Below are 231058 nucleotides of genomic sequence, written 5' to 3'. Positions count from 1 at the left end.
AATGTGCGAGGAAACCTCGAGTGGCCGGAGAAACCCCACACAGGCCTAGGGCAAACATGCCCATTCCGCACAGGTGGACCGACCTGGATTTGATCCCAGGGCTCCCAGTGAGCCTGACACGCTAACCACTCAGCCGCCGGGCCACGACATGATATCAATGACGTAAAAATAGAGACAAATGTGAAAACTGGATTATACCATCTGTCAATCACTTCAACGAGTGGCCAATAAGCAGCCTTCGTGCAGCAACTGGGCTGGGCTGATATCTGGCAATTCCTTCATTCTTTTTCCATACCGCGCATCTTCGTAAAGGAAACCCACCCAATCTGCAAACACAACTGTCTGTCAATAATGCTTAAATGTTTTTCAGGGAAGGTTTAGGAGTAGTTAGAAAAAGGTTACTTCAGTAAAATGGACAGAATGGACTGCTAGCCAATAGAATATGCTAAAACGTATTCGCATATTTTCTCATTTCAAGTCACGCTTACTCAAATGTAAAAAGGACGAATGCTTTATAAAGGGAGAATGTGGAATCTGATCATGACCTTAATCATGCAACACGGAGACGGTGGAGTGGTTTCTGGAAGAGATGGATGTCACAGTCACGGTTGAAGATGCAAAAATATTTTAAAGAACAGAAGCCTGGGAAAGCTGTCAAGTGACCACTGTGACCAACAAAACATGTCTGTCAGATTATATGGGGCGACATATTATCCAGACATTCCAAGTTTCAAAATCACATTTCAGGGAAACGATTATTCTTTCATTGATCATCCGTACCATGCTTCCTCTCCCAGGTTTCAGTTGTCTTTAGGTGACAGGCAGACTAAAACCCTTGACTGTTCACCAGCTGTAGGGCACACAGACAGACAGACAGACAGATAACCATTTGTACTCACAATCACACCGCCACCGAAGGGAAATCAATCCAATGCTTGGCCACGACAAAGTTAGGCAAGTGAGCAACTATACCAACATGTGGCTTGGAAGTGTTTATTGAACCTATAATAATACATAAGGTCACTGAATTTCCCCCCATTGCCAATAATAATTTAATAAATAAGTAATTTATTTAAAAAATAATTTATTCTACGACCCAAGATGTTCATCAACTTATTTATGGTGGTCAGCAGAGCTGCCAACCTCCGTCGACCCCATTTCAGTACAGACGCTCTCCTACTTACAAACTTTCGATTTACGAACAAACGGTGCATATGAACATTTCTGCAAATTGCGTTTATGTCGAAAAATGTTTGTAAGTTCGATTTTGTAAAAGGCGCACAGCCTTTTTCCAAGTAGTGCTTCTTTCCGCCGCTAATACCGACGCCTGGCGCTCTGAGAACCCCCTAACCTTCCTCTGCAGTGCGGAAGTGCATGACCTATCTCCAGTGCGCAAATATCCTTTTTCATTTCTACAATTAAGTATCTCGTGCATCCATTATTCAATATGGTTGGTGAAAAGCGAAAGGCTTCTAGTGAGGGTGGTGCAAGGAAGAGGCAAGCCATTTCATTTCAAATGAAAGTGACAATAATAAAGAAGCTTGATGCACGTGAGAAAGTGGCGAGCGTTGCGGGAATACAATTTGAACCGTTCGACCGGCACTACCATTTATAAACAGAAAGCTCGTATAATGGAACACGTGAAAGGAGCAATAAACAAACGTTAAAAAAAGAAGGGGGAAAAACATAAAAGAGATGGAAAAACTTCTCACCATTTGGCTCGAGGATCAGCAGGAGCGGCATGTTCCTCTGAGCCTTATGCTTCATCAGGAGAAGGCCAAATCTATCTATGAGGATGTCAACCTGGCCGGACGTTTGGTCGCCGGACGTTTGGTTGCCCAGACGTTTGGTCGCCTGGGCGTTTGGTCGCCCGGACGTTTGGTCGCCCGGATGTTTGGTCGCCCGGACGTTTGGTCGCCGGACGTTTGGTTGCCGAACGTTTGGTTGCCGGACGTTTGGTCGCCGGACGTTTGCTCCCCGGTCTTTTGGTCGCCAGTCAAATGGTGACTGGTGAAAACAGCTCTGAACAAGAGTTTAATATATGAAAAAAATGAAAAAAAAAATGTTTAGAGTGTTTTTGTGTTGTCATGTAAACCCGCTTCTGCACATACTCCCTGTACTCACACATCATCAGTTTGGCATACAAGACAACAAACACTGAAATGATTTTGAGGTGAAGATGAAACCCATTACTTAGTGTAGTGAAAGAATTTAACATGGTTGTGGAGACCACTCAGGGAATAAAATGAAATTTCAGGCATAAAGTACTGAGATAGCAAGATTTATTCTTTTATTCATTCACTTTCAATACTGCTTGTCCTTGTCAGGGTCACAGTTTGGTTAGGTAATAAAAGTTATTACATGGGCAGTGAGGTCTGACTTTAGTTTGCTGTTTAACGTCTTTCAGGAAGTTCAAAAATAGCAACTGTCCCCTTACTTTCTGCAGCATATCCATCTTAGATTTCAAAATTATTTGCTTAAGTCGTGTGTAGTTGTCGAGCTTTCTCTTGTCGTAGCAACAATGGAGGGATTTGTCACCACAACCCTGGCAGCGATGTCCTCGGGTCCTGTGACTCCTCGCCACTACAGCGACAATCCACGTGCTCTCAGAAAGGTCTTCTTGCCACGGGATTATGATTACAAAATATGTTAATACATTCACTGCCTACTACAGCTACAGATGTCAAATCCATGAATGTCAAATGAATGACAAGGCATCCAATGAACAATGCCAATAAGCAGCCAATGAGTTCAAGCAAAAACTAAATTCAGAGATCTTTTGACCTGTTAGTCAGGTTATGGCTAATCATTATCACATTCCTTTTGGGTGACCTTACCTGGTTGCCTTTAACATAGCGGCCTTGAAATACTCTAAGCCTGCCAGAGCAATGTGTGTCAATCATTACAATATCCCTGCTATAGTAGATTATAATCCTTATAAAGCGTGATTTATGGATGCATGTGTGGTTATGTTACATTCTTTCACTACTTTTGTCTAAACCGTGCATCGTAGAGAATTAAAATTTTTTCATGATGGTGGCCAAAAATGGCTGTTCGATCCTAATAGAAGAGTGATTGAATTTCTTCACATCTTTTGGCGCAAGTGGGTAGCGCGTGTCTGGGGTTCCCTGATTTGAGGACCGGTGAGAAAAATGAGCACTTCCAGGGTTCAGGGAAGAAACTCTCGTTTAAGGATGTGTTTACAATGGTGGTTAATGGAGCTATGAGAGATTTTTGTGGTATTTCAGAAATGTTACATTCATGTTAAACACATCTTTTTCTTTGGAGCTTTTGAGGCCATGTATCGCTTTTTTAACTTGTGACTTCAAAAATATGTTAAGATTAAGAATAGGTTCATTGGTGTTTAGTGGTTTTGGTGGGTGATATTCTATTTGAGGGGTAGTAGGTGTCAGTTCTTCAATGCTTTATTTGTTTGTGCTTTGAAGTGTTTCCAGTCATTACAAAAATATTTTTCCAGATCTGTGTTATGTTCCCTTTCACGGGATTAACTGTTTATCAAGAAATTTGATTTTGCAGTTCGAATCTTTCATTACTTTGCTTCTTAGAGAAGTAAGTGTCTGTCATTAATCCCTTTTAAAGTGATGGTTTGAGAGCATGGTCTTGTTGTTTCATATATTTCTGTTTGTCTTCATTTAACAATGGGAGGTGATTCTTTTTAGATGGTTTTGTTTTAATTTTCCTTGTAAATGTAGACACAATGTTTAACGCCTGTGTCAGATTTGGGATCACGCTTTTTGGTACTCATCTGCTCTGATGTGGTTTTTTTGGGCGCATGTACAGTTGTGGTCAAAAGTTTACATACACTTGTGAACGACATACAACATTAACTCATTAATTTACATTTCCCTGCAATACTCTCGTTTCCCGATAGATGGCACAGTAGTCTAGTAAAAGTATGTCAATGTGTGTGGGCGCTCAAACACGAGATTAGTTCGTTATTGGAGATACTTGAGAATACTGACACATTATGAACATTTAACTTTTACGGTGGCATCTTGACACATGAATGAGCTGAATGTGAAGCTACAAGAGAAAAAAAACAGTTTGTGCATGAAATTCAAGCAAACCTCCACCTTCAAAACCAAGTCATTTGCTCATTTCCCCACACTGGTAGCGTTATGTATACAGTACTGTATGTATTCTCTCCATTATATTAAATGTTTTTTTCCAGTACAAAACAATGCTGGTTACTTATACAAGCATAAACATACAAACACACATATATAAACCTTCAATATACTTATATAGGCCTTAAACGCAAATTATAATACAAAATACAGCACTGAATCAACTTCAATTTGAACACTTTCAACTTATGAACAAGCGCACGGAACCGAACTTGTTCGTAGGTAGGGGAGCGTCTGTATGGGTATCTATCTATTAGATACCCATATACCTAAACAGATTGCTTAGATACTATATAACATTGCTCAATCAATAGGATGATCACAAAAAGCGCTGAGTTGATTTGCAGAATTAGACTCGCTTGACACTTAAGTTGTTGCTTTCTAGAAAGTTAATTGAACGGGGTTTTAAAAAAAAAAAATCTCCCGGGTTTTACGTCATTTCCTCAAAAATACTTCCGGGTTGCTAATGCGTTGTTGCTCGTCTGCAGTCAAGTAAGCGAAATGGAATCGCACCACTCGGAAACGGAGAGAGAGGAGCAGGAGAAGCCCCTTCTCCAACGAGGACGTGGGGACCACATCCAGCGGGGTGAGGGAACCGACCGGATGATGCTTGGCAATTTCCCCACAAGAAAATCTTATGAGTAGTTGAAATATTCAAAAGAACGCCATTGAGAGGATGTGTAATTGTTTTAGATGGAATAGAAGAGTAGTGACGACTTCGAATAGTTTTTTTTTGGTTTGCTGTTTGTTGACAAAGTGCTTTTTGGGCGTAAGGTGTGTCAATAAGCCACGAGAGAGCAATATAGAGTGACGTGCGATTTTGTTTAGTTAAGCCTTCTGAATGTGGGCGGATGTCAAACGGAACCCTTTTGTGAATATTGTTATTTTCGGTGGGGGTAGACGTCCAATCAATTTGGACTAGGAGGGACGAATTAATTTTAATAATTAAAATTGTATTATTTTTGAAACTCGAGCATTCCATTGACCTTCCAGATTGAAATGAACTGGACGTCTATCGCCATTAGTTGGCATTTATTGAGTTAAATTTGTGGAAAACAATAACTTTTGAGGTTACTCGTGGCCCTAAAAGTGTATATTTGTGTTTTTCTTCATTTTAATTACCTTAACCTAATTTTTATTGAGCAAATTTTCTGCACTGTAATGCTCAACATAAAGACCTACATTTTCTCAAAAGACAACAGTGCACCTTATATTTAGACCAATGTTGGTTAATTATGGTATGACATTCCCGTTTGTGCAGCGAATGCTTATAGTAACCCCTAACTCAGTGGTGTAAAACATACGGCCCGCGGGCCGGATCCGGCCCGTCTGGTGGTTTGGTACGGCCCGGGGAAGAAAGCTGCATTGTATAAAAAAATATGAATTTTCTTTCAAAAATTGTAGTTATTGTATTATCCGCTAGGGGGCGCATTGTTTTAGTTTATTTATGTTCTTATGTTATTCCCTTGTTCATAATATGTTGTTCATAATGAAAAAGGAAAATTCTGTTAATAAACATTTTGATAATTTACTCATTCTTTGCACTAATTATTAGTATTGGTGACTAATACTAAGGAAAAAAGTGGGCTTATTGTTAGTTCTATGTAATTTTGCAATGAGTTTCTTGGTCCGGCCCGCTTGATCTCAAATTAAGCTGTATTCGGGCCGCAGACCAAAGGGAGTTTGACACCCCTGCCCTAACTGCTTCTTCTAATGCAGTGCACCAAATATATGGAAACTGTTTTTAAATAGGCCATCTATTGAAGGTGTTTGTTCTAGTGCTGAAAATACATTAACGTTGGATTCATTCAGTTTTCCGAACCGCATATCCTCACGAGGGTGCACTAATCATTCGTCCCAACAAAAAAAAAGTTTTAAAAATTAAAATTAAGCATTTTTGAAGGGGCATCCCTACTTCGCGAAAATTCACTTATCGCGGGTGGTCCCAGTCCCCATTAACCGCGATAACCGAGGGATCACTGTACATGCATGTATACAGTAGGTCTTAACACTCATTTTGTCCCTCCGTAGCTCCAGCATGCTGCTCGGCGCGCTACAGCCTGGCTCTCCTGTCCTCTTTTGGCTTTTTTGTGGTCTACTCGCTGCGAGTCAACCTGAGTGTGGCTATGGTTGACATGCTCAACACCACCAATCGATTGCAACACAACCACAGTAGCTCCGTGTGCCCCCCACATACCAGCCCCGCACGGCCCAAACACAATCACACTGTGAGTTGTTTTTATGTAGCCTCACTTACGTTTGCTTGATGTGAATAAGGGGACATGCATCTCAAAGTAAAAATCATTTTCTCATTTGATTTTTATGAGTTGTTAATTATTTTGACAGACTGAAGGCCTCTTAATTCTCCACTTATGTTATTGTAGCTGTAAACTATCACTCCTGATCTATTCCACCGTCATTTGTCCACGAATCAAGGGAAATTTGGTCGGTAAAGTGGATGGGCTGAACTTCTGAACTACTGATGATTATTCCTGCTTAATTATTCATGAATTCATTGTCCATACCACGCATCCCCGGAAGGATTGCAGTGGTTACCAGACCGAACCCAGCTGACTTTGGGCAAACAACAGACTACACCTTAGACTGTTCGCCAGTCAGCCAGCCATAGGGCACAAAGAGACAAACGACCATCAGCACTCACAATCATACTGCCACCAGCGGGAATCGAGCTTGTGCCTGCCTGCACCGAAGTCATCACGGTGAACTCTGTAATCGGAAGCCACTCTTGTATTAGGACTCAGCACTGAAGAAAATGTTTTAAAAAGTTATACTAGGGGTTACCCTACTTGCTGCCTAGTAGATCCTGAATTGCTTGCCAGTGAATCGCGAGGTACAAGTAGACTAACAACTCACGCACACGCATATGGAGGGACAATTTATGAGTGTTCAATCCGCCTATCAAGCATGTTTTAGGAGGAAAACAGTAAAATCAATGCGGTGCAGGTAGAACAAGCAAACTGCTCACAAGGAGGCCGGAATCTACCATGTATTGAAGCCTTGATCTTAGAACTGTGTGGCAGATACTTTAACCACTCTTACCATGCTACCAGCGGGAGTTTAAAGACTTAAAAATAATCATTTAGATAGGTTCATTCTAGTAGATTTTGTTGTCTAATTTTTTTCTTTTCTTTCTGGTGGTGGGGTCTTCCACAGGCCAGCGTATACGACTGGGACTCTGAAACGCAAGGCTGGATCCTGGGCTCCTTCTTCTATGGTTACATTATCACCCAGATTCCTGGGGGCTACCTGGCAGGCCGCTGGGGGGCCAAGTGGCTAATGGGTTTGGGTATCCTGGGCACGGTCATATTCACGCTACTTACTCCTTTGGCGGCCGACTTGGGTGCTAGCTACCTTATTGCCGTCAGGATCCTGGAAGGTGTCGGAGAGGTAAAGTGGCTCCACCCAATCCTTGCCCATCAAGAAATTACTATACAGATATTTAATAATAGGATTTTATTCTTATAACATTACAATGAACTCAGATTGTTCGCAGGTGATAGGGACCAGGTCCAATAGCAAATAGTGAAAAGGACCCTAACCCAATTCTTAAAAAATCTGATGAAGCATGTTCCTTAGGTTGGTTCACGTCTGCTCCCTTCTCCTCCAAAAAAGGAAAAACAGTTGACAAAATATTAGAGGGGAGAAAAAACGTATATACGTGAATTGTGATTGTTGATTATTATTTTTTTTAAAAACATGAAATATTTTTTAATATACTTGATATAAGAAAATGACAAGGTTACTTTTATTATTCTAAATTTTGCCAACACATTTGAAAAGATTCCTATTCAATTCAATTTAGCTTTTTTTTCTCTCAACCTCGTCTTTTGGAACATAAAAGACCCCAAATATAATTAGTCCTAAATGTGTTTCTGTTTATATGATTTTATCAGGGGGAAAAATATCACATTACTCAAATTTCATGTCTAAAATATGACACGATTGGCCAGATAGGCTCAATTGATTTTTTTTTCTTCGTTTTTTTTATTTTTAGGGTGTGACCTTCCCTGCCATGTATAGTATGTGGGCAGCGTGGGCGCCCCCCCTAGAGAGGAGCCGTCTTCTCACCATCTCCTACATAGGTGAAAACAAAGAAAAGAAAAATAGTTGTAACATTTCAATAAACCTCCATGTGTGCCTGTGTGTTTGTGTATGGTAGGAGCCCAGATTGGCACGGTGGTCGCACTCCCGTTGTCAGGCGAAATTTGCTTCTACATGGGCTGGACCTACGTCTTCTACATCTTTGGTAACGGCCTTGACTCAGTCATGCACACCACTTTGACACATGAATACAAAAAGGTAGCTCTTTACTCGAGTGTAACGCGCAAAAAAACTGAAGCAAAGATTGTGTGCGCGTTATGTACAAATGTAAGAAAAGCCAGCCCTCTCCAAATAGCCTTTGGCAAGTTTATGGGGTAATAGGGGTAAAAATTTTAAAAAGTTCCTGCAGGGAAACGCGTCCACCCAGGGAGCACTGTTCTTTTTTGTTTGCTGAATCGGATGATGGTGAATCAGATTTTGAATTTATTTTAATATAAATGATAGGTTTACCAATAAGCATTCCCAAATTCACCTTTCACTAAAGGAGGCATCAGAAATCATATCCTTTTAATATCCAAAATAAGCCAAAAAGTTCTTCATTGTAAGCACAACAAATTTATAATAATGATAAACCTAACAATGATGATGAATTGGGCTTTAAGGATTCAAAATTGTAAATTCCATTTGAGATTTGTGTTCATATTGGTAGTAGTTTGTTTTACCAGGTTTCAATACCATATGTTGTGCAATCCTTGGTGTAAGCGGAGAAATGCAGGGGGAAAAAATCCACCAATTTGTAGTCAAAAATTATGAGTGCGGGTTATACTCGAATAAATACAGTATTACGTTTTTTTGTGCATCAAGGTGCGGTGGGCCTGTTGTGGTTCCTTTTGTGGACCTTTCTTGCCTTTGACAATCCCAGCAGTCACCCGTGGATCTCAGAACGGGAGAAAATCTACATCCTGAGCTCGCTGAAGAATGAGGTGAAATGCCATATTTAACTGTGAGTGATTGTCTGTATCTCTGTGTTCCCTACAACTGGCAACCAGTCTAACTAGGGTGTAGGTTGCCTTTTGTCCTAAGAGTTTAGGTACCAGCAAACCCCGCAACCCTTTCAATGATGTGTGGTTTGGAAGATGAATGAATGAACAATGAGGCAGAAATACAGTGTTCCCTCGCTACTTCGCGGTTCAACTATCACGGACTCAGAGCTTCGCATTTTTTGGGGGGGAAATAAATACAAATGTTACATTGAAACAACATATTTTTCAGTTTTTTTGTTATAACATGAATTTGACTCTCTCTACCCGTATTCTATATGGTGTACTGTATACGGGGTATTTTTTTTAATTAAAAAAAGAAAAAGAAAAAAAATAGAATTAAATTCAAATTAAGCATTATTGAAGGGGAATCCCTACTTCGCGGAAATTCACTTATCGCGGGTGGTCCCGGTCCCCATTAACCGCGATAAGCGAGGGAACACTGTAATACGTTCCGGGACTGAGCTTGTATATCGATTTACTCATAACACAAATCAACGTTTTCCATAGAAATTAACTGAAAACAAATTAATTAGTTCCAACCATCTAAAAAAAACACCCAAAACGGGATACTGGATTGGATTTTTATCCATTATTAATATAATTTATAATGATAAAAACAACAACACAAAAAAAGAAAAAGAAAAAAAAAAAAAAAAAATATATATATATATATATATATATATATATATATATATATATATATATATTTCTTTTTTGTTGTTGTTGTTTTTATCATTTTGCTTTCTTTGTCATTCCCTTGTATTGATATCTTTATTGACTCGATTTTCATCAGCTGTCGCCAGAGAATGGGCACATTCCCTGGCGAGCCATTGTCACGTCATGCCCACTTCTGGCTATTGTGGTGGCTCACTTTTCATACAACTGGACCTTCTACACCCTCCTCACGCTGCTGCCCACCTACATGAATGACATACTGGGCTTCAGCATACAGCAGGTAACCATTAAAAATGGAAAGCTAAGTGTGAGTTTAGTGATAAGCTGTATTTGTAACAAAAAAAAAAACTGAATCAAGGGTACGGCTTATATGTACACAAAACTTACCCCATTGCTATACTCTTTCACCAGCAGATGTCTGCAAATTAACATTATTTGTTGGTTATTTTCAGTTTTGGCCCAATGAAGTGAGTGGCTAGCGCATCGGCCTCATATCTTATAATCGTTGGCTGTGTGCTCTGTGTGACAGTCTATTGCTAACACTGTTAATTGATTAGATGGTCCTCACCATCTTCTTGGTCTACTAAACGTTGGTCTAGAACTGGTGTTCATGTCACAATAATGCCCCTGTTTTTGTGGTGTTCAGATGGTGTAATTGCAGTTTGTATGTATCGACATATTTAAAGTTACCATAATTATTGTTGACAAAAATTATTTGATGATAATTATCGTTAGTTTTATCGCCCAAGTCAAGTTACACCTAGGTTATGTTGCACAAGTGTAACTTTTTTCTCCATTCATTTTATGAACCTGAAGAGTCATATGGGGAGGGGGTGGAGCCTATCCCACCTGACTCGGGGCACAAGGTGGAGGACACCCTGAATTGGTGGCCAACCAATCGCAGGGCACGAGTAGACATGAATCAATGGTTTGGTTAATATAATGATGAGGAATCAGACTTTGAACAATTTTAAATATTATGAAGATGAATTAGACTAAAGATTTGAAATTTAGTAAATTCCATTTGAGAATTGTGTTCATAGTGCTAGTTTGTTTTACCAGGTTTCCGTATGTTCCATGTGTCAAGAATAAATGTCTTGTCATGGCGACATTATCAGCATTTGCCAGTTACAAGTACAGGTGCTATCCTTGGAGTAAGCTGAGAAAAAGTGAAAAACTATTTTATACCAATTTTTAGTCACAATTTACAGGTGCGCGTTATACTCGAATATATACGATATGTTCCAAAAGACTGGGAACCCCCTGGGTTTTTCTCATGTTCTTGATTTTGCAATGTTTGCATTGGAGATTGTGTATCATAAGTATAATTGAAAATGTAATACCAAAACCCGTTTTCCAGCTAACTACATTGATACATATGTCCCATCAAAGGATTTGATGGTGGGATTTCCAGATCTTGAATTTGTATGTCAATATAATTTCATAACAACTTCAAAATTATCCTTATTTCCCCCACATCAGAATGGTTTGCTGTCTGCACTTCCTTACCTGGGCTGCGCATTATTCGCTGTCCTGAGCGGTCAACTGGCCGACTACCTGCGAGAAAAGCGCCACTGCCCCACCATCACGGTCCGAAAGTCCTTCTCCCTCGTGGGGATGATCGGACCGGCCGCGTTCCTAGTGGCGGCCGGTTATACGGGTTGCAACTATACTTTGGCGTTGACTTTCCTCACCATCTCTTCGTCGCTGGGTGGCGTGTCGGCGTCCGGCTTTAACATCAACCACCTCGACATTGCTCCCTCGTAAGCATCATTTTACAGCTGTCCACATGCGGGTGGACTGAGATATAGCGCTCACATGACCATGCTTTTTTCCTGACCAGCTACGCCGGCATCCTGCTGGGCATCACCAACACCTTCGCCACCATTCCTGGCATGGTGGGACCAGTCATTGCACGGAAACTCACTGCAAATGTAAGAAACTTTGGTTTGACAATTTACTTGGTTGAAGTTAAAAAGGAGTACTTCGAAATAAAATATCTCAGAAAATTGATGTTACCATTTGTTTTCACGGTCAATATAAAGGGTTGAATGTACAGTAATCCCTCAAATATTGCGGTTAATGTAGACCAGACATGGCCACGATAATTGAAAAGGTAGGATCACCCCTATTATAACTACATTTATCTTCAGACAGGGGAGTGGCTTCCACTTACGAGTTTCAGCCTGGATTTTTCACATTTTTATGAACTTAAAATAAAATAAAAAAATAATACCAGAAAAAAATCTAAGTACAATATAATATAATCGAGAGAAGACTAGATATTTTTTTAGGTTTTGAATAATTTTACACTGAAATATGCAGTGGAACATTCCATATTGTGTGCGCGTGATTAGTTGTCTGGCTCCCTGTGCACTGCGATTGGCTGGTTACTAATTTGGGGTGATGCCTGCCTTCTGCCCACAGGTGGCTACAGTACCACCTTTAAAGTCAGCTGCACTAATGATTCTTTTCTAGCTAGTCAATTGCAAAAACTATTTGAGTGGTTTGTTACTGTCAAGACTTTTTAAAATATATTTCCAATTGTATCGTATTTTTTAATTAGGTTGTCACATCTAAAACCGCACGTGTGATGTTTTAAAAAAAAAAATATATATATATATATATATATATATATATATATATATATATATATATATATATATATATATATATATATATATATATATATATATATATATATATATATATATATATATATATATATATATATATATATATATATATATATATATATATATATATATATTTCAATGATAATTTATTTTTAAATGGATTTTGACTGGTGTTTTTTTCCAAAATGTTGACATTTGACCAAGTCAAGAGAACAATGTCCATGTTGTTTTTGGCTTAGAATACGATGGAAGAATGGCAGACTGTTTTCTACATTGCGGCTGCCATCAACCTGTTTGGGGCCACCTTCTACACCATATTCGGAAGAGGCAACGTGCAACCGTGGGCCCTGCATTCCGGTTCATACTACGACTAAGACCAAAGTATGATCGACGCAAGCCAGTTTATCATTTCATGGAGAAAACTTTTATTTGGTTTACTGTCAACAGTTCATTTGTTGTTGGTTAAGTTCACACAAAAATACAGTGAAAAGATGGTGTCCTATAAAGGGGATCATCTGGGATAATCATTTCTAATGCAGGGTTTCCCAAAATGTGGGAAAAATTGTATTCAAATGTTTCTATTGTTAAATCCGTCCAGTAAAGTCATCTATTTTCAATTTTTATTCTAGTTTAATTTTGTATATATATATTTTTTTAAATGAGACAATGTAGTAATTCCTGCTCAAAGATGAACCTTACTTTTATTTTAAAGCACACACCAAGTAAGCCGTGACTTACACAATACTCAGGTTTGTTTAAAAGGGATCACATTATAATTGTTTTCTAATCGTTAGTGCTTTTACATGTTTTTTTTTTTTTAATCATTCAAACAAAGCAAAAGCTTGAATTGAGATGCTCAACGTTTCGTTTTGGTCGGTGAAGTGCCAAAATAAGCCCACTTTGCACATTTTACACCTTTTATGTAATTTCTAGGCCTTGCTTACGTGTGCCTTAATGATGCTTTTAAAAGTCCCTCAGACTTTAGAGCACATCTAATAGTTTTGTGTGAATGGAGATGTCGATGTAGGAAATGTAATGACCTATAAATAAATCAAGGCAATGAAAATGTTTGTGTATAATAAATATTTATCCTCTTCAGGAGAACGTTGTTATGTTTTCTTGTCTTACATTGGGGGAGAAGTTTTAGTAAGTAGTTGCCAGCCATTGACAACAATGCTGGTGACCTTGTGACGAGTGGTTAGCATGTCGGTCTCACAGTTCTGGGGTCATGGGTTCGATCCCTGGGTGGTCCTCTGTGTGGAGTTTGCATGTTCCCCCCGGGCTTGCGTTGGTTTTCTCTAGGTCAGGGGTGGCCAACCCGCGGCTCGCGAGCCGCATGCGGCTCTTTGCCCGGTTTCATGCGGCTCTTACGTCCATATCAAAGTTTGTATTTGTGTTTTATTTGCGTGTGCGCTTCGCTTGAGTTCAATACGGTATTTTCGTCAAATGCGCATGTGCTTGGGATGAAAACACCTCAAAGTTTCCCAGTAGGAGCAAGGTCATTTGAGTAAACGTTTTTAACAGAGTGGGAGAGCTCCCGTGAACCAGAAGCGACAATGAACGGCGTCGCGCACACAAAAAGTATCCCAAAGATCGAGCGTCGGCTGAAAAAGCCACACCCCCTGCAAGGCAGACCAAGGCGAGAGTGCTCAGCCGGGAGCAGCCAATAGGAGAGCGAGGTGTACACCCACGTGGTGGGCGCGCTAGTTAAAAGCCATTCATAATAAATGACAGCTCACAAGGAGCGAATGTTGCGCAAAAATAGGCTCTGATTTTATGACAGAAGTCCCACTAAGTAACATGCATAGTAAAAGAAAAACGCTATTGTAAATTATTATATTTTTGTTTGTGGACTTGGTTGAACTGAGAGTTTGTCTGTGTGAGACAGTGCACACAATGTTCATTGTTGATAATGACTGGCCTGTGCCGTTAGTACTGTAGGAGTCAATTTATGTCATTACTATTCTGGTGTGTGACATTTACAATAAATCTGTGTGATGTGGCTCTTTGCGGTAACACGGTAAAAAATGTGGCTCTTGGTCTCTGACTGGTTGGCCACCCCTGCTCTAGGTACTCTGGTTTCCTCCCCTATCCCAATAACATGCATGGTAAGCTGGTTGAACACTAAATTGCTCCTAGGTATGAGTGTGAGCAAACAACCATTCACGCTCACACTCATACCTAGGGGCAATTTACAGTGTCCAATCAGCCTACCCTGCATGTCTTTGGAAGTAGGAGTACACCAGAGTACCAGGAGGAAACCCACGCAGGCCTGGGGTGAACATACAAACTCCACTCAGGTCGACCGACCTGGATTTGAACCCAGGTCTCCCACTGTAATGCCGACGCGCTAACCACTCACGTGCCGCGCTGCCCACTTCAGTATGGTCTGGTCTGAAAAGTCCTGAGAGCGCCCCCTTCCGTTTTCATGATTTACTAATAAGGCATCATCTGATTTGCTTTTATAAAGGACAATTATTCAGCAACTAACGTGAAAACACCACTTCCGGCCGACTTGGTGCGCGCAGCCTTGCAATTACGCAATCATCACAGACCCAACTCCCCCTCCCTGCACGTCGGACGTGCGCGCGCCTGTAAGCGGAACGCCGTCGTCTGTCCTCAAGTGCACGCGCGCTACCTCAGACGACCTGCACTTGACCATCAACAGCTCAAACCAAAACAATAGCGTACTGCTAAGGTAAGTGGGCTATGACGTCATACATGGGATTAAAAATAAAACCCTTGCTTGGAATGTTATGACTGGGGTGACGAAGTGTGTGTTTAGGTGTGGGGGGAGGGAGAGGGGTTCACGGTTTACTGAGGTTCGTCTGCCATTCACATGCCCATATGATGTTGAGTTGGCGCACTTGTTTTTTCATTTATTTAATTTTATTGGGGGGGGGGGGGGGGGTGTGCACTGCGGCAACTGCTGCGATGACCCTCCTGGACAAAAAGGATGAGGATGTTTACAAACTATGAGTGAGCAATGAGTGCTTAATTACAAAGTGGGGTAATGCTGAGATGCGTGACAAGATGGTGGATTTTTTTCAAGGATGTTCAAGGATGGTAGTTTTGTAAGGGTGTGTCAGTGAATACATCACAACAAAAATAGCAACCAGGGACAGAAGGTGGCAATGTATGTGTATACAGTGGTGACTTGAAATACAAGTTTTTCTAAATAAAATAGTACGATAAGAAAAAGTTTAGTGTGCTTCAGACCAATATCGTTAGATGGTGTTCTAGTCGCATTATTCCATGTTCCATGCAGTGGCATCAACAGACATCAACAGTTGGTGTTTCCAAACCATTACGGGGATTTCACCACCAGCATTTAAAAGAGCAATATGTAAGACTGGTGGCCGAAAATGGTACTTCAACCAAGATCAAAATATTGCAACATTCGTTTCCTTTTGGATTGCCAGATAGATGCATCGCAGTGGAGAATCATGCTGTGCGTTCAAAAAATATTGCATTTTAATCAGAAAAGACTGGTTAGGAAACTAAACATTAGCAGAGCAGTGAACCATTTGTAGTCTACAACCTGTCTATTGCATAAGATAATTTAAATGCACGTCAGTACATAGACTGCAGACTATACGTGAAGGCGGTGCATGAACAAAACAAAATCTTTTTTAGCGAGGGAGGTTAACACAAAAGATAAGACCCATAGGAAAAAGGGGTGGAGCAAGTAGACATTTTGTCTACGGACACTTCGTCCCCGGACGGTTCGTCGAATGGATGCTTCGTCGCTGAACAGTTCGTCACCTCTTGAAGAAAGCCGTACAACTTTGGCATCTCTCATCAATTTTTTGTTATTAAACGTCGTTCCTCTTCGAAGGCATCTTCAAGGCATATTGTTTCGTTTGTGAATTTGTGATGACTCATTTGATGCTCAGAATGAGATTTTTTTTTTGCATTATTGGTCCAAAACAGTGAAATTTTGTGTATGAAAGTGTTATTAGTAGCTTAGTTTACATAGCTTACAGAACTGGGGAAACCTGGACAAAGACAAAAAGTGATTTTGTAAATGCCTGATGTTGATGGGCGGGACATCCATTGTGAACAAAATAAAAAATATCAGCCAAAACCTTGAGAACTGTTAGAAACATTTCCTGAAAATGTTTCTGAATTAGGTCGGTGCTTATCCTGGCTGCGATTTATCGCCACTTGTGCGTTCAAATCCAGGTCACATCCACCTGTGTGGTGTTTGCATCTTCTCCCGGGGCTGCGTGGGTTTCAGTGGTGGACCGTCAGGGCCTGCAAGGCCTTCTCTGTTGGCCTAAAAAAATATCTGAATCACAGACTTATGTTAATTATGTTTTGTTCATGAATACTTCTTAAATAATTCAAAATTTTCGGTCAGCTTCCTTTCATTGCTTTTCCCCTGCTCCCACTGCTTCCAGATGTGTGTTTTCATATTTAGGCATCTAAGCAATTAAATTTCATCTATTTGTTGCCATGGTTAGAAATATGCCTTGAGGCCTTCTTAATCAGTTCTACAGACTCCACTGCACAAAACAAGCGTCGATAAAACTATTGCTTTAACCAATCAGATTTCGAGTTGGCGACACCAATGCTTTATCGCAGGTATAAGGATATGTCATTGCCTTCTCGCCAGCGTAGGGATAAATCATTGCTTTCACCAACTATGATTGGCTAGTGATAGAGTGGACTAGCCAGAGCTACCAAATTGTACCTGGAGCGAGCTGCACAAGCAAATATATTGTTGTGTTGATTTAATAGCGTTTTTGTTATCCGGCAATGGCTGAAGGAGAAGAAATGGATTCGTTTGCAGATTTACTATTAAAGCCATTTTCAAGACGGACTTTTCAAGAAAAAAGCTGAACTTCCTTAAGAAAGGTCGGACAACTCTGAAGCTAGCAAGCCTGTTACAACCGGGAACAAACATTTTCAGCACTAAATCGAAGAAAAAAAAATCAGAAATACGACAGGACATGGTCAACAAAAGGTGTAGTGCACGTTTTAACCAATAGGTGCAAATAAAATTTTAATTCATAAGAGTGCAGAAGGGTGCAAGATTAAATATAAGAATACAATTCATATTTCACAATGTATTTATAAAATATTTAGTATACATGAAAGTAATACCATATATAATATATTTGGTACTCGGACTATTCGCCGAAAGACGTTTGGCCGACGCACAGTTCGCCAAACAGACATTTTGCCGGACGGACGTTTCGCCGGACGGAGGTTTCGCCAGACGGACAGTTAGCCGAAAAGTCCCTTCGGCGATTTGCCCGTTCGGCGAAACTAAAAATCGATGGTGAAAATACAAACTTTACAACTTTAAAAATCGCCTAATTTATCAGACCGAAATTAAAGCTACTCTCCAATTCTCTGTGGCAGTTTTATAGAAGCCTGATTGAGTCTCTTTGAACTTGAGTCACCAGAGTCATGGGGAAGGAGAAGGTCCACATCAACATTGTGGTGATTGGCCATGTGGACTCCGGCAAGTCCACCACCACGGGCCACCTCATCTACAAGTGCGGCGGCATCGACAAACGGACCATCGAGAAGTTTGAGAAGGAAGCCGCCGAGGTAAGGATGTGGCATTGGATGGGCCAGAAAACTTTAACAAGATTTGAAAATTCCACTGTCATGTGATAGTCAAGAATCGAGTAGCAAACAAAAAAAACAAAAAAAATATTCAGTGATCTGTTGCCACCATAGCGCCGTTACGCTAATGCTCATCGTCTATGGCAGTGGTTCTTAACCTTGTCGGAGCTACCAAACACAACCAGTTTTATACGCGCACTCACCGAACCCTGCCATAGTGTAAAATAAAATGTGATATTTTTTTAAATTCAAAATATATAAATTCCTCACAGCACTGATTGCCCAATTAATGTTACACTATCATCTGCAGCTAGTGATTGTAAAGTGGGGCATGTTATCATGAATAGACATTATGAGTCGATGTGGGTTGCCCTCCGCGGCAGAGGCTCCACCGAACCCCTGAGACCGACTTGTGGCATGACAAAAGTTTGAATACGTTGAATTCAAGCTCCCAAAATATTGCAGGAATGAGTTTTTACAGCATGCAAACGATGATATCTTCCAGATGGGCAAGGGGTCTTTTAAGTATGCCTGGGTGCTGGACAAGTTGAAGGCCGAGAGGGAACGTGGGATCACCATCGACATCTCACTGTGGAAGTTTGAGACCACCAAGTACTATGTAACCATCATTGATGCCCCTGGTCACAGGGATTTTATCAAGAACATGATCACCGGGACTTCTCAGGTAGGAAATAAAGGGACACAGTTGTAAGATGGACATGCTTTGCATTAATGTGAACAGAGTCCAATTTTAGGCTGACTGTGCCGTGCTAATTGTGGCTGCTGGTGTGGGAGAGTTTGAAGCCGGCATCTCCAAGAATGGTCAGACCCGTGAACACGCCCTACTGGCCTACACTCTTGGTGTGAAGCAACTTATTGTGGGCATCAACAAGATGGACTCCACTGAGCCCAACTACAGCCAGAAACGATATGAGGAAATTGTCAAGGAAGTCAGCACTTATATCAAAAAGATCGGTTATAATCCGGACACTGTGCCTTTTGTGCCCATTTCCGGCTGGAATGGTGACAACATGCTTGATGCAAGCCCAAATGTAAATACAAATACTACCTTCGTGTTTGTTGCACTGTAATTCCACTCATGTTTAATACCATTTTTAAAAATGTTTTAGATGCAATGGTTTAAGGGGTGGAAGATCACTAAAAAGGATGGTAACGCATCAGGTACTACACTCCTGGAAGCCTTGGATGCCATTCAGCCACCCACCCGTCCCACAAGCAAACCTCTCCGTCTGCCCCTTCAGGATGTTTACAAGATTGGAGGCAAGTATTAATGGATAATCTGTTATGAATAGTTGATCCAAGAAATCTTGGGGTCCAAAATATAATGTAATCCCTCGAATTTGGCGGAAAATGTAGACCAGACATGGCTGTGATAATTTTAAAACCAAGTAGGATCAACCCTATTATTACTACATGTTTTCGCGACTATAGAAAAAATACAAATACACTACTATACACTTGCTTAAATGGAAAACCTACTCATTTTTGTAGTGGTAGTATCAGGCCAGAAAGCAGTGACGACACTTGGCTTTAAGTCATGCCAACAGCTGGTGTTTTAAACCCAACCTAAAACAAAAAAATGTACCTCTTCCTCAAATGTGCTGAGAACATCTCACCAGGATGGTGTCCAAAAGGCATCCTACACAGATCCAATATCCAACTCCATACAAGGAAGAGGAATGATTATTCATTTCTTTCAGTCACAAACTAGAGATTGCGACCCTAGGTGAGAGGGGGAGACAGTAGCTTGGCTGGTTAATCTCCAAATTTAGCTTCTTCCTTATAGGAAGGCATATTACGGTATTTATTCGAATATAATGCTCACAGTTTTCTACCAAATCACTGAAGTGAAGTTCAGGCGCACATCATTCATGAGGTCTTCACTTTTATGACCAAATCCCAGTGAAAATCTGGCCTCAGCCAGTGAAAAAGTCCTTCGCAGCCGTTGTATTGGGAGACGTAAAACCAGTATTTGTCCGCCAGGTGGCAATAATCTACCTTATTTTACAAATGCCAGTCCTCTTCAGATAGCCTTTGGCAACTTTATAGAGTAAAAAGGGTCCAAATTAAAAAAAAAAATTGCTCCACGGAAACGTTAGCAGGGCACCTGCTGACACGAGTCCACCCAGTGAGCGCTATCAATTGTTTGTTGAATTTGATGATGATGATGATGATGATGATGAAGCAGACTTTGGACATTTTTAAATAATATGATGAATTAGAATTCAAAGGTTTAGAATTGTAAATTCCATTTGAGAAGTGTTCATACTAGCGGTAGTTTTTTTTCACCAGGTTTTCGTACCAGATGTTGCGAATTAAATATTTTGTCATGGCGGCATGTGTTCGGCATTTGCCAGTTACCAGTACCGGTGCAATCCTGGGTGTGAGCTGAGAAAAACTGGGGGAAAAAACGCATAGACATTTTTTAGTCACAAATTATGGGTGCGCGTTATACACGGGTGCACATTAGACTTGAATAAATATGGTATTTGTACACCAAGTTTTAGATCTATTCTTCACGCCCACAAAAAAACTACCCAAAATGAAGTCAGGAATTCCCCAGCTCAACTACTGTGCGCATTATACACAGGTGCACCAGTACCTAGGAAAGAACCTTTACAACAGTGGTCTCAAACCGGTTCCACATAGGGCCGCAGTGGGTCCTGGTTTTTGTTCCAACCGATCCAGTGCCGACATTTTAACCAATCAGGTGTCTTTAAAATAAGTAGCACCTGTCTCTAATTAACTGATTGCACTTGCAAAAGGTATCCTTGTTGAGTTGGAATGAAAACCTGCACCCACTGCGGCCCTTTGAGGATCGGTTTGAGACCACTGTTTTACATGATCAGGTATTGGGACTGTTCCTGTGGGTCGTGTGGAAACGGGCATCCTGAAGCCTGGCATGGTGGTGACGTTTGCACCTGTCAACATAACCACTGAGGTGAAGTCGGTGGAGATGCACCACGAGGCGCTGTCTGAGGCCTTGCCTGGTGACAACGTCGGCTTCAATGTAAAAAATGTGTCCGTCAAAGACATCCGCCGCGGTAATGTCGCCGGTGACAGTAAGACCGATCCACCGCAGGAGGCAGCCAGCTTCACTGCTCAGGTATTTTTTGAAACTAAAAACCAAATATCAAAAAGTTGTTTTGGGTTGCGCTTATTTCAGTCTTTCAACCAAGTCGGTTTGACCTTATATTCTTTGCTTTCCTTTCTTTCTGTAGGTCATCATTCTTAACCATCCAGGACAGATAAGTGCTGGCTACGCCCCTGTGCTAGACTGTCACACTGCTCACATTGCCTGCAAATTTGCCGAGCTCAAGGAAAAGATTGATCGCCGTTCTGGGAAGAAGCTGGAGGACAATCCCAAATCCCTCAAGTCTGGAGATGCAGCCATCGTGGACATGACTCCGGGCAAGCCCATGTGTGTTGAGAGCTTTTCAGAGTATCCCCCACTGGGTAAGTCTTAGGAAAAGAGCCAAATGTTGACAAAAAGCTGAAGTTTTCAAATTAAATCCCAAATTCCACAGGCCATATTCTTAGAACCTTTTTGTCTTGACCATGAATTCACAAGCTAGTCTAAGCAATTATCACCACAACCAGGGAACTATATTCTACCTCTTTGCTCCTATGTATGTTCTTCTTTTATACTTCTTGTCCAGTCAACCTTGCCCTCTCCTAACTACTTATAGGCCGTTTCGCAGTGCGCGACATGCGCCAGACCGTGGCTGTGGGAGTCATCAAGGCTGTGGAGAAAAAGGCCTCCAGTACTGGAAAAATCACCAAATCTGCCCAGAAGGCCCAGAGGAACAAATGAATGTTGTGCTACGCTGCCGACCCCAGGGTCTCCCAGGGCAGGACCTCAATCATCCGGCTTCATCCCATAATTGGCTGCTTCAATGTAATAACCAAAGACTGGTTAATAATCACAATGCATCGCAAGACCATCAGAAGAAAAGAATAACATGCAGATCCACTGATTCCTATTGGTGTTGAGTTGCCCATAATATACTAATTATTAACATAAGTTTATGTGTACACATTGACGACAATTAGTACCATAGTTTTCACATAGCGGTATTCCTTTTCATCTCTGTGACTAGCTCTCAAGTACAGTTTACATGGTGAATGTTGTCCTTTCTTGCTGTCCGTTTAACGTTCCACTGTGCTACCCATGAACCTACGATTAGCAGTCAACAACTACTGTATAGTGAGTAGTAAGTAGGTAGAATGTAAAATGTTGTTGTTTTTAATCTTTAACTGGCATTTTTAAGACAATGGCATTGTGTGTCCTTCCAAATGGGTTGAAATAACCTACATTGATTAAGCACTTTCATTGACACTTTGCTAACTTTGCACATGGCCAGGAGTTATCTCCAAATTGAATAAGATATTGCACCTTACTGTAGGATGGCACAAACCTCTGTGTGACATTAAACTATTCCACTCAGCATGTTGTTGTTATTTTTGGTGCAAGTTAGGTGACAAAACATGGTCCAGAACACATTCAAAATTTTTAATGCTAAAACTAAATAACGGCCAGGTCAAAAGCTCTGCCAAGAACAATGTTGAGCAGATTAACTTTGAGCACCAGCAAATCAAGACAAAGACTGAAGTCAAAACAAGGATTTGAGTAAACAGCAAGACTTTTACTCCAAGTCCAAAAGCCAGGAGAAACAAAACCAAGAAACACCAAAATTAAGACTAAGAACCCCTCCAAAGTTGGATACTTTAAGATTTGTACTACCTCTATAGAAAACATTTTCCATTTTTGATAAGCAAAAAATCTACATTACACACTAAGTGAATAAAATGCATCTTTATTCATCAAAATGAAGGTAAATGGTCAAGTCACAGAGAGAACACATAATTTAACCAAGAGGCCAAAAACATTGAGGGAACTTTAAACAACATAACAAAACAGTCAACTAAACAATTTATAAGCAAATGAAAGACTTGAGGCTCCAGCTTCTGATCCATTCTGTTGAAAAAAACAAAACAAAATGTAAGTTATTTTTTCATAAAATGGATAAAACCTGCTTCGGGACATTCATTCTGCTAAAGCCAAACTAAGAAGTAGAAGCATGATAGAGTCATATATCCACTTACAAAACTAATTGGTACCAACATTTTTTTCGTAACTTGAACATTTCCTAAGTAGAGCAGTACTTTAGCAGTACTTTAGCAGTAGAGCAGTTCTCGAATACGTATGTTCCACTCCGACTTTTTTTGTTTTTATTCCCACAGGAATAAAAACAAAAAAAGGAACCAGCATTATGGAGGGATTTGCACTGTAGATATGACGACAGGACAACACACAGCATGGGGACCCTCAGAAGGAGATTGCACCAGGAGATTAATGACAACTTGGTCGGAGCCATTAAAATTGGCTAACGTCTTACTGTGTCAAGACAACAACAACAGCAGCAATATATTTGTACAACAGAAAGGGCCATGTTTGTTGTGCGCCGAAAAACCTCTGGCAGAAAGAAGCTCCTCCTGAAAATTCCATCAATGATCAAATGTCTCTCGAATCTGACAAAGATGGTGCCCTGAGAGATTCTTCGTGATATTTTAGAAATGTTTGTATTTAATAAATACACTTCTTGATAATTGTACTTGTGTACTGTATTTTTTATTATGGTGCGAGAGATTCTTTGTGATATTTTATGTTTTTGCGCCTATACAAAAATATATTGTATAGGCGCAAAAACATAAAATATCACAAAGAATTTGCTTGTTTTGTGCGATGTGGCCAACTCGCTTTGTAATTGTTGGTTCAAATCGCGTAATATAAAATAGGCTGCGACACTTTGTGTGAACTATAAAAATATTGTGTTTGCATACAACTTAGCCCTGCAAATGTCTAACCATATTAGCCCAAAGTTATACATAAACTCTGTCCTACATCAGTCTTAGAAATATTACCCAGTCTTCCGCTATAAAGACAGACCCACTGTTCATCCGGATAGAGTTGCAAGGACGACAGACTGTAAGTGTGTTCACAGCTGTTTGAGCTCTCTCCCCATTCTGGAGTCTGGTAATGAAACTATTCCCTATTAAATTGCTCTCACCCTTTCTTAACCTGTTCCTGAAATTGTATTTCAGATCTATCTGTGTACATTAACCACTCTGTACTCTAAAATAAACACCTTTATTTCAAAATAACTTTTTGTGTATAGAAATCTACCTGTGATTGACCTGCTGTCTTGCTTATACCAGGACAGGTTAAAATCCTCCCCAGTTTTGCCGGTTATCTCTGCTTCCACGTTGTCCATTTCGTCCTCCTCCTCGAGGGCCTTGATCCTTGGAACCTGAGAACATCTTCTCTCTCATGTGCTTCTCATAGCGATCGGCCATTTGAACCAGCTCCAAAGGGACCTCCTGCAAGGCCCATTTATGTTAAGACTTGCTGGTTTGGCATGACAAAACGTGCCACTTTGGACTTGCCTGCCCCGACCGCTGCAGAATGGGAATCAACTCTGGCGCCTTTCTCCAGTCGTCTCTTGTGATCAAGGTAACAGCTATTCCTGAGCGTCTGCATCATACAGAGAATGGAAAAAAATAAATGAATAAACAAACTAGAGAACTCAGAGCGCAGACTTCCACTTCCACATAAGCAGTCATTTTCAAAGTGTTGCCATATTTAATAGAGTTGATGTTCTCTCTAAAAGTGAAACAAGTTATGGCAAAATCATTTTTCTGATTTGTGACCTTTGACCTCATCACTTCAAATACAATATGTTACCGGTATAGTATTACAACCAAATACACAGATATATATACTGAAGTCAAAACAAGGATTTGAGTAAACAGCAAGACTTTTACTCCAAGATACAAGTAAATCAACATACGAGCTCAGTCCCAGATTGATTGCATTAAGCTCGTATCTCAAGGTATAACTGTACCTCAAAATGTATGTGATCACATCTACCATTTTGAATTTTGAATATAATCCTGTTATACGTTCAAGTTTTCTTGAACACAAAACAGAAATATGGAACAAAATATTTAACCTTTTGTAAGTCACGTGGGTGGATGTTAAAAAGAGGCAATTGTTTATGAAAAAGCATGTGGCATAGCCTCACCCTGCTCGTCCCGTCCGGCCCACGCGGTGCACGTATTCCTCGATATTTCGCGGGAAGTCGTAGTTGACCACGTGTGTGATGTCGTGAACGTCCAAGCCGCGTGACGCTAAGTCTGTGGCCACCAGGATCCGAGCATGGCCTGGTGGAAGAAAAAAGAGAAATTTCAGTACAGTAATCGGATAATGTTGACCAGACATGATTATCAAAAAAAAAAAAGGTTTTCTTATCACTTTTTCAAATGTGTACATAATAAATTGTTAATTCGAGGCATACTGAATTTTTTTTTCTGTCTCCTTGGACATGTTCAAAGGCAATGTTCCTTCTAAGCTGCGCGCATGCTCAATTTAGGCACTACTCTCGTCTTCTCTGCGCAGCAGCAATCATATGGCGCGCAGTAAATAAAATCCATTTTTTTTTTACCTCTTTCCCCCTGATGGCGGCGTTTACGCGGCAGCCAGTCGCAGTAGCTCTGTCCATTCTTATGTTTTTTTGTGTTTTACAGCATGTTTTATATGAAAAATTAGAGGGAACATTGACATGCACCTGCTTATGGCAGGTTTGATACTGGTGTGCCCATAGCGAGCAATGATGATGTCGCTCACACTGGTACTCAGTGCGATCAGGGAGGTTTTCTTTCTGCCCAGACCAAAGAAAAAATAGTGGGAACATTGTTCAGAGGGTGCCATTTCATCTATGGAATCTGAGTCAGTCAATACTTTTCTATCGTAAAACATTCTTTTAGAATGTTAAGTTTTCTCGCTAGGATGTTGCTCTCTCACTCCAACTCCAATCAGTGGTCACTTGTCTTCTTCAGAGTGGACCGTTTTCAGACGGTATAAACTAAAGTGGCGTATGTTTTCTATCTGTTGGTGCCAAGTAGGAACCAAATTTGTAGCTCTGGCTTGTTAAAGTCAGTAATTTTGCTTGGTGCAATGTTGGTACTGATTATTATTTTTTTGGTGTGAACCACCTTAAAGCAATTCACCTTCTCTAAAATCCATGAGCGCTTCCTCCCGATCCCACTGCTCCCGGTCGCCATGGAGGCTTTGCACAGACAGACCGTGAAGACATATGTCACTGGATAGGTCGTCACACCTGGAAAAAGATGGTATCTTTTTTCAACGTTACTAGTCAACAGTTAAGAGACACTTTTGCCCTAGCTTTACACAGCACTTACGTGATCTTTTTGCCAACAAATATTAGCACTTTATCCTCAGGCAGCAAGTTGGTGAGGAATCCAAACAGATAGGATTTCTTATCTTCTTCATGGAGGACCAGCACAGTCTGCTCTACCGTGCTTACAGCCTGCCAAAAACATTGCCAACTCAGTCATAGACAGTTAATGGACTGACTTTTCTGATTCACTATGGAAAAACTCTGGAAATGGGACAAGGGTACTCCTGAAATGGGGTCAACGGAGGTTGGCAGCTCTGCATACCAAATCCCCCCTAATGAGTGCTATCCATCCATTAAGATGTTTTTTTTTCTTTTTCATATTTAGGAACCTACATTAAAACAGGTTAGGACCAAGGCTGGTTTTCACTTAAAAATGAATATACTATAAATTCTACAATTTGTTTAAACATAAAACATGTTTACTTTCGTGTTGAATGAGGTTTTGGAAATGTATATGAATGTACTCTGATGTCTTTCTTGATAGGTTTCTCGCAAAGTGATATTAAAAAAAAAATCTCGTCTCGAGAGCCGTATCGGGACATGTAAATCGTGATAGGAATCGTATTTCCAGATAAGAGGCAATGCACGCCCTTATTTAATATCCTCACTTACGGCCAAGTCCAAAGTGCCCACATTGACCATCATGGGATTCTTCAGAAATGACGTGGCTAGACGTCTCACGCCTGTGGGCCAGGTGGCACTGGAATAGTAAAAAGACACACTGAATCATCAATAATCACTAAACGTGGGTATTTTCAACCCCTTATCATGAAATAAATGTATAATTTAAATAGGCAAACAGTCATACCTCTATTTACAAATGCCTCTAGGTATGACATTTCCAGGTTACGAAATTTTTAGGTAACAAAATGTTCAGTTTACAAACCCTTTTGAGATGGAAATGAGCGCCTCAAGATACAAAAAAGACTCAAGTCATGAAAACGTCAATATATTTCCTATATCCGTTATTTTATGTTAAAACGTTCACAGATGCACTGCTTCTTGCTTGACAATTTCCTTACAATCTACTGGGCCCTCTTGGGCTGTTTCCCAACTACCCTCCATGTTTCATTGACCGAGGGGACCGTGGAACAACTTAGTGAATTTACATATAAAGCAGTGCTACTTATGAAACCTTCAACGCACAAAAAAAGTTCTGGAACCAATTAATTTCCTAAGTAGAGGTACGACTGTACAGTTAAAATTTCCAACATATTTTCAATGGGTAAAATGGCTTCATCTGCAAGACAAACATTGAAAAGAATAACAAAAAGGCAATTTTCAAAGTTCATCTTCAATACCTTGTCATGACTGTCTGTCTGTCGGGACGTATTTCTAACAGAATCTTTACTATCTGGGGTTCAAAGCCCATATCCAGCATCCGGTCAGCTTCATCCAGCACCTTTTAGAGGTCATTTCACAAAGAATGAAATGAGAAACGTAAAAAGTGGCTGCTGAAGCAGAAACCAAGATAAGCGTCAAACCAAATAGGTGATGGATCTCAGCCTAATGAGGTCGTTCATCTGCAGATCATTAAGTCGGCCTGGTGTAGCAATGACAATGTCCACACCGCCTTTCACCAGATTGATTTGACTCCTTCTGTCACCGCCTCCGTAGACACAGATGCTGTGATGCAATAGGTGTTAAACTATTTTAAAAGTTGATTCATCATTTTAAAAACAATGCTGATGGAAAATGTGCCAAAAACTACATTTTTAAAGCCGTTAACTCATTGACTGCCTCTGTGTGCAATAATCCATTACTATCAACCCTGACATTGCAAATAAATCAGACATCTATTGCAGTCAAAGGGAGATAGAGTTAATAAATATTTTATAATTTAAATTTAAATAAATTTCCCCCTTTGTCAAAAAAGTGAATGCTTGTATATGTGAAGCCCTTTGTTGTGGTAACAATATAACTGAATGGAAAGGATATAAATGACTGAATTGATTTTTGATTAATGAAAAAAAAGTATAAAGCAATATATAACAATATGTTCCAAAAGTTGTTCTATCACAAAAACAAAAGAAAACTTCATTAGTCAACTATAAAAATAATATTTTCCAACAGCCCTACGGAGTGGTGACATATCACGTTACTCGGCTTGCTGACCTTTTGTAACCTTTGTAGCGATACTTGCTGCACTCCTCTTCAATCTGCAAGGCCAGCTCTCTGGTAGGGGTCAGAACCAGCATACCAGGGCCTCCCTGCTCTGATCGTGGTCTAACAATAAATAATGGCAAATATTTACGATCCCGCTGAAAAGGACGTGCAAATTGTCCGAGTACTCACACAGGCTGTCCATCCATGTGCACAAAACCGGGAAGTAGGTAGGCCAAAGTTTTGCCTGTTCCTGTCTGAGCGATGGCAATCAGGTCCTCTCCATTCAGCAGCACGGGCCACGCCTGCGACTGGAGGAAAGGAGTACATAGAGTTTTAGTACTATTAAACTCATTTTAGTACTATTAAACTCATTTTAGTACTATTAAACTCATTTTAGTACTATTAAACTCATTTTAGTACTATTAAACCACTAGTTATTTGTTACTTTGTTAATAGATGGTGAATTTGAACAAATAAAAATGTTTTTCCAATCCAATATCCTGTTTTTGGTGTTTTTTCAGAGGATTTGAACAAATTAATTTGTTTTTAGTTCATTTCTATGGGAAACCTTCATTAAGATTTAAGTTATGTATCTCGAGGTACCACTTACTGTATGTCAATGAATAATATACCTGGATGGGAGTCGGTTTGACAAAGCCGACGCGATCGATGTTGTCCATGATTTCTGGATAAAGCTCAAAAGCCTCTAGAAAGCTCCGGCAGGGTTTGGGAACGGTGCGTTTCTCGCCACCTTCCATGAGGTCGTCTACAAAGATGTTGTTGTTTTCCTTTCTGTGTGAGAAAAGTAGCAAAAACCTTTCAGTCGGTGTATGTAATTTTGCAGAGAAGTACAGACACATTTCTAGGAAAATAAATGCAAATATGCTTTAACGTTCACCTCCAATCACAGACTTCCTCAGGAGTGAGTAGAAAAACACTTCTAGCTTCTGTGTAGAATTTCTTTTTAATGGGCGGCAGGTCTGGAAAATAAGTCACGGAGTGGAAAAATGCTTAAGCAACTAACTCAGGCTTTTCCAAATATGTATGATAATTTAATTGTACATGGATGGGGAAATGAATGGAGTTTGACAACCAGGAACTTGCTTTGAAATGGAAATCAAGAACTTAAATAATGAGGGGACTTCAAACTAATGTATTAATATTTTTTATTCATTTATTAAATGTTACTTGTATCAAGTTAACTCATCTGCTGCCATTGATGGTGAAAGACGACCTGTAAATAATTAATCTTAGCACGGGTAAGCCGTCTTCAGGGAAAACCCCAATTTCCAACAGCCTTAACTGGCAATCAACTAGTGACAAAATAGGCTAAACTTAAGGTTAACCAATTGTTTTGATGATTAATTCATTTACCTTCTAAACCTCATATCCGCACCAGAATTGCGGGGATGCTGGAGCCTATCCCAACCAACTATCAGCACCAGGCTGGGGACATCCAGAATTGGTGGCCTTCACACTCATTCTGAGGTGCAATGTAGAGTTTAAAACCAGCCTACCTTCCATGTTTTTGAGATGTGGGAGGAAACCGGGGTACCTGTAGAAAACCCATGCAAGCTCCACAATGAGGATCAAGCAGGGTTCTAACACACGACCCCAGAACTCTGAGCCCTACACACCAACCATTTGTCCACTGGGCCGCAATATTTTAATTAATTTTTAGAAAATAATATTATATGTCATTTAAGAGAATAATACCACTACGTCCAAATTAAATGAAAACTTCCTTTCACCAAACTCAATTTGTCAAGCATTTAAATACAACTTGTGAGCTATTTTCCTTCTTTTCCCTTCACAACTATGGATATGGCTATCCATTTAAATTATAGTTGAATTGTTGTAATGCCTCTGCGTGTGTACCAACCATACTATCATACTCTCATACCTCACCTTTCCACTTCATCTTCTCATACTTGTCCTTGTTCTCCCGAATGTTGTTCCAATCAATGCAAACGGGGACTGGGGCCACACTGGCTTCCTTCAACTCTGCATTGGACCAGACTGATCCACTTTTAAAATCCGTTTCTGCTCCTCCTCGTCTTCCGTAGCCTCCTGGAAGAATATTCCAAAAAATAACCTCTCAGGTGCTTTCTTTTGTGACCCGAGTACTCTTCCTAACTTACCACCATGGAAACGAGAGTGTGTGTCAGTCACCAGGCCTTCTATCATCTCTTTTGCTTTCTGTTGGCTGGCAAAAGGTCCATAGATGTGCACATCGGCTTCCTTTTCACCATCGTGGATCTACAATATGGAGTAACAGCAGCCACAACTGAGAAGAGATTCCTAAATTGATTTAAATAATCTTAACTACACTTTAATAGAAAAATAAATAATTTCTCATTAGTGAAAACTTGCCTTTTTCTTTTTAGGGAGATTTTCATAAATTTTCCTGGTACCGTGAAAATACAGTAAATGTACAATATATATTTGTACAACCCTTTAAATTAGATTTCTTTACAGAATACATACTTTTATAAAATAATTGGAACTTTATTTAAATTTGTTTCGGCCCACAGGACTGTAAAAATTCATAATGTACAAGGACACAGAATCATATAAATAGAGAACCTTGAAGCAGAGACAAACTAGTTAACCTGCCTTAATTCTGGCACCGGAATTCTCCTCCAATTCGCGCTTTTTAGCTCCTCCACGGCCTTATAAAACAAAATTCAAAAGGTTAGCGCAACTTCAACATGCACAAATTAGGAAAAGCTTAGCTTTTAGTATGCAAGTGACAAAGATTTGTGTTATGCAAACAAAGTGTATAAATAGACACAATGTATGAAAGCATGGTTACAATGACAGCAAAATCATTATTCTGGATGGTGGGTTTACAAGCAGCTGTTGCTGCGGGTATTCCTCAAGAATAAGGGCCCTCATCTGTGTGGTAACAGCTGGGGTTTTCAACAGAACAACGCAGCAGTTTAAATTGCTGACTTGAAGGACTTCTTCATGGAGAATAACATTCCTCTTTTGGACAATCCTGCATGTTACCCAGATATAAATTCCATAGAGGACATTTGGGGTGTGGATGACAAGAAAGAAATGGCAGTTCCAAACAGTTGATGCTCTTTGTAAGCGATCTTCACCATTTGGAGCAAGGTTCCAAACAAGCCTACCAAGCATTTTTTGGGGATGTGGGAGGAAACCAAAGAACCTGTCAAAAATCCACACAGGAAGGATGGAACCCACTGTAATTGAGCCCTCCGTCTCAGAACTGTGATGCGCTAATGGCTAACCACTCATTTTTTGAGTGATGTTAAAAACGTCTGATCATCCGATATTAAGGCTATTTCAAGATAAGTGCCATTTTATTTGAACTACTTTTTCCACAGTGCTTTTTGTAACACTTCTGCTTCTTTCTTTTGCATATTGTAGTGCTCTACTTTATGCTACCCTCATTAAGATGCAAATGTAAAAAACACATTCTAGCTATTCCTCAACTTGTTTGTATATTATTTTTTTATGTTTTGATGAGGGCATTTTGTTCAACAAAGATATATGAAAACTATAAAAAGGATTAATTGTAAAAATGTGACAAGGAAGAAAATAATGGAATTTATTGTCAGTGTGCATTAAAAATCTTCCCGAAGTATTTATAGAAAATCACTCAGGTTCGCCAAAAGAGGCTATTTTCAAATATTCGGGGATGAAGATATATGCATAGGTGGTTTGATAAGATTTTGGCTATTTTTAACTAAATGTGTGACTCTAAGGAGGAGTCGTTTCGGGCTTTGAAGTTCAGTTACAATGTGCTTGCTTAGATCAGTACCTTTGATATTTTTCGCATCTCGGGACACATTTGCATATAAAAAGCTTTTGTAACTTGAAAATTCCGCATCTAGACCCTCCAAATGCGAAATTTTCAGGTTACTTTAAGAGGAATTCATAAGTAGAGCGGTGTGTATTCTAGTATTAGTGACCTTGGTTGTTGGTCTACTGTTCGCCATTACACAAATAGGGACGCATGTGCTTCGTGTTATTGTGCACTTTGGAAAAAAGCGAGAAAACATACCAATTATCCTCCCAACCAGGCTGCTTTCCACCGTGATAGTAATGGATGAATTTGACTTTTCTGTCTCAAATTGCCTTCTGCCACTGGGTCCCAGTTGCTCAAAGTGGCGGAAAGAGCTGCCACCAATTCCCCGCCTTTTGTATTTCTGTTGCTCACCGCCGTCGTTATGGTCATTTTTCATCAAACCGACGAATTTACTCTCGTTCTTAACACCCATGCAAACATTTCTCCTCTGGTTCGCGGGTTGTATTGGCAAGGGCTCATTTTCGTCTTCTTCCCAGTCAGACATTTTTTCATTTGAGCTCCTAACTCAGACACTGTCAATCAACATGTGGTTTTCACGAAACCTTCCAAATGTTACACTTCCGCCCCGTTTTGCTTCCGAATCTTCGTAAAACTTCACAGGTTAATTGCAAACATGTATTTAAACGAAAATTAAAGTGATAAAAAATTATGAATAAAAATACTAGAAATGGAACGCCGTGAATTAAAAAAAAATGGTTAAAAATGCACCAATTTAAGACCACGCAGAGAAAATGTGATTCGACATTTCCGGTGCGTTATTTTGTGCCCGAGTTTTAAAATTCTTTGTGTCATTTTTAAATCACGCATTGCTCAAGTTAACTAGAAAGCGAACCCCCCACACTTAAAGCCATGTCCCCATCTATTAATTTTGAATTAATTGAGAATTATCATTTAGGGGCAGTCTGGCGAATGAGTGGTTAGTACGTCGGGCTCACAGTGCAAGACTAGAGTTCAAATCCAGGTCAATCCACCTGTGTGGAGTTTTCATGTTCTCCCTGGGCCTGCGTTGGTTTTATCTGGGTACTCCAGTTTCCTCCCACATTCCAAAGACATGCATGGTAGGCTGATTGGACACTCGAAATTGGCCCTAGTTATGGGTGTGAGCATGAATGGTTGTTTATCTCCTTGAGCCCTGCGATTGGCTGGACACCAATTCAGGGTGTCCCCTGCCTCTGGCCCGAAATCAGCTGGAATAGGCTCCAGCACCCCCCAACGATCTTAGTGAGGATAAAGTGGTTCACAAAATGAGTTGAGATGATAATCTAATACCAAATACAAATCTTTAATAATCAATTATTAATCAGATTTTAGGGTTAGGGGTTAGGGTTACGGTTGCCTACCGCCAAGCACAGTGGTGGTAGTATTATGCTGTGGGGCTGTTTTGCTAACAATGGAGCTGGTGCTTTATAGAGAGTAAATGGAATAATGAAGAAGGAGGATTACCTTCAAATTCTTCAAGATAACCTAAAGTCATCAGCCCGAAGATTGGGTCTTGGGCGCAGTTGGGTGTTCCAACAGGACAATGACGCCAAACACACATCAAAATTGGTAATGGAATGGCTAAATCAGGCTAGAATTAAGATTTTTGAATGGCCTTTCGTGGTCTTAGGAATCCACATTTCAAATACTTTTTCAGAATTTGTGGACTTGATGTCATCCATGCCAATGTGAAAAAGAACAATTTGGTCTGTTATGGCCACCAAGTTTAAAAGGCTGAGCTGTAATAGTGATATTTGCTTGGGTAACTTATACACCTGCGAAGGCACCAATTATACTGAAAGGAACATATAGGGGGCTTCCCCTGAGTGGTTAGCGCATCGACCACACAATGGGGATCCGGGGTTGAAAACGACCTGTGTGGAGTTTGCATGCTCTCCCAGGGCCTACGTGGGTTTTCTCTGGGTACTAGTTTCCTCTCACATCCCCCCCAAAAATGCATGGTAGGCTGATCGGACACTCTAAATTGCCCCTAGGTATGAGTGTGACTTGAATGGTTGTCTGTCTCCTTGTGCCCTGTGATTGGCTGGCCACCGATTCTGGGTGACCCCTGTCACTGGCCTGAAGTCAACTGGGACAGGATCCAGCACCCCTGTTACTCTAGTGAGGATAAAGCGGTTCAGAAAATGAGACAAGATACATATAAGATTTGGAGAAACATGATATCATTCGTAATAAAATTTGTATTAAAAGAGTTTGAGGAATTGACTAGGCTGCCTGCAGGTGTGACGCATTATGAGGTTTAAAATTGACCAGATTGATGTTGATTTCTACGGACCTTCTGAACAAATTCCTGATGCATAAATAAGTAATGTCATGTTCTTAATTGTGTAATTTTATGATTTTTCTCCAAATATTACAAAAAAAAATGTGGTGCTGACACAGAGTTTCAGTCGCCAAAAGTTGATGACCCAGAAACCAAACAACTCCCGGTTCATATTGGAGAAAGAAAATAAGCAACAAAATGACAGTTTCACAATTTGAATCTTGTGATAGTATAATCTATAATTTAATGTTCATCCTATTTTGATTTTAAACTTCTAATAATTCAATTTTAATCTCATTACATTCACATTCATTTTTCTCTGAATATTACATTGTATGGCTTCTTGCAATTTCACCCGCCACCCTGACCATTGCTCATGGCACAGTGGTTGGGAAACACTGAAATAGACAACGAAGACCACAAACTGTGGAAGAATGGGAAAGAATTCGATCTACAAAGCTTTTAACAATTAATGTCATCAGTTCATTAAATTCATTGGACGTTGTTGAAAGAAAAGATTAAATATGACATTCTCCCAGCTTTTTCTGTATGTGATGAAGGAAAGTTAATGATTGTTGATATTGCTAAAAACAATAAAGCTAATCATCTTGAACATGATCTTGTCTTTGTGGTGTATTCTATTAGATATAGGTTGATTATGATTTGCAAATCATTGTACTTTGTTGAATACTACAACCCAACTTGGGCGGCCCAAAGGGTGAGTGGTTAGATCGTCGGCCTCACAGTTCTGGGGTCGAAGACTCAATTCCAGGTTGGCCCTCATTGTGTGGAGTTTTCATGTTCTCGTGGATTTCCTCCCACATCCCATAAACATGCAGTATAGGCTGGTTGAACACTAAATCGGGAGAACCTTTTTGACCGTGAGAGCCATAAACAATATTTTTCAATGTAATTCCTAGAGCCATAGTCAGAAATTAAAAGTAAAAATAAATGCATACATTTTATGCCATTTAAACACTTTGAAAGTACAATAAGTATGTAAATTGTGTTAATAACATTGTTACCGTGTTGCTAATCAATGAAAATATGCATCAAATGAAAAATTATGACAGCAAAGTTAATGATTATTGATATTGTTAAAAACAATGAAGCTGATTATTTTTAACATAATCTTGTCTTTTTACTGTATTTGTTTAGATACATTTTCATCATGATTTGCAAATCATTGTATTTTTTTTTTATGTGAAATTCAACATCCCAACTTTACTGAAATAAGGATTTTAAATTACAAACTTCTTTGGAAGAGATCATACATTTTTATTTGTTCTGGCAGGACTACTGATAGCTTGGTCTTAACTAAACTTTTTACTTTTGCTCGAACTTGGTCGTTTTGTGTAAGAAGTACAAATACAAATAATCTGTGAAACCAAGTTGAGAAAAACGAACACAATAAAGCAATAAATTGTACATTCATAAGCAGGAAACCTCATGTTAAAAAGGCTTTAGATGGCCTCCCAAAGAATGGTATACAGCAGGGGTGGCCAACCCGCGGCTCGCGAGCCGCATGCGGCTCTTTGCCCGGTTTCATGCGGCTCTTACGTCCATATCAAAGTTTGTATTTGTGTTTTATTTGCGTGTGCGCTTCGCTTGAGTTCAATACGGTATTTTCGTCAAATGCGCATGTGCTTGGGATGAAAACACCTCAAAGTTTCCCAGTAGGAGCAAGGTCATTTGAGTAAATGTTTTTAACAGAGTGGGAGAGCTCCCGTGAACCAGAAGCGACAATGAACGGCGTCGCGCACACAAAAAGTATCCCAAAGATCGAGCGTCGGCTGAAAAAGCCACACCCCCTGCGAGGCAGACCAAGGCGAGAGTGCTCAGCCGGGAGCAGCCAATAGGAGAGCGAGGTGTACACCCACGTGGTGGGCGCGCTAGTTAAAAGCCATTCATAATAAATGACAGCTCACAAGGAGCGAATGTTGCGCAAAAATAGGCTCTGATTTTATGACAGAAGTCCCACTAAGTAACATGCATAGTAAAAGAAAAACACTATTGTAAATTATTATATTTTTGTTTGTGGACTTGGTTGAACTGAGAGTTTGTCTGTGTGAGACAGTGCACACAATGTTCATTGTTGATAATGACTGGCCTGTGCTGTTAGTACTGTAGGAGTCAATTTATGTCATTACTATTCTGGTGTGTGACATTTACAATAAATCTGTGTGATGTGGCTCTTTGCGGTAACACGGTAAAAAATGTGGCTCTTGGTCTCTGACTGGTTGGCCACCCCTGGTATACAGTGATTGAGTATGTGCGTGTGTGGTCAGGCCAGCTGTATATGCGGCGATTGAGCGAGGAAGTCTGAAGGTAGGGCATCAGCGTCTGGACAGTCGCCAGCGGCCCCTAGTTTGCGCTCGCAAAGGAAGAGTCCACTCCCACTCCAGTCGTCGGCGGCATGTCGATTGAGATCGTGCATGGAGAGGGACTTCCCGAGGGCGCTCCCCCAGTCGGACGCGGACGAGACCCCATCTGGAGTCAGCTTAAGCAGGGGTTCCACCTCCAGGCTCACGTGGCGCCTCCAAGCAGCGTCTGATTTGCAGGCGGGCTTCTCCCGGATCTGCACAAAATTGGACTCCTCGTCTGGTCCCACCACCACGGAGGGGGGTGGGCCAGCCCTGTGTGCCACCGTGCCGTCTGGAACGGGACAGCGGAGATGGGAAGGGTGCGTGGCAGGAGGCAGCTGGAGGGTGAAGCCCCCTCCGGAAGAAGGCGGAGGAGGCAGCTCGGGGAAGTGGGCCCGCCTTGTGCCATTGGGAGTGACCAGCATTGGGTATGGGCTGTCAGGCGGGAGCAGGGGTGACGGAGACAGCGAAGCGGTGGACGGTGGGTAGGATGGGGGCGCGGAGTCTGGGGGGCCTTCGTCGCTGTCGGCAGGGGCCAGGATTAGCCGCAGACCCATCGGAGGGGCGTTTCTGTCGCTTCCTTGTGGTGAGGGCAGGTCTCGATCAAGGATGGAGGTCGAGTAATCGGAGTCGCGGTGTCGCTCCAGCTCAAAGAGAGGCAGCGAGGATAGGGCAAGTGCCGACGGACCTCGCTGCAGGACTTGGCGGTACACGTCCAATAGGGAGTCCAGCTTGGACTCGATTGAAGAAACCTGCAAGCCAAGGAAAGAGAAGGGAATGTTTTTAGAAAATGAACAACCAATTTTTTTTTTCTCAAACCAAATAAAGAAAATAACAATTTGTTTAGTTTCAGTTTCTCGAGACATCTTTGGACTTTAAACCTCCTTACCTGTCTCTCCACTTTACACACTCGTCCCAGCATGCTGATGCCATCGTGAGCATCTCCATCCGGATTCAGTTTGTCCCTAATCTTCTTGTCCATGGCAATCTGGCCTTTTCCCAGAATTTGATCCACCCTGACAGACACAAACACACACATATATGTATAGTGGTGTGAACATAATGGACAGGTAGTAGATAAAAGATGGGGCACGGTGCACTTTCTTTCAGGTAGAAGAGCAAACCGGGTGCTAGGGTTAGTAGAAAAAGACGGTGGCACACTTCAATGCATGATTACTGTTTCAGCACCATTCACAAAACATGAGAATGCTCACTTTGCTTTAAAACAACATATTATATTCTCATCATTTACCAAAAGTCCCAAGACGAACAAAAACTGAATGAGGATTGACTGTAACGTAACGTAAATGATTTTCAAGGGTATTTTTTCATAATTGAGCTCTAAAATCATGTTGTATTGTTTTACTTTTGGTCATGAAGACTTTAGTTATTTTGTCCAACTACACAAACATCATCTTAAGTATAAATTATTTTTTTCAAATGTTGTCACAAGTCAAGTTTCAGTTTATTTTCATTTTTAAAAAATTAAAAAACTTGGAAAAATGATTTAAAAAAAACATTATCAGTATTATTTTAATATTAAATCTTAATATTTCAAATAATTCCCAAAATACATGAAAGGAGGTATTATTTCATTTTACTCTTTGAATTTTAAAAACACAGTTAAACCATGTTGACTATCAAATTGACATTTGAAGTTTTCTAGAAAATCAAGACAAAAATAGTTTTACAATTTTCCTGATACGGCATCCCTCCTTTTTATTTTATATGGCTGCCAGGCTCTCCCAATTAGAATCACCACAAATGGCAGCCAATGAGCAAAAAAAAAAACCCAAGTGTTACATTCAATTTCAAATGCACCACTAATCAATCTCTTCTTTTCCAAGGTGACTACATGCAAACTGCAACCACTCAGCAAAGCGGTTAATCAACAACCACACCCACATGACAGAAAAAAACAACAATAATCCAAAAAACCCGATCAAGCCAGAAAGAAAATACTACACAACCAAGTTCCACACTAATGAAAATGAAAAATAAAAGGCAACCCTGAAGCTGAGCTCTTCTTCCTGTTGCCATAATTGTAATGCAGGGCGGGAGAGGACATGTTCCTTAGACGACTACTCAAGTTGGCTTGCCTGCAGACAGCAGAAACACCAGCGTCACACACAGACATGCGCACTTGGCATAAAAAAAACATTAGTAGAACCTACAACTATGGTGTCATCTACATAACTCTACAATAGCAGAGATTGCACCACTGGCCATGCCATGTACACACTAAAGAAAACAAACACTGTTAGTGAAGTTATACTATTATATTGTCAACTATGATCATTAAATTTTGCAGGTGAGTGCAATGCACCAAAACGTAAAAGGTTAATTTATTCTTAAATGTTGCGGGGGTGCTGGAGCCTATGTCAGCTGACTTTGGACAAAAGGCACACTATAACCCAGATTGGACGCCCGTCAGTCACCAGCGGGGAACCGAGGCTGCGTCTAATCAGATATGAATGACTCGAATGCTTCCAGGTGTGAGTCATTAGCCAGTGAGGAGTATTTAAAGCCACCAGGAATTTGCCCACGCCGCTGGATCGTCTTATCAGTTCACTGTTAGGCCCCTCTCGCGGTTTCTCCTTACTTGCCTTATCGATCTACGACCTGTTATTTGCTCTCAGGATTCCAACCAAGCTCTGCCCCACGACCACTGACCACGGACTTCGCCTTCGACCTTTGTACCCTCCACTCTGGACTTCGCGACGGACTTCACGGCTACCGACCTTCCTGCTACGACTAACGACTCACCTACGCTATCCCCTCTTGTGCTTGCCCATCTCTTGGGCGATTCTAATAAAAATTTGAAAAGACCAGACCCGCAGCCCTCACCTGCTTTGGTGTCCTTCATCCCCGATCGTAACATAGAATCAAGCATACACTCATACCTAGGGGCAATTTAGAGTGTCCAATCAGCCTATCATGCATGTCTTTGAAATGTGGGAGGCAACCGGAGTACTTAGAGAAAACCCACGCAGAACATGCAAACCCCACAAAGGTGGACCGACCTGGATTCGAACCCAGGTCTGAGGCCGACGTGCTAATGTATGGATCGTAAAGGAGTCACATGCAGAATTGGTGGGCAAAATGATAGTGCAAACAGGATCAAATTATTGAAATTATTGACACATTTTGTGCAGCTAAATAAGTGCTTCGCAATGGATAATTACACTACATTATCACACCATTGTTGCATTTTAATCAAGGAAGATAACATTGGTAATGATGTGTGTAGTAGTCTACAACAAATCTATATAAAACATACCAAAAATGAAGTGCATGCTGTCTGTCGTCTTCAGGAATGTAATACCCACAGTGACTTTACAGGCAATTAAATTGATTCTAACTTAATGCATTTCAATTGGTTGCCAGGCAATCACAGAGCACGAGACTAACAAGTTACAACAATTAACGCTCACACTCATGCCAAAGAAAACCCGAGTACCCGAACAAAAACCTACGCAGGCATTGGGAGATCATCCAAACTCCACACAGGAATATCAGAATCCACTGCAGAATGAACTTTTGACCTCAGATTTGTGAGGCGAGCGTGCTCACCACTTGACTACCATGCTGCTCACGATCAGCAATTACCACCATTCAACTACATTGCTATAGTGTTAACATGTTCATGATTTAGTTTGTTGATATTAGTGTTGTGTTAGTGAAGAAACATTAAATGACTTGAATGGATCTAACCCCGGTGCAGAGGGCTTCCTCCGGGCCTGATTGAAATACAAATGTAAGGCCGGGGAGGAAAAGTTCCTGGCGTGCCTGCTGAGGGGTCTCGGAGCCGGACCTACAACTGTGTCTAGTCTGAGGAAGACAGAAGAGTGAATAGAAAAACTCTATACACCCCAGTTCAATGCAATGTTTTTATGGTGAAAGAAAACTATCAGAAAAGTTTGCAAATGATCACTAAAACCTGGCATTTGTATGTGAAATTCATAAAAACGCCTGCATAAAGAAACCGAGAGCACACATCAGGAAGAAACATGAGGATAAAAGCAAAAATGAAAGCAGGGTTCTATTTTCTGACCTGGTCTGAAGGCTCTTGATGCGACACAGCATGTCCAGGTGTCCTGCCGAGTACTGCTCAATCACGTCCTTCACATCATACGGACGTAGCGTCTCCTTGAACTTCTTTTTGGCCACATGGAAACTCATAATCCTGACCAACACATACACAAAATCATAGAGTGGGTAACTTTCATAGCTTGATGTCATTTTACAGCAAGCCTGCAGGTGTAATGACACCAAAAAACAGCAGAGGGTGGTAGTTTGATTTCACTCGCCACTCTTGCTTCTCATGTTTAACAAAGCAAACATTATGAGAACATCAACCTCCTCAAAGGAAACCAAAGAACCCTGTTACCTTTCTGTGTGACGTGTTTACCGAGCGAATAATATTGACGAGGGTAAAATGATCTTCCCATTTGCTTCATTGGCCCCTGCCCTATTCGTGGTGGGCTTCCCCAATTGCCCGAGTAAACCCTTTGAGAGTTGACAGTTGAGCCTTTGTTAGAATAGTACCCACTGGGGTGAGCTACCTAAGAGCTTCAACCTGACACCCTGGGAAAGCTCGCTGGCCGAGGAGGTGGTCTCTCAGGGTGGGCAGGTGGTGTTTGTACCTCGTACAGTCAGACTTCATCTTAAATTCTACACTAGGACAATGATGGGAAGAAGACTCTACTTTTCACCAGCTGAGAGGTATTGTGTTGTTTTCCATGAGGTAGTGGGGGGTCTTAAAGGTCTCACCTGACAGCTCTGATGACAACCTTGAGAGGAGCGGACAGGTCCTCCGCCGTGACGTCACAGTGGCAGCCTCGTTCGTCCTGGGAATCTTCCGTGGTCATGCCGGTGTCCACTGAAAGAGAAGAAAATGCACATTGTATGAAAAGGCCACATCTGGTGGTGGTCTAGTGCTCACCATCCGAAGTCGTGTTGCGCGTCTGGCTCTTGAGTCTGAGCGAGGGTCGGAAACGCGTGCGATCGTTGAAGCTCCAACTCTTTTGCACTTTGGCGGGGCTTTGGCCCATCAGCTCCCCGCTTGCCGCTTCGTTTCCGGGAGAACAGCGATGTCGATCATTGATAGACGCCTGACGGCTCTTCACGCTTTGCCCCCGTGGACTTGCCATGCGAACTCGTTCCTTGAAGCTCAGCTTTTGACTGCCATGGCGCAGGTTGAACAGAAGGCACAACTTTATTAAGTACTTCAGTTTGTCCTTGATACCAAGCATCATTCCGATTCCATGCCCAAAACCAAAAATTCAATTTGCCCAACAGATTAAAAAAAAAACAGTAATAGTCGATTTAAACCAAAATGGTTAACGAATGGTGATTTTTCCGACATGGCTTTCAGGGATGATTTTATGAGTCTACTCATGGTAGACATAGTTGTCAGATTTCAAGCTTCAAGGGCTGATATTTCAAAATGATCCTATAATGGTCACTGAGAACCAAAATGATACACTTGTTTTACTTTTTCTTTATTCAATTTTTTTGTGGGTCTACTCATTGTTGACATAACTTACCGACCTAATTTTTCTTTGATGTAGTGTGTAAAATGGCCTAAATCAACTTTGGTGGCAAAATTAATCACAAGTAAAGACTATGTAAATTTACAGCAATGGTTTCTTCAGTTTTTTTGTAAATAGCAGGATTATCCAATTATTTCAATACAAGTTTAGATTTTAAGCCAAAAGGGAAGTCTTCCAAATTTAGTGTCTTCAGACTTTTTCATAATGTAAACTCATGACGGACATAATAAAACAATTCCATGTTGCTCAGTGAACATGGAACTTTCAGCACAAGTTTCTATATCCCCGTGTCTCTCTTTACTAAAAATTAAAGGGCTATAAAAAAACTATAATACTAGATATCTTGGAAAATGTTCATGATAAGATGCAGTCAAGTGCTAAGTGCAATTGAATATAAAGGTCCAGCATGCAATGCAGGGCCAAAGACAGAGAAAAAAAGCAAATATATTCTTATCTTAATTTTTTTAATAACTGCTTAAATATGCTTGGCATCGTACGTTGGAGAGCGCAACAGCATCTATAAATATATACGGGGGTACTGACAAAAATGATTTGTTTCAGAAGTTAAAGTTTAAGTGACATAAATTGTATGCATTTTAAGTAGAGTTGCATTTTTAATGTAAATGTTATAATCTCGGTCCCGTGGACGAATGGTCAGTCTATTGGCCTTCCAGCTGTGAGATCAATGGTTCAGATCTCACTGTGTGGAGTTTGCATGTTCTCTCCGGGCTTGCGTGGGTTTTATCTGGTAACTCCGGTTTCTTTCCAAATATCCAAAACTTGGATGTTAGGCTGGTTGAACACTAAATTGAGTGTGAACATGAATGGTTGTCCATCTCCTTCTGCCGGCGATTGGCTGGCCACCAATTCTGCCTGGTGCCCCGGAGTGTGCTGAGATAGACAAAAGCACCCCCTGCCCCCCTGTGAGGATAAGTGGTACACAATGAATGATTTGTTGCAAGGTTCCGGATATACTACCTCTTAAAAATTCTAAAATACTATAAAATTTTGCATTAACTGTCTCATCTCATCGCATTTTCTGAACCTTTATCCTCACTAGGGTGGTGGGGGGTGCTGGAGCCTATCCAAGCTGACTTCGGGCCAGAGGCGGGGGGAGGGGGGGCACCCTGAATTGGTGGCCAGCCAATTGCAGGAATGTGGGAGGAAATCGAAGTACCCGAAGAAAACCCACGCAGGCCCAAGAAGAACATGCAAACTCCACACAGGTGGACTAACCTGAATTTGAACCCAGGTCCTTCACTTGGAGGCTGACGCGCTAACCACTCAACCGCCGGGTCGCCATTAAATATGTGAGAAATACAAAAATGGGGAAATGTTTATTAAGTCAATAAAATGAATTTGACATGCAAAAACATTTTCCTTTGAAGTAGAAGAGCGACTGCATAGCGAAGTTTGTTTGGTAGCTGAGAAAACATATGTTGCTTTAAGCACATTCACAAAATAGATTGTTGGAACTCCATGAAAAACGAGTGTCGAAGACACCACGTAACATACACACAGCAACATTGGGACGCAGCACCCTCATAGTCAGGTAGAGGGCAGCCGGGTGTTTAGAGAGAAACTCTATCACGTCAATTTCAAAATAAAATAAAGGATGGTACAAGTGTATCTACATTTTGGGGATCTTTGAATTTTTGAGACTTTGCCTTTCATAATCTGACTTTCTTTCGTATTATGAGGCCAAATTTTCACATTGAGACATTTATTTCGTATGTAGAAACATTCGTAAGTAGAGAAACCACCGTACAATGTCACATTATACAGTGTTCCCACGCTTATCACGGTTAATGGGGACCGGAACCACCCGCGATAAGTGAATTTCTGCTAAGTAGGGATTCCCCTTCAAAAATGCTTAATTTGAATTTAATTCCAATATTTTTTTTTTTTCTTTTTAAATTTTTTTAAAAAATTTTTTTACTCCCTGTATACAGTACACCATATAGAATACGGGTAGAGAGAGAGTGAAATTCATGTTATAACAAAAAAAACTGTAAAATATGTTGTTTCAATGTAATATTTGTATTTTTTTTTCCCCCAAAAAATCCACAAAGCTCTGAGTCCGCGATAGCTGAACCGCGAAGTAGCGAGGGAACACTGTATATAATTCTAATATAGACCTGGCACTCATGTGTACATGCCATTTGTGTCGTGAAACTCTGGTATTTATGGCCGAAATTGATATTTACGTATGTGGATGCTTGATCTATATGAGTTTTTTAAATGACCAAAAATAGGCACTTGGCCTATAAAGATTTCAAATGAGCCACTGAAATGAAATTGCAGCGTAGTACCATATTTATTAATAAGTATTTTGAGAAGTTAATAAAGCACGGAGCCTTATTTTGCCTTGAACAATACAAGTAATCTTAAATACATCGTTTTAACAACTATATCTTTTTTTTTAATTTTGTAAACCATAGAGAAAAACTTTTAAAACCCCAAAACATTAAATTGCAATAGTAATAAAATATTAATGAGTAGCCATGGTTACAGGAACTAATAAAATTTTAATTACTACTAATATCGGGCTTAGCCTTGATAATTGTTGACACAGTTAAGCACTGTATTGAGACTCCAATGTGCCACAAAGGCTTGATCCAAATTTGGTCCATTAAAGGATAAATTCCAGTATTCTGTATCGAAAAAATAACACACAAAAAAACCCAAAGTAACTCTACTGTCCATGCTATTAGTCATTCACTCCCGCAGTTTTGTGGTGCGCTTCACTTAGATTAGTTGGGACAAGGGCTGCCAGGATGCTGGGAAGTACCTCCTGTATTTCCTAGTATACCTTCGGAGGAACTTTCCGTGACCCTCACTAGAGCATATTGGAAAAGGAAGAGGGTATTAAAAAGGTGGGATGGGAATAAAAATCCCTCAGCTAAACACACATACAATATTGCTGCAAAGTAAACACAGTTACAGAACATAGGTGTACCATATCGGTGTCTTGTGTTTTCACCAGGATTCGTTGTATTAGCTTTTGGTTGGTAAAGAAGGAAGTTTTTGTTTGTATTCATTACACCAATGGTCTGGCCATTGCAATCTTTACACTCCTTTTAAATGTATTTTTAACTCATTGCTATTAACATTGATAGACGTCAAACATATTGGATTTAGATATGTCAAATGCATTGCCGTATATCATTCTAGGCCACTAAAAACAACATTTTATTTGAACAGTTGTTTATGTGTAACTGCAGGGAGTGACAACACCCTTGTAAACAAATAAATAAGGGGAATTAAAATACCGCAAGAGCAAATTGAACAAACGTCTCCTCGGAAAAGAAAGCCTAATTAGAACCAGGGATTTATGAGGACTTGCAATTCTGGAAATAGTTGTGAGCAGGCGTAATTAAAGGTTTGGTTTGTGGATGAGAAGCACTTTTACGTATGTCGTTTCACTGAGTGTGAATAAAGAAAAAGAAAAGTGGAAATCCCTTCCACAATTTGCTGGCTCGGCAGGAGGCTGCCAAATGTTGCTGCAGCATAAAAAAAAATCAATCAGGCTTATTAAACTTGCTGTCGTAAAACAACTTCCTCCAACTCTAAACTTGATTAATTTCACTGGGTGTATTCACTGCTTTTCCTAGTAGAAAACAGCATCTATACTATTGAATGTCAAAGTCACTTTAGTACACTAATCAATCATTTGGTGGAGACTAAACAAGCCAACATGCTAGCAGACATGTTGACCTCAACACATGTGTGTGTGTGTGTGTGTGTGTGTGTGTGTGTGTCATACAAACCTGTAAGTGGTCTCCCCCTGCTCTTTCCTTCAAAGGTTAGTGTGATGACGAAGATGAGAAGGAGGAGACAAAGGTGGAGAAAGGTCAGTTTTTCAGAGGATTACTATGGGGTAACAGTCAAGTAAAGTGAGATATGCCTTCGGGAAGCCGAGAAAGGGAACGCATGCAAGCTTTAGCCATGCACGACAAGAAGATGATGGATGGGAGGTAGAAAGAGCTATAAATGTGGAAAGCAAAAAAAAAGAACATATGGTGTAAGCAGGCATTTGTTTTGATTCAGTGAACCTGTCAGTCATTTTTGGGTAGTACAGTAAACTGCTATCAATTCAATTATTTTGTCTTGGGATTTTTAATATTTTTTTTACATCTGAAATTTGAAAACACATTAAATGTGGATCTCCTGTATTCAAGTTTCCTTTCCTTTTTTTCTACAAACAAACAGACCGATTCTTGATTATAAAGTGGCTGAAAGGGTTGAAATTAGAATATTCTTTCATCTCATCTCTTTTCTGAACCGCTTTATCCTCACTAGGCTCACAGGGGGTGCTGGAGCCTATCCCAGCTGAATTCAGGCCATAGGCGGGGGACACCCAGAATTGGTGGCCAGCCAATTGCAGGGCACAAGGAGACAAACAATCATTCACACTCACATTCATACCTAGGGGCAATATAGAGTATCCAATCAGCCTACCGTGAATGTCTTTGGAATGTGGGAGGAAACCAGAGTACCCGGAGAAAACCCATGCAGGCCCGGGGAGAACATGCAAACGGCGCACTGGTGGACCGACCTGGATTTGAATCCTGGTCTCCCATTGTGAGGCCGATGCGCCAACTGCTCAGCCGCCCATTTGAATATTCAAAGGTCAAATTTCTTAACTATTTGTGTGTAGGTAGCAGAGTGCTTTGATTTGGAAAAGTGATTGTGATCTAATGACATACCTCAATCAGGTCAAATACTCGTTTTGACCTGTTTTGGGCATGAAACTGAAGAAAGGTAAGACCAATTTTTAATACAGTAATCCCTTCGCCATTTCACGGTTCAACTTTCGTGGCTTCACAACATCACACATTTTTGGGGGGGAATTTTTTTGAAATTTTATTTATTTTTTTAATTTTTATATATTTTTTAAGCTCATAAAAAAATGTGAAAATCCAAGCTGAAACTCCCAAGCCGAAGCAACTCTGCTGTCTTCCGCGTGCTACTGGGACTCAGCACTGAAGAATATTTATTTTTTATTTTTTTTAAAGTTCATAAAAATGTGAAAATCCATGCTGAAACTCTTGCTAATAGGACGCAGCACTGAAGAATACTTTTTTTTTAATAGGGATAACTCTTAATGCGATATTCGAGGGATTACTGTATTACTAACTTTGGCAAAAGAAACAATGAAATTGGATATTTAAACATACAATTGTGGTAAATGTGATAAACTTTAGACAAAACACCTAAACCATATTTATTTACCAAAACAGTTGTACTTTTTCTGATAAGACATTGACATTTTTCTGAAAAAGCTATCTTATGGCTATATAAACTCCAATGGAGCAAATGAATGACAGCTAGGATTTTAAGTAGTGGAGGATTTTTTTTTTGGTGCCATGGAGACGAAATACATCTTTAATTTAAGACAGGGTCACCAACCTTTTTGAGACAGATCTTATTTGATATGATTGATACAAAGTTCGATTCACACTGTGGATTTAATTCAAAGGAATGGGTGTTACCATCCCTGCTGTCAGCGCTTACTCAGATTGTCAGACAGTCTTTTGAAAGGTAGCTTTTAAATATGTGACGATATTCACCCAAGCAACACATTGCTTGGGTTCACGGGCGGCTATTGAGTAATTATATTGCTTAGTCTAGCCCAGAAATGGGCAAACTACGGAGCGCGGGCCACATACGGCCCGCTAGGCTTTTTAATTCGGCCCGCTGATGTTGTCCAAATAATGTTTTTTTTTCCAAGATGGCGCCGTCACGCGGAAGCCAGTGGCTGTAGCTCTGTCCACTCTTATTTGTTTTTTTTTGTTTTTTTTACAGCCCCTGTATCTTTTTTTAAATTACATTTTAATATTTCTTAATACATTCATTTTTACTTTACTTTGTACTTTATACTTTTTACTTTAATGATGAGTGATGAGTATATTAATACTTGAGTCCCTTTTTTCTTTTGATGTTGCATATGTACTGTTAACGGATGCAGTTTTTTACCCAGCACATTTGTCAAATTTTTAAAGTCAATGTGGATCCCGGGCCGAAAAGTTTGCCCACCCCTGGTTTAGCCTCATGTGTTGTGGATTTATGTATGATCTACTAAAAACAGCCATTTAAAAATGCATGCATGGCATTTGTGCTTTATGATCTGAGAGTAAAAGTGAAAAGATTGACGTGCACCACAAAGAGGTTGGAGGAGAAAGAGAAAGATGTGGAAGCTGTGAAAGATGTTTACAGTCCACAAGCGAGAAGAGGGTTAAGGGTTGGGGGGGTCCACCTACTTGGCAGGGCTGCAGGTATGCAATGCCTTCAAATGAGGCTTCCAGGTTGCAACAGAAACCGAGTTCTCATCGGCAGCGTAACTACGCCAGACACACTACGTGCAGAGGAGGGGATGAGTTATGATTGACAGGTCAAATTTAAACAAAGGGGGATATCACGGAAGAGTAGTAAGAACGAACAAAGAGAAGCTTATTAGGATTTTTAAAGGGGGGGGCACTGTTGATGCAGTGTGTGTGTTTGTGTGGTTGCCGGAAGGAGGCAGTAGTGGTGGCGGTGGAGGGTGAAGGGATACATGCCTGAGGGGAGGGAGGGCGCTTTGGTAATGGTGCCAGGTGGCGTGGAGGTAGGGACGGGCACCGTCAGTGGAGTACAGACGCCAAGCCGCCTGGTGGTAAGGGGAGGGGGAGGACATGTATACACATTGACACACACACACACATAGAGGGAGGGATGGTAAAAAGGTGGTGAGGCAAAATGAAATGGCTGCGTTTGGAATCATTCACTTAATCCACTGTACTAGTAGTCTTGATATTGTATAGTTGACCATTAATTTCACTAAACACTCCGAAAATCTCTATTTCGTGATACCTCAATTGACATCGGAGCATTCTTTTTAGATGTTTTTCCCAAATTTGTGTAATGTAATTTTCCGAATACGGGATGAATAAAGTTATCCAATCCAATCCAACTGATTGAACTCACAAGTTAATGTGCTGCTGTATATTCGTATACCTCACAAATTCTATTTCTATTGAGGATTCCATTTAGGACCAATTTATACACAACTCAATTGAACAGCATTACCAAGTGATAAATACACTTTGCAGTTTAATGGAGCCTCCCTACGGTGCAGTGGTTCTTATGCCTGACTTCGGTGTGGGCGGTGTGGGATCAATTCCCTAAGTGCCTTATGACTGACTGGCGACCAGCCTAGGGTAGAGGCCATGGTCAACTGGGATACTCTACAGCACCCCGCGATGCGACTCTGACGACGATAGGCACTGGTGAACATGACTAAATGAATGGATGAGTTGAAATAATAAGGAATGATTCCAAAACAGCCAATGTGAACTAGATGTGATCATGTGACATTAAAATAAGCTTCTGAATACATCACCAACAGGTAGGCTACCAGCTATTTTGGAAGTTCTGGAATGGGTGTTCAATTAATTTTCTTGTTGTTTGTTTATTTGGAAAGATGGATTAAAAAAACATCTTGATTACTTTAAAATAACTTTTTTGATTGGTTCATAGAAGTCTGACTTTACAGTTAGTAACTAGTTAGTTAGGAACTAAATCAACCACCTGATAACAAATGACTTCATCAACAAGATAGCAAGCAACATCTCAACTAAAAATGAACCAACCAACAGAAACATGTAGCTATCTGATATATTGACTGCAACACTAAATTTGTAGTAACAAATTGACAAACAAAGCAACACACCAACTGACATGCCAACAAAATAACCAACTGAGGAATTACCCTTCCACCAAAGGAGAAAATTAACTCTCGTCTGCACCCATTTCAATATATAAATCTATTGCCAGTAATTTTCTTATCCAGTCACACGTACACTACCAGTAAGTTTCACTGTTTTTCAAAACTTAATTTTGGTGAGCAGAGGCGATTCTGGCTAATTTTGTGCCCTTTGCCGAGAACCCATTTGACTTCCAAATCTTAACATTAAGAATAATCACCATAATCTGAATTGAGTGCCCCCCACCGTAGTTGATGTTTTAGATGACTTTTGGCCTTTCTACACTTGGCATCAAATTGTTTTCTGAATGATTGAATTGAACCTAAAACTTGACTTTCCTGGCCTTTTCTGATGCAAAATAATCAAATGCATCATAAGATGTGTTACAGTAGGGAAATAAATATTACGCCATATTACCCTGGATTCAGTGAAACTTTATTGACGAAAGCAGTCGATTACTCTGAATGTGGTAGAAATCAAGTTGCTAATTAACGGGATACTCCAATGGAACATTAATACATAATTTCATAAGACCAAAGAAAACATGATGAAGGTTTATTTGAAGTGACACCAGCTGTTTTGTTACAGAAGATTCTGCATGCTGCATTCATCTTCAAGCAACAATTTTCCAGTGGTCAATACATTATCATGTCATCATTGATTGAAGTAGGTTCTGCTATTTGAGGGACCACAGTACTGGTGTCTGTACTAACACCATTAGTGCACATTGGGTAGCATCAGTATGTGCTTGTCAGTCTGTGTGGGGTATCTATTTTTTTCTGTTACTGGCACGCTTCAAACAAGTACATCATTCTGGTAGCCAGACAGATCTCCACATAGGTTGAAACTCTCACGTTGCTGCCTTTTAGTGGCCTTGTGGCCCTTATGGTGATCATTGAAGGCTTCGTCACTTGATGGCATTGTGCCCTTCGTGATGACTTTGCCATTATGCAACCGCCCGCCCCCCGCCAAACGCGGTTCTTAGTATATCTTTGCAATGGGGCTTATCCCATATCCAGTGGTATGTCGACATACGAGTGCCCCGACATACGAGCAATTTGAGATACAAGTAAAATTTCGGGCAAATTTTGATATGCAGTGGTACCTTGACATACAAGCACCCCGACATAGGAGCATTTCGAGATACGAGTAAAATTTCGAGTAAATAATTATCTCGAGATACGAGACAAATTTTGAGATATGAGAAAGCCAGGTGCCAAGACATGGGAGGCTGTTTATGATTTTAGCGTACTGTCTTTTTTGCCATTTCTCTTTCGTGTATAACAGATATCTATGAGCACTGGGCGGAGCGTTGCATTTTTTTTCAGTGTTTTTTCCTGTCACTCAGCGTGAATGGCGTTGCGATCGCTAGTACGAGGAGTATATATTACTTCTCGTTGGCAGGTGGTCGTGCGTTATCCTATTTTGAGGACATTTGTGTGTATTTTGAAGGAATACAAAAGCAAACAGCCCATCGATAGTGAAAGTCAGGGTAGAGGCGGGGCAAACAGGCAACCGAGCTGGGAGAAGAAAGATATGAAAATTTAAAACAAAATTAGAATTAGGTTTAGTGTAAGGTTAGATTAAACTTATTTTTGAGTGTGTCTGCATCGTAATCCAAGTTCATTTAAATTTGTTTGTTATATTACGAAAAAGTCTCCCTCGCCCCCGATCTAGTGTTGTGTGTTAAAATTGGAGGGAAACTTGCGTAGCAGGAGGACTAAACGTCTACCCCCCACTCCCAAGGTATGTGTTGTATGCCTAATGAGATGAGTTAAGAGGAGCATTCGATGGGGCCCCACCCAATGAAATGAAGGGAGGCGCGTGCCCTCTCAGCGCAATGGCACAGAAATCCTGCAGGCAAGTGGCAGCTCATGCAGCAGTTGCTGTTAGTAAATGCATATGGGCAGCCACAATTCATTGGAAATTTAGTGGGATCACGGGAGTATTGTAGCCGAATCTATGCACCTATTGCTGGCTGACGCTGGAGGGGTGACGTCCAGCGTCTACTCAAAGCTGGCTGTGTTCTCTGCCTTTTCCAAAGCTCACATAAAACACATAGCAAGAAGATATATATTGCTTATGGTGTTTTTTTCCACTGCTGGCCCACAGAAGTAAGAAATTCAGTAGATCCTTGGTAGAACTGCAACCAATCACAATGCATCCCGTGTCAGCACCTAGGGCAATTTAGAGTGTCCAATCAGCATACCATGCATGTTTTTGGAATGAAAGGGGGGGGGGGGACTGGAGTACCCGAAGGAAGCCCACACAGGCCCACGGAGAACATGCAAACTCCACACAGGTGAACTGACCTGGATTTGAACCCAGGACAGAGCTAGGAGGCTGAATCAATAACCACTCATGCCACCAGGCCACACCATCGGCCATAGGCCATAATTAAATAAATGAATAATAGATAAAATTAATTTAACTGCAAAGCAAGAAAATCAAGTAACCAACTGATTAACTGATAAATACACGGATCCGACCAACAAATTGAACGTTACCAAACTAATTAAATAAAGGACAAAATAACCAATTCATATTGTGAACTGCTTATCATCACGAGTCACGGGGGGTGGTGGACCCTATCCCAGCTAACTATGGGAAACAGCCAGGGACATCATAAATCAGTGGCCAGCCAGTAGTGGGGCACAGGGAGATGGGCAACATTCATGCTCACACTCATTCCTAGGGGCAATTTAGAGTGTTCCACCAGCCTACCCTGCATGTCTTTGGGATGTGGGAGAAAACTGAAGTAACCAGAGAAAACCCACACAAGCCCAGGGAGAACATGGAAACTGGGATAGGCTGCGGCAAACACTGCGACCTTTACAAGGATGCGCGTTATGGAAGATAATCAACCCACACTAATTCATCAAAAAGCCAATAAACCTGATAAAAAAGCACCAACTAAAAACTAAAACAGTAGTCTACTAATACAACTAGCAACTAACTGTCAAGCCAACAAACTAACAAACCAATCTCAGTACTGAGTGAATGACCTATTTAAACAAAAAAGTCGCTATTTTGTCCTCGCGTCGCAATTAAAGGGGCTATTTGTAAGATTTGCACTTATTGAAATGGTCCTAAAATAATTCAACAGACATAACAGAAATATGTTTTGAGAAAATACTAATAATCTACTACTTTTTCCATTAGTTCAAATAAGATTTTCCAATTTTAAAAGTCAATTGTGAGCCCATCAAATGTTGGTTTTGTTTTAATTCTGTGTTTACAATGGATGACCCGCCCACCACCAAGCAGCCAATTAAAAGATAAATTCTTTGTCTTCGTACCGGTTGCCGGATGTCTGTATGCTTAGTCATCTAAGGCTGCGAAAATAAAACTAGTGTTTTGTGCACTTGTAGGACAAATAAATTTACTGATACTAAAAGAATGTGTATTTTACTCTCATCAACTATAGTTACTAATACTAAAAACATGTGTAATTATGTGTACTTGGACTACAAGTACTTACATGAATTTGCATGACGAGTATGTATGTTTAATTGCATGGATTTGGACTACATTTATGTATTTTCTCGCATTTTAGCCGCCTCCACGTATAAGCCGTCCCCTGAAAATTTCCATAAAATTATTGAATTTTACAATTTCTCTCGTATAAAACCCCCTGGTTTACAATTTTCACTTCCATATTAATGGTTTTAATTGGGAGTAGGACTGTGTAACTTTGAAGAGAAAATCTTAAGAAAAATCATCGCATTATTTCTGAGATACTATAAGAATCGAAAGAATCGTCTGCTGGATTGAAAATCCCGAAAGGGTGTTGCCTGCACTTAGACAAAGTCAAAAAAGTCACTTGAGCAAGACAACCAGGAAATGTGTCCGTAGCGGTCTAGTTTTCACCAAGTCTCAGGGTGCAACAATAGCATGAGATACACATTACGCAGGTATCAAGGCTGAAATTTTAATGACTGAATGCAAGACCTTCAATCAGCCTTAACAACTAATGGAATATGCTGACATGGTAAGCACTATGAACACATGTATCAAGGCTACTTGCGTCTGGCCAGTCAGAGCATGTTAAACAACGGTAAGTGGGCGGCGCCCTGAGCGAGCAATGGCAGTACATGAGCTTTTATCACGTTTCATTAGATTAGATTAGAATAGAACTTTATTTCATCCCGTATTCGGGAAAATCCCTTGGTTGCAGTAAAAAGACAGTAGTTTTATACTTACAAAGACAGGCAAATGAACTTCCTTATGATATTGACCATCCTTATGATTCATGCAGTATCTCAGAAAAACCACGAGCGATGATTTTTCTTAACATTTTTCATTCAAATTAACATTAAATTTGAACTCTCTATTAAAACCATGAATATGGAGATGAAATTGTGTATCAGGGGGGGATCTTATATGAGATTTATCGTAAAATTAAACAATTTTAAAGCATTTTAAGGGTACGGCTAACACGCGGAGGCAGTTTATATCCGACGAAATAGGGTAAATAAACGTATACTTGTGTATGTACTTTTATGAGTATATTTACTTGTCTGTACTTGCTCTACAAGTATGTGTATTTTGTACATGGATGTGCGTGTATTTATATTACAAATAATGATACTAGATGCCTGTGTGCTTGTGCGACCAGTGTTTTCTTTAAATTCAACTCAATTGGACAGAACATCTGCCTTTAAAAAAAATCAATAGCTTGAATAAGACCTGTGACAATGGCGGTAGTTTTTCTTACTCCCTGCCAGCCAAAATGCAGCAAAGTGATTATAAAGGTGTGTGTAACAGAGACGTGATTGAAAGAAAAGAGGGGACATCATGTTCGAATTGGCATAATTAATTATGCTCCCATGGATGGTTTTACCTGTTGGAGGAAATGTTGTGAAGTTATGAGAGAAGCAAAAGAAACATATGGTGTGATGTTACGTATTGTTGCAGCCCTAAGGTGTTTCTGTCCAGAGCACGATTTCCATGGTAACAGCTCACGCCATTAATAATCAGCCACGAAGGCTCACACAGACACACACAGAACTACACGGCTTGAATGAGCCGAGGTGAAAACATGCAACAGCGTGACATCACAAACACAGCAGGGAATATTCGAAAAGGTTGGTTCTCAGATGCTGCAAGAGAAGGTTGTGTGTGTGTGTGTGTGCGTGTATGTGCGAGCGTGGTACCTGGATGAGGCTGGCCGCAGGATTCCTTCTCTTTTCAAAGTGCTTCTGCCGATGTTGCTCCTGTACCTTCAGGGCGAAACCAGAGCCCAAGATACCCTTGAAAAAAACACACACACAAACAAGGAACTGAACTAACAATGTACTCAAAATGTCAATTGGATGTGTTCTTATCTCACAGCAGGCAAGGCAAAGAAAGAAATTCCCAGGAGAGCAAAGCCGGCAGACAACAGCCTTCCTGTCCACGTCTGTGGTGTCTTGTCACCGTAGCCAATGGTGGTCAGTGTGATCTGAAAGTTCAAAGGATGGTGTATCTTCAGGCTTTGTCAACACTTTGTAGTTTTTTTTTTCTGGGGGTTGGGGGGGACCCAAATGTCCTTTCCCATCTTTCTTGAAAAAAAACTGTAGGGTCTATACACCCCTTTGTTTGTAGACATGGTGTCAAGTTCGGTGGGTGCAGCATCGGGCGTGTAACGTAGAAGGACCCAAATGCAGGGAAGCAATCAAGGATGTGGAGTGAAGTGCTCTAATAAAAACCTTAATAACTAAGGCGGGATCTTCAGAAAATAGCAAGGAATTAAATTACAAAACCAAACCTGACATGGAAAGACATGGGTAAATGAGGAACTTTGAGTAATCGTAGACAAATCAGGGTAAAGCAGACAATCTGACAAAGACTCACATTTATTGGTTTATGACTTTTTAGGAATTTGGAATCTTACTCAATCACGGAAGTACAAAAATTTATTTTTAGTATTGCAGATTTACAAAATATTGTTATAAAATTATTTGTCCACGTAATTCTACGTGATTTTCCTACAACAAAAGCATACGATGAAACTACGTAGTCACAAAAAACAAACAAAAAACCTGATCTACCGCGTTCGGTCGATTATGCTTACTATGTTACCTTTATTTTTTTTATAGACTTGACTTTTTTCAGGTATTATGTAAGCCATAGGTGTCAAACTGATTCCAGAAAGAGACATGAGGGTGCAGGTTTTCCTCCCTAATGAAAAATTGCAGATAGTTAGGCCAGTAAGGAGGTCTGCTGGAGGAAGCAGCACCTGCCTGCAAACAGCTGATTACAGATGTAAGAGCAGGTACTAGTGAAAAGGTGTCATCTTGATGTGTTAAATCGAAAACCTGTAACCACTCAGCACTTTCTGGGACGAGCTTAACACCTATGAAGTGAACTTCACTGACTAATTAGACCGCTTCTTTCAGCAGCACCCATGCCAATTAGCCAACTTCAAAACACTTTACACTCATGGTGTCGTTGCAACCCATCGGCCTATATGTTCGTAAATGTACCACAAGGAGCATAACGTGGCCAATGGCACCAACGTGAGTGATAATAGAGAGAGCAAGAATGAGTAAGGGAGCAAGAAAGAGAGATTTAGAGAGAGAGAGAGAGAGAGAGAGAGAGATTTAGAGAGAGAGAGAGATTTAGAGAGAGAGAGATTTAGAGAGAGAGAGAGATTTAGAGAAAGAGAGAGATTTAGAGAGAGAGAGATTTAGAGAGAGTTTTAGAGAGAGAGAGATTTAAAGAGAGAGAGAGATTTAGAGAGAGAGATTTAGAGAGAGAGAGATTTAGAGAGAGAGAGAGATTTGAGTTAGACCAACCCCTACAGCTATTGCTTCAATAGACAGGTGTTTTTTTATTGTTTAGTCCAGTATTGTGACCTTAAAAATAGTTGCATTATATTTTTTGTCATTTTTTCATACATACATTTATGTAGTATACTTTATATATCATTGTTAAAGGGTTTAAAGTAACTTGTATTAAATATTATGAAATGACCTATGCTAATTCAATAAAAAATGCTGCTTACGATGAATCCAAATTATGAAACTAGTTCGGCAACCAATTAATTTCACAAGTAGAGGTACCACTCTATGTGAAAAATGAAAATTCTGTGTTCAGTTTATAAAACTAAATTCTGTCCCTTTAGGAGAAATCTTGAATTTGCTCAGGCATTTTTAACAGCATTTCTTTTAATGGCATAAATTTGCTTTTATGTACTTCTGGCTTTAATAAGATACCTGCTCCGTGTGAATAAGGTCTCAGGAATAAATCATTAACACGAAGAATCGTAATGTGTGATTGAATAAAAGTGTGGTTAAATTGTTAAGGGCAAGGTGCCCCTCTCTCACCGTGCCCCACCACAGAGCATCTGCATAGGTGGCAAAGTCCTTGTTGTCTTCCTTCTCCACCAGGTAAACCAGGAAGGAGGAGAAGATAAGAACCAGGAAGCCGATATACCATGCTGTCACCAGTTCCTAACAGCCCACAGCAAAAACACACATGCAATAATCAACAACGTGAACGATCCTATTTCAGTGCATCGAACATTTGCGAAATGCCCCTTCCATTCAAAATGGATTGGATGTCTGCAACTGTCAATGGTAGCTAGTGGGTTAAGATTAGGCTCGTACCTTACTATGTGCATAGACAACTGATCCTAACAGCTTCCAAGTGCCACCCCGGCGGTCCATGCGCACCATGCGCACAATCTGCAAGAAGCGCAGGCTGCGCAAGGCCGAGGCGGCGAAGATGTTTCCCTGGCTGCCGGCGGAAACCACAGCGACCGAGGCGATCAGCACAATGATGTCTGTAGGAGGATAAAGATGGGTGACTTCACAAAGCACGAGTCAAACCCTCACAATATGTCACCTTTGGAGGTTTTGGAACAACACGACATGTTGTGTCATTGCGTTTTTTACAACATGGACGGCTTCATGGTGTCTTACCGATGACACAAAAGGGCTTCCGGGCAAAACGGAGGCGACCTTGCCAACCTCGGTAGCGACAACAGCAGCCGGCGCTCCATATTCGGATAATGTACTCCAGACCAAACACGACGATCATTACAAACTCCTAGGAACACACACACACAAAGCAGATGTGCGTTGGCTGGTTCAGCAACAACATTTAGCAGTTTTTGCTATCTTTTCTAATGCCAAAATACGCAAATGGGGTAGTTTTAGGACTTGAAACATTTAAAACGGTTGAAAATAGAATTTTATTCCAATTCCTGGGAAAACCTCACAAACAACCTTGTAAAATAATTCTTGGACAATTCATACAATGCAGTGCAATTTAAAATGAAAATAATTCAATGCCTTTTTAAAACACTTTTTCAGGATAAGTCAATTTACAGTATTTTCTCGCACCCCATGTATAAGCTGCACCCTTAAAATCTTGCCTTAATATCATTGAATTTTACAATTTCTCGCGTATAAGCCACCCCTGTTTACAATTTTCACCTTCATATTCATCGTTTTAATAGGGAGTACAAATGTGTTACTTTGAATGGGAAAATCTTTTTTTAAAAATCATCGCACGTGGTATTTCTGAGTTTCTGTATGAATCAAAAGCACATTGTCATGGTCAATATCATAGGAAAGTCAGTAATTCATCCAGTAATGGATGTTTTCTTACTGCAAAACAGAAAATAACTAACAAATAACATGCATGACTGCTGTTTGTCACACAATGGCTATGCCCGTAAATCATATCAATAATTTCTTTAAAGATTAATTTCTCCATTATCTGAGATCTAAAAAAATGTGCAATTTGTCAAAATTATGGAAAAACTGGGGAAACCGATTTGTATGGGATATATGATAAAGTTATGATGTTGAACACCTAAAGTGTTCAATATTTTTTGCTTTTAAAGACACCCCAGATTTTGTATTTTAATGCACAGTAGGCCGAGGCATACATTTCTTTGTGTCTGTTTAGTTTTAGTTTACTTCAACTGCGGTGTCATAAATTGTGTCAAAATCATCAACTTTTGAGTTTTTTCTGTTGCAAAATCAGCCAAGCTTAAGTCACGTTGCATGTAGAACATATTTGGTCAATGGAATATCTCATGGTCATCAAGATTAACCTTAATGTGTTGTTAACCTACAATCTTAAAGTTGCTCAGTCCTACTTCAACCTATTCAGTCGCGGATAACGTGGGTTTCATACCAGAATTAGGAGACAGTGTGAGGAGAACTCTTGATGAGCAGGAATGGTGGAAAACACAGATAGGACCAAGCATCCAAACACGAGGATGAACCTGTGGAGAAATAGTTTATTTCGTTATACGCAGCTGTGTATGATGACAATAAAGGCTTTCGATACATACAACTGTATGATTTTGAGTCATCCTTATTCATCAGGTAGTCCGCCCCCCCCCCCATTTTTCCGTGGTGATGCAGTGGAAGAGTGGTTAGCATAACATCCAGTGTTCATGGTTTATCCCACCTTCTGTCAATAGTTAGCGTGGATCGGCTACAGCAACCCTTGTGACTAGGGGTGTGTATTGCCTCATATCTGGCGTTATAATTGGTATCACAGTAAAAGGTCCCTTCAGGCTGATTTTGAATAGATCCAAGATTTGTACAACATAATATTGCAATATATCGCAGAATTGATTATTTAAAACACCTTTACTCCTGAGGATAGCAGGTACCGAAGATCTCATCTAATTTTCTTAACCACTTTATCCTCGTTAGAGTCGCCCTGAATCAGTGGCTAGCCGATCGCAAGGCACAAGGAGACAGACAAACCATGCACAACCATACATAGGGGCAATTTAGAGTGTCCAATCAGCCTACCATGCATGTTTTTGGAATGTGGGAAGAAACCAGAGTACCCAGGGTTAAACCCAGGCAGGCCATCTTGATTTTTGAACTAAGCTCGCCAAAAGATTGCTAAGTTTTTCCAAAAGAATAAAAATCTTACTATTTTATTGTTGTTGTTTTTAACACCGCGGGAACATTGGACACTTTGTTTAATTTAAGTTATATGACCTGGATTCTAATCCAGGACCTTTGAACTGAGAGGACGATGCGCTAACCACTCGCCCTAAGATGAATGAATAAATTCCACTCGTATAAAACAAAAAAGCAGAGACGAGTGACATAGAGAGCTGCATGGTGGTGCACAGGTTCACTAACTTAATTTCGGTTTGGGCAGGCACAGGCTCGATTCCCACTTGTGGTGCTATTTGTAAGTGATTGTAACTGTAGATGGTTGTTTGTCTCTCTGTGTGCTCTACGGCTAACAGGTGACCAGTCTAGGGTGTTGACAGCCTTTTGCTTAAACTCAGCTGGTATAGGCTCCAGCTACCCCTGCAACCCTTGTGACAAATGAACCATGAACAATAGTATAGAGTCGACTTGGGCGATATAACAATAATTACTATCATCAAATATTTTTTGTAAAATCAAAAGCCTTCATTGTCATCATAAACTGCGTATAACGAAACAATAATAATAAACACTTCGATAGAACCAGAGCTGCAAATGTTAGGAAAATGTTGGAAAATCTAAAACATATTAACTTGTTCAAATGGTTTAAGTTCATCCAACTAAAAAAAATTGGCCATTAGAGGTCAATTTACATCATTTCTTTTTCTGAGACTGAATAGTTTGCTTGCCAATGGTCATGATGTAAATATTTCATTTAGTATTTCATAATGCGCAGCAACTTTTGGTTTGAAGGAAAATTTATAAAAATAAAAGGGCCTGTCAAAAGTTCTGCAGATTTTGTTATTCCTTAGTTTTCATAGTGTAAGTAGGTTGTTGTATCTTTATTGCACAAGAGAAAAACAGAAATACTTTTTAAAATCATCATAATTTATCTTCTTTTCTGATTGAGTAAGGAAACATAGTTACTTTCATAATTGAATAATGAGGAAATAAATGAATTCATTTGTTTAGTTTGAAGTATCAAAGTTTAAAGAAAAAAGATGTGATAGTTATGGAGATAATTATTGATATCAACCAATGCATTGTTTCATCGTGATGACAATTTTTTTTTCATATTGCCCAGGCCTAGTATAGAGTATACGTAAGTACAATCTTGACGAAAGAAAAAATATTAAATACTCAAATGGCTGCCATTGATGGCAATATATTTCCAGGCCTAGTCCTATCTTTACACACACATCCATCTCATTTAAATGAGACAAACGCACACACACACAAACAGTCACAATTTTTGCCAGAGGCAAAACACTTTGCAAAGGTGTAAAGCGTGTTAAGGCCTTCCTTACACAGTCAATAAATCACCCGCATGTGTGTGGTTGTATGGGGAGTGTGGGGTAGTATGCGAGTGAGAGAATGTGGTATGTGAGAGGTCACTGTTTTCCACACATTATTATCATAATGTAGCGTATGCATACGGTCTGTATGTGCCGCGGTGTGAGCCTGCCAAGCATGCAGAGCTTTTCAATCAAGACAGCGGAAAGCCAGCAAATGGAAAGAAATAATAAGAAAAGATGGAAGGAAAGGGGAGGTAGACAAAACAGTGCCAGATGAGCCACTCGCTTTGAACCATAACAAGTTTGATTTAAAGAAAAAAAAAACACTTGAAGACGTGGTCAAATATTAAAAGACTCATTTCTTGGACCAACTCAAAGAGAAAATGAGAGGACTCAAAGAGAAAATGAGAGGGACAGATAATTTTGCACTGAGATTAATAGTTTGAGGTGAAAGCAGAAAGAATGTACAATTGCAATTTGACAAATACAGAAAATTAAAAACTAAAGTTGACTTAATAATTTGCCGAGTGGAGCGAGTGGTTAGTGCGTCAGTCTCACAGTTCTGGGGTCCTGGGTTCAAATCCAGGTCACGTTTATCTGTGTGGAGTTTGCATGTTCTCACTGGGCCTGCGTGGGTTTCCTCCGGGTACTCCGGTTTCCTCCCACATTCCAAAAACATGCATGGTAGGCTAATTGGACACTCGAAATTGCCCCTAGGTAAGAATGTGAGTATGCATGATTGTCCTTGTGTCCTGCAATCGGCTGGCCACTGATCCAGGATGTCCCCTGCCTCTGGCCTGGAATCAGCTGGGATAGGCTCCAGCACCCCCTGCAACCCTAATGAGGACAGGTTCAGAAAATGAGATGAGATGAGAAATTTAATAAAACAAATCACACAAATCGGAGTCCACGGTACCTGCTTTTGGGGCTTGACCGTAAAAAGCAAAAGCACTAGCTTGACTTCAGTGTGGGCAGGCGCGGGCTCGATTCCCACTGGTGGGGGTATGATTGTGAATTAATTGTCATTTGTGTCTCTGTGTGCTCTATGGCTGACTGGTGACCGGTCTAGGATGTAGTCTGTCTTTCACCTGAAGTCAGCTAGGATAGGCTCCAACAGCCCCTGCCACCCTTACGAGATGCGTTATGGAAGATGAATGAATGACTGTGTTAGAAAGGTCCTATATAAATATAATTAGTTTAAGTGTTATTTTGTTGTTGTTTTTTTCCTTTTTTGTTTGTTTGGTGTTCATGTTTAAATTTTGTTCTCTTCTAACTAATAAACGGGTCACACAATTTATTTGTATTAAATACTTTTTGGGCTGTTTTGTTGATCATGCATACCCCCTAAATTTGTATTTTTTACTTAACGTACTGCCGTGGAGGGATATATGACAGATAGAATTTTTTTTGATTGGGAGAGATCAATCTTTCTCAGTACAAATGGATTGGACGTCTATCACCAATGGTAGCAAATGTGTGTATGAGCCAGACAAAAAGTAAAACAACATTTCCTTTAAAAATAATGATGATAAACTATGAAATTAGAGGGAAATATCCCCAAATCACCCAAAAATAAGTGGTGTGAAAGTTCTAATAAAAAAGATCTGATTACCTCCAGTCTTGGTTTACTGATTAGAAACATATCATCCGATTGAACGGTTACATGTCTTGTAGATGTGACATATGGCTTTATGATTGAAGGCGCCATAGCACACACACGCACCCACACATTACATCTGTTACAAAGATTGTGCGCAAATGCGAGATACTGCGCTCGCACATTAGCTTCTTTATTAATTCCATCTTGACACTCTCACGTACGAATAATTTAGGACATATGATTCATACGTACATCTTTATGTTGTAGTTCGTTGATGTTCAAATGGCAAAAAAAAAAGAATTGATTTGACCTTTCTGTTATCTTCGTAATGAGGATGTAATATTCACATAATTGTGTGTTGAAACACATTGTGATGTCTTCCCAAGTCAAATAAACAAAGCAAAGTTAAACACTTACTTGTCACTAATGAGAACAAGGGATGTCTTTTTATTCCTGAATTATAGAGTCTATTGTAATCATCAGCTTTCCCCTCTGAACAATGTTGATCGCTTGAGTCCTTAGGGAGGAAAAAGGGAACTACGTAATGGAATATTAGTGGCTCTCGTGTCTGGCTTACTACTACTGCTGCTGCTGTGTTTCATCTCATACACACACATAGTCTACGGATGGCGGTCTGGACAGCATCAGCAGTCGCGGTCAACGCGGCTGTGTCTGGGTTATACACAGTTTAAAGTTCCCTTGGCAAGACATACAAACACGGCAAAAGTGAGCGTGTAAGCCGCTTGTTTCACGTCACAAGTCCACAGTCATGGAAGAACATTTTCCGTGATTGCATCCAGTTTGAATGGATGCACCACACAGATGCACACAGAAAAAAACACATTTTCTGTCTACACAGTATGCAGGAAGTGAACAATATGGACAAGGTTGGCCACAATAGTCTGAGCACTTCTGCTCTCCAAAATGTCTAGATCACAGGTGTCAACGTGGCAAGATCCGGCCCGGGAAAGTAAATCATATGTGTCCACTTAGAATTTTATAATAAAATTGAAATGAAGATTCTAAATATATGAAGAACATTCATCATTCAGGTGTTCTATAGGGTGAGTGGTTAGCCCGTCAGGCCTCATAGTTTTGGTTTCAAGGGCTGATTCCGGGTCGGGTCTCACTTTGTGTGGAGTTTGCATATTCTCCCTGAACTTGTGTGTTTTCTCCAGGTACTCTGGTTTTCGTTTTGTGCTTCTCCTTCTACCCTGTGATTGGCTAAGCTACTAATTGAGGGTATCCCCTACTTGGTCTCCATAGTTTGCTGGGATAGGGTCCTGCACCCCCAATGACCCTTGTGAGGGTAATGACCCTTGTGAGGGTAAGCGGTTCAGAAAATGAATGTGTTAACATTTATCAGTCATATTAGCTAAATGGGAGAACTTGCATAATAGCAGGCTGTTCAACTTATTAAAATGACTGCAAACCTCTATTTTTTCTGCCTGATTAAATGAGTTCAACACGTAGAGGGAAGTTGGGCACCTGGTAAATAGTTGTTTTGATAGAAACATTTAACAATGCTTTGACCATAAATGACGCGTGGCCAATGAATTGGGTTGTTTTTGGGGCTGCCGAGCAATAAAACATACTAGTACTAATAGTGTTACCTCCTCCTCTGACCCACTGTTACCATATAGACTAGGCCCCTCAATCATGAGGGATGCCCACTGCAACATCTACACATAACCAGTCGCCGTTTGTTGACCCTCCAACACCTGAAGCGCCAGTGATCCATTTTTAAAAAAGGAACCGGCGATCATGATGGACTTTCTTCCACTGTAGTGGGTAGAAAAAATCTAAGGTTTTCTTGTTATGCCAGCAACGTTGAAAGGCATCTGGACAGTCATGGTTATTTTTTTTTTTTCATCAGAGATCTTTCCATAAAACGAATTACTAATTTTTTTTGTAAACCCTTTTGCGCCGCAATTGCTGTGTTAATTATTGAGCTGCAGTCGACACCAGTAGGGGCCTTAATTTGGGTTGAGACTCACCCTGTATCTTGACGGAAAGCCTACTATTGGATCATCCAGCTCAATGCAGGGGACTTTTTTTAAAATCATTTTTATCCATAATGCTCAAGGTGTTGGAAAAAACCCAGTATAGATGTCTTTCTACATTTGACCTCAACAGCAAGGGCAACATTGATAAAGAGAAAGCAATTGCACACAAAAACAGAAGATATTTAGATATTAAACTCTCTCTCTAATTTTGAGAGCTGGTTTCAACAGTACTTAGATATTAAACACTACTCAAATATTAGACAGTACTTAGATATTAAACAGTACTTAGATATTAAACAGTACTTAGATATTAAACAGTACTCAAATATTAGACAGTACTTAGATATTAAACAGTACTTAGATATTAAACAGTGCTTAGATATTAAACTCTCTCTCATGAATATAACTTTGAGAGCTGGTTTCAACAGTAAACTCTCTGTCACCATTTGACCGGCGACTAAAAGGCACCAAAAGACCAGCAACCAAAAGACCAGCAACCAAAAGACCGGTGACCAAGAGACCGGCGACCAAAAGACCGGCGACCAAAAGACCGGCGACCAAAATACTGGTCAAGGTGTTGTTTTCAAGTGAGCATATAGCTTACTGTTTATTGGAGCTGTTGCCAAGCCTTTATCATGGCAAAATAACCGGGCTGTGGCAGAACCGCTGAACAAGCCAAAGTAATAAAGAAATGCGGTTCTTTTAAGATGGAATGGTAGTCGGAATATGTGCAAATAGAACAACAAGCGGTGAGAAAGGTCTCCTCTGCCAAACATTCGGCGAAACTAAAGTTGTAAGCAAGTTTTCTCATGGAAAAATATTGCATATTAATAGAAACTTGACTATCTCAAGTGAGACATTCAGCAGAAAAGTCATTTGAATGAGAAGTGTGAAGGACATATGTATAAAATAAGGTAACATTTAAGTCAATTTTCTGCATATTGTAGTGGCATTTATTAAGATATTTTATTCATAGATATTAATCATTACATTTTATTATGACTAGATCATTTAGGGGTAGTAGACAGGCACCTGCTTATGGCAGGTGTGATACTGGTGTGTGCCCATAGCGAGCACTTATGTCTTGGCTCACAGTGGTCGTCAGTGTGCCCAGAAGGTTGTCTGAATGCCCAGACATATGAACATTTTGTGGTAACATTGATCATAACTGTGTGAATACTTGACAGAGAAAATTGATTTTTTGAGCAGATTCTGGCTTTCATAGCCAGTGGTCTTGAACTTTTGGTCAGGTTTTATATAACCTATTTTAGTTGATTTATTGTTTTAATTCCAAATCCCAAATGTCTTTTTCTCTCACTCCCCCTTCTTGCTTTTGCATATTGCATCACTACCAAATACCTTATTAAGATTCAATATCTGCAAAGATTCATATTTTAGCAATTTTTCAACTGCCTATTGAAATAAGATTACAAAAAATTATACGGGAAAATGTAATAAAATGATTGATCTCACCAAAACTCCCACGGCACTTATTTCAACACAAAATCTATTCTTCCATTCCAAAAGAAGATTTAGATGACTGGTTGTACAGTTTCACCTCAATCCACTGTTTGTTTGTGCTCAAAAATTGTTTGCCTGAAGGCCACAAGATCAGAGCTATATTTCCATCCATTCATGCTAAAAACCATAGTGGGTTGCACCAAGCGGGTAGGGTAGGTTCATACAAATTACTGCCTTGACATGCCCCATTTCGGCCATTAAACCCCAAAATTAAGGATTTCACCTCCACTATTTGGGCCATCGTGGCCGAAAATGTCACGAGAATGGCTTGCATTGCATCAGTTAAACCTTTTAATGAATTTATATTAACTATTCAATATATTTGCTGATCAAATGTGATACATCCCCTTTAAAATTGGAATGTGGCATCTTATACACAAAGGTTTTCAACCGTGATACACAAACAGAAACAGGAATCAAAGTGAGATTTATACATAGGGAGCATATAAGATGACACATAGTATTTAGGGGCGCACTCTTTGTTCCATACGTAGTAAGTGAGCACCGATTGTAAGCCTACAAACTTTCTTTAAATGCTACCAAAAACAGTTTTAAGGCATACTATATTTTGTAGCTCCTGAAGATCGGACCATTACCATTATGGTGATCGTAATGCTAATAATCAGCTGCTGGACTAGCTCAGGTGGCATCTCGGCAGCTGCTTCCCATTCAGTATCGGCTTCTCCCGTTGGTAAAAGATACACCTTCCCTTTTTAACTGCCCTACATTCCCCTTACACACACAAACATTCACATAATGCTGTCTCGATGTTAGTAATGACCACGGCGTCACCTTTAAACTTCCATTTCTTTGCTCGGAGTTGCACTTCCCAGGGGCTTACAATCATAGACTGGGGATCTTTTTTTCCATTCGGATCTTAATGTGGGCGCGTGTGTGTGTGTTGGTCCCCGCAACAGCATCTGGAACCTATTCGCACTTCACCACCGTTTATGGTAGAGCCATCACCAGCAGGATGCATGGACATCTATGGTGTTCATGGTCTCCCCGCCCCCAAGTCTAGCCATGGTTAAGAGCCCCACGAGAAGGAAAGGCCCCCCCAGTCTGGGGGGAACAGGGAGGTGACACCCGAAGACGCACCCACTAAGGGGTCATCGCCCTCGTTAGTAAACTTAACAGCCGCAGGTCAAAAAGGGGGCTTTACGATAGTTGACTTCCAAGTTGGTCTAGAAATTCAAAGGCCTGAGCAGGCAGGGTTTGAACCTTGACCTCCAATGACCTACTGAGCCAAGACACTGATAAGTTTACATTACAAGTGCATTTGGTAGTTTTTGCTGACTTATGGAATGTACTTTGGAAGTCTGAGGTCACACACGACGTAAAAGGGGGTGTATGGGCGAGGTGATTTGTAGATTAAGTTACTAAATTCATTCAATAATTTTCCGAACCGCTTATCATCACAAGGGTCGCAGCCAACTAGGCAGAGGACACTCTGAATTGGTGGCCAGACAATCACAGGGCACAAGGAGACAATTGTAATTGGGATGTGGGTCTGGAGATCAGCCAAAACATTAGTTTTTTTTCAGTTTTTTTAACCGAGCGGCATGGTGGAAGAGCCATTAGTAAGTCTACCTCACAGTTCTGAGATGAAGGGTTCAAACCCACGTGGGTTCCAACCTTCCTGTGTGGAGTTTCCATGTTGTACCCATGCCTGCGTGGGTTTTGACCATGTACTCCGGTTTCCTCCTACACCCACAAATCATCCATGGTCGAGTCCTCTAAATTGTCACTAGAAATGAGTGTATGAATGCTTGTTTGTCACATTGTGTTTGTCAGGTTGCCTAGCAACCTATTAGGGGGTTCACGGTTTACTGCCCACTGTTTGTCTCTGGACCCTTATGAAAATTTCACCTGTCTTCTAATTTTCTGAACCATGTTATCCTCATCAAGGTCGCAGGGGGTGCTGGAGCTTATCCCAGCTGACTGCGGGCCAGAGGCATGGGACACCCTGAATCGGTGGCCAGACGATCGCAGGGCAAAAGGAAACAGACAACCATGCACACTCACACCCATACACCCCGTAAATAGTTGTTTGTGTCTTTGTGCCCTGCGATTGGTGGGCCACCAATTCAGGGTGTCCCCCACCTCTGGCCCGAAGTCAGCAGGGATACGCTCCAGCACCCCCTACGGACATAGTGAGAATAAAGCAGTTGAGAAAATGAGATGAGGAATATATTCTTCTTCTTGAAGGTATATTTCAGGTAGACGAAAATGCATGCTTATGTTAGCACCTCGGCCTCACAGTTCTGGGGTCGGGGGTTCGATCCCAGCATTTCCTTACTGTGTGGAATTTTCTCAGGGTACTCCAGTTTCCTCCAAAATCCCAAAAACATGCAGGGTAGGCTAGTTGAAGAATCTAAATTGGCCCTAGATATAAGTGTGAGTATGGCTGGCTTTCGGCCTCCTTGTGCCCTGCGATTGGCAGGCCACCCATTCAGTGTGTCCCCTGCCTAGTTCCCGTAGTTAGCTGGAATATGCTCCGGAACCTCTCGCGACCCTTGTGAGGATAAGCAGTCCAGAAGAAGAATGAATGAAAACCATATTCCACTGGTGTCAGACTGTAAGACCACAGGGGGACGCTAACACATTCTAAAATGAATTATTCTGGCAGACACGGCTAATTAGGCAGGGACTTCAGTCACAAGTCATGCGTCACCAGGCCAAATAAAAGTTTGAGTCACGCTGCCACGGTTACAAATGCCTTACCATCGCCCCCAAACGCAATTCAACACACAATTGTGCACTTTCAAGGACAGCTGAATAATACACTACTCAATGAAAGTTTGGAAGATTTGGCTTTATAAGAGAAATAAAACAGTGTTATGAACTGTAATATCTATAGTCGGGCCCTAGGGGGTTGGGGTTAGGGATGTTGTTGCGACTGCTATGCTTCAATTCACAACAGCCTTTATTCGTAATAAACACATGCACACATACACAGACACACTATTGGCTCGTATCGAGCCCCATTCATTTTCTTTGGAAAAATAAAATGTTAAGATTTCTAAATATTACTTTTTCGTACAGTTTTGGTCAAATTCACAGGGAAAAAGCACAAAATCAAGGTGTACAAAAATGATCAGCGAGACAATTCTGCCCAAAACTTGAAAAAAAATTGAAAAGAAAAATAATATTACAAATGGAATTTCTAAACAAACCATTGCCAATCCTCAATGTAAAGGTTAAAGGTGCTATGAAATACTACAGTAAGTGACTTTAGAATTATCTCATCTCTCCCATCTCATCTCATTTTGTGAACCGCTTTATCCTCTTTAGGGTTGCGGGGGGTGCTGGAGCCAATCCCAGCTGTCTCCGGGCCAGAGGAGGGGTACACCCTGAATCGGTGGCCAGCCGATCACAAGGCACAAGGAGACGGACAACCATGCGCTCTCACATCTTTACCTAGGGGGTATTTAGAGTGTCCAATCAGCCTACCATGCATGTTTTTGGAATGTGAGAGGAAACCAGATTACCCAGAGGAAACCCATGCCCGGGGAGAACATGCAAAATTTGAACCCAGGACCCCAGATCTGGGAGGCCAATGCGCTAACTACTCAAGCCACCGGGCCGACTTTAGAATGATCTATTTTTGAAAAATGACAAAAGATTTGTGAATAAATTAGAGCCTACTTAGTTGTCTCACAGCTGAGATTTTTTCACTGAGAATGAATAATGCATAAAACGGAGTTAGTGAACTGGTCCTTGAATATTTTTGACTAAATTTTGAGAAGAGCAGGGAGAAGAGAACCTGCTTTGACCAGGCAGAACTAATCCAACTGGCTATACGATGAGTTCCTTAGAACATCCCTCTTTTCAACGCCTCTGTGATCCATCACCCCATCCCCCACCACCAGCATGAGAATGCATGGATGTGTTGCACACCATGTTGCTTGGACTGCCTTAATCTCTCTGGACAGAACCCCTCGTCCAACTGTGTCCATACCTTATATGGTGTCAGTATCCCTACTTGTGCTGTCGAGTGTTCTTTTATTTATTGTAATTTAATTGATTCTAATGTTACCCATTGTTGTCACTTTCACAGTGACTCCAAAGCACCGTCAATGGCGAGTCGGCAGGTAGCCTGGCGTGAAAATATTGTATACAGACACTCCCCTACTTACGAACTTTCAACATACGAACAAACGGTGCATACGAACATTTCTGCAAATTGCGTTTATGTTGAAAAATGTTCGCAAGTTTTATTTTGTATTGCGCGCCTTTTTCCGAGTAGTGTTTCTTTCCGTCGCTAATACCGACGCCTGGTGCTGTGAGCTCAGCTCACCCAGCATCTACCTTCCTCTGCCCAGTTCGTTGCAATGCGGAAGTGTGTGACGTATCTCCAGTGCGCAAAGAACCTTTTTCATTTCTATCATTAAATATCTCGTGCATCCATTATTCAATATGGTTGGTGAAAAGCGAAAGGCTCCTAGTGAGGGTGGTGCAAGGAAGAGGCAAGCCATTTCATATGAAATGAAATTAGCAATAATAAAGAAGCTTGATGCGCATAAGAAAGTGGTTAGCGTTGCACGGGAATATAACTTAAATCGTTTGACACACTCAGTACCACTTATAAACAGAAAGATCGAACAGCAGGACCCAAATATTGAACGTTGCACAAAGGTTGCAAATCAATTGAATGATGCCATACAGTGCTACCGCATTTATGATGAAAAAAAGAAGAAAACTGTGCAATCGTCATTAGATAGCTTCTTTCGGCCAGCTTCTCGTTAATCTCTCTCTCCATCTCTCTAATGTATGCATACAGTACTGTATGTATTCTCTCTATTTTATTAAATGTTTTTTTTCAGTTCAAACCAATGCGGGTTACTTATACAAGCCTTAAACAAACAAATGCACTTATATAAACCTTCAATATACTTATATAGGCCTTAAACATACATTATAATACAAAATATAGCACTGAATCAACTTCAATTTGATCAATTTCAACTTAAGAACACTTTTAACTTATGAACACTTTCAACTTATGAACAAAGGCTCGGAACCTAACTTGTTCGTAAGTAGGGGAGCGTCTGTATGTATGTTATAACTGTCCGGCCGGCCTGTACAAAGAAGGCATCTCGTTGTACGATGTAAATGACAACAGGGCTTTCAATTCAATTTAATCCAATTTTCAATGGATCATCATACTCTCCCAAATTTATTTCGATTCACTCGTACAGGTTCCAAAGATTTAAGAAAAAATTCTCCATTGGTGGTCATTATTTTTAACCAAAAAAACATAAAAACAATTAATATGAGCAACCCTTCATTCCCCAAATGCAAGAGTATCTGATTTCCTACTTTTTACCTTTACTAAATGCCATCTTTTCCAAGCTTAACAAGACCAAGAAGCTCAAGGTCCACATGCCACATTGATAAAACTGTATACTAGTAACCCAATCCGAACCAGGTCTTTTTGGACATGCTATCCTCTAAATATACATCTAGGTTGTCAAATGGAAAAGTGGAGCCCACTTTCCTAACTTGATACCGAAAAACAACCCTCTGAGTTGGACCCAAGATGGCCACTGATACTTTTATGGTGTCGCTTCAGCAGTAGTTGGTCTCATTTATCAAAATGATAAAAATATCGTTTTGATGAATGACATTGGAGAGAGATTTGCCGCAGGTCTGAAGAAAAAGAGCTTTTAGATTAATTTCACTAGCAATCTTGGAGTCTATGAACCTGGCTTCCATTTTACTACAATATCATTCTGTGTGTGTGCGCCTTTTTATATCTCTGTCTTTGTGGGATATATCACTGTCTGAAAAATAAAATGATGAGCCCCTTTCACCCAGTCACACTGTGGATAAAAAATTAAAACTATAGTTACTTACTTGAGAGTCACATATATGCTGTTTATGAGTGCTGGAAATGGCAATGAAAGCAGCTCCAGAAGGGAGAAGAAAGCCTCCATCAGAGCCATTATGATCATTGGGGTCAACATTTATGAGTATTGATGCATTTATTTGCGCATCATTGGCCGGATAACGGAAGAAGCTGCCCAATTCAGAGCCAGTTAATCTTGTAAATTAGATTAGCTTTCCAGTGCCTTTTTTGGTTTGTTTTCTGTCATCTGCTTTTTTTCCACATTCCAACAGGCTAAAGAAATAAAAGGATTGTGAATGACCTACCACATGTGGTTAGCCAACCTGCAAGATGCAACTATATGAATAATTTTTGTTATTGACTTAAGCTTTGGTGAATTTACACCGATTCAGTCGTGCTCCTGACTAAAATCCTGGCACGCACTGTGAGAGTAAATGTGATTGACTAACACTGTGTGGGGATGCCATTCCATGTAAATCAATGTGCCTGAAACACAGCAGGAATGAGGAAGAGAAGGTGACGTCAAAGCAATAATAGTTCATTTTAATCTGGCTTTTTTCTTGTTAGTTTGGCATGCTGGTGTAAAAATGACTCAACATATTTTATTAAAACTCATTCTCTGGGCTGGTATAAATGAGAAGTCTTCTATTGTTGGTTCGGTTAATTCATTCACTGTCATTGACTGCAATGAACTTCCAATCCATTTGAGCTGAGATCGGTGGCATAGAATGATTGCTGCAAGATCTCCCAGTTCAATTAGATTGAATTTTAACGCCATCAATACAACTGAAACCTGACAATTAAACACTTACCCTCCAGACTGCGATGTACTAAAAGGAATGTATGATTTTTTATGCCAAATAGATTGTCTAATTTTGGCATTGTTTGAAATGTGGATAAAAAAAAGTAAATGATGTCGCGTCATGTCATGGTTAAGATGCTTCTTGGGAACATTTTGTATCCCCACAGTGGGGGACATTCATACTCCTAAAAGCACATCAAGTACCGGCATGGAAATTTTGAATACTAACCACAAGAAAAGGCCTGGAAAGTGCTCGTCTCATACTTTGTTGCCATCGTATCCACTACACGCACGCCTTGATTTAATTGGATGCCACACAATGAAAGCGCTAACAACTCATTCCCCATTGACAAAATGTTTGTTAAACCAGCGGATGTCGCAAAACACCACCACTAAAGATAATTCTAGTGTTGAATAATTCACCCAAAAACCTACTTGATGATTATCTATAATAGGGGTGTCAAACTGATTTTTTTGCCGTGGGCCACGTTGTAGTTTCGCTTTCATCCGGAAGGTCGTTACGTCTTCCAATTAGACTGCCAAAATTAAGCAATTAATGAACTCACAGCTCTTCCGATCATGGAGAGATCATTTTTGGACATTAAAATTAGTACAAATCTTCTCTTTGAGCCTCTTAATAGCAAACAATCTCTAATAGTGGATTATTTATATTATTTTTTAAATCAGGAAACAAGGTAATTTTTTAAAATCTATAATATATTTTAATCTTTTTTTTTTATTCAAAAAGGAAAAAGAGTAAATATAGCATTTTTAAAAATCTGTTTAGTTACAAAAATAAAAGGAAAAAGAGGAAACATTTTAGATTTTTTTAATTGGATTAAAAGAACTCGATCGAAAGCCTTGAATATTTGGTTTGTTAAAAGTCTAAAATGAATTTTAAAAAATGCTTTTTGAACTAAAACGAACACAAAAAATACTATTTTGGATTTAAAAAAATGCAATTATTGGTTTAAAAAAGGGTTGTCACCTGTGATCTATAATCATATAATTACCTGAATCTCATCATTCCTCACCGTAGTTTCAGTCATCAGCAGAATGAAATTATAATTGTATGTCCACTGTATCATGTGACAGAAAAAAACTTCAGTTAACGAACCACAAACGTGTTTTCAGTTTGACTTGTTGGGATGAGGATGTCTCAATGTTTTTGGTACGAACCTGTTGCTTCTCTTATCAAACACAAAGCATTGTTATTTAAACAGAGAAACACGTCCCATCCACTCTAACTGGGAGGGTCGATGGCCGCCAAGTTTGAAATTAGACTCAGTGATACAAGAATTTACACGTTTTTTGATGATTCATCATGTTAAAAAAAAAGGGTTTTCTAAGCATTAACCTTTGCTAATCCTTTTAATGACACCTCTGCAGAGGTATCTGTTAACATTCACATTGAAAGTGCAGCAGATGGCCAATATATAATTAACATTTACACAATGGATCCTGAAGGTTAACATACTCAATTCAAAGGTGACAAATTGCATTTAAGATGCGTTATGGAACTCGCACAGGAAGATAAAAAAAAACCCAGCTTTTTAATTTACCACAATCCTGATTTTCATGTTTGGTACAACCACATTTAAAATATCTGCAAATAGAGAGGTGCCAGGGTACAAAGTACAGTTTATTTCTAATTGGAATCCATTGTCATGATATTTCTGTTCTTAATAAACCTTTTTTTCTGGGTTTTAAAGAGCTCTAATTGTGAGAATATCAGATATGATGCCTTCTGAAGGATAGACATGTATTTATTGAAAACTTTTCTAATACATGCTTTCAATCAATTATTAATATACTCGTACATTTGAAATTTTCACTTCAAAGGATGCATCCTAAAGTTGTGCTAGGGTATGTTTTGAAAGTAGATGTAATTACAAAGCATTGAGAAAACAGCTTTAAAAAGTAAGTGCATTATCCCGGGAGGCAGGATTATGGTGCTAGTTCCCCATAAAAGGCCTGAATGCTTGAAAGTTCTGAATTCATTATTTGAATAAATTAGTTTCAGAGGACTTTTGGGACACAACCATAATTTGAAGAATTTTTTTTTCTATAACTGTTGTGTCAATAATAATGTGATTTCAAATATTGCGGCAGTTTCAGAAACATGATCAAGGGAACAAACAATAAGGACAGCCAAACATTTGTTTTTTTCATTTTTTTTTTTTAAACCAACTGTCTGGTTTGGGAAGAAAATTCTTGAATCTTGAATCACACTTGCCAATGACAAAGTATTTCTAAATAAAACTGTAGCCAGTTTGTAAAATAGATGCATGTAAATATGTAAGAAGAATGAATAAATAAAGGCGGAGAAAGCAAACCAGACAAAATAGAAAGCTGGTCAAGTGCACAAGATGAACAGCAAAATATTTCCCATCTCATCTCATCTTCTCCCGCTTTATCCAAAGTCGGGTCGCAGCTTCAGCAGGGAGGCCCAGACTTCCCACTCCTCAGCCACTTCATCCACCTCCCAAAGCAGTCTTGGGCCAGCTGGGAGACATAGTCTCCCCAGGGTGTCCGAGGTCAGCCCCGCGGCCTCCTCCTGTTGGGACATGCCCGGTACATCTCCCGAGAGAGGCGTCCAGGGGGCATCCGGATCAGATGCCCGAGCTAACTCATCTGTCTCCTCCCAATCCGGAGGAGCAGCGACTCTACTCTGAGCCCCTCCCGGATGACCGAGCTTCTCACCTTATCTCTAAGAGAGAGTCCGGACATCCTGTGGAGGAAACTCATTTCAGCCGTTTGTATCCGGGATCTTGTTCTTACAGTCATGACCCACAGCTCGTGAACATAGATGAGGGTGGGAACGTAGATCGACCGGTAAATAGCCTCGCCTTTTGTCATTGGCGAGTGTAATTGAAGATTCAAGATTTTCCTTCTTCACTACGACAGACTGGTGCAGAGTCTGCATCATTGCAGACGCCGCACTGATCCGCCTGTCGATCTCCCGTTCCAATCTTCCCTCATTTGTGAACAAGACCCTAAGGTACTTAAACTCCTCCACCTGGGGAAGGACCATTTCTGTTTTCAATTTTTTTCAACCAAGCGACACAGTAGAAGAGTAGTTAGCAGGTCTACCTAAAATGATCTGAGACTATAAGGGTTCTATCCTCAGTTAGTTCTAAACTTGCTATGTAAAGTTTGTATCTTCTCACTAAGGCTGCATAGGATTTTACAGGTGCTCTGGTCTCCTACCAGATCCAGATCCCAAAAAAATCCATGCTAGGCCTAATGAACATTAGAAATTGTCCCTCGGTATGATTGTGAGCCTGAATGGTTCTTAGTCTACTGCACCCTGTGATTGGCTAGTGGCCAATTCAGGGTGTCCTCCACCGAATGACCACAATTGCTGGAATAAGCTGCACCGAATGTCCAGAATTGCTGGAATAAGCTAAACCGAATGTCCACAATTGCTGGAATAAGCTACAGCGTCCTCGCTACCCTTGTGAAGATAAGCCGCATGTAAAATAAATGAATTATATTTTTAACCAGGTGTTTTGTTTCAGACCAAAAATCTAATCTTGAATCACTCCCAAATTACTTGATGGAGTATCTCTAAATAAAACTAGTCAACCTATAAAATGGATGGAGATAATTACATGAGAATAATTACTAAATGAATTATGAAAGTAAGAGAAGGATGGCTGTGTTGGCCAAATAACAAGTGAAGGTTGTGAAAACCAGACCAAACAAAGTTGGAGTGTTTTGAGTCGTGTCGGCCTGCACATCGATTTCTCGTGGTGTTTGCTCTACTTGGCGCACACACACTCATACACACACACTCATACACACACACCAAAAGCTAATCAATCCAAAGCCCCTCTCCGATGAGAAGGTTCGCCAAAGTGTTGCCTGTTGTCGTGGTAACCGGGAGGAGCTTCAGACCGAACCGTGACGGATGGACGGTTTGTACATCACGACTGAACCACTGTGTCTACAGCGTGTTTGTGTGAGTGTTTGAACACAAAAAATAGCCACAGGTCTAATCACCAAGAAGGAGGCGAGTGTCCTTTCACTATCATTACGATCAATAATGCATGTTGAAGTAAAGGGCACGGGGTAGAGCTGGATGGCCGACAAAGTGTTGGTCTCTTAATCTATTTTGTAGAAAAAAATCGGATAAACTTTGAAGTTAGTTAACAAGATTGGGTAGAGTTATAGTTTTCAGTGAGTCGTTGTTTCAGAATGCAGTGTAGTGGATTGCCACAACCAGCCCATTATAGTTTATAAGTCGGTTACGGTACTTTGATCTGGATCAATCAATTTTTTATGCCACAATCAAATCAATTGAAAATGCAGAACATCATTTCTTTGGGGTCCACACTTTCCCATCTGCCTTACGACTGACTGGCGACCAGTCTAGGGTGTAGTCTGCCTATCGCCCAAAGACAGCTGGGTTAGACTCCACCAACCCCCACAACCCTTTCGAGGATGGGCGGTATGGAAGATGAATGAACTTTCTCCTCTCATTTCATCTCATTTTCTGAACCGATTTATCCCCTTCAGGTTCACAGGGGGTGCTGGAGCTAATCCCAGTTGTCTCCTGTGCAGAGTCGGGGGACACCCTGAAACAATTGCAGGGCACAAAGAGATACCTAGGGGCAATTTAAATGAAAAAGGCAAAAGCAGAGAAGAGCACCATATGGTGAAATTGGAGAAAGGAAGAATGTAGCTCAACTTTTCGATAAGAGGTGATAGAAGCTATCGTTGGACAGGAGAGGTAACCCTAACCCTAACCCTGAAGACAGAATCTTTACAACCAAGTTGATCAGATAAAAAGGCAAGGAAGTATTTGGAATGTCCTGGTAGGAAAGGGAGAGAAGGAACCTTACATTTTGTCTGAGAACCTGGACCCAGCAGGAAACACAAACGGTTTGCTCTTGGTGGCCATAAGATTGGCATATAGGGGGTTGAAGTTATGTAAATATGAGTGCTGCCTGAAACATGGCAATAAAGAGTGTTTTTCCATAACCAAGCTTCTTTATTTGGTGCAATTGACACAATGGCAAAACAACAAGCAAAAAAGACACAAGGTTTTCCACTCTCACTCAAGAGGAATGCTGTTCAAGAGGAAGCTTCGGAGGGGCTACTTGTTTGTAGGTAAATTGTAGCAAGTCACCAAAGTGCAAAGGTAAGCATGTCAAAAAGAAGTCACCACCTGGACTTGTTTTATTGTGACGATTAGTGATTTCAATTGGAGGCTGCAAGTGGAAATGGAGTCAGAGGCCGTTTGTAACATTTTGCTCAGCTCACATATTGCCGCCATTTAATTGCCACTCACACGAGTTACACATTTTATCAACAGGGATCCGAGAGATACAAAAATGTATTTCAGTATTTCAGTCAACAAAGATTTGCGAAAAGAGAAAAATAACTGAAGAAAAATGAAGATTTGACGTTGCTTGTACCGAATCTTCTGCATTGATTGTCAATTCAGAAGGATTAGCTGAATGTTTGCTTTGTGGCAAGAAAATGTCAAATAACAAAATAAGTCACTTGGAAAGACATTTCAAGGTAAGGCATGCAACATTTGCAGTACTTAGTTGGGAAAGAGTGATAAAGTGCGATTGCATTACCTCTGAAGAAATTAGAGGAGCGCAAAATTTATTTTAAAAGTGGAATGCAAACTCTACCCTTACTGTTTACAGATAGTGAAAAGGCATGTTATGTACGTTGCATTTTGTTGTTGTTTTGTTGAAACCTCAAAATGAAAATGACATCAAAAATCTGATTTTTTATTGCATTTCTTTATTTTCCTCAAAATAAGGAAGCATAATTCATTAATAATTTAAAGAAGTTAAACTTCAAGTGGGATCGAACAACAGAGTAGTCACATGGTGCCGTCATTCTCTACAGCAGGGGTAGGGAACCTATGGCTCGGGAGCCATATGTGGCTCTTTTGATGGGTGCTTATGGCTCTCTGCTAAACTGTGAACTAAAATCTGGACACGACGTCTAGAGTCGCTTTAATATTCCAGTTTTTAATTAAACCTTTTTGCATGCATCCCATTGATTAGCATCAGGGTAACAATTTTGTCAACATCATTCTGAGACTTTTTCTACTTTAAAGGCAGTGAAATGACTAAAAATGTCTACATTTTCATGTATTTTTACTTCTAGTAAATTCTAAGTATGGCTCTCAATGAATAACAATTGAAAATATGAATTATTTATGGTTCTCTCTGTCAAAAAGGTTCCCGACCCCAGCTCTACAGCATTGTTTCCCAACCTGGTGTGCCGTGAGTGATGCTCAGGTGTGCGCGGGAAATTCATACATCGTAATAATCCAAGAGAGAAATCGAAATATTAAGAGATTAAAATTGAACTATTTGAAAATTTTAATTTAAATATGAAATCATATAACCATAATATTATGAGATTAACATCCTTTTGTTGCTTATTTTTATGTATAGTACTGGAAACACTTTGGTTTTCCGGGCTTCAACTTTTATCGGCATGAACACAAAACGGCTCTTTTCGTAATGTTAGGTGGTTGAAATGAAAAAAAGACGTAATATGAGATTTAAGTCATTTTCCTGTTTTTACATTACAAAACGTTATAAAATGTTATAAAACTTTGATGAGAACGACTTTGTAATGTTGATATAAGCGACATGATTTTAAATTAAAAGATTTTCAACTAGTGGTGTGCCTTGAGATTTTTTTCAATGCAAAAATTGTGCCACAGCTCAAAAAAGGTTGGGGAAACACTGTTCTTCAGAATGCACTGCAGGGAAAATAACATTTAATAATGAATGCTCATGATGTATTTGTAGCCAACTTAGTAGTCATTTTGATAGTAGTCTAATATATACGTACATGCAGCATGTGTTGCCTACATTATGAGGCTTTTAATTTTTTTTGCTGCTCCAGACATATTTGTTTCTTTTTTTTTTTCCTCCAATATTGTTGTTTCAAAATTTTGGGTTGTGACAACTGGTGGAGTGGTTCACTTGCCCCACTTTGGTGGGAGGAGGGCTCAATTCCTGCTGCTGGTGGCGGTATGATTGTGAGTTTGAATGATCGTCTGCCTATGATATGATTGACTTTGTCACACCGAGTTTAAGTCCGCAGACCACGGAAAGCTTGCAGTTTGTGTGATGTAAAATAAGCAATGTACTGAATTTATTCTTATTTTAATTGCATGGCTATTTTACCCAAAATTACTTCAATTTCTAATTATTATTACACAAAAAGCTGTTTCATGGTCACACAGATTGAATCATAATCTCAGTAGTGAGAGGGCAAACTATTTTCATGCCCTTATACTCTTACTCTTATACTCTAATTTCTTTACTCATTCAAATTTGTCAGGGATGGCAAGAGCAGTCTTTAATTGTGCCCAATTCAACAATTTATTCAATTTTACAATGATTTTACATCATATTAAATATGTGAACAACAATATTGTTTTCTGTCTAAGGAATAACATGGCATATACATATAGATTATTCCTGTTTCCAGTGGTTAAGGATAGGCTAGCAGATGAAGTAAGAATGGTAGTTAAATAATTGGACAAGTGGAGGAGCATTTGTTTTAAAGGAGATGGATAATTACCTTAAGTAAAATGTAATTATTTTGAATAAAAACGGAGAGTGGAGAAGGAAGAATGAATGACGTCACAGGGAGAAAAATAGCTAAGGTGGAAGATTTGAAATACAATTTAGAGTAATGGTGCGTGTGATGAAGAGGTGAAAAAAAAGGATCCAAGCATGCGGAAAACGGTTAGAGGAAGGTGTGGGTGGTTTTATGTGACGAACAGTCTGCCAGGATAAAGTGTCGCAGAAAAGAAGACGTGAAACTGAGCTGGAGTTGGTGGAAATGAAGATGCTGTGGTTCTCTCTGGGAGAGACCGGGTTGGATAAATGATTTCCTCAGAGGGACAGCCAAGGGAGAGATGTTTTGGAAACAAAGTTAGAAAGACTTTGATGGCTTGGACACATGAAAAGGGAATGTTGTGTCTATATTGGTAAACGGCCCTTGATGTTGCAATTACCCAGTTTAAAATTTAAAAAAGAGGATTACTAAAGAGATAGAAACAGAAAATGACGATTACCGTATTTTCACGACTATAAGGCGCATTTAAAAGTCTTAAATTTTCTCCAAAATAGACAGTGCGCTTTATAATCCAGTGCGCCTTATATATGGAAAAAACAGAAAACCAAAAACGAAAAACCACCACTGTCGGATATTAAAAAAACACAAACGCCTGAACTGAAACAATACTGTTAAAAATGCAGATGCCATCTTAGTTTACAACATCTTCCATCATATAGCTTCTCCCCCACTGCAAGAATTTATACAAAAAAATCCAAAACATCAACAATGGCTGGCTCTAGAGGTGACTGTGTAGTCAGTGAGTGCTTCATACCTGGAAGTCAATAGCAATTACCGTATTTTCACGACTATAAGGCGCACTTAGAAGTCTTAAATTTTCCCCAAATTAGACAGTGCGCCTTATAATGCGGTGCGGCTTATAGTCGTGAAAATACGGTTCCCTTATTGATCTTTTACATGATACGCCCAAAGGAAAAGAATGGATATTTTACCAAATCCTCATTTAATTGATGATTTACACAGCTACAAGCTCATGATCTAAGCATGGTTTTTCCTTCGAAAATCTCTATTAATTCATTTTTTGAATTTCTTATCCTAAGAGTGTTGCGAAGGGTGCTTAAAGCTTTTTGATTCTTATCATGTTTTGTATATACTGCGGCTCTTTGCCCAGTTTTATGTTTCTCTTATTTTTATTCTCTCTTAAAACACATTCAAATTCATCTGGGCCCGTTAAAAACAAATAACAAATTAGATATTATTATGTTTTGTAAGGGAAAGAAAGTGTTATGGTGAATAAAATAGTTTGAAATGCGTGTTTTTGTGTTCGTGACTCTGTTTTGGCAGGTCACTGTGTGGTGTGGCTCTTTGACTCACATAGTTTAAAGTATCTGCTCTTTTTCTCTATCTTGTTCGCCAACCTTACTCGATATCGACTTGGTATATTCTAATCTAGTATTGCAGAGCGAAATTTTCCATAAAAAACTCTACATTCACAGAGTGGTAGTCCATTCATTACCGTCCATTTTGGGTGGAAGCCATATTTGGAGGACCAGGTTTCATGTTCCTCTTTAATGCAGCTAGGCTGAATGCATCCGCGACACCATCGTAATTCATCCTGGGATTGTTGCCTTCAACTGGTTTTACTTAACAAGGTCAGGAGACGGCAGGATACAGCGGACATTTTTTACTCGCCTATTTTCATTGCTAAGTGTGATTCGTATTGGAAAATCTGTCGAGTTTACCTCATTTTTTGAGCAGTCACGTTTCTACTGGCTGCCAATTAGCCTAAATGTTTTTTCCCTCAACAGGTGGTCATATATTTGGTATTCTCTCCTGTGAAGAATTTCTTCCAGCTCTTCCACCCAATTTTGCTTAATTTCCACCTAAAATGTATGAGAATTATTATTAAAAATGTCAATCATTTCCTTCTTCATTCCTATTGAAAAACAAATTGAAGTATAATGACGCAGAATTGGAAAACATTAAGAATGTTTGTAAAATGTTGTCCTGCTACAGAAACCCTATTAAATAAATATTGCTCTCCCCAATTTTAAACATTTTGGAAAAAGCTTCAAGCAGCCACTTGGGCGGCGCTATAGAGCCGCATGCGGCTCCAGAGCCTATGGCTGCCGATCCCGGCATTAGCTAATACTAAAGAATGAAGACTGGTATTTGAAATCAATGTAGTGCCAGCTGCAGATTTAAAGCCTTCTTTCAAACCAGAGCCGGATCGAAATAAATGAATAATAAATGACTGCAATATCAGAGCTTCCTGCATCCTGCTTTCATGTTGCTGAACTATCGATGTCATGGGAGCTATGAGGACATTTTCTTGACGTTGCTTTAAGCCTCAAACATTTACTTCCAAGTATTATATTTTCTGTTCTACTTCGTGTTGTTGCATGTGAAAAATCTTTTGATGAATGAGAGATAACCTATTTTTAAGAGTTTTCAGAGCCAGTTTTCCCTCTCTCTCTGAACCCTGTGACTTTAAGAACGAAGTGTGTCCTTTAGGGATCTTTACGGGCTCCCTATTTGACTGCATATAACTGAAGAGGACGTAGCATATGAGGGAGAGAACACAACTTGGGATATCAATAATGTTAATTTGGCCAATAAATAAATATTTTACCATTCACAATTTTCTATGTGGCGGCTCGGAAGGCGAATGATTAGCTCATTGGCCTCACAGTTCTGGAGACTCACTCTGTGGAGTGTGCATGTTATCCCTGAGCTTGTTTGGGTTTTCTAAGGATATTCCAGTTTCGTTCCACATCACAAAAACAAGTGCGGTAGGTTGGTTGAACACTCTGAATTGTCCATAGGTATGAATGTAATGGTGAATGGTTTTCCGTCTTCTTGTGCCTTTGCGATTGGCTGGCCACGAAATCAGGGTGTCCACTGACTGGTGCCCATACCTGGGATAGTCCCCCCCATATATTATTCCAAGTTAATTTAAATTATTTTGTTCCGTTACGAGTGTGTTCTCGTAGAAACATTTTGGTTTGGTGTCTAAGGCAGCGGTGAAAAACCAAGTCACCAAAATGAACTCTGAGCTTGCCGTCATTCCCAGAGGCATAACTAAAGCGCCGAGCTAGTTACGCTACTATTTGGGAATGAATTGTGGACACCTGGATGAACGTGTATGCTTGCACGGTTGTTAAAGGCACTATCAACAGATGCTTGAAAACCGCTGGTCATCGGCATCAACACAGCTTTACGAAGGGTGGCAGGCAGCACCGGTATATTATATATATACATATAGTATACTCCGGTTTCCTCCCGCATTCCAAAAACATGAATGGTAGGCTGATTGGACACTCTAAATTGCCCCTAGGAATGGATGTGAGTGTGCATGGTTGTCCGCCTCCCTGTGCCCTGCGATTGGCTGGCCACCGATTCAGGGGTGTCCCCCGCCTCTGGCCAAGAGTCAGCTGGGATAGGGTCCAGCGCCCCCACAACCCTAAAGAGGATAAAGCGATTCAGAAAATGAATGAATTAATGATTGAGTCTCTGATCAAAATACTGATTTAAAAATATGTTAATTTCATTTGGGTTTATGTGAAATTATCAAAAGAAAAATAGTGGAAAGAATTAGACTATTAAGATCTTGTCCAAATTGTACCTATTTGGTGGAAACCACTTTTTCTAACACCTTGATAAATGCATAAGTACAGCAACATACTACTTGGTAAGTCAGTCACTCCAAGCCTGGAGGGTCAATCATCTCTGCCAATCATCTCTGCAGGTCACTGTGGGGTGTGTCTCTTTGACTCTCACAGTTTGAAATGTTTGCTCTTTATGTCTAACTAGTTCGCCATCCTTGGATAAGAATATTATTACGGTGAAGGTTTACATACTGTAAAAGTGATCTAAATAAGAAATATAGTCTAACAATTTAAAGCAGAATTAAATTTGATGCTGGCTCAGCACAGCTGAAGATAAGCAGCATATGAGACTAATGTCTTTTTAATGTGGTCTTACAGCACTGAGCAGGTCACCGCCTTGCGCAGCTGCTTGTGTTCTCAATGAACATGCGAAGGAAGGGGTGGAAGGCAGGGGGACGTATGAACCAACTGGAATGGGAAGAGCAGTACACAACACAGCTTGGCATCAGGTAACATAGACTCAGGAAGTGTGCAACACGAGCTCCTCAACCAGGACGTGTGCACCAGTGAGCGGAGAAAAACAAAAAAATGCCAGGTAAAATGTGGCGTGAAAAGCTTTTAGCTTACGCACTGGGTTTGTTTATAAAGTAGAGATGTCCCTTATACAGTATATTCAGTGAAAGAGCTCAGTCGGTATACACCTGTACGGAATGTACTGAAAAATCATTTCCCAAATACAAATACCGTTACTGCCCTCAGTGGTGACCTGCTTCTATTTTGGTTTAATCAAAGTTTACATGGCTTACACACAAAGTAGGGAGGTGTGATACTATCCAAACAGCCAGCTGTCCTGTTGTGTCAGGAGGCTCACTCTGTTGGCTGCGAGCCTGGGAGAAGGCTTACTTTGACAAAACAGACCCTCACTCTGTATTAGACCCGACTCCCGTCAATGGACTGGGCCCAAAGCCTACACATATGCAAGGACACACACAGATCTAGTGAAAGTGTCTCCCACACTTTCATTCACAGGGACATTCTCTCTCCCTGTGGCTTGTTCACCAACACACTTGGATGTCAACACAGGCACACACACACACACACACACACACACACAATAAAAAAATATCAAACATGTGAATCGAATCACTGTCAAAACTGGAGTTGCTAAGGGCAACAGCAATAATGCTGAAAAGCTAAAATGTGCCTTATTTGTTATTGTTTATTTGTAAGGAGATTATTTAAAATGATGATCCAGTGTATTGGCATCATAATAGGACAGCACAATAAACTTGAGTAAATCTATCACGTTATCACGACTGCAAGATTGTAAACGTTAGAGTATAATTTCGCCTGAAAACACACTCAACATGCATATTTATCAGAGAGGGAGCTTGGAGGGTGGGGTGTTGTCGATGTGATTACACCCGGTCCTGGGTGTCTAGTGACCCTGGTTTTCAGGCACAGGAAGGAGAGACGCTGAAAAGCATGTCTGATGATACACCATGCAACAAGACAAATATGTCAACTATATATTAATTACTTGCACTAAGGGTAGTCTTCTTTTTTTTAGATATTGTGTACTGTTCTCAATGTAATGGAAATTATAATTCTATTGAGCCACATTACATCCCACGGCAGTAGCCAGAGAACTATGTCACTAGTTTTGATACCAGTGCAATAGGACTGGGTTGGACATCCAGCGCACAGTCCCGAATGTGTCAGACGCCGGGGAAATAAGTGAGTGGCGCTGAGGTCTATACTGCCTTGCCTTGCCCTGACAGGAAATTGACAGGCGTCTGGTGGTGGCACTGACTTTGCGCTGCCGGAACAGCTTCAACTCATAAGCAGACTAATCTCTTTAATGCCTCGAATTGAGCGCACAGGTTCCAGCCTCCTTTAATTGATGCAGAAGGTTCAACAATGTGCTCTATCTAAGCAGATGCGAGAGCCGACCTGAGCGGGGTATCGGCCACCGGCAGAGTATGAGTGCAACCGTCCGAACAAAAGCTAACTTTTTGGGCACTTTTCCAAGGACAATAGTGGAGCCGCTCCAGAGGTGAGTTCCTAATTTGTGAACCTTCAATCCTTGTTCATCCTAGAGTTCTAAAACGTTTCTTAAGTTTTTACAATGTGCTTTATGCAGCTTAATTATTGCTTTTTATCAAGGGCCTAGAAAGAGTTATGGGGCGTATGAAAAGAACAAACCAGCTGTTATTAAAGTGTTCAGGAGTCTTTCTATCTATCTGGCTTCACCACGTAAGTCTAAAACGTTTCTTGAGTTATTCCTAGTGTGCTTACTGCAGTTCAATTTTTTGCTTTTCATCAAGGGGCTAGAGAAAGCTATGGTGCACCGAAACAAACACACGTGCTGTTATTAAAGTGCTCAGGAGTCTTTGTTTCTATCTAGCTTGATGACGTATGCCTTGTACATTATTGGAAAATTTATGAAAAGTACCGTTGAAAGTTGTTAAGTTGTGTGTTTACGTGCATGTGTATGTGTATGTGTTTACTCAGCTACCAAGAGTACACACTTGCCCATCTCTCTCTCTCTCTCTCTCTCTCTCTCTCTCTCTCTCTCTCTCTCTCTCTCTCTCTCTCTCTCTCTCTCTCTCTCTCTCTCTCTCCCTCTCTCTCTCCCTCTCTCTCTCTCTCTCTCTCTCTCTCTCTCTCTCTCTCTCTCCCTCCCTCCCTCCCTCTCTCTTTCTCTCTCTCTCTCTCTCTCTCTCTCTCTCTCTCTCTCTCTCTCTCTCTCTCTCTCTCTCTCTCTTTCTCTCTCTTTCTCTCTCTCTCTCTCTCTCTCTCTCTTTCTCTCTCTCCCTCTCTCTCTCTTTCTCTCTCTCTCTCTCTCTCTCTCTCTCTCTCTCTCTCTCTCTCTCTCTCTCTCTCTCTCTCTCTCTCTCTCTCTTTCTCTCTCTCGCTCTGTCTCTCCACCAAAAACAAACAAATCTACTTCCTGACATGTCATTGGTGCCGATATACATCTAATCTTTTTTTCCATCAGATTAGACATCTTTTGACTTCAAAATCCTTGCACATGGAGTTGAAAACAAATTCAGACTGCATCCCACCTCTCAAATAGTGTGGCAACAAAGGTCTTGCATTTTCGAATCAGTAGAACAATGCCACTCGCGAACAATACTGCCGATCAATTATTTACCACATAGTCAAAAGACATGGTTTGCATGTTTTTTTTGCTTCTGCATGTACATTAGCATAGAGACACACATTCTATTGAAACATTGACTTGCTTGAGGACCCTAGGGGTTATTCTTTCTTGCAAAATCAGCTCATTAGAGGAGTACTATAGCACTGTAGGTCCAAAACATGCTAGAAGTCAACTTTCTCCTCTCACACACATTGCGTGCGTGACTTGCTTACATGTCACAGCACAATCGTCATCCTCATCCTCCCTTCTGATGTCGCACATTCACACCATCGACTTGTGACTGATGTCGCCGCCTGGCTCTTTGACACCTTATGGTGAACACGCTTAATGGACGGACGACACGCAACCTGTTGCAATGTAAGTGTATCAGTTTGTATAAATAAAACAAAATACTGACTTACTAAAGGACAAAGCTACATAAGATATCTAACCAAATGATTACTTGTAGCAATGATCAAGTTTAAAAATTACAGTAATCTCTCGATTATAGCAGCTTTACTACGTCGCAATGTTTTTTCTGGGGGAGTTTTTTTTTTGTTAGTTCATAAAAAATTCAAAATCTAGGCAGAAATTCGCAAGCGGAAGACACTCCCCTGTCCTCCACTAGCTACTGGGACTCAGATCTGAAGTATTTTTGTTTCTATTTTTATATTTTTAAATAGGGGTGACCCTCTTTGTGGTTTTTCGTTCATCGCAGCCATGTCTGGCCTACATTAACTGCGATAATCGAGGGATTACTGAATTCAGATGTTCCGCACCATGGTGAAAGACTGGTGAGCATGTCCGCCTTACAGGTGTGAGGTCAACGCTTCAATTCCCGCGTCTGCCCTTCCCATGGAGAGTTTGCATCCCTTGCCTTGTTTGGGTTTTCTCTGGGTACTCCGGTTTCCTCCCACATTCCAGAAACATGCGTGGTATGCTGATAGAATGTAGGTCGTCCGTAGGTATGAATGTGTTTGTCTATGTAGTCCTGGGGTGTCAAACTGATTCCGCAGACTGCCGCAGTGGGACCCGGTCTTTTCCAGAGGAAACCCACACAAGCATGCAAACTCCACACAGGTCGACATGGTGGATTTGAATCCATAACCTCAGAGCTTTAAGGCCTAACCACTCAAACCACCGCCCATGATAAAACCTTGAATATCTTATTAAGGCAATCATAATAAAGTGAAGTCTATTATTATCTGAAACTATCAGGGTAATCGAATAATCTTTTATAGACATTGTTTTTATCTAAACACTGTCCAAAAGTCTCTTCTTAAAGTCCCTAATAATAGTGAATATTGTGTGATTACTTTATTAATCAATGAAAACTTTTTAATTATCTTTGGAACTAATTGTATTTGTAGTTATTTGCAAATGTTTACTTTTGCTTTAAAAAAAAAAAAAAACAATGTTATAATTATCCCATTACACCAGGGCATAATATTTTGGTTCCAATTCACATTTGAGCTAAAATGTTAGGCTTGGTTTAATATAACACAAAATAACGTGATTTATATTGAAGCCGATAAATTGACTAATTAACGATTAGTGATTAATCACCTAAATAAAAAAAATCATTTGGGATTGTGTTAGGAGCTCTACACCAAAGAAATGCTAAATACAATGAAATAAACACATTTTTGAGGATATATGTTAAAGAATATTGCAGTAGATATTTAGTGAGTCCTCTGCATTTATTTCAACCCTAGCCAATGTCACTTAAGTTTTAATTTTCTTGTGTGTTTTTAGCTAACACAAGTACACCACAAGGGATATGGACATCTGTCACAAAGGGGATATTTTATGTTAATAGGTAATCAATATGCTCCTGCTAGGAATATGTGTATTGTTTTAAAAAGTTATGAAAAAAAGGAACCAATAGGTTTCTCTCGAAATTCTCCACTATGTAAAATAAATGAGAAATAAGAAGTTCCAGAATATTGCAATACTTATTTACAGAGTAAAATGTTCTCATTTATATATAAATCATAAAATATTCTCATAGATCAGATCAATAGATACCCAGGAGCAATTTAGATTGCCCAAACAGTCTACCATGCATGTTTGTGGAATATAGGAGGTACCCAGAGAAAACCCACACAGGCCTGGGAAGAACATGCAAACTCTTCACAGGGGGACCAACTTGGATTTGAACCCAGGACCCTTGGAAAGTGAGGCTGATGTACTAACCGCTCATTACCGAACTGCCTTTTTTGATGGATTATCCACAAAAATAAAATATTGTTAATGCCTCTGTTTGAACATGTATTTTTTTCTCTTTAATATTGGTTGTATTTTAGAATATTCCAGATTGATCTACTGACCCATGTATATTTTTGTGTATCAGCATATTATGAAATAAGTGGTAGCTGGAGCATTTTTTTGCAAATCATATTGTGCTGCGGTGTATTCTAGAGGTTCCTATTCTTATTGACCAATACTGCTCCTCTCCTTTAAAGGTGAGCCCTGATGGGGAGATAATTCAAAATACACATTCAATAAATAGATGTTCAAAATATACTGATGGCCAGCTAACCTTATGCAAGTTTAAGTCAAGTCCTGGTGCCAATTCAGGGATGCCAACGTGAGTAAACAAATTAATAGCATGGGATTGCCCTTCATTTCTACACGCTAATATGTAACTGATCATTTTTCAGTTCGTTGTTGAGTTCCATTCAATTATTAAGATCAGTAGTTGTTTTTTTTTAAAGGAACGAGGCATTGTTATTTGTTTACACTGCTGGGCTTCAGTGAATGCCTATCCACGGCATCTGAAAAAATATCTAAAGGAAACACTGGTGGATCTCATGAATTTGAACAGGAGTATGTATTTGAACTCTACCCATAAACCGTAATAACGATTTTCTCAGTGTTAAACAAAAGTACACCTTCTTCAAGCACGCACCCAGATGTTCGCCATGGAAAGTAAAAATCTGCGGTTTGGATGAGGTTTAATGCCACATTAAAAGGTAGCCTTGTGTGAAACCACAATGGAGTGCAATGTACTAAGAATGGATAATGAAGAATGGATAGAATGCACTTCTAGTACACTCCTTTACAGAGATCCAAATTCTCTAAGGTGTTTTTAGAAAACCAGTTCAAATTCATAATACTGTTGAGTTATGTGCAAATTTTACGGGTTACCTTCATTAGCTAAAAAATAAAATTCTATTCAAACTCCAATGCCAAACTGTGTATTTAAAGATAACAAAGGACACAACTAATTCAGAAGAAACTCTTAAAATGCTGAACAGGGCTTGCATTTAAAAAAGTAAACAACTACTTTTCTCTATCTTTTAAAACCGAAGGCAGTGTTTTCACATTCTGGTCATTGCATATCAGTGTTGTGCCGTCAGGGCCTGCAAGGCCTTCTCTGCTGGCCTAAAAAAATATCTGAATCACAGACTGTTGTTAATTGTATTTTGTTCATGAATACTTATTAAATAATTCCAAATTGTCTGTCAGCTTCCTTTCATTGCTTTTCACCTGGTTGCGCTTCCTTCCCGATGTGTTTTCATATTTAAGCACCTAACCAATCACATTCCAGCCATTATTTGTAGCCAGGGTCAGAAATCTGCCTTGATGCCTTCACAATCAGTTCTGCAGGCCCTGCTGCATAAAACATGTGTCGATAAAACTTGCTTTAACCAATCAGATTTTGAGTTGGCGACACCAAGGCATTCTCACGGATACGTCATCGCTTTCACCAACTATGATCAGCCAGAAAATCTACACAACAATAGGCGAAAGTTAACATTTGTGCTTTTATAGGAATATTTAGGTACATCGATTCATTCTTATTTGTTCATGTCATTCACTGTGTTATATAACACATTAAAGATGGATTAAATAGAATAAGGCAACACAATCTGGGACATATAGACTATATATATATATATATATATAGACTAAAATAATATTGTCATTGATGATAAGCAGGCAAGATTTCATGCAATGCAGCATAATGTATACTTTTCAAAATTTAAAACCTGCACCGCTTTATCCTCATTAGGGTCGCAGGGGGTGCTGGAGCCTATCCCAGCTGACTCCGGGCCAGAAGCGGGGGACACCCTGTATCGATGGCCAGCCAATCGCAGGGAACAAGGAGACGGACAACCATGTACACTCACAACCATACCTAAGAGCAATTTAGAGTGTCCTATCAGTCTACCATGCATGTTTTTGGAATGCGGGAAGAAACCAGAATACCTGGAGAAAACCCACGCAGGCCCGAGGGGAACATGCTAACTCAACACAGGTGGACCTGACCTGAATTTGAACCCAGGACCACAGAGCTGTGAGGTCGACAAGACCAGTAGCGCCAATGGGCCGCCTGAATTTAAGACCTGTCAAACTAAATGTAATGAAAGTTGCTAAATATATAACCCATATTAACTGGAAGGTATGGCAGTGATTTGCCAGACACCTATTGTTGTCATTTGCAGCAAATGAATTAGGTAAGTAAGGTAATACTACATATAAATAATAAAAAACTGAAAAAAATATAAATTGTTTGGAAACTATGCATCATCTCAAGTGTGTGACTGTAGCTGGAACTCATTTCTGCATGCGTGATTTCTCCCACACACTTTTTTTTTCCTTACACGCCATCTCATTATGCGGCCGGATGTTAAATGCTGTGTGCCGGCCTAATGGGAGCAATATTTGGCAAAAAGAAGAAGAAGCCAGCATTATCACTCATGTTTATATTCACATTGTAGTGAAGAGTGAGTAGCGATACATTAAAAACTCCACGTGTTTACGTAGATTAAGAACACACACGCAACTGTTTCAACGGAACAGAATGATCAAAAGGAATATTTCTTTCATAAATCACATACTTTCAAGTGTTTGTGTGTGTCTCCGTGAGAGGGTGACACATGTGTGTAGCATCTGACTATGGGCGGTTGGATTTTTTTTAAGACAAAAAGGGAAAAGAAAGTTTTGATAGTTACTGGAAACTTTTTTTCCCCTCATAGCTAAAATATCCCACCAAGCCAGCATGCACCTGCAGCGACTTCCCAGCTATGTAACAACTCATAGTAATCCACATCAAAGAAGCAATTGTACCAGAAAATAATTTTATAGCGTACATTACTCTTATTGTCAGAAACATGGCGACTATAAATGATTTTTCGTGTAATACACAAGATCACTTTTGGCTTATTTTCGGTCTGTTTCCAGTGCAACAAATCAAATGGCAACTGGAAAATTATGAATAAAAACAGTAATACAACAGAAAGTATTCAACAAATCAATCTATTACGACAAAAAAACATTAGTCTACCAAAATACCCAAAATGAACAGTAAGTGACCTCTGAATGCCCCAAAATAAATGCTCCAAAATTCAAAGGAACTAACCTATAAATGTGCCTAAATTACCAAAAAGTTACGCATGATCCATAAGATGGGATCTATAAATACAGTGATAACTCGAACTATGAGCTTAATTCGTTACGGGACTAAGCTCGTAAGTCGATTTATTCGGAACTCAAATGAATTGCACGTCACCGCTTTCGTCAGATAAAATAAACAAATGTAAATGAACTTGAATTACGATGCAATTCACACAAAAATAGGTTTAATCTAACTTTACCCTAAATTTAATTCTAATTTTGTTTGACATTTTGATATATTTCTTCTGGCCTTCACCCTGACTTTCAGATGCAACTTATCGAGGGTTGTTTGCTGTTGTATTCCCTTCAAAATATTCCGAAAATGATGCACACAAATATCCTCACAATACGACAATGCACAACCACTTACCAACGAGAATTAGTATATACGCCATTCGCACTGACTAACAGGAAAATAAACACTGAAGAAATGCAACGCTCCGCCCAGTGCTCGTAGAGACATTACTCGAGGGAGTTGCGACCATAGAGACATTACACAAGTTAGTTGCGGGGAGAGAGACAGTGCCTAGGATGTTCTTATGAGCAGCCTATCTCAAGATAAATATTTGCCGAAATTTTACTCGTATCTCAAATTGCTCTTATGTCGGGGGACTCGTATGTCGAGGTACCACTGTACTTGCAAATCAACAGGAAGTGACCCTTAAGTGGCATTACATAAAAATAAAGTCACCCCAAAATAACAGGAACTAACCAGTAAATGTCCGAAATATAAGAGAAGTTGACCCAAAGTCAATAGGAGACAACATGAAAATCCTCCAAAAATCAACAGAAAGTGACACACCGGATTTTATGGAGCAGAATTAGCATTCCCCGGCAACCCTTTACAGATTCCACTTTCTCATTCATCATGACTCTTATGTTTAAATCCGGGCGGCCTGGTGGACGAGTGGTAAACACATCAGCCTCACAGTTCTGGGGTCCAGGGTTCGATCCCGTATCGGTTCTCACTGTGTGGAGTTTACATAACCCTCTATCCAGACCCCCTTACCCCTCAACTTGCGTGGGTTTTCTCCAGATACTCTGGTTTCTTCCCAAATCCCCATAAGCTGCAGAGTAGGTTGAACACACTAAATTGCCTGTAGATATGAGTGAGTGTGAATGGTTGTCTATCACATTGTGCCCTACAATTGGCGGGCCATTGATTCACAATGTCCGTAGTTAGCTAGGCTTCAGCATCCCCCACGACCGTTGTGAGAATAAATGGTTAGAAAAAGAATGAATGCCAAAAAAGTCTGTGTTTGAACCCAACCACTATCCACCACACTGTCTATTGTAATTAATATCATATTGATCTCATTTGACTATGCAGGTTTGCCAGTCATGAAATGTACAACATGCCGACTATTTGCATGTCGAATACTTGTGCTGACAACATATATTGAATAATTTGCATTGAAATGATAGTCGGATGAATGATTTTGAATTCTAGTTGATGCACACTGCAACATGTGAAGTGAGGATGAAGAGGAAGAAGATGACTTGTGCAGATGTAACAACTTAACCCCATTCGACCTCAGCTATCCCGCCTGAGCAAATGCAAATATCCACATCCTGCTGCTCTCACATGCAATTCATGTACTCTTAACCATGCTGATGTCTTGGATATGGTAGATACTGTACTACATCACAGTCGATACTACTTTTTATCTTATGTAGAATTTGTCAAACTAAGTAGGAAATCTACATTGGAATAAAACTGCAATAAAGGATGCGCTGGGGCTTAAGTTGGCAAATTACATTGCGTGGGGCATTAATTATTCAGGTTTTTACTTCTTTTCTTATTTTTTTTATTAAAAAAGCCCAGATATCTTAATAAAGATTTTTACTCGATAATTCCTTTGTTAAGAATTGTAAGGGAAACATTAGTGAAGCTGTAATGAATAGCCTTTGCCCTTTTATATCATAAAAGAAATATAAATACATGCTAGAATATGTATATCGGAATAAGGATGTAATCATGACAAAGTAATTTTTTTATGTATTTTTAAATAAATAAGCATATATGTCTAAATAATGTTCTTATAACATGTCCATTACAGAATATGTGTAATGTTACATAAAATACCAAATTTACTCGCATATAAGCCACATTTGTCAGGCAAAAAAAGGATGACTGAATCAACGGTATGGCCTAAATATCCATAAAAAGATGACATGCAGGAAACTGCATGGTGACAAAGATGATGCACCATGACACCATAACGCCATGACACTATGACGCAGGACATTGTGAGAAATTGTAAAATTCAACCATTATCAGCCAATTTTAAGCGTGCGGCTTAAATGCGATTACATACGGTAATAATTTAATCTGTTTTCCTCCCAGCAAAAAGGTAACAGAGAATAAATAACAAATTGTTTTTATATTCAAGAAACTGAAACCAAAATGTCTTAAAAGATCTTCCTTCTTTCCTTTGTGACAGCTGATAGAAAATCTTGAGGGTAAAAAAAAAACACAATTTGCCAAAAGGCTGTCACATTGTTGCAACCAATAAAAATGTTTGGCGTGTTCACAGGCAGTGAGACAGATCTTGTTTAACCATGACTTGACTAATTTCTTAATAGAAAGTGCATGTTATTTTTCCAGACAAGCACACAATGAAAGTCAGCCACTTTCACACCAAAGCAGAGGCGGAACTTTCTTTTTTTCCTCCCCACATAATGACTCTGGGCCTCTGTCTCTGCAGATCATTGGGATGATCACGCGAGGAACCCTGAGCTAATGTTTCATTTAGCCTGCGCAGCTGACAGCTTGTTGACCTTCTCTAAGGGCCCCTCCACATATGCTGGAAGCTTCCAGTCTTACATAAGGGTTGCCAAGTCAGTCCAATTGGCCCGCTGTCCAATGTGGAAGCACAACTTCATCAGGTGCAAAAAGCCACCAGATGAAATCCATGTTGTCATCAGCAAAGGCTGTTTACTTTATCCTTAAATCATATCTTATTATACCTCACTTAAGTATTTTCCAGATAGTATGTTTACATTTGTGATGCAACCATTGATTAATTGTGGATCTATACAATTAGAGACAAGTTCTGATGAACTTAATGTGTCCAGATATGGTATTATGTATGGAATATTAATATACCTATTGCACTAAATTAGGAGCATAGTAGATCAAATGACCTTTTTTTTAACATGAGATGGCTGTTGTCACTCATTTACATCATTCATAAAATTGTATGGATTTTATTGGACTAATATTTCTATGGAGGAGGGATTGTGTCATTATTCATTCTTGTGTATTTTAATTAAATTTCTCAACTTGATTAACAAAATAAAAACAGTCAAAGAAAAATGTAAAAGAGTACTAAATCTCATTTAGTATTTTTAAAATAAGGACATTATGGGGTGAAGGAAAGCTTTACTTGTCGTAAGCATTAGGATAAGTAAAGCTTTAATATATCAGTAGGTAAAGCGTTAAAAATTATTAACTCATTTTGCGACAGTAAGATACAACTGATAACTATTACCAAGGCTTCATTTTACCGTTGGAAAATGAGGTAATAATTCATTCATTCATTTTCTGTACCGCTTTATCCTCATTACAGTCACGGGGGGTGCTGGAGCCTATCCCAGCTGACTCCGGGCTAAAGGCAGGGGACACCCTGAACCGGTGGCCAGCAATTTAGAATGACTAATCAGCCTACCATGCACAGGCCCCGGGGAGAACATGCAAAGTCCACACAGGTGGACTGGCATAGATTTGAACTTTAGGACCCCTGAGCTGTGAGGCTGACGCATTAACCACTCATCCATCAGGCTGCCTGAGTTAATAATGCTTGTTTTAATTTTCAACCAAAACACCAAAAATATTGAAATATTTCCTTCCAATATTTAAACACGATTCTTAAAATTAGAAATTTGGAGGGCAGGATGGTGGCGAGAGTGGTTAGCACGTCGGCTTCAAAGATCTGGGGTGCTGCGTGGGTTTCCTCCGGGTACTCCGGTTGCCCCCAACATTTCAAAAACATGCATGGTAGGCTGACTGGACACTCTAAATTGCCCCCAGGTGCGGGTGTGAGAGTGCATGGTTGTCTGTCTCCTTGTGCCCTGCGATCGGCTGGCCACCCATTCAGGGTGTCCCCGGTTCAGAAAAGAAGATGAGATGAGAATTCTGGTGGGGGTAGGGTTCATTTAACACTTCAATGATAACATCTGAAGGATAAAACTGAGACCTCTAAAGTTCACCAACACATCCAAGACAATGTGTAGTGTGTTATAATCGCATTGATGATGATAATCATCAATACTACACATGTACTCACACAAATGCGTGGTAGACAAACGCCCACTCCCGAGGTCTCTCCAGGACGTTGTACAGGTAATTCTGGAGCCATCGGTAACGCGCGTTCCTCCGGCCGCCTTGCGCGCTGTACGTCAGAGGCTTGCCCAGCAAGCTGAGCCGGGCGCCCTGCTTCCCTCCGTCGGCAACGCCGGGACCCCACAGCCCGTCCCCGGTCCGAACCGCGTGGTTCATCGTCCTCTGCCCGAACTCCACATCCCTCGCGGGGAAATCCTTCGCCAGGCGTCCCGGTGAAGTTTTGAGCCAGATTCCGGAACCGACAACACCGACACCACTGCCGCCGATCTCGTCACCGCCGTGACCCCGCGGCATGGCATCACCGGCGCGGGAGTGGAGGGCGCTGGTACACCGCCGCACATTCACTCGTAGCCGGCGACTCTTCGGCTGCTTGCTCAAGTGGATTTGGGGCCAAGACTTTTTTTTTCAAGTGGACTCATATACTATACTCCTCATTCTGAATGGTACCGTGTCTGTCCAGTTCAATCACTTGTGTGGAAGAGTGTGGTTGGGAAGAAGTGAATCCATGGAGACATTTGTGGAGATCCGGTGGAGGGTGGGCTGGTTGGTTGGGGTGGGGGTCCTCTTCCTCCCATTTCGGCTTCTTTCAAGAAGAGCTGCTGTGTACTTGAACAGAATAGATTTTTTTTAAGAGAGGTGCATTAACCTTTACCTAGATAAAGTTAGTTTTTTTATGTTCCTTGTGATAAAATTCCAAAACATTTAGGAATGTGGGAAGAAACCAGGGTACCTAGAGGAAAACCCACATAGATGATGTGGTCTGGATTTGAACCCAGGACTCCTGAGCAGCAAGGCCAACACACTATAACCACTGACCCCTCCGGGTTACCCTGAATGCCTTCAAAAGAGATTCAGCCTTATGCCCGAAATCAGCCATGATAGGCTCCGGCACTCCCTGCAACCCTAGTGAGGATAAAGCAGCTCAGAAAATGAATGAACAAATGTAAAACAGAGGGAACTAAAACAAAAAAAGAATCAGCAAATACCGTAATCCCTCGATTATCGTGACTCCACTTATTGCGAATTCACTACTTTGCAATTTTTTTCTGCTATTAATTATTACATTTTTGAAGTTCATAAAAATGTGAAAAAAACGAAAGCCACTTTTGCTACTAGGACTCAGCACTGAAGTTAAAAAAAAAAAATAGGGGTGACCTTGCTGCCATGTCCTACATTAACAGTGATATTCGGGGTACAGTAACATGTTTACTTCACCATCACTGTTTTATTTGTATGTATTTTCATTTATTTAAATAATAATATAACAGTTTACTGTGTGGATATGACCAAGGAAATGAAGTAGACGCTTAGTTACTATTTTTGAGTGTGAAACGGGTTCGAAACAATGAAAAAGTTTTAAAACAAATGAATTAAATGATCCATTTTCAACAGTGCTTATACTTGTCTACTGACATTGGGGGGAAAAGTGTGGCTGCCCTAAAATCTGTTGCCAGTCAGTTTAAGAGCATATGCAACTATTTGTGGCCATATTGTTGGGGATTGAACTCACACTGCCTGAGTTGCAGTCGTACGAATGAACCACTGCACCATCTTTTTCCAATAACAAATAAATAAAAATGTCACACACATCTTAAATGTACTACTTGGCTTTATTAAAGCTTTAACGACTATTGAACATCTCATCTCATTTTCTGATCCTCACTAGGGTAGCGGGGGGTGCTGGAGCCTATCCCAGCTGACTTCTAGCAAGGGACACCCTGAATTGGTAGCTAGCCATTCGCAGGCCACAAGGAGACAAACAACCATTTACGCACACTAGGGGCAATTCAGAGTGTCCAATCAGCCTATTATGAATGTCTTTGGAATTTGGGAGGAAACTTGAGTACCCAGAGAAAACCCACACAGGAGAACATGCAGACTCCACACTGGTAGACCGACCTGCATCCGAACCCAGGACCCCCACTGTGAGACTTACACGCTAACCATTCAGCCGCAGGGCCGCCCTACATAAGCGAGTTAACTTCATCAAAGTTTTAACGACTATTGAACAATGTTTATTATTTTATTTTGCTGGGTGGGTCCTGTTTAGATCTGCATTTGCCAGTCGCTCTTATTGCCATTGAAAAGAAGCTGGTTTACTCACTCACTTGCTTGACCATCCGACAACTATCTGAACTTGTTGCCTCCAAAATGTTTCACATGGTTTAAATGGAAATAATGACTACTTGTGTGTGCCTGATTGTAAATAATATAATGTTTTTGTGGCATTTAACCAATAGGTCACAACTAATAAATGAATCACCTACTGCATTTGAACCAAAATACTCCAATATTTATGACCCTTATCTTCTTTTGAAATCCCTATGCTCGTTCTGACTCCTCTTTTACATTTCACTCAAATAGTGAGGTCTTTGATCGTTAAGGTTTTAAGACAGAGGTGGGAAAACTATTTCAGAAAAGGCCACAGTGGGTGCGGGTTTTCGTTCCAACCTATAAGAGGAAACCTTTCCACCAATCGGGTATCTCAGAAGTGTAATCAGTTGAACCCTAATTAGTTAAATTGTTTGTGTTGGATCGGTTGGAACAAAAACTTGCACCCACAGAGAGGTTTCAGACCCGTTTTAATGCATCCGATTATAGGTGAGTTTATTTCATTAGTGCAACACTGACCTCCACTGGTTAAATGTTGCTATTACAGCAAACAGATAAAGGCACAAAATTAATCATTTTTTCCATGCTGTTTTGATATATTTTCCACAGACGACCATCATTGCTGTGACTAAAAAATTGAATTAAAATACATTGTCCGTTTCTAATTCAATTACATTATTAAAATGTGGGCCGGTGGTTATTTCCATTATTTTAAAATTCTGGGTCAAGGTATCAACTATAAAGAGTCCAATTGGCAGGATTTAAACGAAATGGCTCTGTAGATCATTCCTGGAAGAGAGCGATGGATCAGGAGATTTGGAGAGAGCACTGTTTGAGATTATTATTAGATCGGTTGTACTCATTGGATTGGGATTTAAACAGTGGACCAATCCAGGTTGCGCGTGTACAGCTTTGCCATTGCGTGCATAGGGGGGCGCCTTGGACGTTTCGCCCACCACACATCAATCCTGGGTTTGTGCATGTCTGTGTGAGTATGTCAAAAATTCCACAGCTCGTCAAAATCGGCATTTCGCTGAAGATGCTTCCCAACAACACCGCCGTCTACTTCAAATCCGACGGGGCCAGGTTTGGACAAACCAGAACAATAAAACTACTCACCGGTTCCAAGTACAAGATTGAGGTGGTTGTCAAACCCGGAGGTGTCGAGGCCACGTAGGTAGACCTCCATTTATTCTTTCAATTTATCCTGTTTCTTTTCTAATCATTTATTTGTTTTTGATTAAGCGAGTTATACTGAAGACGATCCAATTTAAAAAATAATGGGTGAGTGTTAGCGCGTCAGTCTCACAGCTCTGGGGTCCTGTGTTCAAATCCAGGTCGGTCCACCTGTGTGGACTTTGCATTTTCACCCCGGAACTGCGTGAGTTTTCTCCGGCTACTCCAAAGACATGCATGGTAGGGTGATTGGACACTATAAATTGCCCATAGGAAAGAGTGAATCTGCATGATTGTTTGTCTCCTTGTGCCCTGCGATTGACTGGCCACCAATTTAGGGTTTCCTCTCCCTCTGGCCCAAAGTCATCTGGGATAGGGTTCAGCACCCCCCGCAACCCCGATGAGGATAAAGCGGTTCAGAAAATGAATGAATGAATGAATAATGTGTAACAATTTTTTTTCTTTGATCTGTAATTAAGTTGATGCCAGCTATTTGGAAAAAAAAGCATTAGTCGAAAATTCTTATTTGTAGTGCTAAACCCGGCATGCTTATTAGTCGAGTTATTTAAACATATTTTGACGTTGGTGTCGGTAAAAGTCTTGCTTATCTAAGTGAGTGCTTTATTATGTCAGTTTTTTCATGTATTTATTCAAATAATGGCAAATCACAAGTATTTCAACGAATCACAGAGCAGGTTGTGTGTAAGTAGGTCACACATATCATGATGCAAATGCCAGGCGGAATTTGGGGCATGATGGGGCAGATGCTGCCTGAATCACGAGACCGGGCAGTAAAATAAATAAATATCGCGCTTTGACCTCATAACAGAAAGGCTATCATTTTTAAGACCAAAATGCAGGCAGAGCTTGTTGGCATTAGTAGCCATTCTTTCTGTTTGGTTGAAGCAGGTGCCAACAGGTTTTTATCAATTAAACTGGAGGTCTGACAGCGATCCACCAATGGCAGCTATTGAGATAAATGTCATCATTATAACCAAAAAATATCCATGTTTCCAAGCCCCTTTTGGTGCCTTCAATACCCTGACCTTTACTCTCTCTACTCCCAAACCTAAACTCAACCATCTCAATAGCTGTGAACTTCTCCAGGAATTTCCAGAGTTTAACCCTGACAAGTAATGAAAACTCTGACACCTTCCCTAAGAATCTTCCCAAAAATTGTCAATTACATTTTTTTTGAAGCAACCATTTCAGAAAAGTACCAAATTTTCAATCTAAATGCCTTGAAATTCACACCATCGCTACAGCTCCCACATCTTATTTCAGCATTTAATTCAACTGCACTGTAAACCGGATGAGTCCGTTAACACGATTGCATTGTGAATAATCCGAATTACACTTTAAGACAAATGATTTGTCTTTTGTGACTTCAGTGTGGCAATCGATTCAGAATCGCTTGCCTTTATCGCTTTAACATTTTCATTTTTGTTTTTTTCACATGGGAAGTAAATATTATTAAGGCTGACTAAACCACCAGTCCTTTGTTTTGAAACAGATCCTATCATTTCCGGGGTTGTTCTAAAGGATTTAGAAGTACACAGCACTGGTAAATCTAATCAATGCCTGCTTGGGTTAAGCACAAAAGGGATGGCAATTTGAATGAAACTTCTCATTAGAAACCTAGACACTGGAATGAAGTTTATTGGTTCGTATTTGAAGAAATATCCCATGTTGAAGCCTTTCCCAAAAGGACTGACATTTGTGCATTGCAGAACGTGCAAGTGCGACTTCAGCGTGACATGTTGGAATTACTGACTGTAAAATGCATGTAGAAGGACCAAAACACAAAAATAAACTTATTTTTATTATGCTGTACTTTTTCAATAGTTTGAAAAAACACAATATTTCAATTAATGTAAAAACAGGATAATAACAAGTTTTGTTTTTTTACATTTTAAATATCGATTTTGCGTGAATTGCATTCACTCCGGAAATGGGACATGGTTACTCCTGAAATGGGGTCGACGGAGGTTGGCAGCTCTACATTTCCTTTCACCAGGCCTAACCCAAACCCCAGCCCGCACCCAAAACCAAAAACAAAAATAACATACCTGACATTTTCAGTCTTGTTTTGGTAGTAAAGCTTATTCCCCAACAGTAAATCTTTTGTGACGTCATCAGCATTTCATTGTGATCCCACCACAAACAAAGCCTAAATATAATGTTTTTAACTCATTATTTTTGCGAGATCATGCAAGATTTCTAGCTTGATGATTTCATAGATCTGTGATGGAATTGTGTCTTTATGTACAACCAAAACTCAAAATGCCTGCATTTTATTTTGATGTGTAGGTTTCTTTTTAAAAACCCTTTTGTCCTCATGCTAAAATGCATAGTCAGTTCAGTGGGAATCGGGGGTCACTATGATATATTGTGCAATGCATCAGCCAGCCATCTCAACTACTGTATTTTCTCGCATATAAGCCGCATTTGTAACAAAAAAAAACTATGACTGAATCAAGGGTATGGCTTATATGTGCACAATACTTGCTATAATCTTTTTCACCAGTGGGTGTCGGCAAAGTAACATTTACCATTTGTTGGTTATTTTCTGTTTTGCAGTAAGAAAGCAACCATTACTGGGTGAATTAATTCCTTATGACATTGACACTAATAATGTGCTTTTGATTCATACAGTATCTGAGTAATACCACGTGTGGTGATTTTTCTTAAGACTTTCCCTTCGAAGTACCACATTTGTACTCCCTATTAAAACCATTAATATGGAGCTGAATATTTTACGGTATATATTTTTTAATCTTGGCAGGTCTATGAGTTTAGGTGCAGTCACCTTTGCCCTGGAGCAGCAGTCCAAGGACCCTCAATCAGTGGTCTACTCGGGCCTGTACGACACAGAGGGTTTGGTGCACACCAAGAGTGGGGAAAGACAGCCCCTTCAGATCAGCATAGAGGTATGATTAAATTTTAAAGGGGAACTACAAAATGTTCCAAATACAGTGCTCCCTCGGTTATCGCGGTTAATGGGGACCGGGACCACCCGCGATAATTGAATTTCCGTGAAGCAGGGATTCCCCTTCAAAAATGCTTAATTTGAATTTAATTCCAAATATATATATATATATATATATATATATATATATATATATATATATATATATATATATATATATATATATATATATATATATATATATATATATATATATATATATATATATATATATATATATATATATATATATATATATATATATATATATATATATATATATATATATATATATATATATATATATATATATATATATATATATATATATATATATATATATATATATATATAGAGAGAGAGAGATTTTTTTTTTTAAATTTATTTATTTTTTATTTTTTTACCCCCCTGTATACAGTACACCATATAGAATACGGGTAGAGAGAGTGAAATTCATGTTATAACAAAAACAACTGTAAAATATGTTGTCTCAATGTAATATTTGTATTTTTTTTTCCCAAAAAAATCTGCGAAGCTTTGAGTCCGCGGTGGCTGAACCGCGAAGTAGCGAGAGAACACTAGTGCACCAGCCCATTTTTTTCTGAATGAAAAATGTGAGCAAATCAGCAAATGTGTAGAGGAATTGATCAAAGTTTTTTTTTCTGTACAACAAAACGAGTTAGACATGGTAATGAGAACTAGAGAAGAGGAAATGCAGCATTCTTTTATGGGGCAATGTGAGTTTGAACGTGATTGGTTCTTTTTCATATCTCAAGTCACTCATTTGCATATAAAGCATTTTGTAACCTGAGAATTTCATACTTAAATGTATTCGTAAGTAGAGAGAGATGACTGTACAAGCAAGATTTATCCAATGAACTAGCCAGATAGTGTAAATTGAGTAGTTCCCGGATCTGTGTCTGAAACAAAAAAAACAAAAAACAGACTGGGTCTTAAATTAGGACACGCCATAATTACACATATGATGCATAAATAAGACAACACTACTTGTGCCACTTCTGTTTGCATTGAATACTTTTTTTAATACCACTATACTTGGTTGTTTTTGACATTTTCAACATGTGTTTAATGTCAATAAATAAAGTAAAATGGGAGCTACTAAAATTGCTGTATAATTTTATTTCACAAAATAATAATGTTATTTTGATTGTGTACTCCAATTTTACCCATTACGTGATTTTTTTTTCATATTGCCAGGTCTAGTACTTCCCTACATGGAAAGGCTACAAACTTATAAGAGTTTACTAAATGTGTTCTTTATTATTTATTTAAAACCTGTGTGTTTTTGCACAGTTCACCGAAGCGGGCACGTTTGAGACGGTGTGGCAGGTGAAGTACTACAACTACCATAAGCGGGACCACTGCCAGTGGGGCAACAGCTTCAACAGCATTGAGTACGAGTGCAAACCCAACGATACGCGCACACTCATGTGGGTCAACAAGGAGAACTTTGTTTGACAGACACACATGTTGGCACAACACGCATGTGTGTTGAATGCGTGCAGAGCAGTTCCAGTAGACTGCAGTTGTTTTTTCTGTTTACCTTGGAATAGGGACTGTCCAATGCAAACCATGTGTTGCATTCATGCTGAAATTATTTATAAAGTATGTATTATTTACTATTTATATATATTATCTTCAGAAATATAATTGGTAAAAAACATTATTTTCTTAAATAGTATATTTTGTTTAATCTCTGTATTTTAGGTTGAAAATACTCAACAGTATAAATACACATACACATTCATTTTCCATATCGCTTGTACTCACAAGCATTTTGAGCACCTAGGGCACCTGAGGAAAATTTAGATTGTTCAACCAGCATACATGCATGTTTTGGGGACGTGGGAGGAAACCGGAGTTCCTGGACAAAACCCACGCAGGCCCAGAGTACCAAAATACTTGGACAAGACCCAAACAAGCCCAGGGAGAACATGCAACCACCCAGGAAGGTTAGAAACCACTTGTAATCGAAACCTCGATTTCAGAACTGTGAGGGCAACGCACTAACCACTACCCACCATGCCGCCTCTTCCCTTATATGTATATTTCACTTCTTTGGTAATAAGAATGATCTGCCATTGTGTGGAGATCAATGTTTTTCTTTGGACAATGTTGTTGTGCATGTATATTTGTGTATTTGTGAGTCAGTTTTAACACTACTCTTTCGCTCTAAGTCATCTGGGATGGGTTCCAGCACCCCCGCGACCAAAGTGAAGATAAAGCGGTTCAGAAAATGAGATTAGATACAAATACAAATGCATTATAACAATTTACCCAAATTAATGATGACGTAAAGTTGTTTTCATATTCAAAATATGTTTTTTATTTAACCATCAGTAAGTAGTACAGTATGTTGTTGTGTAGTTAGTTATATGTGAAGTTGTAAGTTGGCAACTACCTGTGTTTTTATTTATGGTGCTTGTGTCAAAACAATTTAAAGAGGGAGCGAGGGAGAAAAAACCCTTCACCAGTGGGGTTGGAAGAGAACAATTATGTTAAAGGGAAAAAAAGCTGTTGTATTTGTTTTGTGGAGTCTTGTATATTACACCTGGTGACAACATGCTGCTTTTTGTCGTGTTTGTTCACTCTACCTCTTCCAACAACACTTTAAATATTCAATGTCAAATGTGAAGTCTTTATATTATACATATCCATTTTTAATTATCCATGTAATGTTTTCTAAAAATAAACAATGTATATTTTGTACATGTGACATGTATACAGATGAACATATTTTTTTGTGACGGATGATTTCAATTTGATCTATGCAATAATAATAATAATTACAAAGGAACAATATAGTCCTGCAGTAGAGTTCCTTTTAGTTTGTGTGATTCCCTTCCGCCATCTTGGCTTCATCTTTAAAGCCACTTAGAATTAAACAGGATGTGTAGAATGCCAGCAAGGAATTAGCCTGTTTTAGTGAACTTTGACCTATTGGTGGATTCTTAGTGAATGAATCCTTAATTTCACGAGGGCAAAGAACTTTTCAAGTACAGTAAGTAAAAAAAATAGATCTCAAATATCATGCAATTAGGTAACTTGAAAATCTTAAATATTATACTATTACTTTTTTCTTAACAGTAAGGCATTAATTGTATATGTGAAAAATAATTTTGTAACGGTAATGCATACATTTGTATTCGTCAGAGCCAACTCAATAAAATACCCTTAATTACATAAATTAACAGTGGACAGTACCTACAATATACACAATTGAAAATATTCAAAATATCGTTTAAAGTAGTGCAAGCTAGCTATATCAATATCATCATCTTATTCAGGTAAGGAATCACTTTTAATAATATGCCCAGTTATTAAACATACTTTAGAAAATTACAACTCTAAAACAGAATGCATCATTTATAGACGAATAAAAAATTGATCTAAATAAAATACCAGCATCTGCTTGTATAGACTAACTATAATGCGTTTGAAATGTATTTCCAATTCATTCAAATTATTTCATAAAATACAAGTAAGCGATCATGTTTTAAATTATATTGTGATTTAGTCATCTTATTTTTATGTAATAGGATTAGATCTGCTGAAAAAAAATTGGGCAAGATTTTAACTTTTATTCTCTGAGTTTGGATTTTATTCTCAGAATTTGGACTTTGATTTGGGAATTCTAATTCTATTTTCAGAATTTTAGCCTCATTTTATTTTTCAGTGGTGCTAATCTCCAAAATCAGATTTTATTCTAAGAATTTTGAGTTTAAAGTGGGACTCCGGTTCTATTTTTATTCTGGATATAAAAAAAAAACATTGTGTTCCGTATCTTTATGTTTTATGTTTTGGTAAAAGTTCTTCATTTTTAAAGGAGTTGGAGGCTATCTGATTAATCGACTGGAAAAAATCCCTGGATGTAGGGTATATGTTAATCCCTCGGATATTATGGTTAATATAGACCAGACATGGCCGTAATAAAAGAAAAACCACAAAGTACAATCACCCCATTTATAACTACTTTTTTTCAGTGCTGAGTTCTAGTAGCAAGAGGAAGACAGGAGAGCGGCTTCCGCTTGCGAGTTTTAGCGTGGATTTTCAAATTTTTGTAAACTTTTAAAAATGCAAAATAACTTTTTATTTTGATGAAAAGAAAACACAAATTTCGTTATACACCGTTGTTGAATAATGACAATAGGAGGCTTTTGACTTCTACTTTTGACTGACTGACAAAAAAAAACTGCCATGTAGTGAAACCGTGAAAGTCAAAACCGCGAATTTCGAGTAATTACTGTAGATTACACCGTGGTTGTCTATTGACTCCGCCTTCTCTTCCTCCTCCTGTTCCGTTTATTGGCTCTCCCTCCCTGCTTCTCCACTGCAGTCAACGCGTCTGTGAGCGAGGCTGTTGAACCCCTAAAACTGAGTGTAAAACGCCGAGACGTGATCCCCCTTCTATCCCGTAGGAGTGGTCTCACCGCGCCGGCGTTCAGAGCTCTCCTTCAAGCACTGTCTTCCAGCTTCGCCTAGATTTCTTCATCTACGCATAACCATGGTAAAAACAACTGCCGTTTTCTCCCGCGCTTCACCCGGTCGATGAAATGCGCCATTTTACATAATATTTGGCTAGTTTTGTTGAATGGTAATGGGGAACTCGATTTTCTTGCCTACTTTGTGGCTCCTTGTCCGCACCCTGTGTGTAATACCCCCAGGGAGGGGGAACTGGTGGGGTCTAGACTGTCAGCAGCCGGAAAGCCTTTGGCCCACATTCGCGTCTTTTGATCCTCTGCCACTTAAATGTCTTGTTGATCACTCTTACGTTTACGTGTAATAGTGGTTTTCGTGGCATAAATTCACGCTGCAAAATCACCTAGTGGACCGGAACGCCGTGTTTTAAATGTGGCACTTGGTGTGTTTTGTTGTCGGTGTTGACATGTTCAACAATGTAATTTCACGAAGAAGCTGTCATGGCAGGCCACACGGTAGCATCGTGTGCTGCCAAATTTAGTTTAATTTGAATTTTAAAGTAATAATAATAATGGGAATGAACAACCAATATGTTTTAACTCGGAGGGACGGCAGTAAATGGCCATGTTTCAGTGCAATTGACGTGTATAATCGTACAAATCCATTTAAACTGGGAGGGGCTAGCAGACTACATATCTTCTCAGTTCCAAAGGATTGGACTGGTTTCACAGTTTGTTAGCAAGTATTTACATTTTGTCCCCTAAATGCAGCTCCTATTATAAGTAGATTCAGTCACTCATTTTCTGAACCCCTTTATCCTCATTAAGGTCGCGGGGGTGCTGGAGCCTATCCCAGCTGACTCTGGGCCAGAGGCAGGGGACACCCTGAATTGGTGGCCAGCCAATCGCAGGGCACTAGAAGATGGACAACTATGCGCGCACACACACACACACATACACACAAACACACATACCTTAAGGCAATTTAGAGTGTGCAATCAGCCTACCATGCATGTTTTTGGAATGTGGGAGGAAACTGGAGCACCCGGAGGAAACCCACACAGGCCTGGGGGAGAACATGCAAACTCCACACGGATGGCCATGACCTTGATTTGAACCCAGGACTCCAGAGCTGTGAGGCCGACGTGCTAAACACTCGCGTCACCGGGCTGCCCTCTGGGAAAATTTTCTCTCTGAGAAATGTCAAATATTCAAACATACCCAAAATATAGATACACTTGGTGTCCTATATTTTATTTTTAAATTGGTAGAGTAAGTGTGTGCAACGGATTACTCAAGAGTACATAGGCCTAATGTAAATATTAATAAGTTCTTGTTTTTCTCTCAGGGAAATGAAGCCAGCTTCCCTCTGGAAATGTGCACGCATTGTAAGTATTGCCGTCATTTTTTAAATTTTTTTATAAAAATAATTCATAGAAAACTTGCTCGGTGACGGATACAGTGTTCCCTCGCATATCGCGGTTAATGGGGACCGAGACCCCCCGCAATAGCTGCATTTCCGCGAAGTAGGCGTGCCCCTTCAAAAATGCTTAAAGAAACGTATAACACATGCACAAAAGCACCACCAAGCAAAAACATCATAGTAGTCCGGATGGAGGATCTTCTGCAGGTTTTTTGCACGTTAGAAACATCGTTATTGGGAGTTGTGAACATTGTTTTTTGGGCGGGGAAGATGCGCCTGTAAACAGCCAGGACGTCATCAATGCGATTCCTGAACTCTCACCATGCTATTGACCATTTCTTTGGCCTTTTTTTGATGCAACTACTAATTCTTATTGAATAGTTTGTTTCCACCTCTTGTAAAATGATGTAATTTATAATTTTAACTTAATATCTTAAAAATTTTGATTTTTATTTTTCCTGAAAAAAATCTGCGAAGCTCTGAGTCCGCGATAGCTGAAGCGCGAAGTAGCGAGGGAACACTGTACATTGCTTATTCAATTACTGAAATGAGTGCGGCCGGTGGAGCTAGTGGTTAGTGTGTCGGCCTCACAGCTCTGGGATCCTGGGTTCAAATCCCGGTCACGTCCACCTATATGAAGTTTGTTTGCATGTTGTCACCGGGCCTGCGTGGGTTTCCTCCAGGTACTCCGGTTTCCTTCCACATTCCAACAACATGCATGGTAGGCTGATTGGACACTAAATTGCCCCTAGGTATGAGTGTGCATGGTTGTCGGTCTCTTTGTGCCCTGTGATTCAGGGTGTGACCCGCCTCTGGCCCGAAGTCAGCAGGGATAGGCTCCAGAAAACCCGTGACCCTAATGAGGATAAAGCGGTTCAGAAAATGAGATGAGAAGTACTGCAATGATATCTCATCTCAGTGTTACTGGAACAAGGACACAGTAGAAAAAGCAGCTAAAACGGGTGCACGTCGCATGGGGCTTTAATTGGTGGGGGGACTGAGCTCAGAACAGGAAATGATGACCTCCATTACACGTGATTAAAGGAACTGTAAAATTATTTAGGATTTTCTTTTAAATAGAAGAAATAACTAGGGATGTGGAAACCTTTGGCAACTGACAAAATATACTGTTATGTGTCCGGGGTATGTAGCGTGCTAGGACTGAAAAGCAGGGAAGCAATAAATACAGACTAAGAAACCAAGTGAACAAAACCAAACTTTACAGGGTAGGACCCAGGGAGACAAGGAGCACTGGACATGGGGAAAGCAAAGGTAAACATAGGTCGCCACAAGTGACACACAAGCGATGATTCGACAAGGACTGACAAATACACGGGGTTTAAATAGACAGACATGGGTTGACGAGACAATCAGAAACACCCGTGTTTCATGTTTGATTTTTTGTTGTTGAGATTTTGCATTTTATAACATGAATATCTTCCCAGTTGCATGTTTCGTAACCTGAATGTTTCATTCATTCATTTTCTGAACCGCTTATCCTCACAAGGGTCGTGGGGGGGTGCTTGAGTCTATCCCAGCTGACTTCAGGTTGGAGGCGGGGGACACCTTTAATTGGTGGCCAGCTGATCTCAGGGCACAAGCAGACAGATAACCGTTCACACTCATACCTAGTGAAATTTGAAGTGTCTAATCAGCCTACTCACTATGCATATGCATGTTTTTGGAATGTGGGAGGAAACCGGAGTACGCGGAGAAAGCCCACGTGGGCCTTGGGAGAACATGCAAACTCCACACAGGTGGACTGACCTGGATTCAAACCCAGGACCTCAGACCTGTGATGCTGACGCGCAAACCACTCATCCGGCGGGCCTCCCTGAATAATTCATATGTAGAGACGTTTGTACCAGGTGCAGTGTACCTCTGGATTGTTTATCTGCTTCTAGTCTTTAATTCATTCACTAGCATTGAGTGATAATGGTTCACTGCCATTGACTGCGATAGGTGTCCAGTCCAATTTTGGTTTTTTTTTCATCGATCACTGTCAACCCCGAATGACTACATTTTAATACCCTGATATTTTTTTACTGGAAAACTACTGAAAATTATGTGATGAAACCGTTTTGTGAGCATGTGTTTGGAAATCCGGGACATCCTTATTGCGACCGTCATCATACTCCCACAAGCAGATGGTCCATTCTGGAGGCCTGGCTGTGGGCCATGCTGGCATTGATCTTTATCGTTATAAAAACTCAACACAGATTGGAACTCTGTCAGTACACTAGGATTCCTTTGAATGTAAAGTGCTATAAAGAGTAACTCTCGGCACTTATGTTTCACACTCGAGGCGTGGTTCGAAGCATTCCACCTTAAACTCATGTATGAAGAATTTCCCCTCACAAATTGGAATGCTGTTCATGTATGACCAAAGAGCTTGATGGCATCAACACCACCCATCTGGACGTTCTGACCGGACGTTGGGGTTTCCCTAGGGACTATGAGTCACCGTCGGGGTGGAGAAGGGGAGTTCAGAAGGGCTTTCTATTGACGGTGCAGCTATAAATAACACTGTCCTGGTGGGTTCCTGCAGCCACATGCAGGAAAGCTGTACGTTACCTTGGCAATTGGATTGATGGAGTTTTTGATTTATACTAGATTGTTATGAACCAAATTATGAAAACGTACTGCACAGGGAAACACGCTTAATAAATAGTCAAATTAAACCAGAACAGAGTGTGGTATCAACATGCCCCAAGTCATGTCCTTGACATAGTTGAAATTTGAAGCGTCTTATACTTATATATATGTACAATTGTACTTTTATAAATATATATTGTGCCAAAAATGATTATTTAAATTTTTGCAATATATGAACTATTATGTGTTATTTATGACTCTGGTCTTAATATTTCAGATGGAAATATACATTGGACGCTAAAGCTGCTCTAAGAAAAATTAGATTATGAAAGTTGTTTTACCTCTACTTACTAAATTGTGTTTCCACAACTTGTTTCGTAACTTGGATTTCTCATAGAAATAGAGCAGTATTTTGTATGTAAATACTCGTGAATCCTCAAACACACTACCAACTAAACTCTTCAAATATGATCACAGTGTCCCAATTATGTATTAAAAATGTGCAAAACATAAATGATAAGAAAAGTATTTACTAATGTAATGAAATGAATACCAAGAATGCAAAAACATTTTCTATTTGGCAGGTGCAAACGTATAGGAAGGAACCCTAACCCAGCACCCGAACACATAAGCACATCTAAACAACTTCAAATTATGAATCCAAAACAACAGCATTAAATAGCTGCTTTTTCCGGACATAATCGACTCCGTCACTTTCTGTGCAGTTTCTTCCTCTTCTATCCAAAGGAGTAAACGTCTCTCTATCTTGTCGTTCAGTGATGACCTCGTTTTTGTAATCATAGAGAGGCCCTCCCAAGGAACCGTTGCTCTTAATGCGTCCTTGCTTCATTATCGTCGTGACATTAGCTTGGTTAGACGTAATGCCTTGTCATATCACTGAAAGGGCCACCTTCTTCATTTCTTTGGCAGCGATAAATACAAACAAAAGAACAAAGCTTTGCTTTAACTACACACAAAAAACTAAAAGAAAAATAAATATGGAGGGTTGTTGTTGGCAAACAGCCAGAGGAGTGTCGGTAAATTATTAAGCAACACTACTGTGACAATTTCCAAATAAAATTACAGATACAGGAAATGTATTGACATCAGAACTACCGTATTTACTCGAATTTCGTATTTGTCGGACAATAAAAATGATGACTGTATCGAGGGTACGGCTTATATGAGCATAAAAAGACGACATGCACGAAACTACACAAACTTCACTTCCGTTGGAAACGAAATGATTGCACATCTGTGATTATGAAATAAAACAACTTCCGCTTTGATTTTTTTCTTGTGATATCTTATTCAAAAGTGACAATTATTGCAGTAGTATGAACCATCGGAAAAAAAAGTCATTTCGACATTAGAAGCAATTTGGCCAACACAACATCTTAAACTTCTGGTAAGAAAATTGTAATTTCTGTCTTTAAAAAGCATCATGTTCTCATCATGATAGACTTATTTGTTTTTTCCAAATTGAATAATTTGATATTTTGCATTGACAAAGACAGGCATATTAACTTCCTTATGATATTGACCCTAATAATGTGCTTTGGATTCATACATTATCTCATAAATACAACGTGTGATGATGTTTTTTTTAAAAGTTTCCCAGTAACACCTTTGTACTCCCTATAAAAAACAATGAACATGGAGTTGAAAATTGTGAATCAGGGGGCGGGACATTCGCAAGAAAATTGTAAAATTCAAAGATTTTAGGCAATTTTAAGGGTGCGGCTTATGTGCGGGCGGCTTATATCTGTGTAAATATGGTAAGTGGGTCGAAGAGTTTGCGAAAGGTCAATTGCTGCTATAGAAAATCTATTCTAACTCGGGGGTGCCTTCTGGTCCAAAAGGATTGGGCGCGTTTCACTTGCAGTGTCAGTGAAACATCCGTTGAAATCTTTGACATTGTGGTATTATATTATTTTCGATATTAAATTTAGTCACCAACTGTGCATTTTCTTGTTTTGTGTTTAAGTTGACCCGGATGAGATCAAACGTCTGGGGAAGCGTTTCAAGAAGTTAGACCTGGATAACTCGGGCTCCCTCAGCGTGGAGGAGTTCATGTCCCTTCCCGAGTTGCAGCAGAACCCATTGGTGCAGAGGGTTATCGACATATTTGATACAGATGGCAACGGAGAAGTGGATTTTAAAGGTGGATACCACAAATTCAGATGTTGCTCTGTTTGTAATACGGCACATTTTTTTTGGTCTAGGGGCCCCAATTCTCAACTTTTTTTATCATCCAATTTTTTTTAATTCAAAACTCATTTTTAGTGGAAAGAAAATATAATAATTATTAGACTAAAACCGGGCAGGCCGGTGGAGTGAGTGGTTAGCGTGCCGGCCTCACTACTGTGGGGTCCTGGGTTTGAATTCAAGTCACGTCCACCTCTGTGTAATTTATGTGGGTTTCCTCCGGGTGCTCAGGTTTCCTCCCACATTCCAAAAACATGCATGGTGGGCTGATTGGACACTCTAAATTGCTGCCCCTAGGTAAGGGCGTGAGTGTGCATGGTTGTCCGTCTCCTTGTGCCCTGCTAATATTCCAGTTTAATAGTAATTTTCAAATGTTAACAAGTGAAATACAAATATTGTGGCAGTATTGCAAATTTCATTACGACAAACAAGCAAAAAGGACTTAGAAAACCATCTTACCTAATGCCAAAGTTGCCTGGGATAGAATCTGTAAATTTTGAGGAACGTAAAGTAGATAAAAATATTGAAAAGACTGTTACTGCAGTGCAGTGCTTCTCAAATATTTTCGATTGCGAGCCAGAGGAAGAATTAAACGTTTCACCTTAAAAATGTTTTAAAAAATCTATTTCTATACAATTTATACAGAAATCTCTCTGTAAGGCAGACTGTCAATGTATTTATTCTTTAAAAGATAGTAAAAAAAACATGATATAAGTTATGAGTGCTTGCTATATACATGGACTTTCATTCTCTTCCATAAAATGTTTTTTGGCCTTTGACTCTTTGCTGTTATAGAGTTCATCGAAGGTGTGTCGCAGTTCAGCGTCAAAGGTGACAAGGAGTCGAAGTTACGATGTAAGTTGACCCCTTACCCCGTCTTTTCTCTGGCATTTAGATGTACAATGACAATAAATTGAAATGGTGTTATTTCATGATACTTTCTATCCTAAAATGCCCCCCACCAAGTATCTGTATTCATTTAAAAAGTCACCATATTTTCTCCTAGAATAGCACCTCTGTTAATTAATTGACTGCTGCTGACAGCGCTAGACGTTCAATTAATTTCAACTGGGGGAATTTAAAGGTCACTGCCTCTTCATTTTCGGTAAACTATAAATTACTTCCTCTTCATTTTTGGTCATTTTTTAATTACTTCCTCTTCATTTTAGGTCATCTATAGGTCGCCTCCTCTTCATTTTCGGGAATTTCTAGGTCACTTCCTCTTCATTTTCGGTCAATTATGGTCGTCGCCGGACGTTTGGTCGCCAAACGTCCAGCGACCAAACGTCCAGCGACCAAACGTCCAGCGACCAAACGTCCAGCGACCAAACGTCCAGGCGACCAAGCGTCCAGGCGACCAAACGTTCGGCGACCAAACGTTCGGCGACCAAACGTTCGGCGACCAAACGTTCGGCGACCAAACGTTCGGCGACCAAACGTTCGGCGACCAAACGTTCGGCGATCAAATGTCTGGCAACCAAACGTCCGAGTTTGGGAATTTATAGGTCACTTCCTCTTCATTTTAATTATGGGACATTTGAGAGCCACTTTCTGTTCATTAACCTAAAATCAACTAGAATTTACTAGTAAATGCCCCAAAAATTCAACAGGAAGTGACAGTTTAATGCCCAAAAAATTTAACAGGAAGTGACAGTTTAATGCCCAAAAAATAAACATGAAGTGAAACAGAAATTAACTCATTAACTGCCATTGACAGCCATAGAGCCAATTCACAGAAGGATGAAATGAGATTGTTTCTCCCCATTTCCTGATCCATGTAAAATTATAGGTTCTACAACGTATTGTGATATAATCATCATGAGTCTCTTTGTCCGTTACTTGCAGTTGCTTTCCGCATTTATGACATGGACAAGGATGGCTACATCTCCAATGGCGAGCTGTTCCAGGTGCTGAAAATGATGGTAGGAAACAATTTAAAGGACACACAGCTGCAGCAGATCGTGGACAAAACGATCATCAACGCCGACAGGGATGGTGATGGCAGGATATCCTTTGAGGAGTTCTGTGCGGTGAGTCTCAGCCACGAGGCGTAACTCTGCTACTAAACACTAGGGCTGCAGCCATCGATCATTTAAGTAATTGATATACCTACTTACGACCAATTCATTAGATTAATCATTTAATGTGTTGCACAATAATGTTGAGATGTGAAACAAAGAAGCAAGTGTTTCGGCTTGCAATAATATTAATTGCCTTATTTCTAGCACACAATGCACCAATATAGGCTATACAACATGCAAACTTCACACAAGAAGTCACAAACGTGGGTTTGAATCTTCGATCTCGGAACTGTGAGGCTAACCACTCGTTTACCGGGCTGCCTAATTAATAAATTAAACACTGCAATTAACTACGGTCGTACCTCTACTTACAAATTCTTCTACATGCAAAACAGTCAAGCGCAGAACTGAAAAATAAGAGGGTTTAAATAAGGGCAGGAAGTGGATCTTAATTGGAGTCGGGAATGAGTGGGAAGGCCTGGGCAGGGCTCTGCCACAAGGGTGGAGCCATAACCCCAGGTACTTGCAAAATAAACCCAAAACCAAACACTAAACAACACAACCTTCTACAGAATGTACACTCAGACTGACAGCCGTAACAAATGAAAAAAATTATAAGAAATGCAGATATTCTCCAGTGGGATGGAATTGCAGGGAGCAGCTGAGTAATCATATATACACATGTGCACGTATCTACAAAACCTAAAAAATATGTTATGTAGACTCAGAAATTTTCAAGAATTAAGATCTTAGAAGTCCATGATGAACATCATCAGCCAGACCTCCATGGTGCTAGAAAAAGATGAAAAACAAAGGAGGGTTTTGGCCGGACGGTCTCGCTCAAACTTTGCCGGTGGACGATACTCCACTTAGTCCGCCTGGAGTGCGCCGTTTCCCCATCTGGCCCAGTAGCCGCGATCCTTCACAAATTGGCTCTTGTTCACCTACAGTGCGCTAATCTCGGAAAATTCAAATTGAACTTAAAGCTCCTATTCAAATTACAGTGTTCCCTCGCTACTTCGCGGTTCAGCCACCGCGGATTTAGAGCTTCGCGTTTTTTTTTGGGGGGGGGGAATACAAATATTACATTGACATATAACATATTTTACAGTTTTTTTTTGTTATAACATGAATTCCACTCTCTATACCCGTATTCTATATGGTGTACTGTATGCAGGGGGGGGGGGCTAAAAATATATTAAGAAATATTTCTATATTTTTTTATTAAATTCAAATTAAGCGTTTTTGAAGGGGCATCCCTACTTCGCGGAAATTCACTTATCGCGGGTGGTCCCGGTCCCCATTAACCGCGATAACCGAGGGAACACTATACTTGATTTCATCGATTGTTTGTAGCTCTGCCTCCAGGGTGACTTGCTTTCTTTCCCTCCTCAGGTGGTCGGGGGTCTGGACATCCATAAAAAGATGGTGGTGGATGTGTGAGCCTACTTCTGCCCTCCTGAGTTCTCCTCCACACACGCTTTCGCTTACCCTGCCGTCGACGACCATATGTCAAAAAGCACCTGTGTTCCGTGGGCAGATTTACCATCGCCAAGGGCCCCAAGTGTTTCATGAAGAGCTAGTGCCGCTCCCCGAAATATCGAACAAGACTGAAAAACGAGGAGACCGACGGAGAGAACCCCCTCTTTTTTTTTTTAAATATTTATTTCTTCATCTTTTATATGTGAGTAAAGTATCTATACGTTCATTTACACTTGACTTGCAGTACAACCAGTTGGTCAGGAATGACGTGCCAAGCAGACATATCCAGTTACCCTAAATGTATTTTCAAAATATTTGAGAAGAAAAAGCCTTTAATTTGATTTTGTTGTTGCTTGATAGTGCTGGAATAAGAAATGTAGTAGGTTTTTTTTCAAATTATGTTTCTTAAAGACTTTTATAGTAACAGTAAGTTAAATCATCTGTCATTGACGGCAATAGATTTGGGGTGAAGGACGCTGACACTTTCGGTATCCTAATTTAAATGGATTGGATATCTATTACTGTCAATGGCAGTCAATTTAGTATTCGTAGGATGGTATTTTAGTAGTGATATGAGCCTCGTAAAAGAAAGTCTGTTCAAAATTAAAGGGAAAAAATAATTAATGCAGTTTCTGAATATGAACAACCTTTTAATCATTCCTTAGATATTAAACTATTTTGATTTAGACCCATATTTTTGTTTGTTTGGGGGTTGGGGTTTGACTTTAAAATAAACCCAGGAACAATGAGAGCATCTACCAGATGATCTTCATTTTTATTTTTTCATTAGATCACTTTTGTTCAAAATTATTTTGGGCAAAACATTGATCAGATAACCCCTTTATTTAGTTTATTTGTTGCTCCCTGGGCTTTGACACTCTGCAATGTATTGTTTTTCTTATTGCAGAATGTATTTTGTAGAAAAACACTTTTAAATCTTCCAATTTTTTCTGGCATTAAAAAGCGAGCTGTGAACATTTTTTTAATAACTTGGAAATGTCAAAGTTTCCTTTTGGGCTATTTTGTTTTCTTAGCCTGGAAATGATTTAAAAAAAGGAATTGATGAAAGTACATTATTTTTAGGTGTTACACTGTACATCTCCCAATTTCCCAAAACTGGAGAATTGCTATAAACTGGATTAAGCATGATACAGATTCCCTTTTCTTTTGCGCATGAAGATGTTTGGGAGAGCTGGTCTTGTTTACACTTTGGACTGATGTGACCAGAAACTATTTGAGTTCTACACCGTCTGGATGTTGCCAAATGATTGGTCTCCACATGAACTGAAGTGCAGGATGTTGGTGTCATAATATTTACTGCCACAAGCTTTTAGACTTTTTTAAGGTACATAATGGTTAAATGCACTTATGTAGTTAGCATCACATTAATTGGGAATTGCAGTTTTGGAGATTTATCTTATATATATGGGGGATTTCAAATATATATTTATAAGTTTTCTTCTGTTTTTGTGCATGCTGCAACTTATGCTGTACGACTGTTGGAAACTTGAGCTATAGAAAAATGTATTTGCATTTAAATAAAAGAAAAGATTCCATTTATCTCTTATATAGTTCTTACCTCACCAGAAAAACAATTTAGATTTTGTTCCTTATTATTTTGGGCAAAACCTTAGCAGATAGCACAAACTATTCAAAATAGTGAAATGAAAAAAATACAATTTAAATTAGAATTTTGAATTCTTTATTACCTTGAGACCAGAAGACGGCCAAAAAGTAAACAAAATTGACTTCATTGATCTTTATATACACGGTACACAAAACTTTTTTTTATCATGTGCATTCCTCATCTGATGTCCATGATGATTATATCATGAGGAATTGCCAAAGTGTTGAATAAACAGCAACCAGGTCAGAATCTTTCCGCAGCCCTACTAGCAACCGCTCGGATGTTGCCGTACACTTTGGACGGTGGACTTCCTGTTAAGGGGAAAGAATGTGTTTAGGAAAAGAATACTTAATTGAAGAATGAAACAAAAAATATGAAGTTTCTCACCTAAGATGAGGTTACATAAGGCTGTGCGGGCCATCTTAATGTTTTGAAAGGAACCCAAAATGTGGACTTTCCTGTAAAAGCCAGACAACATCAATTTACAACCTTTTTTTTTTTTACAGACTAAAGCGCTACATTTTGTTCTGTGTATTTATCGCAAAAATAATGTGGAGACTTGCAGCTAATAGCCTGTAAATGTAGGTGTTTCAAATTGAAATAATTCTATAGAATTTGTTAAAAAATAATCTAGTCTCAAATGCTATGAATAATAACATCACATGAATCTAATGTCACTCGTTATTAATTTTCTAAAGTAACTAGTGACTAAAGGTAAAAGTTGAAATGAAAAAGTACACCAAAATTGCAAGTTAAATGATGTAACTAACGTGTTTGCCAGCACAATGCGAGTCTTGGTGACGTTTTCAATGGTGAATTTGGTTTTTCCTCCTTTGCCGGCAATCCTCCCAATGGCTCGCGACAAGTGATCGCCCTTTAGCGGTTTTACTGCAAAAAAGAACCAAAAAAGTAGAAACAGAAAGTGATCACGAGTCCTATTCAGTGGGAAAATTGTCCCCAAACTCTGTTTTACCGTCTGTGACGTCAAAGGATTCCAGAAAGAGTTCGTCCAGCCTTACAAGGGCTAACGCATCCTAGCAAGTACACATAAAAATTGTCATTACTCACATATTGTTATGTTTTCAAATTCAAGATTGACTTGAAAAATGTAACACATTTGATTTTCTTTAATCCCAACTCAATCTCAGCATTAATTTACAAACTAATTTAAATGGATTTGAACTAAAAATAAACATTTACATCATATGAATAATAGTTTTGTTCTCGTGAAAGAGATGCCATAATTTGCGTGTGGTTCTTCTACTTGTATTTTTAAACTCATTTTTTTCTTTTATTTACTTTTCTACTGTGTCTACATGTTTGGGTCGGATTAATTGGTAAAGAGTTGAGAACATACCATATTTTCTCATATAAACTGTATTTCTAACAAAAATTGTTTTGACTGAATCAGGGGTACGGCCTATGTGCACACAAGATTTACAGCGTTGCTATAATCTTTCGCCAGTAGATGTCGGGTAATTAAAATGTACTAATTGTTGGTTCATTTCTGTTTTGCAACTATTTCTGGATGAATTACTAACTTCCTGATGACAGTCATTCTAATAATGTGATTTTGATTCATCCAGTGTCTCTGAAATACCACATGCAATGATTTTTCTCAAGATTTTCCCTTCAAAGTAACATTTATATTCCCTACTTAAACCATGACAATTGATTAACCCTAACCCCTTCACGCGAGGGCATTTTATGTGGGAAAATACGGTACAGAATTAGGATTACTTGTGTAACCGTACTCACTTCAACCTGGAAGCCCATAACGAAGGCTTTCACAAAATCTGCTGCTTTGGCGAGTGCCGAAATGTCTTCTGTCTCTTTGCAAGTCTGACAGAAAAAGAAAATGACAAGTCATTACATTACACCCGTTTTAGTTTGCTTTAGTTTTTCTGTGCTCAACAAATTACACCCTCCTCGCGGGCTGCCATTGACGGTGACTGACGACCAGTCCTTTTAAACTGCCCCTCCCAGTGAGAGTGGATGGGTTGCATGTTAGTTGCCGTCAATGGTACCATAAAGCGATTATTCACATTCCAGAGCAACTGACACTCACTTTAATCTCCACATCGCGTGTTTTGAGGTTGAATCTGATTTGAAGTTGCAGATTTTCCACGATGGGAGTGTAGATCTTTAGCCAGTTCTCCTTGAGAGGTGTGTAGCGGTGTGGCGGAACGGGCACTTTACGCATTTGATCCGCCCCCTATGAATATAAAAAAAAAAAAACATAAAACCTTATGATACAACTGCACAACGATGTGTTTCTTATTACCCTTAGTTTGTCGAGAGAAATTGGTGGAAAATTAGGCCTCTTGTTTGCTTCAGGTCCCTCAGTGTCCATAGCAGCTGCTTCGCGTTTCCTCTTTTGGCTCTTTTTAGACTTTACTGTTATAAAACTGTCACCATCACCATTTTCTTCCACTGGAGTAGTGTCAACTGCTTCGTTTGTCGTCAAATCCATGATTAAATTAAGTTTCTGAAAAATCCAATCATTAATTAAAAGTCAGCAAAACACAAGCACGGAGGCTGATGGTGTCCTCGTGCAATCGGAAAGACCCGAGAAGGGACGTTAAAATCGCCTTAAAGAAATACAAATGCAGAAATGGGTTTAAAAAATGTAACTAATAGTTTCACATACATAAATATTTCCCAATAATGAAAATTAAAAAATGGCAATTTTACGCTTCAACAAATGTATTTAAGAATTACTCGGAAGAATAAATTCGGCAGGCAAATTTTTGGATACACAGCTTTGAAGGAACATGGTCCTTTTGGGTCTATTTTGGACAACCTGGTTGTTTGTTTTAAATTGTATACGGAATTTCTACGTTTTTTGGTTATTGAAAATATATTTACCTAACTGATTTTTTCCCCACGGAAACCAATCAATTAAATGTTGATATGTCTTCTTGGATGGACAACATCAAAGTATATTCTTTTCAGGCATGTCGTTGGACGAATGGGAATAGGGCCTTTCTTGGCTTCAGATATTTCGGGCAACTAGTTTAATTTTAAAAGGGCACAAATTATTTTGGTAAAAAGTTCATATTTTTTGCATAATAAACGCCAAGACAGATTAATTGATAAAACTGAATCAATAATATGGGAATTTTCAAAATTGTAACTATTTTTTCAGACATTTTTTGGGCATTCCCATGTCTGCACAGTGGGTCGTTTGGAAAAACAGTACGGACTTCTTTGCACAATCTTTTAGTATATGTTTTAACCCAATTTTTGAGATTTAAAGCTTCATCACGAAGTGCACAAATGACAAACAAAAAAACTAATAAACAAAAAATAATACATAAATAATCAATAAACACATTTCAGCATCACGCATTTCAATTATTGGCCAAAGTCGTCTATATAGCCATTTTAGGGTTGATGTCCTTCCTACTTCATATGTAAGAACATATTAATGAAATATTTTTGGTCAGGCATATGCTTGGACACTTTCATGCCCGGCTGTCAAATAGAGGGTCCTGACGATTGTCCCGACGACGTCATGTGTTTGGGTCGGTCCTAGCCACATTGATGTAGTGCACTTGCACATAATACACATTTATATATTATTTGGCGTTTATTGGGGCCAAGGAAGATGTCGACGCCACTCTCGAAGCCCCAAATAATCGCACACGTCCAGAAGAGTTTGAACTACACAGTTTTTGATTGCAAATGGATCCCGTGCAGTTCCAAATTCGTGTGTCTCGGCAACTTTCCGAGGGGAACCGGAGTTATACAAATATACGAAATGCAGCATGGAGAGGCTCAACTTATCAAAGAGGTAAACATAAATATAGTTATGTATTCTTTTTAAAACCACTTTCAAAGCTTTGGGGTGGTGTTGATTTTTTTTGTTAGGCTCAGTCTCCATAGGAACAGGACATTTACAAGTGTGGTGTCCATCCCCATTAGGAAGCAAAATAGTTTATCAACTTGATGATAGACATAATAAGACATAAGTTAGAGTCTTTAGTTAAGGTGCAAGTATTGAGTTCAATTTCTTTTACATTCAAGGTGGAAAAAGCCAAGCCCATAAAATGTGGTACATTTGGAGCCTCATCTCTTTGCCAAAGACACCTAGCAACGGGGGACTTTGACGGCCGTCTAAACATATGGTAGGTAATACCCTTCCGGTGCGGATGAAGTGTTTTTATTTAGCTTTGCGTAGTGCTTGATGTAGCTAATCCACAGGAACCTGGAGGAGCCTAATTTGCCAGTGTACTCGGTCAAGGCCCACAAAGAGATTGTCAACTGCATTGATGCTGTCGGCGGCCTCGGGATCGGTGATGGAGCACCTGAAATCGTCACTGGAAGCAGAGACGGTATGTCAGCTTGGCTGAAGTAATTTTAAGTTGCACATCCATTATAACATCATTTACCTTTGCAGGTGCAGTGAAAGTGTGGGATCCTCGGCAGAAAGACTCGCCTGTAGCCAATATGCAGCCGGTTGTAGGAGAAGCCAAAAGGGACTGCTGGACGGTTGCCTTTGGTATGTTGTCATCTCCAAAGCAATTATTGTCTTCCCTCGAATGTTGCGGCTTCAACATTCGCAGATTTTTTTCGGAGGGATATTAAAAATAAGTTCATAAAAATGTCTAAATCTACGCTGATAATCGCGACCAGAAGACATGAAAAATGGCAATTAAAAATGGCGGAGGTCGGTACAGCGCTTGATCTCTCGGTGCCAAAGATTGTAACTACTACAATAGCGGGAGAATGGCCGCTCCAAATATCATTTAAACAGGGCCTAAATTGCGTGTCGCCATGTTTTTCAAGTAAAAAAAAGAATTAAAAGGAAAAGTGACCGTGCTTATTAAATATATGCGATATGCATTGTATTTGGGGTGTCTCACTAATTCTATTGTGCATTTCTGTTATTTTAGCATTATTTTAATTTAGAGATCGACCGATATACATTTTTTATAAGTAGTTAGTAGAGGCCGATATTTGGTGCCGATATTCATTTCCTCAATAAGTGTAAAAAATGGTGCAAAAATAATATAATGGAAGTCTTGAACTTGTGACTGCATTTAGTGAGTTGATATATTTTTATGCTATTTGGTTTGATAAAATAGATTATGTGGGAAAACTAAAATATACCAATTTTTATCCTATTGCTACACTGTATTATATATCAGTACAATCAGACTGTAGTGAGTAAATAATAACAATAAATAATAATAAATAAATTAGTAGTCAGCATAATAACTCGGTAGCAGTCAATATATGATAAACAATTCATATTCAACATAGATAAGTAGTCAACAGGAATAAGGGTCGACACAGTTGATGATCTTTTGGGCTATGTTGATCACCTTGTGCAGTTTTTTCCTGTCGGCTTCTGTGCATCTTGAGTGCCACACTGACAGCATAGGTCAGCATTCTCTCAATGAGTGTCTGTTATGCTTTGAGGCATCAGCGCTATGGATGTCAGGCCATGTTGTCTGCTTTACAGTGCCTCGCAAAAGTATCCAGCCCCCCTTGAACTTTTCAATCTTACACCACATTTCAGGCTTCAAACATGAAAATTAAAAATTAATACTTTTTGTCAAGAATCGACAACAGGTCGGATGCAATCATGAAGTATTTTAAAAATATTATTATTCGGCCCCATTACTTTCAGTGCAGCAAGTCAGGGCAGAAGTTCAATGAGAATCTCTGAATGATCCAATGTTGACTGGTGATGATAAATAGAATTGACCTGTGTGTAATCATGCACCTGATTTGTGATAGTGTCAGATTGATTTGGAGAAGTTTAAAGCCGGATTTGGATACAAAAAGATTTCCTGAGCCTTAAATATCTCAAGGAGCACTATGCAAACAATCATATTAAATTGAAGTAGTGCCAGGCCAATGCAAATCTACCAAGACCCGGCTGTCACTCTAAACTTTCACCTCAAACGAGTAAATTAACTTATGAGCTCGGTCCCGGAACGCATTTAGTTCGTAGCTCAAGGTATTACCCAAATCCTTTTGCAAGGCACTATAAGTAGTAACACTTGCGTATTCTTACATTTGTCAATTCTAATTTATGTAAAGCTAAGTTATTTCGGTCGAAATTCTACAGCCCTATTTGTAACGTTACCCTTAAAATAAACATTACAATTTGGTATAGAATACCATTTTCATTTTAGAGAATAGCGCCAACATCATGGGCACTGTCATTTTAGATCAATGGTTGTAAGCATGTCCCTTGAACACCAGCATTTCTTTCCACAGGCCACGCCTTCAATGATCAGGACCGGTGTGTGTGTGCTGGATACGATAATGGCGACATTAAACTGTTTGACCTGCGCAATATGTCGCTGCGCTGGGAGACCAACATCAAGAACGGGGTGAGTCCTATCCGGTGTCCCGAAGCAGATTTTTAGAAAAACGTTCAATACTACAATTTTTCTCAAGATATGTTTTGCCGATGCTATAATTTGTCTTCCAGTAAATATAATGCTAAAAATATCATACATATTTAATTATATTTATTAGAGTGAGCTCTCGTTGTACAGGAGGTACCATCAGTGCTTAGTAAATTAAAAAAAAAGTTCTATTTTATACTCTGTTTACCATCATTCGTTTCTAAAGAGAAATTGTTCAACTCGGGAGATATCTTTGCATAGCAGTTTGATTTACTGCTGGAAAAAGGCTCAAGAGTACTGAAAACACACTAATTACTTCCTTATCAGATCTTATCTTGTGACAAAATCCGAATCAGGCTCCTATAACGTTAGTTACATCTCTAGTCATCACTTTTTGCCCGCAGGTGTGCAGCGTGGAGTTCGACAGGAAGGACATCAACATGAACAAGTTGGTGGCCACCTCGCTGGAAGGGAAGTTCCATGTGTTTGACATGCGCACTCAGCACCCCACCAAGGGTTTCGCCTCTGTCTCTGAAAAGGTAAGACTATTGGGCCACCATCTTTTTGGCTCTCGATTTTGGAAAATATCTCTTTCTGTGGTCTTGATGAGTTTCCAAGAGAAATTGGGAGAGGATTTTCACAGCCGGAAGTGTTGGTCTCATTTTGTGTGGTTTGGCGCTTCATTGATTGACAGCACTGCTGTCTACTAGTGTTAAAAGCGTTTTATTTAGAATGTTTCTGTTAATGTCTGAAAGTATTAGGAGTATTCTCTATTAAATGTTTAAATGCGTAAGCACTGAGAAGTTATAATTACTCTCCGACCTTTACAAGTGGGAGTTATTTAAGAATCAAGGGAATTCAAGACAACTGTTCTACTGACCGGAATTAAATAATAATTTTACCCCCTCCCGATTTAACCTAGTTCCACAAATGAATTTACCATCCAATTTTTTTATATCAAATATTTAATATAGTTCATGTTATTTTACTGTTATTTTATTTTTATATTACAGTCGTACCTCTACTCACGAAATTAATTGGTTCCTGAACTTTTTTCCTAACTTGAACATTTTGTAAGTAAAGCAGTATTTTATATGTAAATATTCGAATTTGTTCCACGGTCGTTACACAACATCCAACTAAACCCTTTAAATTAGTCAGTGTCCCAATTTTGTATGAAAGATGTGAGAAACACAAGAATTAGAGAAAATTAAAAGAAAATGATTTATTAATGTTTTAAAATCAATAACACATACAAAACCTGTGTTGAAACGCAGGGGAACAAAAGGAAGCTAATGGTAGGCAACAGAGAGAGACAGAGCACACTAATACATGAGAACACGATATTATTATTTCCTATTTTTTAGCAAAATAAATTTCCTATATTTCACCTATTTATTCACTAATAAATTATTTAGTTTTTGGGTGCAATGACAATAATTTTCCCACTATTTACAGTCAAATTAAATAAGTACATATATACAAATACAAATTATTTTTAATTTGTATTTTACCATTATTTGATGAGCAATCTCATTCTATTAGTTGAAAAAATATTTTTAAAATTATTTTATTTATACTCACCATTTATTTTATGATCATTTCTGGTTTTTATTTACCCTAATAATATTGAATATTTTCATGTAATGTGCGTGTCTGTGAAGCCATTGTTGATCATTTCTGGCTAAATAAGCAAACTTGTTTTGAATCTTGAGATATTTGCATTTGGTGTTTCAGGCTCACAAATCGACCATCTGGCAGGTGAGACATTTACCTCAGAATCGGGAGATCTTTCTGACGGCCGGCGGCTCGGGTGGCCTTCATCTGTGGAAATAGTGAGTCATTATTTACTTATGCATTCATCTCAGACACTTCACAGCCATGTCTGTTCTTTAAAATTTGCATTTGTTGCCCTTTTAAAATGATTTTTTTTTTTCAGCGAGTACCCAGCTCAACGCAGCAGGAAGGACTCGGACGGTAACAGCGTAGGCGTTCCGGGCTCAGTCACCCTGCTGCAGAATGTCACGCTCTCCACGCAGCCTGTCGCCAGCCTGGACTGGAGCCCCGACAAGCAGGGGCTTTGCGTGTGTGCTTCTTTTGACCAGGCGGTGCGCGTGCTCATCGTCACCAAACTCAATACAGTGTGAAAAACAAGCTTGGACTCTTCAGCCAACCATTGTGAGCAAAAGTGGAACTTTTTGAATGTAAAATGGCTTTTTTATTTGCCAAAATTCACCCACAATGTGGCCTTTAATACTGAAAAAAATAATTTTGATGTTAAAAAATACTTGTCTGAATATTGTTTTCGACAATTAAATGACATTTGAAGGGGAAAATTTACTGATTTTGGACTACTTTAAATTATGTACATAGCACAGTAATTTATTGTTTTTTGGAAAAACAAATGTTTTATTTTGAAAGACCCCAATTGCGTTGTCCTTTTGAAGGAATTAATGACTTTGTAAAAATATTTAAAGAAAAAGGTTGATTTTGTGCGCATATTGTTCATAGATTTTATAAATGTTAAGCGACACATCATTTATCATACTTTTAGTATAAGCTTTACCCGAATTTGAACACATTCCTGCTTGAGACAAAATGTCACCATCCTTGAAAGGGTTATGGGGATTGCCGGCACCTAACCCAGCTGCCTTTGGGTGAAAGGCAGAGTACACACTAGACTGGTTGCCAGTCAGCCATAAGGCACACATAGAGACGAGCTAAAGTCCACAACCCCAATCAAACCACCACCTGCAGGAATTTAGCCCGTGGTTGCCCGCTGGAAGCAACAGGGCTTCTCATGTTATTTTAAGATTCGCGATGGATTAAACATACTAAACTCGTTAGCATTATCAAGCGCCGAGTGTGACACAATGACAGTACATAAAACATTAAAATAAACAACAGAACTTTAATCTCATTTTACCATAACTTCACGGCAGAATGGTTGGGAAACACTGAAATAAAAAACATAGTAAAAATGAAATGATAAAATCAAAAATGTGATTGTTAAAAATCTTTTTGCCATATCGCCAACCCCTAATTGGAAGCCAATCACTGCCAGAGTTCAAACGAAAACAATCACAAAGCAAGCATCTCAAGTTTGAACAGTTCAAAGAAACATATCACAACACTCCACGTATCTATAAGTGAATTCACAGAATCACTTTCAAAATTGTTTTGCCTAAAACTTGAATATAGAGGCCTATTTTGCAAACATGTCGTATTTACTCACACATAGGCCACCCCCGTGTATAAGCCACACCCTTAAAATGACCTTGAAATCATTGAATTTGACAATTTCTCTCATATAAGCCGGCCCCCGACTCCAAATTTTCAACCGCCATTTTCATGGATTTAATAGACAGTATAAATGTGTAACTTTGAATTATAATTGTGTTCTTTAGTGGAGTCAAACACATCTAAACCATACCCTTGTCATCTTTTTTTGAGTGACAAATATGGCTTATAGGCAAGAAAATACGGTATCATAGCTTTACCATTGTGTTCTGGACTTGGAGCACTCTGCAAAACTTACAAAGTCAGTAAAAGCCTCATCTTTTTTTCAGCCGTTTGGCTGGCGTCACTTCAGAGGTTTTATTGGCCGCTTTTTTGTTGGACGCCTTTTCCTTAGGGTCGTAGAGGGCATTCCTCATGAAGCGTTTAGCGGCGCCCTTATCCAGGCGGGCTGCCTTCTTTTTGTCCGTTATCTCTTTTATTCTGTTCATGTGCGTCTTTATCCGTTCCTGATGGGAAACCAAACAGTTAACAGATTCACCCACATTGCTGGAAATCAAAAAATGAAAAATGTACCAACCAGTTCCTGTTTAATGCCGTGTTCTCTCGGATTGATGCCTTGTGTGACCAAGTACACTGTAAAACATAATGAATATCTTTAACTCAAGATATGTCGATGAGAGATAACATTTTGTAAATATTTTACTTACTCCAGAATAAAGAATTGAGTGTGTATGCAGACATCAGATCCAGTTTGGCCTGGTCCAGAGCATCCAACTGTATAAACATAACATTTATTCACAGTTTATTTTAGTTTATGATGACTCATGATTCAAAACGTACTACCTTTTGTTCCAAGTCATTTTTGGGCATTGACATGAGTGTGTCCAACATGTTTTTGACAGTAGACACTGACGATTCGAAACCTTTCAGCTGCTCATCTAATTCGTATGGATAATCGTCTGTGTCAGGGTCAGCCATGGCTCTGCACGATCCATAGAAAATACATAAATATAATCCAAGGGAACTATTGGCGCACGAAAACTAAGTAATAAAAGCGAAAAATACATAGAAGTATAGTATCTTAATTCTATTCACGTTTTATTTAAAAGAGGAGAAATATGCTTTATGCTTACCTTTAGGCGTGCTAATCTTGTCTTGCTGTTAACTCTGGCCACGATGGAAAAACCGGAAATGACGACGGTAAACGGAAGTATAGACAAACACCGATAAATGTATACCTACTGCCCTCTATTGACCAGAGCGCATTAATGGACAATGCTTAAAAAGTAGTAAACCACTTGTTGTTAGGATGTTATGGTGCTTGATGAAATATAGGTTATATAAAGCTTTTTTTTGTATTTTTGGTATTTTGAAGCCACCTTTATTCCAAAGCGACAAACTTTCCCGGACACCACCACCAGATGTCAGTAACACAACATAGTGCAGATGTGTTAACTAATTGAAATTCCTAATGATGCCCTTTTTTATGTAACTTCAAAACTTGTGGCTTATGAGTCATGACATTGTGCAGTAGCATATGTGACGTGTGTGTGAGGGAAAGGGGCAGTAAAACATACATATACATATATATATATATATATATATATATATATATATATATATATATATATATAGTCAAAGTCCAAATTTTAATCCCATCGAAATGCTGTGATGTGATCGGAAACGGGCTGTTCATGCTAGAAAACCTTCTAAGACTGCAGAATTGACAATTTTGCACAGAAGAGCGGGGCAAAATTGGTCCAAATTGTTGTGAAAGATTCATCACAAATGATTGGAAATGCTTGATTTCAGTTATTGGTGGCACATCTCTTACTATTAGGTTCAGGGGGCATTTACTTTTTCACATTGGGCCAGACAAGTTCATATTTTTTTCTGCCTTTGTAAATAATATCATTTGGAAACTAGGATGGTTGGGTGTAGCAAGTGATTAGTGCATCAGCCTCACAACTTTGGGGTACTGGGTTCAAATCCAGGCCATGTCCACCTGTATAGAGGTTGCATGCTCTCCTGGGGGGTTTCCTCTTTGTACTCTGGTTTCATTCCCAAAACATGCATGGTAGGCTAATTGGACACCTTAAATGAGTGTGTATGGGTGTCCTTCTCCTTGTGCACTGCGATTAGCTGGCCACATATTCAGGATGACCCCGGCTTCATGCCCAAAGTCTGCTAGAATAGGTTCCAGCACCCCCTGGGAACCTTGTGAGAAAAAGCGGTACAGAAAGTAAATATTTTGTTAAAGAAAAAGTTTAATTTTCACATGTTTGTGAATTTAGCAGAAAATTGGAGCACTCATGCACTCATTGTAACAATTTTGATGTGCCTTAAAGGGGGGCAAAACTCCTCATTACAAAATAGCTAAATATAGAGTTTCCTTTAGTAAAAACACAGACACACGTTGTTTCCTTAGTGTACTTCTCTCCCCCCTCGATCCTTATCTTAATGCCTTCGCCATTCTCGAGGGTTCTTTCTAACCAATGAAGCTGCAGGTTTTCAATTTGGAGAATTTGCCGTATCCTTTTGACCTTTTCTTTAATATCCATTTGGCAACAACTGAAAAAGATGATAGTTGTACCTCGGCACATTTGACTTTTCCACTTCACGTAGCTCAAAGCGTGTCAAACTTTGGCCTTGTCAGAGAATACCTTGCCGCCTTCAGGAAGGCGAAGGAAGCGAGCAACTAGGCGGAAAGCTCTCGCTGTCTCCTAGCCGAGGCATGCGATGGATTCGATCCGGGTGCCTCATTCCTGGTCAGTGTGGTTGTCTCGGTGGGCCCAATAAGCACGCAGCTGTTTGGACGTTTACTTGGTAACCAATTAAAGCCTGTCTTTTGTAACAAAATCTAAGTTAAAAAAGACTGTAACACATTTACATCTTAAATATGATAATATAGATGTTTGACAATCATCACTTCTGCCACTACGGCTGTTTAAATGCCGGCTCAGTGTCGAGGTGCCAGTCTTTTTGCTCTCGTATGAAAGCAAAGCGCCACATTGTCTATATTCAACGAAGCCAACGCAAGAAGCTTTTCCACGCCTCACTCATACATATGTGTGTCAAAGTGGCGGCCCGGGGGCCAAATCTGGCCGGCCGCATCATTTTGTGCGGCCCGAGTCAGTAAATCATGAGTGCCGACTTCCAGTTTTAGGATCAACTTAAAATGAAGAGTACAGATATTTATTAAATTTCCTGATTTTCCCCCTTTTAAATCAATAACTTGGATTTTTTTAAATCATTTTTTCTGTGTTTTTAGTTCAAAAATTATTTTGTAAAATCTAAAAAAATATATAAAAAAGCTCAAATAAACATTGTTTTAAATCTATGAAAAACATAATATTCAGGGCTTTTAATGCAGTTCTTTTAATGCAGTTCTTTTAATGCAGTTCTTTTAATGCAGTTCTTTTAATGCAGTTCTTTTAATGCAGTTCTTTTAATGCAGTTCTTTTAATGCAGTTCTTTTAATGCAGTTCTTTTAATGCAGTTCTTTTAATGCAGTTCTTTTAATGCAGTTCTTTTAATGCAGTTCTTTTAATGCAGTTCTTTTAATGCAGTTCTTTTAATCCATTTATAAAAAAAAAAAAAAGAAAATGAAATATTATATCTAAAATGGTCCGGCCCACATGCAATCAAGTTGACGTTAAAGCGGCCTGCAAACCAACCTGAGTCTGATACCCTTGCTCTAGGCTTGTAGTCTGCTTTTCACCTATAGTAAAATGGAATAGGCTTTAGCAGTGGTCCCCACCCACCGGTCCGCGAGCTACCTAGTGCCGGTCTGTTAGAGCAAAAAATATTTTTTATAATCTCGCCCTCCTAGTTGGTATGAGAAAAGTTGTTATAACAATAATAATAAATAACTGCTATCATGCTTGTACGTTGTCGTTGTCATTCGTTGTCCCACCCCCACACAATTTTGTCTTAAGTTGTCACCCTCTCCATTAGACGGTCCAACAGTAAATAGAAAGAGCTTTACTTGTCCGTAGTGAGAAAAAGGTTCGGTTATATCACCCCGCGGTACTGACAAGGACAAGTGGTGTTGGAAATAAATGAATGAGTCAGGTAATCATTCTATGAACCAACAATTCTTTGGAAAATCTAGCTATTTGAAAATGAAAAACAATCTTTTTTCTACACTATTTCACAGAGTTTGTCAAAAGCCTTTGTCTTCCTCACAGATTTATTATTTTTCCACGCCACCTTACTGTAAATAAATTCAGCAACACTATTATAACAACATTCTCTTAAGTGTCTTTAATAACTCAATGTATGGCAGTGATAACCATTGAGACACATTTAATCTAAACTGGGAGAACTGGCTTTCAATGCTTTATGTTCAGTATCATGGTCACTCCCCGTGAAAATAAATCGGGTGTCTAACAGTATTCTAATTTTGCTCTACTGGAAAATTGTTGGTGCTTTTATTAAACAGGAACATATTTTTAAAAGGATACAGTATTGATTCCTTGCAGTGGTATATCGATAACCTATTAGGATAGTAAATATATACCATTTATTTTCAACACCACTCATCCATGTCAGAGTCGCATCTCATCTCATTTTCTGAACCGCTTTATTTTCATTAGGTTCGCGGGGGGTGCTGGAGCCAATCTCAGCTGTGTCCGGACCCAAGGAGGGGGACACACCCTGAATCGGTGGCCAGCTGATTGCAGGGCACATGGAGACGGACGTCCATGCACACTCACACTCATACTTAGGGGCAAGTTAGAGTGTCCAATCAGCCTACCTTGCATGTTTTTGGAATGTGGGAGGAAACCGGAGTACCCTGAGGAAACCCACGCATGCCTGGGTAGAACAAAACTCCACACAGATGGACATGACCTGGAGCTGTGATGTCGACGCACTAATCATTTTGTTATATTTTCACACTCCTTTAAGGAAGCAGGACCATAGATGACAAATATTTTTTGTACGTATAAAAGTACACAAAATGAGAAGACAAGTGTCTTTCGAAATTCTAATAAAATGCAAATTATTGAGTAGAGAAAAGAGTGCTTCAGTTTTGGTAGTTCGTGGTACTCAAGAAATTAGTGATCGAGAATAATGACCATCGTGGGCACCATAAAGTGACGGTGGGCCCCGCTTTTACGAGCCCGATGTGAATGATGGAGCCTGAGAGAGTATAAAGAGCATTCTTATCCTGGACAATACGGAGGAACAGTCTAGTGTTATTTACGATTCACTGACTGCATGGTGGTTTTTACATTAGCAACACATTTCGCTGGTATTCAAGTCATCGTTGCAAGCTCTGCTTTCTTCTAAGGAAATGCACTCGATTTGCTACAAAAAGAATCACTTTCTGGCAAGTCAAGGGGAGAAACGTGCAGGAATTTGGATTTCCATGAAGCGTTGGAGGATATCTGCCAGGAAAACACAGCAGTTTATGAGATAGAAACCTGATGTTGAAATCAGCTCATATTTTTTTTCTACTAAACATTGGACAGATGGAGACAAAAGCCTTCAATTGTGACTGTTTTGTGTAATGTATATGTGTATGTATGTACGTATTCATATATATATCTTTTGTTTTTTTGTTTGTTTTTTGAGTGTGGTTAAAGACACGTCTGATGGTATAGAGAAGGGGTGGCGAACAAGTTAGACACAAAGAGCCAACATTTTAAACTGTGAGAGTTAAAGAGTCACACCAGAAGCGTCATAAATAAATCCAATCTGCCCAATCATCTTTAAAATATAATGTATTATTCATTTTTAATAGGCCCTGATGAATTTGAGTGTGTTTTAACTGAGAATAAAAATAAGAAAAACAAACATTAAACAAGGCAAAGTATTATATACAAGTAGTATAAACAAAATATGATAGGAAGCAAAGAGCCGCATTCATTTTGACCGGGAGCCGGATGCGGCTCGACAGCCGCATGTTCACCACCCATGGCTTAGAGGTTCACTTGCCTGAGTTCTGTGTGGACAGGCGAGAGCTCGATTCCCGCTGGTGGCGTTTGGTCGCTTGTCTCTTTATATGCCAGGGGTCCCAAAATCGGTCCTCAAGGACAGCCGTGGGTGCAGGTTTTTCCTCCAACCAATGACCAATGAGATTTCTGCAGAAAACAAGAAGCACCTGACCCTTGTAGGAACCAGATTGGTGAAAAGGTGTCATCTTTCTGGGTTGGAGTGAAAACCCACACCCACTGCGGCCCTTTGTGGAATAGTTTCGAGATCACTACTGTATGCCCTGCGGCTGACTGGCGACCAGTCTAAGGTGTAATCTGCCTTTCGCCGGATGTCTGCTGGGATAGGCTTTGGCAACCTCGCAACCCTTACAAGGATGTGCAGTACGGAAGATGAGCAAGTGTGGTTAAAGCAACTCTGTTCTTTATTTGAAATTACAAGTGTGGATGAAATGTCAAAGCAGGCCCTGTTATCGATCCATAACTGATATTGCAAATTCTATTTAATGCTAATTTGTTATGAATTCATAATTAGTGTGTTTCTGCGGTTCCTGGGTTCATGTTCTCCCCGGGCCGCCATAGGTTTTCTCTGGGTAGTCCGGTTTCCTGCCACATTCCAAAGACATGGAATAGTTTTCTGGAAGTATATTGCCCAAGTAGTTCACATTAGTAGATAAAATTTCATTTGAAATAGCAACATAAAATCCTCTTACACTTCATGAGCGGGCCTGCAGTTGTCTTGAACGGCCTTTGGAGGGCACTCCAACACAGCCAAACGCTTGCTGCTTAGTTTTTATTGACAGTTTTGGAGTCTGCGGTTGGATTTTGGTCTGCGTTGGTTCTTATTTCATAAAACTACAACTCTTGCCTTACGGCTGACTGGTGACCAGTCTAGGGTGTAATCCGCCTTTCGTCCGAAGACAGCTGGGTTGGGCTCCAGCAACCCCTGCAACCCTTTCGAGGATGGGCGATATGGAAGATGGACGAATGAATGGATGGATGAACTACAATTCTTCCACGATGATTTTTGTCTGGCTTTGAATGTCAGAGGACTGTTGGTCTGTTAGCCCCTATGAGGTCACAAAAACAGCACCAAGAACGTCTTTATCTCGTTATCTTGTGCTTGGTTGAGTCAACACACGCCGCAATGGAAGCCTTTTGGGGTCAAGGTGAATGAGGCGCAGGTGACAAATCGATGAGGTGGTACTGCCCATCGAACCGTCGCTCAAACAATATTGACTGACATGTTTTACAGTCAATGTGGTCAACAGTTCACGTGGTTTAAAATCACAGTTGTGGTGGAAAAGTATGAGGAAATGGAGATGGGCTGTTACTTCTTGTCTTTGACTCCACTATGTTTCTTTTGTCTAGATTTTTGGGGCAGACCTGGATAAAGTTTGAGTACAAATTATGATTTTCATCGGCATTGTTTGGTTCTTGCTCAAGTTTCATTTTGATCAAAAGTTTGAAAATGTCCTAAACAATATAAAATAAATTAAAAATGGCAAACATGGGAATATAATAATATAACATAAAGCAATATAAATATCCAAAAAGAGTAAAACTGACTAGAATAAAGGAATCAGTGTCAGTGGAAACAGCAATATTAATTAAATGGTCAAGAGGAAATTAATAAATAAATAAATAGGGGCTGTGGTCAAATGCAGTTTAAAAATATATTGGCCTCAAAATATAAACACTGTAGTTCATCATCCATAGAAGGAAAACTGGAAAAAAACAATTCGAAGTCAAATTGTAAGCACAGTAAGAAAAAAGTATGTTTAACAAACAAAAAAAAATCTTTTTGAATAAATAACATTCCAAATAATCGCTCCAACTGTTGATAATGGTAAAAAGTAACCAATAGCACCAAAACCACATACTTGTAGACATTACATGACAAAATGTAAATACCAAAAATACAAGGAAAAAAATCTGAAACATAATGCTGTCATTTGAAAGCAATCGTGACAAAAAGTATTAATTAATTCATTAATTTTTTAAATCGCTAATGCATACAAATGTTGCGGGGGGCTAGAGTCTATCCCAATTAACTACAGCACCAGGCTGGGGACTGTTATGTGTAGTCGGGGTTTTGGAATGGTTTGTATGCCTTTCGCCTATCATGTCCCTCATGGTTTCCCTTCCCTTGTGTGACCAGGTGTGTGTAATACTTTAAAATCAACCCTTGTTTGTCTATTTATACCCCGTTTGTGTTTGTTAGTCTTGGTTGGGATCGTCTGCTTTGTTTGCTTCAGGCAATGTGCCATGTTCATTGTTTCCTCATATCTTCCCGTTAGGTTTGATTTTGTTATTTGATTCTAAGTGCTTGTTATTTTCGTGAAACCAGTCCTGCCTCCGTCGTTAAAGTTTTTGTTAGAGCACTGATTTCCACGTCCTCGATCGCTTCCATTTGGGTCCAACTACGTTCCACAACCGAGCTAGTCGTAACAGAGTCGGTGGCCGGCCAATTGCAAGGCACAAGGAGACAAATGACAACCATTCATGCTCACACTCATAGCTAAGGGCAATTTAGAGTGTTCAACCAGCTTGTGAAGAGTCATGTTTTTGGATGCGGGAGGAGACCGGAGTAAACCCACGCAAGCCTGGGGAGAACATGCAAACCCCACACTGGTGTTCAAACAGCCTAGCATGCATGTACTTGGGATATTATTGGGATAGATTGAGTACCCAGAGAAAAACAATGAAAGCCTTGGGAGAACATGTAAAGTGAGTACCGACCTGGGATCGAAGCCTCGACCCCAGAACTGTGAGGCTGACATGCTAAACACTTGGCTACCGCGCTTCTACAAAAGAAATTGAACAAAATCTAATGCAACTGAGGAATTATGTGAAATTAAGTAACAAATAAATATAAAATCATTCCTAACGGTCCTTTTAAAGGTTTTTTTTCTCCTGTCAACTTTGATTTTCTTGTTGGTGGGGGTTGCAGGGAATCCCAAGCTGATGAAATCACCCTGTGCAAAAACACAAACTAATTGTTGAGAAAACAAAGCCAGAGAACCGCAAGCGATGAGCAGTCTTTTGCTTGGCCGCGTAATTGCGTGTGAGATCTCGCAGATGAAAACATGGACTGTTATTGCAACATCTGCCGCCTGCCGGGAACGCCTTGTTAGTCCTTGCGTATGTCCGCTGAATGTTTTCAAAAACGTCACGCAAAAAGTAACTCATCTCCTTATGAAGTAGGAAAACCGCAAAATTGGCCCCCTCAGTGTGTTTGAAGAGCTGCCGACTGTTTGGTCAATTGCTAACTTTCACGCAAGATTAACTTGTGGCCTTTCGCGGGCGTTTTTGCTTGCAGTTCGCACATTTGCACTTATCAAAGCGATCTGCGTCCTACTGCGATAAGCCACCAGGGGTATTATATTTCACAATCTTACCGAGGAAATGTATCTGGAAATTGGATAATCTCCACTAACACACTAACTCTTTGACTACTGCCTTAAAGGCAGACTATTACCTTAGGGGGTACTTTACTGATTGGACTTCACTGAGCCACAACTTTCAATTCTTTTCCATTTTTTTTAGAATGAACCTTTTAGCTTCGAGCAAGATTCTATCATTTAATTCATTCATTTTCTAAACTGCTTATCCTCACAAGGTGAAGGGTGCTGGAGCCTATCCCAGCTCACTTTGGGTCAGAGGCTTGGGATACCCTGAATCAGTGGCCAGCCGAACAGAGGGACACTAATGCCTAAGGGAAATTTAGAGTGTCCAATCTGCCTACCATGCATCTTTTTGGAATGTGGGATGAAACCGAAGTACCTGGAGAAAACCCATGTAGGCCTGGGGAGAACATGCAAACTCCACACATGTGGCTCGGCCTGGTATCATTTAATTAGTGTGTAAAAGTTGTGATAGGGGGTCTTTAAATTCAACTCAGGATAAATATCACATTCATTTATTTTTCTTACTCATACTCACCTAGGTTGCGGGGGCTGCTAAACCAACCCCAGCCAACTTTGGCCAGGAGTAGGGGGACACCCTGAATTGGTGGCTAATGGCAGGGCTCAAGAAGACGGACAACCATTCATGCTTACAATCATACCTAGAAGAAATTTAGAGTGTTCAACCAGCCTGTGAAGAGTCATGTTTTTGGGATGCGGGAGTAAACCGGAGTAAACCCACGCAAGCCCGGGGAGAACATGCAAACTCCACACAAGAAGATCCTAACCTTGGATCAAACCCTTGCAGTACAAAAGATTAAGATAGACAATAGTGGTGATTGAAGAGAATCTTGAAAATAGCTTCATTTACTATCAGTTTGTCGATCTACATCTGATCTCATTTTCGGAACCGTTTTATCTTCATTAGGGTCGTGGGAGGTGCTGGAGCCTATCCCAGCTAACTAAGGGTAGAAGCGGGGGGACACCCGTAATCGATGGGCAGTCAATCGCAGTGCACAAGGACAACCATGTACTCTCACACCCATACTATGGGCAATTTAGAGTGTCCAATCAGCCTACCATGCATGTTTTTGGTATGTGGGAGGAAACCGGAGTACCCGGAGGAAACCCAAGTAGGCCTGGGGAGAACATGCAAACTCCACACAGATGTACATGACCTGGATTTGAACCCAGAACCCCACAGCTGTGAAGTCGACAAGCTAACCACTCGCCCCACCAGGCAGCCACAATCTACATATATATTCTTATAAAATAACCAATAAATAAGATTATTATCCTTTGTCAAGACATCAAAATTGTGTTTGAAGAGTCTGGGGTCGGGTCAAAAATTACAGTTTCTGAAAAAGGATTACTTTAAATTTGGATTTAAAAACAGGCTTTTCTTAGTGACTATTTTGAATTATGGTCTAAAAATGTCTCTTCTACATTCCAAAAACATGCATGGTAGGCTGACTGGACACTCTAAATTGCCCCAAGTGACCCTAGTGAAGAAAAAGTGGTTTAGTAAATGAATGAATGGTCTAACATGGGGTTTTGCTTCCAAAATTGGAGTTTTCAAATAATGTTAAGGTTTCAACCAGTTCTGATTTCCAAATAGGGATTCACATCAGACATTAACTTCACAATTAGAGGTTTAAAATATGCTTTAAAGGTTAAGGAGGTAAGGTTGTGAATTATAATTCAGATTAAAAATAATAATTCTTAGACTTCTAACATACATTCACCTTATTCTTAAGACCTCAGCAGTGTTAGCCTTAATATAATAAAACTCAGAATTTTCAGTCACGAGTATCTTGGGATTCCATGTGGCAACCATTGATGCTAATGATATAATAACAGACGTTTTCATATTTACGAGAAGTGCGGAGAAATATGCAAAAAAAGCACAGAGGCGGCAGTACGTATTTGAGTCTGTGTTTGTCTTCTTTTGACTGCAAAGTTGAAGATAATTGAACGTTTAGGTCAGGTCTATTTTCAAGTTCAAATTCACAGACAACGATTGTACTGAGAATTGAGGAGAATGCTTTGCCAGACCACCCAAATGCTGACAGCTGCCCACCACTGCTATACACCTGCCTAACTACTACTATCGTATCAACAAAAATAAGTAATTACCACAATTTACAGGTTTGGTTTGGTGACTGACCTTGCTATTCGATATCGGTTGTAAACATATTATTTATGGAATTTTACCAGCTACCTAGCATAATACTTCGAATTCATTCACAGTTTCCATGGGTGGTTTAACTGATTTTTATCAAAAACAAATAAACAAAAAGATACCCACAGATTGGTACGACAAAATTGTTATGCTCGCGACTACGAGTTGGGTTTTTTAGGTACTATGAGATCTGACGGCTACAAGAAAACTTTGTTCGATGATTGGTGGCATTACAGAAGAACACGATAAAGCTAGTCTTGAATGGTTTGACATACTCAAAAATTATGTGCTATCACTTAGCTGCTACTGTAGGGCTAAAACAAAGCAAATTTTCCAAGAAGTTGGGGATTATATCACACTCGGTCTTTCTGACGCATGTCAAGAATCAAGGTACTATTTGTTCTTGTTTTATAAAGTTAAATGCTTTTGTGGTTTTCAGAACTATGGGCGTGATCCAGTGTACAGTAATACCTTGAGATACGAGCTTATATGTCAATTTACTAATATGTCAAATCAACTTTTCCCATAGAAATGAACTAGATAAAAAAATAATACGTTCCCACCCTCATATAAACACCCAAAAACAGGATATCAAAATGGAAAATATTTGTATTAGTTCGAATTCACCACCAACTCACAAAGTAACAAATGCCTATCTATACAGTACATAATTCCTGGCAGTGTCAGCAAACCCCCAAAACATCATATATAATACTCTTTGACTCTACCACGAATTATTGCTTAAAAGGAAAAGCAAAAATGTGTCTGGACATCTGGTTGTATGTTAAAAATTCCCATGTGGGTCAAGACAGCATACTAAGTAAAATATAATAAAGTAGTAGCATGTAGAGAACTTTACATCTATACTGCAATTTTTGATCTGCCAGACAAACAAAAATAACTGACACAAAAAAACTCTGAAAATTAAATCAGACTAAAGTCAAATTAGCAGTTTTTGTCTTAAAACACAAATGCAAAGACAGATTTTTCATATTTTATCTGGGGCCAATATTTGTCATTACTAGAGAGGGAAGTCATTTTAAATTGTGTGTATGTATGTATATGTTGAATTATAACTATTGAATGGCATTGTTTTTGGAGGGTCTTTGTTCAGTAGAGTTTATTCTGACATAAAAAAAAACCCTGGTGCATATTTAATGTCAAACAGTTACACAGTGTCCGAGAGAATGAAAGAAAGTTCATTCAATTTGGAATATAAAAAAGATTGGAGTTTCAAATCAGGTATTCAAAACAGGGTTCAAGTGCCAGTCAAATTATTCAGATTTAAGTATTTAGGCTGCCATGGGCTTGGAAGCTCCAACCAATTTTGATGGTAGGACCTGGTAGCTCCCAGTCAAGATGGGTTTGGACTTCTCCCGACATCTATGGGCGTGAATAAGCTTTTCTTCGTGAATAAACACTTCTGTTTAACTTAACATATAGTCTTAACATTTCCCATATGACACCCCCACATGTATACATACATTTGGATACACGTATAGTACATACTGTACCATATTTAAGAATGTAAACATGTTATATAGTGTACCTATGCCATCAACAAACTTCTACACACAGTTGATTTGAACCATGTTGATGCAGAAATTGAAGCCTCGGCTGCACTAACAAATGTAAACAGACAAAAACATTGACCACACACACAGCTGGCCACCTTCCACACACATGTAAATATGTGTATTGCTTACACATGCATGCTTGCTTCCACCCTTAGGCTACTCCCAAACACATCCATGCGTGAGCACACAAACTGCACACAGAGTCTGCAAATGGCAGAATAAGGAGTTTTACCAAGGAGTGAAATAAGTGGCATGTTGTCGCTTTCCATGGCACCGGGGAACTCATTATTTATAAAAAGGTGGAATGTAAACATGGGATGTTTAAATAAAGTTCCTTCAATTAAGTGTCTTTTGCCGAAGGGATTTAATGGTAATCTGATAGATAATAAAATAAGTGGCAGTATATTGATGGTTTAAACATTAACAAATTGATCCAAATGCATAATATCGATCAACATTGTTGTCTTTTAGATATGATTTTTTCAACACAACAATTAAATATCCTAAAATAAATCACAATACATAATAATAAATTCATTCCCGGATAAAAACTATTACATTTTATTGTTTCTGGTGAAGTTGCCTGATGGGGAACAGTGGTTCAATTGCCCGACTCTGGTGCGGGCTCGATTCCCGCTGGTGGCGATATGATTTTGATTGTGGATGGTCATTTGTCTCTTTGTGTGCACTACAGCTAATTGGCGACCAGTCTAGGGAGTAGTTTGCCTTTCACCTGAAGTCAGTCGGGATATACTCCAGCACCCCCCGCGAACCTAATGAGGATAAAGCGGTCCAGAAAATGAGCGGAGATGGGGTGTTAAATATGTACATAATCATGGAATAACTCCACCCAAGGCTCATGGATACAATGAAATCGTGGCAGATTGACAAATACGTATATTATTGTCCAAAGAGTAAATATTACTTTGTATCATTATGATTTTGGTATTTTAAACTCCTACGATTTACCACAATTAATATTTGTTGTGCTATAATACAAACAAAGAGGATTCATCATTTAATTCATTTTGGTAATGCAGCAAAAATGCAGAAAATGTTGCAAAAGCTTTGCCTTATCGGGGAAGTTATAAAGAAGTACATAATACTTCTCACTGACTGACATTGACAGGAATGGATTTATAGTTTAATGAATGATTGCTGCCAAACCCTCCCTGTAAAAATGGAGTGGGTGTCTATTGCAGTCAACAGCTTTGAAACATAATTGTTCAATGCCAACATTCTGAATTAAATATTGAAGTGATACATCTCATCTGTTTTAATCCAGCTGCGTTACTTTTATTTAATTTGTCAATTGAGTTTGATGTTGCTGGCAAAAAGCTCAATAAAATTTCTCCTGCAATTCGGAACCAGGCAAATCTGAGGCCTTTTTTCTCATATGTAAAACAATTCAGCATGTAATATGAGATGTTATTTAACATATTCCTTTTCCCAGCAATACTTTCACAATTCTCATTCGTGCTTGTGTGTGTGTGTGTGTGTGTGTTCCACATCATCTGCGTGTAATTTCTAAAAACCTCAGCTCGTTTTCTGTGTTTATTTGGACAAGGCATCAAGAAAAAGGGTTTTTTGACGGCACGTAATCACCCCAAGTCCTGATGTGTTTAACCGTGCATTTGATACCGTGTTTATTATTTAATTTTCAGCTTTAAAGTGCATAAGAAAACAAACTAAAAATAAAATATGGTGACTCAAAGAGCTTCCAGAAAGATTTGTCATATAAAGGAATTAAAAACAAATACTAAAATATGAAGGAATGGTAGTGCCCTCCGCATAAATGTCGCTTTCCAGTCCAGTTAGCTTTGGCGGTAATTGAAAAATACAGCTAGCCGCTTTCCAGAAGGAAAAAAGAGATCAATTTCATGAAACCAAATGTTAATACTAGGAAATGTGTCTCATTTCAACTTCAGCAGCAATTGGATTTCTCTGCACAAACGTAGTGTCGAATACAGTAAGGCATACTACTTTCCTCCGTTTAGTGGAGCCATTGTGTCTGAACCGACTGTGGCACTACATTGGAAAAGATGAAAAATGGAAATAAAAATATAAAGAAATACAAATTATACGAATTGCAGCGCTCCTGTTTTCTTATATATATATATATATATATATATATATATATATATATATATATATATATATATATATATATATATATATATATATATATATATATATATATATATATATATATATATATATATATATATATATATATATATATATATATATATATATATATATATATATATATATATATATATATATATATATATATATTTCTTGTCCCCCTGCCCACCAGGTACTCCAGTTTCCTCCCACATTCCAAAGACATGTATGTAGGCTGATTGGACACTCCAAAATGTCTCTAAGTATGAGTGTGAGCGTGAATCGTTGTTTGACTTCTTGTGCCCAGCAATTGGCTGGCCACCAATACTGGGTTTTATCCGCCTCTGGTTCTGAGTTAGCTGGGATAGACTACTACCCCCGCAACCCTAATGAGGAAAAAGCGGTTTAGTTAGTAATGTGTTCACAGAATGACTTACCCTTGTCCGTCAATATAAGAAAACTTTGTTTAAAATGCTACGTTAATGGCGATGCCCTTAAATTCTGTTGTTTCCACAAGGTGAGAGTAAACCTTTACCTTGCTATTTTAAGTAAAAACCGTGGTCAACTGTCAAAACCCATATGAAACTGAAAAAGAATTCATTTTTCAGGGGTGTTTATTTATGAGGTAACATATCTGAGGAAGTATGGCTTTTTTTCGCGTTTAACGAGTCAAGAGCACTAACTGCCCTTCGCGGCTGGCGTTAACAGCACATTAAACTCTTGGCTGTGTGTCAAACTTCTCAGTGAAAGAAACAAAATGTCGCAAATCAAGCTAGGATTCGCATAATTTGTCGTTAGTAAAAGTGCGTTACGGGAAAATTAGCATTCGGACAAATTGTTCCGAGTGTACTCTCTGGTGTTGCAAGGCCTCTCTGGCACGGAAAACGGCAGCCGTCTCGCTTCCTGTTAGGATCTGGGATTCCCTTTTTCCCTCGGCATGGTGTCAACCCGGCCTTCCTTTTGAGGAATGGGCCGTGTGTGACGCCTCGTGGTTTTCTTAACGTGCTGCCGCTGCCTAAATAGACACATGTGGAGCGCCAGCAAAATGAGGTGTTGAAAGAAGAAACCCTCTATTTCCCCTTTCTCCTACTCTCGCGCCGTCCCAATTGGATGAGGTCATCTGCTTTCCACATCCCGTTTTTACTCTCGCTCGCATTTTGCCTGATTTTAATATCAGAATGAACGTCTTTTTTGGCCTTTTGTGTTATCACGAGTTGAAGTAAACGTAAATAGGGTATTACTTATGATTTATGTCCGTTATATTCCAATATAATACAATGAAGTATGTTATGTCATTAGATTAATGTTACAATATATATGTAATGGGAAATACTGAGCACTGAAAGCTCATTTTGAGCACATTCATATGTGTTCGGTGAGGAGATTTTCCTGATCTGTTTACGTAATTGGAAAATGACCCATGTCATTTTCAGTGAATCAAAATCAGTTGTAAAAGATCAATTTTTTATAAGAATCTATTGATTTTTTTCACTTTTAAAGTATTAGCTCATTGAATGTGATTGCAATAGTTCAATTGCTGTCAGCCTCAGTCAGATTGGATTGGACATCAATCACTGTCAATGGCAGTGAAACATGATCATTCAATACCAAACTTTCCCATGGAAATAAATTTGATGCCTATATCTCTCAATTGCAATGAATTCTAAATACAGGATTACAAATAAAGCAGGTTTTTATAATTTCTGTCAATCTTGCTAGCTATCTATTAATATAAGAACACTAAAGAAACCAATTTTGCAGAACTAAGAGAAAATATCTGGTAGTGTCAAGAAAATCAAAACCAGGAAAGCTCAATTTTATCCTATTTGACAAAGAACTTTTTTTCATATAAATTGATTCAATTGTAACAAAATCTCTGATAGGTACGATATTTCGTGTACAAACTTTATTGTGTTGCACAGTTAACTTGCAAAACAAAGGAGGAACCAATGCACTAATAACACTTTAGTTCGGCAATTATGTTGAAATTCCTTTGTTCAAACTAGGAAAATAAGATATTTGGATGCCCCCCCCCCCCCCCCCCCCGCCCCCTTTCTCTGCATTTCTGAGGTATTTCAAAGTCAGTGGACTAAGACTCGTACTAACATGCAAAAATACGTGATTTGGACATATTTTTGCTGTGGTCACAAGAATGTGTGCACACATTCTTTACATGTAATTGTAGTACAACACCATACATTTTGATATGTTACAATCTTCATTCATTTTCCGAATTTTTCCTGTACTAGTACCGTATTTTAACGACTATAAGGCGCACTTAAAAGTCTTAAATTTTCTCCAAAATAGACCTTATAATCCAGTGCGCCTCATATATGGAAAAAACAGAAAACCAAAAACGATAAACCACCACTGTCGGATATTAAAAAAACACAAACGCCTGAACTGAAACAATACTGTTAAATATGCAGATGCCATCTTAGTTTACAAAATCTTCCATCATATAGCTCCTTCCCCACTGCAAGATTTTATACAAAAAAATCCAAAACATCAACAATGGCTGGCTCTAGAGGTGACTGTGTAGTGAGTGCTTCATACCTGGAAGTCAATAGCAATTACCGTATTTTCACGAATAAAAGGTGCACTTAAAAGTCTCACATTTTCTCCAAAATAGACAGTGCGCCTTATAATACAGTGCGCCTTAAAATACAGTGCGCCTTATATATGGAAAAAATGTCATTCATTGAGGGTGTGCCTTATAATGCGGTGCGCCTTATAGTCGTGAAAATACGGTATGTTAAATCAGCTTTTATTTATCTAGAAAATGATTCATTTACAACATGCTCGGATGCAATTCACTTCTATACCAATTACGATGCGATACAATTTTCTCGAATTTTGATGTGAAGCTAAATGGTACAATCTTCTGCAATTATGATGTGATACGATTCGATTCATTCCATTTTAGTCGCAAAACAATTCAATTCGCTTTTCTTGGCTTGTCATCTATCTCAAATTACATCTGGGAAGGTTATTGCAATCGGCCAATAGCATCGAGCCGTATCGTTATTTTTTCCTCCACAAGGAGACTAACAACGATCCCGTTGAAACAGTTCAGAAAAACAAATGACAAAAAAAAGAGTATCAAGCGCTCGGGGTAAAATTGACCCCCTGAAAAGCTGCCATTGCCAATGATGGATTCGTCACTAATCCAAACAGTTTGCCCAGTCGCCCAGCTGGGCTTCATGTGCTTTTGATTACTCTCCGCCATTTAGTTCCACAAAATTACATGCTGCCTAATGGCCTTTTAATGGTTATAGGTTTCTGTGCTCTTTAATGAGCCCTGCGCCAGTTGGCTGCTCACTAATGCCCGGTGGAAATTTGGCAAAGGTCCAGCACCATTCACTTGATTTGCTCCCGCAAGTTTACAACTTTTCCGCGATGGTAAATAACCAAGTACGAATACTTGCTTGTTGGACTTTAGAGAATTGTTTGATGGTGTCAGTGGCAAGTGAGTTGAATCTTATGCCAACTGAAAAATAACTAGCTTCCGAGAGACATTATAAACAACAAAAGTGTATATGTGTAACCGATATAATATTATCAAATTTTTATGACCCTTAACCTAACAATTTAGAAAAATGAACTCATGGAATGTAAGTTTTCACCATTGGTCATATGTCTCTTCAAAATGTTATCTTTATTAAATGAGCATTTTTTTAACGTTTATCTCTTTTACTTTCACACGAATTTGCTTTTATTTGTCTTTTTTGTATAATTTGGTTTATTTTGTCATTGTATTTTCATATTAAGTATACTGTATGAGACGTATTTGTAACAAAAAAACGATGACTGAATTAAGGGTACGGCTTATATGCGCACAAGACTTACAGCGTTGCTATACTCTGTTTTTACATGTCGGCAACTTAACATTTACTATTTGTTGGTTATTTTCTGTTTTGCAGTCAGAAAACAACCATCACTGGATGAATTACTAACTTCCTTATGATATTGATCCTAATACGTAATGTGCTTTTGATTCAAACAGTATCTCAGAAATACCAAGAGCAATGATTTTTCTCAAGATTTTCCCTTCAAAGTAACACATTTGTACTCCCTATTAAGACCATGAATATAGAGGTGAAAATTACGAATCAGGGCGCGGCATGTACCGCGAGAAATTGTAAAATTCAATGATTTTAAGGCAATTTTAAGGGTAGGGCTTATACGCGAGAGTGGCTTATATCCGACAAAATATGGCACTACAACACAATTTTGTTGTACTTAATACAATAACCAATGAAATGCTATTCTATTTTAAAAACTTTAAAAACAGCTACCTTTATTAGAAAAAAACCCAACTTCAATATAGTAGAACTAACTCTCTTTTGTATCTCTAAAACCCACATTAATCGCTACTTTTTCAAACAAGCAAAAATAATATCTGTGCCTTTTCTATTCAAAACCTTTTTGGTAACATTATTTTTTTTAAAAAGTAACTTATTCCTGACAATTGAGTACTTTTTCTTCCACCAAAGAAAATCTGATGACTGAACCTTCGACGGTTTGAACTAAAAGTGTTTCTGAAAGAGCAATTTGGCAATATATTGTGATATCATATTTGCCTGAATGGATATTTAGACGTGTTTTTGGTGGAAATAAACAATAGGTATTATACTTCCATTGCGCTGTTTCCCAGATCAATTCACAGTTTGCAATGAGTGCAATATATCCTTAAAGATTATTTTTCATATTTAGAATGCTACATTTATGCAGTTTTGGACTATGGTATTATATGTGTGATAAGCAGTAAAGGGCTAAAAACCTGAGAAAATTATAAAATGAAGGCCATATTATGTTATAACCAGAAACATCTTCACTTTAGCGTTGAACGAGTTTTCAGAAACAAATTGATTTCAATGTATTCTTATGTTACTTTTGATTTTTTTTTTCAAAGAGATATACGCAAATCGCAATAAAAATTAAGTGTAGCATCGGGATTAATCGGGATAAAATCGAATCGAATCATAATCTGTCAAAAATGATACGATATCATCAGATATAAGGCAATACACACCCCTAGTTTCAACTCACATTTTGCAATGAGTAAAAACGAAATTCTCATAACTTTCACATATAAACATAGCCTTGGTTGTCACCTTAATCACAAGCCTTTGTTTTTTTTCAATCTTCTGTTTTCCTAACTGTCTGTGTGTATGTGTTGTGTGTGCGTTTTAATGGCAATGTTAGCAGCTGCTTTCTGATAGCCGCCTGTTTACTGGACCTAATTAAGCAGAAAACGGCCACACGTCCTCGTCGCTAAATAGCAGCCAAAACAGATGGCCTCTCCCTCGGAGGACCCGAGGGGGCCGCATGACAGCTCGACCACTCCGGATGGTCATCTCGTCTCCAGTCCATCCACCCCACTGTCGTTAACGCTGTCCTACGATTATTAATATCATTATTAATATGGAACATCTGTGTGGTTAGAATAATAGCATTAAAAACAAAACAAAAACAAACCGCTTATTTCTATGGGAAAGGATTGAGGTCAGTGAAGCAACGGAAACGGTTGTTTAGAATTGTCACTTTAAAGTTTCTTGAAAGGATTTAATGAGCTCCAATGCATCTAAAGCCTAACAGAATTACAACAAAGTCCATCCATTCATTCATTCATAATTTGTATTGCGGATCCTCGAAAGGGTTGCGCCGGTTGCTGGAACATATCCCAGCTGACTTCGGGCAGAAGACACACTATAGACTAGATTGGCCACTAGTCAGAGTCAAATACTATAGCTAGGGGCAATTTAGGGTATTCCACAAGCCTACCCTGCATGTCTCTGGGATGTGGAAGGAAACCACAAAACCCGGAAAAAACCCACACATGGAATCAACATACAAACTCCGCACAGTAAAGAACTGTGAGCCCAGCGTGCAAACCTCTTGGTCGCCGGGCCGCCAATACTCTTCATAGTTATCCAAATCTACAGGCTTCTTCACATCCAAACTACTGCAGTTCCTGTCGTAGCTACCTATTTTAGTAAAATCCTAACACCGATTTCTGACTTAAACTCACTTTAAAGTCCCACTTTATTCTAAGATTAATGTTAGAATTCTGAGAATATCAGAATATACAGATACTTATTTCTCATTAAATTATTCTGAAAATGTCTATCCTCTATAACTGGAAACAAAAGGTGAGAGGTCAACAGGTACTGTATTTTCTCACATATAAGCTGTATTTGTCAAAAAAAAATACACATAAATTAGACATAACATGCACAAAATTACCGCGACAGAGACAAAACGCCATAACGCAAGAAAATATGTTCATTTATTTCAAAATAGAGAAAGGATAAACGAATAAAATGCTAAACAAAATGTATTTTGATGTCTATGAATGAAATTCAAGAAAAAAAACATAAAAAGTGAAAAAACTCACTTTTGCCTGATACTGCTCGCTCAAGGCTTCGCCATTTTACCATAGTTGCTCTGATTGACCAGAAGCGAGTAGCCTCGATACGTGTTTGTAGTATTTACCATGTCAGCATCCCAATAATTGTTAAGGCTGATCGAAGGTCTCATCATTAAATTATCAGCCTCGATACCTGCATAATGTGTATCTCATGCTATTATTGTACCCAGAGACTTGGTGAAAACTAGACCCCTACGGAAATCTCCTGGTTGTACTGCTCACATGTCTTCCATTTTGAATTCGTCCATGTGGAGGCAACAACCTTTCGGGAACATGCAATCTCAAAAATACCACGTGAGATGATTTTTCTTAAGATTTTCCCTTTAAAGTAACACATTTGTACTCCCTATTAAATCCATGAATATAGAGGTGAAAATTGTAAATCAGGGGCGTTTTATACGAGAGAAATTGTAAAATTCAACCATTTTAAGGCAATTTTAAGGGTACGGCTTGTATGTTGAGGCGGCTTATTTGCGAGAAAATACGGTATATCACAATATTCCACTAACTCCTGCTCAACTACCCAAATGTGTCTAATTTATTTTATAATAAAGCAACAAATATTTATAAATGTGAGAACATAACCTGGATTCCTCATCATTTTCAAACTTATTCCTGTCATCGGGCTGTCCGCAGTCACAGCATGACAGGTCTGCAGGAAAAACAAACGATTCCAAGGCCTCTTGGAGGAACTCTTGAGGCTCCTCTTCCGCTTTGTTATCCCAAACAGAGCTTCATCTGTCTGCAGCCTGACAAAAGCTTACCTGAGGGGACGTGTTGCAGGACTTTTTGAAGGATCACCAAGACATAAGCACATAGTTATGCTAAAACAGACTTACCACAAGCCCCGGCATGTTTAATTGCAGACCACAATATTATACAGTTTGGAGGTGAGAAAAGTAGTCACACTTAAGTTAACTCATTGGATCCCATTGATGGGTATATATGTCCAATCCATCTGAACAGGGGGAGCTCAGACATCAAAGTTCAAATGGATTGAATGTCTATTAAAAAGACTCATTTAGAATTATAGCAGGACAAAAAGAGCCACAGGTTTGAAACATCCATGTCGTCAATGATATTCAAAGAGATTATATATTATACTGTAGTACCACTATTCACCAAATGAATTGGTTCCAGCACTTGTTTTGTAACTTGGAGCAGTATTTTATATGTAAATTCTCCAATTTGTTCCATGGTCTTAAAAAAACAACTACTACCAACTAAACCCTTTAAAATATATCCTAAGTGTCCCAATTTGGTATGAAAGACAATAATGAGAGAAAAAAAAATGATATTGTATCTAAAGGAACAACAAGTATGCTAAAAGATTTTCTATTCGTGCAGGTGCATAAATGAAAGGAGGAAGCTAACATTTGGGAACAAACAGAGCACACGAACACGCTCATAAACGTTCATCTAAACAACTTAAAATTATGAATTTAAAACAACTTTTATAATTAAATTGGTACTTTTGATGCCCCATTCTGCTTCACTATGCTAACGACGGTCAGTGGGCCGTATTGTCTTGCAATATAAGTCATGGATTGCACTTTAATAACATAAATTTGTTCACAAAAAAACCCCTTCACAGTGTTTAACCAGCCAACGATACATGTTTGTCGAATCTGGCTGGAAACCGAAGTACCTGGAGAAAACCCACGCAAGCCCAGGGAGATCATGCAAACTCCATACAGGAGGACTGACCTGGGATCAAACCCAGAACCCCAGAACTGTGAGGCTAACACGCTAACCACTCAGTCGCCAGACCACCCCTAATAGTTTTTTTTTTTTTTTGGTCACCCATCAGGACCAAGCAAAAGTGGCATAGTAGCGAGAGTGGCATAGTCACGAAGGTATTTAAAACGTTTTATTGTAAAAATAACAACCAAAAACGGCTTTATTTTCTCATGTTATCCATCAGCTCAGTCCAAATTGATTTCACTCACCCACAACGGGACCACAAAAAGGAAAAATAGGAATGGAATGTACTGTATTACATTAAGTGAGCAACATTTAATTGACAAAGCTAGTTTTTCACTCGACCTACGCTTGACATCAGATCACAAATGCCTGTTGTGCTAGGTCAGTACACACGAGAACATAGTGCTGACTTTGGAATCCTATGCAGATTAGGAATGATCATTTCAACGCCAAATCTTTTAACTGGACTAATTAGAATCAATAGCCGACAATAATTGCATCCTTCTTGCTGAGAATGAATGCCCTTCTCCTGCAGCGTAAAGTCGGTTCTCTTGCGTTTTTGAGCTGACATTGTGGGCTAAATTTAAAAAGTAAATGAATTCAAAAATTCAACCCACACACAATAGTAGCATAGTAGCGAGATTAGGGGGTGGCATTGTAAATTCATTTTGTATTGAATTTTGTCGGGACCGAGAAAAAGTGACATAATAGCGGGAGTAACATGGGAACAAGGTGGCATAGTAATGAGATTTCACTGTATTGCAATATCCATTCATTCATTAAGTCTTTACCAGCTTTGGGCAAAAGGCAGACTACACCCTAGACTGTGCCACACAGAGAGACCGATGACAATCTGCCCCTGACAATCTTACTGCAACTGAGTAGGAATCAATCCCATGCATGCTCGAACCAAAAGTTAGGCGAGTGAACAACAATTTGCATATTAACGTCCTAGGACCCAAACCATTGTAAGGCTTGCACTTTTATTTTCTGGCTAGTTGGGACCAGATGAGTGTAAAAACAAAGAATTATCTTTTTACATGATGTAGGTTCTGAGAAAAATGTGCAAACATGTGGACGGCAAGTCATAGGAGATTAAAGGGTTTCGTAACCTGAAAATGTTAGTATGGTAACGGAGGCCAACCATTAAATTTTTTTCCACGTAAAAAAGTGGAATATATTATTTCATCCTCTATTTACAGCATTTTCTGCCTTAAGGATCAACAAAAAAATCTTAGCCAAAAAGTTCCAAAATTCAAAATTTGGTCTACTACTCCTTGGCTAATCCATCACAAAAACTCCATCATCGCCCATGAAAATATAAACCAATACCAGGCAAGTTTTGCCTCTTATCAACAACAGTAGTCGAGGAAAAAAAATAAATGCAAAACACTACTGCCTCTCTAGTTGTAAACTTCAGATAACATTATTAATGGCCAGTAGTGATGATGTCATTATGGTATGGGGGTGTCAATTGAATAATGGCATCTCCGGTAGAGGGCATGGAAATGACATTGCGGGAATGACAAAACTTGATTGTCACTGAAGGCGATTTACGAGCGCTCCATAAACGTTTATTGGCTTTCCCTTTTCTATTTAGACCTTCTGTTTATGATCATAACCTCAAAGGGGGGTGGGGCATGTTTGTGGGTTCAATTCTTTGAACTTTATTATAATAACAACAGACAGTGAGTTGCTTATCTTTACACTTGGAGGCTGTGTAACAGCAACATTCGAGATACCTCTTAAAGATACAGTGGCACCATGCATACAAGAATACAGTGTTCTCTCGATTATCACAACTTCTTATCGCGAATTTCCGTTTGTACGCGATTTTTTTTCTGCTATAAATTGTTTTTTTTTTTTAATTGTTGATAAAGATGTGAAAATCCACGCTGATACTTGCAAGCCTAAGACAGGGGAGTGGCATCAAATGTAGATTTTCATATTTTTATGAACTTAATTTTTTTATTATTATTATTATTTTTCAAAGTCGATAAAAATGTGAAAATCCACGCTGAATCTCGTAAGCGGAAGCCACTCCCATGTCTTCCACTTGCTACTAGGACTCAGCACTGAAGAAGAAAAAAAAGGTAGTTATAATAGGGGTGAACCATCTTGGCAATTTTTTGATGATTGCGGCTATATCTGGTCTACATTAACCGCAATATTCGAGGGATTACTGTATAGAGCAAAGTACTTGAACCCTTAGGAAAACAATACTCACAAACATAGATTTACATTTTAATAAAATACACTGAACAACTAAACGTCAATTCATTCATTCATTCATCATCTTCTGTATGTACCTGTTCAGGTGAGTGAACCACTACATCATCAGGTGTCTGAGTCCAGTCAAATCACATAAATAATCAGTGGTGCAGTGGGGGGAATTCAGAAATGTCTATATTTTTCAATTTATTGAAGAAAGGATTCTTTAATATCTGCTGTGGTCAAAGTAAAAAAGATGTTGCTTTAATATACATTTTGTATGATCTTCCCGAAAAATATAATTCAATTTGCTGAAGTTCAAGGAGTCGTGAAAATGAAAATGTCAGTAAATTAAATAGTAAATGGGGAGTACTTGTTTAACACTTTATTTTTAAATCATACCCAATGCGGTTTAAGTTAGCTCACATTTGCATTCCAATAGTAGTAGTAGAAGTACATATTATACTGTTACAAGTTACTAACAGAAAGATCATTATATTGCGCCTAGAAAAAAGTACAGAAATAGGGCCTCAGTCATCCCGTCCAGAGAGCATGAGCGCCTTCTAGCGCACGATCATGCACAGATAAACATGTTGTGTTTCATCAAATTAAAACAATCATATCTCTGTTCTCCGCGCTCTATTGGTTCATTTAATTCCTTTCTTTTCAGCCTAACCCAGTTGACTTTGAGTGAAAGGCAGACTACACCCTAGACTGGTTGCCGGTCAGCTATAGGGCACACAGAGAGACAAATGACCATACGCAGTTACAATCATACTGCATTCTGCGGGAATCGAGCCCGCATCGAAGTCATGCGAGTGAAACTCCCACTCAATCGGTACCAGATAAAATCTGTGTAAGTTTAAAATCCAAACTTATCCGCAGGGGGTGCAGGAGTCTATCCCAGCTGACTTTAGGCACGAGGTAGGGGACACACTGAACTGGTGGCCAGCCAATCACAGGGCGCGAGCAGAAAGACAACTCTTCATGCTCATACTCATTTCTAGGAGCAATTTAGAGTGTCCAACCAGCCTACCATGCATGTTTTTGGAATGTGGGAGGAAACCGGAGTACCCGGAGAAAACTCACGCAATAACCTGGATTTGAACCCAGAACCTCATGAATTTGAGGCCAACGGGGGAACCACACTGCCGCTGGCATTGTATCCTCCGACTGAGTCATGTGATTATTGTTGCTACGTCTCTGTTCGTGAAACTGTTTGGGCCAGTGTGGGCATTTCTGGCAAAAATAATGTCACTCTAATGTAGAACACAAAGGAAAAACACAACTACCTAAGGAAAAGTGTAAATTCTAGCTCTAGTCTGGTTCTAGTCTAGTCTCACCAATGACAGCAAATGAGATAATAATGATACTAGCCTTTTAAGTACCCGTGCATTCAGTAAGAGTTGCAATAGTGCAACTGCTTTGTATAAACTGGTTTGGAAAGGTCAAGTGGACTCAACAGCAATCTTGCTGCATTCTCTTATTGACAGTAAATAGAAATAACGCGTTCATATCTGTTGCATGACATTTGGTAGTCCATTTCAGAATGATGTCAAGCATACTTCGGTAAACAAAATCCAAAACTTGGCATTCAAACAGAAGTGAGCCGGTCATGTGACAGTAAATTTCTAGCCGGTAAATAGGAGATGCTCCAGCAGCACGTTTACAGCGCCGTCTGTACTGCCATCGTTATGTTTTATTTATTTATTTTTACATTTGAAAATGTCGTGAAAATTTATTGACAATGAAGAGAAATGAAACACATGCTGGCAAATACGAGCCTCCCAATATAAACACTGGCAGTCATCGTTGAATGGGCCCATTTGCTGTTAAAGCGAGCGTGTGGTCATGTGCCGTTGACGGCCTTTTACGCCTCCTTCAATACATGATAGATGGAAGCACACACACATTTAAACATTCTACTTTAAAATCCAAATCCTGGCATGAAATCCGGATTCAGAAATCTGACCCAGAGGATGAACCATAATGTTGTATTAATTTTGTTAAAAACTACTCCGAACCCGACCAAGCCAAGTACCTTAACACAATCACACTGCCACCAAGTGGGAATCGAACACAGACTGCCCACACCAAAGTCAGATGGAAGAACCACTAATCCATTGGACCATTGTTCAAAGCCAAACCCTCGATTAAGCAAAAATTAAGATTTGGAACTTTACTGCTACTTTGACAATACCCCCACCCCCACCCCTTTTTGTTAAGTAAGCCTATTTCTGTACTTTCTCTCTCTGGTCCATTCTCCGGATATATCTAAGGACAGCCGGATCTATTACTGGCCGCCCTGCGGATATACGCTGACAAAATTAGAGACTTTGATTTTCTAATACCATTAGACCGTGTGTGTGTGTGTGTGTATGCGTGCATGTCAGAGGCCGAGCAGAGATCCGATGCAGGACTCAATAAGAGAGGAAGAAGAGCTGCGATTTATTAGTGGACACAAGTTCAAAATCCATCAAGTGATTGAATCAGGATATTATTGGTCGTAATTTAGAGACTTGTTTATGTCAGGCAGGGTAGAGGGCTGTGTATGTTTATATTGTGTGTGTGTGTGCACGTGTGTCTTGCTAAGTGCAGAAGGAAGAGAAAGGTAAGCTTCTTGTCAAGCTTATCTGATTCCTGATGTCATCGTGGCCAATATGTGACCTCCTGTTCTAAATAAGAGGGAAAGGTCCATCTATGTTGAGGTCATCTCTCGGTATTGTTGCGTCACAGTGTTCTCCTGACAAAGGTCAGGAGTCAGAAGTGTAAAGTTCTTACTGGAAATCCTTTTATATATTTCCAAAATGAAACGGAAGTGTGGTATACTTTGGTTTAGAGTGGAACATTTTGATAATTGGAATAAAAATACTCATCCCCTGCTTCCAGTTTTATTAATTGATATGAAATTAGGGGTACTCGGACAGTTCGCCGAACAGACAGTTGGCCGAACAGACAGTTTGCCGAATGGACAGTTTTCCAAACGGACAGTTCGCTGAACGGACAGTTCGCCAAACGGACAGTTCGCCGAATGGACATTTCGCTGAAAAAATTAAAGTGTTTAATTTATTATTTTATGAAACAAATAAAAGTGGGGATGTTTCTCATTGTGTTTTTTGTGCTGAGGTTGAAAAACATAAACACACTATCCGGAGGCTGGTCGAGCGTTTGAATCCCGTTTCGGCGAAACGTCCGTTCGGCGAAACGTCCGTTCGGCGAAACGTCCATTCGGCGAAACGTCCATTCGGCGAACTGTTCATCGGCAAAATGTCCGTCGGCGAAACATCCGGTGGCGAAACGTCCATCAACGAAGCATCTTTCGGCGAATCGTCCGGTCACGGAAATTAGGTCATCATGTTTATTACTACGGGGGCCCGGCGGCTGAACCTGCAGTGTACAAGGAGATGGACCACCATTTATGCACACACTCATTCCCGCAATTTTGAGTCTTCAAGCAGCTTACTATGCATGTTTTTGGGATCTTGGAGGAAACCGGAGTATCCGGAAAAAACAGCACAAACAAACGCCACACGAACCCCTAAATCTGGGATTGAACACTTTATCTCAGAACTGTGAGGCCAATGTCCTAAACACACGGCCACCAAGCTCCCTGTGTATTTATTTACCACTAGTGGATGTTGACAGTGGTAGATGTCCAATCAGTTTTGGATGGAAGGGCTATCAATGATCATCAGTTCCTTAGTTTCTCCTTGAGTGTGAAAATGTCTGTTCTTATTGCAAACATGTCATCAGTTCTCGTGGAAAGCAACTCTCGGCCTGTACGATGTGATAAAAGAAGAAGTGCGGCGGCAATATAAAGATAAGAGCTTGTAAAAATAAAAACGACAGCGAGGAGCCCGGAGAATTCGAAGCTGATTTACACACTGAAAGTGACACCATAGCAAACACGAGACTTGTGTACGAGATATATAACACATCTATTAAGTCTTAAACTACATATTTAGCTGCCTGTAACTACTGTAAAACCTAACATACACTGATACCCTAACTGGCTTCCAACCCTCGTTTTAAACGCTAAACTTGAAGTCTTAACCTTGAAAAGCCATTGTAAAAGTGACAGCGCAATAAAAGAGACTTATGATTGGAAAAAAAAATCAGAGCAAAGACAGACATGCCGAGGAAGAAAAAAGGGAGGTGGCAAAGTGTCCAAAAGCTCTTGGAAAGTTGATTCAGAGCTAATAATAATAATCTGTTTCCTGCCCTAATGATGGTGAGGAGAATGTTTCCCAACGTTCAAAATGAAAGCCAGGCCTGCTTGAAACAGCCCTCACCAATGCCGCAGCCAGAACCTTTTGCTTTCAAGTCGAATGAGAGGATGTCGAAAAGTTGAGAAACGGACAGAAAATCAAGGAGATTGTTTGGAAAAAGTTCAAATACTAAAAGTGAACAAACATGCTGAATGTTTGTAGGCAAAATGTAACTGAAAAGCTTGTGAGGGTTTCCGAAATTTTCACCTACCTTTTCCTAACTTGCATAATACATTTCTACACAACTATTTTCGAGTTTCTTAACATCAGGTAGTATAATATTTCCTCTACATTTGCCGGTCCATCCTCTAAATTCTCACTATCTGCTCCATGCTTCGCTTATTTCATCTCATCATTCCTCTCCTCCCTCTATAACAAGGCCTCTTTATCAGTCACATGGGGGTTATTTGTCTATCAGTTAGTTACAAGAGAGACATAGATAAGACGAGGGAATGAAACCTTCTTATCTGGCTCCTGGCTTTTATTTACTTAACACAAACCCACTCAATGTCTAATAGAAGCCTACAGAGAAGTACACACAAAGTAAATAAATTTAACCATGCTATTTTCTTTTTTCTTTTCAAACCTGTAATGGGGCAAAACTGGGACCACTGTAGTGCATGTTAGATGGAGTTATTGTAATAATTACTTGCATTTATTTAGTAAAATTTTGTTTTCAATATTTATTTACCAAATTTTTTAAATTAATAATTGGGGTGGCCCAGCGACCTCTGAGTGGTTAGCGTGTTGGCCTTACTGTTGGAGACCTGGGTTAAACTCCAGGTTGGTCCACCTGTGTGGAGTTTGCATGTTCTCCCGGGCCTGTGTGGGTTTTCTCCGGGTACTCTAGTTTCCTCCCACATTCAAAAGACATGCATGGTAGGCTGGTGGGACACTCTAAATTGCCCCTATGTATGAGTGTGAGCATAAATTGTCGATCGTCTCCTTGTGCCCTGGGATTGGCTGGCTACCAATTCAGGGTATCCCCAGCCTATGACCCAAAGTCAGCTGGAATAGGCTCCAGCACCCCTTGCGGCCCCAGTGACGATAAAGCAGTTCAGAAATTGAGATGAGACGAGAAAATATTAAAATGTTTATATAGTAATTGAGCTACCTGGTGATGCAGTGGTTCATCCGACTGACTTTGTTGCTGGCTGTCTGAGTTCGATTCCCACTCCGTGGCAGTGTGATTGTGAACATCTGTCTCTCTGTGTGCCCAATGACTGACCAGTGACCATTCTAGAGTGTAGTCAGCTGGGACAACTCCAGCAAAGCCCGCAACCCTCACGAGGATGCGTGGTACGGAAGCTGAATGAATGAATATATTTATTGATCTTCTGAATTGCTTATCCTCACAAAGGTTGCACTGCTGGAGCCTATCCCAGCCAACTATGGGCAGCAGGTGAGATACACCCTGAATTGTTGGCCAACCAAACGCAGAGCACAGGAAAATAACTATTAACCATAACCATTCACACTCATACCTAGGGGACATTTAGTGTTCAACAACCCTACCAGTAATGTTTTTGGGATGTGGGAGGAAACCCACGCAAACACTGGGGTAACATCCCGGCTCCCCACAGGAAGGTCGGGACCTGGAATCAAACCCTCGGAAACTCAGAACTGTGGGCCGATTTACTAATCACACGCTGTTAGTATACTCATTAAACAGTTTTACATTTTTGTATAGCCGCCTCATACTGTAGAGGCAGGCGCAGGCTGGTTTCCCGCTGGTGGGCCTTTCAAAGACTTAGAATATGCCAGGTATTCAAAGTTCTTTTTTCTATTATCTTGCGCGGCCAGACGTGACTTTTTAAAATGACTTATTTGTTTATATTGGGAAACATGCACTTAGTGGAGTAGCACCACTAATTTTGTTATACGCTGTTGTTGTATAATGACAATAATAGCTTTTGACTTTGAGATGGGCAGAATGGAAGATGAATGAGCATTTTTGTATAACTATATAGATTTTTTCATGAAATATTATTAAATTATAATGAATTAGAGAATAAAAATATAAATCAGAACAATACCTTTCATTAAAGTAAAATGTTGCTACATTACTAAAAGTGATTTTTTTTCAAATGAATTTTAAAAAACAAATTAAAACAAGTTCAAATAGCAAAATCTAACATTCAAACAGGGTTTCACATTAACATTTCCCTCTTATTTTCTCACCACACAAACATGAGTTGGCCTTTCTGTCCATTAAAAAAAACAACATTAAATGTGCCTTCTGCAAGACAAATGTAGTACACACATTCTCTTAAACAGCCACAAAGATGCACACCAGCACGTTTAGATGCGAGAAACCCAAAATTAAAGCAAAGACAAACAGGCCTGCCGTTCATCCATCCAAGCCCCTTTGATTAGATCAGTCATTATTAATGGCGGGCCTGTGAGGCGAGCAGACAGCGGGGTCGCGCTGAGTTTAATTCCATTGCGGCCTAACCAGATTTGGCCTGATGCGATTGTTATTGCCCTGGTGCTAGATGTTTAGAGGAAACAATAGCTCCATAACACATCCAGACATCCCATTTAAGGGTGGGTCGGGTGGCGGCACCACGCATACGCCCAGCAATGCACAAAACACTTGGGCAGAATAACTTTCAAAGTTACTTACTGATGCCCTTTGGTGTTAAGCTGGGGTCAGGACAACAACTGAATGTGTAAAGTACCTTTGTTGCTACACTTTCTGTCGTTTACTTGTCATCATGAACATTTTCCTTTTTGGCTTTCCCTCTGTAATAATCAGAATGCCAAAAGAAGCCAAAGAAAAGGCAATAAACATTTCAAATGTCAACCATCTTCCTTTCTAGTAATCGTTGTGGACTTTTCCATGCAGTTTCGGTTCATTTTCCAAGTTGCTGGACTACCATTCAAGTGTGTTGGAAAAGAAGACGAGTCTACTGTTTTTTTGATATTCGGTTGAGTAGGTGGAATGCAAGTTTCCCCTTTGATCAAAAACATTGCGCTAATTGGTTTTCTAGTAGTAATAACAAGAACAGACTTCAGAAAAGGGAGCATTGATGCATTCCCCACTGAGAAGCTTTCCACAACATGGCATGTCACAGCACCTGACATTTCTGTTGGCACTTCATCAGGACAGCAAGTGAGAAAACATAGCAAAAAAAAAGTATAAACCGCCTGTCGTGTATCATATGTCGTGTCAGCCGTGATGGATGGCTTTGGCTTTAGCGGTGACCTTGTTGATTGCATGCGTGTTTCATGGACCTGTAGCTTCTTTCCATCCTGATAACATCCATGACACAATCAGGACGCAATGACATTTGATTCCCACTGAGGAATTTGGATGGGAAAATGCTTAGGACTCGAAACTAATGTGTTTTATTCAATAGTCTGGGTGTCAAATTTGGCTTAAAGGGCTTCAAGGTTAGCATTCCAAGGATGAGGGTTTAAAAACCGAAGTTTTAAAGTTGTAGCTCCAATCAAGAGGCGTGACATCACACCAAAACAAACATTTAAACAGGTAACCTGCGTTTAGCTTTCCTATTTTTTGCAGATAACAACTATGATTGTTTGTTTAACACCGCTCGCCATCAAGGCTGCGAAAGTAGATACTCCCAACTTTCCTGCTCTGTTTTTACCTGGTCGTCACGGTAACCTCACAACATGGCGGCGGCCCTGAATGAAATTCCTACGTGTCATCAATCACCTGCCAACAAAGCGGCCACTGTTGTGGTGGTTGTCGAGGGAGAGAAGATGGCGGCGTGCCAGCTAAAGCAGATGGGGGTAGGTGGTGGGGGATTTCTTGTCCCCCTGGAATTTTGAATGAATTTCAAGCAAGAGGTGAGACACATTTTTGTGGAGCGGTTTGTAGCGTGTTGAGGAATGGCAGCGGTTCGCTGACAGCATGGTAAACTTTTTAATAGAGATGCAATAATGCAATAGGCCACCTCATGATGTAGAGGTTCACTCACCTGACTTCAATGCGGACAGGTTTGGGCTCAATTCCCAGTCTAGGGTATCTTTTGCCTGAAGTCAGCTGGGATAGGTTCCGGCAAACTACCGCAACCCTTACGATGATAACAGAAGATTACAGAAGATGAATGGATGAATTTACAATGCTGTACTATATCAATTTTTGACAATTCATCTAACACATATTTGTACTTTGCAGTTAGTTGCTCAATGTTAACTTTTCGTGGCTTTTTTCCGGGTGGTAGGTACGTGTTACCGCTTTTGAGACTTTCCACTGAACATGAATCTAACAGTGTCCTTCATTTGTGGGGTGACACACGCCTGCCTTTTTGGATATACATATAATACCTTGATATATGAGTGCCCAGACATACGAGCAATTTGAGATACGAGTAAAAATTTTAGCTAATATTTACCTTGAGATATGAGACAAATTTTGGTTTTACCAGCGTACAGCCTATGCGAGAAGCTGCTTTGAGAACATCATCTCGCTGCAACTTCCTCGTGTAAATGTTTCTACTACCACTGGGCAGAGCATTGTATTTTTTTCAGTTTTTTCCCGTTAGTTAGTGCAGAATAGTGTACACATGGCGGAGATTACTCACCAATACGAGAGGAGTTCACATAATAAAAGTGGGCGGCCCGATGCCGCGAGTGGTCAGCGTGTCGGCCACACATCCCTTGGGTCCTGGGTTCAAGTCCAGGTTGGTCAACCTGTGTGGAATTTGCATATTCTTCGTGGGCCTGCGTGAGTTTCCTCCGGGTACTCTGGTGCCCTCCCACATTCCAAAAACATGCATGATAGACTGATTGGACACTCTAAATTGCCCTTATGTATGAGTATGTATGGTTGTCCATCTCGTGCCCTGCGATCGGATGGCTATCGATTCAGAGTGTCCTCGACCTCTGTGCCGGAGACAGCTGGGGTTGGTTCTAGGACCCCCACGATCCTAATCAGGATAAAGTGGTTCAGAAAATCAGATGAGATGATAATTTAATTTAGCCAAATTTTCGCAAAGAACTGAGGCCCCACCTGGCCTCCATTTTGATTATTCATTTCTCAATAAACATGTTAAGCTTAGATCAATTTATAATTTTATTTCTTTCTTCAGGACTATGTACATATTTTGTCCTCTTCTATTTATTTAAGATAATTAAAAAAAACTCTAAAAAGAGTGACCAACCGATGGTGCAGGGGTTCTTATAACTTTGGTGCGTGTAGCCCGAGTTTGATTCCCACTCGGTAGCGGTGGGATTCTGAGTGTGAGTGGTTGTCTGTTTAACTCTTGTGAGTATAAGCAAAATGGAATGAATGGAAAAATAAAAGTTTCATTCAACATTCTTTGCCTTTCCTCTTTGTCTTCACGGTGAGGATGAATACAAAAACTTTTCAGGATACTTTTAAATCACTGATGACCAAAATGTATATAATATTTCAGGGTAATTGATGGTGATGGATAAATTTCATCGCTGCCAGCTCCCGAGCCAAACTAGAGTGGAGGTCAAATGGGGTTGAGGGAAAACCATGAGTTAATTGTTCAGCCCATAAGTGTTTTTCAAACTGACAAATGAAGACAAACTTTTTAAGGATACCTTTCTATTCAATTTCAGGCATGGGACTTTATAGTGTTTTTCTGCACCCTGGTGGGATACACAACACTATGTCATGGTAAATCAATCGGAGACATCATTGTTAACTTATTTGCAACCAGTGACGGTGATAGATGTCCATTTTAACTGTGGGGATCTGGTGACAAATGATTGTTGCCCGCCACCTCAGTCAAAACAGGTTGAACGGCAATTGTCGTCAATGAACATGAACGACATACGATATCGTTTCTGTGCTGGCATCTCAGCTCTGAAATCAGAGCAGACGCTATGTTCAAACATTCTTGTTTTGTCCTGTTGTGTGCCCAGTTGTAAATCTTCTGGGCTGACACGAGTACATATGGTTGCATTAAGCTTTTATGGTGTGGCGCTGAAGACTAAACAGCTCTATGGTAAATCAGAAGTGACCATGTGTGGGATAATGGTACTTGGGTACTTAGTTTTGGTTTGGGTTGGGTGATCTCAGAACATTATATTAGGAACACCTCCAGATTGCTGTAATCATTCATTTGTTGATTCGCTGAATCGCTTATCTTCATAGGGGTCGCGTGGGGTGCCAGAGCCTATCCCAGCCAATTATGGGAGGGGGCACACTAAATCGGTGGCCAACCATTCGCAGGGCACAACGAGATGGACAACCATTCACGCTCAAACTCATACCTAAAGGCAGTTTAGAGTGTTCAATCACCCTACCATGCATGTCTTTGGAATGTGGGAGAAAGCCCACGCCAGCCCTGGGGAGAACATGCAAACTTCACACACAGAGAACATGCAAACCTTACACCCCGAGGCCGATGCGCTAACAACCAGGACTCACGCCTACTGTAATCATTCATTCATTCCCTTTCTGAACCGCCTAATCTTCATTATGGTCGCGGGGGCTGCTAGAGCCTATTCCAGCTGACTTTGGTCCTGAGGCTTGGAACACCTTGAATGGTTGGCCAGCTGACCGAAAGGCACGAGGAGACAGACAAGCATGCACATACCTAGGGGCACTTTACAGTGTCAAATCAATCGATCATGCATTTTTTTTTGAATGTGGGAGGAAACCGGAGTACCCGGAGGAAACCAGCAGGCCTAGGGAGAACATGCTAACTCCACACAGGTGCACCAACCTTGATTTGAACCAAAGACCCCAGAGCTGCGAGGCCGATGTGCTAAACACCCGCGCCGCCGGGCCGTCTGAAGTAGTCATCATGCTGCAATTCACAAGTATCTGTCTTTCTGTTTGCACTTCTTCTTTCAGAGACTATGAGCCACACGATTGTCTATCTTGGAGAAAGGATGCATCTTGAGCAGGGTAAGAACCGGTTTATATTTCATATCAGAGTGGTCAAAAAATTGCCTCAGAATAATTCAAATACGATTCAAATTAGACACAACAATAATTGTTCCTGCCTCAACAACCACATATATTTATGATACCAAACTGGTTCTAAATGATTCTAAGTTTGTTTGTGCTAGGAATATAGCTTTTGGTTTTATTTATTTTTTTATTTTTTATTCTACCTGTTGTTTCTTGCCTTTGGTGTCTCTCCTGGTTGCTGCCTTCCGTGTCATCCAGGTGTTTTTGATTGTCTCATTAACCCGTGTTTCCCTATTTAAACCCTTGATCTTTGTCAGCCCGTTGTCGGATCATCTGCTTAGTCCTTTTCTTTTTTGCCAGACCTGGGCAATTAATTCCACAAAGGGCTGCAGTGGGTGCGGATTTTCGTTCCAACCAATTAGAGAAAACCTTTCCACCAATCTGGTATCTTAGAAGTACAGTTCAATGGATTGCAGTTAGGTGCTTCTTGTTTCAGTAGAAATCTAATTCGCTAAACTGTTTATGGTGGATAAGTTGGAACCAAAACCTTCACCCACAGCAGCCTTTGAGGACCGGATTGCCCAGGTCTGTCCTAGGCTCATGCTTGTCTACGTCTCCATCCTAACTGTTTGTAGAGCTGGAAACTTCTCCAGAATTTCCAAAGTTTGCCCGGAAAAGCAACGCAAACTGCGGGAATCCGGACAATCTCCCTAAACTCTGGGAAGAAAAATGTCAATTACATTTTTTTAAAGCAAACATTTCAGAAAAGTACCAAATTTTCAATTTAAGTATCTAGAAATTCACACAATCACTACGGCTTACGCATCTTACTTCCGCATTTGATTTAACTACACTGTAAACCGGATGAATTCGGTAACACGAGTGCATTGGGAATCATCGGAGTTACAAGTTCTGACAAATGATTCGTCTTGTGCGACTTCAGTGCTTAAATCAATTCGGGATCGATTAGATAGCTAGCCTCTATCGCTTTAATATTTTCATTTTGTCTTTTCCATAAGGGAATCAAGTATTATTAAGACTGACTAAACGAACGTAGAAGAAACCAAGCACAAAAATATACTTATTTTCATTATGCTATACTTTTTCAATAGTTTGCAAAAATACCACATTTCAACAGTTTGATTTACATTGTCTTACATCATTTTTTTATAGATTTTATATCAATTTTTTTGTGAATCACATTTACTCCGGAAATAACTGGAAATGGGCCAAGGGTTCTCCTGAAATGGGATCGACGGAGGTTGGCAGCTCTGTGTTTGTTCTAATTGATGAAAAGAATTACATTCTATAATTTAATATCATTTATCTAAGACACAGAAAACAACATAAAAAGATAATGCTAACAGATCTATTGGAATGCATGGTGTGAGTGTTATGTATTCACCACATACGCTAGTTTTCACACAAATGGAAAATCTGCAAGAGTGTTCCACTTTTCAGGTTTTTAAAATATTTTTATTTTTCTGAAATAATTCTCAGGGCTGTTGACATGGCTCCACTTATCAACAGAACATCAAGGCTCTGCTTTGCTAACCTTAGTGTTGCATCTCTGCTTTTTGCAAACGAAGCAATTATGTTGCCTTCATCAGACCGCGATCTTCAATGCTCAGTGGAGAGGTTTTTAACTGAATGTGAAGCAGCTGAGAAGCGGGAGAACAACCCAGTTGGAGATCAACTGGTAAATCGGTGCGGTATGCAGCTGGACTGAAAGGCAAAGCCCTCTATTTACCAGTTCATCCACATTTCTACCCTCATCCATGGTCACAGCTTATGGGCTGTGACTGATAGTCATCAAAAAAAAGCAAGGGAAGAGAAAATCTCGCTCATTCGGGAGGGTCCAGGGGAAGAGGTCTTCCGTATTGAGAGAAATAGCATCTAATTAGGATTTCTCCTGGAAGTGTTCCTGGTATGTCCCATTAAGAAGAGGCCTAGGGGTCAACCCAGGATACGCTTGGGGGACTGCATTTCACAGCTGGTCTTGAGATCTCATGGAGAAGAGGGATGTAATTCCTGGGGGGAACGAATCTGGACTTTTCACCTGTAGCTGCTACCCACGTGATTTGGGTTGTTCCCACATTTTTTTGTATTTTTTTTAGCTTCCTCTCCAATTTTTTTAAACATGATGCCGATCCGGTTGGCCCGGTGGCGCGAGTGGTTTGCGTGTCGGTCTCACAGATCTGGGGTCATGGGTTCAAATGCAGGTCATGACCATCTGTGTGGAGTTTGCATGTTCTCCACGGGCCTGTGTGGGTTTCCTCCAGGTACTCTGGTTTCCGTCCAACATTCCAAAAACATGCATGGTAGGCTAATTGGACACTATAAATTGCCCTGGGCATGAGCGTGAGCATGAACAATTGTCTGTCTCCTCGTGCTCTGTGATTGGCTGGCCACCTCTGGCTTGGACATAGCTGGGATTGGCTCCAGCACCCCCCACGACCCTAATGAGGATAAAGCGGTTAAAAAAATGAGAGATGAGACATTTATTCCCCACCCTTTTCTACCAATGATTTTTAAAAACTATTTTAAAGGGAAAATGAGGTCACTGTTGTAACTGTGGAAAAACTGCATGTCATCTGTAGGTGAATGAATCAAAAAACACAATGCCTTAATTTGAGAATTTATAATAATAAAAAGATTATTACTGATTTCACTGTTAACTTAAACTTCATATATTGTTTTCTTGTTTTTACTATACAATATGTTGATTAATGATAATACTCAGACATAGGCTTGTCATCATCATTGACTCGACAAAAGCCTAAATGTCATCATACCCAGCTGTGTATGACGAAATTGGTAGTGCTTCTCCAAAAAGTGGATTTTCCTGGCAAAAGGCCCAAATAAGTGATAATTTCAGACTCAGTGACAGATCACTCACCTCTCACTGTCTCCTCACTTACCTTCAGTCAGCCAGCAGGAAGCACATCACTGCCCAACGTCCTTCATGTTCCCTGACCCCGAAATTATTACACAGAAGGGATTGCGTGTTGTGCTACCGCAAGCTTGGATTCCTGGTGGCTTTGGAAAAAAAACTGTCCTTAAGCCTATTTGTCCATACTTTGTGAGAGCAGCAGCTGGAATAGGTTGTGACCAGGGTGGTATGGGTCCCCGACAATGTTCCTGGCTCTGCTGAGGTAACGAGGGCTGGCAATGTCTTCCAGTGAGGGCAGAGAGCCGCCGACGATCTTCTGGGCATTGTTAATCACTCTGCATGCCTTTTTTTGTCTGCCGCCGTGCTTCCAGCGTACCACACTGTAATGCAGCATGCCGGGATGCTCTCCACAATGGCTCTATAGAAGGTTACCAGAAGCTTAGTGTCCAAGTTGTTCCTCCTGAGTACCCTGAGGAAATGGAGTCGTTTCTGGGCCTTCTTCAACTGCTGTGGTGTTTGTAGACTAGGAGAGCTTATCTGTGACGTGGACCCCTAGGAATCTAAAGGACTGGACCCTGTCTACACATTCTCCATTGATGAGGAGTGGGGCCAGATCTGTGCTGTGTTTGCCAAAGGCCAGGATTGTTTCTTTAGTTTTCGTGGTGTTCAGTGTGAGATTGTTCACCGAGCACCACGATTATATATTTTTTTCTTTTAAATAGTGCTTTTCACTGTTAAGGACAGAAGACGGTTTTCAATATTTCATATGGAAATGGAGTAAATGTTATGCAATATAAGGAGCTCATATATGTCAACTGTATGTCCAACAAAATATGTAGCGTATCTTTCACTTTCAATGCTTGTTAGGCAAAAGTAATAAGACATTTTACCTAAAGTTTGGTTGTTATTATCTTAAATAATGTCGAGGTACTTCAAAAAGTGTGGCGACACCAAAGTAATTCATTATTCAGGCATTACATTGGACGTGCGGCTGCTTGGCTGTGTAATGCATCACCTTGTATTAATCATTCATATGGTTCATCTGTGCATTTCTGACTCTGAGACGCACAAGTCATTCACTCATGCAGATCCAAGCCAAACCATCTTTTCTTTTTGCATCTCATTGTCAAGTCCTCATTTTTATTGGATCGAGTATTGTATTATATCACTTTCATGTAACAATATGATGCTACAGCGATATAGTTGGAGAATACAACTTGGAATTTTTGCTGGTTTGGTGGATTTCCTGCTTAAATTTTTGGCTGCCATAGACATCCAATGTATTTATTTATCAACAACTTATACAGAGGCATGAATGTGAATATCGTCAAGAAGATTGGACTAATCTCAAATTTAATGGGTGATCATTATTGGTTTTTAACAACAATAATGAATTCGATCACAAACCTCTTTCAAAGGATTAAATTAATTATTATATAATGAATTATTCATTCACTCCACTTTCGTACGGTTTATCTTCAAAACTTTCTCAGGGGGTGCTGGAGTCAATTCTATTCAACTATGGAGACAGCCTGAATTAGGCGCCAGCCAATCGCAGGGCACAAGAGTACGGACAACCGTTCACGCTCACACTCATACCTAGGTAGAATTTAGAGTGTTCAACTAGCCTAACAGTGGCTGGGCTTGACATTATTAATTAAAAAATCACTTGATCGAATTTGAATTAATGAGTGAAAATATGGGTGTTGATTTTTTATTTGGGTCTAGTGGGGTACTATCCCCGTGATAATCTTGTAGGAAACATTAAAAACACAGTATAATATCTCATCTCATTTTCTGAACTTCTTCACCGTCATTAGGGTCGTGGGGGGTGCCGGAGCCAATCCCAGCTGTCTCCGGGCCAGAGGCGGGGGACACCCTGAATCAGGGCACAAGGAGACAGACAACCATGCAAACACAGACCCCTACCTAGGGGCAATTTAGAGTCTCCAATCAGACTACCATGCATGTTTTTGGAATGTGGGAGGATACCAGAGTACCCGGAGGAAAGACACGCAGGCCCGGGCAGGATGGACATGACCCGGATTTGAACCCAAGACCCCAGCGCTGTGAGGCCGATGGGCCGACCTCTCGTGCCACAGGGCCGCCCACAGTAAAATATTGTTTATCATAATTGGTTAATTTAGTCTAGCTGAACATTTTATTATAACATAATCGGTGGTGATTTTTTCACCTGGGGCAAGGTGGGTAGTGCCCCACTGGATCCAGCAGATAGTGCTGTTGTGCTAAAGTGACACTGGTGATGAAATATTATTTATTATAATTTACCCAAGGTGGCCCTTTTAGGGTGTCATGAAATAAAATAAAGCCCATTAAACTAAGTGAGAAAAAATAAAGGAGTGGTGATTCTTCACCAGATGCCAGAGGGCTCTGCCTCACCAGAACCGGTAGATTGTGTTGTAGGGAACAAAGATAAGACCTTGGGAGTGAAATAATAATAATTATAATTACTAAGTTTAGTCAAAGTGGACATTTTAGGGTATTGTGAAAGCCACTGCAGATTGATTCAGGCGAGGAATAAAAGTACATACTATGTTTTCTGCTAAGGGCAATTGGGTAGTGCCCCACCAGATCTGGCAGATAGTGTTGTAAGGAATACAGATAAGAGTTTTGGAGTGAAACAGTTCATTCATTCATTCATTTTCTGAACCGCTGTATCCTCACAAGGGTCATGAGGGGAGCTGCAGCTCATCCCAGCGGACTTTCAGGCACAAGACACCTTAAATCGGTGGGCAGCCAATCGTAGGGCACGAGTAGACAAACACCATTTATGCTCACACAGAGTATCTAACCAGCCTTCCATGCATGTCTTCTGAATGAGTGAGGAAACTAGAGTACCCAGAGCAGACCCACGCAGGCCTGGGACCCAGGACCGTAGAACTGTGAAGCCGATGCGGTCACCTCTCAGTCACCAGGCCACCTGAGTAAAATAGGGTTATTATTCTAAATACCAAGTTTAGTCAAGGTGGACATTTTATGGTATTGTGAAAGCTACTGCCTATCGATTTAGGTTTGTAAAAAAAGTGCATAAATCTAGGTCAGTCCACCCATGTGGAGTTTGCATGTTTTCTCTGGGCCTGTGTGGGTTCTTTCCGGGTACTCCATTTTCCTCCCACATTCCGAAGACTGATTGGACACTCTAAATTGCCCTTAGGTATGAGTGTGAGGGTGATGGTTGTTTGTCTCCTTGTGCCCTGTGATCGGCTGGCCACCGATTCACGGTGTCCCCCACCTCTGGTCCGAAGGGGGATCGGCTCACCCCCCGCAACCCTGGTGAGGATAAAGCGGTTCAGAAAATGAGATGAGATGTTTTCTGCTCAGGGCAAATTGAGTAGTGCCCAACCAGATCCAGCAGATGGTACTGTGGTGATAAAAAACAGATTGTGAGCGACCTATTCGGTAAGGTGGATAGTTTATAACTATTAGCTAAAAGGGTTGAAAGAACGGATAAAGCAACTTTAGTTGTTCAATTACTTTTAGTCAATGCTCTAAGAATTCACATGTCGGCAAATTTATGAAGGGTGGAACGAGGAGAGGTTTGCTGTGTGCATATAGAGTATTTCGACTTGAACATTTCCAAGCAGTCACACATGAAATGGATGAGCTAAAAGCACTTAAATGGCCAAACTCATGCAGGTGCACGCATAGAAGTCAACACGCGTTCATCACAAGCCAAACGCATCAAGATTATCACGAGGGGGAAAAGAAGACAGGGGAGCTAATTGGCAGTTGAGAACGTTAACACCTGCAAACAGCCCACGTCTTTTACACACATGCGCGTGCATAGGCCCATTGAAAACAAAGGGCGAGCAGTGAAGCAGAAGAAAAGTGAGAGGAGGAGGTGTCAGTGGGCAAAGCTGACAGGCAATGATTGATGTTCGCCCATCACACGAAGCCTGACACTCTTCCCTCCCTCCATCTGCAACAACAAAGTCATCTGTGTGTGTGTGCGTGTTCCAGACTCAAAGCCATTTAATCAATAGAAATGGAGGCTCTGCATGGCGGCGCTACAGCCAGATTGCTGACGAGACACAAGAAGAGGCGCGAGGGAGGGAGCACATTTCACATGCAGATTAAAATCCCGTCGTGATAACCTTTTGGGTGTCGCAGGGGCTTGTGACATAAGGTTAGGCATGTTCTTGTGATATTGATAGGAAACACTGTCACTACTGGGTGACTTTTCAGAAGGGCAGTATAAGACCTTGACAAGTATTTTTTATTCTCGAGAAATGACAAGGAATTTGAAGATGGCCTCTTAAAAGTGTTTTTTCGGGGGCCATTTTATGTGCCTTTTAAAAAAATAAAGAACAAAGCTTTTATTGATATTTTCATCAAAGATTCATTGATACAGGCGGAATGGTGGAAGAGTGGTTAACACATCTGTACATGCACAATTCTAAGATTGAGAGCTACGGCCTTTTCGTGTGCTATTTGCTTGTTGTTCTCGTGCCACTGTCTCCCAGATTGACTGTTCCCATCTTAGCTCCAAACTGCTTTCTTGAAAAAATCTTCATGCCATTGCGGACTCGAACAAAAACAACTTTCTATCAGAGACAAAGAGAAAGTTAAATGAAAACAATAGACTGACTTTTCTCATGGTCTGCAAGGAAAGCTAAATAGTCATCATATTATTGCCGGTGCATATGCTGAAATTTACATTAAAGTGGTGGTATTACTTTTGCACTGAAAGTGTCTTTATCGCACTGCAGACGCTTTAAAAATTGGGCAGTGTTTGGAGTGAGGAGAAAAACTTTGTATTTTCACTGGCCATTTTATACATAATGAGCATCAAACCTATTTTTTTGTTTAAATACTGTGTTATATGATTGGGTTGATGAACTCCTGTCAGAGATTCCTTAATTTAAACGTTTATTCCATATCTTGAGTACTATGATTTTCGGCAGGACTCTGCCACACAGCTGTGTGCATTGACTAAAAGGCAACGCTAATTAAAGAATACTCCAGTGTGAATGAGTGTAAATATGGTTCCAGTAACTCCTGGTCAGCTTCACGCCTGTTTTTGACAAAACTCTATTGCAGTGTTTTCTCCGTTTACCCAGGTTGAAGTGAACAGTCTAAATTTTTCATAGACATGAGTGTGTGTGATTCTTAGAAAACCAACACGACTCATATTCGCAATATTCACGGTCTTAAGACTGTGCAATTGGCCCGTGTCAAAGAAATAGCAGTGGGGCATTCAATTGGTGAAGTCATCAATTTTGTGAAAAACAGGTGTGAATCGGATGGCCCCGGTTTTAGGATTAAGACAGCGCCTGTTTAACTTGTATTTTTTCTTGAAAGCTTGAGATAAATGGCTTGTACAACTGAAACAGGTGGCACAAAAAAGGAAGACAACAATCAAAATTGATTGTGAAATAACCAGAATTATAAAGGCTCAGCCAGCGATCAGTTCCAGGATGATCAAAGACCATCTGGAGTTACCTGTAACTACTGTGACAGTGAGCAGACGTCCGTTTGAAGCTAATCTATTTACAAGAATCCCCTGCAAAATTCCTCTGTATATAAATATATAAAAAGGACGTTCAGGAGAGGCTACAATTTGCCAATGAATACATCAACAGGCCTTAAAGAAAATGGAGGAATATTTTGTAGACTGTTGAGAGTGTGAATGGTTGTCCGTCTGCTTGTGTCTGAGATCGGCTGGCCACCGATATAGGGTATCCCTCGCTCCTGGCCTGGAGTCAGCTGAAATAGATTCCAGCACCCCCCACGACTGTATAAAGTGATTCAAAAAATGAATGAATGAAAAAAAGTCAACGGCAGACTGCTTTTTTTAACACAACATATTTTCACGCCAATAAGGTGCAGTGTCTGAAAAGCCGCTGTCCAAATTGGTGCCATTTCTGTATTTAACACTTACATAAGATGCTCCTTGTTATAGGGCGCAACATACGGTAGTGCATGCATGTTGAAACATAATACACATGCTAAAATATGGCATGAAACCCACACTAAAATACTAGCGTATGTTTTTATACTTTCTTTATTGTAGTAATATAACAGTTCACTCCCATTAATTTGTGCCCAAACATTGACAAATCCGTCAAAGTCCTTATCTCCTGCATCCAGCATTAGTGTGATTTTTCTGTACATGTAAAATACAGCTCATGTAACATTATCACAAATAAATTAGTTTCAAAGGACTTCATACTTGTGCCAAATTGGGCGAATACCACCCAAATGGGCTATTTGCATGGTATTGGAAGGTGAGACATTCATTGGTTGGGCTGTTAACATTAGTGTTAGTGTGGTTTGAAAAAATATATAAATAAATAAGCACATGGGAAATGACCAGTATGTCTCAAGAAAACAGGTCTTCATAATTCAAAAACTGGATGTGAAGAAATGAGAGAAAATTAGATCTTTTTGGATTATGCAACTACAAATACATTCAAAACAACTGCCCAACAGCAGCAATAATTGTGTGTATTCTAAATAATGGACATGGTGCTCCTAACAAATAAAATAATACGTATGGGTGAGCAAATTCCCCTAATGACTTGCTTACTTGAAAAGCTCTTTTAAAGCAACACTTTGTAGAGAAATTCTACAGCCCCGGGAGCAAAATCTTTGATGGAAATGTTTAATTTCTTCTTTTCTTCCCTCGAAAGCAGCAGCTTCTTTAGTTGCTCATTGGAGTCGATACATTTGCCTCGGCTCATCTTATTTGACTTGGGAGCGAGCCCCTGTTATCCTCGAATGGGGGAAGGGGGGCGGAGGGCCTTGCTTTGTCGACACTGTTTATTTATTCATTTGTTCTTCTTGTCTTTTCTGTCTGTGGGCCAACATCACGGGGAAATATGACTAAGCCACTTTCCACCATTTAATTTTGCCTTAGCAATGAGATACCCAGAAAGTTGGAAATTAGAAATAAAAGTCAAATAAAAGAAATAAAAAATGAATGCAAACAATAGTTTCAACAATTGATGTAGAATTTTGTTAATGTCTCATTCAAAGGAGAAGAGGTTAGAACGTGTTCCTTGGGGAATATTTTGGGGGTTACTCCAGGAGGATGGGGTACCAGAATCCCTGAAATGTGGGGTCCGGGTCCTGTATGACTGATTTCAGGGACTGGTGCGTGTAGCTGCTGGGAAATCGGATTTGTTTCCAGTAGGAGTTGGACTTCGCCAGGGCTTCACTATTTCATCAATTCTGTTCATAACTTTTATTTGGACGCATCCCTAATGTTGAGAGGGTCCGTTTTGGTGACCTCATTATTGCAACCTTTCTTTTTGCTAATAATGTCATTCTGTTGGCTTCATCATTGATCTTCAACTCTCACTGGAACGATTTGCAACCAAGCGTGAAGTAGTCAGGTTGAAAATCAACACCTCCTGAATCTGAGATTATGGTCCTCAGTCGGGAAATTGTAGCATGCCCTATCTGGGTCTGGGTTGAGGTCCTTCTTCAAGTTGAGGAGTTTAAGTCTCTGGGGGTCTTGTTCACAAGTGAGGGAAAAATGGAGTGGGAGATTGACAAACGGATCAGTGCTACAGTCATGCAGACCTTGCATCGTTCCGTTGTAGTGAAGTAGGAGCTCTCTATTTAATGGTTGATCTTCGTTCCTAACCTTTTTCTATTGGTCACGAGCTGTGGGTCGTGACTGAAAGAATAAGATTCCAGATACAAGCGGCTAAAATGATTTTCCTCCACCGGCTGTCCTGACTCTCCCTTTGTGATAAGGTGAGAAGCATAGCCATCCAGGAGGAGATGCGAACATCTTTAGAGCTCGATGAAGTGGCTGGGGAGAGGGAAGTCTGGTCTTCCCTGTTGAAGTTGCATGTTTTTGGATTTGGGAGGCAACTGGAGTACCCAGAGGAAACCCATGCAGGCCCGGGGAGAACATGCAAACTCCACACAGGTGGACGTATTCTGAATTTGAACCCAGGACCCTAGCGCTAACCACTCGCGCCACCGGAAGAAAATTCTCGCATTCATTTCAGATGCTAAATTGGTAGATAGATCACCAGTTTCGTTAATTTCAAATAACATTTTAAGAAAATAGGTAGTATTTTTTAACGACTATTAAACACTGGAGAAAACATTTATTCATTTATATTATTAAATTATCAAAATATACCATCAACAAAAATCTGCACAAAAATATTTGGTGAATATGTCAGGAACAGAAACCCGGTGTAAATTTTTTTAAATTCATTTCCGGGAGTAGTAATAACAAAATGGAAGGTAAAAAAAATGAGTTCGAATTAGAAGTACAATATTTGTGAAAAAAAATTAAGCTTAGACTTCTCTTGCTGCCTGCCCTCACCATTCAAACAGATTGGACCTCTATTGCCGTCACTTACGGTGACCAGCCATAGCCAGGAAACATTAATTCTCCGGTCTGCATCTGCTGCTCATTTGTCCTTTTCAAAAAATCTTGAACGTGTCACCGTAGAGCAACCAAATGACCTCGGCCTAAAGCTGTCAACACTCCATTCCATCCCACGCTGACTATTAAAGACCGAGGAACGGCTTTAAGGCCAAAGTCATTCTAGCACAAAGGTGTTGGCAGATATTAACTGCAGGAATGCTCGTTGACGTGGCCTTATCAGCACGCTTAATAAAGCGTGGCCATGCCTGCGCATCAATATGGGATGGCCCTCAAAAAATCCCCGCCGCAGAACACAACGTGAAACTATTCACTCAGGATCGTAAATCCTTCCCAAAGAGATGTTTTGCCGCAACTCCCCTACCATTCCAAAGCTGTGATTTAGTTTGGAATAACAAGATTTTTTGGATCTGACGCGTCTGTCTTATCGGTTTTGTCTGGGTGACGTTGACCTTCAAATGCCTTGTTCGCCAGACATTTGCACCATTAAAAACTTGTAAATTATAATGTTGTGTACGTACGTACAAATAATGTTTTTTTCCTCCTCTTTCCTAACTCTGGAGTAACAGGCTGCTCGAGAAAGTCTGAACAAGCTCCAGCTACTCGAGTACCAACTAATACTTGGAAAAGAGTTAATGGACTGAACAGAACACAAGTATAATAAAAACTGAGAAAATTATGCATAAATTGCAAAAAAATGTAAATATGTGAGATTGGTGAGACAAGCAACTTTAATTTCTACAGATTTGTTTTAGATATGACCAGTGCTATTGATTTTTTTTGCCTTGTCTTGGAACCACAGACTTGAGATAGGAAAACTGTTTGGAGTATTCTGCACACTGAAGCAAAAGTGAAAGACAAACAGTTTAAATATTAATTTAATGTAGTAAATACTGTGTTCGTATAGGTGAAAATACAAGCATGAGCGTTCAAAAGTTTACTTACACTTGTGAAGGACATAATGCCATGCCTCTATTGAGTTTCCAGTTACTTCTACAACTGATTGGAACAGATACTTCTTTGTCACAAAAAATATTCACGAGGTTTGGTACTTTTATGACTTCATTATGGGTGAACAGAAAAAAAGTGATCAAATCTGCTGGGTCAAAAATATAAATACAGCAGTGCTAATATTTGGTAAATGTCCCTTTCATTTCAATTAGGCGCTTTTGGTATCCATCCACAAGCTTCTGGTTGAATCTTTCACCTCTCCTCTAGACAGAATTGGTGCAGTTCAGTTAAATTTGATGGCTTTCTGACATGGACTTGTGTCTTCAGAATTGTCCACAAGTTCTCGATGGGGTTCAAGTCAGGACTTTGGGATGGTCATTCAAAAACCTTAAGTCTAGCCTGATTTAGCCATTCCATTACCACTTTCGATGTGTGTTTGGAGTCATTGTTATGTTGGAACACCCAACTGTGCCCAAGACCCAATCATTGGGCTGATGACTTTCGGTTATCTTGAAGAATTTGAAGGTAATCCTCCTTTTTCATTATCCCATTTACTCTCTGTAAAGCACCAGTTCCATTGGCAGCAAACAGCCCCACAGCATAATACTACCACCACCGTGCTTGATGGTAGGCATGGTGTACTTGGGGTTAAAGGCCTCACCTTTTGTCCTCCAAACATATTGCTGGGCAAACTTTAGTCGAGCCTTATGGTGGCGCTTTTGGAGCAAGGGCTTCCTTCTTGCATGGCAGCCTCTCAGTCCATGGAGATGCAAAACACACTTGACTGTGGACACTGACACCTGTGTTCCAACAGCTTCTAATCCTTGGCAGATATGCTTTTTGGTGTGTTTCAAGTGACTTTCCTGACATGTTCAAGTCAAGGATTTGCTTTTTGTGATCCATGCTGAGCGCCTTTGACTTTCCCATTGTAGCGTTTGTGGGCATTTGCATCCAATTAGCCCTAATTAAAAGGCCTCAGAGAAGTCACCAGCTGTAGTCACTCATAATCACTCACAATTAGTTAAGAGGCCATGCTCTGAAGCTCATTTCACTGACACAACTTTCTAAGTCACCAAAATTGTGTTTCTGTATGTATATTTTTGACCCAGCAGATTTGATCACTTTTTATCTTAACCCATAATAAAGTCATAAAAGAACCAAACTTCATAAATGAAACAATGGATATGGCAATCCTTATTGCCGTCAAGAACGATGGTCAGTCCACATCCCTTGAACGACTTGAAGAATAGATCCTTTGGCAGATGATCCATTTCAAATATTATTTCATTGTTGGTGCTTGCATGTTGCCGGATTTGGTGTAGCTGTTCTCGCCGCGCAACATCCAGTTCGCGTAGAACTATCGGACTTCGGCCTTGAATGGGGCATTCCAGTAGTCGTCGGGGGCCTTTATGATTGTGGTGGAGCTTCCCGGAATCACGGCCACATCAATCTGGAGCTTCAATTGCTTCTTGGTGGCATTGCTAATGTGACAACGGTATGATTCCCATTCAAGAAGGTGCTTGCCAAACATAGAAGAACAGATGATCTGTAAAATCACAATTTCACCGGCATGCCGCTCTATTTTTCAAACTTTCCCCCGTAGTGACGTTCAATTAGAGGGTGTCGTTCTATTTTTAAATTTTTCCCTCAAAGTGCCGTTTTATTAGAGGTGCCGTTCAAATAGGTTTTACGGTGTATATATAAATATATATATATTTATATATGTATATGTATGTGTTTATGTATGTGTGTGTGTGTGTGTATGTATGTGTGTGTGTGTGTGCGTGCGTGCGTGCGTGCGTGCGTGCGTGCGTACGTACGTACGTACGTACGTACGTACGTACGTACGTACGTACGTACGTACGTACGTACGTACGTACGTACGTACGTATGTATGTATGTATGTATGTATGTATGTATGTATGTATGTATGTATGTATGTATGTATGTATGTATGTATGTATGTATGTATGTATGTATGTATGTATGAATATCGGTTAATGTGGACTGGAGATGACTGCGACATTCAAATTAAAAAATAGATATATTAAAATTTTCTTCAGTGCCGAGTCCTAGTAGCAAGAGGGGCTTCCGGTTACAAGTTTCAGCGTGGATTTTCAGATTTTCTCATCTCATTTTCTGAACCGTTGTAGTCCAAGGACATCGTAAACCGAGGACTTATTGTAGTTAAAAAGGACAAAAATGCATCTATTCATCAAAGTGATTAAGATCAGTCAACCCCTCCCAAAATTTCAAAAGGTGGGAGTAGGGGGAATTTTGCAAGGGAGTGTTGTCATACCTGGGAGCCCGTGAATGAAGCCCCCAGGTGAAGCACTGTTGAAACAAATCTGAAGCTGCCTAATGACACGCGCTGTGAAAGCCGTCACGGGTCATTTAACGGCACTGACAGCTTTCTGCCTGTGTGAACGTGTGTCTTTGAGTGTGCAAAACATGAGGATGGACTGACTTGAACTACAAGAAAAGATAAAGGGTATTTCGGCAAATGATTGTTATCAGCCCTCCTAGTCCAAAGGCAGAGGATGTTCATCACCGTCAGGATTGAAAAAAAAGTTCAAGTCAAGCCAATAACGTCACTGATGACCTGCTGCTGAATGACAATTTATGTCCCATCCACACACCTGTTCCCTACATCAGATAATGGAAATGAATCTGAGTAAAGCATAATGGTGTTCATAAAACTGAAAGTCTTTTGATGATGCGGCAAATGTCTCCACGTTGGGATTTACGGAAGATTGAATAGCCTAAAAACACCTGGTAAGAAGACTAAGGAGGCCTGTAGTAGGGCTCACAAAAGTGAACACTGTGATACATCAAATTAAAATGATTCCCCATGTTTCACCAACTTACTATTTGGGTCTATCAAATGATGCCTGAATAAAACAGGTGTCAGGGTGGACTCGGAAACATCTGCACGTGAGTGACATCCACGTTTTGTCAGAACAGTGACATAAAGAAATGGGGGGAAATTACATCAAGGAAGCATAAGATACAAGTGGGAAAAAGTAAATCAACATGTGTTTATGAACAGAATGTTAATCTGATCCTCACTATAGTGAAACTCCAATGAAAAATCTTAATGTGAGAATACAATGTACATGTGTGAAAAGTCGAACAACATTCAAGCAGAGGCAAAAATAAAGATTTTCAGAACATTTGTGGAACTATAAAGAGGTCAGTGCCTGTCGTGGCGGTAAACCACAGAACCAGCTGGTGGACACCGGCAGTAAGAGATGCTGGTGAAGAAGTTCTATTGGGCTTTTTTGGACTGCGGGACTCTGGAGGCAGCTGCTAGGTACTGGTTGGCCAATTGGCATGAAGGGTGGTATCTAAAGCAAAAATCCAGACATGGGAGGAGTTTGGTGAGCACATTTAGCCGACCCAGGACACGTTAGGGAGACTATGTCTCCCGGCTGGCGCTGAAATGCCTTGAAATACTCTTAGAAGAGCTGGATGAGGTGGCTGGGAAGAGGGAAGTGTGGGCTTCCCTGCTGAACCTACGAAACCGACCTGGGATGAGCAGAAGTTTAAACTTTACACGCCCAATTTCCCAAAATAAACAAAAACGGGAAAAAAATAAATCCTTAGTAGTGAAAAAGAGAGTATCATACATAAAAAAGACGTATGTGTCGGCCACATCCATTTATTATGAAAACTCCTTCAAAGTGTAAACAGAACAAATGAAAATGTTGCACTGGCACAAAATGTACATAGTGTCGTTGAAAGGTATAACATTATTTCCTGTACTGTCACAGATATCAAAACATTTGTGAAACCGTTGAACTGAAAATTTGTAAACATAGCTGAGAGAAATCTAACAAATATCTTATAATGGTGACCTCTGTGACTTTGCCATTAGCAGCATGATGGAGTCTTTGCATGTTCTCTATAGTTTATGTGTGTTTTGCATCCTCTGACGCCTCCTGGCTAACGCTTCTTGTTTCTTGCGTTCGATTTCCATCGCAGAGCATTTGGCCGCCATCGGGTTGGTGACTAACGCTGCATCAGCAAAAAAGAAAATAAATACGGGATAAATGTTCAGATTTCTCGTTTTTATATTCGTATATATATTCAATAATAAGCAATAAACCATCAAAGGACAACGTTAGACAATGGGGACAGAGAGGACAAGAACACATCTAACAAACATCAAATTAAAATTTCAAAACAGGGTTCCACTGAACATTTAATCTCATGATTTCTTTGGCATCAAATTTTTCACCCATTTTATTGATCGCCACTGCTTCTTACCTGTTTGGGATTATTTCGATTACTTTGGCACTCCTTGTTGACAGATGTTTTGAGAAAAATCGATCTGAAGACAATAGCCTTTGAGGACTTAATAATATTTCTAAAACGCACAACACACACATCGTCAAAGTGGGCAATCACACGGCTCGTGACCACTTTTTCAGAATGTTTTTTCCACAAAGTCTGAAAGTTCTGAATATTTATCTGTTGTCAGACAGCCAATGAGAACCCCGTAGTGTAGTGAAATTGTCAAGCAAGAAGCAATGCATTCGTGACAATTTCACAATAAAATAATGGACACAGAATTCTTTTTTACGTTTTTGTATCTTGAGGCACTCATTTGCTTCTCAAAAGGTTTCGTAACGTGAATATTTCATACCTAGAGGCATTTGTAAGTAGAGGTACGACTGTACGTCAAATGTATAAATATCGGTGCCAATAATCGGTTGATCTATGCTAACGATTAATCAATTTAGTCTGTAAAATGTCTTCCAGTTGTTTATTGTGAACAATTACCAAACATACCTTTTCTGTTCTTGTCCCTCGTATTGCCCACGCTTCTCTTGATGGCCACCTGCGATGATTCAGCAGCTGGGAGACTCCTAGACATCGCATGGTTCGACTCTTGGTGGGTCTTCACAGTTTTCCCCGGCAATGAATTGGAACGAATAAAACCACGTGGTGACTTCCTGATAGCGGGCGACATTTGACTGATAGGGAGAGGTGTGGTGGTGCTTTCAGTCGTTTGTGAGAGACTCTCCAAATTGTCGCATGCTTGGTAAAAGAGCACATCGTCTGCACAGTCATCCCAGTCGGAAATTTCTATTTTGGGGCACTGTAAATGAGGCTTGGGGTTCAATTTGAAAGTGCTTCTGAGAGTGGGCTTGACTTTTGGACACAATTCCCGCACGCTGCCCCGAGAAGAACGCCGAACCGGACCAGCGCTTGGGTCAGGATTATGTATCATGGCCAGCAAAGAAGGATCGTCGAGCATGCCATCATTCTCCCAGTCGTCGTCAAAGTCGTCATTGATATTCTTGGGACCGGAAGTGAGCTTCCTGACCTGACTTTGATCCTGAGAGGATTTGGTGGAAGTTGGGCTGAGGCCTCCGCTGACTTTCTGAGTGGATGAGTCAAAAAGGGGTCTCAGCTCAGCCTCAGTTTGGTTAAGTGAAGACGACGTTTCTGCTGGGGATTTGTTGATTTCATGGTTATAATTTTCACTTGGCTGCATTGACGCCTCCTTGTCCTGCTCCATGTACTTGTCAAACTGCCGCGCCAATTTTATGAGGTCATCCACACCGTTCTGCCTGGAGAACTCACTATTAACTGACTGTTTGCCATTGAGACCGGGCCCTGGACCGAAAGTCTATCACTGCCTGCGTCGGTTAGGAACTCACCGAATGGATTTCTTTCTCAATCTGGTTTTAGGTCTCTCAGGCGTCAATGATGTGGGACTGTCACCGATCCAATGCCAGAGAGCTGACCGTGACCCTTGTGTTTTTGTCTCCTGTAAAATGCAAAAAAGGTGATTATGCATGAAAACTTAACAAAACCATTTTTTAAACAGAAAAACAGTTCACCTTTGGCGCAATGCGATTGACAATGTCTGCTATTTCTATGTGTTGGACATTTTTCAGCAGTCCCCCTGAAAGAAAGATGATTTACACAAATGTAGACAATGTGGTAGTAAATGATGATTTACCTGGATGTGTGGGTGACGTGGAGTCCCAGACAATGTCTTGGGTCGGGTCCACATCACCTGGAGAATACCCATGATTCAGTTCAAAAGGTCTGCTGTAACCTCGGTGTGGAGGACTCTGCAATTCTTAATAGAAACCAAATGTTGAATACAAATCACAATCATATACAGCACAGTCAGGGTGTCACAAATGATTGTTTGTGATGAGTCGATGAATCGGCTCCTATACTGGAAATGACACTACTTTTATATTAAACTCAGTTTTACATTTTAGATAGAAATGTGCAAATCATCAGTGACGATAGTTAGACTATAACTTTTTGTGACTATGCACAAGTGTATCATCGTATTAAAAAAACACTATTAATGTAAAATTTGTATTTACTGCAAAGATAATTAGCGGCTTTGATGGAAGTCAACAGATATTTACTGATTTGCCCATCTTTATTTGTGAATTTTATTGTGAAAAAATAAATAATAATAGTATGAATATTTGCTAGTTCAGGCATAGCAAACTCTGGTCCTCCAGAGCCGCTATCTACTTTGTTTTTCATATCTCCCTCCACCAACACACCTAATTCAAATAATCGGGATCGGTATCAAGTTTCTACACAGCTTGCTGATGAGTTGATCATTTGATTCAGGTGTGGTGGTGGAGAGAAATATGGAAAACAGACCAGATAGCAGCTCTCGGGGACTGGAGTTGGCCACCCGCGTTCTAGTCACAGGCTCCAAAAAGAGGATTTGTGCAATATTTCTGGTTAAGAATTTTTCCATCTATGGAATACTGTTACACCTTAACATACAAGTGCCCCAACATACGAGAAATTTGATATACGAGGAAAAAAAATCTCGGATCAAATATTTACCTTGAGATACGAGAAAAAAATGAGATAAGAGCATACAAGACAGCCTGGTGGCCGTGTATGCGGAAGACAACTTATGATTTCTCGCCGCATCTCCTTAAAATAAATCTATGATATAAATATATCTATGAGCACCGGGCCGTACAGGTATCAATCCCAACTGTCTCCTGGACAGAAGCGGGAGACACCCTGAATCAGTGACCAGCTGATCGCAGGGCACTAGGAGACGAACAACCATGCACACATGGAATGTGGAAGGAAACCGGAGTACCCGGAGGAAACCCACGCAGCCCCAGGGACAACATGTAAACTCCACACAGGTGGACCGAGCTAGACTTGAGCCCAGGACCCAAGAGCTGTGAGGCCCACGCGCTAACCTCTCACCCCACCGGGTAGAACAGTGGTCTCAAAACTATTACACAAAGGGCTGCAGTAGGTGCTGCTTTTCAATCGATAAAGAGGACCCGATTTTACCAATCTGGTGTCCTACAAGTGCAATCAGTGGATTGCGGTCAGGTGTCTCTTGTTTCCTGCAGAAATCTCATTGGTCAAAGTACTTGTGCTGGATCGGTTGGAACAAAAACCTGCTCCCACTGCGGCCCCCGGTAACCGGTTTGGGGACCCCTACTGTGGATTTTACCCAATTAATTAGCTATTAAGTGCTGTTGATAATGTATAAGCCTTAACTTGTTGATCAATTATGGCAGCCCTACAGTAAAGATCTACTATAATTTTTAACGCATTTTTTTTATTTAGTTATTTAAACAGACATTTCTTTACATTGCTTCTGTGGCAGTTATAATATGTTGGAAAATAACAGGTGTTTGTACCAAATCAAAATCCTAAAAGGAGAACAAACAAAGGAAAAACTAGTATCTTTTTTATTTTATTAGTTAGGGTTATTTGTTAAAATGTGTTAAGGAAATTGAAAGGGTAGATAAAACTGATGCAAGTAAAGCATTACTGTTAAATAATCCTACGTCGTGGACTCTTCTGCCCATGTTAGAGATAGCGTTATTCAAAATGTTTGTGAAACAAAATAGCAAAAAGTTTGTGAAACAAAAGAGCAACAAGTTGTCAGTGTTCACCTTTGCAAGACGTCGTTGACGGAACGTCGAGGTTCTTCTTTTCCTGACATTTTCTGTGATCAATTCTAGACGGAGACCCGTTAGTGTCGAGGACTGATGATGAAGTGGCAACGGGGGACAGCGCACTTGGGTCGGACATGGTGGGTTAAACTGATTAGATCGACCTTAATCCTGATCAACATTTCTGTTATTTGTCAATTTGAAACGATTCTGATGGGCGAGGACAAATGTTTGCAGTGGATTTTTTCCTCCTCAGTCGTTTGATTTCACGCGCGCCGCCATGTTCACTTGTGATGTTGTACGGAAGTTGAGAGGTTCAAAACAAAGCGAATGGAAAAGTAAGCAGTGTAATAGATAAATATGCTTTTTTTAGTTTAGTTTTAGTATTTTTATACATTTGAGTGTCGGGAAACACCTCCACTTCAACGTTTTAAAAGATTAATTGTATTTGGGAAGCCCAAGCATATGGACGTGTTAAGTCCTTCTACAATTATCAATATAGTATTGTATATGTATTATCAACATAGTATTGTATATGTATTATCAATATAGTATTGTATATGTATTATCAATAAAATATTGTATTTGTATTATCAATATAGTATTGTATATGTATTGCCAATTGCTGTGAATTCACACTATAAGGGTGAACATATCAGAATATTACATAATAAAAAGGTGAAAGCAGTCGAAAATATTTAAGATGCCCCTTTATGAAATGAAAAATAAATGTTTGGTACCATTTTTATTTATATATATTTTTATTAATATTTTTAGATAAAGGAATAAAGGAAGAAGTGCAAGAAGGTAATCAGGCAATAGCACTTGATCAAAAATATTTAAATAAATGGTAAAACTTTAGTCTTTAATATAAAAAAGACATGAATAATGTTCATTCATTCATTCATCTTCCCTACATGCAGCGCAATCTTGAAAGCAGTTGCAGGGGATGCTGGAGCCTAACCCAGCTGACTTCGGCAGACTATACCCTAGACCAGGGGTGGGAAAACGGGTCCTCGAGGGCCGTTGTGTGTGCAGGTTTTTGTTGCAACTGATCCAGCAAAGGCTCTTGAACCAAAGATATTTCTGCGGAAAACAAGAGGCACCTGACTCCACTCCGCTGATTGCACTTGCAGGACACCAGATAGGTGAAAAGGTGGCCTTTTTATGGGTTGCAATGAAAACCAGCGCTCACTGCGGCCCTTTGTGGAATAGTTTTCCCACCCCTGCCCTGGACTGGTCGCCAGCCAGCCGTAGGGAACACAGAGAGACAGACGGCCACTCACTCTGACAATTGCACTGCCACCGGATGGAAATCAAACCCTAACTGCCCACACCAAAGTCAGGCAGAGGAACCACCCCACCATCGGCTATGCTTTTAACCATAAACCATACGCACTCACAATCATACCACCACGAGCGGGAATCGAGCCCACACCTGCCTGCACCGAAGTCAGGCGAGTGAACCTTTATACCACGAGGCATCTCATAAATAACTATTTTTTTCCTCATAATAATAATTGTTCTGTGCGTAGCAGTCACGCCTATAAAACCTTCCGGGGGCGCCTTTCCCACCCGTTTTTGGCACACAGCTTCTTCTGCATGACTCCTGAGCGATTCACTGTGAGGCCTGTGCAGCTTTTGGGTCTTTTCCAGCAACTCTCTTGTGTCTCTACCACCTTCAGTGACACCTGGCTTGTTTATAGCCAATTAAGAAGCTAATTGTGCAAAATTTCTTTACGCGCAGGCTTTGCGTCGCTCCCCAAAAAAGTCAAGAATGCGTGGCTGCTTGCCCGACCAGCTGCTGGTGTTTATGACGAGTTAAATTGGGGATCTCATCGTCGGGGGATCAGGACAAGTGTAGGTCTGGAAGAAGAGGGTGTTGGGTGAACGCCAGTTTTCCAAGAAGATAAGTAAACAAATAATAACTCCTGTCAAGCCTTGAAGCAATGCATCTCTAAGGTGTCAATCATAACTCATTCATCACCCTTGTTAGAGTAGAGATTAGGGCTAGCATAATAAATCACCTAATTGCTTATTAAATTACTCAACAATTATTTGGATAACTGAAGAATCATTTGGAGACATCGGTAATCTCAAAATCTTCCAAATTGTTATTTTCGTTGACTGATATATGAGCCGATTAGTCGACTAAAATAATCTGGATTAATCAAGTATCAAAAAATATTTTGTAGCAGTCGTAGTTTAATTGCCATCATCTCCTGTTTTCTGAGTTTGATCATTTATTTACTGTATACTGCTTGGAGATCTGAACTGGATCGTATCCCCCTGATAATCCCAATGCTGTCTCCATCTTATAGTGTGCCAAAAGCCTCAGGCTAATGGGTGACGGCTAAAATGTGGCTTCTCTGAAGAGGAGCACTTCGAGCCAAGTCAGTCTCCAAGCTGGGATTCTTCCCCAAGCTTCCCGTTAGATGGAACGGATGGATGGCTATCAAGCTGAATCCTGGTAGACGTTTCACTGGCAAAGGAAACGCTGAAGGCCTTAGATGAAGGAAAACCAAAGCACAAGTGTGACGAACAAAAGTCAACAATGGTGAGTATTCAACATGTAGAGAGGGGTTTTGACCCCAAACCTCCAACTGGTGAGGCAGATATGATAACCACTGTTGTACTCTTTTGCAGTTTGTGAACCAAAAACATCTCTGGGAAGAACAAGAGAAGCCTTTTTCATTGGACGCCTGCTTTATTGTGTTTATAATAGCACAGCTGATGGTAAATGTCCCGTAGAGTGCTCACATGATCAAATATTCAGATCCCGCCTCTGTTGCGCCCCACCACCCTCATCACATCCACACCTCCTCCATTTGCTTGGTTGAGGAAAAGCCATAAATTCCCATGTGGAGCGACAGTCATGTCATATTTTTATGAATATGCAAGAGCATGGCTGGCACATTAAGATGAATCTGGCACATATGCACTTGAGATGCATGTGTGTTGGGTTGGGTGAGAAGGAGGTTTGATCAAGGTAAAGATTTATTGTGATAAAATTCACGTCCCGTGGAAGTAAAAGTTGCTATACAGATTACATTAGATTAATTTTTATACATCCCGCGGGAAATTCACTTTGTTGCGGTTGCAAGGAGGTGAAAACACAGACACAGGAAAATAAATTGCAGACTTACAAATAAATAAAGTAGATTATAGATAAGTAAATAAATAAATATGCCATAATTATGCCGCCATGGAATGTTTTATATGTTGTTTTGTTAGAGATTTCAAATTTTAACGTTATGGTTTTCTCGGTCTACTTTGGTACAAACTTTGCAATGTAAAGTGATGAGTTTTACATGAAGTGAGTTTCATATTTGCATTTTCCATGGTTATGGTAGCTAGACCCTACACACTTAGTTGGTTGCCAGCCAAGCACAGGGCACCGGATATGAACAAACATTCATGCTCACACTAATACCTAGAAGAAGTTAGAGTGCTCAACCAGCCTACTGTGCAAGATTTTGGGATGCGGGAGGAAACCCAGGCAGGCACTGGGATAATTTGCACATTCTACACCGGATGTGGGACGGATGTGGTAACCACTCAGATGTCCATCTGCGTAGAGTTTGCATGTTCTCCCCGGGCCTGCATGGGTTTCTTCCCTGTACCTCGGTTTCCTCCCACTTTCCAAAAACATGCATGGAAGGCTGATTGGACACTCTAAATTGCCCCTAGGAATGGGTGTTAGTGTGCATGGTTGTCCGTCTCCTTGTGCCCTTGTGATCGGCTGGCGACCGATTCAGGGTGTCCCCCGCCGCCGCCCCGGGAACAGCTGGGATTGGGTCTAGCACCCCCGCGACCCTAATGAGGATAAAGCGATTCACAAAATGAGATGTGATGAGACAATAATTTTGTTAAGAAATCAATAACAAACATTGTTCTACTTGCTTGGATATTCCAAAGAGAGAATATTTAAAACTTTTATATTTGGTCTTTTTCTGTAGTTTCCTTTTCTTCCGCTCAGGTGTGCATTGAGTCTGCGTACTCATTTAACTGTGTATGTAGGCATCCCCCGCAGATCCAACCCCTCCTCGTTTAATAATGACAGAAAGCGGGCCAGATGGCAGGGGCGCACGACCTCCTCTCGGGAGAGTCGGCAGCTGAAGAGGATGAAAGATGCCAGGTGATTGTTAACAGTGATACATACACTACGAGCTGTGATTCACGCTCTTGTGTTTTTTTTGTTTTGTTTTTACCACTCTCCCTGCTCAATTTCATTTCAGACTTCTGTCATACATATACTTGATAATGATTACTATTTACAACTTGATATGTGCATTGCACTTCCATCAGTCTATCCAAAATTTGCAATTTGACACTCACTCATTCACACCACTCGAGGATGTGTGTATTTCTCACACAGCCACACACCCAAACATCAAAACGTTAATTTGCATTCACATTTTGCCAAATTCATGCCAGTTCTATATTTATTTACAGTACATGTGACTCGGAAAGCACCCGATATCAACAGCATCTAAATTGCTTCATGAAAATAAATTATACGTCACAATTATTAGAATGAACACATTTCCATGTATACATACCCCTGGCTGATCAACCCATCACACACACACACACACACACACACACACACACACACACACACACACACACACACACACACACACACACACACACACACACACACACACACACACACACACACACACACACACACACACACACACACACACACACACACACACACACACACACACACACACACACACACACATACACATACACACACACACACACACACACACACACACACAGTCTTGTCCATCTACTTTGTGTTTGATCTAAATTTGGCTCTACGAGCAGAAGTCTTGTACCCACCATGATGTTCATATTTTCATTGGCGTCTTTGATGGATGGCCTAAGCATATGGCACACTCCCCGCACCGGGAAAATCCACGTTTTACGTAATTATTGGGGTAACCATGACGACAACAACCATCTCTCTCTCAATTTATGAAGCAAAACGAATATGGTGACTTATGTGGTGCTCCTTGTAATACTAATTAGGAGGAATCACCTCTGCGAATCAGGCAAAAATTGCAATTACCAGTGCAGCGATGTCAGATATATGTAATCTACACAGGAGTTTAAAACATAAGCAAACTGTGGTTTTGATTTCCCTTAACTTTGAAGGATCCATGTGTAAGATTACACTTTGATTATGAATTAAATGTCCCATATATTGCCTTAGGCTTAGACATTAAATAGACTGTTTTTTTTTGCAAATAGTTCCAACCTGGTTCTCAATGATAAAGCCTTGATTTTCCCATTTGCAAAGTTGCAAAGGATTGTTTTGATTTTGCTTTCATGACTGATATGCCCTGTAGCAATTAGCCAATTACAAATCAGTTCTGTGTATGTATCCAGGTAACGCTCATATATGGTAAACTGACATATGGGATATAAATAAATTTTGCATGTTTGAATTATATGCTTAACAAAGCAAAGAAATGCATTGTGTACATACAAGTAGTTAGTAATTTAAATTAAAATGGGTTGATGCATAATATCATCCTTGTTATGACTGAAAATGCATTACGAAGTGAAAAATCTGGCAGTGTGCCTTTTACGTTGAGAAAAGTAGTTCCAAATGTACTGTCTCCACCTTTATACCTCCCCTCCATGTTCCCTCCTGGCCGGTTCTTTTAAATGTATGTATAGTGTTGACACTTTCGTTTGGTGAGGTTAATTTTCACATTGCAAAGAACCCAGGACTTGACAAGAAACCCACGCATGTGCAAACATTGTTCAATGATTGGTGCAAAACAGTGTCAGGAGAAAATATGGAAGTATAAAAATCATGCCTGTGGCTAAGGAAGCCTATTTTATGCCAAAAGGTGTGTGATTTCAGAACTTGTTCGCACCACTGTGCAGACACAAACCAAGACCACCCAAACACTGAGGTCTTGGACCAGCTGTTTTCTTCGCATCAGAGTTCACTGGTTTGTATTCACATCAGCGAACTTGCTAAGTTAGCAGTGTGGGTGTAAATACCCGTGACCGGACATTTCGTCGGCGGACAGTTCGTCGAACAGACATATCGTTGCTGGACATTTCATTGACGAACATTTCGTTGACGAACAATTCGTCGCCGGACTGCCAAACGATTCTTTAAAATAAAAGGAAATGAATGAAATTATTTTATTAAAAAAATCTATTAAAAAGAAGACAAAGGAAACTCACATATTCTTTGGAAAATAAAACAGCAAAAACTCAACAACACAAATGTGCTCTCTAAGCACACTACGCACGAAACGATTCCTACGTAAACAGTTCTTACGTTGAGCACTCCACGTTTGGAAAAACCCCAAAAAGAATCAACGTGCCTTTTGTGTTGTCGAGCGAGTTTTCGATACATTTTCAATCTCCATCCTTGCTTCTAGAGTCAAGGTTTGTAAATGTAAGATGTTTACCATTCAGTGGATCCAATTTTAATGGAGTTCAAAATTTTTCCATGTCGGTCTCTCCTCTTTTTCTCAATCATGGAAATTGTGTTATTATGTTTCAGCCTCCAATATGAATTTGTACACTAACATCTCATGTTCTTCGGAACCTACTTCTTACTCTGACTCACTTTCATGTTCGGATTTCAACACGTCGCATGATAAAGACATGGAATACTCATCTACATACTTTTTTTTTCATCTTTGGGGTCCCCTACACCAATGATTCAAAATTTTACACAATGACCCTAAATAGTCTTCTTTTTTCATAATCAATATGAAAATTGATTGTATATATTTTATCACAAAGTAATGTATTCAGTAAGCAAAATAGCACAAATTGTTTCCACTTAATTTTTTTAATAGAATTAAATCCATTAAAAAGTTATTGTAATTCATGAAGGAAATGTTTGTTCAATCTCACGAGAAGAGAACTACAATGTAAACGTCTAAACATTGTAATCAAGTGTACACTGGAGGGCCTCCAAGAATTATCTGATTAGCATTTGTAAAATGTTTACATCTATTCAAGCACGCAACTTTGCTAAAGAAAGAAAGAAAGAGTGCTGCTGGGCTTGTTTTGCTGCTTTTCACTTTAAATACATTCATATCCAGATTGTGGAGCCCCAGAAATGACTCATTAGCATATATTACCACCTGCGCCAGTTGCCATGTTAGATGTAATTACATCACTCCCTTGATGCCACCACGTTCTCTCCACAAAGTAATCCTGGAAATTTGCTGGCAATGAATGATCATGTTTCAATGTCATTCGACAGAGATAGACACCCGATCCATTTGAATTGAAAGGACTGGTTCCTGATATCTATTTCTGTCTTTGAACCTGTGACTTCAATAACAAAGGTTAGCTATTATGGATTTTAGTGAGCTAACTGTTAATTTAGCATCACAGTGATTTTTTTTCTTGCAACACAAGCCACGATTCGGGCCCGGTGGACAGATCTGGCGTTGAGAGTTTGATCCCAGGTCTTCATTGTGTGGAGTTTGTATGTTCTCCCCGGGCTTGGACAAAAAATCACGCTCACACATCACCACCAAGTGGGAATTGAACCCCATGATGGAATGGTTGGTCAGAAGCATTGCTTCTTCTCCTGCCGCTTTTGTCCAGCTCTGAATTTCCAGCGGTAATTGAGGTGTTGCTCCTTCTGCTGCGCATCGCAACAGCTAGTCTCATGTGCATGACAGCGTAGGCATAGCTGAATGGCTCCAAAAAAGAAGAAGCAGAAAGAAGCCTGACTAACGGAACAAAGAAAGTTGCAAAAACACCAAAAAGTACAAAGTACAAAGCAAAGTAAAAATAAATGTATTAAGAAATATTGAAAATAACGTAATTAAAGAAAAAGATAGAATGGCTGTAAAACATGAAAAACAAATAAAAGTGGACAGAGCTACTGCCAATGGCGCCATCTTGGAAAAAATGGAAATGGAAAATGGAAAAATTTGCTACATTTCAGGTTTCAAACACACTTGAAGATCTATTCATTTATTTATTTATTTATTTTTGGTCAAGAATCAACAAGTGGGACGCAAACAAGAAGTCGAATGAAATCTATTGGATATTTTAAACATTTTTAACAAATTATAACCTGAAAATGTGGGAAATGCAATTTTAATCCGCCCTTTTACATTCAATGCATCAAAGTCAAACCAGAAGTTCATTGAGGATCTCTGAATTATGCAATGTTGCATGAAATCGGGACCTATGTCATGCCAGTAATTTTTGGCTCCATTTGTTTGGAAGATATAAAAAAAAACAGCGACAAGAGCACTCACCAGAGATTTGATAGGATGCAGAGAAACTATAAAAATGTAGATCCTCTGAAAATTAACAATTAATAACACATTCAAACATGATAGAACCAATGTCACAGGTTTTATTTTCAAGGAGTTGCCATCCCTAATAGGGAATATGGATTTTAAGTAGAATTGCTCTCCTGCAAGCTAATAAAACAACACAAGCACACATTGTTGATGTTGATAAAAAAAATGTTGCCTTTGCTCCTCCAAGCACTCAGAACTCATCAGACAATAATAAAGCCCTCCTGAGTCACACTCTACCTTGTCTCCCCTTCACATGCTCATTTGCAACCCCCCAGCTTATAAACTTTACATGCTGGCTCTCGAGTCGATTGAGGCTCCTAGGGCCAGATTTTTGGCAGTTTGTTGCAGTTAATTTATGAAAAACAAATGTGCAGTATGCAGATGTCTTTTGTTTGAAGCAGCTGTTTGTTGCCGTTGCCAGGTTTCAATCAGGCAAACTGCGCTGCCACGCCTACCCCCCCTCCGGCCTCCATATTTGATGTGTGACTGCGATAAAGGGACAATTGGATGAAGTGTGAGCCATCTACAATTACAGTACTCTAGAGAATACGCACATTTGTTACTGATAACATTGAAGGCCTTGTAGCATTCTTAATACAAGAAAAAGTTAACTCACATTTATTGTGAGGTTAAAAACTCACTTGCTATATTAAAAAAAAACATGATGAAAGTATGTTAAGGCTTTCTTCATGTTCTGATTCTCCTCTTTCTTCTGTCAGGCTGCATAGGGTGTAATTGATGGCACTCATTAAGGGTTGTGCACAACATAAAAAATGGCAGCCATTATCATTCATCTTGATAAATTATTTAGCGGGGATCATTTTCCTTCTACTTCAGCGAGCGTTAGGCGAGACAGATACGCTGCCTGGCTCATTCCAAGGATTTTTACATTGTTCTCTAAACTAAATTGATAGCGACTATGCTTCTTTTCATCTATTCAAGTGGAATCTGCAGCATTTATCGCCTCCCACAGGACTGGGGTGGAATGGTTTATTTGCAATAAACAGAGCTCTGCTATTACATATTGATTTTTGTTAATTGCAGCGCAATAACAAGTCTAATGGAGGTTTTTACTATCATGGAAGACCTTTCTGCTGTTAGGGAGTTGATACCTAATACAGTAATCCCTCGAATATCGCGGGTAATGTAGACAAGTCATGGCCGCGATAAACAAAACAAACACCATGTAGGATCACCCCCATTATACATAATAATACAAAATACATGAGACACAATGCATGCCTATACAGAAATACAAGCAAACAAGTACAATTATCAAAGTGTAGAGTTATTAAATATTACTGCTATAAGCCTATCAAAAGACTGCCATGTATTAATATCTAAACATATTCTATATAGTATATGGAAATATAAATACTTTAAATACTGTCCTCACAGGGAAAATAGTTCCTCTCCGCTTGAGATAAATCCTCTATTATACAGGCTAAGGGGAGTTTTAGTCCAAGTTCTTTGTCTTCTTGGGGCCGTGGGTCCATTTTCCACAATATTTGAGGTATTGCTGTACTCGCCTTACTAAGTGTGGGATGGAAACATTTCAAGTAACAAAAACGACCTAAAACAACAACATTGTCTGTTCTAAATGAATCAGTCAAAACATAGTTTTGTTCTTGTTTTTTAAAGTATGAGGATGGTCAAACTTGCTAATTGAAGCCGGCTTTTTCATGGAGCCAGGCAGCAGCTTTCCCACACATGATGACGATGATCTTCACGTTGAGTTAGTATTTGAATAAAAATGTCCGGGAAGGAACCCGCTTCCAGAAAAACTTGTTGCTGCCTGTTCCGGCTGTGGCCGGATTGCTGGACCCCTCACTCGCCGCCGGCATGCACCGCCGGATCACCGGCCGATGGCGCCGGCATGTGCACCAGTTGGCCGGCCGACTGAGTTGTCAGCCAACTGCCCAGACTTAGATGGATCCACAACGTCCTTGCCGGCCAAAATGCTCTGTTTTCAGACAAGGCCGATTCCATCTGCGGTAACATCACCCGGGGCTCGTATTTCTCACCCCAAAAAAAATCAACCGCTGGTGCTCTCTGCCGTTCAATTGGCCGAGCAAGTTTTCAAATAAGCGCCACAATGTAGGGTCGCAAGGGGCTCGCATTTCTGATAAAAATCCACCCTCACACATTCAAAAACCATTTTTTCGCCATTTTTTTCCTAAGTTGAGTGACTTTGACCTTTTTATGTCTTCCGCTATTTTCCTATTGCCAAGAGGAAGACAGGGGAGTGGCCTCTACATGTGAGTTTAAGTGTGGATTTTCACATTTTTATGAATTTTTTTTCAGAAAAAAAGCCACAATGTAGTGAAGCCACGAAGAAGGATCACAGTATAACCAAAATTTCCCCTTGCCCCTAAGTGTCATCTATTCCGATTCTCTTTTCATATGTGCAACATTGACATGAACCTTATTGAATGATGAATGTGCCTTTTTTTGCTAACATTCCCTAATTAAACTCACGGTTCTCCCGTTTGGAACGCACCCATGTGGTGGCACCTGATTGGTGGTGGGACAATGGGGTTGCTGCGAATGGGTAGCTGGAAATCTCCATCTGTTCTCACACAACACACGGATACATACAACGTTGCAAGCGCCTTTTTTTTTTTTTACACTTCTCAGCAAATTATGACTGTTGAGGGGCAAAAAAAGCTGCATTTTTAATTATCTGAGCGTGTTCTTGTCTTTTATGTTTTGCTCTTGTTGTTAAGACTGGTGTTATTTTTAACACCCTCACATTGCACATATGCTTTAAACCCCTGTAGAAACACACCACATAGTGACCTGACAAGGGGCCGGGCAAGATGCATGCTTCTTCTTTGAGTGACAGGTGTGGCACTGAAGAAGGGGGTGGTTGAAGGCCAGAGAGCCTCGTTAATCAACAAGCTGACAGGTGTCATTCAGGGATTGCAAGACAATCACCACCCAAACACACGCACACACATAGTATATGACAATGCTTTGTAATTTAAAGCCGCATACCCAAATGTTCCATTTGTGTTTAGTAAAGTTGTTTCTTTACAGTGAAGAGTCATAATGATTTTATTACCTTTTTTTATCAGTATGCATAATTTCCCCTAGTATTAAAATTAAAAAAATCGAAGCATTTGCTCATTCACACAAAGAAAGATAATAACACAGTTGCTCATCAAGGATGTAAAGTGCCTGCAGCACATGGATAAGAAAGTGGAATCCTTATCTTATTGTGACACAGTGCTGCTTTAATTTTATTGGTTGACAGTATTTCCGCATTTTGGGCTTAGATTATTAATCACCGCCAACAAAATTTTGTTCCACCTTTGCACATTTAAATTTTAAACCAATATAAAGATGAATATAGAATATCTATTTTTAATTACCTTTGTAAATGATGGCAGGCAATTATTTTAAAATGGTGACAATATATATTTTGTTTCGATGTTATATGTTATATAATACTTTAAAAATGAAACACCATTGTTCGAGTTCCTCGAGAATTTTTTTTTAAATGTTAAACCGAACAACATAATAACAGAAGTGAAACAAAACTCAACAAACATATTAAAAGACAATGAGCATCATGTGAGAAGTGTACACAGAGTTGATATTTTATGAGCTAATAATTGCTGGGCAGGTTGCTAATTAGTGCAGCCGTGTCATGTATCATCATTAGATGTTGGCGGTACACTTTTCATCTTCATTAAAGAACTGCTCAATGTCGTTATTCACGCGCTCATTAGGCTTTTTGTTTTACTTTTCGTGCACACCCCTGCCACGGGTGTGGTCATTAAGATGTGGGGATCTCTTTATTGGCTTGCACCATATTCATAAAAAAAATACCCCCCCCCAATAAAAAAAATAATAATGTGTGTATATATATATATATATATATATATATATATATATATATATATATATATATATATATATATATATATATATATATATATATATATATATATATATATATATATATATATATATATATATATATATATATATATATATATATATATATATATATATATATATATATATATATATATATATATATATATATATATATATATATATATATATATATATATATATATATATATATATATATATATATATATATATATATATATATATATATATATATATATATATATATATATATATATATATATATATATATATGTATATACATACCTATATATATAATGCATTCTGCCCACTAAAATGATTAGTCACAGAAAGCATACAGTAGGGAGAAACTTCGTAAATATGACTGCAACATGAGATGACATTGAAAAAAAATGAAACCCCAAAACAAAGTTGAACTCAGGAACTCAATAAATAAATAGAATATAGTTGAACAAATTGCCCCTAGTTAATCTTTCTGAAAGCCTCATGTTGCCAAATAAGAATATTTAAAGTTGTCTTTATCGATGATGGTGACATGAGGGGATCATCTTAAAAGAAGTTGAGCATTTGCTGTGCTCATTTACTGTAATCGATGGAAGCTACTACTGATGACCTCTGACCCTAGTCCTGACCTCAAAAGGGCTTTAACGGCACCCATTAAAACATTTATTTTTGGTGTTAGAATATTTTGAAGCCTCCTCAACTCACTTCAACACAAATCTGATTGATTGATTAGCACTACTGATGTTGTAAGTCCACTATTGGAGGGCAGTGAACCTTCAAACTTTTACGTGTTGCAAATTTTTATTTTTAAAAACCCTTAAGCAGTGAAATTGACTGGTTGCCACCAATGACGAAGCCATGCCCGGGTGACCGTGTGCGCTTGCCATCACTATTTCCTTTCGTGTTATCTTAATTGTCCCGCCAAGTATGTTCAATGGTTATGTCATGGATTTACGGCCACTTTTGCCACCTCATTAATCCTGCCGTTAAAACACAGTAACCGCGCTGCTCCGGCGCATAAAAAGCGGTCTTGCCGTCGCCTCGAGCTGCTTCATCTTTTTCTTTTTTGCCCGTTTTTTTTCTTTTCTTTTAAAGCTGTCTCCTTGAAGACAAGTTATTGGTATGGTATAATAATGATAATACTACTACTACTACTACTACTAATAATAATAATAATAACAATGGCGATGACGATGGCAATGGCGATAATGATAATAATAATTGCAAAATTGTAAATAAATAAATAATAATATTAAGGATGACACTTTTAAACATTTGATTTTGGAAACGATGGCATTTTCACTCACTAAAATCACCTCCTGCAGACAGCGTCTTCCTGTACAAATGCATTCTTAAAATATGCTGTTGTGATTTGTTGTTGTTGTTACCCTCAGCTGCGCTAGAGCTGCCACTGGAACGCGGATTAGTTCATCCGGAGGGTATCCAGAGGTGTGGGGCAGTCGAATATCTCCGGCTGGATGAAAAACGTAGGGTGCCACGTTCCTGGTTGGCAGCTCTGGGTGGTATTTGTTGGATTCGAAGGCCGTGACGGGCGGCCTCTCAGGAGACACCTCGTGAAGGTTCCAACTTTGTCTCCCTCCTGTTGTGATAACTCATTGACCGCTGTAACATCTCAGCTAGTACCATATCAACTTCATAATGAATTAACTCACTAATATGGCAGCATGTCTACTTACATGTCTGCCAATACCCACAAAATCCATTGTTTTGTATTTTTTATTTTTTTTATTTTTTTTTTACCAATGGTAGTAAATCTGAGTTCAGACAAGAAAGTGAGCGCATTTGATTCCAGTTGTGAGTTCAAATCACATCAATGTGAACTATTGTTTGCATCATTTAAGCACAGCCATTTGTGTTAGCTACACATCAGAAAATTCAGAATTATTATGTATTAGGTGAATAATACATTCATTCATTCATTCATTTTCTGAACCACCAATCCCGACAACGGTCGCTGGAACCTATCCCAGCTGACTTTGGGCACCAGGTGAGAATTGGTGGTGAACCAATCGCAGCCCACCTGTAGTCAGATAACCATTCATGCTGACACTCAGACCTAGGGGCAATTTAGAGTCTTCAACCAGATGACATGCGTGTTTTGGGGATGTTGGGGTAAAGCGGAGTACCTAGAGAAAACCCATGCAAGCCTGGGGATAACATGCAACCTCTACACAGGAAGGATCCACCTGAGAAAAACCCTCGACCCCACAACTGTGAGGCCGATGCGCTAATCTCTCGGTCACCGAGCCGCCCAGAAAATTACACAATTAAATTGACTAAATTTCAAGATCAGTCTCTTATTTCAGGCTAAAATTTTGCAATATTTTTGTTTGTATTAGCCACACCACACTATAAACCACAGGTGTAAAAAAAAAAGGCAGGAGGGTAAAGAAACTGCTTATACAAAAATCTGAAATTTAATTTTAATCTGAGAATTTTATGAAATGTTAAACTGATTTAAATAGAAAAATGATCAATTATTAAAACATTAAAAATAGCATAATAATACCTGAGCCGCCTTGTGGTGTATAAGTTCACTGTATGATTGGGCGAGCGGGTGGTTGTTTGTCTCTCTGTGTGCCCTACGACTAACTGGCGACTAGTTCAGGGTATAGTCTGCCTTTCGCACCAAGACAGCTGGGTTAGGCTGCGGCAATAATACTAGCACTTAGAAATACTGAAACAAAGAGATAATTCGTGGGATTTATTATACAATGTGATTAACTGCATTTTTAATGCGAAAAACAGAATAAAAAGATTCACATTCAAATAGGATAAAATAATATATACATAACACAATAATTATTACCATTACAAAAAATATCAACATTAGTCATTTGAATATCTATACATTTGATCAGAACTGTGAAAAATGTCAATAATGAATGATCACTAACAAAAATAATTTCAAATATAGAAGTGACAGAGCAGAGATGAAAATGTTGTGTGAAAATGTCAACGTTTTCAACATGAATAGTTTTAGTTAAACAACATGAAATTGTTGAATCTTGAGTCTAATTGACCCTGATGAGAGTTTGAACTCCTTCTGATCTGGAGTCAGACACACTAACATTGCACCACAGAGTCACATTAATATTTCCTGCAAAAGTATGAATTCTACTCACAACAGCCTGAAGCACTGAGCATTCCTGTTTCTCTTCCATCTTCAGGTCTCAAAATAACAATACAGAAAGACTCTTAAATAAGCAGATGGCCAAATAAAAAAGGTTTTACTGTATCATATTTCTAATGAGCATTAGGTAATAGTTCAAAGGCAATCAAAGCTTTATCCAACCAAATACAAGCACACCATATAAATGAGCCTTTTGTTCTTTTTAAATACTGAAAAATGCACCTATTAGAAATAAAATATCTAACATTCTGAAAATAATGTTGTACCATTGACGGCAGTACACGTCAGTTTGAAGTGGGACATGCTAAGACTGAACGATTTGAAGGCAACCATTGTCAATGTGTGTGTGCATGTGTGCCTGTGTCAGAGGCGGAAAAACTGCCGCAGCAGTAATTGCCTGACCTTTACGGCAGGCAGGATAGTCTCATTAAGCCTGATGGATAATGATGGCGCTGCTTCGTGAAGCACCGCGATAATGAAACAACAGCCTTCATGCTGGAGGCCGTGCGTGTGTGTGTGGGTGGGTGGGGGTGCGACAGAAGGCTGATAACCCAGCGAGAGCGGCCCTTTCTGGGATAACGATGGCATGCCGTGCACCAACCCCTCCACCCGACTCCCGGCAGTGTCAGCCTTCTGAGGCGCCTGGGCCGGGTCAAGGCCATGTGTCAGTCGTGTCGGTGACGTCTGCCGTTGATTGGACGCCTTCATGTGGCTAAATTGGCACCTGTTACCATTAAATTTAATGAGTGGCTTTGTATGCAAATCAGCTTCCAGTGGCTTTTTGAAAGCAGTTTATTTTTACACACAAAAGTTGCAGTTTGATTTTTTTGTTTTTATTAGCATATATGTTGGATTCTAATATGGTTCTATATCTGTCTATCTGCATCTATGCATTCCTTTTTCAATTTGATCTTCTAATCATTGAGAATTTTAATTTTAACTCATCATCCGTCCTCTCTAAATTGACCAGCTATATAACAACTAATGTCTTTATTTAATAATGTATTGTTCATTAAATAATATGAATACAAATCCATATGAAAAAAAGTTAAATTCATTATACATTGTAACATTTAAAAACAAAATATGTATAACAATCATCAATTATTACATATAAAAATGATCAACAAAATCACCTTTTTGCTACTGCACTAAAGTGAATTTCCCGAGTATGTGATGAATAAAATCTAATGTAATCTAATCTAATTTAATCTTGAATTAACAATTACCATTAGCCATACTAGTATTATGATGAAAATAGAAGCAGGATAATAATATCAAGAAACATCAAGCAATACAAGTAGCACAAATACCATAGAAATAGTATGAATATGAACATATAGAATATCAATACTACAGCAAGTAAGAAAATGTTTTCTTTAATGTAAAATTTTTTTATTGGTTCATTATTTCACCATATGATAGTTGAAGAATTATCAACATTGTCAGTGGTTCTATAGGAATGATATTAATTTTCATCCTAATTTCAAATCCAATCAATGGTCTATTGCAGGGGTGTCAAATTCGGGTTGCTTCGCGGGCCGCATTAACGTTAACTCCATTTCATGTGGGCCGGACTATTTTAGATCTGATATCTAGATTTTTTGTTTTTAATTGTATTAAAATAACTGGATCAAAAGCCTTAAATAGACATTTTTTATAGATCTAAGGCAATGTTTATAAGAGCTTTTTTTCTGAGTATTTGAAAAAAAAATGTAATCATGTTTTTATAATTTCAAATGGAAACAAAATATATTTTTTTAAGTGGAAAACGGAAAATATTTCTGTATTCATTTTTAGATTTAAAAAAATGCTTTTTCAACTTAAAACAAAAGAAAAAATGGATTGAAAAATTGGAATGATTGATTTTAAATAGGGGAAAATCAGGAAATGTAATATACATCTATCATCATTTAAATTTTATCCTAAAATAGAAACTCATAATTTACTTTCTCTGGCCGCACAAAATGATGCGGCGGGACAGATTTGGCCCCCGGGCCGGCGCTTTGACACTAGCGGTCTATTGTCATTTAACAGGAAAAACACTTAAACTGGGAAATTGTTCTATTCATATTGGAATTCCACGAATAGACACAATACATTAGTTCTTTTTCCATTCCCTTTATCCTCACAAGCGTCATAGGGGTGCTGGAGCCTACCCCAGCCAACAGCGGCATGGGGACTGAGTTAGTTCCTAGCTGATCGCAGGAGACAATGAGACAAACAACTTTTCACACTCACATGCATGATTTCAAGATGTGGGAGGAAACTGGAGTACCCAAGAGAAACCCACGCAGGCATGGAGAAATCAGACAAACTCCACACAAGAAGATTGGGACCTACTGGGGTTTGAACCCTCAATATCAGAGCAATGAAGCAGAGATGCTAACCACTCTTTCAACGTGCCGCCTGAAGAACGACACAATTTATTTCAAATGTGCCTTTTCATTGATTGATTGTCTGGCAATGATTCAATGCTTCCCCCACCTAATGCTCATAGTAAGATGGGATTCCCAGCACCCCCTGCAACCCTTGTGAGGATAAGCAGCTTGGAAGATGAATGAAAATGAGGATCCAGTCTATCCTTCAAAACCAGCAGGGGGTGCTGACACCTTGACAACCATTTTCTCATTCCAAGACCAGAAGACTCTAACCCCACTCTCTGATCACACACCCACTTCTTCTCTTCGCTCTTCATTTCTTTCAAATGTTTGTACGATTTTGAAGCATGACATAAAAACAGCAGCAAGAAACTTAAAGCACTCAGCATCAAAATAAGTTTTGCGTATTTAAAAAAAATATATTAACAAGGGCGTAAGTGGTTAGAACGTCGGCCTCCGAGCTCCTGGGTTCAAATCCAGGTTTTTCAACTTGTATGGAGTTTGCATGTTTTGTGTGGGTTTTCTCTGGGTACTCTGAATTCCTCCTAGATTCCAAAAACATGAATTGGATGCTCTAAATTGCCGATAGGTATGAGTATGCGCGTGGTTGTCTGTCTCCTCATGCCCTGTGATCGGTTGGCCACCGATTCAGATTGTCCCCTGCCTCTGGCCTGAAGTCAGCTGGGATAGGTTCCAGCACCCCCTGTGATCTAATGGGGATTGAAGCGGTTCAGAAAATAAATGAATGAATATATTGACGATAAAGCTTTAAAAAGACAAAATGTACGCTGTGTGCGCTGATGCACATAATTTGACAATTGTCACATTTTCTTGTGATTAAAAAGGGCTTTTTATTCACCACGTTGAACTATTCGGGTCACATGAAATGTCCCATTAATTACACAATCATAATTATTATAACTTTCAATTATCCCTCAATTATTCAACTTGTTCCATTATGTATGCTGGTAATTAATTCAGGTTCTTAATTATTATCATCGTCGCCGTAGATGCTCAAATGGAACTGCTGTGTGACATATGAGGTCATTGATGATTTGTCACATTGTTTTAGAAGATTCATGTAAAGAATAGAGGCAGTTGAATTCATAATAAATACAACTAGAGACTAACTTTTTTACCCAGTGGACAAAAAAATACACAAAATTGAAACAAGTCAAAATTAAATCTAAACTCACGTTCAGAAAAGGAAAAAAAAGACAAGTAATAAGAATCATCGTATTAAAAGTTATGATAATTCCTAAGCGTGAAATATTAAATTATAAATGGGAAAATGAGTGTGAGGATAACTTATTAAAATTTCCTCGTATAAATGTGAGAATTAAAACAACACAAAATTAATATGAATTCTTAAGTTCTATTGATATCTTTTTTTGACATACTACAAAAAAGTGCTCAGTAAAATATTAGTACCTATGTTAACTAGATGACATAATGAACAAAATAGGTGGATCAGTATGATACAATGTATCGCTTCCTCCAAGGTTTGTGTTTGACAAATGTTCCTTCCTTTCAAAACCAATTGTTTCTAAGCATCTCTGCTCATACATCTCGTATCTCTCCTCATAATGTACAAACGTCCATGAGTCTCTCGTTTCAGTTATTCTCATAATTGATGTTTGATGACAATAGTACCTTTATGACTTCATTTGCTCTCAACTAAAATATAGGTATACCCGCTCTTGCACCAGCTGATCGACGATGTGCATTTAATAGAAATGGGGTTGTGGGTATCCAAACTCATATTTTCAGTTGTAGGTATGAAGATCAAATATGAGAGATTGAGAAAAAATAGTTCAGATATGAGGATAATATTGCATTCTCTCTCTCTCTCTCTCTCTCTCTCTCTCTCTCTCTCTCTCTCTCTCTCTCTCTCTCTCTCTCTCTCTCTCTCTCTCTCTCTCTCTCTCTCTCTCTCCCTCTCTCTCTCTCTCTCTCTCTCTCTCACTCTCTCACACTCTCTCTCTCACACACACTCTCTCTCACACACACTCTCTCTCTCACACACACTCTCTCTCTTTCAAATTATATTTTATTTGTACTTTTCTTGATTTTCATTGTAATTTAGACTTTATGTACATGTAGAATTGTTAAAGTTGTCCTAAAATTGTATCATTCAATTTGACATCATGGATGAAATGTTATTACCTTCAGGTATTTATTTATTTTTAAATTGTGATTGTAATATTGGAATACATACATTTCTCTATAATATTACAATCACAATAAAAAATAAATTATATAACCCAAAGAAAACCCACACAGGAGCATGCATACTCCACACAGGTGGACCTAGCTGGATTTGAACCCAGGACCCCAGAGCTATCAGTTATGATACAATAAAATGTCCACTGGTTTATTTTTTCAATTGTTTTACATATTTCTCTCAACATATAACATTTGTTGTATCCTCTAATTTGCAGGGGAAAAACAAGAGGCATGAAAATACAAATCAACAATCAGCTTGTGTGGTAATTACACTATATGCTTTTACGTGCTTTCTGACAGAGGCTGAGAGGGCATGCATGGTGTGGATCAGCACTGTGATAGCGGAACCCCCCTATCCCTTCAAGATCCTGCTGGGCCTCCCAACTTAGGACCCAAGGGAAGGTCAAAAGTTCAGCTGCCTTTTTGTGCAGCAACACATTTTAATCCAACTTTTTTTCATTTCGTCGACAGTCGACACCTAACTGCAGTGTCAGGCAAGTAGTTAAGGTTGTAGACACAAAATATAAAAGTGTAACACGTTAACTCTAAGTTAAATTGCAAATAAAAGAATCGTAATTAATCATAATTCATATTAGAATCTTTGTCAAGCTCTTGTAAAAAAAAAATACTTTTGCGATTGATTGTATGTGTCCCTAAACTTATGATGATAGAAATGACACATGCCAAGAAAAGTCGTTTTAGCAGTCTGCAGTCTCCACTTTGTTGCAGCCCTCTCTCTGCTTGCTAACACCAACATATCAACCTTGGAATTTGGACGACATGCCGAATTTCATCATCTATTAGCAGTGAAGCAGATTTATTCAGCTTGGTTTTCTCTCAGTGTGGTGGACTTAGGGGATCAGACGGTCGTGGTTATCAATCTGGGAGGCTTTAAGGGAGCCCGCTGATGGATTTTCCCCATATTTCACGGGCCAGACCTCTGCAAACAGAATAGCCTGCTGTGCTAAAGAAAACAATGTGCTCCTGAGCTGCAAAATATCATCCATCAAGCCACCAGGCAGCAGAACTCGGGTGGAAATGTTAGAAAGCGTGAGACATGTGGCTTGGAGGGATACCTGCTTTTCACATCAGACACATAGGCCCGCTTGCCGACTGCCATTGCTCGCTTCTAAAAGTCGCCCGTGTATCCTGAAACCTGAGTTTTGGAGCAGCCCTGACACACCGACTGCCATCAATCAGACGTTGGAGGCCAGTCAAGAAGGTATTCCAGGAGATTAATTGTGCTCCGTCATTTATGGCCTGGTGTAAACAACTAAAGGCTCCAGCTAAGAGGGGTCCTGTGGAGGGGGTGAAAGTGGGGTTTCTTACATAGGAGGAAGATTAGGAAACAAATAAATTCTCCAATTTACATGAAAATTTCTGGAAAATAAATTTCCCCTCAGAATTTGCACCTTGTGAATATTGTGTAAAATACAACTTTTTAGTGTTGCTACTGTTTGCTAAAATATTTTCTCATAGAATGGCCATTTTGATCTGTGTATTTCCAGGATTTAAAAGCGCTAAGCCCCTTTGACGAAGGCATGTAGTACAGGCCAAGGTCAACATTTTGTTACTTTAGTGATTTGGATTTGCATTTACTTGTAGTAGGGTATGTAGGGTTAAATTTCAATTGACATATTCCTTTCGCAGGGTAATGTCATCACGCCCTTACAACATCTTGATATAAATGTTGTCATTTCCTCATTCGGCTGGACCACACAAACTAGAAACAATTTGCTAAATCTCTATTCTACAGCCAAGAAAAGGCTGTCTATGCTCATAATAAAATTAGTTTGCCCCTCAGTCCAAAAAGCAAAAAATTATTAAATGGTCAAATTTTACTAGCGGCTGCCCGGCGGATAAGTAGTTTAACTACTAACTAAGTTAGTGTGTCGGTCTCACAGTTCTGGGGTTGAAGGTTCAGTCCCAGGTTGGAGTTTGCATGATTTCTTTCTCGCCACATCTCTCTCGCATAAAGATATCTATGAGTACTGGGCAGATCATCGCATTTCTTCCCATGTTTTTTGCATTGCTAGTCAGTGCAGAATTAAGGGAAAAACAATGGGTTCAAAGCAAGAAGGTGCAATGAAGGGTAGAGCAAAGAAAAGGCGTACGATGACAATTGATATTAAGCATTGTATAATCGGAAAACCTCAGAGTGGTGTACAGGTGATGGAGCCGACTCGCCTGGAAAAGAAGTCGTGCATTATCCATTTCTAAAGGATATTTGTGTGTGTCATTTTCGTTATATTTTGAAGTGAAGACAAAAGCAAATCACCCTTTATAGGTTCCTTTTAAAACCTCAGGCTAAAAGTGAAGGTGAAAGCGAGGCAAAAAGAGCGGGAAGAAGAAAAGTAAAAAAAAAATGAAAACAGAATTAGAATTAAGTTTAGTGTAAGGTAAGATTAAAAATTATTTTCAAGTGTATCTGTATTGTAATCTAAATTGACGAGCGCTTTGTCATCCACAAAGTTATTTGTTACGCTGTTAGTGCATGGTGAATTAGAACAAAAAAAAGTTTTACATTGAAATATGTTGTTTTTGGTGTTTTTCAGAGGGTGAGACTGAATTAATTTGTATTTAGTTCATTTCAATGGCAAAAGTTGATTTCAGATAGGAGTAAATACGACATACGAGCTCGGTCCAGGAATGCATTAAACTCGTATATCAAGGTACAGTATTACTATAGTTTGCTTTAAATCGTCTTTGGACCTCAGTGTTCGGATGCAACGTGTTTTCTTGTCATTGGGACTGAAAAAAGTTTAGGACACGTAAATAGACATCCAATTCCCACTTGTCTCTTCATGTACAACCTCATTGACTTCTTTATTTGAGCACCCCCAGGCAAAAGCACTGCTGTGATTTTCCTTATGATGACCTGCAGGGACAAGCAAAGACACATGGCACATTACCAATGATAACTAATCTATTAAATTTGACTGATGGGCTCATTAAAAGGTTCAAATATAAGTCTGAGCTTATGTGTTAATGACCTGTTAATGTTTCTGTCAATTACCAGGCGTGCTAATGAAACCTACAATGACACCGTATGACTGTTAACAGTTAAACTTGAATCTCCATCCTAACATCACACTAGAGGTTAAGTGGGCTATTGAGGGTGGTTATGGTTGGACATGGTAGAGGACTATCCTAGCTTACATCTTTGGAAAGGTGGACTACACCCTGAACTGGTCATCAGTCAATAACAGGTCACACATTGAGATAAACAACAATTTTCTGTCATACACACACTGTCTCTGATCAGGACTTGATCCCACTTGCCTGTGCCAATTAAGGCAAAGGTAACACTACACAATCAGACATCTGCAACACCAAAATTTAAGAAAAAAAATACATATGTAAATGAACTTGGGCTCTCAGGGCTAGTTCTGCCATACAAACTTGCGTAGTAGCTTAGCTATGCTTTGTTTTAGTGAACTGTCTGTGTATGTAACCCTGGGGGTGCTGGATCCTATCCTAGTCAACTGCAGTCTGTAGGTAGAGAACATTCTGAATTAGTCACCAATCAATTGCAGGGCACAATGAGACGATCAACCATATGCGCACACACCCATAATTACTACAGATAATATGAACTGTTCAATCATCGAACCACACATTTTCGGAATGTTGGAAGATGCTAGAGGACACAGAAAAAATCTTGCAGGCACGGTGGGGACAACATGCAAACTTCTCACAAGAAGATCAGAACCCACTGGGGATTGACCTGTCATGCCCAGAACTGTGAGGCAGTGCGATACAATAGATAAAGATTCAATTTCCAATTAACGTAATGGATTGTGTGATTGAGTTTCGAAAAATGAGTTGATTTTGTTACCAATGGAAAGTTTTGGGAAAGTGCACTTCTAAACTTTACCCTTTTGCTTGCCTCTAAAACTTGATTCAAAATGTTCAGGTTGGTAGAAAGGTTGCAAAATAGTAATCTTTTGCATTGGTCTTACTGCAATATACACAAACTTAGGTCATTTCATTTGTCACCCTATATGAAAATCCAAAACTATCAAGAAAAATATTTCTTTACATTTTTTTCTTTTTTTTTGCACTTGTAATTTGGGACAAAGCAACTTCCTTTTCCTAGAAGAGTAGGTAGATAAAGAACATGGGGCCTTCCCAAAGAGGGGGTATATATGTTGCCTCATGCCGATGTTAATTACATGAATATTAGGTTTGTATTCAGATTCACTGTTATGAAACCTCAGCACCATACTGAGCCCTCCAGAAACCGGCTGTCTCCTCGTCGCTTGGTGTTCATGTCACTCTCCTTCGCCAGCTGTGCCATCCAAATGGTTCATAACTTTGTCTCTTGCCACCACCCCCTCCCTTCTGACATCTAATATGCCCTGACAACCTGACACAACGTACAATCCAGACCCTGGCTCCATATGCTTTCAATTGAATTTAGAGAGAGAAGTGGGGGGCCGGTGCGGTAGAGGAAAGGATGGAGGACTGGGACAAGATGAAAGCTCAGGGCCCCAATTGCCTCACCATCCTTCATTCTTCCCAAATTGTATGACTGCCCCCCATTCTCCCTGTCCTTCCCCTCCGATAATGCATTAATACCTCCCAGAAAAGTTTCAAATGATAGCTTCGCCATCAAAAGACTCCGCTAATATGTTAAAGATCTGTAAGGGGAAAAGGCTGTTATTAAGCCAATTATAAGGCACAAGTGGAATAGTAGGCAAAGTATGGCCCAGGGGTCTCATTGGCTACATGTAGCCAAAACTTGGGTTAAAGTCAATATTATTGTAATTTTATATATTCAGAATTATACATTGTGGTCAAAAGTTTACATACACTTGTGAAGAACATTTGGTCATGGCTCTCTTGAGTTTCCAGTTATTTCTACAACTCTGATTTTTCTCTGGTAGAGTGATTGGAACAGATACTTCTTTGTTACAAAAACATTAATGAAGTTTGGTTCATTTATGACTTTATTATTGTCACTTTGTTCAACATTGGCCTTTTCAGATCCATGCTGCACTCCTTTGACTTTCCCATTGTAGCGTTTGTGGCTGTTTGCATCCAATGAGCCCTATTTAAATGGCCTCAGAGAAGTCACCAGCTGTAGTCACTCATAATCACTCACAAGAAGTTAAGAGGCCATGCTATGAAGCTCATTTCACTGACACCACTTTCTAAGTCATGTTTTTTGTGACAAAGAAGTATCTGTTTGAATCACTCTATCAGAGAAAAATCTGAGTTGTAGAAATAACTGGAAACTCAAGAGAGCCATGACATTATGTTATTCACCAGCTGACATTGGGCCAGAGGCTGGTGACACCCTGAATTGGTCGCTAGCCGATCGCACGACACGAGGAGACGGACAACCACTCACCCTCACACTCATACCTAGGGGCAATTTGGACTTTTCAATCAGCATACCATGCATGTCTTTGGAATGTGGGAGGAAACTGGAGTACCTGGAGAAAATCCATGCATGCTCAGGGAGAACATGCAAACTCCACACAGGTTGACCAACCTGGATTTGAAATCTGAATTATGAGTACAACGCGCTAACCATTCACTTGCCGGGCCGCCGGTAACCAATTTAATTATTTATTTTGCAGTTTTGCAAGTTAATTGTAAAACTTCTTCATTTGTGTCTTAACTTCTACATTATACGGACCTCTTGTTTCCAAAGCGCACATGATAGAAGGAGAAGGACAGTAGCTCATTGTCTACAAGTGCCGTCAATGAACATCCAATCAATTTGAACTTGGAATGCTGGTGGCGGTCACTCACTGCTAGCTGTTACTGTCCCAATGTACTGGACGTCCATCACTGCCTATGTAAAATTTGTTCTCAACCACATCTGCATTTTAGAAAATATCTTCGAGCACTGGTTTAACTTCCCCGATTTGCACCTGGTCACTATCAGACCCTAGTGCTGGATTTTAAAGGGGATGATCTTGCAGTATGCTCTTGTGGCAGCAAGATGGAAGAAATGAGACCATTACCAAAACTGCAATTTTCCTAATTATGCAGCATGGCGTGGCTTGTTTGTCCGTGGGATTGGAGAGACAGAAAGCATTAACTCTTTAATGTGACTAACTAACTGACTCAGGTTGGGCCAGGCACTTAGTGACTTAATGGAAGTCATGATGTAAGGTAAAGCCATATGTGTGCATGCTGGAGGTCGGTAGAGTAAGAAGCTGGACTTGCTCCAAGACTAAAGCAGTCTGCTCAAACATTTGTTTGAGGAGACAAGTTATCGATTATTTTTTTCATATTTAAAACCTCTTGTGATTAATGTGTAATGTTTTCCATTTTTAATAGCTTTGCCAATGAAATTGTAAAGAAAAATATATACTTGTTTCTCCACGAAGGTGATATTAATAGAAATGTCAAGTTTTTACCTGAGAGCACAGATTCGTAAAAAATAAAGTTTGAGTTCAAGTCTTATTTTAGTACAAAACAGTACACTATCACAGATCTGTCTATATGCAGCAGGTGTCCAAATTTGATTATAGACTATTTATCTAATAACTTCATGAAATTTTATCCAACCGCCGCGTGACCCACGCTTGTTGGCCGCAGTTAGCTGGGATAGGCTCTAGCACCCCCGACGGCCCTAATGAGGATAAAGCGGTTCAGAAAATGAGAGAAGGGGAGAGGGAGGAAGGGAGAGAGGGAGAGAGTGGGGATATTTTGAACTATTTTATTTCGATCTACAACCAATCAAGAATAAAGGGCACATACTGTATTTCATCCAGTGAGTTCTTGGTTGTCTCCAGATGGACTGCCCAACTGCTGTCAAACACTGCGGCAAACATGTACCCTATTTCTCTCACTCAAAAACAAGCATGATGCACACACTCTTGTTCGTTTTGTGTTTTTGCTGCTTTTATGTTTTAATGATTAGATGATTCCATTTACTTTGATTTGCTTTGTACTTTGTGCTTTTGCTTTGCAGTTCTGTCTAATCACCCTCTTGCTACTGCCACAATGTAATTTCCCGAATACGGGACGAATAAAGTTATCCAATCCAATCCAATCCAATTTCATAGATAGTTCTTAGGTCTTAAAAAGGCTGGATTTGACATTTTTGGCCGGAGTATAAGAGAATTGTCTATGGTTAGTCACTTCATTGTGGAAAATTCAGTGCAAATTGTCAATTCATTTGTCATATGCATAAGACAACAAAAGCCCATCATATGAAGTGGGAGCTTAGTGATGACTGCTACTGATTTTGCAGGTGAAGCAACACAGTAGGATTTCTCAGATGGAGGTCAGAAAGATTGAAAATCATTCCTCATCCATCACACTGGGGCCTGACTCTGTTGAGAAATGGTGATACCGGTTCGGGAAGCAATTAATTTCATGCCACCTTCGGTTTATGGTGTGTTTAACCAGCAGCGGATTGTCAAGTACTTTAAAATTTTCCAACTGCTCTGGTCAAACACCTGGTGCTATTTCTATGCCGAGTTATCGGGTCAATGAAACCCAGTGACCTCGGACAAGCATAAAAAGGCTCAATGCAAGAGAGCAAGCAAGGGATCATTGATTAAGTTCATAACTCGATCTAAACTGCTACGATGAAGAAAAAGCAATAAGTGTAAATCTAACTCCGACATAAGCGCAAGAAAATCAACATGGGAAAGTCAAAGATTTTATGAGCTTCTTATGCAGGATCACTATTGATTGTCCGGATGTGCAACGCAGCAATTTTCAGCTTGGAATTGTGCTGCCTTTCACAAATTGTCTAATTATGGGAATTCAGGTGAGCTGGGGATCAACATGTGATTTATGGATGATCTTTAGACTGTTAGAGTTGCAGTTGGGTTTTTTGAAGATTACATGCTGATGTGTACTTAATGAAAGCAAAAATGGCAGAAACTAAGAAAAAAATAAGATTAAAAAGGAGAGACGACCAAATTTTCTAATTACATTGACTTTCAAATTTGATTTGCCCTGTCCAAGCTCGTAACTACAATTACTTGATTTAAATTTTTCTCACTGAATAATTGAATTTAAAAGTTCTGCATAAAACTATATCACAAAAAGCCTGTTCTTCGTTTTAATATTACACTTAGTGCTGTACTTGTTACGAGGTGATGTGGAGAGAGCATAGTGCGACCAAAATGCAGGGAACCAGGCGAACACGGGGATAGAATGTGCACTAACATAACTTTAAAACTTAGATTTGCCCATGAAAAAAAAGCGTTGAATACAAAAAAATGGGGCAAGTGTCAAAATAACAACTAAGACAAATGGATCAAACCATATATGGAAAACACAGGGGGGAATGAGGAGCCTGAACGGGAATGAGGAGCACTGGATGTGACCTGGAAGCAGGAACATAACTGAACAATGCAGACGATCCGACAAGAACTGACAAATACACAGGGTTTAAATAGACAGACATGGTTTGTTGAGACACCTGGGTGACACAAGAGACAGCGAGCGGGAGGGAACCGTGGGTGAGGAAATGACAGGTGAACTTAATGGGCAATCACAAGGACAGGTCACACAAAACAAAACATGATAGAACCAATGCCTAACAGTAGGTTAGGTTTGAACTTTATTTCATCCCGTATTCAGGACATTTCTTGTACTTTAAAAAGTACTTTATAAAACATGTATATGAACATGTTTTGACGAAAATTAAACACGGAAATCTGATGCTCTTTATCTTAATGATTGTTTTATAAGTTTGTGGATTTAGTAAACAGTAAAATTGCCAAAATAATTTTATCTTTTTGGGGCTGTATAGTTTAAAGTTCTTCAATGAATGTTTTGTTGGGGTTTTAGTGTTTGAGTGTGTTTTTCCTTGTGTCATTTCTACGTGCTCTACCATGGGTGGCACCTGTTATGTCCTTTCTGGCTTTCCTTCCCTTGTGAGACCAAGGCGTTGTGATTGTGATCACCCCCTCTCTGTGTATTTGAAGCCTGTGTCTTCGTCTGTCAGGTGTGAGATTTTTTCCTGTGTGCCGTTCTGTTACCTTTTGTGAGAGTGCGTGTCCTCGTCTGTGTTCCCCATGAAAATTGCTTCTTTGTTTTCCCCAGTTTTTTGTTTGTAAGGGTTAATCTGTTAGCATTTTTGTATTAAACATTACATTTGTGCTCCAGCCCTTCTTTTGTCTACCCCAGTTTTCCGCATTTGGGTACCACTCCGTTCCGCAACCAAGGCGATCCATAACACAAACGGTGAAAGAATTGGCAGCAAATTAAAATTATTTAAATTCTGAGCCATTAAAGGTCCCTTGGAACAGCAAAAAAAATGCCAGACTGTTCAAAATATATGTATGTAAAAAATATGATACGTAATATGAAAACAAACTTATCTTTGTTCATGGTGTTGCTGGAGATATGCTTCAGGCTTTGAATGCATGGTTTAAAAACCATTTTCTTTTTTCCCTAAAGTTTTTGTAAAAAAGAATAGATGCACTTCTCTGTGAAGTGAATGCCTGACCTCTAAGAAGTAGTGGTCAAGCAATTATTGAGGGATGCAAGTAAAAAGGACTGAGGACAACGGCCTTCATTGGTGGTATCTTAGAGAAAGTGGTAGAATCATGGAGAGCATAGACTTTCCATTTTCACTAGGTACAACAAAATATTCTAACTTTTTCTTTTTAATTATCACCACCTTTTCTCCCTAAAATCCATCATGCACATTTATTTACCGGAAAAAAATAATATTTTGCAATAATGACATTTACTTGTGGTGTTACTGTCCATGTGTGAATCAGGATTTTTCACTCCACAATTACTATAGTCATAAACGCCAGAAAATGTTTGGGTCATAATTGATGAGTTTTTAAATTATTAAGTTTTATGCAATGTAAAGAATTAAGAGATTGTGTGTCAGGATTTTATGATTGAATTCATTGGGTGATATTGATGGCAACAGACATCCACTCCGTTATGACTGGCACAGGCAAACATTGACGGACACAGACTCTACTTTATGAAAATCTATTCTAAAATCAGGCATGGAGATTTTCCTCAGGAGCTCTCCTCGGCCCGTATTTGGAATGTAATAGTGTTTCAACATTGCACTGTTGACAGAAAACAGTGAGAAATTCACAGCAAACACATTCCCATATGGAACATTTGGGGGTGCAGGGGCCTTGTTGGCAGAGAAGGGCCTGGGCGCACACCCACTCGCCGTGCCTCTTCGGCCGTAACAGACGCCGACAGATGGTTGCTCGCTCCAATGGCTTTCTGGTGTTTAATTATGGCTCTAATGAAGATCAATTAAGAGGCAGCCTGATGCGAACCAAGTGGACAGTTGTCCAAAATGTTTGTCGTCATGAATGAAAAATGATTGGGACGTTTTTTTTTTTAGACGGAGTGGTTAGCGCCCCGGCCTCACAGTTCTGAGATCGAGGGTTCGATCCCGGGGCACACTACCTTCCAGTCTGGAATTTGCATGTTCTCCCTGGGCTTGGAGGGGTTTCCTACAGCTAGTCCAGTGTCCTCCCACATCACAAAAACATGCAGTGTAGGCTGGTTGAACACTCTAAATTGCCCCTAGGTAGCATGAATGGTTGTCTGTCTGATTGTGTCCTGCAATTCGGTTGCCACTAATTCAGGGTGTCCCCGCACCTGGTGCCCAAGGTCAGCTGGGATAGATTCTTATCCTGTGTGAGCATTAGTGTTACAGAAAGTGAATGAATGAAAATTCTTGTTAACATTGTGGCGGGTCATTTTTCAGAGTAATAGATAATAAAATAACAATAATAAATGTAATCGTTGGGTAAATTAAGGCAAGCAAGTACAATAACCTTCAAAACAAACAAGCAAAAAATAATAATATCAGAATCATTCTTAAACTAAATAAAAACAATGTTTTAAACCATATTTACAAAATATTGGTTAATAAAGTTGATTATTTTTGACCCAACTGGCAATAATTATTTTCCCTAATATTTAGTATTTAAAATGTTGGTTCACAGTTTCAATAAATTTCTTTAATATTTATTATCTTTGTATTTTTAACTTATTCATAACATTACATTTAAAAAATATAAAATCGTTTCAAATTAGCAATGAATGAGATGTTATATTCCTAGTAATTAACCCCATTCAGAACTTTTTTTAGGTCCTCACTGTGAGGAGTTTGCATGTTCTCTCCGGGCTCGCATAGGTTTTCCCAACGTACTCTGGTTTTCTCCCACATCCCAAAACCATGCATGGTAGGTTCGTTGAACATTCTAAATTGCCCCTTGGTATAAGAGTGAATGTAAATGGTTGTCTGTCTCATTATGCCCTCCGATTGGTTGGCCACCAATTTAAGGTGTTACCTGCCAGGTGCCCATAGATAGTTGGGTGGGATAGGCTCCTACACTCCTTGCGACTCTAGTGAGGATGAGCCATTTGGGAAATGAATGAATATATATATGAGCTACAGAGCCATTTTTGATATTAAATTTTTCTCCTTTTTCATTCATACAAAATATGAATGAGATTTTGATGCTATTATTCATTGTGGCAGCAAGTTCTCCTCACTGTTCTGACATTAAGGGTTCAATCCCTGGTGGATTCTGACTTTTATGTGTGGAAATTGCCTGCTCTGTCTGTTTTTTCCCCCTGGGTACTCTAGAGTCTAGACTCTTCTACCAAATACCAAAACCCAAAAAGTGTTGGCTCCTCTGAATTATCCCTAGTATGAGTGTGAGCATGAATGGTTGTTCATCTCCTTGTGGGCTTTGTTTGGCTGACAAAAAATTCAGGGTGTCCTCTGCCTACTTCCCATAGTTGCCTGCAATAGGATCTAGCAAACGGTCGTGCGTATAAATCTTAAATACAAAATTGCTTAGGTCTTATGTCACTTAAATATGATTATATGATTAACATTTTATGTTACATTCACTTACGACATTCATCAATTATATAATTGATTGAATTCCAATTTATATTCATCATGTATTTTTTTTTGTGTATTCATTTTAGATTAAAAATGTTTTAGGCAGCCCGGTGGGTGTGTGGTTAGAGCATTGGCCTCACAGTGGAGGACCCAGGTTCAAATCCAGGCTGGTCCACCTGTGTTGTTTGCATGTTCTACTGCGTGGGTTTTCTCCAGGTACTCCGGTCACCTCCAACATTCCAAAGACATGCATGGTAGGCTGATTGGACATTCTAAATTGCCCATAGGTATGAGTGTGAGCGTGTGTGGTTGTTTGACTCCTTGTCCCCAGCGTTTGGCTGGCCACCAAATCAGAGTGTCCCCCACCTGGTGTCTGAGTCAGCTGGGTTGGACTCCAGCACCCTGTGACCCCAGTGAACATAAAGCAGTTCAGAGAATGAGATGAGAAAAATGTTGTTCTTGTTAAAGCAATTCTACCCTCTTTTCCTAGCCCGTTTTGTCTACTGATTGAAAGTTGTTTGCACACGTGTTTTTATGGTCAAGTATGAGGACTCTTGGCAAAATTGCAATGTGAAAAGGCAGTACACATAATTCAATGTTGTATTATAGTCGAGACCAAAGAAAATGAACTATTAACTTTGCTGTTGTGTGTCCATAGCCTTATTCCTGTTCTTAAATCTTAAGTGGCCTCGGAGCACAAGTGGCGGTGACTTAGCAAGAAGTTGCTTTTTAAATATGCAATATTGTCACCAATTCATGTATTGAAGAACACAAGATCACATTTGAAGACATTGCACATAACTCCATCCAATCAGATCATTTGAAAGTTACATTGGAGGCCTACCAGAAACAAAGGACGGGGATAATAACGCAGTTTTATAGGTGTAAACACCAAGACTTTTCTGGCATGAATGATCCGTAGGAGGGTGGAATCCAAGCTTCACTTCAGAGGAGTTTTTTTCTCTCCATTTGTTAGCTCATACGTTTATCATTCCAGTCGTGCCCCCTCCTTTGTGCTCTTTATGTTTTCTTGTAATTGTCCTCCTGTTTCTACTAATTCACATTCTCAAAGAGCAAAAGGGAGGTGAAGGAATTTGCTGATTTGAAAGAAGTTCATATTTGGGGGGAACAGAACAAAATATTGGCAAACATTTCTAGCTCTTGTGTTCCCTTGGAAAATCCTCCTGAGTACAAACTGTGTGAACCAGCAGGACGTCTGACTGCAGGCCTAAGCACTCCCACCCAGACATGAGACAGTATCATAGCAACGTTAGGGATTCACTTTGTAATGATATTCTGACACTTCCAACACAAAAGACAAAGGCTTGGTGCTCAGATACATCCAGCAATGAAAACATATTTATTCAGGTGTTCCATATGCAGAATAGGGAGAGTGGTAGGACAGAGAATACAGGAAATCTGGCAGACATGGGGAATGACAGTGCACTAAGATAACTTTAATAACTTTAGAAAGTTCTAAAAAAAAGAAGGACTTAACAACCAAAGAACAAAACCAAACCTGACACGGAAGACATGGGGGACCGCTGAGAACACAAAGCGACTGAAAAATATACTGGGTTTAAGTAGACCTGGGTTGATGAGACAATCAGAAACCCCTGGGTCACTTGAGAGGCACGGTAGTGGTACGGAGAAAAGCAACCATTCACACACACAAAAACCACACTCACACATGCATGCACACACAAATTCATTCATTCATAGGGGCAATTTAGACTGTTCAAACAGCACTACCATGCATGTTTTTGGGATATTAAAAGAAACCAATGCAGGCCCGAGGATAACATGCAAACTCCACACAGAAAGTTCAGAACCCACCGTGGATTGAAAACTCCATCTTAAAACTGTGAGGCAGATGTTCTAACTCTCTAACTCACTGGGCCCCCACAGCAAATTCCCCAAATTTAAGTTTTAAATGATTATCTCAGGTGGCCCAGCGCCTTGAGTGGTTAGCACGTTGGTCTCACATCTCTGGGGTCCTCGGTTCAAATCCAGGTCGTCCACCTTTCTGGAGTTTGCATGTTCTCCCTGGACCTGCGTGGGTTTCTTCCGGATACTCCGGTTTCCTCCAGGTATTATAGTTTCCTCCCACATTCCAAAAACATGCATGGTAGGTGGATGGGACACTCTAAATTGCCCCTAGGTGTGGGTGTGAGTGTGTATGGTTGTCAGTCTCCTTGTGTTTTGCGATCGGCTGGCCACCGATTCAGGGTGTACCCCGCCTTTGGTTCGGAGTCAGCTGGCATATTCTCCAGCACCCCTCCCACCCTAATAAGGATAAAGCTGTTCAGAAAATGAATGAATGAATGGTTATCTCATCTAATCTCATCTCAAGAATCAGCGCCAAAGGGAAGCCCAGATTTAGCTCCAAAGAGAAATTCAGATAATTTGCAAATTCATAATTTCCTGAATCTGATTTAACTAGCAAATGAAAGTAAGAAACGAGTTAGCGCGAGTAAACATGCGTCGTACGGTGTTTGTACGTTTTTTGGGGGGTTTGTACGGGGAATCATAGTCATTTATAAGGGCAGTTGTCGGCAGAAGTTGACAGGTATGTGTTAGGAACCCAGATTACCCGGAGAAAATCCATGCAAGGCCAATGATTGTGCAACAAACACGGATAAAACATACAAACTCCACACATTGAGGACCGACCTGGGATCAAACCCTCGACCCTGACCAGGAGGGCGACGTGCTAACCAAATGCCTCTTTTGAATCTTAATGAATACAAATCTTTTCAAAAGCCTCTCATAGCACTCATTCAGTGAAATCCTACAGGCAAACACACTTAGCTCAAAATCAAACTTCAGGGACAGTGGGGCGTGTAATCCCAAGAGGGGGGGCCCCCCGAATAGGCGTCGACGTGGGTTACGTTGTCTCATCTGGGCGTTAATGGGGGATTACATGTGTTAACATGGCGCTCACAGTGGGCCCGGCCAAAGGGGCCGCGGTGGTGCGGTTAGCCCTTTAACATATGAATAAGGCTAGGAGGACCTGGCTGAATGCATGCTCCAGAGTGAGAGCTGACACTTGATGTGATTGTGCAACAAACACGGGCACGAAAAGCTGTTATTAGCAGCTTGACGGGTTCCATCTCTATTGTGGTTAATCATTGAATTGATTGGCAAATACAGCGTTACATTCTAATTGAACTATTATTTACAATGAAATCATGGATTATGGTAGATATTCTAATATTTACATAATTTATTTTAATAGAATATAATTAGTATACAATTTATATTTATAACATAGACATGTTTGTGTATAGAATACATTTTAATAATAAAATATTTGTTCTACTGACCGGCGGCCCAACATGTCTGGTGGCGAGGGTTTGATTCTAAGTGTGGAGTTTGTATGTTCTCCCTTTGCGTCGGTTTTCTCTGGGTACTCTGGTTTCCTCCCAGATCCCAAGAACCATGCAGGAGAGGATGGTTGAACACTCTAAATTGCCCGTCAGTATGAGTCTTAATGGTTGTGCGTTTCATTTTGCACTGCGATCCACCAGTTCAGGGTGTCCTCCATCTGGTGCCCGTAGTTAGCTAGGATTTGCTCCAGCAACTCTTGTGAGGATAAGCGCTTCAGATGAATAAATGAAATAAATATTTGTCAGTAGTATTTTAAAGTTCTCGGCAAGAGCTAAACAAAAACTAGAATTTTGGGGAGCATGTAAACTTCATTGATAGATACATTATTGTACATTTGCATGTATAGAGATATTTTTGTTGCACTTACTTACAAATGGGTAGAAAGAACAATGCACCGCCAATGAATGTTGATGACACAAGTAATTCTATATATATACTTTTTCATTCATTAATTTTCTGAGGCACTTATCTTCACATGGGTTGAGGGGGTCCTGGAGCATATCAAATTCAATGCAATAATTATTGACATGTGACATGTACTACAATGACATGTTGTCGTGATAATTTTATGTATCTACATCATTAAATATTTGCATGTATTTTTTTTTCTGGGATCAATACAAAGGGACTATGATAATAACATCTTTAATATCAAAATAAACATAAAATCCAATATTATAGGATGACATAGAGGAGAAAAAGACACTTATTTTCCACATAGGACATGAACTCCAAATTCGGCAATTGTAATAAACCATGTTTTTAGCAGGGAACATCTTTAAATGTTGATTCAAGACTTCTCATGTGCCCTATGGCTATGGTAGTCTACGTTTCGCCCTAAGTCGGCTGGGATAGGTAGGCTTCGACCCTTGCAAGGAAGCGCGGTATGAATTTTAAAAAAAAATCAAGAGTTTGTTTTCTCATTCCATTTTCCAATTATTTTTGCATGTCTTTTTCTCTATAGCCATCCACATAACGTGCACTCCCCCTCCATCCTGCCGAGAGGAGTAGAGTAAGCGTTGGCACGGCATGTGATTTATGGCCCTCTCTCAGCCACACTCTTATCAGGCTCAGGCTGCTGCATGCGGCTGAATGACAATGGAAAGTTGCTCGCATTATGCCGGCCGGTCTCGCCCCTCACATTCTGGACACTGCAGATTACATCCAGGCAAATGATTTATGGAGCCATTTTGAACAAGGTAGAAAGAAGGGGGTTGTGTGCTTTCCGAGGTTTTTCATTTCAAAATAAGAAGCGGGCCCCAGTTGGGCCTTGCCTTGTAACATGCGGTCCCACAGTTTAGGCCAGTCACAATGATAGCGACTGTATCTACGGATTGTCTTATAATTATATATATTAAAAAAAAAAAAATATATATATATATATATATATATATATATATATATATATATATATATATATATATATATATATATATATATATATATATATATATATATATATATATATATATATATATATATATATATATTGGGTTACATGTGTCTGCCATCCGTGTGATCGTTTCGCCTATTGTGTGCGACTTGCTCAGATGGAAAAAGGCCTAATAAAATTATTACATTTGTGGGGGAAAACAACTATAAAACATCAGGCCACAACTGCAATGAAACTAAATGGATGAGGGTCCAATGTACGAAAAAATTCTTGCTGCTGCTCCATCACTACTGGTTCCTGGTCAGAACATGCGAACTCCACACAGTTGGACGGACCTGGATTTGAACCCAGGGCTCACACTGACAGTCCGACTCGCTAACCACTCAACCGCCGGGCCGCTAAGATGCTAAAACTATTATCAACACAAGGGTCATAGGGTGCTAGAGCCTTTGCCATCTGACCGCGGGGACCAGGCTGGGGACACCCTGAATTTGTGGCGAGGGAATTTCAATTGTTAAAATTCCCCCCAAAATGGACAGCTATGCATGTTATTTATTATTTTAAAATAATCAATGTAAAATAGCATTGGGACCTTTATTTATGTATGCACAACACTTTTAAACACTAAAGTAAATATTTTCCTCATCATTGCATCGAGGATAAACATTGTGACTTATCACACATTCTAATGTCCATGCGTGCACACAAAGACCAACACACACATGCCTCAGAAGGGGTTCTGGACACTGTCATGGGTCCACACATCAAATGAGCCGAACAACAACAAAAACAACAGGAGACTGTGAAGCATATGGGCTCAGTACCACCCACATGGGTCCCCTGAGTAGGTGTTTATGCCCTTCAGAAAGGGTGCTTCCACATTATAGCAGTCACCTCTCAATGTCACAAAGACAATGATACACGTGTGCATCATCATCATCATCAATAAAGCTAATATCTGTACAATAAAAAAAATACATAATGATTCAACATAATGCCTGTAATAATTAAACTGGAAGTAATATAATGTCATGCTTCTTCAAGAAGGAAGTTATTGGCTCTCGTTGACAGCAACAGAAATCCTGTCTATTTGGACTATGTGGGTTGAAGTAATTTCGCCAACCTTCCCAGTAGAAATGGATTGAATGTCTGAATTCCACAATGGTAGCCAATGAGAAAAAAAATGTTTATAGTGGCTTAATTCCTGGGGTTAGAAATTGTACCCAAGACTCAATTTTTTTTAGTAGGTGTTGACATCTGGGCTTCAAGTCATTCATCTCAGGGGTGACGGACACTTAATTCTTGGTGGAGGTTAGAGCTCTTGTCACATACACCCCACAGAAACTAGTCCAGTCAAGAATAGTTTTCCCACATATTCACCGTGCCAGTCACAGGGTGTGTAATGCAGCATATTGAAAGGCCCAGATCTGACACTGTCACTTTCCAGCACCACTTTTTTTTGCACCCAGAAACCCAAATAGAGGAGTCATAAAGCATGATGGTTAAATAACTGCGCCTAAGAAAAAAATGTTAAGTGTGCTGTTGTTTTATATATATATATATATATATATATATATATATATATATATATATATATATATATATATATATATATATATATATATATATATATATATATATATATATATATATATATATATATATATATATATATATATATATATATATATATATATATATATATATATATATATTTCTTGTATTCATTCATTTTCTGAACCGCTTTATCCTCATTAGGTTTGCAGGGGGTTCTGGAGCCAATCCCAGCTGTCTCCAGGATAGAGGCGGGGGACACCCTAAATGAGTGGTCAGCTGATCGCAGGACACAAGGAGACGGACAACCATGCACACTCACACCCATATCTACGGGAAATGTATGTTTTTGGAATGTGGGGGGGGAAACCAGAGTACCCAGAACAAATCCACGTGAGCCCGGGGAGAACATGGAAACTCCACACAGGTGGACGGACCTGGACTTGAACCCAGGAGCTCAGATTTGTGAGGCCGACGAGCTAACCACACGTGTCACCGGCCGCACATATATATGTAAAGCTTTTGAATGAAGATCTTTGAGTCTACATTATTTCATTTTCTTTTAATTAAATATTGTTCATTAGTAAATGTATACAAACCAAATAAGAAAATATTACTTAAAAGACAAATAACTCTAAACACACCGTTGTACTTTAATTGTTGCTGCTAAATCACTGGTTATGAGGATAGGAATTGTAATATCCTCTTATTTAACAGAAAATTTGAAACACTACTATATTGTAAATAATTAAATGTTCTTGTAATGTAAAATGTATTTTAATACATTTAAAATAATTCATGAGATATATATTTAGAATCAAATGTTTTATATAAATGCATAACTGGCCCATGAGTTTCTTTCCTAAATCAAAGTAGTAACATTTTCCCAGGTTGGGTCATGAATGCGTTACCAAAAGGCTTTCAACCCCAAGCGCGCTCGCCTAAATGCTGCAAAAATGGAGCATGTGAAGTCATTCCCGCGGTCCCGCTTGGCACTCGGGATGCTGGGGTTTGGCTCCGAGGACTTGTTTTCCATGTGATCGTCTTCTTCTCCTCCTGCGATGCTCTTTGACTAAGTGTCGCAATTTTTCTCTAATTGTAGAAATGACTGTTAGCTCATCTTGTTAAATGTGGCCATTTATACATGCCGTCATCAGACTCGGAAGGCACCAAAACGAGTGGAAAACATGAGGAAACATCAATAATTTTTTGTTAGCTAATGTTTTTTTTAAGCCAAAAGCACAGGCACAGTGCTACTTGTCCTAGACCTCTGATGCTATGGCATCTCAGAAGATCAGACTTCAAAACAACACAGGCTTTGACGATATTGATGTTTGCCTTTGTCCAGTAGGCCTATCGAGTCAAGACCTGCACTGATGTTATTTATTGCCTTCATTAATTTAGTGTTCACAGCCATTGATGCTTATAAACATGAAATGCATTTTTATTGGCAGCCAAAGATAATTTGATAATATGAATGTTTATGTTCATATTAAGGAAAAGCTTTTTTAAGAAAATAAGTTCATTCTTCTAGGTACTGTCATATCAACATTGCTCTAAATGACTCAGACTTGACCAAAATACATGCAAAACTCAAAAGTTTTACTCCCCCTTTCATATATACAACAAAGTATATGATAATGTTCCAGTATTTACCCATCATGAGCCTTGTTTGGGACATTACCCAATTTTTTTTCAGCTCGCAAACTAGTCACAACTCCTCCTAGGCTGGGTTATGTCTGAAAGCATCAGGTAATGTTACATTTCACAGCATCTAAATTCATATTATAACTGTCCTGTGACTACAACTTGCTGTAAAGCATTGCCTTTTGTCACTATTACTTATGGTATATTATCCATTCTGATTGAAATAACCCACTGAATTAGCTTTCTTCAGGGGTATCGTATTTTGTTGCATATACGCTGTATTTGTAACAAAAGAAAATTATGACTGAATAAAGGGTAGGCCTATATGTGTACCATTTAGACTTAACATGCACGAAACGGCAAGGTGATGAAGACGAAACGCCATAAAGCCAGAAGATGTGGCCAATACGGTCATTTATTTCAAAAGAGAGAAAAGATAAACAGATACAACGCTTAAAAAAATTATTGCGACGTCTATTGATGAAAATAACTCACTTACTTGTTTGTGTCTGCCATTGCTCTCTCAGGGTTCCGCCATCTTACCTATTACCAGTAGTTAAACATGCTATGACTAGCCAGACATGCGTAGCCTTGATAGATGTGTTCATAGTGTTTACCATGTCAGCACATCCCAATAGTTGTTAATGCTGATCAAAGGTCTTGCGGTCGATCATTAAACTACCGGCCTTGATACCTGCGTAATGTGTATCTCATGCTATTATTGCACCCAGAGACGTGGTGAAGAATAGACCTCTAAGGACACACTTCCTGGTTTTACTGGTCATGTGACTTCCTTTTTGAATTCTTACAGTATCTCAGAAATACCATGTGCAAAGATTTTTCTTAAGATTTTCCCTTCAAAGTAACACATTTGTACTCCCTATTAAAACCACGACTGCCCGCACCAAAGTCAGGCGGAAGAACCACTGCACCAGTGTGCATTAAACTTAAAATCCTGGTTGATATTACTGTTTAACATGCACACTGCACACTTATTTGCTATTTAAAGTATGGGCCCATACATAAAAAAATAATGACTGCATTTAACAAAATAAAAAGTATTCTAGCCAAAAAACAAACAAATGGAAAAAAACCTAGCAACACAAACAGCCCTTCTTTGTAAATGCCGGCCTTTTTGGGAAGGCAAACAGCCGGTTGGGAACTAAATCTTAAAGAAATCATATTGTGCGGCGTGTGTTATTTCTTAGTACTACTCCATACTTCTGGCTGCTTTTTAATGGCATATTAGGGCAAGTATTGGTAATGCAGAAACACTACACACCACATACCATAATCTAATGGATTACTTAGTTAACTATTGAATTGTTAATTAATTTATTTTTTTGACCAAAGTTTTTGTTGTGGGGTTCCTTCATTATATGCTCCCCAGCCTTCCATTTGAACTCCCCTTTCCCCCTGCTTTCCATCTTCTACCTCATCCTTCATTCTCTTGCCTAACTGATGCTGTGTTTTCCCTCTTTGAGTAAATCCCACAGAGTCTACCTGGACAGGGCCCCCGCATATAACCCCCTTCTCCCCACCCCCTCTGTTATTACCCAGCATCCCGGCGGCCGTTCCCCAGGCGGTTGGGTGCGGAAGGCGCAGGCTGGCTGGGGTGATGGATGACCATTAAGGCAGCTTATTGGAAAGCGTCTGATTTATGGGCGAGCGCCGCCTCGGCCTAATGGCTTCATTTCTTTCTGCCGCCACATGATGTCACAGCCAAGGTCACCGCGCCAACTCTGCCCCCACTCCCCCTTACCCGCCCGATCCCCCTTTGTTGTGGTTTCTCCAGCTGATGACCTAAGAGCGATGAAGAAGCAGAGACGGGTGGGGGGTTTGTTTGCCAACGCATAGAAGTGATGTACGAGCACTCGCCGGTGAAATGCTTTGCGTTTGCAGAAATACTTGAGCACAAATTCTGTTTGCGAAGGTAAATTAGTTTTTATTGCCCACGTTCCTTTCTAAAGTCTTCTAAAGTCTGCCTCGCTATATCCCACAAAATAAAAACTCTATCCTTTTCCCCCTACTTCAATGACAAAGAAAACAACACACATGCACACACATGAGATTTTACTGCTTCATTTCAGACGGCCATTATTCATTTCTACTTTAAATGAACGGCATCCAGTATACGTGGGCCGACCATTAAGTGGCCGATCAATGAAAATGCCATTACAGGTAATGTCAAAGAAGGAGAGAAAATGCTGATATTTGCACTGTGGCATAAAATTTTTGAATGTAAACCGGTTCCTGGATCAAGTCAGGAAGCTTCTGTTAGGAAGTCGTCATGTTGATTGAAGTTGTTTATTTTCTTGTAGATGCTTAATCAACATTCCTGTTGATTCCCCATAAGGTCTGCATCGGCTGAGATTGACATCCAGTCCAGTAGAATTATGAGTGCTGGTGGGGAATGATCACCGCCAAAGCCAAGTCCAAATAAATTAGACATCTTTTGCTGTCAATGGCACTGCCAGCATCACACAAGCACAAACAGAGAGAACGTAGTGGCATTTGCAGACGAAGCAAACATTAAATTTCAGCCTGCTTCTCCAGCTGCCGAGCAAGCACTTTGTGTTTGGCCGCTTGTGATTTATGATGAATCCTTCCCTCCATTTGTCACTCCTGGCAGAAACGGATAATTCAAAACATTCTCCATTTTGTACCCCCTCACATAAAGAGAGAGAAAGCGTCTACCTGCGATATGTACTTTCACTGACTTAATTAGTTCCTTGCAGGGGTGGGAAATAATGGGTTTATATTTGTAAATCATTAAATATTTATCATGTTTAATTCTTTATTTTTACTAGAAGCACTGTATGATTTTTTTGAATATTAAATGTTTTTTCTCAGTATTATGAACATTAAAAATATATAAAATCATGTTTAATTAATAAAAGATGGCATTGAAAAGTTCAAGGTCAAAACGTGAGTGGGCCCTGGTTAAAAATTGTTTTCTGTATGTTTTTTTTTAAATCTAATTGGTATCACATTTGCAAGTGAATTTATTTTGCAAATGGTAGGTTTTCAAAGTGGTCACCATCTGAAGTTAAACTACTATTACGTATTATGCAAATACCTTTCCTTTTCGTTATTTCTTCACATCCACCACTATCAGTAAGGCTGAGCAGTCTCAGCCCTGAATAAACACCTCTGGACAGCATATAATTAAAGCATGATTTATATCATTACAATTCTTTTTTGTGGTCTAATACTATGCTTTCGTCACTTTCTAACCAAGAGGCACTTTTCTCAGGTTGCACCCTGCAAAAAGTGGCCTCTTTCTTGGTCCACGATTGATTTTTAAAACATTTTTTGTTTGTTACTTCTTGTTGCCTGCAAAAGAGGAATGATCTACAGCACAGGTGTCAAAGTGGTGGTCCGGGGGCCAAATCTGGCCCGTCACATGATTTTGTGTGGCCCCAAGAAAGTAAACCATGAGTCCCATCTTTCTGTTTTAGGATCAAAATGAAGTTGAAGTTAGCCCGCATACTAACCCGAGTTTGACATCCTTGATCTACAGCCTTGATGCATGGTGTAAGAGTTTAGGCGTCATGTAATTGAATCTTTTATTTGATTATTCATCCCATACGGCCCATTTGCGTTGCTTGTAGCCTAACGCAGTTTTTTTCAGACGAAAGGTAGGCTACAACCAAGACTGGTCGTCAGTCAGTCATAGGGATCACAGAGAGTCAAACCAACATCTGCACTCCCAATCATACTGACACCAGCGGGAATCGAGCCCCCACTTGCCTGCACAGAAGTCAGGCAAACGAACCTCTACACTGCGAGGCGGCCTGTAAGGGTCATACAAAAAAATATCTTTACTGCAACATTTTATACAACTTTACCTCTACTTACAAAATGAATTGGTTCTTCCGTAAGTAGAGCAGCACTTTTTATGTAAATTCTATAATTTGTTCCACGTTACTCAATAAACGATGAACTAAACCAGGGGTGGGCAAACCGGTCCTCAAGGGCCACCGTGGGTAATGCTTTTTGATCCAACCGATCCAGCACAGACACTTTGACCTATGAGATTTATTTAGAAAATAAGAAGCACATGACTACAATCCATTGATTGCACTTTTAGGACACCAGATTGGTGGAAAGGTGTCTTCTCTATGGGTTGGATGGAAAACCTGCACCCACTGCGGCCCTATGTGGAATAGATTGCCCACCCCTGAACTAAACCCTTTAGAAAATGATCAAAGTGTGCAACTTTTGTATGAAAGCTGAAAGAAACAGACAAAAATGAAAGGAAAAGATAAGAAAACAATTTATTGACATAATAAAATGAATAACAAACGGGCAAAATTGTCTTTTCTCTTGTCATCTATTTTTAGATGAATAAGGGGCTGCTCACTCATTTAATTTAAACCAATAATTTTAAATAAAGAACTATGAGATGACAAACGGCGGTCAAATAAGAGTTGTTGGTATTCTGCGATGCTTCAAGGGAAAGTAAATCAGGCCACAATGATGTTACCAGGACAATTACAAAATAAAATAACAGAAATAGGAAAAACATATATGTTTAGAGAGATTTTGTAACTTGGATCTTGTTTTCGTCTGTTGGGATGGTGGTTTGCATATCAACAAGTTTTGTAACCTGAAATTTTTGCGCCTGCTGCATTCGTAAGTAGAGGTACGATTGTACTTTTAAGTGTGCCCTATATACGTATGAAAATACGGTAAATAAATATTGCAACTTATTCATTCATTCGTTTTCTCTACTGCTTATCCTAACAGGGGTCATGGTAGGTACTGGAGCCTATCCCAGCTGAACTAGACACCAGGCGGGTGACACCCTGAATTGGTGGCCAGCCAATCGCAGGCCACAAGGAGGCAGACAGTCAACCATTCATGCACACACTAATACCAAGGAGCAATTTAAAGTGTTCAACCTGCCTACCATGCATGTTTTAGGCATGTGTGAGGAAACTGGAATACCGTGAGAAAACCCACGCAAGCCCATACAGAACATGCGAACTCCACACATGGAGGGCCAAATCCTCAATCTCAGATCTGTAATACTATTATGAAATTATTTTTTTTCGTCTTGTTTTCAGGCAGATTATACTAGCACTAGGAAACTTGGTTTCTCTTTTCATCCATAAATTACCGCATCTTCCCAAAATTCTGACCATTTCGTCAAAACTGGTGGCACCCTCTACTTGAACGGCACAAGAGGGGAAAGTTTGAAAAATAGAGGGGCTTGTCGTTGAAATAGAAGTTTTACGGTATGTTTACTGAAGTACAGAATATAAGGACTCACTCAGAACAAGCAAATATTGTACAGTATTGAATGGTATTTATGTCTTTGGCAGGACACGTTTATGGGTTCTTAATGTCCAAAACGCATGTGGCTGCGACTTGAATGCAACCACAAGTGAGGCCC

At 39.6% G+C, this 231058-nt stretch overlaps 10 protein-coding genes across 21 annotated transcripts; 5 read left to right on the top strand and 5 right to left on the bottom strand.

Annotated features, from left to right (window-relative positions):
* The first annotated feature begins 4592 nt into the window (after positions 1–4592).
* On the top strand, positions 4593–13659 carry slc17a5 (solute carrier family 17 member 5). Its single transcript, XM_077730368.1, has 10 exons — positions 4593–4734; positions 6180–6376; positions 7323–7556; positions 8164–8251; positions 8329–8415; positions 9075–9193; positions 10047–10208; positions 11411–11691; positions 11772–11862; positions 12804–13659. Exons 1-10 carry the CDS (start codon positions 4650–4652, stop codon positions 12936–12938), a joined length of 1479 nt encoding a protein of 492 aa, XP_077586494.1. The 5' UTR covers positions 4593–4649; the 3' UTR covers positions 12939–13659.
* A 1434-nt stretch (positions 13660–15093) lies between these two features.
* Positions 15094–22613, top strand: LOC144205049 (elongation factor 1-alpha 1). 3 transcript variants are annotated; one of them, XM_077729095.1, is made up of 8 exons: positions 15094–15262; positions 17972–18126; positions 18650–18829; positions 18900–19196; positions 19275–19425; positions 21015–21271; positions 21387–21621; positions 21855–22613. In XM_077729095.1, the coding sequence occupies exons 2-8, from the start codon at positions 17983–17985 to the stop codon at positions 21977–21979; spliced, it is 1389 nt and encodes a 462-aa protein (XP_077585221.1). In that variant the 5' UTR covers positions 15094–15262; positions 17972–17982; the 3' UTR covers positions 21980–22613. The 3 variants fall into 3 exon arrangements, with proteins under 3 accessions (XP_077585221.1, XP_077585223.1, XP_077585222.1); XM_077729097.1 differs by having other exon boundaries at positions 15100–15262; positions 17979–18126; XM_077729096.1 differs by having other exon boundaries at positions 15107–15262; positions 17935–18126.
* A 353-nt stretch (positions 22614–22966) lies between these two features.
* ddx43 (DEAD (Asp-Glu-Ala-Asp) box polypeptide 43) lies at positions 22967–33078 on the bottom strand. Of its 2 annotated transcripts, XM_077729099.1 has the most exons (17): positions 32566–33078; positions 31149–31204; positions 30674–30791; positions 30441–30602; positions 29431–29512; positions 29165–29324; positions 28722–28840; positions 28542–28652; positions 27911–28052; positions 27728–27828; positions 27039–27126; positions 26428–26555; positions 26236–26345; positions 25251–25389; positions 24613–24700; positions 24353–24546; positions 22967–23143 (listed from the first exon to the last, which is right to left on the bottom strand). In XM_077729099.1, exons 1-16 carry the CDS (start codon positions 32852–32854, stop codon positions 24391–24393), a joined length of 2049 nt encoding a protein of 682 aa, XP_077585225.1. In that variant the 5' UTR covers positions 32855–33078; the 3' UTR covers positions 22967–23143; positions 24353–24390. The 2 variants fall into 2 exon arrangements, with proteins under 2 accessions (XP_077585225.1, XP_077585224.1); XM_077729098.1 differs by lacking the exons at positions 27728–27828; positions 27911–28052; positions 31149–31204; positions 32566–33078 and having other exon boundaries at positions 30674–30802.
* Positions 33079–36890: 3812 nt separating this feature from the next.
* On the bottom strand, positions 36891–97870 carry kcnq5a (potassium voltage-gated channel, KQT-like subfamily, member 5a). Of its 9 annotated transcripts, none has more exons than XM_077730084.1 (16): positions 97288–97870; positions 59429–59519; positions 58204–58330; positions 57889–58064; positions 57607–57732; positions 55629–55739; positions 55453–55578; positions 48815–48909; positions 46322–46348; positions 41942–42180; positions 41770–41878; positions 41051–41182; positions 40711–40827; positions 39006–39095; positions 37886–38012; positions 36891–37748 (listed from the first exon to the last, which is right to left on the bottom strand). In XM_077730084.1, exons 1-16 carry the CDS (start codon positions 97635–97637, stop codon positions 36918–36920), a joined length of 2874 nt encoding a protein of 957 aa, XP_077586210.1. In that variant the 5' UTR covers positions 97638–97870; the 3' UTR covers positions 36891–36917. The 9 variants fall into 9 exon arrangements, with proteins under 9 accessions (XP_077586210.1, XP_077586211.1, XP_077586212.1 ...); XM_077730085.1 differs by having other exon boundaries at positions 55453–55548; positions 97288–97869; XM_077730086.1 differs by lacking the exons at positions 46322–46348; positions 48815–48909 and adding an exon at positions 49112–49200 and having other exon boundaries at positions 97288–97869.
* A 2392-nt stretch (positions 97871–100262) lies between these two features.
* Positions 100263–105940, top strand: cnrip1b (cannabinoid receptor interacting protein 1b). Its single transcript, XM_077729733.1, has 3 exons — positions 100263–100628; positions 103417–103561; positions 104914–105940. The coding sequence occupies exons 1-3, from the start codon at positions 100450–100452 to the stop codon at positions 105076–105078; spliced, it is 489 nt and encodes a 162-aa protein (XP_077585859.1). The 5' UTR covers positions 100263–100449; the 3' UTR covers positions 105079–105940.
* Positions 105941–107932: 1992 nt separating this feature from the next.
* ppp3r1a (protein phosphatase 3, regulatory subunit B, alpha a) lies at positions 107933–119323 on the top strand. Its single transcript, XM_077729236.1, has 6 exons — positions 107933–108127; positions 109387–109426; positions 114044–114220; positions 115060–115119; positions 116110–116294; positions 117681–119323. Exons 1-6 carry the CDS (start codon positions 108125–108127, stop codon positions 117726–117728), a joined length of 513 nt encoding a protein of 170 aa, XP_077585362.1. The 5' UTR covers positions 107933–108124; the 3' UTR covers positions 117729–119323.
* A 129-nt stretch (positions 119324–119452) lies between these two features.
* pno1 (partner of NOB1 homolog) lies at positions 119453–121982 on the bottom strand. The gene is made up of 7 exons (XM_077729235.1): positions 121679–121982; positions 121463–121609; positions 121153–121236; positions 120368–120428; positions 120165–120282; positions 119782–119852; positions 119453–119705 (listed from the first exon to the last, which is right to left on the bottom strand). Exons 1-7 carry the CDS (start codon positions 121865–121867, stop codon positions 119638–119640), a joined length of 738 nt encoding a protein of 245 aa, XP_077585361.1. The 5' UTR covers positions 121868–121982; the 3' UTR covers positions 119453–119637.
* Positions 121983–122170: 188 nt separating this feature from the next.
* On the top strand, positions 122171–128098 carry dnaaf10 (dynein axonemal assembly factor 10). The gene is made up of 8 exons (XM_077729234.1): positions 122171–123190; positions 123424–123524; positions 123601–123731; positions 123797–123898; positions 125629–125744; positions 126167–126301; positions 127500–127597; positions 127702–128098. The coding sequence occupies exons 1-8, from the start codon at positions 123005–123007 to the stop codon at positions 127907–127909; spliced, it is 1077 nt and encodes a 358-aa protein (XP_077585360.1). The 5' UTR covers positions 122171–123004; the 3' UTR covers positions 127910–128098.
* Positions 128099–128653: 555 nt separating this feature from the next.
* On the bottom strand, positions 128654–130228 carry c1d (C1D nuclear receptor corepressor). The gene is made up of 5 exons (XM_077729237.1): positions 130136–130228; positions 129846–129984; positions 129710–129776; positions 129580–129635; positions 128654–129508 (listed from the first exon to the last, which is right to left on the bottom strand). Exons 2-5 carry the CDS (start codon positions 129978–129980, stop codon positions 129317–129319), a joined length of 450 nt encoding a protein of 149 aa, XP_077585363.1. The 5' UTR covers positions 129981–129984; positions 130136–130228; the 3' UTR covers positions 128654–129316.
* A 51344-nt stretch (positions 130229–181572) lies between these two features.
* Positions 181573–186172, bottom strand: etaa1b (ETAA1 activator of ATR kinase b). The gene is made up of 6 exons (XM_077729796.1): positions 185853–186172; positions 183902–184024; positions 183780–183844; positions 183597–183706; positions 182722–183506; positions 181573–181944 (listed from the first exon to the last, which is right to left on the bottom strand). Exons 1-6 carry the CDS (start codon positions 185989–185991, stop codon positions 181832–181834), a joined length of 1335 nt encoding a protein of 444 aa, XP_077585922.1. The 5' UTR covers positions 185992–186172; the 3' UTR covers positions 181573–181831.
* Positions 186173–231058: the final 44886 nt, after the last annotated feature.

The sequence above is a fragment of the Stigmatopora nigra genome, chromosome 12, assembly GCF_051989575.1.
Source record: "Stigmatopora nigra isolate UIUO_SnigA chromosome 12, RoL_Snig_1.1, whole genome shotgun sequence".
Classification (NCBI taxonomy): domain Eukaryota; kingdom Metazoa; phylum Chordata; class Actinopteri; order Syngnathiformes; family Syngnathidae; genus Stigmatopora; species Stigmatopora nigra.
The sequence above is the reverse complement of the archived record's forward strand: the minus strand, read 5'-3'. Positions and strand labels throughout refer to the sequence as shown.

What these genes read in the sequence shown, in the direction of transcription:
- LOC144205049 (XM_077729095.1), top strand. Translation starts at nt 17,983, where the DNA reads ATGGGGAAGGAGAAGGTCCACATCAACATTGTGGTGATTGGCCATGTG. An exon ending in TGCTTGATGCAAGCCCAAAT is followed by an intron (nt 19,197 to 19,274) that starts GTAAATACAAAT and finishes AAAATGTTTTAG; the next exon opens with ATGCAATGGTTTAAGGGGTG. An exon ending in TTCAGAGTATCCCCCACTGG is followed by an intron (nt 21,622 to 21,854) that starts GTAAGTCTTAGG and finishes AACTACTTATAG; the next exon opens with GCCGTTTCGCAGTGCGCGAC.
- kcnq5a (XM_077730084.1), bottom strand. Translation starts at nt 97,637, where the DNA reads ATGCCGCGGGGTCACGGCGGTGACGAGATCGGCGGCAGTGGTGTCGGT. An exon ending in CACACTGTCTCCTAATTCTG is followed by an intron (nt 58,331 to 59,428) that starts GTATGAAACCCA and finishes GTGTGTTCCTAG; the next exon opens with GAGTTTGTAATGATCGTCGT. An exon ending in AAGAAGAGCTCAGCTTCAGG is followed by an intron (nt 38,013 to 39,005) that starts GTTGCCTTTTAT and finishes TGTGTCTGTCAG; the next exon opens with GGTGGATCAAATTCTGGGAA.
- etaa1b (XM_077729796.1), bottom strand. Translation starts at nt 185,991, where the DNA reads ATGTCCGACCCAAGTGCGCTGTCCCCCGTTGCCACTTCATCATCAGTC. An exon ending in TCAATCGCATTGCGCCAAAG is followed by an intron (nt 183,707 to 183,779) that starts GTGAACTGTTTT and finishes TGCATTTTACAG; the next exon opens with GAGACAAAAACACAAGGGTC. An exon ending in TTGAGAAAGAAATCCATTCG is followed by an intron (nt 183,507 to 183,596) that starts GTGAGTTCCTAA and finishes TGAGTTCTCCAG; the next exon opens with GCAGAACGGTGTGGATGACC.
- ddx43 (XM_077729099.1), bottom strand. Translation starts at nt 32,854, where the DNA reads ATGTCTGACTGGGAAGAAGACGAAAATGAGCCCTTGCCAATACAACCC. An exon ending in ATTCCGGTGCCAGAATTAAG is followed by an intron (nt 30,792 to 31,148) that starts GCAGGTTAACTA and finishes TCCATATTGTAG; the next exon opens with ATCCACGATGGTGAAAAGGA. An exon ending in TCAAACCGACTCCCATCCAG is followed by an intron (nt 28,841 to 29,164) that starts GTATATTATTCA and finishes CCTTTCCTCCAG; the next exon opens with TCGCAGGCGTGGCCCGTGCT.
- slc17a5 (XM_077730368.1), top strand. Translation starts at nt 4,650, where the DNA reads ATGGAATCGCACCACTCGGAAACGGAGAGAGAGGAGCAGGAGAAGCCC. An exon ending in TCCTGGAAGGTGTCGGAGAG is followed by an intron (nt 7,557 to 8,163) that starts GTAAAGTGGCTC and finishes TTTTATTTTTAG; the next exon opens with GGTGTGACCTTCCCTGCCAT. An exon ending in TGAGCTCGCTGAAGAATGAG is followed by an intron (nt 9,194 to 10,046) that starts GTGAAATGCCAT and finishes GATTTTCATCAG; the next exon opens with CTGTCGCCAGAGAATGGGCA.
- ppp3r1a (XM_077729236.1), top strand. An exon ending in CGGAGAAGTGGATTTTAAAG is followed by an intron (nt 114,221 to 115,059) that starts GTGGATACCACA and finishes TTGCTGTTATAG; the next exon opens with AGTTCATCGAAGGTGTGTCG. An exon ending in CCTTTGAGGAGTTCTGTGCG is followed by an intron (nt 116,295 to 117,680) that starts GTGAGTCTCAGC and finishes TTCCCTCCTCAG; the next exon opens with GTGGTCGGGGGTCTGGACAT.
- pno1 (XM_077729235.1), bottom strand. Translation starts at nt 121,867, where the DNA reads ATGGATTTGACGACAAACGAAGCAGTTGACACTACTCCAGTGGAAGAA. An exon ending in TTATGGGCTTCCAGGTTGAA is followed by an intron (nt 120,429 to 121,152) that starts GTGAGTACGGTT and finishes TGTACTTGCTAG; the next exon opens with GATGCGTTAGCCCTTGTAAG. An exon ending in CTTATGTAACCTCATCTTAG is followed by an intron (nt 119,706 to 119,781) that starts GTGAGAAACTTC and finishes TCCCCTTAACAG; the next exon opens with GAAGTCCACCGTCCAAAGTG.
- c1d (XM_077729237.1), bottom strand. Translation starts at nt 129,980, where the DNA reads ATGGCTGACCCTGACACAGACGATTATCCATACGAATTAGATGAGCAG. An exon ending in AAAATGACTTGGAACAAAAG is followed by an intron (nt 129,777 to 129,845) that starts GTAGTACGTTTT and finishes ATGTTTATACAG; the next exon opens with TTGGATGCTCTGGACCAGGC. An exon ending in ACTCAATTCTTTATTCTGGA is followed by an intron (nt 129,636 to 129,709) that starts GTAAGTAAAATA and finishes TATGTTTTACAG; the next exon opens with TGTACTTGGTCACACAAGGC.
- dnaaf10 (XM_077729234.1), top strand. Translation starts at nt 123,005, where the DNA reads ATGTCGACGCCACTCTCGAAGCCCCAAATAATCGCACACGTCCAGAAG. An exon ending in CGTCACTGGAAGCAGAGACG is followed by an intron (nt 123,732 to 123,796) that starts GTATGTCAGCTT and finishes TTACCTTTGCAG; the next exon opens with GTGCAGTGAAAGTGTGGGAT. An exon ending in AGACCAACATCAAGAACGGG is followed by an intron (nt 125,745 to 126,166) that starts GTGAGTCCTATC and finishes TTTTGCCCGCAG; the next exon opens with GTGTGCAGCGTGGAGTTCGA.
- cnrip1b (XM_077729733.1), top strand. Translation starts at nt 100,450, where the DNA reads ATGTCAAAAATTCCACAGCTCGTCAAAATCGGCATTTCGCTGAAGATG. An exon ending in CCCGGAGGTGTCGAGGCCAC is followed by an intron (nt 100,629 to 103,416) that starts GTAGGTAGACCT and finishes TAATCTTGGCAG; the next exon opens with GTCTATGAGTTTAGGTGCAG. An exon ending in CCCTTCAGATCAGCATAGAG is followed by an intron (nt 103,562 to 104,913) that starts GTATGATTAAAT and finishes GTTTTTGCACAG; the next exon opens with TTCACCGAAGCGGGCACGTT.